General features: G+C 39.0%; 2 protein-coding genes and 1 long non-coding RNA gene across 3 annotated transcripts; all 3 read left to right on the top strand.

Annotated features, from left to right (window-relative positions):
- The first annotated feature begins 22,611 nt into the window (after positions 1 to 22,611).
- On the top strand, positions 22,612 to 55,075 carry aldh1a3 (aldehyde dehydrogenase 1 family, member A3). Its single transcript, XM_052129562.1, has 13 exons — positions 22,612 to 22,754; positions 23,179 to 23,283; positions 25,949 to 26,089; positions 29,273 to 29,402; positions 33,859 to 33,920; positions 42,046 to 42,174; positions 43,643 to 43,756; positions 44,403 to 44,505; positions 46,414 to 46,598; positions 48,282 to 48,446; positions 49,305 to 49,462; positions 54,234 to 54,308; positions 54,754 to 55,075. The coding sequence occupies exons 1-13, from the start codon at positions 22,656 to 22,658 to the stop codon at positions 54,827 to 54,829; spliced, it is 1,542 nt and encodes a 513-aa protein (XP_051985522.1). The 5' UTR covers positions 22,612 to 22,655; the 3' UTR covers positions 54,830 to 55,075.
- Positions 55,076 to 68,191: 13,116 nt separating this feature from the next.
- Positions 68,192 to 270,535, top strand: lrrk1 (leucine-rich repeat kinase 1). Its single transcript, XM_052113495.1, has 35 exons — positions 68,192 to 68,352; positions 70,446 to 70,582; positions 74,930 to 75,096; positions 85,372 to 85,543; positions 91,740 to 91,919; positions 104,466 to 104,614; positions 105,024 to 105,250; positions 105,839 to 105,966; positions 111,008 to 111,171; positions 113,682 to 113,819; positions 115,672 to 115,784; positions 117,284 to 117,354; positions 118,255 to 118,384; positions 119,337 to 119,449; positions 120,088 to 120,302; positions 125,756 to 125,920; positions 126,493 to 126,665; positions 126,782 to 126,902; positions 127,786 to 127,945; positions 129,129 to 129,405; positions 131,367 to 131,538; positions 132,036 to 132,205; positions 136,282 to 136,421; positions 139,967 to 140,222; positions 166,575 to 166,744; positions 191,457 to 191,654; positions 192,120 to 192,397; positions 219,078 to 219,272; positions 222,234 to 222,385; positions 235,694 to 235,811; positions 236,062 to 236,178; positions 242,192 to 242,939; positions 243,976 to 244,135; positions 258,790 to 258,891; positions 267,798 to 270,535. The coding sequence occupies exons 2-35, from the start codon at positions 70,525 to 70,527 to the stop codon at positions 267,973 to 267,975; spliced, it is 6,075 nt and encodes a 2,024-aa protein (XP_051969455.1). The 5' UTR covers positions 68,192 to 68,352; positions 70,446 to 70,524; the 3' UTR covers positions 267,976 to 270,535.
- LOC127634135 (uncharacterized) lies at positions 244,253 to 254,040 on the top strand. Its single transcript, XR_007969327.1, has 3 exons — positions 244,253 to 249,667; positions 250,840 to 250,941; positions 252,988 to 254,040. It is a non-coding gene; the product is annotated as an uncharacterized LOC127634135 (long non-coding RNA).
- Positions 270,536 to 288,358: the final 17,823 nt, after the last annotated feature.

Raw genomic sequence — 288,358 nt, 5'->3', positions numbered from 1 at the left:
AATGGTGAAGTATAAAGTCCCTGTGCTCACATAGCAGAGCCTATAATTGGGCCAGTAATAGCCAATCATTTGAATGGGTGTTTTGCAAGCGCATATAGGGACCCCTAATGTCACTACATCGACACAACATCGAGTGAGTGACAGATAGGGAATGTCCTGGTTACTTTCGTAACCTCCGTTGCCTGATAGATGGGAAGGAGACATTGTGTCCCTCCTGCCACAACACTGAACTACCCGCTGAAATGGCAAGGACCTTGTCTTGGCTCCTCAGCACAAAACCTGAATGAGCAAATTCTGAAACTGACTCATTCCCGGCAAGAATAGCGAGGACGGGTGAGTCAAAACATAATAGAAAATGGCAAGAGCTCTAGATTCCTATAAACACTTTACTTCCAGTGGGACTCTTCCCGCAGGGGACTGACAGCGCTAATTGTGTCAGAGTACAAAGATGCTAAAATATGCCTGAGGACTGCAGCCCCTCTGATCTGGTCTCAGCAAGCTCTGTGTGAACCTCAGGGAAGAACGGCACTGCTTTCTGAACCACGATCTTTTGACGGCAGACAGTGTGCAGGAATCATTCATTCAAACAAGAATTTTATGGATCGACAGGAGGCAACCACTCAAGGCCATGACACGGAGTAACTTGTTTCAATGGCCAGTGCATGCTCCTCACCCTCGTTGGGGGAGGGGCTGCAACAACCTCCATGGACCATTCTCTGATGCCGCGAGGGACAAGGCATCATTATCATCATCAGACCCGCCGAATACGACAAGGACCGGAGGTCATCACGTGCGTTCTGCACTGGCAAAGACACTGTGTGGGAAGATCGTGGGGCTTGCGCCAGCACGAGATCCTCCTCGGGTTCTTTCATCTCTACCTTGCGGCCCCGCTGCACTTTCTCAAGTTGTCCCTCATGACTAAACACAGATGAAGCTGTCAGGAGGGTGCGGTAGGCAGAATTGTCCCCAGAATGAAGGCAACCCTTGAGCGGAGCATCTTGAGACTTGTGTCCTCACAGTGAGGGCAGCCTGTCCCCATGAGAGCTGCTTTGGCATGGTGAAGCCCAGGCAGCGAACGCAGATCTCATGTTGGTCTGACGGAGCAATGTGTCGCACACAGGAGCACTTGCACTACAACATCTTTAAAAAGACATGAATACACAAGCAGCTCTTTTATGTGTGTTTTACGTCACTTGGAAAGTGTTATATTATATATATTGAAAGAATACAACTCCTGCCTTGATGCTGCGGGAAGCAGGTAAATGTCTCGCTGAGAGAGTGGAGAGATTTCTGCACCGGAACACTAGAGAGGACAGGTGAATCTTCGCTGCAGGTGCTGGACTCAGGCAAAGAACTTCCTGATGCATCTGCAGGGAATCCCACCCAATGAAGGGTGTCTGTCGACAGCGAAGAGTGGGCTGATCAAGATGAGATGATCCGTCATTGTCAATACAAGACAATGTCGGCCTTGAAGGAACAAATTTTTAAGAAATTATGTTTGAGTGCTCACTTATATAGGGCAAATGTGCGCCTAAAGGGACAGAGCTCAAATATCATTGCCAGTCACAAGATTGGCATTATGATACAAGGGCTTCAACTAGGTCATGGAAAAGGGATTTTCCCCATAGCGTTCAAATGCAGTGTCGAGTGAACTGAATCGATAGGGAACTCTTATTGGAAAAATTAATAATAATTTCACTATGGAAAAGTAAAAGACATTGCAATCCATGTTTGGTTTAGCTTCTGGCTAATTTATTTAAACTAAGTCAAGATGTGTTGTCATATGTGATCATAATACATGACAGTACACTGCAGACACTGCCTATGATTGTGTTGCAAAGAAAATTCTTACAATTAGACTTCAATGCACTGACAAGTAATCTTCGATTTCCATTGAAAACGAACATCCTAAATTAATGTGCCAGAGGTTCCCATGACCCCGTTTAGCCTTGGCATTGCTGTGTCCAGTGCGTTCTTTACGCATCTGTTTGGATCGCACAGAGCTTTAGAAGCTCCAAGCAGCTCTTTGTCTGCTTTGGTGGACAGCGGAAAGGGAGTGCTGTCTCCAGAGGATCGCCCACTGGGTCATTGATGCCATCGGCCCAGGACGTGCTGCCCCCCTTGGGGCTACGAGCTCACTCTACCTGGAGTGTGGCAGTCTCCTGGGTACTGACCAATGGCGCCTCTTTAGCAGACATCTTCAACACCCGACACCTTTGCAAGGTTTTAAAACCTCCAGTTTGAGCTGGTCTCATCCCGTGTGTTGTCAGGTACGAACAGGTAAGTTCTGGGACAGCTGGCCAAGTGTACCATTTGCACATAGTGCCTTTGCCCTCCCCGAGTTGAAGACATGCGCTTTTACCCCCAGTCATATTCACAAAGTTATGGACCCTTTATGTCCTTCCTCCTTAGCCCTGTGACAGGCGAGTTTACGGAGAAAGGACCTAACACGGGACTTCTCCACATAAGGTACTACCAACAAGACTCTGTAAGACCGTGTGACATATTTCCACTCATATGCCCCCCTCCAGGCAGGGTGTGGTCTCCACGGTGACATTCCCCGATGCGTACCCTATATGGCCCCCAGCTGAATTATTTTTTTCCATTGGGGAAGAGGTCATGGCTGGGCCAGCCGGACCCTATTTTTGGGCAGTCGACTAGTACCCGAGGAGCAGGGGACCGTATGATGCCAGTAAGAGCATTGGGGGAGGTTACACAAAGGTCTGCCTGTCTCGCACCGGCAGTCCACATAACACAGTTCAGTTAGTGATGGCATTTTGTATAGAGACCCCTAGTGTCACTACATCAACACAACGTTGAGTGTGTGACAGATAGGGAATGTCCTGGTTACTTTCCTAACCTCCGTTCGCTGATGGATGGGAATGAGACGTTGTGTCCCTCCTGCCACAACACTGAACTACCCGCTAAAATGGCCGGGACCTTGTCTCAGCTCCTCAGCACAAAACCTGAATGAGTGGTTGGATGCCAGCTCCTTTAATATGTCTGGGGGAGTGGCATGCATATTCCACTCGCCAATTCCCATTGACCTTTTCTCAAAGATCAGGGGTGTTACACCGGTAAACATAGCACTCCCTATCTCCTGTATCAACTAGAAAAATAAAGAAATTTGAAACAATGTGACCATGAAAAACATTTAAGTGTACATAGAAAAATTATTCATGAAGGTGATATGAGAATATAAATATGAAGATGCACTTAAGTGGTCGATTATAAGAAAGCAACATGTAGGAAAATAAATTCTGGATCTCATATTACCCACATGCATCAATATGCTCACTTGATGCACACTGTTAATACTTACACACTCCAAGAACTAAAGACATTCAAGTCTATAGAATCATGTAATTATTTTGTATATAATAAAATCTCACTTGAAACTTGGTCTCATTATTGTTTCTGACTAACCTACAACAAACGCGTGGGATTCTACTCCACTTGTAAATGAGATGTAAACTGTTTTGCTATAGATTATTTTTGCTTGATTATTAAAGGGTCTCTGCTCTTTATTCATAGACTCATAGCTTTTTTAACTCGCTGATACCTGCATTTACAATGACAGGGATTGTTTACTCCGAACACTAAAGACGAGACCCAGACATTTTGTATTGCATTGTATAATAAAGGAGACACGGTCAAACACTTAATAATTTTGGAGTATTCAATGAATAAAAGCCTACACACAAGATATGAAAGCAAGCTTGAATTCAGTTTATTGTCTTTAAGCATGGATGTACAAGATATACAATATTTTACTTAAGGAAACAGATGGAACAAAAGAACACCAACAAACGTGAGAAACAGACAGGTAAACTTTAGCGTGACATTAGACTTTGCTGTATGTGACTGGCCATCATCTGTATTACTCCACTTATGTAACAATGGGAATGATATCATTAATGTTAATAGATTTACCTTTAAAATGTGAGATAATAGTAACTATACAACACAACAGGTTACCTTTTAAAAATCAACACAACTGTCCTGTTCATACAGTATATAAACTTGATAGTTTATACTAAACTTTAAATACTACACTAAACTTTATATGGTATTTTTTACTCTTTCTCTCATTGCACCGGCAGATGAATAGTTTTGATATGCATCTCCCCACAATGTGATGATGACGCTTGTCGTGACATCATCAGAATACTATCTGTACTAATTACTGGAGGGTGGTGTGGGATGTCTGTTTTAACATGCTCACTTGTGAACTTGAGAATAGTTTATCAAAATGGTGTATTTTGGTTTATATTTACAGAATGTTGAAAAGGAGGCTATATATTGGGGCTAGTTCTAACAGAGACGTTGTCTCAAGGGCTATATCACACTAACTATAAGGTTTTCAGTAAACATTTTATTGCAGAAATGCTTCTGTAGATGTTCTTTTTTTATGCTGGTTTTAGACACCAAGTTCAAAACTGTAAATTTTTTAACAGAATAATTTTTTGGAATTCGGTCCTCTAAACCACAAAAAATCTAACCTAAAACTTTTTGTAAAAACAAATGTTGAGTAAACAACTGAGCACCTTAAAACCATTGGCACACATTCAGGCCAGAGTAAACTATATAATGATGGTAGATTTAAACAGAAAGGTTGGACTGTGTCCTTAGGACAAGGATATATTTAATACATTTAAGGTTGGGGCAGGCTGTCACAGTTTTTTTGGCAGATCATGTTTCATACTGTATGTTGTAATTATTATTTATTTGTATTTCTTTACTGATTCACAAAAAAATGACCAAAACAATGGTTTGGGATTTTTACATGTTAATTTTTCAATTTTGCTGTTTTGTTTTTTGTTTTTTGTGCTTCAACAACGTAAATATTGACAAAAGTTCATTGTGTGTTAATGTGTGTTAAATGTCTTTTTTCCTTGACAGTAATAGTGGAAATGTTCAATAGCATTTTTTGTAGCCAAGACTGTATGTAGAAATGTATACAAACATTTGTTTTTTGAAATAACCTTTCAAATAAACCTACCCTGAGAATTATTCACTACAGTATATGGTATGATAAACCTACCCTGAGAAGTATTCACTACAGTATATGGTATGACAACTTGTTACGGTCTCCCTTATCCTGTCAGGCACAAAATAAAACATCTAACATCTAGTACATAAATCATGGGTCTGTAAAAGTCTTTTTATTGTTCTTAAATGATTTGTAAACAATCTCATATTTTATCATCTAAAATATTTTATAATAATATTTTTTAATCCCATTTCGCAAATTATTTTTGTTCAGTATTTTATGTATTTCATTACATGAATAATCACAGCCATTTAATTTAACAAAAACTTATCACAACAAATAAACAATAATTTGATTCATGCAAGAAAAAAAAAATGTGAGAAAGGGAAGCTGGGGTGCAATTTCACAAAACTATCCACAACTAGCCATTTCATCGAGCATGAAACACGAGCTCCAACCAGAGAAAAACAGCGATGACAGACGCTATATCTTATGTTTCTTTTGTCTGACAGTTTTCCTCAATAAGCTTGCAAATTGCTCTGATCTTAAACACAATGCGCTCTCTCACTCGAACAGTGATGGAGCTAACCAGCTGGAGGAGACATGAGGTGGTGAGAAACACAGAGGTTTGGAAGTCTGAGGCTGCTTCAAAGCAGAGGCAGTGACAGCAGGCACAGGGACGAACAGAGCCTGTCAAAGACCCACGGATTCAATGGAAAATGAACACCTCTCCCTTCCTCGGATGTTAGAGCCAGAAATTAGGGATTCTTTACACAAAGAAATTCACACACACTTTCTGTCATCATTTAGACAACTAGAAATTCTGAAGAATGTTCATGTTTCTCTTTTCAAAGTAGTTTGTTTGACTTTTGCACTAAATTCCAAGTCTTCTGAAGCCCTTTAAAAACTTTTTGTGAAATTCAACAGTTGTTTGCTTTTTTTACTGAAAATCTTCCCCTCCACTGTGGCTCTAAAGTCTCATTCATCCTTCCAAATATTTAAACATACCGTATCGCAATCGGTTATTAGCCCCACATTACCCACACTGGAGAATTCTGCAGAACTTGTACGCCCGTCATTCACAAAGTTTTACACATCACCTGCTTACTATTCATACTTGCTTACTTGTTCATTAAATATTTTTGGAAATTTGATTATACTTGAGAACTTGCACTATTTTTGCATTTGTGAGGCTTGAACACAAGCTATTGTGATGACTTGCTTCCATGTGCTCATCAACACACAAAGATGAGCCATGGTAAACCTCAAGATTTCTAATGTACAATTTTTGTGTTCAGCACAAGAAAGAAAGTCATACACATTTGAAACGACAAATTCTGCAGATATTCCCCAAATATCAATGCAGAGCGTGCAACTTCTGTCTGAACCTGGTCATGAAACATGTGAGAATCAACGTTGTTTGGCATCACTGACATCAAACCTCACTGATGAGGCAATACGTCTTGATTTGCCATTCTTAAAACTTTGTGTTAATGTTTTAACCTTGTTCTTTTGTGTTTAACAGAAGAAAGGTTGGGAACACTTGAATCAACATACACCAAATATATAGCTCAAATAGTCTCCCTCATTACTTTTCAAAAGAAATGTGAATATTTTTTTCTATAATGTTTAAAATCACCATGAGTAAGTGATATTTTTAATAGGTTCATGCATAGTTTATGGTCATATCACATTCAAAATGGTTTGTCAAGTAATATAGTTGTATGCATAGTAGAAAAAAAAATCGTTGAAACAGAGCTTTCCTTAATTTGAAAAACAGCTGGGTAGAAACAACCATTATACAAATATACTGTGTATACCTTTGTGACTAGTGGTGAGTGTTTGTATTGTTCAAAACAATGCCTCACTTGAAGAGCATTATGTCATTGATCAGATCAGGTTTATGAGCCCCATCCACAACCTTGTCATCTTATTTGTCAGTGAGGACAGGCTAAACAAAACGTATATAAGAATCATACAATTATCTAGAAAATTTTATTTTATTGCATAATGAGCTTTGACCCTGTAAAAATTTTCAGTCAATGTCAATGTCTTTGGCTCTGAATAACTGATATAGCTGTATAAACACACAGCCAGTGTTGGGGATGCTCCTTTAAATCTTTAGCTAGAAAAGCTACAAGGTACTCATAATTTAATGTTTACTTGAACTACAGTCAAACTTCTTTTTGAAAAAATTATGTTTAGGGGGTCAATAACTTTATAAATATTAGGTTTGTTGATTCAAAAAGTCAATTCAGTGCAAATAATTATATAAACAATATAGTGTAAAAAAACCCACAATTAATCATGACCCTGTGATGTTATAAGCCTCATTGTAATTTACCACCCACCCAGCTCAAATACAAATTTTTATGAAAAGTTGCAAAATATGCTGGCAAATTGCAATTTTGATAAAGAGATAATAATAATGGGGGATTTTAATGTAAATTGGGATGATAGATCAGTCAGGAAAAAACTCAAACAAATAACAGATCGCTTTGACCTTACACAGGTTAATAAGGGCCCAACAAGAGTAACTCAGTTAACCAAAACCCAGATTGATCTGGTATTCAGCAATAGACCAGAAAGAATCACAAAATCCCTCAACATGATCACAGGTCTATCTGACCACAATTTAGTACTTGTGGCGAGAAAATTAACAAAAAAGAGATTTGGTATCTCTACTGTTAAAGACCAGGAATCATTTAGAATACCAAATAAAGACCAAGAACATTTCAAAAACACAGTGAATAATTTTAATTGGGATTCTTTGTTAATTGGAAAAGATGTACATGAGGAAAGCAGAACAATTTCAAGTAAACTACAGTGCATTATAAAAACATTCACTTGTAGGTATATACACAGGAAAAGAGGAAGTAGTCTCCCTTGGATTAATGCAGATATCCTGAAGAAAATGAAAGAGCGTGACCTTGCACTGAAAAGGGCTATTATCTGTCACATGATAAACATAATTTTGCTATGCTAAGGAATGCTGTAACATCTATGTTGAGAAAGTCTAGGGCTAATTTTTTTCTGACCATAATTAGCTAGGCAAGGGGTAACACAAAGTTAGTATGGGACCAGCTAAAAAAATTAATGGGCCAAGAACAAAAAACAAGAAAACCTGTGGAACTACCGGTGGACGAAAAGCGTATTAGGAATCCAGCGGAAGTAGCTACGACATTTAATCATTATTTTGTTGACTCTGTTAAAGCCATTGCCCAGAGCTTTCAACCTGTAAATGTTGCGGTGTGTACAACTCCTACAACAGAACCTAGCCTTGTTTTTACATGTGCTACAGAAGCAAATATTGAAGCAATTATTAGAAATCTTAAATCGTCTAAAGCGAAAGATGTCCAGGGAATGGACACATCAATGCTCAAACATTTCAGCTCATCACTAGCCAGTCCCATTACGAAAATTGTGAATCATTCCATATGTCAAGCAGAATTTCCAAATACATGGAAAACGTATCGGTTACCTAACGTAACCTCGGTTCTCTCTAGATGAGGGAACGAGTATTGTGTAAGCTAGCTTACGCTACGGGAAAGATTCATCTTTTCTGAGATATTGAAGCCAAAAAAATTATCCTTCATTTTGTATCCATTGTCAACGCAGTGCGGCAGCTGCAGACCTTGAGCGGGCTAGCTAGCGAGCTCATTGGTTGCTCTGCGGCAACTGCTGCAGCCTATAGATGAGCTTGGGCGAACTCGCATCCAATGAGAGGCATCCGCGCGCTCACTGCATCAAAGCCCGCCAAAAAGGGCGTGACTAGAGTGCATATAAGCGTAGTTCGTAGGCTGGAACCCTGGTTTTCATTGACTGAAGCGAAAAGTCGCCGTGGCGCCGAGCACGGCCGGCTACGCAATACTCATTGCCTCATCTAGAGAGAACCGAGGTTACGTTAGGTAACCGATACGTTCTCTTACGAGAGGTTCTCTCGTATTGCGTAAGCTAGTTTACGCTACGGGAACCCATTGTCAACGCCGTGCGCGCCAAGCATCCACTGTATGAGCCCCAGGGAATTAAGGGGGAACCCGGGGGAGCCCTTATGTAAAATCTGACAAATGTGGAGGGGGAAGTCCATCCCGCTGCCACACATATGTCGTGAATGGGAATCCCGCTGGACCATGCCCACGAGGATGCCATGCCTCTAGTGGAGTGAGCCCTAATGACCAACGGGCATGGCAGGTCTTTTGACGCGTATGCAGCAGCAATAGCGTCCACTATCCATCTAGATAGTGTCTGTTTCGAGGCAGCGAGACCTTTGGTGCGCCCTCCGGACGAAACGAAAAGCTGCTCAGAGCGTCTGAAAGCGGCGGAGCGCGCAGTATACAATCTCAGTGCTCTGACTGGGCAAAGGAGATTGGCGTCGCGTTCGCTATCGGATGCTGGTAGCGCCGATAGGGAAATGACCTGTGCTCTGAAAGGAGTACCGATCACCTTGGGAACATAGCCGTGTCTAGGTTTTAAAATGACCTTGGAGTCACTTGGTCCAAACTCAAGACACGCAGCGCTGACAGACAGCGCGTGAAGGTCTCCCACACGTTTGACTGATGACAGGGCAGTCAGAAAAATGGTTTTGAGTGAAAGGTATTTCAAATCCACGGATTGAAGTGGTTCAAAAGGGGGGGCTTTCATAGTTTCGAGAACTATAGAAAGATCCCGGATAGGAACCGATGGGGGGCGCGGGGGGTTCATCCTTCTAGCTCCCCTAAGGAAGCGGATGACCAGCTCGTTTTTTCCCCATGACTGGCCGTGCAGGGGTTCAGCGAACGCCACAACGGCTGCCACATACACTTTGAGCGTGGATGGGGATCTGCCCTTATCCAGCAGCTCTTGTAGAAATACGAGCAGCGACGACACCCCACATGTCCGCGGATCCAGGTCTCTGTCGGTGCACCATTTTGACGCATAGAGTCTTCTTGTGGAAGGGGCTCTAGCGTGTATAATGGTATTTATTACTCCTTCTGGCAGAGCGACGGGTAGTCGTTGATCACCCACGCATGCAGCGCCCAGCGCTCTGGGTGGGGATGCCAGATTGTGCCGCGAGCTTGAGAGAGGAGATCTGCTCTCACTGGGATGGGCCACGGCGCTGTCAGTGACAGCCGCGTAAGCTCTGGGAACCACGTCTGATTCTCCCAATGCGGGGCTATGAGGAGCACTGAGTGACGCGTTTCCCTGATCCTCTGCATTACCTGTGGCAATAGCGAGAGTGGGGAAGGCGTAAAGCAGGCGCCTGGGCCAGCACGTCCTCGCTTTTCGAGAAAAATATCGGGCAGTGAGAGTTCTCTTCTGACGCAAAGAGGTCTATCTCTGCTCTGCCGAATAGGTGCCATAACGTCTGGACTGTTTGAGCGTGCAGGGACCATTCCCCTGGGGGAATATTGTCTCTGGACAGTCTGTCCGGGCCGTCGTTCAGGTGGCCTGGCACATGCGTCGCCCTCAGCGAGCGCAGGTGGCACTGGGACCAACTCAGTATGCGTTCCGTCAGATGGAAAAGGTTCCTGGATCTGACACCGCCCTGACGGTTTAGGTAGGATACCACAGATCTGTTGTCCGAACGGACCAGGACGTGGTGACCCTGAATGACCGGGAGAAAGCGCACGAGCGCATACTCGACCGCTATCATTTCCAGACAATTTATGTGAAGGAGCTTTTCCTGAACTGACCATAGGCCGAAAACCGGAGAGCCCTCGCAGACAGCGCCCCAACCCGTGTTGGACGCGTCTGTCGAGATGACTTTTCGGCGAGATACAGCTCCCATTGTCACTCCTCGCTGATACCACTCGGCCACTGTCCAAGGCTGCAGAGCTGAAATACAGGTCTGAGTCACCTTGATGGGCTGGCGGCCTGTGGCCCAAGCCCGGCGAGACGCGCGGGTGCTTAGCCAATGCTGAAACGGGCGCATGTGCAGTAAACCCAGCTGAAGTACTGCTGCGGCTGAGGCCATGTAACCTAGCACTCTCTGGAATTTCTTCAGAGGCGGGAGGCTGTTCATCTGAAAAGATGCGGCTAGTCGCTGAACACCGCGCGTGCGCTGTGTAGATAAGCGAGCCGTCATTGCCACAGAGTCTAGTTCTATCCCAAGGAAGGAAATTGTCTGACTGGGCTGTAGTGAGCTCGTGGTCCAATTGACTGCAAGACCCAAACTGTTCAGATGGCTGAGGAGAACTGCTCTGTGAGACAGAAGCTCCATATGTGACTGAGCCATAATCAGCCAGTCGTCCAAATAGTTCAGAATTCGCAAACCCTGACTCCGCAGGGGTGCGAGCGCCACATCCATGCACTTCGTGAAAGTACGGGGTGCTAAGGACAGGCCGAACGGAAGGACGGTGTATTGATAAACCTGGCCGCCGGCTAATCTCAAGAATGGCCTGTGACGGGATTTATCTGAATCTGAAAGTATGCATCTTTCAGATCGAGAGAAATAAACCAGTCCCCTGGCGCACATGCGCGAGGAGTTTCCTGATTGTAAGCATTTTGAACGGTCTTTTGCAAGCACCTTGTTCAAAACCCTGAGGTCTAATATGGGTCTGAGGCCGCCGTCTTTCTTGGGAACAAGAAAATAACAGCTGTAAAGCCCCGACTCGCTCAGAGAGGGTGGCACTTTCTATGGCCCTTTTGCACAGAAGGCTTGCTATTTCTGAACGAAGCATGCACGCTGCTTCCGTGTTCACAGTGGTTTCGAGCCAGCTCTGAAGCGAGGAGGGCGGCGATCGAACTGTAGCAAATAGCCCTGTTGCATTGTGCTTAACACCCACTTGGATATCCCTGGAATAGCTTCCCACGCTTTGAAGCGTAACGCTAGAGGGTGAATGGCCAATTCGCTCTGATTGCCGCACACAGAGCTGAACAAAATGTGTGAGCGCGTTTAGTGTGTTTATGCATGATTGCTCGCAGACAGCATGAACAGGCTGTTTTGTGAGTGACTTCCGATTGGAATGAATGGGGAAAGAGTCACATCTGTTACGTGATGCGCAAGCATAGTCATGGGCACGGGACTTACACACAGAGGAATGTTTGCTGGCCGTGTAACAGAGCGGGCAGAGAATGGGCGCGCGCACGTATTCGTGGGCGCGTTTATTGACTCTAGCGCTCGAGCGGTTCGTAACCGCTTTATGTGAGCGTGCTCTGGTGGGGACACGAGACATGCAGTGCTTGTGTGCAGAAGTGAACACTGGATTGTGGGCACGTTTTCTACACATAGGGCTGGTCATGTGACAGAACGCATTTGTGGGCGCCTTCATTGACTCTGACGCTCGAGCGGTTCGTAACCGCTTTATGAGAGCGTGCTCTGATAGGGACACGGGATGTGTTATGCTTGTGTGCAGGGGCGAACACAGGGTTGTGGGCACATTTTCTACACATAAGATATGTTTGCTCTTTACAAGATTTATTTGGGTCGCCGTGAAAACGGTGTTTGAGTGCAGGCAAGCGGGCAGTGTCACCGGCTTGTTGGCTGCTAAATTCACCACTGCAGTAGTCTGAGAGAAGGGGACTGACAGGGGGCGAAGCTTTGACGGTGGTCCGGCCGCGGCGGGACTGAGCCGTCGTTTGTTCAACAAAGCTAGGAGGACTTCGGTTGTTCAGGTTTCAGCGCAATCTTAGGCCGAGGCCCGCGGGGGGGCGGTGGTCTACGATGGCTGTCTGAGCACGATCTGGGGCGGCCGCCCTGTCGGCGCTGGGAAGTCTGGCTTTGTTGAGCTGGGCGCTGTGAAGATGCTCGTGCAGGAGGCTGGTTACGTGGGCGGCCTGCAGAGGAGCTAGCACGGCGAGGCAGGAAGAGATTCATGGCTTGGGTGGCTTTCTGGACTTCCGAAAAACGGTCAACAATGCCACTTACCGCGGAACCGAAGAGACCGGACGGAGAGAGCGGCGCGTTGAGGAACGTGGAGCGCTCAGTTTCTCCCATGTCGGCTAGCGTTAGCCACAGGTGTCTCTCGGTTACAGTCAGCGAGGCCATGCACTTCCCTATAGCTTGGGCTGCAGCTTTGGTGGCGCGAAGGGCGAGGTCCGTCGCGCTCCTTAGATCTGTAACAGCCTCTGGGTGCCTGCCTCTCTCATCCCACTCCCGAAGAAGGTCCGCTTGGAGGATCTGCGAGACGGCCATGGAATGCAGAGCAGATGCGGCTTGGCCGGCGGCAGAATAGGCGCGGCCAACACAGGCGGAAGTAGTTCTGCAGGCCTTAGACGGGAGCACTGGTTTAGACCGCCATCTCGCGGAGGGTGGGCAAAGGTGTGCTGCTACCGAATCCTCGACCGGGGGGATGGAAGAGTAGCCCTTCTCAGCAGCGCCGTCCACTGAAGCGAGAGCGGTGGAGACGTGGGATCGAGTCCTGGCCGAGAGAGGCGCGTTCCACGATTTAGAGAGCTCGGCGTGGAGTTCCGGCAGGAAGGGAGCGGCCCGGCCGCTGGCGCCGCTGGTGACGGCTTTGAAGAAAACAGCCGTCGAGTCTGTTGGGAGCCTGCTCAGGGGCGGTGACCACTCAAGCCCGAGGCGGTCGACGGCCTGTGTGAGGAGGCGTATCAGTTCCCCTTCGACTCCGGCGCGGGTCCTGCTGGATTCCTGGGCCGTTGAGGAGGCTTGTGACCACTCCTCGCTGTCCGAAGCCATGGTGGGACAGCAGCCTTTGTCCTCCGCCTCGCTCTCCGAGGTGGCAGCAGTGCGGCCGCCGGCGGCAACTGCGCGTCCCGGGGCGGGGAGGGTGAACGCGATGCTCGAGGGAGGGGCTCCGGCGAGACAGTCGCTTCTAAAACCGGTTCCGGCAGCCTTTGGGAGCGGCGCTTCTTCCGGCGCGGCGAAACAGAAGGCGCGCGGCAGCTCCGGTTTTGCATACTTCGAGTCGAGCCCGCAGGGTCGACATCGGAAGCTCCTCGCAGAGGTCACATCCGCCGTCAGCGAGGGCGAGCTCTGCATGCCCCAGTCCCAGGCAGAGAGCGCAGATGATGTGTCGGTCTCCGGCGCTGAGAGGAGCGCGGCATGAGCCGCAGGAAGTGCGAGGCATCTTTAAAAAGACGCTCGATACTCTTTTGTGAAGTTCGCTGAGGAACTTAGCTTGCTCTAAAAAAGGATACATCGCCGGATGGCGTAGCTCGCAGGATGGCTGAAGGTGGCGAAGACGGCCGGCTTCTTCGAGCGCTGTCCACGCTTGCTAGATGCCCCTCGAGCACTAGATGCTTCCAGTTCAGAGATGCGAAGAGCTTCGCTGAAGAGATGAAAATCAGGGTTCCAGCCTACGAACTACGCTTATATGCACTCTAGTCACGCCCTTTTTGGCGGGCTTTGATGCAGTGAGCGCGCGGACGCCTCTCATTGGATGCGAGTTCGCCCAAGCTCGTCTATAGGCTGCAGCAGTTGCCGCAGAGCAACCAATTTTTTTGGCTTCAATAAATAATTTTTTTGGCTTCAATATCTCAGAAAAGATGAATCTTTCCCGTAGCGTAAGCTAGCTTACGCAATACGAGAGAACCTCTCGTAAGAGAACAGCTATTGTATCACCCATATTTAAATCCGGAAACCCACAATTCGTCTCTAACTATAGACCTATAAGTATTTTACCTGTCCTTGAGTCCTTGAGAAATGGACATCTGATCATATAAAAGACCATTTAAATAAAAGCTCTTTCCATCTTCACCCACTACAGTTTGGTTTCTGACTGAACCATTCAACTGAGTCAGCTAATTGATATTTTATTTATAAAATCAAGTTATCACTTGACAGCAATAGCATTGTAGGAGCAGTCTTTCTTGACCTTAGAAAAGCATTCGATACAGTAAACCATAGTATCCTATTGACTAAATTATCCTCTTTTAATCTTTCAGATAAGGTATTAAAATGGATAAATTCATATCTCAGTCAACGATTACAAACTGTTCGTATTGATAATAGTCAGTCTGAGCCTCCCTCTGTCGACTGGCCTGCCACAAGGTTCCATATTAGCCCCTATCTTATTTTGTATGTACATTAACGATCTGCCACTGGTGTGTCCGGAGATTAACATTCAAATGTACGCAGATGACACAGTCTTGTACGTACATGGATCTTCAAAATCTGATGTAGCTGACAAGCTTACAAATGTGATGATTAAAGTAACAACATGGTTGAATCAATCGTGTTTACAACTCAATGTGTCAAAAACTGTGGGTATGTTCTTCACAAAATCACATAAGATAACCAAAGATGCAGATATCTTAGTGTCAGGTGAAAAAATACAAATTGTCCAAGAATACAAATATCTCGGCATTTATTTAGACACCAAATTAAATTTTAGATCACATGTAAAGCAAACCTGTAAAAAAGTCAAATTGAATCTAGCAAATTTCAGAGTTATTAGAAACTCAATGTCTATTCAAGCGGCCAAAACTTTTTTGCACTCAATGATTCTATCCCATATTACCTACTGTTTAACAAGCTGGTCCCAGTCTAACTCGACTACTTTGAAACCACTACAGTCTTTATACAAACAGACACTCAAAGTACTTGATAAGAAACCAAAGCATTTTCACCACTGTGCCATTTTATTAAAATACAATATTTTAAGTTGGGAAAATCTAATTAAGTTCACAAATTGCTGTCAGGTCTACAAAATCTTACATGGGATGGCACCGCCACCCCTTGGTGATTTTGTCAATCTTAGAACAACCACACACAGAATCACCAGAGGAGTGTCAAGAGGTGACTGTACTATCCCACTTAGAAAAAGTGCTTTTAGTCAGTCCGCCTTCTCCATTAGGGCTTCTCTCAGAGATGTCAACACATATAGCCTTTTTCGATTACATCTGAAATGTTGGCTTATTAGTAATCAGACTTGTCAACACTGAAGTTTTACTGTTGACCGTTTGTGTTAGTCGTGAATCTTTCCTTGTTTATTATTTGTATGACCATGCCAATGATGTTGAAAATTATCTTTATATGCATCTAACAAATGTTTTAACCGGTTGCACTGACAGTGCATGCTATTTGCTGCTACTGACCGTGCGTATAACTATGTTGTTTTTCAGAATAAATTTTTTTTAATGAGATTTTACATTTTCATAATTATTGTCTACTGCAGCTACGCTGTAGCAGACAAACACAGCTGTACTTATATGTACTTACAAACTTTAAAAATTATATTTTCTCTAGGGTGCCATTGTACAACTGGCAAACAGGACTACAGATGAAAATTAGCCTTTGGCTAACTCTGGCATGTTACAGGCGTACTGTTGTTAATATGCATTGTCCTGCCAAATTTAAAAAAAAAAAAAAAAAAACAATAAGGAATATTCTGTCCAATGGAGCAATTGAGCTTGAAGTACCACCTGAATGTTTTTGCATGTCCCAGTCAGCAGGGTGCAGTAAGCACAACTCCAGCTGTGTCTGTGTCTTGTTTAGAAAAGAGAGTAGGACACTTCGAATACAGCCTTTCGAATGCGACCATCTTTCTCGGGAATTCGGAGGATGCATGAGGTTTATCCTTCGTGGGCACTCACAACCCACAATTCTTTGCTTCATCGGAAATGTAAAAAACATTCCGCTAATTTGCCCGTAAATATGATGTTCAAATGCAAGTAATGTTAATTCCCAAGTTGAAGTACCTCAATAGATGGGTGCAGAGTATATCATATGTATAATTATATTAATATATAATTAAATAAAGTATTGGAATGATATGCCACATTTATATTGTCTTATTAATGCTGTACTTGCCTGCCACATTAATGTAATGTATTTAAATTATCTAAATTGTAATTTATATATTTATTACAGTATGCAATAGACTAGCATCAGGTCAATATTAAGTTACAAATGCTAAAAAGAAACAGCTTTCTCTAGAAACTCATCAGTCAATCATCATTTTGAGGAAAGAAGTCTATACAATGCTTGAAACTGTAAAAAAATGAAGATTTCATACAAATGTGTTCAGTACAGTCTTCAAAGACAAAGGACAACTGGCTCTAACAAGGACAGAAAGAGATGTGAAATGCCAGATGTACAACTAAACAAGAGGATAAGTACATCTGAGTCTCAAGTTTGAGAAATAGACAGCTTCAGCTTCATTGAATTTTACCCACTCAACACCAGTTTCATGTACAATGGTAAAGAGAAGACTCAGAGGTGCAGGACTTATTGGAAGAATTGCCAGGACTTATTGGAAGAATTGCACAGAAAAACGAAAAGAAAAGGTTAGAGTGTGCAAAGAAACACAGACATTGGACAACAGATAATTGGAAAAGAGTGTTATGGATCTTAACCCCATTGAGCTTTTGTGGGATCAGCTAGAATGTAAGCAGCCACATCTATGGCAAGTGCTATAGGAAGCGTTGGGTGAAATTTCACCTACTTTGTCCAGTATCTGGACAAACTGACAGCTAGACTCTTTGAAGTAGTTTAAGAAGTTCAGATTTTTTATTTTTTTTTATTGTAATAGTAATTTTCCATGTTATTAATGTCCTGACAAAACATTGTGATCAGTTGAATACCACTTAGGTGAATAAAAGTACCAATTTCTTTCCATAAGAGCAAAATTTATGTATTAAATGATAAAATTATAAAAACATCTATCTATCTATCTATATATCTATATATACAGTACTGTGCAAAGTCTTAGGCACATAAGTTGTTTCAAAAATCATTTGTCTTAGCATTATTATTGCAAATAGAAAAGATTAGAATAGAAGATGTCATGGCCCCCACAAAATCCCCACTGAACATTGTATCAGCCTGAGATTACATAAAGAGGCAGAAGCAATTGAGACAGCCTAAATAGATAGAAGAACTGTGGTGAATTCTCCAAGAAGCTTGGAACATCGTAACTGCTAACAACCAAAAAACTGTGTAAAGGCGTACCTGTGAGAATTGGTGCAGTTTTAAAGGCAAAGGTGGTCAAATCAAATATTGATTTAGCTTTTTTATGTTTACAGGACTTTGTCTGACATTAAGTGATAAATGAAAACTATTTATGTCATTATTTTTGAAGACATCCTCACTATGCAACATTTTTCACAAGTGCCTAAAACTTTTGCACAGTACTGTATAATGTATATACAGTACTGTGTGTGTGTGTGTGTGTGTGTGTGTGTGTGTGTGTGTGTGTGTGTGTGTGTGTGTGTGTGTGTGTGTGTGTGTTTAATTGTTTAATCATTATATTGTGAATTATATTTAATATGTGGGACATTTCTCTGCAAATATTAATACTTGTTAAAGTATTAATAAAAATATTTTGATTTTAATTAATGCTGTATTTTTCTGGAACAAAAAATAAGGTTTTTGGAATGAATGAATCTCAGTTCTTCAGCTACTACTAATTATTTAACATGATCGCACAGGAAATTGACGCATAACTTCTGAAAGTTTATGTACACTGAACTCAATCTCATACTGCCCAGTTACTGATAAGTGGCAACTCCATCAGATATTTTTACATCAATTCGAATGTGATCACCTTTTCCTCTAGTGCTACTGACAGCGCATTGCAAGACACAAGGTCTGGTCCCATGGGCAGGGTCGTAGCAATTCTGGACCCCCTGACTATATTTCTCTGGTCCCATTTCCTATTAAAAATATAGTTTAGAATTTGTTGTCAGGCCCCCTGGATTTATGGTCACTGGTGTGCAGTGATTTTAATTTTGGTAGGCACAGAGCAATTTCAGCAGCAAAATTTTCAGCCTTGCTCTTGCCAAATTTAGAGTGAGCTCATTTACATGTACACCAGAAAGTTGTTGAAAACTGCTGAAAGAATAGTTCAACCAAAACATTTTATTAACTCATGATTTACTCATCCTTATGCCATACCAGATGTGTATGACTTTCTTTCTTCTGCTAAACACAAACTAATATTTTTTTAATGTTTCAGCTATGAAGGTCCATACAATGCAATGATCAGTATTTAAGTCATTTTTAACAATAAATCCCCACTTTCACATTCTTGTTCACATTCTCGCATTTTTCGTTCACATTGCCACCTATTGGGCAGGGAAAATAATTTATAGTAAAAAAGTATTTTAATATTGATGATGTTGATTTCTCACCCACACATATCATATCACTTCTGAAGACATAGATTCAACCACTGGAGTCTTATGGATTAATTTTATGCTGCCTTTATTTGCTTTTTGGAGCTTTTTTGATACCCATTTTCTCTTAATGTGAGGACCTACAGAGCTGAAATATTCTTTTAAAAATCTTAATTATTTTTAGTAACTTTCCATCTTGACCTGCAGCAGAATTGGGCGGCAATAGGGGGGTTTCCCTCTTATTTGTCAAACTCCGGGATTCCCCCAATATATTTGAGTGCATATCCGTTGATGTGAGGGACAGAAGTTGATATTTTAAATTGGTGTGTATCAATTGGTATGTTTATTAGTGAATATGCTTTTCCCTTTTACACTTTACTCCCAGAAATGTTGATTTTCTGTGGTGTTGACTTGTTGATATGTTCCATGGCTCCATCCTATGACGTAATATCCCTGAAATAAGCTGTTTTCTTAAGTGCATGTAAACATGGTCAGTGTGATAAGTCTCAATTAATTTACAAAAAAAAAAAAAAGACCTAAAGTGCTGTGCAGTCACTCAAATTAATTAGTCTTTTTTATTTGTTTTATTTATTCATTTCCAAACAAACTGATTCACTAGAATTAATCAAATTTTCTAAAGATGCATATGAGAGAGGACCGTTTGGGGGAGTGTATTTGCTTATTGTCTAAGTTTGCTTGGCCTTAAGGCTGTATGTGTAATATAATGTGCAAAGTAAAGCAGATGCTTGTTGGAAAAAGGCAGCTTGATACTTGAAAAGATAGACTTTTTTAAAAAACAGCTGAACTTCTCTCACACTACTGAAACTTTTTGCGAAGTTAGAAGCATTTGCTACTTTTAGTTTGTTACTCCCAAACACATTCCTTAGACTGGCCCACAGTCACTTCGCACTGCTTGAATCTGTGACTGGCTTCATTGAATACATTAGCTTGTTTTTATCTCTTAAAACAAAGGCACCCCTAATCAAACCTCTCATATCTCTCAGCCTGAATATCACCATCTTGCCTGTGTTTTGTTTGCTTTTATCCAGTATATTTTGCAACAAGCCTGAGCCCTCTTCATTCTCATAAAGGCGACTGAAAAGGGTCTTTGTCTGGGCCTTTGAACACCTGGAGGGAGTTCTCTCAGGATGACTGGTCATCCTTTGCTTCCAGGGGGCTCATGGTCAGTTCGGATCCAGCTCATGGTCACTGCCAAAGCAGTAAGCCACTGTAGTCAAGAACTAACAACAGGGGCTTTAGTTAGCATCAGTGATATCCCATTGGCTCAGGTCACAGAGCATTTGTCTCCATTGCTGCAGGAAATGCTAGTGGAGGTATATAAAATGTTTACACCATGACAGCATTTTAATTGGGAATTAAGTCATTTATTTAATTTGTTTATGCTTGAGGGCAAGTTAATGAACTAGATTTTTACATTTCATTAAGAAAATGTAAGTGGTGTATGCCCTCTTAAAACCTACAGTGCTAAGGTTTTTTTGGTGGTTGCTAGGGTGTTGCTATGTATAAGTCAAATTAGCATGTTGCTATTCTGTTTCTTGGGTGTTTTGAGTTGTTGCTTATTGGCCCAAGTCAAAAGAGCCCAAGTCTCTATGGCCACATGCCACAATACATGCCTTACAACATACATTTTGCCTTATTTTTCATCCAGCAGGCATAAATAGGCTAAATTGAGTGGCTTAGAAAAGACAAAGCATACCTTCCTCAACAACAAGCATGATTTATCATTCCTGTCCACAACACAGTGAAACACAAATAAAAAAAATAAATAAAAATAAATATATATATATATATATATATATATATATATATATATATATATATATATATATATATATATATATATATATATATATATATAAGTTTCATAGTTAGGTTTAGGAGTTTGTTTCATTTATAAATAATTACTTTAAAAAAAAACTAGCTGTAGTTATTGTAGTATTGTAGTATTAAATAACATAGTATGTCTGTTTTCTTTAGATGGAGCATCTGTTCCCATATGTCACTAATTCTAGGCTATATTCCTGTGTCAACGCTAATGTTTTTTTTTTTTTGTAATCAACCATTAAATGATTCTATTCAGACCTGTGTTGGGATGTTTCTGCAGAGTCATGTGGTTTCTTTGAGAATCCAATTAGCTGGATAATGCTGCTAAACAGCATTGAAGTCTAAAGAGGGGACAAGACTTGACCTTAATTTAAAAGGTGTGGAACGGCAATTAACCGGAGCACCCAAGCTTGGACGATGAGGGCACCTGCCTCAACTTTCCCACGATTTTTATCCTAGATCATGTTTGTCAGACATTTTAATATATAAAAAGTCATTTGAGAATAATGAACAGTTTGAAAATTTGAGTGTAACGATTATGAATGAATATAGAGACACAACAACTAATGAATGAATGAATAAATGACATTTAAGACTCACTTAAAAAAATGGAACATAAGAAACCAAGGGGCATTTATTAAATATAATAAATAAATCCATGTGTATTCTTCAAAATTAAGACCAGCATCATTTGTTTGCAGATGCCACTGATATTTCATTATTATCAAATGCAATAACATTCATAAATTTTTTTAAGAGTGTCCAAGGGTGTCAAAAAACTTTTTGTTGCCACTGTATATAAATAAGTGCAAATATCATTGTTTGTCAGCTTTATGATGGTCAGCATCTGGGAAAATCCAACTCTAGTACATGGAACACTATCTTTAAACATGGATCACAGTTAACTTTCAGCAAGATCGTTTGCACATGGTTTGAATAACACAACAGGAAACCCATCTTTCTGTTCCTGCTTTCCCCATTTTTTTTTTTTTTTTTTTCATTTTTCCTATCCTACTTTGCCTTACATTTTCCTTCCTGTACGTACTCTCTCTCTCTATCTCGATCTGAGCCTTGCCCTCATTAGGAAGTGTTTAGAAAGCTGCTGAAGTGAGAAATGGGCCTGCAAGAGCTCGTTGTCCTAATTAAACTTTGACAAGAAGAGTGACAAGAAGCAATGGAGAGGAAACAATAGCAACAGTGTCCGAGAATGAGCCCAAAGCTGGGAAAGTCTTTGTGCCACCGAAACAAAAGCATTTGTTTGCATGTATTCAACTCCATTCAACTTCACCAGGCCCAGGTGCAAAAACCAACTTTGTGATGAACATCAGAACGCATCACACCTTGGCCCATCTAATGCCAGACCCGCAGTCACTTCAAATCGGTGCCTACACGAGCAGATCAAAGCGACTTTGTTACAATGTAAATATTGCTTGAGAAATAATTCACACTCATTACTTCCAATGCATGACATAAAGACAGCCAATAATTTTTGTCCAAATTGTGTAAGCGTTTTAAATAGTATATAACACTCCTAAAGTTTGATCTAAGATTCCCTGAAACGTCTTGATTATCAACTTTGTGATTCATAGTGGAATCATATACCTGAAAAATATCATGTTGTCTGTTGAATAGACTGATTCAGTTGCAGGTGGTACTCAGCACCAGAGACACTGTGTGTCACAGTGGGTGGAGTGCACACTTGCCCAAAGGGGGAGGACCTTTAAAAGTTCTTATAAAGTCTGCTGGGTGTAGAATCATGTTCAGTGAACAGTGATCTGTAATCTTCAACTCTACACTATTTCACTGCATCTAAACTATTATGGCACAGAATGGAACTATAGAAAACAGGGTGTCTCGTAACGAGTCCCCTCCACCTCTGCCTCAACCTGTTAAAATCTCTGAGATTAAACACACTAAGGTAAGAGTTTTTTATAAGTTTTAAATAGTAAAACATGCCAGTCCAAGTGAAAATTTGGTATCAGTATGATTTTTTTTATCTGATTTGCATAATATCTTGTCAAGAAAATATTTGAAAAACTTTAAACATGCACTCTTTAAAATAAAGGTTCCCATTATAAACAAAAAGGAACATTGCAGCCTGAAATCATAAGAGAACCTAGGAAGTTTTATAGTCTAGTTCTTTATAAACCTATGGACTAGTGTTTCAAAGAACCCAGAAAGATAAAAGGGTTTATTTCTTTACTATTATTTCTTTATTTTTGTGGTGTGTTTAATGGAGGATATGCTTTGAACAACAGAATGCACATATGTCCCGAAGTCATGTTTTATGTTTACAGTGATGAACAACTTGTCTTACTGTAGTCTAACTGCATTTGTTGCAGATTTTTATCAATAATGAATGGCACACCTCAATCAAAGGAAAGAAGTTTCCTACATTCAACCCTGCAACAGGTGTGAAAATCTGTGACATCGAGGAGACAGATAAAGTAAGATTAATTTGATTTAGTTGGCCTATCTAATTACTAATGAATTATGGATATGCATGTAAAACTTATTTGATTTATATATATATATATATATATATATATATATATATATATATATATATATATATATATATATAAATGTAACAATTAAAATTATGTATTTATGTGGTAGTATGCCTGTTACTGCAATTATTTTAATAACTATTTAATTGACTTGGCATTTTATTAAATTAGATTATGTAATTAGATAGCATTATTAATTATTAATTATGTAGGCTAATATGAATTGATTTATTTATGTAATTGACTTTTTTTATATTTATCTAAAATTATTTAAAGTTTAATTTTTGTTTTGTTATTTTTTTTATGTATTTTTTTTTTTTACAAGAAATAATCTGTCATGTAATAGTAAAAAGTGTTCCGGCACATTATAAAAACTACATTTTTAATATCTTTTCCGTGATCTTTCCAGACGTTTGTCATAACCGGGTAATGTTTTTTATTTTTTATTATTTTGATTCAAACCTTTTCTCAAAAGACTAGTTTAGCCAAAATTATTTAAAAAGTCGTGATCAATTTATTGAAAATATCTAAAAAATTGTTAGTTTACAAATTGGGTATGGCTGTTGTTTGTCACTCATACAGTAACACTTAAATTATTTATCCATATATTTTTTTAAGATTATTTTGTGCACACATTAAGCCCACACATGCCCTTTAAGCCCAATTTCAACTTTGAAGTGAAATTAAATAAAAAGAAGCCCTAATTTATTTATGCCTTTTTATATATTTAAATAAGTCTATTTGATCCTTGAGTGTTAGTTTTTAATTGGAAGCCAATCAGATGAGCCAAAGTGTTGTTTAGGACTGCCTTTATGCATGCATTCCCTAGCGACCACACAAGAAGTGGAAGATAACTTTGGTGTTAAAAGACCCTGCAAATAAACACATATTTTATCTATGTACAATCAATTATTAGGTAATTATGCACGATTTACGTAAATTTAAGAGATTAACGGTTTGGTCAGTGCATTTAATGAAATATCAGACTGATGATACCTTTTAATTTGAAATGAAAAAATTATTATTTTGATCTAGCATATAGCCCAATCAATCAGCCTGATCAATGGACTGGCTTCATTATGTGGTGTTCAGCCAAAGCATCAAGCATTTTCACCATGCCCTCTTTACATTTATTGTTGTATATTATTACATACAGTATAAGTCATAAATAAGCCATAAACTGTTTTTCATCATGCAGTTTTTTTGTAAATTAGCATTTATGTAAGGTGGCCTTGAGTGGTACATTAGCACTAAAACCAAGCTACGCATGAGTTTTAATGAGAATAGCAAATCATTACAGTACATGAGTAGATATTTTTTGAGAGATCTTTTAATTTAATTAATATATTTTATATCTATGGGCTTTTTTATTCCACTGTCATGCATGTAGTAAGTAATATGAACATTCTTAGCCACAAATCACTGCTGTACCTTTTAAGCCCACTATGCGTCCTTTAAGCCCAGATCAGTGTTTTTAGTTTGGCATTTCTTGGATTTAACTGATAATTCTAACCATTAATTCTGATCGGATGAGACTTTTTTGAAGCTGTTGTAAGATGACTATAACACACATCTAGAATAGTACATCCTGTATTAAAGTGTGAATAGACTATTTATTAATTGAGATTATTATTGTTAATACATTAAACTGCTTTTTAAATATTGGTGAATTTCATCATATTGCTTTTGCCGCCATTTTGTAAAAAGCAATAAGCAACTCAAGCTTTGCATTGTGCCTAAGAACACCTCTTAAAAATTGCTGTAGTGCCAGGACTTGGTTTTTTTCATTATTGCCGTTGCATCCGTTTTATAAAAGCAATATGCCACTTACATCTGTGCGGTACCGTGATTTTACCACAGGTAAGGTGGATACAGGCACTCTACTTCGCCTCATGCCAATGACCCTGTCCCAAATGGAACACTATGCCCTTGCGTTCTTCAAGTCCATTAAGGCCACGAGTCCATATCAAGTATGCCATTTTTAGCAGGGCCTAGAATGCCTCTTTTCCTGTGGTAAAGTCACTGAATCATAAAAAATGTAAATAAATATCACAAAAACATGTACATTTAATGTTTTAGTGGTGGTAAATGTATTAGTCTGTTCACCAAATACCTTTACTGTTCACCTATTGATTTATTTACATAACATAGAAATCATTATTTTGTTGCTGAAAATTTTAAATTATGTTTACAAGTCATGTTAGAAATGTTTTACCAATTGATAACAATAAAATATAGATAATCTTTTTTTATGATTAACTGGAACACCCATGGGCTCATGTAGCCTACCGTTTAAGCCCATTCCAGACTTTTCCCACATTTCATGAAATATTATTATTTAACTTTTAAGAAAAAGTTGGAATTGACATTTAAAACCTCAAATAAAGTTTTTTGGGGGAAACAGATTTTGGTGGGTTTAACGAAATTCCCTGATATTGTCCGGTTTTCCATGGCCGTGTATGAACCCTGAATAACTAAACAGCAATTTCTTATCGTTATCATTATTAATCAGCAACTCCCTCAAGTTTGATTTACCTTTCCTTTAACGCTGTATTTGACAACCTAGTCTGAAGTCTTAATTTGGATGTTTTGATGAGCTCAGGCTGATGTGGATAAGGCGGTGGAGGCTGCCAAAGCGGCCGGTAAGAGAGGCTCTGCGTGGCGGATGATGGATACAACGAGCCGGGGAAGATTACTGCACAGACTGGCTGATCTGCTAGAGAGGGAGCGCAGTGTGCTCGCGGTGAGACTCTCTTCTGCTCTCCACACATGACAAATAAACTATGCGCGCGCTTTTTGTAAGGGGCACTGTTTTGTGCATTGACGTTTTTGTCAATTTTACTTCTTTTTTCAATTTTCTTCAGTTTCTTCGGTTTCATATTTGACATTAAATAGTTGACATAACAGTTGATGTCTTTCAGATGTGACATATTTTATTTTTGACGGAATTATAACCTAGATCACGTCTAATTTTATATAGCTTGTGTTTTCTTGAGGTTTTTTAACATTCTGCTGATTTTTTTTAATCATTTTTATTTATTTATTTAAAATTCAAATGTGGCCCTATTCAGAATAAGGACTAGGCCTATACAAATCTAAACACTAGTTCAGTACATCTTGGAGGGTAACTCAAATGCATCTCCACATAATCTGATTTTACCAACCCAACAATAGAAACTTAATTATTTTAATATTAAAATTGACAGCCTCAGCAGACAATGCAAGTAGGCTGAAATGTTGTTAAGGTTAAAATAGTAGGTATACGCCTACAATAAAATGTAAACTTAAAATACAAAGAAGGGGATTTAACCCCCCCTCACTAAATAATCAAAACTAGCAAGTACAAACATACACACATACACACACACACACACATTATTTATACCATGATTAATGGAAACATGTAAATACTTCATGTTTCCAAAATTCAAGCCAAATCTATGCCCTTAAGCCTATCTATAAAGAATACCCCATCAAGAGTGTCCCACACTCTGTTTGTAGCAGATAAAAGTGAGCACAGCACTAATTCACGTTGTAGCACGCACTACATATTATGTATTTATTTGTTATTATTTATTAAATAACAGTCTTTTTCTGTTTAATAATCACACTGGTCCCAAGATCCAAACGATATGAATCAGCCGCCGAGTGGCACTTCGAGGGGAGAAAAATCTTAATAGTCATGTTGTAAGATCGTGTCAGACATCATTTCTAATAAAAATTATTTAAAAAGTGAGTTTACAAACGTTATGTTTTAGTCACACCACACACCTTTCAGCCCTCCAATGCTCTGACTGTGGATGGTAAAGTCTTTGATGGGAATAGGACATAGGGATGATCACGCACCTCAAGTCCATAGGAATGGAACACACCTCAAGTGAAGTAGCAACCTGCTTTTGCGGAGTTGAGAAGATACCATCAAAAACATTATACGGAAACAAGTGATGCTCTGTGATGCATCACTTTCTTAGATCAAAAATACCTCCAACATAGTATTTTGTATTGTGATTTGAGGTTCTGAATAAAAGCACTTAATTTCATAAAAATTATATATTATGATGAAAATGAATTGGTCTATTTTCATTTGATAAAAATTTTCATGAATTAATTTATTTAGAAACCATTTTAATGATAAATTTGAAAAAAAAAATGTTTTTGAATATAGAATAATAAAAAAAACATGCAAAAAAAAAAAAAAAAAGCAAAAAAACAGAAGTATTGTTACTCATACCCCTTCTTCAAAAAACGGTATTGGAACATCCCTAATAAAGATGAAATACATTTTATTAAACACGAAATATGCAGTATTGTGCAATACAACAACAATTGAGCCTATACAATATTTTATAGTACATTTAATAAAGTATTTGGAGTACAGATTACATCAAAACTACTGTATAACAGACATGCACTAAAAGCCACAAAATGTTTGATTTCATGGGGTCTTTAAATAATTTATTAATGAGCTCACCTTGAACAGTGGCGTGAAGCTGTTTACACTCGCAGCTTCGTTATTCATAATGGGCCCATTCTAATGCTAGTAGTGTTGTGCACGTGCAGTGCCACACCTCTCTGAGTGTGTTCATCAAACACTGGAGCAGATGTTAGTGTTGCCAGTGGCTTGCTTTTGAAGTGCTGTCAGTAAATTGTTTTTACAAATGCTTCAGGAGTTGGATTTGCATGCCTTTAAAATGTATCTATCTATCTATCTATCTATCTATCTATCTATCTATCTATCTATCTATCTATCTATCTATCTATCTATCTATCTATCTATCTATCTGTTTGTCTGAACCCTCTTCTTCTCCCCATTGTTTTTTTATTTCTGGGTACAGTATAGCATTGCTATGATTATACATAATCAAAGCCTTGCTTGAGTTAGTTTTCACCCTGTTCTACTGCCAGATCATATTAGTGACTGCATTTGTGAATTAAATTGTACAGATGTGAGTGAAGTAATGTTTTCAGATTGCATGTGATTGCTAATTGCAAACATGTCCTATGATTCATCACTGGAGTATAGCTAATTTACAATAACTCTTAGCTCTAAATAGGGAAATAAATAACATATTTGGAGATGGTTAGATAGAGATGGAGAGGAAAAATTATTTCCTTCTCATAATTCTCTCCCTCATTATTAAGTAATTTAAAGTGCCTGTTACAGCCGTAGGTTGAGCAAATGGGACAGATCAAATGTAATACATAAGTATTCATCACAATTAGACTCATGCCAGATTGTACAATATGATTCCCTAGCAAACCGATTCTGAAGCCTTTAAGGGGTTTTTCTTCTAGTTACTTACAGAAATGCAAACGCCAGGGATCTATTTCATTTGATTAATTTGGTGCGTCAGTAGCTTGAGATGGTAAATGCAAATGATATAGATTAATCTTGCTTTTGAACTGTAATCTAATTTTGAGTCTCTAACATTATATATTGTTTTGAAGCATGCATGGTAATAAGAAGTGATGGCCATCATTCCATATTACAGCTCGGAATCTCGCAAGAGAGTGAACTCTGCCAATAGTCTTATTTTTCTTCTTTTTTTTTTTTTTTTACTGTTTTGCTTCATATCCCCTCATTGTTTTTATTATTAGAGGGCAGCAGAATATATATATATATATATATATATAATAATAATATATATATATATATATATATATATATATATATATATTGTTATTGTTATTGTTATTGTTTAATTGTGGAGCTCTAAACTGTCCAAGCGCATAAAATTCTTGCCATTTTATTATTATTATTTTATTACTATTATTAAATTTGTAGCTCTCAAAATGAGCATGCTTTTTGAAAATGGCCTACAAAAATTTGAAACAGATTGCTAATAAATGTAATTTTTTTTGTGCTTTTTGTTCCTTAAATTGGTTTGCAGTAATTGAACCTAATACCGTATCCCTTCATTTCTAGACTCTAGAGTCAATGGATACTGGCAAACCCTTCCTGCATGCTTTCTTTGTTGATCTCGATGGTAGCATTAAAACCCTGAGATATTACGCCGGCTGGACAGACAAGATTCATGGCAAGACCATGCCAGTTGGTGAGTATCAAAATGAACAGCCATGGTGCCAATTACTATTTCATACCCTGCTACAGGAATGTTTGGGTATCATTATCCTCCATCATTTGGAGAATTTTGAATGTGTCACATTCTTACTTGTGTTTTCAATCAAATTAGCTGATTTAATTAGACCACTGACCTTCTGTTGTGTGGACCAGGTTTGTGCAAAATTATGAATTGAAAGTAATATTTTGCCAAAATAAAAATTCTGCCATCATTTACTCACCTTCATGTCATTCCAAACCCCTATGCCTTTCTTTCTTCTGTGGAACACAAAACAAGATGTTAGGGACTGCAAATTATAAGGGACTGACAGCCCTAGTCAGCATTCACTTTCATTGACTGGAAAACATATTCTGCTTAACCTCTTAACATCTCCGTTTTCAATGGAAGAAAGAAAGTCACACATGTTTGGAACAATATTAGGCTAATTAGATTAAATTATGACAGATTTATAAAAATGGTGTTTCAACAAACATTCAGTAGACTTTCAGTAGACTGTATATAGATTTTTTGAGCTTTATTAATTACCTTTTAATTAACTGATGTTCTCAACAATAATGTAAGTAGGTCATTAATAGAGATCTATATACAGGCTACTGAAAGTCTACTGAATGTTTGTTGAAACACTGTTTACTAGCTATAGCAAGCCAGTTCATAAGTCACTTATAATCAGTTAAATATCTGCTTGGTACCATCAAAATAAAGTATAAAAAATGTTTTTTAATAATAATTATTAAAAACCATTAAATGTATACACATTTCTATAAGTTGCATTTCAAATATTGATTTTTATTATCATCTAATATTTCTTTGAATACCCCTTATGTTGTGTGTATGATAACATATTTTGGGTAATTCATAATGAAAAATTAAATGTATCATAAAAAAATACACTTTTACACAATTATGAAATTTATTTCTGCTTCCTTACAATTTGTAATTACAATTTCTATTTCCCATTTGTTAACTCAATTCAAATTTTATTACATTTATAAAGCATTCTCGATTCTGAGTGGTGCGCAACCAAGGTGTGTACATGACAAATGCATCCAACTTCTATAAATGAATTAATCAGTATAAGAGGGAAGATAGGTTCCCTAGCCCTGCGTGGTATGTCATCGCCCCCCACCCCCACCCAATTCTTCCTCTTCCCCCAGCATTCCTATCACTCCAGGAGACTCAATAGACAAAACATGCTTTCCTCCTTTCTCCCTGATTAAATTCAAATAAAGCGTTAAAAGACGAAAGGCCCAGTGCACAAAGGAAGAGGAAGAGGCTCTGATCCTAATCGTTGAGGTTCAACCACTGGTGCTGCAGATGAGCTGGAGATCAGGGGATCAGCAGCCAGATAGAATATCTCACTCTTTAGAGGGCTGGAACATGCTGCAATGACTTAACCAGCTTTGAATTTCCACATCGATAAGGGGTGCTAATTAGCATACAGTACATCAACCAGCTACTGGTGAACTCAAGTGTTTATTTGGAAAAACATGTCATTTCAGTTTATTTAATCTTATTGCATTGGCTGGATTAACTCTGAATGTCAACACTCCAATTATAACACCAATATGGCCAATTTGACATTTTCACTTACAGCCAGTATTTGAAATTTACACCTGCAGAATATAGGTGAAAATTAACCATGGCAGGTAACGCTAGAAAGGAAAGGTCACTAGAAAGGCCATCTCTATGAGACAGACAACATCGATGGCTGCAACCTGTAAAAAATGTCTGGGTTATTTAATGTACTGTAAGCCAAATCTGTGCAGATTCTTTGCAAATATTGTACTCATAACCCATGATGTAAATATCAGCAGATCTGGCTTACATGAATATGACCATTACTTTGCAACAAATTATAAATTATTTGGATTTGATGTCTTACAGAAATCATATTTAACTTTGTGATTCTTTTGAAATTCTTTTGAACTGTGGTATAGTGTGGTATAAACTGTATAATCACCTTCCTGGGAATGAGATCTTTCATTTGGTATGACTTTATTTAGCTATTTTATGTAACATAAATGCAAAAGTGGAGTTATACTATGAACATTTCAGATTCAATTCTTTCAAATGATACCTCATATGCCTAACCTATGTATACAGAGACTTTTTTTCGCAATACAGCACCTGCCTGTGGACCCCCTGTCGGTTCCTTAGAGTTTAAGGGGGGTTTAACACACTGAAGTCACTAAAGTTAAGGGATAGATTAATTATTAACAATAAATATATTTAAATCTATGCTGTGACTTTAATAAACCAGTTAATTTCTTATATTCTTCTTTTGGCTAGTAGATGCTCTGAATTGATGGTAACTAAAAAATTTAAAAGGCAAACTGGCTGTTGTGTGAAAAGGTTATTATCAAACCCTGTTCACAGCCAAAGGTGGACGTTTATGGATGGGGCTTGGGGATTGTACAGTTTTGCATTTACCAAAATAAATCCTTTGTGGATGCGCCTCCCCCCTCCACAACCACTCCCCAGCCAGGTATATTTAATCTTTGATAAGCAGCCCTGTCGGATCAGTTATAAAGGGCCGTTGGCTGATCCCAGCCAGAGATGAGCATTGTGTAAGGGAGTCGTCAAGTCTGTAATCACCGACACACTGTGGTGTGGGGAAACACGAGAAGGTCAGGGCTCGGAGAGGCCGGCTTTAGTAGATTAACAGGCGTGGCTCAGACATATCCATGCACAGATGACATATGAAATATCATGTATGTGCGTGGGAGTTTTGTACAGTATTGTCAGCAGTGAGTCTGACTTTGTAGTGCGGCTGTAGTTTTAGAGGGGAGATAATGGCTTTTGAAGTGCCTTATTAAGTTGACACCACGGCTCTTGTCCAAAAACCAAGTCAGCTGCTGTGATATCCTAAATAGGCAGCTGACTTCAAAGACATCAGCCTAAAGTGGAATGGAACCTTATAGTACCTACAGTACATAAGCAGCAACGTTTTAATCCAAATAGCACTCCTCAAACAAAGTGCATGGTATACTCTGTGTACATTTGATTCCTATAGAGTTTTGTGTTATGTCATTAATAAATAACACAAATACTGGGTAAAATAGTCAATTTGAATAATATTTAACTACTTTTTATCGATGTGTGAATAAATTCTATTGAAAATCACAGTTGTTCTCGCTTTGTCTGCCATCTTCGATGGATATTTTACTGAGCTCCCTGCAATACATTATGCAATTGCCCTCCTATCTACATTCCTACTAACATTTTGGGAGAGCCTTCTCTTCAGGTGTGCACCTATGACACTTTAAAATGCTGCTTAGGCAGTTTACTACGTTTTGGAACAGAGCCTAATAATAGAATTAAACAAGGACAAGTGCTAGACATTGCTAGAATGTCAGGAGTTTTATTTCTCTCAAAAGAGGCATTTCAAAAGAGGCGTTTCATTTTTAGCCACCAGTTACCTCAAAAAAAACATTGGACCCTATTTCTTAAGATTTACACATTTCAGTTGTATAGCAATTCAATTTGATGGAATTTTGCAATGAAATTGAAATGCTTAAATCTTAAAAATAGTCTAAAATATTTTTTGAGTGCAGTTGCCATTATGGCAGGTATATCAGTACTGTGCAGAATCCAAACTTCTAGTTTTTACACTATCTTCAAAAATGTTCAGTCAATTTCAGTCAATTATTTTAACAATTTCAGTCCATTCCTCACACCAAGGCATCGTATAACTTCAGAAGATTTTGAATAGAGTGCAAGTCGAGATTCGTTAATATTTGTACTTATATTTTTCATGGAAGAATTAACAGAACAGGAATACTTTAGGCTGACTACTGGATCACAGAATTGAACTAAAATGTCCACCTTTACTTTACTAATCAGTCCTTGTGCGATACTAGGAGGTAACCTAGGATAGGTTTCGCTCTCTCAATCCTTTAACTGGATACACATTAGAACTAGGAAGTGGTAAACTGCCTTAGTGGCATTTTCCAACGGAAAGGTTTAAGTGCGAAGAGTTGTGATAAAACAGCATTGCTACCTTACATTACCCCTGGCTGGTTATGTGACTCCTGGGAGAGAGAGCAAAGAGAGAAGGCAACCACTGAGGGTGAACAAAGATGTGCATCCAAGCCAAGAGCAGATCTGCAGTGGGTTTGAACTGCTGCCCAGACTTCTCACACACCTCATCCCTCTCTTATTTCAATGTGTCTCCGGTGAAAGAAGAAGAAGAAAAAACGACAGAACATATACACTCTTTCTGACCAGAGATTTGTGTGGGCCATTGAAACCATTACTGTTTGTTTTACCAAATCTTTTGTCTTAATGTTTGGCATTCTGTGGCCACATCCAAAAGCTTCCCAAGGAAACAATGATTGTATATCAAAGGGGAGCTTTGGTGTGTTATTAAGTCTAGTGACCATTTACTTACTCATTTCTCTCTCTTTTTTCTTCTTCTTCTTCTTAACAGATGAAAACTTTGTGTGTTTTACCAAACATGAGCCCATTGGTGTGTGCGGAGCGATTATTCCGGTGAGTTTGTGACTGTTCTCCATTTCATATTTCATTTGTGGACCTATTTTGTTTTACTTTCAACAGAGCGGTGACATCAATAATATCAATTCAGGTAGGAAAATCAGGACTGCGATTCATCCTGCCACTAACCTCTATAATCCATTGCATGTAGCTCTACCATAGTGAAGGTGGCAGCTTGCACTGTGCCTTTTTTGCTGATTAGCATTACTATTGTTTATACTTAGGGTTCAGGATTTGCACAAACCCTTAACCCTAAGTATTAAACTTCAGCATGTCCCTAATGTGCTACAGACATTTACATTTAAGCCTTTGGCACACACTTTTATCCAAAGTGACACACAGTGGATTCAAGGTAGGGCTAAACGATTTGAACAAAACATCTAATTGTGATTATTTAGAAAAATATTGTGATTGCAAATTGAACTGTGATATGACTATTAACATTTAAAAAAAAAACTAGTAAGTGTTATCTTTTGACCAAAATTAAGTAATGGGAAAACATGCTCTACTGCCAATAGAATACTGTTCAAGAAAGAGTATTAACATTTGAGTCCTCTTAAAAAGAACGAGACTATATTAATAAAAAAAAATACAGTCAAACACAGAAATTGGTTGGGGGGATATATTCACATTACCTTCTCATTGTATTTGTTACCGTGTACCTGTTTTTGTCTACTTTGTGACGGGGACTCTTGACATAATAATTTTTTGGAAACTAATTATAAGTTACTATTAAGAAATCATTATGGAAATACACTCACCTAAAGGATTATTAGGAACACCTGTTCAATTTCTCATTAATGCAATTATCTAATCAACCAATCACATGGCAGTTGCTTCAATGCATTTAGGGGTGTGGTCCTGGTCAAGACAATCTCCTGAACTCCAAACTGAATGTCAGAATGGGAAAGAAAGGTGATTTAAGCAATTTTGAGCGTGGCATGGTTGTTGGTGCCAGACGGACCAGACTGAGTATTTCACAATCTGCTCAATTACTGGGATTTTCACGCACAACCATTTCTAGGGTTTACAAAGAATGGTGTGAAAAGGGAAAAACATCCAGTATGCGGCAGTCCTGTGGGCGAAAATGCCTTGTTGATGCTAGAGGTCAGAGGAGAATGGGCCGACTGATTCAAGCTGATAGAAGAGCAACTTTGCCTGAAATAACCACTCATTACAACCGAGGTATGCAGCAAAGCATTTGTGAAGCAACAACACGCACAACCTTGAGGCAGATGGGCTACAACAGCAGAAGACCCCACCGGGTACCACTCATCTCCACTACAAATAGGAAAAAGAAGCTACAATTTGCAAGAGCTCACCAAAATTGGACAGTTGAAGACTGGAAAAATGTTGCCTGGTCTGATGAGTCTCGATTTCTGTTGAGACATTCAGATGGTAGAGTCAGAATTTGGCGTAAACAGAATGAGAACATGGATCCATCATGCCTTTTTACCACTGTGCAGGCTGGTGGTGGTGGTGTAATGGTGTGGGGGAGGTTTTCTTGGCACACTTTAGGCCCCTTAGTGCCAATTGGGCATCGTTTAAATGAGCATTGTTTCTGACCATGTCCATCCCTTTATGGCCACCATGTACCCATTCTCTGATGGCTACTTCCAGCAGGATAATGCACCATGTCACAAAGCTCGAATCATTTCAAATTGGTTTCTTGAACATGACAATGAGTTCACTGTACTAAAATGGCCCCCACAGTCACCAGATCTCAACCCAATAGAGCATCTTTGGGATGTGGTGGAACGGGAGCTTCGTGTCCTGGATGTGCATCCCACAAATCTCCATCAACTGCAAGATGCTATCCTATCAATATGGGCCAACATTTTTAAAGAATGCTTTCAGCACCTTGTTGAATCAATGCCACGTAGAATTAAGGCAGTTCTGAAGGCTAAAGGGGGTCAAACACAGTATTAGAATGGTGTTCCTAATAATCCTTTAGGTGAGTGTATATTGTTGTATATTATTATTATTATTATTAGTATTAGACAATAGCATATTTATTTACTAATTTCATGTAATAATTTATACTTGCATGCAGCATACTGTAACTGCGGTCCATTTAAACCCTTAAGCCTTAATTTTGGCAGAAGCTTTTAATTTGGCAGAACGCTGAAGGTAGACGCTTGCTCTTACCCACTCTTCTGATCAGAAAAACCCAGTGTTATGGGTATACTTTAGATTTGGAGTGTAGCATTTAGGGGCCTAGCATATATGGAGTTACAAACAAAGTTTGGGAGGAGCATATTCATTTAATCCAACCAATCACAACGGCACATTAAGCATATATACTGCTGCTTATCTCACTGCTGCGACAATTCTTCTGGCATCCTTCCTCCACCCCAACTCCACCTTCTGTCTATTTAAAACTAAACTCAAGTAAAGTTCCGGTGGGTGTTCAGAGCTCGGGTCAAGTCTCGAGCCTAAGCCCTCCACTATGGACAGTGAGCCAAATCAGTTTACCTTTACCTCTATTCAAGGATTACATTAAAATGTGAACTACTGAATTGAAACTACGAAAATGTGCAATTAGTGAATCTACAGTAGAGTGCTGTAAATATAAAATAATTAGCTCATTAGCCTCACGTGTGCGTTGAGAATGTGTAATTCACTACAGAGAACAGAGCTGCGCACATACAGTAAGCACAGCGAGCAGCGTATGCAGGCTGTTTCTTTAAATTAAATCGTAGCCCTTGCAGTTTGATAATCACACTATGTCATCTCGTGATTTCGATTTTATTTTGATTAAAAGTTCAGCCCTAATTAAAGGTGAATATTTGATTAGTTTGAACCAGGTTATTCTTCTCTCTCCTCTCTCTCTCTCTCTTGCTGTCACTCTGCTTTGCCCTTTCCCTCTTCTCTTTTTTTTTCTTCCCCTCACCTCGTCCCCCTCCCCAGCCCTAGAGTGGCGGGGAAAAGCCTGCCTGCAGGCAGGACCAGTAGGGCAGCAACCTTTTTTTTTATAGATATGTTATCCTTTTTGATTTTCTTACCAGATGAAAATTTATTTGAAGGCTATATTAATTGTGGAATATGTTGTAGTTTCTTGTGGTATTTCAGATATTAATATCTGCATGAAAGTGAATTTTTGTTTGTCTTTGCATGTATAACAAAATTATTCTGGAGGCAAGATTTGTCAAGCAAAATTTGAAATGTCAAGCACACATTTTGCAGTGAATAATAAATAAAAATTCAAACATTAAAATAAAGTCAATATAGCCTACAAACAGGTGAAAGTCCTAGAAGTCTATCAGGAATTTTTACAATAGGACACAATTCCATCCATCCATCCATCCATCGTCAACCGCTTATCCTGTATACAGGGTCGCGGGGATAGGACACAATTATTTAGTTAAATTATAAGCTCCAGCCCATCCGACCTGAAATCACATAGTGCGCATTTTCAATCAAAAGATTTAAACTTTGGAAATAGTGGCTGCACAGATTCATGAATTCTTTGTAATTTTGGATATGTTTATTTAAATTACACTTTATTCTTGTGCTTTTGGATAATCTAAATTATATATTATTCGGATAAATCTGTTATTCACTTTGAAGTCATCATTCGTGCATTTCCGAATAAGGTATTCAGCTTCGGCATATCCCTAAAGGTGCGTACACACTGCCAGCGACATCGCACGTGACAGCTGTCGCGACCGTTGGCGCTAGATGTGGGCGTGTCCAGCGACGCGACAAAGTTGAGAAAAGTTCAACTTTGTAGCGACTAACGGAAGCAACAGCCAATAGGAGAGAAGACGGGAGAGCTCACGTGATCCTTTCGCTCTCTCTCAGCTCCTGCAATAACGGAAAGATGGATGAAAGGCTAATTCTTGCTGTTAGAAATTTTCCAGTGCTCTATGATATGTCTCTTCCCACGTACAAGGACATTTTTAAGAAAAATACTGCGTGGAAAGGTGTATCTGAGATCGCGGGGATTTTATGGACCCAGACAGACCGGCATTTGCATTTTCGCCGCAGATAAACATCACGCCTTGTTTCTCATTCATCTTTGATATAAAGCATTTTATGTACTGATTCCATTTATATTTAGTCTTTTCCCTCCAAAATGTTTGTTTTTAGTGGCAAGAAAAGAGATTCGCTGTCAACAGCAATGGAATGGCATCCGTGAATGTCATTTATAAACGTTACTAGGCAACCAGTAGTGGGAACACCCACTAGCGACTTCACCGCCAGCCACTGGCGACCTGCAGCTATAAAGTCGCTGGCAGTGTGTACGCACCTTTAAGGTGCGTACACACTGCCAGCGACATCGCGCACGACAGTGACTCAATACCATTCATTTTCAATGCGAGCACAGCGACTTCCGGAGACACGAGCTGTCGCGACCGTTGGCGCTAGATGTGGGCGTGTCCAGCGACGCGACAAAGTTGAGAAAAGTTCAACTTTGGAGCGACTAACGGAAGCGACAGCCAATAGAAGAGACGACAGGAGAGCTCACATGATCCTTCTCTCTCTCTCTGAGCTCCTGCAGTAACGGAAAGATGGATGAAAGGCTAATTCTTGCTGTTATAAATTTTCCAGTGCTCTATGATATGTCTCTTCCCACGTACAAGGACATTTTTAAGAAAAATACTGCGTGGAAAGGTGTATCTGAGATTGCGGGGATTTTATGGACCCAGACAGACCGGCATTTGCATTTTCGCCGCAGATAAACATCACGCCTTGTTTCTCATTCATCTTTGATATAAAGCATTTTATGTACTGATTCCATTTATATTTAGTCTTTTCCCTCCAAAATGTTTGTTTTTAGTGGCAAGAAAAGAGATTCGCTGTCAACAGCAATGGAATGACATCCGTGAATGTCATTTATAAACGTTACTAGGCAACCAGTAGTGGGAACACCCACTAGCGACTTCACCGCCAGCCACTGGCGACCTGCAGCGACAAAGTCGCTGGCAGTGTGTATGCACCTTAAGCAGATCACAATATGATAGATATAATTTGTTGTCATTTATGAGGCAACGCTTATGATGCTTAAACATTCTGTAGTGCTGAAGTCTCTTTGTAGAATTGTTGGCACACAAATTTTAATAAATGATAATTAGACTGGTTCCGATCGTGAATAAGTGTGCAATTTACTCGTTCAGTGCATAAAAGATGGTCATTTAGCAACATCTACTGGCGAAAAATCGTAATTTGCATAAATGGTCAATGAATCTATCAATTAACTAATCTAAATGAATATTTTTGGTGAACAGATTCAAAAGACTCGGTCACCCCATCACTACAGTTCTTTGAGCCAATGGATGGATCCACTGATGCATTTCACACAGATTTTAAGGTTTTTCTAGAATACAACAGAAAACCAAATAATTAAATTTCTCTTGAAATGACTGGTACACACCAGTGAACAGAGATAGCATATATGCAATGACAAACTAGGCCTATCTTAAAGCAAGTAGCTATGTATACACACAATAAAGTTAACAAATCATATTCTATGAATGGATTTTAAATTGTATCAACAACCTGACGCAAACCCTAGCCCAAAACATCCTAACTTTGTGGGGCTAACTTTACAAAAGCAAGCACCACTCACATTTTCTTTAGAAATGGTAAAAGTCTAGTATGTATTTACACTGTTACTGTAGCCAATGTGCATATGTATTTAAATCTTCATAAGGGCATATGGGAGATATTTGGTGACATGTTCAGAGACTTCATTTTATACTTCACACTCATGCTAATTTTCTGTAATTGGAATTATTGAGGATTTAGTGTTTCACAAAAGATCCCTGAGAACTGGCATTACAGCAAGGTAATGACATGAAGCAAGGTAATGACATAAATTAAGGAATTTAGGAATAAATGCTGTCCAAGAGCTACTGTTTAATCTGAAGTCAGAGTTAGCACACATGAAAGCTTTCATAAACATTCAGAACATTCATAACATTCTATCGCACATGAATTTATAAAAAACTTCTCTCCATGTAATGTCGGGAGTGGTGTATCTGTGTTTGTCTCTGTGTGATTATGTGTATCTGTAACCAAGGTATTTCTTTACATGATTTTGAAAGAATCTAGGCGTTGGCCACAGTATATAAAAAATTCTGTGTCAAAGCCATTACCACTACATCTGCAGCTTTACATATGATTCATCTGTCTTAGAATCCCATTAAAAAAAACAATGTTTAATAACTGTTTTTCTTTAAATGCCAGTCTTAATATATTTTGAAAATGTTCACAATGGAAAAAATCTGTCTTTCCATGAAAACATTATGCTCATTGGTAATTCAATCATAATCTTAATCTCCTCATTATCCAATGATACCTCATGTTGCTTGTTGAGAAAAGGTGCTATTATTTTTTTAAGTGATGAAACATACAATTTTCCACTGTTGGATGATAAAACAGGTGATAGAAAAACAGGTGCATAGACTTACACTGCAGGATAGGACTGAGCCATATCTAGGGACAAGAATATCATAGAGACCTAAAGCTTGTCCAGTAAGCAACCTCCCAAAAAACCCTAGCAGCTGCAAAGTATTGCCTTGGCTACCATACAGAACACTTTAGAATTGTGACAAAAGGCTTTGGCATGGGCAAGCAACACTCACATTTTCTTCACAATGTACAAATTTAGTTTAATGAATGCTATGCAGTCAAAGCGGTGAATAACTTTTTTTCTAATAACAATTCAGAAATGCAGTTATAATAATTGACCATTCACTAAGCCCTGCCTTAAAAGTGTTTCTGATCTTAGTAGCTGCTGCCATTCGCCATTTCTCTGACAAGCGTTTGCTTTTTTCCAATGAGAATCTAAGGGAGTACTATGTTTTTGAGTAGTTTTAGGCAGAATTTTAAAGAAATTATACAAATAAAATAGTTGTTTGTTCACTTGAAATAGTGAAACAAGGTACATAAAGAGGATTTCTGCAGTCTTTTTTTTTATTTATTTTTTTATAAACCTTGAGAAGAGCATGATATGGACTGAACTGAGTCAGCCCTCATTCACATATGAACTTGTATAACATCACCAAGGACACCTACGTTTGCTCCATGGAAAATTAAAGTAAATAATGTAACGTTAATTCATTTATGTATTGATTCAGGTCTAAGTAAAAGCAATAGTAAATAAAGAGTTCACAGAATCATAGTGAGTGTGTTATGAGATGTTATGAGCAGTTCTGTTCACTTACACTAATGTTATCTGGTGTAATAGCCATCAAAATTACGCTTTTCTCTTTTCAAGTGACTACATAGGAAAATCGTTTGCCTCAATTCTGATTCACAGTCTCCACAGTTTCCAATAAAATTACTGTGTAATTTAACCATTTCTTTACAGAAAAATTCACCCTTAATTCCAGCCCACAAAAGAATATTATCATTTGTGTTCATTATCAATCTCCCATTTATTCCAATGGGAAGTTCTGCAATGCTTGTCAGAGCGAGCAATGGTAACCAAAGGGGGGGAGCTTAGCGAAGTGTCAGTTGAAGGGCTTCGTTTAAGATTCTCCTGAGAGAGTCATTCTTACCTCTAAATCGAGTTATTCTCATGAAATGTTGTCCTAATTTCCAAAGGTTCTAGAAAGTTCCAAATCATCTGTCAACTCCATTGCAATCCATGAATTTGAGTTCATTAATGAAAATATCTTTATGTTCTTATGTTGCTTTGGAAAGCACAAATTGTTGGAGACTAAATCATAAAATGTTTAGGCATATTTGGGATTGGTGTTTATTACAGAAAGCAATGCTGGCATTCAGAGTACATGACTAACTCCACAAGAAAAAAAAGCATGAGTGAACATTCATTCAATCCAAAAACATATATAAGTGCAATCATGGCATGCAAAAAGATGTAAAAAATAAAATAAAATAAAAACTCTTGACATATAAACAAGTGATTTGTGTACATATTTATGTAACTAATTTCACAAAGAACAGCAATTAGACTTGCTCATGTAGTCTTGTATTAAAAAACTGGCTGATGTACCCTATCCCTGAGTGGAAAATGTTTCTGGCACACTTTCTACACCCCCCACCCCCAGTTGGTTCCCAAGATGCAGGAGCCATAAGAGCACTGTTTTACAACTTTTCCTTTGTTTATTCCTTTATTTCTAATCCATTTTATTGCCTTTTGTATTTGTAGTGGAACTTCCCCTTGCTGATGTTTATGTGGAAGGTAGCGCCAGCCTTGGCCTGTGGAAACACAGTTGTTATTAAACCTGCTGAGCAGACTCCACTGACGGCGCTCCATGTTGGAGGACTCATAAAGGAGGTTGGTATGTTTTCTTGTTTATTGGTTTGAATTTAGCAAACAAAGACTTTGATTAGGCTATTAAGATAATGATAGAAATGTCAATGGCAAATTCAATTAAATGTGCAGTAAGTATGGAAACTGATGCCACAGTAGAAACACCTTATTCATGGTTACTTGTGCCATAGTAGAAATACCCTATTCATAGACCCATGATTCATTATTATGTGTCTGATACAAGGAGGGTTACAGTGATAATATGAGCAGTATTCGGCTGGTCATATGATCTCAACATGGCAGCGACTATGAGGGAAGACCACCCTTATGTACCGTAAAATAAAACAGCTTTCTCCTAGGTTGCTGATAATACTGAAGCCTTTATCTCAAATGAGTGTATATTATTTTAATATACAGTGGCATCCAAAATTCTGAAACCTGAAGATTAACAGATTATTACTAGGATTTTAAAAATTTAAGAAAAGCTATAATGTACAATTGGAAAGAAAGTTTAAGATTCTGCTCTAGTTCTGGGGCCACTAATGTTAACTCATTTGCACAAAAGGATAGATTTTCTTGCTTCTATTAAAGCATACAAGATCTATTGAACAAAGGGGGGCATTCCACATTATTTAGAAATTCATTAACATTTTTCAATTCAACATTCACTCATATTGTTATGCAGATAATATAATTTGTAATGACACATTTTTTATTTAATTTCTAAAAATGCAAAGCATCCACATTTCCATTATAAAGCCTAATTCAGACATTTAGACCCTACTGTATTTGTCAAAAGTATTACTTTCTTTTGGTTTAAACCCTTTCTTACATGTTTTTAAATGTATATTTTACTAATAAATAAAAACATGTCAAATAATAAATTTAAAACAAACAAGTAAAAAGATAACAGGTTAATAAGCGTGTCATTGTAATGTATATATATAACATGTTTAGTGAAAAGTTTTAACATTACTTCAACTGACAAAAGAAATTGGGAACCTCAAGAGTAAGTAAAAGCCTTTGAGAGCTGCATTACAGAATGACTCAGCTGCATTGTGGGTAATGAGCTGGTGCTCTGCCTCTGTTTATACAAACCGCTCAAATTATCATGCTTAATTCTTCAAAGAGAGCAGAGTACATGAATTGCTGTAATGACATGGACTAAACTGCAGCTGCAACCGCCCCTCTCTTTGTATTCAAGCAGTCTATATGTGAAAAAGAGCTGATTTATGTCTTCATCATTATCAATTAGAACAACAACATGAATGAGACCAGTGTGGTTTAAAGTCCTCAGGAAGAAAAGGGTCTCTTTGTGTACATCACTTCTCAAACTGTCAGTCTGTCCTTACCCTGTGGGTAAATTTCTGACCTATTCCTTTCCCACATACACATGTCTCGGTTTCCACAGAAAAGCCAGAGTATTGAGCCAGTATGCTTTTATGATTAAATTTTTTTATTTAAAGTCCATTCTTTCTCTCACATCATGTAGGCAGGCTTTCCACCTGGAGTCGTGAATATCTTGCCTGGATTTGGACCTACAGCTGGGGCGGCTATTGCCAGTCATATGAACATTGACAAAGTGGCTTTTACAGGTTCCACAGAGGTGAGAAACTTGACATGTCACCTTGCGAAGACATAATGTTGTCTTGAAGTTGGTAAATTATGATCAGATGACAAATTTGCTTAAAGATTAACTGGTATTGTTTATTTATTTTTTATTTTTGTATATAACCAATTCCAATTATTTTTAAGTATCTGATAATAACTGTTTTACCAAACTAATTTGTAATTATTGTGTTATTTCTGCTTTTTGACATATAATTGTAAAAAATAAATACAAATTATAAATAAATAAATAATATGTATTATTAATATTTCTCATATTGTTGTTATTATTATTACTATTATTATTTATGGTATTATATTAGTAGAGTATAAAAACTTATGGATGGATGGATGTTTTGCGATCAAAATGGTTGCAGATTTATTTTCATCTTTGTTTTATGTCTAAGCAAGAAATGATAACCATTTTAAATTGAAATGTGTAAATATTGTTAAACTTGTCAGACAAACAGATTTTTATCTTAAATGCTGCAGCCTGGTACAGTTTCCTGTAATTATCTGCTGGCCAAACCACATTTTACAAATAAGATACATAGAACAACAAGAAAAGCTTGTGGAAGCATCATTAGTCACCAATGGGCTAACTTCCCAGGACCAGTATTGTCATGTGCTTTCTATGTGTTCAGGTGGGCCAGCTGATCAAAGAGGCGGCGGCCAAAAGCAACCTGAAAAGAGTGACTCTGGAGCTGGGGGGAAAGAACCCCTGCATTGTCTTTGCTGACTCAGACTGTGAGTGATGTGGTTTTTCATATCCCAGCACTGAAACAAAAATGAGCTCACCGTTAAGACAGATGTTAAAAGGGATTGGAAAAGATTAGTATTTTCCCAAATGAAGACATTCAGTTCTTAATTTAAAGGGCTAGTTCACCCAGAAATATAAATTCTCTCATAATTTACTCACCCTCATGCCATCCCAGATGTGTATGACTTTCTTTCATTTTTATAACACAAATTAATATTTTTTGAAGAATTTCTCAGCTCTGTAAGTCCTTACAATGCAAGTGAATGGGTGTCAACATTTTGAAGCTCCAAAATCCACATAAGGGCAACATAAAAGTACTCCAGACGTCTCTGGTGGTTCAATTCAGATCTTCTGAAGACCAATATTTAAGTCCTTTTTCCTTCACTTTCTCCTCTTTTTGGTGATTTAAATACTGTGCAGGGAGGATAATATATGATAAAAAATGACTTAAACATTGATCTGTTTCTCACCCACACTTATCACATTGCTTTAGACGTTATGGATTTAACCCCTGGAGTCATATGGATAACTTTTATTCTCCCTTTATGTGGGTTTTGGAGCCTATTCATTTGCATTGGATGTTTTGCTTTACAACATAAATTGCACACAGTCATACCCCAAGCCATGTCAAGTCAAGCCATTTTATTCTTTTCACAACACATTATTGTAAAGCTGCTTTACAGAACATTATGCTGTAATGTCTTAAGGTAATCATTGTGCACTTTGATGAAAAACTTGACTGTCGATTATGCCTTTGAAAAAATATTATTTGCTTTTAGACCCCCAATAAGCCAGCCAAAGGCGAATGTGGTAAGGAACACAAAACTCCATGAAAAGCGTGAATTTTGAGGCAGCCATGGTTTTTTTTTCACCATTTCACAATGGTTTTCTGTTTTGTCAGGCATGTTCACTCATATATTTGTGGTAGTTGTAGTCCTTATTTGGCAACTTGTTAACAACATAATTTTTTTAAACATGGCGGTTTCAAAAGTCACGTTTTGAGGTATGACTGTGTGTAATTTATGTTGTACAACAACACGTCCAAGTATTTTAAGTAATATTATAATATTTGGCAACTTAGCCTACTGGGGTCGCCCACAAATTGGCTGAACAGCTCTTCTGGAGGGATTCATTATGTTAGCTGAAAAGTTCACTTTGTTATTATTTCGATGAAATATTTCAAAGACATTTTGTTTTTATTTTATTTGGAATAACATGATGAATTTTTCACAATAAAACAATGGATGTGTATAAATTAAGTAAGGGTCAACGTCATGTTGACTAAATTAGTGGATTCTTTCTGGTTGTCAAACCTTAATGGAATATATCCATAGTTAATGAACTACACCTGTAGCTACTCTGCTAGAAAACCTGTGTGATTTGACTTCATACAATTGACTTAAATATAAAATTAAATTATATATAAATAAAGTATGCGCAAATACAGTTTGGGGCCACTTTATATTATTTGATCATTAAAAGTTTATTTAAATGTATTTGACTGTCATAAGCGTTATTATTTATTTATTTATTTTGTAGGGGTAGGGGCTGTTTTTCACGAGTTCTTTCAGCCATAGAGATGTTGCAATACTATGAATACCATGAGTTGCAATTATGAACGTTAACATCTGCAGATAAACCCAGATTTATGCCAATGCACAGTTCTTTAGACTCAAGAACAGGTGTTAATGTAATACTTTTTTACAAATTAATTGTACCACAAAGCATGATAATAGCACAAATTGACACTTTGCTACAAATTGTCATTTTACTGTAGTTTAGTAAAAAGAAACATAGGAGCAGAATTTATGACAAAAGAACATTGGAACATATCAAGGTTTTGGATAAACCCCCTTACAGATTAGTTTAAACTGTGCATGTGTCTGTGTGTGCAGTGCAGTTGGCTGTTGAGGAGACGCAGAAAGGTGCATTCTTTAACCAGGGTCAGGCGTGCACAGCTGCTTCACGCGTGTACGTGGAAGAGCAGGTTTATGATGAATTTGTACGTCTCAGTGTGGAAAGTGCTAAGAATATATTAATTGGAGACCCCATGGATCCACGCACCTCACACGGACCACAGGTAAGGACCTCATTCCTGCATGAGTCAGGGAGGTTGTTTTCCATGACACTTTACTCATTTTAAAAAGGAACTGAGGTACTGCATGTATTATTGTAACTTCTGAGTATAAACCTTTGTAGCTCTATCTGAACAGCTCCAAGAGTCCCTTGCAAAATTCAAGAAAAAGCCTAAAGACAAAACTCTTCTGCACTGTTGTCAGGTCATTGTACTGTTTTCTCAACTTTGTTGCATCACTGAACATGTCCACATCCTGTCACCAAAGGTTGCTATTGCTCTTGTTGCTGGAAACTGTCAACTTTCATCTGCTTTGTCACTGCAAATCACTGCCAGTTTGAACAGCCCTTTCTTTGAGCACTTGACTCAAAACTGATAAAGAATCAGTTGACCCAAAAATGAAATATCTGTCATTATTAATTTACCCTTGCACTGTTCCAAATGTGTATGCTATCAAAATAAGTGTTTGGAATGATTGAATAACAACTTCTGGTAAAAGAAGAATGTCAATTTTGTATTTTGTATGTCAGGGGGTTCATAAATAAACTTGTTTGTCCTTTAAATTAAGTTCTCTTATCCAAATTGGAAAGGAATTGCATTGTTTCCTTGGTGCGATCATGATTTGAAGCTCGATTACATACGCTTGATGGATGGATTACTTTTATGCTGCCTTTATATCCTTATTGGAGCTTGGAAGTGTTGGACCACATTGACTTGCATTGTATGGATATATTCACATCATATCTCCATCAAAATATCTTGCGCAATAAGTTATACGAGTAAATGATGAGAGAATTATAATTTTTGGATTAACTATTCCTTTAATAACTTAATATCTGTAATTTTGCTTCTCAAGTAAACATATAATTTAGGATGTTGAGATTGTTTACTGTTACATAAAGAACTGATTAAGGGAATGATTATTGCACTCTGGACAACAATGCAAATAATAAAACACATTATATAACAGTTAGTTCCAGTCCTTGAATCTGATTCTACAAGATATGTTCCAAGAGTGCTGAACTCACACCATCCACACTGGTCTCACTCCACTTGTGTTCGTGGCATTCCAAACTAAAGTGTAAGAGCAGCACAGATGTGTAAAAGAGCTAGATGTTTCTTTATATATATTTCTGTGGTGTTACAGATTTTAGCCAGATCAGTTGGCGTGCATTGAATCAGCACTGTCTGTCAGTGAGCAGTTTCTTTTGAAGTAATCGGCATTGTCTCTCACTCCATGATCGCTCAGATAACTACTTCACAACGAGCTGGGAAATACAGTTAAACTAACAGCTTCAGCATTAAGGCTTATCACAGCTAAGAAACACCACAGATGGAGTAATCACACTTACGAGTGTCTGCTTTGGGAGACGTAAACATTCAATATTAAATATTCTCCTCAAGGAGAGTACGGATTCTATAGTGAATGACTCTTGCGAACCAAACAAACTTTAGTGGCATGACTTTTGTACAGTATTGCCAAAGCAATAAAATTAAATAATACAATAATAGAGTACAAACTAAATATGTGGGGGGGAGGGCAAATAAATAAAAATTATTTAAGAATTTTGAGCATACACACACATACACATTTGATAATGTAACAGTGTTATTTATTGTTTAGTTTTACATAACATACTCTTATAGAGACTCTAAATATGTGCTCTCCTGTCTCCTGTTGATGGACAGATTGACCAGCATCAGTTTGATAAGATCCTGGAGTTAGTGGACAGTGGGAAGAAAGAAGGAGCAAAGCTAGAGTGTGGTGGATGTGCAGTGGAAGACCGAGGGCTGTTTATTCAACCTGCCATCTTCTCTGATGTCAAAGACCATATGCGCATCGCCAAAGAAGAGGTACTGCACTTCACGCTGACACATCTATAGTTTCCTATAGGATTTTCTAATTGCCCTTGCAAGAGCTTTAGATGTGAAATCTGAACTAGAGTCCTGTACTGCCACCTGCTGGAAGACTTTGACATTGTGGACAGACCTGTGGTGTATTACTGTTATCACGGTTGGACAAAATTCAGAATTTAAAAAAGAACACACTTTCATTTAGAAATTTTAGTTTTAATTGAATTTTCCACAACCCCACAGTATTTTGTATTGACAAAATTTATTTACCTGAATTGAAATGAAAAGATATGCAGTCATGCAACATAGGAATTCCATTAGTCCATCTCGAGTTTGGAAAAAACAAACAAACTAATAATTACATAATACATTTAGACTAATTATGCCTGTTTATTCCCTGATATGTGGAATAGATTTTATTTTATTTTGTTTTACTGATTAAACATGTTTCTCTAATTTAAGTTCAATACTGTCACAACTTTACAATACAACACAACAGATAGTTTTCATTCCATTTTAATTTTATTTAGTTAAATTAACAACTCACAAAGAAATACAAATTCTGTCATAATTTATTTAGCCTTTCGTTGTTCCAAACCTGTATGACTGGTGATTTTTTTTATCCTCGTTTAAGCTTGTATAACTAGCAGTTGTGAGCATTTCTCCTTTTATGTTTCATGGAAAAAATAAATAACAGCATAGGCTTGGATAGACGAGAGGGTGAGTAAATAATTACAGAATTTGAATTAACTAATTTGGGCTGAACTAATCTTTTAAGGACTTCTAGATAGAATGCATTAGAATTGGCAGTGTACTATGTGGTATATTTCTGAATTGTCTACCATTTAAACTTTGCAGATCTTTGGGCCAGTTCAGTGCATCATGAAGTTTAAGACACAAGAGGAGGCAATTTACAGAGCCAATTGCTCACAGTACGGCCTGACGGCAGCAGTATTCACACGTAATGTTGATCGTGCCATGAGTGTATCTGTGGCCCTAGAGTCTGGAACTGTTTGGTAGGTAAACTCGCTCATTTGCTTGCTTTTACATAAAAAAAATCAATCAGCCTGGCAATATACTATATAAATATATTGTTTATAAACACAAAATACACAGATATACAGTTTTATGACCTTCAATTCTTAAATTGTCAAATCAAGCCATTTTAATATGTATAGCACTTTTCATAATACACATAGTTTCAAAGCAGATTTACAGAAAATAATAATTTGCCATTAGGCATCTAGGGGGGTGCAGGTGTGGCCCTAAATTATCCCTCTGGTCGGTTGATTTTAATAAACTGTTCAAAATAGTGGCCTGAATGGCCTGAAATGATTAATTTGTTGTTTAGTTTGAATTATTCGGACAGCTGACATACAGTACATGCTGAATCATTTGGAGCGGTTTCTCAACTAGGTAAAACAGTGACGGGATGATAGGCTACTTTAGAGAAAAAAAATAGCACTGGATGAAGTGGAATAGTTACCTTCAAACAACTGAAACCAAAACCACATCTTTTCATTTGCCACTGAAGAAGAAAGTCTTTATTAAACTCAACTGCTGCAGGTGCAGCTTTTGAAGAACTGTACTGCAACATTTTAACCAAATCATTTGTATTTTATTTTACAGTAATATCACACTAGTACACAAAAAAGTAGTTTGATATTACCATCTTGACATTGCATGTACCGTGGTATGGCATTAATAATAAATAAATAAGCATTACATCAAAATGCAGCTGATTATTTTTAGTATTTCATATTTTTAAGTAATATGAAGTAGCTTTAAAAAAGCAAGCTACTTTAGTCATGTAGCTTGCAGTGGACTTGGCTTTCTCTAGCTTTTAGCTTACCATATGTTGGGCCCTGGGCACAGAAATATTTAGGGCCCCTAAATTTGTGGTGGGTGTTATATAAAAATGGTTTTAGATGGAAGTTTAACTGTGCAATATAATAAGTATTTAACTTTTAACACAAACATTATTTAAATCAAGCAATGCATTTGTAAAAAAAAATGCATACAAAGATCAGCATAAGATCTCTGAAATTTGAACGGTGCCAGGTTGTACAGTATCCTGAGGCTTTTCTGCTCTCAGGTACTTTTAGCATATCTTAACTTCTTAACATACACACAGGGTCCAACATTTCTTAAACTATTATTAAAGTAATTATAATATTTATAATAAATTTATTATGAAATTATGTATAAAAAAATATTCTTATTAGCCATGTGACTGAATATTATGAAAATGCATAATTTTTATTTAAGCCTTTTAATTTTAGCCTCGAACGCAATGTGTTTGGACAGAAATATTGAAAATGTCCCGGACTCGACCTAATGCCATCTCTAGAAGCAAGGTAATCTACTGTACTGGAGGCGAGCCCATCCTGTGATCGAACGGGGGCCCTCACTGCATTTGATTGGGGAGTCCTCACAGCAGTAAGAGAGGGAGAACCCATGATACAAATAAACGTGAGTTAGCTCACACAGCATTCGCATGGGAGATTCGAACGGGTAAGCCCTCACTGCAATTCGAACAGGAGAGCCCACGGCCTGGACATGGTGACTCTCGCTTCATTCGAACAGAAGAGTCATAACTGCCGTTTGAAAGGGAGAGCCGTACTGCATTTGAACAGGAAAACTGTACTGCATGCTCAGAGCTGCGAGCGGCTGAATCCACGGGTGTGGGCCCGCACAGCATTCGACGGTAGAACACTTTATTCTTGTGAAAGTGATATATGCTGCATTTTAAAAGAACTCCCCATGCAAAACTAACGGGCTGAATCCTCAAGCTGAGACCACATGGTTTTTAACAGGAAGATCCCATGTTTTCGTGTGAAAATTTTACATTGCATATAAACGAGAACACACTCTGCGATACCAATGAGTCATCAAGCACGGTATTTGACGGGAGGACTTATATTAGCCTATATTCGAATTAAATTGATTGATGCAGAGATGCAGGCATATGATGAACTATTTAGAGAGGACCTAAAACAGCCCAATTGTTGTCAATCACTACTTGGGTAATGGTTTGTTTGGGATGAGTGCCATAATATGAGACATTTAAGCAGAAAAAAAAACGTCACGGTTACAGAGCCATGGATGCTTAGATGCATGGCCTTAAAGACATGCCGTGGTTGCGGCACATAAACGGCACGTTTGCACTGCTTCAGAGATGTATTGAGCCAATAGCAGGGGTTGCGGTGTCGCCAAGCTTGAGCGCACTGCCTGAGGAGAGGATTTGCGATGAGTTACCAGGATGGCACGTATGAGTTGGAGTAGAAAGGGACATGCAGTTGTAAAGTTGAGGCTTGTTACAACTGCGGTGAGGCATGCTGAGGCTGCAGTTGATTGTATTAGAGCCATAAGAAATATGGCCGACGGAACCTGAATTGGTCAGACCAAGATCACATCAGTCTGCACCTAACGTTGTGGCTAGCCGGGGCTCAAGGTTGAGATAACAGCCTATTCCAGCACTCTGATAGTGGGTGTACATTGTTGGATACATTGGAAGCAGGGCTACCACTACTTGCTACTTTCTAGAGGGACAGGTTTACGGATAATATAACATTTACGGATAATGTAAACAGTAACATGTAAAACATAAATTTGCAGAAACGTAAACCTGGCGATTGGGGAAACAGATGAATAGTTGAGCCAGGATAGTAAAAGGGGATCCCCTGTAAAAGCACTTCTAGGATGATATTTCGATCATCCTGGTAGATTTTTTTTTCCACAATTAGGTGTTGCAAGACACATGCAAACAAACTTGTACAAACACTTGTTGAGGCAGACATAATTAAATGTAGCATCTGCAGACACCTTAAACTTAATTGTTTGCTAGCATTAATATCTGAAACATTTGTGAAGCGATGTCAGGATACATGCTTGGATGTGCATACGTTAGAAGGCATTTAGAGGGCACCTAAGTAGCAAGATGAATACCGTAGTCTGCATTTGGTTTCTGATTTTTAACTGAAGCATATGGTTTGGAGCTTTGTAGATTGTTCTCCAATATAATGCGAGTAATTCAATTAACTCTGTATTAGTGGCATAGGGTGACTCGTCTCATTTTGGCAAGAACGTACAAAATAATTTGGAGTTGTGCCTGGGAATTGGATTTAATACTATCTGGGTGCTTTTTTGCAGAAATGTGGTGAATAAATATTTATTTATACTGATAACCTGTAATAAATTCTACAGAAAAACTGAAATATTGTGAGGATGAAGCAAAATGGGAAGCGGACGCAAATTTCAACCAGTTACTTTAAGCTTGAGTGGAGCGGGGGCCTGGGTAGCTCAGTGAGTCAAGACGCTGACCACCACCGCTGGCGTTGCGAGTTTGAATCCAGGGCATGCTGAGAGACTACAACCAGGACTCATAAGCAACTAAATTGGCCTGGTTGCTAGGGAGGGTCACACAGGGTAACCTTGTTGTCGCTATAATGTTGTTCACTCTCGGTGGGCCGCATGGTAAGTTGTGCGTGGATGCAGTGGAGAATAGGGTGAAGCCTCCACATGCGCTATGTCCCCGCGGTAACGCACTCTACAAGCCACATGATAAGATGCACGGGTTGACGGTCTCAGACACAGAGGCAACTGAGATTCTTCCTCCGCAACCTGGGATGAGGCAAGTCACTATACCAATACGAGGACTTAGAGCGCATTGGGAATTGGACATTCCAAATTGGGGAGAAAAAGGGGAGAAATTAAACCTTGAATGGAGAGCAAGATTATGACAGATTGTTGAAACACTTTAAAGTTATACAGCAATTAGGTTCTATAGTCAAGCTTGTTAAGAGTTTGTAATCCAATGATTCAGGCAAAAGTAGAGAAGACTTAGAATTAAAATTAAAATGATGGATTGATTTCACCTGTGTGAAACTTTTGTCCTTGGCGGGAGGAGAGAAAGCAAATCATGTTTGAATTAAATTGTTTAACTTCTGATTCCTTCACATTAAATGAAAGCTATAATAGAACTAAGGTGGTATGAAGCCGGAGCAGCGCCCATTCACGGAGGCAGTCACATTTTTTTTGGTACCTCTCCGGGTGGAAAAATAGGACCTGTGTACAGCCATAGGGCGCTGTCTGACAGGTATACAGCGAAGCAGTGGCCTGTGCGGAGGCAGCCTCAACATCAGGTCAAGCTTTGGTGAGGAAAGATAAGAATAAAAGAAAGACAACAGTTAAATTGGCAGCCAGCGTTGCCAAGAAATATGAATAGTGATTGCTGCAGCAGCTTGATGAACAATGTAACGATTGTGGTGGAAGAGGTTATCTGATGAGGGCAAATGCTTTGCATAGTGTGTCATCCAAAACTGCCGCATAGATCTGTCATGGGTAAGTGGGTGGAGCCAAATGCTGGAGGAATCGTCGCAGCAAAGATGTAAGCAGCTGTTTATATACGCTTCCTCTGGCGATGTGATTGTTCGTAATAAATGAACATGCTCCTCTTCAACATTGTTATGAAACTCCATTTATTTAAATCAAGATGAAATCAAAATCAACCCTATTTACCTTCTAAATGCATGTTCCTGGTCTTTTTGTGTATGATTCATCAGTGCACATTATTTACAAAAAAATTTGTCTTTATATTCTTTGATCAAATTATAATAACTTGTTCCTCATCTGAATTTTTTTTTTTCTTTTAAATTGAATTCTGATGATTAGATCCAAATTATGTTTTTATTTACGTATGAGGTGTCAGGAAGCAAAGATGTTAGAGCAGAGGTTTTTTTTTCAGATGAGGTCAAAAATCACCCCTCTTTCTGTTCTCCTCTCCAGGGTGAACTGCTACAATGCCTTACATGCTCAAGCTCCATTCGGAGGCTACAAGATGTCAGGAAATGGACGAGAGCTGTGAGTGCTGCATTATGAGCATTAAATTACATTGCTGTTGAAAGTTCATCCAAACTTGAAAAGTTGAATATTTCACACAAAAATGACAATTTTGTCATTATTTTATAACCTAATTTTGTTCTAAACCCCATCCCTCATTCTGCATGTTTGAATTGGCACATTGTGTTTAGTTACAAAGAGCTGTGTGACATTTGTTGAAAAATACCTGTTTGTGTTCCACTGAAAAAAATAAAACCATATGGATTTGGAAATAATGAGGTTATAATGAGTTAATGATGAGTTAATGATAACTGAATTTTCATATTTGAGTGAACTATTCCTTTATGTTTGTAACCTGTCCCGTGAGTTTCTGCATTACCATTTGCATTTTCTGTCAGGATCAGGATTATACATGCAAATATCCTTTCATTTCAGACAGACAGTATTGTGTGTTTATATTTTGCAGGGGTGAGTATGCATTGGCAGAGTACACGGAGGTCAAAGCCATCACTATTAAACTCACCGAGCAGCTGAGACTGTGACATTACTGATCTGAGGTCAGCCCCTCTCTGTGGACCCCAACCTCAACCTATGAAAAGTCTGCTCTGGGTTCATAACAGCAGCTGTCAATCAAGGGATGAAAAATTTGACAATAAAATTATTTATCATTTTCCCCTTAACCCTTTTTTCTACCATTCCCTGTTTATTTTATGTAGATGTTTTGTACAGATTAAAAGAATTTAATGTTGATGTTTTAAAATCAAACAAAGTCATGCATTATCTCTCAATATTTCTAATATATATATATACATATATATATATATATATATATATATATATATATATATATATATATATATATATATATATATATATGTAACAGTTTAAGGATGGGGAAGGAAGAGGCGGGAACCGGCTGAACAGTAAACATAAAGTTTTAATGTCAAACTTAACTTGAAAACAAAAACAAACACAGACACACATGCAATGCGAACGTGTGCATCTATTTCTTTCTTTCTTTCTTTCTTTCTTTCTTTCTTTCTCTCTCTCTCTTTCTCTCTCAAACTGGAGCCTTTGGCTCCCCTTTATCTTGCTCTCCCACTGCTCAGCCGATTCAGCGGCTATATATATGTATATACTGTATACACCCATGTTTTTCCAAGCATATACAATTTTACACATTTTTAATAAAATAAAATTGTGTTGCTTTTAGATACAATCATATATATATATATATATATATATATATATATATATATATATATATATATATATATATATATCATAATCATACATCCATAAGGCTTTGCTTCATTTGTTTTGGTGGTTACATTTTTTTTGAGGTTTAAAGGTCTCCTGTTATTGCAGCTATAACAAAATCCAAGGATAATCTTTTATCTGTAAGGATAGACTTATATCTGTAAAATAACTCTATATGTTGTGAGTGGTATTATCCTACTCTCATAATGAGGGAATAAACTATAAAGACCTGCATTTGGTTTTGATGACTGTATAGTACTTTGACATTAATTGCTTTAGCACATTAGCAACAAACATTCATCCATTAATGCGACAAACTTGAAACTTGAAAGGAATGGTTGTGATGGTTACATAAAGAATAACTGAATAATCTAGAATAACTTCCTCCAAAATGAGGAAGCATAGAGAGAAAGTTACAGTAAAGCTAATATTTGCATAGTAAAATACAGAGACTTGTCATATGAATGAAATATCCAGATGGTTTTTTAAAGCAATGGTTGCTCTTAAAAAATAGTTTTAAAAAAAACTTAGGAAGCAGAAGAAGCAACCAACAATTAAAGACACCTTGAACATCACTTCTTGTTTGAAACAGAATGTTTTGAAGAAATAATTAATCTATACTAATAGCCAATAGGCTTTTATTATAGGGAGATGCATTCTCATTCTAGAGAGCATTTAATTGGACAAAAATCTGTGTGGTGCAATATGAGTCAGCAATATTTTCGGCCTGCTTTCACCCCCCAAAAAAAGTGTCAAATGTATATCTGCTAAAAGTTCTCTTTGTCAACTTGTAGAAGTACACTAACATTAATGTTTTTGATTAGATGTTCATCAATCCAAGTGATTTCCAAGTTGAATGGTTCTCTGCTATGTTTCCTTACGATATGTGACTGTTGCAACAGGAGCATTGTGTTGCTGTCGAAACGCAGTGACAGATGAATCATTCTCTGCTCTGTATATGGAGAGCGTGTTGTTCTGCATATGTTCTTGTATTTAGCATTTAAAAACTATGCCGTCAGTGAGATTTTTTTCTTTAAACTCTAAATGTACATACACATCATATGACATGGTGATTTGATGTAATTACTTAAAATATATGGTTTACTTTATCTTGTTAAATAGCTTTTGATTGAAAGAAATAAGCTGAAACTGAATCAATCATTCAATCAATAAAAAATTATTGTGAATGAACTGTTGTGGTTTCTTAACATAGGAAATAAGTGACAACTTTCCATTTTGATTGTGTTGCCATCAATGTCAATATCTGGTTCAGATATTGAAGGGACAGTAGAAATTGCCATTTTATATCATATAGGCTATACAGTATATAATATATAAAACTTAATTAATATTGCCAGTATTTTATTGAATAAAAGTACAAAGTTTATTGACTTTGTATTTTGTTATACATTTCATTTCCAGCAATACCAAGTTACAAATAAGGTAAATCTAACAAAACTCCCTTTGGGGACATTTGCAAAGGTAAAGTAAATTTGTTTTAATGTAAATAATGTATTTATATAATGTGTTTTTAATTTAAACAATCAAAAAACTTCTGGTAGTTTTGGGATAATCAGTAGCCTACTATTTATAATGAGCTTTATTTCTAATAGAAGACTATAGTATTGCCTTAGCTAGTTAAACATTCATGTGTGTGTAGTTTTCACTATAGGCTACTTATGAGGGCCAAATCTGTGTAAATGTTCTCACAAATATTCAAGAGCTAGTGTGATCATATGTCCTCTTTTCCCCAGACATGCCATCTTTTACACCTGAAAAAGCATTCGGCTTTGTCTTCATATTGATGTGATCTCTAAAGTTAGGACAGGATTATCCTATATTCGGTGTTAGCCTATTTGATACTGCGCAACATTTTTCACGTGTTAATGTGTCCTTACGTGATGATTAAAGCCTGAAAGACCACTATTAAGAGATATTCACTGTAGATTTAGTGCATGAAGTCCACTGAGCATTGTCATGTTTTAAACATGGAACGTCTTGGGTTACTTAACTGTAACCTCTGTTCCCTGATAAAAGCGGAACGAGATGCTGCGCTGATTTAGCACTTTGGGAACGTCTTTAGGAGTGACCAGCTGTGAACATGTGTGCAACACGTCAATGAAATTGACGTGTGCAACACGTCAATGAAATTGACAAAATGTATAGCCTCCGCCAGTGACATCATCAGGATGAGCCAGTAAAGGGACTATAAATAGATGCGCCACAGGTGCATTGTCAGGTATTTTGTCTGAAGAGCAGTCCTGGGGCATCCTCAGTGCGCCAATGAAGCGCAGCATCTCGTTCCGCTTTCATCAGGGAACAGGGGTTACAGTTAAGTAACCTAAGACGTTCCTTATCAAAAAGCTACACTTTGATGCGTTTTGGGAACGAGAATGTAGTTGTGCTCATAAGAGCGCAAGAGGTCTCAGACATGAGATTGTGATGTAGACTCAAGGACAGAAGAGCCCGGAGTAGCATGAACATCCAAACTATAGAATCTTATGAATGTATTACAAACATGTTGCAGAAGGACACCTCTGGACAAAGCTTTAGAGGAGGCTACCCCTCTGGTAGATTGAGCCTGATAGCTACTAGCGAAGCTTGACCGCGTGCCTTGTAGGCCATGGCAATAGCATCCCTCACCCAATGCGACATAGTTTGCTTGGTGGCAGCTGCCCCTTTGTTATGACCCCCATGACAAACAAATAGTTGCCCTGACTTACGCCACTGGCTAGTGCGGCGGACATTAGTCTGAAGGGCACGGACTGGACACAGTCCGTGAAGTCTTTCCTACTCCGCTATTATAAACGGCGGGGAGCAGAAGGCTTCGAGAATGACCGGATGTACGGTCGAGAAAGGAACCTTAGGCAGGTAGTCAGGGTGAGGGTGCAATATTGCTTTAGCCATTCCTGGGGCAAAATCTATGCAGGATGGCAAGACGGACAGAGCACTCAGATCCCCAGTTCTTTTTAGAAAATAAATTGTCATAAAAAAAACATCTTGAGAGTCAGAAGTTTATCAGACACTGACTCTAGAGGTTCAAAGGTGGTCTGAACCAGACCCTCAAGGACCATTGCTAAGTCCCATGAAGGGATCCTGGTCTTAGGAGGAGGTTTCAAACGCATGGCTCCACGAATGAAGCGAGTGAGCAGGGGATGTTTCCCCAAAGGCATCCCATCAATCAAGGCGTGGCAAACCGACAGAGTGGCCACATAAACCCTGAGAGTGGCGGGGCATGTACCTGCTGATAATTTTTCCTGCAGAAAATCCAGAACTGAAGCAATCTGTGCACTGCACCATCTTTCAAAGACACCCCATTTATTGGCATAACTTCTTCTAGTAGAGGGAGCCCTAGCACTTAGAATGGTGTCCATAACTTCAGGTGAAAGCCCAGTGTACCTCAGTCGGTACCCTTCAGGGGCCAAACATGAAGGTTCCACAGCTCGGGCTGGGGATGAAATATTGTCCCCTGCGCCTGAGACAGAATGTCCCTCCTGTCCGTAATTGCCCAAGGCGAGCCGCCGAGGAGAGACATTATCTCCAAGAACCATACCCTGTTCGGCCAACATGGCGCTATCAGTAAGAGGCAGGACCCTTGCTGGCGAACTCTGGCTAAGACTCCCGGGAGCAGAGAAACCAGAGGAAACGCATGCAGGCGCATTCTGGGCCATGTATGTGCCATCGCCTCCAGACCCAGGGGGGCTGGGTGATTCAGAGAGAAGTAGAGGGGACATTGCACTGTCTGTAGGGAGGCGAAGAGGACCACTTCTGTTCTGTAAAATCTCAACCAGATTTGTTCCACTACCTCGGGGTGGAGTTTCCACTCCCCTGTCTGTATTTTCTGTCTGGACAGTAAATCTGCTCCCACATTCAGGCATCCAGGGATATAAACTGCTCTGATTGACAGGAGCTTGCCCTGGGCCCAAAGGAGAATCTGCCATGCCAATCTGTTCAGCTGGCATGAACGTAGACCTCCTTGATGGTTTATGTAAGAGACTACTGCTGTGTTGTCCACCCGCACCAGGACATGGCAGCCTCTCAAATACTGGAGGAAGTATTTCAGAGCCAGAAATACCGCCATCAACTCGAGGCAGTTGATGTGCCAAACCAGCTGATGAACCTCCCATTCCCCTTGAGCTGGAAGACCACTTAAGACTGCTCCCCAGCCCGTCAGGGAGGCGTCTGTCATTAGCAACTTGCGACGGCAAGACGCACCTAGAGTGGGACCCAAAGTGAGGAACTGGGGTCTGAACCACATCAAAAGGGTACGAAGCGCGTGGCGCGTAACCCTTATCTGTCTTAGGGGCCCTTGGATGAAATCCCCTGGCTTTGAGCCACAACTGAAATGGTCTCATGTGCAGAAGGCCCAAAGGGATCACTGAGGACGCAGATGCCATGAGACCTAGTATTCATTGATACTGATGAACAGTGCAACCTTGGCCTAGCCTAACTTTGCTCAGGGTGTTCTGAATGGACACGATTTGAGAGGGGGACAATTGTGCCCACATCATTATCGAATTCCATACAACCCCCAGATAGGTAATTTCCTGAGTGGGAGAGAGAACGCTCTTTTTGATGTTTAGTCTCAGACCCAGAGAAACAAGATGAGCTAAGATGATATCCCTGTGCTGAAATGGCAGTTCTTGTGACTGTGCTAGTATCAGCCAGTCGTCTATATAATTCAGAATGCGGATGCCCCGGAGTCGCAAGGAGCCAGTGCTGTATCTATGCACATCGTGAATGTGCGGGGTGATAGGGCTAGGCCGAATGAAAGAACCCGATATTGGAAAGCTTTTCCCCCGAAAGCGAACCTCAGGAACTTCCTGTGTTATGGCAGAATTTCTATATGAAAGTATGCATCCATGAGATCAATCGTGACCAACCAATCATGATGCTGGATTTAAGACACGACCGTCTTGACAGTTAGCATCTTGAACTTGAACACCCTGACTGAGCGATTCAAGCCTTGAAGGTCTAAAATCGGACGCAACCCCCCACCCTTCTTGGGAACCAGGAAGTATCTGCTGTAGTAACCTGACTCTTTCTCTGGAAGGGGAACATGTTCTATGGCCCCTTTGACCAAGAGATTTTGCAGTTCTTTCCACAGTAGACCCGCTTGTTCCGGTTTCATGGTAGTGGAGACCACGCGGAGGACGGCGATCAAATTGAATTCTGTAGCTTTTTTCTACTGTTCTTAGAACCAACATAGAAACATGAGATGGGAATCAATTTTGACACTTCCTGTTGAGGAACTAAGGTCCTAGACTAATGTAGGAGGTAACAGAACACCCAACAACTTGCTGGTAACTCCCAAAACACCAGAGGCGGTGGGAATGGAGAGGTTTCGTGTACCCCCACAAGTCTGGGTGCAAAACAGTCAGGGTTTTCTCTTTTTTGAGATAACTGCCCTGAGGTCTTACTTTGGCGGCTGCTGAGGGCGACAAACCAGGCTCCAGTCTCTACGAGGGGGAGCATGATTCACCACGCTTTGTTTTTGAGCCTCCCGTCTAGAAGGGCAGGGCTGGGTGGCCGACAGCCCCTCCCCCTGAGTGCGGCGAGGAAGGATTGCCCGAAGGCCTCCTCATGAATCTTCGCCTCCTGGAACCTGGTGATAACTGAATTCATAGCATCACCAAATAAGCCAGAAGGCAAAACCGGGCATCGAGGAGGAAAACTTTGTCCTGATCTCTGATGCCCAACAGGTTGAGCGACAGTGCTGACCAAAGCAGCCAATTGCGCGAACCGACTGCTTGGTCATGCGGAGAGACAGATCTGTGGCTCGACGAAGCTCTGAGAAAGCCTCTTCGTCGACCGTGGTACCCACACTCAGGTCCTTCAACAGGTCAGCCTGGTACGCCTGTAACACTGCCATAGTGTGCAAGGCAGCACCAGCCTGACCTGCTGCCTGATAAGCCTTCCCCACAAGCGTAGAGGTGGTCCTGCACGGCTTTGTGGGGAGAGTGGGTCTTTTTAGAGATGATGCCGAGCCAGGCGAGAGATAACCCGCAAGTGTCTCTTCTACTGGCAGCCTCTCTGAACCCACGATAGTCGATATGTCGATGTCGAGGGCATGAAGACACTTGAAGTATAAGGTTTCCTCCATGAACGAGAGAACTCGTCATGGAGGTCATCAAAAAAGGGAAGGTACTGATGAGGCGTTCCCTTCCCTTGGCCACCAGACAGAAATCTGTCCTCCAGTTTGGAGTGCTTGGGGGTCTCTTGTTCGCATGGCCAGACTAATTGAAGCCTGGCCACCGCACGAGTAACCACCTCGAGTAATTCCTCTGTCGCTTTATTATCATGCAGGGAATGCTCAGAGGTGGTGTGGCGTAGGGGCATGGTCGTGTGTCGGTCTGCGGGAGAGAGAGAGAGCGGTAAGGCTTGTCACCTGGTTTATAATCAACAATAACACCTGTGTCTTGTTATAGTGATGCGGAGAGAGACATAAAAGGAACGCAGAGTACCCAGAGAGGGAGAAAGAGAAACCTGAAGGTGGACATTATTAAACATTGATTCCTGTCCTGTATATCTGTACCTGTGTTCCACGGTTACCGTCGAGTGTCTTAGCAGACAAATTAAAACTGACCTCAAGCGTCTCCTGACTCCTCCATTCAAACCAAAAGAGTGCTATAGTGTTGCCGAGAACCCCGGTTTGGAAGAGAGTGCCGCTATGGAGCCTTCACCGCTGGCCGAAGTCATCAATGCCCTCACCAACGTCCAGCAAACACAACACCATGCCCTCTTGGAGGCTCGCCGGGAGCAAGAACAATGCTTCCAAGCCCTGCTCCAGGCACAAGCAGAGGACCGGCAGGCGCTGCGTCCTCCTCGGACCCCGTCCCACCGCTGGCCCTCGCGAAAATGGGGCCAAGCAACAATCTGGAGGCATTCCTTGACCTGTTCGAGAAAACTGCGGTATGGAGGTGGCCTCCCGATCAGTGGGCGGCCCGCCCCAGCTTTCCAGGGAGGCGCAGCTGGCAGCACAACAACTTCCCGCCGCCAGCCTCCTGGATTATAACCATCTCAAGAAAGCCATCCAGCAACGGGTGGGTCGGACCCCGGAGCAGAGTCGGCAGCTATTCCGCTCGTTGAGCTTCAGGAAGGACGGCCGCCCATTCGCTTTTGCACAGCAGCTCCGTGACGCCTGCCGAAAATGGCTGTTGGTGGGGGGAACCCGCGACGTTGTGGAAGTGGTCGACATGGTGGTTCTGGAGCAGTTCGTCTACCAACTTCCCTGAGGCATGTCGGAGTGGGTCCAGTGCCACCGCCAGGCGTCGTTGGATGGAGCTGTCCAGCTGGCAGAGGACTACATGGTGGTGTTCCCAGGAGGCGGCGAGGCAGTATCTTCTCTCTCTCTCTCTCTCTCTCTCTCTCTCTCTCCACCCCTATGTCTTGTGTTCCCTCCCCTTCCCCCTGTTCCCAACATTCCCACCCAATTCCGGCTCCTCGGAGGTGGGGAGGCCCGCCCAGACCCCGACCCCGGTCCAGAGGACCCTTTCTCTTGTCTACCCCTTCAAATCCCCCTGTCTCTCTCCGCTATTCCCCCCAGGTTGGCGAGCCCGCCCCCACGAGTGCGGAAGGAAGACCTGGGCCGGTCTGCTGGAGCTGCGGGGAAACCGGACACAGCCAGGAGCGGTGTCCAGTGATGGAGGTGGGGACACTGGTGCGGATTCCTGACGCTCCACAGGCCGCCCCCGATCGGGCAAGAATGTATCGCATACCGGTAAGGGCAAAGGGGGATAAACATCAAGCTTTGGTGGATACAGGTTGTTCTCAAACCTCGATCCAAAAGCGACATTACGCCCGCTGCCGTTGATCGAGATCTCCTTTTGATGGAAGAATTAGTGGGTCCAGTGCCACTGCCCGACTTCCGTTCGGCTGTTTGGAGCCCCGGCCACGTTTCAGCGCCTTATGGACAAGATCCTCAGACCGCACACGGCGTATGCTGCTGCACATCTAAATGACATCATAATCTACAGTAATGACTAGCGGCGGCATATGCAAGTTCCACTTGGGTCACAGGCAGGTGCGTCCACAGGTTGACAAAACCGCAGCGATCGCAGCCTGCCTGGCACCCAAGACCAAAAAGGGGGTAAGGTAGTTTTTGGGGCTGACTGGCTACTACCGAAGGTTTGTGCCTAGTTATTCTGATGTCACCAGCCCGCTGACTGACCTTACTAAAAAGGGGGCTCCCGATCCGGTCCAGTGGACAGAGTCGTGCCAACAGGCCTTCCTTAAGGTAAAATCTGCACTGTGAGGGGGGCCGCTTTAACATGCACCTGATTTGTCTCTCCCTTTTATTTTGCAGACTGATGCATCTGACAGGGGGCTGGGCACTGTGCTCTCACAGGAGGTTGGAGGGGAGGAACGGCCAGTGCTATTAATTAGTCGCAAGCTCTCCTTCAGGGAAACAAAATATAGCACCATCGAGAAGGAGTGTCTTGCGATTAAGTGGGCTGTTCTAATGCCAACCCCCGGTGACCACCGGCAGGTGCATGCTGGTTAGAAATCTGTCTGACTTGCTCTGATGTCATAACGACGTATGTAAAAAAAATAGGTGTGTTTGACATCATGCAGCACTGCGCAGACCAATCACCGCTGAACTTAAAGCAGTGCATGTCGGTTAGAAAATTTGTTCTGACTTGAACGTCTGCATTATGTATGCCATCAAAATACCGAGAGTGATTCAAGAGCAGCCGGCTAGTGCAGTAGCTGCAGTGGCTCCTCTCTCTCTCTCTCTCTCTCTCTCTCTCTCATTCCAAATATATATATATCGGTGATTGTATTATTAAAAGCTGGACACAGAATACAAACATAGCCTATACAACAAGACAACAACAACAGGGGGTTTACATAAATAAAGAAAAGAAAAAAAATAAGAAGCATTTCAAAGTTTTACTTTGAACTCTTTAGCAACTAAAATTGTATATGCAGATTTTTTGTTATCTATACAGTTAAGAGAGTTCATAAACATAAAATAATTGTATCATAAAAACACAGTTTATAGTTGCTCCTTTTGCTTTTGTGAATATTACATTTTCTAAATAAAATTATAAGATTCACCATGAAGTTAACAGGTATAAACTTTGATTCAAAGTATATAAAAACATATTTACAAGTTATATAAAAAACATGTCCAGATTTCCGATGAACATATTGGCTAAAGATATGTATAATTTTTTCTGTCTGCTCTGAACATAATGAACAACTTTCATCGGATAAAGTGTAATTACAAGACCTAAACCGCAAGTGGAGGTATTGGGACAGGGCCTCTCTCTCACTCTACCAAGTAGGTATAGCTGCAGGCTGGAGATCTCCAAATGGGGTAGAATCTCCAAAATAGGGCATGAGTTCATTAGAAGGGGCGTGGTTAAACCAAAACTGGGCTACACCTCCACATACAGGGCAAATTCCATTTGAAAGTGATCATACCTATGCCCTACTCCCTTTGAAAGACAGATCTCTTGATGTGGGAACTCTAAAGGGAGTATAAAAGTACTGGATGAATGTACCCTTCACTATTAATCTTGTAAAAGGGCTCTTCGTGAAAAAAAGAAAGAAAAGAAATTCATACTTTTGTTTGGAACAAACTTTCAAGAGACGTCCTCTTCCCGCAGTGCCAGATGGCGCAAAAAAGTAGTTTGGAAAAAGCCAATGGTTAGGGTTAAGGAAAGGATTCATGGAGCTATAAAATACCTGGAGAGATTTATCTGTTAGCATCCCCATTTATCTCTGTGACTGTGCTCAAAGCTAGCGAAATGGAGGCTGCCATCTTTGCTCATTGGCGCTCAGTTCCGGGATCAGGAGTCACGTGACTGATCACTCCTCAATGGGAATAAATAACATGACTCAGTACACTTGACTTTGCGTTTGTTAATGCATATGAGGAGTGCCTTCTTACACGACCTAGTTGAAACCTCTCTATAATAATGCCAATATTCTAATATTGGCTATGGTGTTTGAGCCACAACTATTTTGGTACGAAACTGTCCGCTATACAAGCAGGTGCACAAACACCATTTCCTCAGAAATTCTTCCTTCTAGACAGCGATGAACTCTTGTCTAGAAGCCCTCTACCATTCGACATTGATATACACGAGTCGGCGGGCAGATTCTTCATGGCTACACGAAGACTCTCCACTCCTCTGCAGTGCTCCACTCCGCCTCACCGATTGACACTTTGCTGGTGAATGGGCCTCAGCATCCTGATTCCCCGCAGCATTTCGGCAGGTGTTGTGTAGCCTTACAAGGCAATTGCATATTGTGTGAAATATAAATATATATATATCACGTATGTGTTCGCGTCTAAAGATATCGTTCCATAAGTGTTCCTTGTACAAGAGGCACATCCCACCGTCCGATCAGCATGAGAGCTGCATTCACTGTCTGGGCCGCTCCCACACAGAGTCAGCTCTCATGGAGACAGACCGCCCACACTGCGAGGTCATGAGTCTCTAGATGCTTTGTCACAAATCGCCCTCATTCTGAGTGATGATTAAGCCTCATGTGCCCTCCCACCCACCTCTTCTGTGATACCCGAGGATTCACAGGAGGAGGCATGGCGGGGCCGCGAGGTCGAGCAGGAGGAATTTTAAGTGGTCCTCGTGCCTGCACATGTCCCACAAACCCCTCAATGTCCTTGTGACACGTCTTTGCCGATACGTTATGTGTGAGACGAGCTCCGGCCCTCTCAAAGAGCGCACGGCCTAGTGTCGTTCAGCGGTTCTGATGCTGGGGATGATAATGACGATGTCATATCTCTTGCTGCATCAGGCGAGTGGTCATTGGATGATCCTTCCACCCCTCCCCCAGTGAGGGTGAGGAGCGTGCACATGCCACTGACAGGGAGATGCTCTGTGTCCTTACAAGGGTGGTCAAAGAGCATAGCCTCGAGTGGTCTCCCTCAGAGGAACCTGAACATTCTCGACTCGATGAATGGTTCCTGCAATGGTTCCTGGACTCTTTCAAGTGGCTGTGTTCCACAATGCTGCCTCATTCTTCCACTGAAGCACATGTTGCAAATGCACAAGATTATACGATTATATTATAAGTTATACGATCCAATTTGCATGCCGGCCACCCTGTTTCAACGACGTTCTGTCCATGGTTTCAATCCAAAGACGTACCAGTGTTACGAGCTGAAATACACAATCTCCTCCTGAAAAGTGCGATAGAGTTTGTGCCAAATTGTCAAGCACAAAAAGGGTCTTACAGCTGTTATTTTCTTGTCCCAAAGTAAGACAGCGGACTTCGGCCAATCCTGGATCTGAGACATTTGAATCGTGCACTCACAAAGCGCTCGTTCAAAATGATTACTTGGAAACCGATCTTATAGCATGTACGCCCACATGATTGGTTTGCGTAGATAGATCTGAAGGATGTGCACTTTCATATCCAAATTGTATGACATCACAGGATTTTTTTGAGATTCACGTTTGAGGGAACAGAAACTCTTGCCTTTCGGACTGTCTCTGGCTCCTCACACATTCACAAAGTGCATTGATGCAGTTCTCGCCCCTCTGAAAATGAAGCAGCTTGCACTTCTTGAACTACCTCGATGATTGGCTGTTACTGGCACAATCAGAGGCTCTGTTATTCCAGCACAGAGACCTGCTGCTTCAACATCAAAACATCTTGGACCTGAATATGAATTGGACAAAGAGCACGCTCTCCCCCAGTCAACAAATCCCCTTTTTGGGAATCCGCCTCGACTCCACGAGCGGAAACACGCACGTAATGAGCAAGCGCGTTCAGGCCATTCTGCAGTGTATGTCCCAGTTCAAACTGGGGAGAACACTTCCACAGAAGCTGTTTCATTAAGCATTGGGGTTTATGGTGGCAGCATATGCAAAGTCCCAGAGGACAAGGAAATTATTCTATTGGTTCCGCCGAAATGGCCCAACCAGCCATGGTTTCTGGAAATTATAGATATGCTGTGGGGTGCCATGGGAAATGAGGAGGGATCTCCTCTCGCAGGCACAATCTGGCATCCCCAGATCTAAGTATATCAAAAATATAACTATTTTTATTTTAAACTTGCATAGTGAAAAAGTGCAGTGTGAGTTAAAAACAGACCAGCGAAACAGACCAGAGAAAGCTGAAACGTTTGCTAACTGGTCTGTTTTTAATTCAAACTGCACTGCTTTTTTCCACTATGGAAGTTAAATTATAATAAGACATTTATTTTTGATAGACTTTTTCTATCTTTTTTTTCTTTTCTTTTGTTTGTCATTCAATGGGCGGACAGCATCTTTTGTGAATTTTATATTTATGTATTTCAATTTCAAGTATTTTGTTATGAAATTTGAAATGTGTAAATCATAAAAATAGGCTAAATAATTTTTGTTTACTGGATTCACATACTATCCCCACAAAATATTATGTGACATGCACAATACGTCACAAAAGGAGCGTTTGTAATTAAATATGAGCTTCAGGAAAGTACAAAAGATTTTAATGGCTTTTATTTTATGAGTCCTCTTTTTTTATGGCCACAATATCGTCACCCTTTAGCCATCTGTAGTGTAATGCACGTGCTGAAAACTGACTTTGAAGAGGTTCTACAATTTAAAAGGCTTATCTTCCAAATCAGAGTTTTGTGTAAAATAATGAGCGGTCATAGTCATATGTGAGTTGAGCAGCAGACAGACACTTGAACTCGTCGGGAATGTTGGCTTTCTCAGACCAGGAAGTGGAGACCTTGCTGCTGTGATCTGTGTGCGTTGTTCATAAGGATCAAACAGAAAGCATCGGAATGGTCACGGTTTAAACTCCTTTATATTTTAGAGGACATGTGTTCAACCAGGTGGTAAGTACACTAAGCTATCTAGTCGGCAACATTGCTTGCAACGCGCCGCAGCGAATCCAGTACGCTTCCATTAATCATGCGCTTGCAATGTTCACAACTGTGTATATTGTAATAAAACGTTCAAGACTGGCTGCGTCGCTGGCAGTATATGTGGGGTTTTCTGTTTGAGATCTTAAGACGATTGTAACATACAGACAAATAGTTGAGACAGGGGCTAGTTGTCACATGTTTAAGTTGTCACAAGGACTACTACTAGTTTTGAGTCAAAAGAACTGTCACGCAAATGGTGTTTCTTTAGCAGTGGTTTTGTATTTTTGTTTCAAAGACCTAGTTCAACCCCGTCTTGGAATAAGCTTATTCATTGTAAATTCTATCCTTCAAACTACAATTTTAGTATTATCATATGTTTGCATATTTTTTATTTTTTTTTTCATAAATGTTAGGTCAGGCAAATTGTCTCACATGATTTACATGTTGTTATTTCATAAACTTTTTATTTTCGATTATCTGTTGTACTTTTTAATCGATAATTTTGCCTTATCAAATATTACGATTGGTCTTATTCCCTTGCAAAAGCACTTTGGTGATGCATACTACAATGATGGTAATATCATGGTACTACTTTGATCTATAACATGGGACCGGATATTCGCAACATTCATGTAGGCCTACTATGGTGCGTACATGGTTCTTCAAAGCACAATGTTTTTGTTAGTGTATGAGTCATGATCAGTGTTTTATTTATTTTTGTCAAATGCATACGTGATTCAGTGAAAACATGTAAGTGCAGTTAATCAAATTACACTTTTAATAATAGGCCATATGATTTTCATAATATCCCATATTCAAATAATATTATGTAATAGCACAATGAGTTGTTAATCAGCTTTAATTTGGTAATTGAATGTATATTTTAAAACAGGAGGGTTTACCTTCTACTGTCACTTACTGCTGATGAAGATATGCAATGCATGGTCATACCAGTGTTGCTCATTAAAATGTAGTTTATGATGCCTACTTAACTTAAAAAAGAAAGCCTGTTTTGTTTCTAACCTGGTGAGCAGTGACCTCAGACCAAGAAAAAATTTGTCATGTCTTTAGTTGGCACAACACTTGGAAATGGAAGTAATGTAAAAGTGTCTCTTGTGGTGAATTGCACGTTTGGCTAAAGGGTCAGTTGGTACAGAATGAGTTTGTGCAAGGATACTTTATAAATCGAAAGCAAGAGACCAACAGACTTACTTTAGATTAGACAGTTCGATATGAAAAGCTGGTTGGTTGTGGTGAATGATCAAGGAACTATAATACTTGAGAAGGTGCCAGGTGTCATTTTATTGCTTTTCCTTGTTGTATTTAGTCAACATGAAACGCCATTTGCAACCCTTTTCAGTTATATAAACTGAAGTATTTCCAAGTGAAACAGGATATTCAATTTGAAAAATATAGGGCAGTACTGAAGCGCTTCATACTAAAATTGAAACTGAGACTTTTTTTCCCCTTTGGAATAACATGCACCAATAATTTGTGCAAAGTAAATCCAGAAATGCGCATTAAGGATGTAAATATTCTGTATAGTAAAATTGTATTTAATGTTGACATTGAAATCAAAATCAACAAGTGTTAAGATACAGTAAGATACAGTGTATCTTTTATCAGTGTGTATCTCTAACAATGCCAAAAAAAGAATTGTCAAATGAGTTTGGGGTTTTATAATTTTTTTACTATTTATGAAAAATTGTAAATATCCAAACACTGATATTAATGTTTCTTTGTTCATTAAAAAACAATCACAATTTTTTCATCTTCTGTGTATTTACACCCCCCCCCCCCCATCCACCCCCAATTACAAGACCAAAAATATATAGTTTTTGTCTTGTATTTGTATCTGTGAATATTTTTAATAAAATATGGATTTTCATGGTATCAATATATATGCATATTGAAAGTATGACCCCATTTCTTATTTTTGTGTTATTATTGTGTTATTTAAGTACATTTTAAGCATTAATATTTATAGTGTGCAGATTTACTTGTTTTTTTTTCCAGATTTTTATCAGTTTGCTTATGTTGAATGTGTACACTTTATTTTTAAGACAAACGGATGGATGGATGGATTCTTCCTTCTTCAATGATGACATCTTTCAAATGACACGTTGAGGATCACCCTGAAACATGTCGTACTGGAATGTTGGAGAGAATTCTGGCCCAGGAGGCAGAAACAGCAACAATGGTAAGAAACCTTTCTTCTTGCACTAATCTACCAGATTAGGTTTGTAAAATTATCAAATCTGGAAGATCTCAGGACCATTCCGTTTCACAGTTCCATAAAATATCATTACAACCCCTCCAAATAAACCCTAAAACCTTTTTTCTTAATAATCACTGAATGTTTGCTTACTTCAGAGCAACTTCCTCATTGATTTACAAGTGGAACATTTCCAGCTGTAGAGTGGACCAGTTTGTTGTATCAGTCATTGTTCAAAATCATACTGCTAATCCATGTTTATATTTCTCTCTGAGCGACACTATCATCAACACAGAACACACTGATAACTTTTCAACAATGTTATGATATATTTTTAGGTCATGCCATGTAAGAAACAGCATTTATAATGAAAGTTTCTCATCACCCAACTTAAAAGAAAGACAACATCTACTGTATGGCGCAGTTATGGTTTGAGGCACTTCTCACTCTGCAGGGTATATATAGAAAAAAGAACTGAAAGTCAGCCAATCTTCAGTTAGTTGTTGATAGCCACATTCATCATTTCCTCTCACATACAATATGCTCAGTTTGGAAAGTTAGATTTTTAATTTTAGATTGAAATTACAGATCTATATAGTATGGCCATTTTAAGGATACAAAGCTGTTTGGGGTAGTTAATATTTAATTTATATTAAGTTCTCTGCTAAAGTTATTGGAATATGGAGCTCCATATGTAGCCAATTGGTTGGATGGGAGGGGTTTGTAAAGTCAGAGCAAGTTATTCCATTTTCCTGAAAGATTACAAAGAACAAGGACTTTTTTATTTGGAATAATGTGCATCAATGAATCAGGCACAATAGTGCATTCCATTTTAATGCATTCAGTGTTCCATGTAAACACAAAAGAAAAGAAGATAGTCACACAGGTGTGGAACAACATAAGGGTGAGCAAATGATGATAGAATCAATGAAGCAAGGATAATTTTTAACCCCACAAAGGTGAAATGTCGTAATGCTACAAGTGTTGGGTTTCCTTTTTCTGACAGCTCAGCATCAGCAACACCGTTGCCATTGGTAACAGTGACTTGGTGTGCATCCTTGTATGCTCTGTGTATATATATCCTCAATGTATTAGAGCGGTGTGGCTCATTTCCACACCTCATGTCTCTGTTTTGTCATGGATCTATCTGTGATTGAGTGTGGATATCACACTGCAGAAAAAGGCCAGTGTGCTAATCTGGATTTGCACTGTTTGAGCTCGCTGAAGCCATAACAACAGGAGCACACATGATCTGAGCTTCTCTAGGGAGGAACATACCCACACCAGTGGGCTACGGAGGGTTGGGTTTCACTCTTTAATGTGTGTGGAGGGGGAAAGAGTTTGCAGTGCAAGCTACCCTTGCCATTAAGGACAAAACGGAGAGTGGAGAGACAGGAATGTTCATTCCGTGAGAGCATCATTCCTTGCTGCCATTTTTCTATAGCCACAGAGCCGGGTTATGCTGATAGTAGCTGGAGAGCATTGCCTTGTACTGACGAATAGTACTGAAATGATTACTGGATAGATTGTTCCAGAATGATAAGGTATGTTCTAATTAGGGCTAATATGTTTGCACATTGAGGTTTTCCTGTGTTTCAGGTCATTATTAAATTTCAAATTGGGATAAGGTAAACTAAATGGTACAGTTAGAAAGTCATAAAGCATAATTTTGTGAAAAACTTTATTTTGCATCACAATAATGACCAGCAGACTGTACCTTGCTTGTTACATTGCACCTTGTAAAATAATAATAAATAAATGTACATGAAATATTGATTTGAGTTTAAATAATTTCATTGACTGCATAGCTATGTAGGAAACCGATTACCTGGGACAATGGTCAGTTATGCAGTTTAGCAGTCATTATACTAAAATATTAGACTGCAGAATGTGATTGTCCAGTCAAAATCAACTAATGCAGAGAGCTGTGTAAATAGAAGTAATAATATTTCAATCATTCTATCATTTTAAAGTTTCAAAGTCAGTGATTTGATTCACTTAACTGATAAGAGAGATAACCGTATTTTAACAGCAAAGTAGTCATTTCTTTTCTTTTACTTTCTTATCTGTGTATTCACCTTTAGTCTTTCTGTGTTGATGTCCCTCACATTGTCTAATTTGTCACATGATCTTGATACATTGTATTTGTAGCTCATAGTGTTGGTGCTAACAGAGTTAGTTCATCTAAAAGAAGAATGGAAAAGAGAAAGACAGAACTGTTGATGAATTTGATTTAATCAACCACAAGTTCACTGTTATCATTTACAGTATATCTTAAAGTAGTGTAAGTGGTTTTTGAGAAAAATTTTTTTTTTTCAAAGCTTACCTTTGTCTTGTTTAGGGCTAAGACATATAACTAAAATATATCTCAATAGATTTCATCCTTTTGATGACATTGTATATTTATATTTGATATTAATATATTTTCTCTGAAATGGTTAAAATGGTTAAGAGTCTGTTCTTTTTTTTCAGTTTTAAAAAGTAGTAAGAGAAACCACTAACATAACCATAATTCCAACCAAACAGCCTTTGTTGCCAAGTAGATTGTAAATAAAATGTGTAAACAAAATGTTTAATTGATGTAAACATCAGCAAAATGTGAAAATTTCACTTCTTTTATATCATGTTTCATTTTTATTTTATTGTTTATTTTAGTTTATCGGGAGTGTGTCTATGATGACTTAACTCTTTAATGCATACCTTGGGACCTGATTCCACCCCCCATACCTCATCAAAATACCTCAATAAATCCTGTTCTATATTTGTTCTATTCTATTATTTTGTAATTGTCTTGAAAACGTCCAGCAGGGCAGGACAGGAGCAAAGCCGAGAGTCAGAGACTGTATTGATGCAGACTGGATTTGTTCTAATGGTTACCCTCCCTCAGGCTTTCTCCAGCAGCTCATCAAAAAGCATTCTCAATTATTCATATGGGCCCCTTCTATTTAAGTGTACAGGCATACTGGCACTTACAGTACCTGAAAGTCTGGCTCCTTTACATCTTAGCTGACCTGTTCTTAATGGAGTAGCAGCTGCCAATGACCACATTTGCCAAATAATATTTAAAGGTTCGACTTGAGTAATGTGAATAAAAGGAGAGAACGATTGATTTGACCCTCCCTGCCTCCTTGGTTTGAGGATATCATTACGCTCCCTCACACGTTAGTCTAGCCTCTTATCTCCCAGAACATTGTCAATGAATTATTAGGTGTAATAAGTGTTGCTAAATGTTAAAATTGACTGTCAGAAAAATAGTTCAACCAAATATAAATATTTGTCAATATTTACGTACCTTTTACTTGCACATGTATGATTTTCTTTTGTGGAACTCAAAAGAAGGTCATCAAAATGTCAATTAAAGCAGCATAAAATAGTCCATTCAGCCGTTATACTGTAGGCTACTGTATGCCAAGTTGTCTAAAGCCACACAATAGCTTGTAGCTCTAAAATCTAATTCATACTCTGTTCCATGGAATCTTACAGGATTGGAGTAACATGAGGGGGACAAAATGGGGATATTTTTTGGGTGTATATTAAGGTGAACTGATGTAGTCATCATGTGTGTTTGTTTAATCTCATCAACTTTCACTTTACTAAGGTATTAGAAAATACCTTAATTTGTATTCTATAGAAATCTTCGCATTAACCGATTTTTCCCTGTGTTTCGTGTCCATTATGTGTTTTTTGTGTGCGAGTGTTGCTTTTGGACATGGACACGGCATTCAAAAAACTTTACTTCTGTAATCCAACATATTTCTGAGTGAAACAGGGTGGACTTGATTTTATCCATCAATAATTAACTGGATAGTGAAAATTAAGTGTTACTCATAGGAATGGAATGTGGTTATTATTCATTTTTATTAAATATTTAAAAGACAAAAAATTACGTTGATTACATAATAGGACAAGGAACAAGTAAGTAAAAAAGGTTACAATTGTTTTTTTCTTTTAGGGTGCTTTACCATCTCTGTATTTGAGTTTATGTATCTATGCAAATCATACATTCTTCGTTAATCACCACTGCAGTGTATTACAATCATAAGTATCACCTTTCATCCTGTAACCCCAGAGCTTCCCGACCTCACTTCAGGTCTTCTTTACATCAAAGGCGATTGTGGCAAAGCACAGCTCCGAAAATACACACGCTCCACTCCGGGAGGAGAGGCATGTGAATTCTTTATGAGGCTGACCTGATTCCCAGCTGCTCCATGTCCTCCTGTATCTAGAGCTAATTTCCCATCACGTTGTCTTCGCTTTAGAAGATTCACACATGTTTACTCAGTATTGTGCTTGTTTGTGTGTTTGTTTGGGGTGGCTATGCCCCAATCGCAGGCGTCGTGGAGATGGGAGCCAAGCAATCGGCGATTGGCAGCGTTCCCTTGAGTCAGTCGCCCACGCTAAAGAACATCCAGGATGCCTATAAGGATGGCGAGGACCAGAGGGCACGGGAGCTAATCCGCATCTCCTGTGACAATAACAGTGGAGGTCAACTAGATGGGGTAAGTTTGTTTGCTGAATTTGTAGAACAGTGCTTTAAAAAATTGTTCCATACATAAACATGAAATTATGGTGCATTGTAAAGCTTCCCTGCTGAAAGGAGCAGCATATGTTGTCAAGTTTTTGAACTGGGGGGTTAAACTACAACTGCCACTGTAATAAAAAGTCATAAGATTCCACCTAAAAGTTTATTTAAATATAACAAATGTATAAATAGCAAAATGCCACTGTAAATGTTGATGATGTAAAATTGTGAAGAATTTAGCATGGATCAAGTGCCCAATGCCAGATTAATGTAATTAAATCTACACAACACATGGGTAGTTGATCTGAAAGACCCGAAGCCTGGTTTTCGCGTGAGTGTGGCATGAAAAATTGTTCGGGGCTATAGAGGTCTATAGATATATTGGTTTTGCTGATTAATCGGCACAGATAACAGATTTCTAGAATTGGTTATCGTCAAAAATCCATACCTGTTGCGTCCGGTCCTGGAGCGGCTGGGATGGGTCCGCTGTCGTTATAGAGTATGAGCGCGGCCTCTAGAGGTGAAATTAAAAAATCCCTTCACTGATGCCTTGTGGTATTTGTTTTGACACGTGAGACTACACTCTGCATGGATCGGAACGCTTCAGATGCGGATTTAAAACATCAACAACAAAAAGTATGTATGTATACAGTACACTACAGTACATGTTGTCATATGTTAAAGTAATTAATATGTTGACTAGATGCTACATAAGTAGAGAATTGCAGTATGTTTGCCGACAAGGCTGCGAGGTCGCTAACATTAAAGCTAACCTCAAGCAGTTAGAACAATGTGACAAAAATACACGCAAGTCCTACCAAATGTTTAAATGTCAAAATTGTTACCATCTATTACCATCTATTTGCATTAGTTTATGTCCAGCTGGTCAAGTTTATGCGTTCGTTAGCCAGCTAAGTTGCATATTTAAATCTAGTAATGCAAGAAAGCAAATTAATATCTTCATGCAGCAGAGAGAAACATATAAACAAATCAGAAATGCATCTGATTTCAATTAAAAATGTTTATCGTCACTGTAATACGATGACTTCAGGTCGATCACATTCTTGCACTAAAAGGCTGGACACAGCGCAACAAATACAGTTTAATAGAAAGCAGGTGTCTCAATATGCTTTTACAGTTCTTTTTAATTAGATACAACATCTAAAAAACAGCGGTCCTGCACGAGATGCTGAACAAACAAAAACAAAGGAAAACAAAGACATTCTCTAGCACGTGTTAAAATAGAAAAACAAATGGATGGTTGCAAAAGTGTTCGGTGTGACCAGATCCTTACAGTTAGTGGAGGTCTTTGGCCATTGCATCTTGCTCTCTTATAAGCATGTCTCAGATGAAGCAATGAGTTGTTTAAATGCTTTGTCAGAAAAGATGTTCAACTTGGAAATGTGTTCCTCAAGATCCTCACATTTGTTTCCAGTCTGTTGTGTTCCATCTGTTTGAACAGCCCCTGGTCTGGGCTCATAGCCTGAGCCAATTCACCACCGAGTCCAGCCGAATACTACTGCTATCTGTGTATATTGCTACCCTACATACAATTGTATATTGTATATATTCATACGTAACAAATAAAATCCAATGTGCTATTATGCTGTTATTATGAAACTTGAGTCTGTAGTAGTAGGAATCAAGTAAAGTCCTTTTTTTGTATAGCGCTTTTCAAGTCAAGTCAATTTTATTTGTATAGCGCCTTTCACAACACACATCATTTCAAAGCAGCTTTACAGAAGATCAGGCATTAACAGACGATAAAACTGTAATGTCTATAATGTTGATGAATCATCATTGTGTATTTAGATAGAATAAGATTGTTAATCATGTTTAAAATTAAGTAATTAAATAATAATTGTAAGCTGTAGGCGACTATGGCAAGGAACACAAAACTCCATAAGATGTTGATTAATGGAGAAAAATAACTTTGGGAGAAACCAGACTCACTGTGGGGCCAGTCATGAATACAATGCCAATATTACTCATGTATAGTTAAAGTCATGCTTTAAAATTATTAAACTAATTAAGTGTTAAGTGTCAGTGTTTAAACGTAGATTTTGTTTGTACTGTAAGATTAATGACCAATGTCTTTGAAGTCAAAAGACTGAAGTGATGTCTGGCTGGCACCGGCTGTGCCGGTTTGTCGTCATCTTTCAGTGACACGTAGCAGTGAAGTTCGACACCAAGCTGGAACGGAGCTGGATCTGTCTGGCTCTGGTAACCTTGGGATATGAATCACAAGGTTGAGACATGGGAACAAAAAAAATTATATTAGCGTAGATGCCATTCAATTTATTCAGAGTTATAGATGATGATGGATGTTTGTGGTTCCTACAGACCTTATTAAAGTAGCCTTATTGTGAGTTGAAGGATAAATTAGGTGTATGCCTGGGTAAATAGATGAGTCTTTAGTCAAGACTTAATCTGAGTGAGTGTGTCTTTTCCATAGTTTATTCCATAGTTTAGGAGCCTAGTATGAAAAGGATCTACCTCCTTTTGTGTATTTTAATATGCATGGAATTATTAAGAATCCAGAATTTGTGATCGTAATGAACGTGATGAAGTATATTGTGTCAGAAGGTCACTGATGTACTGTGGAGCTAAACCATTCAAATCTTTGTACGTAGTTAACAGAATAAAAAAATGTATATGAAATTTATCAGGTAGCCAAAGTAATGATGATAGAATGGGGCTAATATGATCATATTTATTGGTTCTAGTCGGCACTCTGGCAGCTGCATTTTGAACCAATTGAAGTTTATTTATTTAACTTGTTTGACATCCTACCAGTAATGCATTACAATAATCTAGTCTTGAGGTCATGAACGCATTAATTCGTTTTTCGGCATCGGCAGCAGAGAGCATATGTCGTAATTTAGCAATATTTCTCAGGTCAAAGAATGCTGTTCTACAAACTTTGGAAATTTAAATTTCAAAGTACAGATTGATATCAAATATAACACCTAAGTTCTTTGCTGTAGAAGACGACGTAACTGTACATCCATCGAGATTCAAATTATATTTTAGCTGCTTATTTTTAGGTTTTTGTTCCAATCATTATTACCTCTGTATTGATGGAGTTGAGTAGAAGGACATTTCTGGCCATCCAGTCTTTAATTTCACTATAAAATTGGATATCGTTGGCATAAATGTGGAAACTTATTCCATGATTCCTGATAATATCTCCCAGGGGGAAGTATGTAAAAGGAGAAAAGCAGAGGTCCTAAAACTGATCCCTGTGGCACTCCATACTTAACTTTTGTTTGACTTGACAATTCCTTGTTTACACATACCATGGACCTAAACCATGCTAATGCAAGTCCACTTATGCCAACATAATTTTCCAGCCTATTTAAGAGATTATCGTGATGTATCGTGTTGAAGGCAGCACTAAGATCTAAAAGCACTAGAAGAGAAATGCAGCCACGATCAGATGATAAGCACAAGCCATTTGTAACTGATAATTGCTGTCTCTGTACTGTGATCATGCCTATATCCTAAATGAAATTCTCCATATATTCCAGTTCTCTGTAGAAAGGAACATAGTTGGCTTCTTAATAAGTGGTTTGATAAAGTTTCTTGGGACAGGTCCTAAGGATAGCGAGGAATTAATTATATTAGGAATAGGTTCTGAGATTACTGGGAATACCTCTTTTAAGAGCTTAGTTGGTATTGGATCTAACATACATGTTGTGGCTTTTGATGTTTCACTAAATTTTGGTAGCTTTTCATGACCTATGACACCAAAGGATTGAAGTTGTTTGTGAGCAACATTATGAAACGCTGTTTTCTGAGGACTGTGACAGTTGATTGCATTTCAATTTTATATCTGATTATTACAATTTTATCAGTAAAGAAATTCATGAAGTCATTACTACTGTGCTGCGACAGAATATCTGGTTCAGGTAATGCTTTATTCCTAACCAATTTAGCCACAGTACTGATTAAACACCTAGGATTGTTGTGGTGATTTTCTATTAGTTTTTTTAAAATATGCTGACCTGGCATTTTTTAGTGCCTATCTTTATCTACACACACTATCTTTCCATGCACCCCGAAATACCTCTAATTTTGTTTTCTTCTACTTGCGCTCCATTTTCTAAGCTGCTGTCTTGAGTGAATGATTGTTATTACTGTACCACAGTGCGAGACTAATTTCTTTAATCGAAGAGGGCATCACTATCAAGAGTCCTAGAGAAGACTGTATTTATACTGTGTTAATATATATACAATGTGTGTGTGTGTGTGTGTGTGTGTGTGTGTGTGTAAGTGTAAATATATATGTGTGTGTGTGTGTGTAAATATATATATGTGTGTGTGTGTGTGTGTGTGTGTGTGTGTGTGTATATACAGTCAGGTCCATAAATATTGGGACATCGACACAATTCTAATCTTTTTGGCTCTATACACCACCACAATGGATGTGAAATGAAACGATCAAGATGTGCTTTAACTGCAGACTTTCAGCTTTAATTTGAGGGTATTTACATCCAAATCAGGTGCACGGTGTAGGAATTACAATAGTTTGTATATATGCCTCCCAGTTTTTAAGGGACCAAAAGTAATGGGACAGATTAACAATCATAAATCAAACTTTCACTTTTTAATACTTGGTTGCAAATCCTTTGCAGTCAATTACAGCCTGAAGTCTGGAATGCATAGACATCACCAGACGCTGGGTTTCATCCCTGGTGATGCTCTGCCAGGCCTCTACTGCAACACTCTTCAGTTCCTGCTAGTTCTTGGGGCATTTTCCCTTCAGTTTTGTCTTCAGCAAGTGAAATGCATGCTCAATCGGATTCAGGTCAGGTGATTGACTTGGCCATTGCATAACATTCCACTTCTTTCCCTTAAAAACTCTTTGGTTGCTTTCGCAGTATGCTTCGGGTCATTGTACTGTGAAGCGCCGTCCAATGAGTTCTGAAGCATTTGGCTGAATATAAGCAGATAATATTGCCCGAAACACTTCAGAATTCATTTCATCCAGCTGCTTTTGTCAGCAGTCACATCATCAATAAATACAAGAGAACCAGTTCCATTGGCAGCCATACATGCCCACGCCATGACACTACCACCACCATGTTTCACTGATGAGGTGGTATGCTTTGGATCATGAGCAGTTCCTTTCCTTCTCCATACTCTTCTCTTCCCATCACTCTGGTACAAGTTGATCTTTGTCTCATCTGTCCATAGGATGTTGTTCCAGAACTGTGAAGGCTTTTTTAGATGATGTTTGGCAAACTCTAATCTGGCCTTCCAGTTTTTGAGGCTCACCAATGGTTTACATCTTGTGGTGAACCCTCTGTATTCACTCTGGTGAAGTCTTCTCTTGATTGTTGACTTTGACACACATACACCTACCTCCTGGAGAGTGTTCTTGATCTGGCCAACTGTGGTGAAGGGTGTTTTCTTCACCAGGGAAAGAATTCTTCGGTCATCCACCACAGTTGTTTTCCGTGGTCTTCCGGGTCTTTTGGTGTTGCTGAGCTCACCGGTGCATTCTTTCTTTTTAAGAATATTCCAAACAGTTAATTTGGCCACACCTAATGTTTTTGCTATCTCTCTGATGTGTTTGTTTTGATTTTTCAGCCTAATGATGGCTTGCTTCACTGATAGTGACAGCTCTTTGGATCTCATATTGATAGTTGACAGCAACAGATTCCAAATGCAAATAGCACACTTGAAATGAACTCTGGACCTTTTATCTGCTCCTTGTAAATGGGATAATGAGGGAATAACACACACCTGGCCATGGAACAGCTGAGCAGCCAATTGTCCCATTACTTTTGGTCCCTTAAAAAGTGGGAGGCACATATACAAACTGTTGTAATTCCTACACCGTTCACCTGATTTGGATGTAAATACCCTCAAATTAAAGCTGAAAGTCTGCAGTTAAAGCACATCTTGTTCGTTTCATTTCAAATCCATTGTGGTGGTGTATAGAGCCAAAAAGATTAGAATTGTGTCGATGTCCCAATATTTATGGACCTGACTGTGTGTGTGTGTGTGTGTGTGTGATATATATATATATATATATATATATATATATATATACACACACACACATACACGTGGTTAGTCATGGGTCATGTATGGCATTAAAAATGTTAAAAATGGCATTAAAAAAGGCATTGAAAAGCATAAAAAAAATTAAAGATTTGATGATACCTGCAGAAACCCTGTATGATCTGTAATAATTTAATTTATTAGTAGCTTTGGTAAAAAGAGATCTAATGTTTAGTAGCCTTTGTTTATTTGATGTTTAGCTTCATTTCCTGCTGAATTCAACATGCAAAACAGAGCAAATGGAGGATTCGCATGAAAGCTGCAAATCATCTTTATTTATTTGCAAAATGTGCTGTATACTGTACAATCAGTGCACACTGTATGGAATACATCTACATTCAATAAATGCAAAATAACCATATATATTTCCAAGACGCTGAAAAGGTTTTTATTACGTTTTAAGCTTTTAGATATCTAAATTCTTTCTCCTATCCTAGCTTAATATGCAGAGACAACTATAAGTAAGCCATATGTAGGTAAAATGTTTTTTCAAAAACTGTAACACTTGTTTCAAATTCCTCTGTTTGTTTTTGAGTGGCCTGTCCATCCCGACACAACAACATTGACTCAACCAATGGCATGAGTTTGGGTGGCACTAGTGGCACTTTTCCACTGCACGTTATGGTTCGACTCGCCTCAACTCTACTCGCTTTACTTTTCCGAGCTTGCATTTCCACTGCAGTTTAGTGCCCCTCAACATGGGTAGGATTATAGGATGATCGTCAAAGTTGCACTGCCTGTACTGCCGTGACATCATCTTAAACACGACACAAACTGACCAAAACAATAACACAACCGCTAGCTGTTAGCTACTAGCTCATTGTGCTTCATAAAGCTGTTGTTGCATGGTGATTTTACACAAATGGCAGTTAAATTGGCCTGGATGTTTTAGAAACAATTAGCTGGTCAACCAAAAAAAGTGAAGCTTTCAAGCAGAGCATAGAGTTAACGTAACAAAATGTACCATTCTCCATCGTGGCTGAGTCCGGGGCACACTCCCTCCCATTGCTCGCCGGTTTAGATAGCGTCCATTTGGTCGAACCACTTCCACTTTTCCTTGATGGTTCTGTAGTCACTTTAATTTATTTTTTTTTTACTTTTCCCTACAATGTTGGTAGGTCCAGTGGTAGCGGTGTGTGGCCATGTGCTGAGACAATTCCTGAGAGACTTTTTCGTTTCGCTCATCGCTAACGAGTGGACCGTCTGCACCTCGTTTATTGACCATGTCATGGTTTTGCGCACAGCCATTTCTTTTTTCACAATTTGAAAGTCCAAACAAATGATACTGTTATCGCTGTTGCTAACTTTAAAACTAGCGGGTTGATGTTGCGTGTCGGAAATCCAGTGATGCTGGTAGTGACGATACTCTCTGACCAATCAGTGATCTGCAGGATTTTTACATCACATTTAGTATCGGCTCGGCTCGTTTGGAACCTCGACCGAGGTGAAAAAAAAAAATTCATGTACCAGGTTCTATCCACAGTGGAAAACCCCACTGAGTTTATCATCAGATGGGGGACACATACAGGTTTGAAAAAGTGTTTATTTTTGCAACTGTGTTTGGTCGCGCCAGCAGTGCAAAAATTACACATTTCTGCTTTAAATATGCAAGCTAATAAGGTCATGTGGCAACTATGTTTCACATACTAGCCAACTTTTCTCACTGACACAGAAATATTTGCCATAAATCTATTTCTAACTACATGTTTGAGTACAGTAAGCTCAATAACGAACTGATTTCAACTGCGTTTGAACAGGACAATTTGAATCGGCATTCAGCCTGAAGCAGAAGCTCAGGTGTGGGTTTGTAAACTGATGGCCAGTTAGGAGCCATTACAGTCACACCATCAAGCACTTATGACCTCATTAGAGACCTGGAACAGTATTTACAGTGCAGTATTACAGCACGCTCACTGACCACAGGCTGTAATGCCTTTTAGCCTTGTCGGTAATCACCTTACTGTGAACAAAGAAAAAGACAAGCCGTGTATTTATGCATTAGCCGCCTTTATTATAATTTTTTTTCATCACAGACTGTCATAGTTAAATTCGGCCTGTGTGGGGGGGCCTGAGTAGCTGGGTAGTGGTAAAGACGCTGGCTACCACCTCTGGAGTTCGAATCCCAGGGCGTGCTGAGTGACTCCAGCCAGGTCTCCTCTGCAACCAAATTGTTACATTGGGGTAACCTCCTCGTGGTTGCTATAATGTGGTTCATTCTCAATGGGTCGCGTGGTGAGTTGGGTGTGGATGCCGCGGTGGATGGCGTGAAGCCTCCACATGCGCTATGTCTCCGTGGCAACACGCTCAACAAGTCACGTGATAAGATGCGTGGGTTGACGGTCTCAGACGTGGACGCAGCTGGGATTCGTCCTCCGCCACCTGGATTGAGGCGAGTCACTACGTGACCACGAGGACTTAAAAGCACATTGGGAATTAGGCATGACAAATTGGGAGAAAAAGGGAAAAAAACATTCATAGCTGTGTAGGAGTGTTTTAGAACAGAACCTCTGCTTTCATTTGATTATTATTATAGCCATACAGCCTACCAACTGTAGATGCATAACCACAGGACTGGACAGATGAACAGGCAAAACATGTTTGCTAAAAACACAAAAATGCCATCTGAAATACCTGCAAATCAAAGTCTATTCATCTCATCAGCTTCACGTGTTTTTACAAGCTGTAAACACATATCATTGTAGTTTTGTACAGGAGGTGGATGTGTGAAAGTTGGTTGATATAGTTTTTCCAGTGTTTTAAAAGCATATAAGGACACTTCACACATTGATGTGGAGGTGTAAACTGAGAGCAAGTGTGAATAAATCATTGATATTTTACACTCACTGAATTAAATGATAGACAAAGTAATGTGGTTTAAGGAACTTGGTGTTGGTAAGAACTTGCTTCCAAATGCAGTGCCAGTGGGGGTAACCTCCTCATGGTCGCTATAATGTGGTTCGCTCTCAGTGGGGCACGTGGTGAGTTGTGCGTGGATACCACAGAGAATAGCGTGAAGCCTCCACACGTGCTATGTCTCTGTGATAACATGCTCAACATGCCACGTGGTAAGATGCGTGGATTGACGGTCTCAGATGCACAGGCAACTGAGATTTGTCCTCCTCTACCCAGATAGAGGCGAGTCACTATGGCAACAACAGTGATTTTGTGCCCATTGGGAATTGGGCATTCTAAATTTTGGAGAAAAAGGGGGAACAAAAAAAAAAAACAAATGCAATGCGAGTGCTTTAATTTGGTTATGTAGGTGTCAAAATAAAAAGGCCTTCAGTATGCTCCACTGTTGCAAATGTGAGATGTGTGAGACAAGCATAATTCTATTACCTTTAAATAAAGATGTTTATTCTTAGCCATGATAGAGAAACTATAAATGCCTGCACCACTTTTTATAGTTAGAAAAGAACAGTTCAAATGTTCTTGCTATTTCACTTGTTGATTGAAAAGCAGAAGGCTGCATATTGAGCTTTTCTGAGCTAATCAGTAAATCATTCGAATGAAGCTCTCAGTCACATACTCACACATAGGCATTACAATATCCAAGGGAAGGCTTGTGCATATACAGATTGTCTTATCATTTATATTTGTGAGTGTAAAATATCACTGCTTTATTCACGCTTGTTCTCAGTTTACACTTCCTTGTCCAATGTGCTTAATTTCTTTTAAAACACTGGAAAAATTATATCAACCTACCATCACACAACCACCTCCTACACAAAATTAAAATAAAGAGATCATGTGATGCTCATGAGATGAATAGACTTTGATTTGCAGAGGAAAGCAGAGTTCTGGTTCAAAAACATTAAAAACTTTCAAGTCAGTTTCATTGAGCCAACATAATTTAGTTGGATTAGTTCAAATTAATTTACTTTAGTCGCTTGAACCTAATGTAGATGCAGTGTAAAGCGCTTTGAATACCGTTAAGGCTTAAAAAGGCGCTATATAAGTGCAGACCATTTACCATTTACCATACATAATATTCAAAATATATTTTTATTTTGCAAGGTCCCTTCTTTCAGGATTTCCACTGTTAATTTTCAGTGCATTTTGTCAACGTTAAACTGGAGAACAGTGACTTATTAAAGCATTGACAAAGAATTGAACCATTAAAGGGATAGTTGACCCAAAAATGACAATTGTGTGTTAATGTGTGTTTTTTTTTTTGTAGCTAGAGCTTCTGTATGTGGCCACTCAGAATGGTGATGTGGAGAGCGTACGGTTCTTGCTGAAGGAGGCGCGAGTTGTGGTTCCCCAGGAGCCCAGTGATGAACACCCTGCCATCCTGGCTGCACATTATGGACATCAGACAGTTATCAGAGAGCTGCTGGACTCCATCCCACGTAAGTGCAAACTATACATTTCTTCAAAGATCCCATGAAATCACATAAGACTTTGATTAAACTTTTTTGTTTCAAGAGGGTTACATTTATGTCACAACCGTAAACCGTGATTTGCTACTCAATATTCATTGCAGGTAGTAAAAGGAAGAGAGGGGAAATTCACATTCTAAAGGGGATTGGATTGGACAAAATTTGTTTGGGTCTGTTTTCCCAAACATTTCCCTTTTCAAATTATTTTTAACGCTAAAGGGAAGTTTTGTCCACTTTTAGAACTACACTAACATATAGATGTCTTCAAAACTAATAGCCATGGACTAAACATCACAAAACTTTTTTTCACAATTTTGATGGGGTCAAAAATAAATTAAAATGGACCCTATTTTCTTTAATGTACATCACTTGCTGAGCACAGTTTGCATGTTATTCTAAGAAAAAATTTGTCATCTTAATCTTTTAGCAAAATAATAACTTGCTCAGTTTCTGCAATGAGGGATTGACAGTGTTTCTGGGACATAACAATCCCTCTTACTTTTCAACCCCTCCCCTCCAACCTCCTGGCTCCATTCTGGCATGGGCACTTTTCAGATCAGATTATGGTTGAAGAACTTTATAATTAAACCTTTTATAGTTAAACCTCATTCCAGATAACATCAACCTCATCTTCTTGCTAAATATGTACACCCAAAACCGCACCACCAGACCAAACAAAAAGCAGGTCATTTTGCAGACAACTTGCAGTACACTAGAGCAGTGTTTCCCAACCTTTTTTCTGCCACAGCACACTTTTTACGACTAAATAAATTCTACTGCACACCACTATCCCACATAGGCTAACCATCATTAATATTTTTCCTTTTCAAGAACTAGTTTTCTGTCCGTCTTAGTAGCATGTTTACTTAGTGTATATATATAATGTAAATGGTCCGCACTTATATAGCGCCTTTTTAACCTTTGCGGTATTCTAAGCGCTTAACACTGTGTCTCATTCACCCATTCATACACACATTCACACACCAATGACCACAGATCTGCCATGCAAGGCGCTAGCCTGCCATTGGGAGCAACTTGGGGTTCAGTGTCTTGCCCAAGGACACTTCGGCATGTGGACTCGTGTGGGCCGAGAATCGAACCACCAACCCTGGGATTAGTGGCCAACCCGCTCTACCACCTGAGCCACAGCCGCCTCGGCTCTGTAAAATTTCTTAATAAAATTAAAATTAAAATGTTTGTATATTCTATAAAGTACTGAAAACATGTCCACTAAATTCCAAATAAAAATATTATAATTTAGAGCATTTATTTTCAGAAAATGACAACTGGTCAAAATAACAAAAAAGATGCTGTGTTTTCAGACCTGAAATAATGCAAGTTTAAAACAAGTTTATATAAATTTTTAAACAACAAAATACTGATGTTTTACCTTAGGAAGAGTTTAAAAATCAATATTTGGTAGAGTAACCTTGATTTTCAGACAAATTTTTCATGCGTCTTGGCATGCTCTCTACCAATCTTTCACATTGCTGTTGACTTTTTAATCATCTAATGGTTAGACTGCAGGTGAATAGGATAAACAAAATAACTAAAGCATATCACAACAGAACTTCCCCAGTTAATGACATACATCAAGATTCTTTTCTCCTGAAATGTTATGTTTAAAAATGCAGATTAGCTTGTTTTGGTTAATTTACAAGAGATCTACAGATGCAAACAGATGGAGGGTAGTAGGCTTAAAACAATCTAAATGTGTATTTTGGAAGTATTCTTTCCATTGGAGTAAAAGAAGACATGGAAGCAAAATAGACCAAAATCTCAAAATTGACCACTACATGGAAAAAGTGTCCTGCCTTAAACAGTAATAACTATCCATCTAATTATTATTTGATTGTACATCTAATAACTATCCATTCTATTAGTTTGTTGTACTAGGGAGGCGCCCAGGGGGCATCCTTACCAGATGCCCAAGCCACCTCAACTGACTCCTTTCGACGCAAAGGAGCAGCGGCTCTACTCCGAGCTCCTCACGGATGACTGACCTCCTCACCCTATCTCTAAGGGAGAAGCCTGCCACCCTTCTGAGGAAGCCCATTTCGGGCGCTTGTACTCGCGACCTAGTTCTTTCGGTCATGACACAGCCTACATGACCATAGGTGAGGGTAGGAACGAAAATTGACCGGTAGATCGAGAGCTTTGCCGTCCGTGTCTGCTCTCATTTCGTAACAAACGTTGTGATAGAGCGAGTGCCATACCGCCCCCGCTGCCCTGATTCTCCGGCCAACCTCCCGCTCCATTGTCCCCTCACTCGTGAACAAGACCCCGAGGTACTTGAACTCCTTCACTTGGGGCAATACCTCCTTCCCTACCCGGAGTACGCACTCCATCGGTTTCCTGCTGAGAACCATGGCCTCAGATTTAGAGGTGCTAATCCTCATCCCAGCCGCTTCACACTCGACTGCCAAGCGATCCAGTGAGAGCTGAAGGTCACGGACCGATGATGACATGGAAGACTACATCATCTGCAAAAGCAGTGATGAGATCCCCAGCCCACCGAACCGCACACCTTCCCCACACCCCGACTACGCCTCGATATCCTGTCCATGAATATCACAAGCAGGATTGGTGACCAAGCGCAGCCCTGGTGGAGACCAACCCCCACATGGAACGAACTCAACTTCGTGCCGAGGACCCGGACACAGCTCTCACTTTGGACGTACAGGGATTGGATCACCCTAAGAAGGGACCCCCCCCATCCCGTACTCCCGCAGCACCTCCCACAGTCTCTCCCGGGTGACCCGGTCATATGCCTTCTCCAGATCCACTAAACACATGTAGTTGGGCATACGCCCAGGCCCCCTCCAGGATCCTTGCGAGAGTAAAGATCTGGTCTGTCGTTCCAAGGCCAGGACGGAACCTGCATTGTTCCTCTTCAATCCGAGGTTCGACAGTCGACCAAACCCTCCTCTCCAGCACCTTGGAGTAAACTTTACCAGGGAGGCTGAGAAGTGTAAAACCCCTGTAATTGGCACACACTCTCTGATCCCCCTTTTTGAAGAAAGGGAACCACCACCCCGTTCTGCCACTCCTTAAGCACTGTCCCAGACTTCCACGCAATGTTGAAGAGGTGTGTCATCCATGACACCCCTCCACATCCAAAGCTTTTAGCATTTCTAGTCAGATCTCATCAATCCCCGGGGCTTTGCCACTGCGGAGTTGTTTGACTACCTCAGTGACCTCCCCCAGGGAAATAGAATCTGATCCCCCATCATCCTCCGGCTCTGCCTCTACCATAGAGGTTGGGATTTAGGAGTTCTTCAAAGTGTTCCTTCCACCGCACAATAAACTCCTCGGTTGAGGTCAACAGCGTCCCATCTTTGCTGTATACTGCTTGGATGGTTCCCCGTTTCCCCCTCCTAAGGTGGCGGATGGTTTTCCAGAAGCACTTTGATGCGGACCGAAAGTCCTTCTCCATGGCTTCTCCGAACCTTTCCCACACCAACTGCTTTGCCTCCCTCACGGCAGAGGCCGCAGCCCTTCTGGCTTTTCAGTACCTTGCAACTGCCTCCGGAGACCACAGGGACAACAAATCCTGGAAGGCCTCTTTCTTCAGTCGGACGGCTCCCTGACCACCAGTGTCCACACGGTGTTCGAGGGTTACCACCCCTTGTGGAACCTAAAACCTTGAGGCTGCAGCTCTCCACCGCGGCTTAGGCAATGGAAGCTTTGAACATTGCCCACTCCGGTTCAATGTCCCCAACCTCTGCAGGGATGCCTGAAAAGCTCCGCCGGGGGTCAGTTTTGAAGATCTCGCCGACAGGGGCCTCCTCAAAACGTTCCCAGTTCACCCGCACTACTCGCTTGGGCTTCCCAGGTCTGTCCAGAGTCTTTCCCCACCTCCTAAACCAACTCACCACCAGATGGTGATCGGTTGACCACTCCGCCCCTCTCTTCACCCGAGTGTCCAAACCATATGGCCTCAGATCCGACGACACGATTACAAAATCGATCATCGACCTTTGGCCTCGGGTGCTCTGGTACCACGTACACTTATGAGCATCCTTATGTTCGAACATGGTGTTTGTTATAGATAATCCATGTCTAGCACAGAAGTCTAATAACAAACATCCACTCTGGTTCAGATCGGGGAGGCCGTTCCTCCCAATTACGCCTTTCCAGATGTCCCTGTCATTTCCCTCATGTGCATTGAAGTCACCCAGCTTCACTATGGAGTCCCCTACTGGGGCCCTATTCAGGACTCCATTCAGGGTCTCCAAGAAGGCTGAATACTCTGAACTGCTGTTTGTTGCATATGCACAGACAACAGTCAGAGTCCCCCCCCACAACCTGTAGGCGTAGGGAGGCGGCCCTCTCGTTCACCGGGGTAAACTCCAACGTAGCGGCGCTCCGCTGGGAACTCGTGCGTATTCCCACACCCGCCCATCGCCTCAAACCCTGGGAAACTCCAGAGAAGAATAGAGTCCATTCCCTATCCAGGAGTACGGATCCAGAGCCAAAACTGTGCGTCAAATTAAGCCCCACCAGATCCAACTGGTAGCGCTCCACTTCCCTCACCAGTTCCGGCTCCTTCCCCCCCAGCGAGGTGACTTCGCCGCCAGGGTCTGGTCCGTCGAGACCCACGGCCTTCACTGCCACCCATATGGCAACGCATCCGACTCCTGCGGTTTTTCCAATGGATGGTGGGCCCAAGGGATGTAAAGGGGGGTGTCACGTTGCTTCTTCGTGCTGTGCCCGGCTGGGCTCCGTGACCAGCCCGGCCACCCTTCGTCTGGGCCTAGCTCCAGACGGGGGCCCCAGGCTTCCTCCATGCAGGGTAACTCCTCCTCTTGCCGTTTTTTTCCATGGAGTCTTTGTGAACCATCTTTGTCTCACCTGACCACCCCCTCACCTGAGACCACTTAGCTTTGGGATACCCTACCAGGAGCACCTGGCTCCAGACAACTCATAAGGGCACACAAACCTCTCCACCAGGATAAGGTGCTGGTTCCCGGAGAGGTTAATAATGTTCTTTTTAAAATGACAGTACTCTGTGCTAAGGAGCGGGTGAAATACCAAATGCAGTGTTGCCAGATCTCGCAAGAGAAACAATCAACCTGATCTGGAAAAACAAGACCAAAGCGACTTGTCTCATCAAAATAAGCGAAAATAAGCTATAAACTTTTTCCACTGTGATGGATATATCAGCATAGATATCATAACAAGCATACAGTTAATTAACAGTTAAGAATAATTTTAATACAGATCTGCTTCTCTTTCAAAACCCAACAGCATCAAATCTGTATTAATGGATCATATCTAACAATAATTTACTGAAGACTTGTAAACAACTGAAAAATTTACTTTTTATCTCTAATAATGTATTTATTGTATCTGGATTTGGCATGCATGTATAAGTAGTAATTATACATGGTTTTTAAAAGGGTTAATTCACAGAATGTGACATCCACAATGGACAATTAGGCAAAGAAATGTAAGATGCAGCAGTTTCCTTCAGGATCAAAGCATGTTTAATTTTTTAGGCAACATAAAGTGGTGTAGTTAAAAGAATTTACTGTGATAAACCCTTTGACCTTTTGTCTTCATGAGAGAAAAAAATTATCGGAAGGGAAATAACCGGTTACCTGCATTTAAAAATAGTGTTTTCACTCCGGAACAACTGAAAGTCCCTTTGTTCCTGTTTCGATTATAAATTGTTTATAATTTTTCTTTTTTTTTTATTGATCGTTTTCACTCCTTGAACTGTTTTTAGTCCCTGTTTTTAACTACTTTCAAGTGTTTAATTCACTGGAATATCCAAAAATAGCATTATTATTACCACATGGTTATTAAAATATAAACCATAAAACATTTTGGGTTGAATTTCCAGCAAAAATAGCTATATTGTGATATACTGTACATTGACTGTCATCTAAAATAACTTCTCCCATGATATTTGATTTTGGTCATACCGCTGTCCCCTTGTCCAAATGTGAAAGTGTATTTGTTGTTATTTCATACCTTTATTTTACCAGATAAGTCTCTGGAGATTACAAATCTCTTTTCTAAGAGAGACATTGCCAAGAGAGACAAGTGACAGCATAAAACATTGTAACAATTCACACATGTAAAACAAGAACACAAATTGTGATTAGTGTGTTTAGAGTGTGATTAACATGCTCCATGAATGTCTGTATCTGTCCTTTAGCCCCATGTATCCGTAAGGAGCTGCTGAACTGGATGTTGGCGACTGCATGCCAGCAGGGTCATCTAGAGGTCGTGAAGTTGTTGGTTCAAATGTACAATGCTGACGCTAAGGATTGTTCTGTACATTCTGGAGAGTTTGCCATCATCACAGGTTTACCCCTGTATGCTGCAGCACGTGCAGGTACAATAGCTTGAGTCAATGGCTAGTTTTCATTATTACTACAAAAAGTGTCAATCAATAAGAACATTTTATATTTAATGGAAGAAGAACTATGACTATCCACATCAAGAATTAATATTATTATTATACATACAGCTCTAAAATAAATTAAGAGACCATTGCAAAATTATCAGTTTCTGTGGATTTTATATTTATAGGTATGTGTTTGAGTAAAATTAACATTTTTGTTTAATTCTATAAAGTACTGATAACATTTCTCCCAAATTCCAAATAAAAATATTGTCATTTAGAGCATGACAACTGGCATGACCTCGAATAATGCAAAGAAAACAAGTTCATATACATTTTTAAACAACACAATACTAGTGTTTTAACTAAGGAAGAGTTCAGAAATTAATAAATGGCATGAAAAGACACTTACATGCTCAAGCTGAAGCACCCGAGCAGGACACGAGCCTGGGAGTCAGTTTAGTCGGAAGTGCGAGAAATGCGGCAAGAGATGCTGAACATGTCGGCAATGCTGATGAAGGTCGTTGCTGACTTGGAGGATCTTGCTGTAATACGTCGATCGATCACTGCCATGGAGGTGAAGTTCAATGAGTTGCTTTTAAGTGTGGGGGATGTCGAGAAAAGGATCGATTACTGGAGTAATCGGAGAGGGAATATCTGCTAATCCGCTAGCAACCAAGGTGGATTTGGAGCGTGTCTGGGAGAAATTGGAGGACATGGAGAACCGTAGCCAGTGGAATAACGTCCATATCGTCGGAATTCCAGAGTGCAAAGAGGGATAGGATTTGGTAAAATTCCTGGATGGGCTCCTTCCGAATCTGCTTGACATAGCAGGCCATAAGCTGGAAATCGATCTCACAGGGTTCCTGCTCCTTGATCCACAGAGGGAGGCAGGCCCCGATCAATTCTGGCCAGATTTCTGAGATCATCCGATAACGATCTTGTGTTATGTGAGGCGAGGAGTAAAGGAAGGCTTCCTTGGAAAGACCACTGCATTTTCTTTTTCCCAGACATTGCGAATTTGATTAAAGAAACGTGATTGATTCAAGGAATGCAAGAAACATTTATATCAACGGAAGGCCACATTTGCACTGATATTCCTGGCCAAATTGAGAATAGATGCACGCTGCAGCCGAGTAAACTGAACATTCGTTTGACTGTTTGATGAATCTGCACACTTTTTCTTGCGAGGGGTTTATGTGCACTTTTTTCTTTTTTCTGTTTCTTTGGTTCTGGGGTACGTTCGGGTTCTGGTGGTTGCATTAATGTTGGAATGTGGTCTTAATAATCTTGTTTTTGACACAGTCTATTTTTTTTCCGTCAAAATGTCAGATGTTAATATGAGTAATAAGAAATGTACCTTTCTTTGCAGGAATCTGAAAAATTTGGAAAGATATGGGATGGGCATTTTTTTTTATAGTGCTGGCTCGAGTAAGAGCATGGGAGTCATTACACTGATAAGTAAACATCTATGATTCAAATGTCTCAAACAGTGTAAAGATAAATTAGGAAGAGTCATTATTGTTTTAGCTGAAATTCAGGGACAAAGTTTTAATTTGGCTAATATTTATGCAGCTAACGTTGATGATCAGGGCTTTTTTTACAGACCTTGAAGGGATGTTGCAAGCTGCTGGCATCCCTCATGATATAATATTGGGAGGAGATTTTAATCATTTGATGGACTCAGTCCTTAATCATAGTGAAGCAAAAGCGTGCAAGCCCTCTAGAGCAACATTGATGCTTCACAGGATGTGTAAAAATCTTGGTCTTACAGATATTGGTCTATTTGATCAGTCACACACACACACACACACACTTATTAAAAAAATTTGTGTTTGTATGTATGTGTATCTGTGTGTGTGTGTGTGTGTGTGTGTGTGTATGTGTATATATATGTATATATATATACACACACACACAACCAGTCAAAAGTTTTGAAACACTTGACTGAAATGTTTCTCATGATCATAAAAATCTTTTGATCTGAAGGCGTATGCTTATATGTTTGAAATTAGTTTTGTAGACAAAAATATAATTGTGCCACCATATTTATTTATTTCATTATAAAACTAAAATGTAATTTAAAAAAAGTTTTTGAAATTGATGACTTGGACTAAATAATAAAGAAAAGAACCAATAAGTGCGTAACATAGATGGGAACTACTTCAATACTGTTTCAAAAGCATCCCAGGGTGATACCTAAAGAGTAAAATTCTAGGCAAAGGGTGACTACTTTGAAGATGCTAAAATATAACACAGATTTGATTTATTTTGGATTTTGTTTAGTCACAACATAATTCACATAGTTCCATTTATGTTATTCCATAGTTTTGATGACTTTATTATTATTCATAAATGTGGGAATAAAATGGTGAAAGAATGAGTGTTTCAAAACTTTTGACCGGTTGTGTATACAAAATGTACTGTCCTCTACATAGCTTGATGTTTTGACAGTCAGATAAACTCCCTTCCCTCACACGACTCTGAAGACAAGGTCTTTGTTGGTCTACAGGTTTAATGATCTTGGGCATGGAGTGAAACTACAAATAAACAATAAACATATTTCAATAATAATAACATCCAGGAAATTAACACTAATTACAGCATCATATCAACACCCACATAAATGTCATTTACTAATAATGCTTACAGAATAAACATGACATTTCTAGACATGAATGTAGCAAAATGGCGCTGAATACAATGTGGCTTATGCGTTAGTCTAACGGAAGAGGAGTACTAATACTCCTTAACCATAACAGAGCACATTTATACATACTATAAAGAACATCTGTGTAAATCAGATAAACACTTACAAGCGATGCTGTTGCAAGGTTAAAGATTACAGAGAACATGGCGATTTACAAGAGCCATCTTATCACTGACAGCATAGAGCACTCACTAATTCCGGATGCACGTGAATCCCGGAAAATCTCGGTATAATGCAACGTCAAATTTGCCACTAGATGGAGCTCTAACCATGAATAAAGTAAAACAGGAGTATAGATGCCAGAATAATATTAAAGAATTACAGGCATTCAACAATTAAATCTATTAACAAATTAAACACAGAATATAAAAATCTGTAACGTCTATTTGTTCCAGCACACTCCCCGTCTGGCGTGGACGTCATGCCACTACTCACAAGTCTTTTGAATTGACTTAATCAAGTTTCTCAGGAGCAAGAAGAAGGACTGTCTTAGTGACAGGCCGTATGAAGAACTTTGGGCCTTCCTTTTTAAAGACCTTAACTTCCACTTTACGTACTTTATCTTTGCTTGGAAAGACTTGTGTTACAAGTCCCATAGGCCATTCATTCCTTTTTTGTTGTTCATCTTTCAAGAGCACAATGCTTCCTATTTCAAGGTCAGGCTTGTTAGACGGCCATTTAGTTTTGGGTTGCAAAAGAGTTAAGTACTGTTTTTTCCATTTATCCCAGAAAGTTTGTGCCAAGTGTTGTACTCGACGCCACTGCCGATTATGAAGGTCTTTGACCCAATCACCAGCTGGGGCAGGAGCAATTGTGACATTTTGTGTTAGGAGTGCATTGGGTGTGAGAATGAACGGGTCATCTGGATCAGTTGACACTGGAACAAGAGGTCGGGCATTGATTATAGCAGCAACTTCTGCCATTAAAGTGGAAAGTGCCTCATGTGTTAGTGCCGAAGATCCAAGCTGATGGAACATGGCATCTAGTATCCTTCTGGCAAGTCCAATCATCCTTTCCCAAGACCCACCCATATGAGAAGCATAAGGTGGGTTAAACTGCCAGATACAACCCTGATCCACGAGAAATTTTTTAACAGAGGTATTGTCAACATTAGAAGAAATGTTAAGCTCCCTGCAAGCACCTATGAAATTTGTTCCTCTGTCTGAGCGGATGAACTTCGCAGGTCCTCGAATAGCAAGAAAACGCCGTAGGGCATTTATGAAGCTAGATGTATCTAAAGACTCAATTAGCTCAATATGCACAGCTCGCACACTCATGCAGGTGAATATTACTGCCCACCTTTTGCTCTGTGCATGACCTCCTCTGGTACGTCGTGCTGACACACTCCATGGGCCGAACACATCTAGTCCCACATTCGTAAATGGAGGATCAGTAGATACTCGATCTACTGGAAGATCAGCCATTTTCTGAGTCTGAGGTTCTCTTCTTAATCTTCTACATGTGACACATTCATGAATGACACTGCAAACGTGTCTCTTGCCACCCACTATCCAATAGCCAGCAGCACGCACCGCACCCTCTGTATAATGTCTTCCCTGATGTCGCACTTTCTCGTGATGATGTATGATTAAAAGTGTCGCGATGTGATGTTTCCCAGGGATGATAAGGGGCTTTTTTAGATCATACTCTATCTGAGCTTCTGTCAATCGTCCTCCTACTCTTAGCAAGCCCTCTGCATCTATGAACGTGCCTAAGCCTTTAAGAAGGCTTTTCCTGGAGAGCTTGTCCCCTTTTTCCAAACTCTGATACTCTTGAGCATAGGTCTCCTGTTGGACCGCCTTGATGATAATTTTCTTTGCACATAAGAGTTCTTCGACTGTTAGAGCATTGGAACAGTAATGCCAGCCCTTGCAACTCAATGTTTCTGTTGAACAACCTTTATGAAACTGACGAGTTATATGAAGAAGACACGCTGTAGCATGAGTAGTAGACTTCCAAGTGGAAAACTTAGAAAAGCGCTGAGTTCCGAGACTCTTACTCATTATTGTGGTCTGCAATGTAGAGACTTGTGGTCGTACATCTACATCTGAAGAAGGATTCACAAGCTCATATTTGTTCTCCTCAAGTAGAGTTTGGGGTTTGTTTATCAGAAGCTTTGGTCCATGCAGCCAATTGGTGTCTTGGAGATGAGCAGCAGTTACATACCTTGTTGCAATGTCTGCTGAATTCTCATCTGTACGCACATACTTCCATTGATTTGGACGTGAAGACTTACGATTCCGAAGGACACAATTGCTGACATATACATAGAATCGACGAGACTCATTACATATGTAACCTAGGACTACCTTACTATCTGTAAAGTAAGTAGTGCCATCCAAGGGTAGGTCAATTTCTGAAGTGATGAACTCTGCCAGTTCTACTGCCAGACCCGCAGCACACAACTCGAGACGAGGAATTGTTTGTTCTGGGCTGAGTTTTGCTTTACCCATGACGAAGCCGAGATGGCCGATTCCATCTAAATCTGTTACTCTGAGGTAGACCACAGCGGCTATGGCTTTTGTTGATGCATCAGAGAAGACAAATAACTCCCTTCGTGCAGCTGTAGAAGGTGATATATTTGTGTAACATCTTGGAATGTGTACCTCACTTAAATCTTTAAGTGAAAGTCGCCACATGTCCCATTTTTGTTCCATTTCTTTGGGTAGAGGAGAATCCCAATCATCGTTATGGTTGTTAAGCTCTCTCATGATTGATTTTCCATGGATTGTTACTGGAGCTACCAAACCCAAGGGGTCAAAGATGCTATTAATGGTGGATAGAACACCTCGATGAGTAAAGGGTTTTGACTCCGTAACTATTTTGAAGGTAAAAGTGTCAGATTTCAGACTCCAATTCAAACCTAAACTGCACTGCATAGGAAGCATATCAGATCCAAGATCCAAATCTTTGAGATCACTGGCATGATCTTGTGTTGGGAAGGCTTTCAGAACCTCTTTGCTGTTTGAAGCTATCTTGTGCAGTCTTAAGTTGTAGCTAGCAAGAGACTTTTGCGTGTTTTTGAGCAGATCCACCGCCTCTTTGACTGTAGGAAGAGACTTCAAACCATCATCAACATAGAAGTCACGGTTCACAAAGTTCTTGACTTAAGGTTCGCCGTCTTTGACCGACTGCTGAAGACAGTATGTGGCTACCGCAGGTGATGGACTGTTGCCAAAAACATGGACCCGCATACGATATTCAATAATGTCTTCGGATGGGTCATTATTACTGAACCACAGAAACCTTAGGAAGTTGCGATCTTCCTCTCTTACTAAGAAACAGTAGAACATTTGTTCAATGTCAGCTGTTATGGCTACAGCTTCCTTGCGAAATCGCAGAATCACCCCAAGAAGGGTGTTGTTCAGGTCTGGTCCCGATAAAAGAACATCATTCAACGAGACATTCTCATAACGAGCACTGGAATCAAAGACAACTCTTATCTTTCTGGGTTTTTTAGGGTGATATATGCCAAAGAGAGGCAGATACCAGCACTCTTCTCCTTCCATAAGAGTGGGAGCTTCTTCAGCATGCTTGTTGTTGAAAACTTTACTCATAAAGGTAAAGCAATGCTGTTTCATCTCTGGGTTACTCTCTAGACTACGTCTCAAGGCTGACAATCTTTTTATGGCTTGAACTTTGTTATTAGGGAGTCTGCACCTTGGGGCTTTAAAAGGCAATGGTGCCACCCAGCTGTTGCTTTCATCCTTTTTCAGCTCTAATTCCAGAATGTGAAGAAACGACAGGTCATTGATAGATGGAGCCACTTTGTTGTCATCACAAGAAACCTTAAACACTTCTTGGCCAAACTGAACACCTTTGAGATTGTGGACAAGTTGCTCCATAGAACACGTCTCATGGCAATTTCTCCAACCTTTACTGTTTCTCTCTTTCACATGAAAAACATTTGGACAGGGATCAAAGATGGATGGGCGCTGCTCTTTTGTGTTAGTGAAGAAGGTGCTCACAGTGGTAGACTTATGAATACCGTTCAGACAGACATTACCAACTATCACCCATCCTAGATCCAGCTTCTGGGCATAAGGAGCGTCATGGGGACCGTTTACTTGTCTGCGAACCTTGTGGACTCTAATGATACCACGACCAAGTAGAATCATGATAGAAGCATCTGGATCTAACTCTGATAAGAATGGAGCTACGGGCTTCAGGTGAGCGTGATAGAGAGCAGCACTGGGTGTCGGAATCTCCGCTCTATTGTCAGGAATGTTGTTACACTCTAGCAAGCTTGGTAGGGAGATGGTTACCTTTCCATCCACTGACTCTATTTGGTAGCCTGATGCCTTTCGACCGATGGTCTCGGTCACTCCAGAACAAGTTCTAAGGGTATACGGAGAAGCTAGGCCATTTTCTTTGAAGACGTCAAAGAATTCAGAACGAGCTAATGACCTATTACTCTGCTCATCAAGAATCACATAGACTTTCATTGCTTTCTCAGGCTGTCCTTTTGGATAGACTTTCACCAAGCTAACTTTTGAACAGGTTTTATTACTAAGATCCCCTTTGCAAACTTCAGTGTAATGAGCTTCCACCTCTATCTGAGGCGTAGAAACTCCCTCCCCGCCATGCTGTGGTGAGGAGGCGACTACTTGAGCTTTTGAAGCTGGGCCTGGGTGTAATGCCGAAATGTGATTCTCACTTCCACACTCAGAACATTTAGTAAAATATCTGCAGTTCTTAGCGATGTGTGTTGTGGCTAAGCAACACTTGAAACAGATTATTTTTTTCTTTCAAAAATGCAAAACGTTCCTCTAACGGCTTCTCACGGAAGGAACGGCACTTCCTTAGTAAGTGAGGTCTTCTGTGAATGGGACAAAGTCTTTTTTCATCCTCAATTATCTCTTTATCTTTATCTATTTCAAAAGGAACTGGGTAAGATACACTTATCTTATTGACTGAGGCTTCTCTTGATTTGCTTGGCTTCAAACTAGCCTTGTCTGCTTTATGCATTGAATCTGTTAGAGCCGAAAAGTTGAACCCCGGGTCGTTCCTTACTCTAGCTTGCTGGCTTACAAATTCAACCAAGACCCCAAAGGGAGGAAATGAAACACTGTACCTCTCTTTGTAACCAGAACCATGTGACAGCCACTTTTCTTGTAGATTAAATGGCAGCTTTTGAACATGCCCCTAGCTGTTTCCAAGTATGACAAACCTGGAAGATATCTGTCAGCTTTTGCTGACTCTATTTCCATAAGCAGATCCTTCAATTCATGAAGTTTTAAGTAATCTCTGCTTGTAATTCTCGGAAACTTTTCAACACGCTCAAACAAGGCTCTTTCGATTACCTCTGGAGCTCCATAACACTCTTCTAGTCTAGTCCATATCATGTTAAGACCCTTCAATGGCTGATTAATGTGTACTGACCTCATGCGTTTTGCGTGTTCAGCTGACTCTTTTCCCAACCATTTTACTAACAGGTCAATTTCTTCGCTAGATGTCAATTTCAACCCCTTTACAGCATTTTGAAAAGACCGCTGCCAGGCTCTGAAGCCTTCTGGTTGGTCGTTGAACTGTATTAAACCCGTGTTAACTAGTTCGCGACGAGCAAAATATCTGACAAAGTCTGAAATATCTGTATTGTCTGGTTGAGTAGGTTGAGGTGTTGGAAAAAATGAGTTGCTTTTGAGGAAACTTGTGTGCCTTTCACGTTGCTTATTTTCTACTGTGTTAGCAGAAGGATGATTCATGGCTGGTGAGAATTGTGATGGTTGAGCAGAATCTTTTTCTCGTTGCATGTGGTAAAACTCAGCATTGTCTGAACAACTCTCTTCCTTGAAACGTGTAGCAGGAACTGAATTTCTCTTAGTTAACTCAGTGTGAGGCTGCGTAGTCTCTCGTCTGAAGGGAAATGTTCTGCCTTTAATGTTGATTCTGTTACTGCATGTAGATTCATCTGATCAACGTATTCACATGTCCGCTGCATAACATTAACAGGAACTGTTTCCAGTGGAAGATCATGTTTACTATGAACACTGATGTCAGCAGTTGCTTCTAAAGCTTCTGCTTCGTCTGCGGCTGCAGCAGCTTCTCTTTCTAACACCGTTTTATCAATTTTTGCTTCTAATTTGGCTTTCTCCACTTTTATTCTTTCCTCCTCATCTGCGTACAATAAACGTGCCTTGGCTGCTTCAGCCTTAGCTCTAGCTATTGCAGCTGCAGCATTTGTAGAGGAGCTGCTCGAACGTGAACATGACACACACGATCTAGTTTTGAGCGAATGTGTAGTCTCCATCGCTACACAACACTTGAATCTTCACAGACTGCTGTTATAATTTTCCTTCAACAGCGCTTTTTCACTGTACTGTCCTCTACATAGCTTGATGTTTTGACAGTCAGATAAACTCCCTTCCCTCACACGACTCTGAAGACAAGGTGTTTGTTGGTCTACAGGTTTAATGATCTTGGGCATGGAGTGAAACTACAAATAAACAAACATATTTCAATAATAATAACATCCAGGAAATTAACACTAATTACAGCATCATATCAACACCCACATAAATGTCATTTACTAATAATGCTTACAGAATAAACATGACATTTCTAGACATGAATAACGAATGTAGCAGAATGGCGCTGAATACAATGTGGCTTATGCGTTAGTCTGATGGAAGAGGAGTACTAATACTCCTTAACCATAACAGAGCACATTTATACATACTATAAAGAACATCTATGTAAATCAGATAAACACTTACAAGCGATGCTGTTGCAAGGCTAAAGATTACAGAGAACATGGCGATTTACAAGAGCCATCTTATCACTGACCGCATAGAGCACTCACTATTTCCGGTTGCACGTGAATCCCAGAAAATCTCGGTATAACGCAATGCCAAATTTGCCACTAGATGGAGCTCTAACCATGAATAAAGTAAAACAGGAGTATAGATGCCAGAATAATATTAAAGAATTACAGGCATTCAACAATTAAATCTATTAACAAATTAAACACAGAATATAAAAATCTGTAACATCTATTTGTTCCAGCACACAAAAGTTTTGGGATTTCATACAAAGATATACCCGTCTTGAAAGACAAAGGACAACTGGCTCCAACAAGGACAGAAAGAGATGTGGAAGGCCAGATGTACAACTAAACAGGAGGACAAGTACATTAGAGACTCTAGTTTCAGAAACAGACCCCTCACATGTCCTCAGCTGACCGCTTCGTTGAATTCTACCTGCACAACACCAGTTTCATTTACAACAGTAAAGAGACGACTCAGGGGTGCAGGCCTTATGGGAAGAATTGCAAAGAAAAAGCCACTTTTGAAACAGAAAAACAAAAAGAAAAGGTTAGAGTGGGCAATGAAACAAACATTGGACAACAGATAATTGGAACAGAGTGTTATGAATCTTAACCCCATTGAGCATTTGTGGGATCAGCTGGACTGTAAGGTGCGTAAGAAGTGCTCGACAAGACCGCCACATCTATGGCAACTGCTACAGGAAGTGTGGGGTGAAATGTGGTATCTGGACAAAGTGACCGCTAGAAGGCCAAGGATCTGCAAAGCTGTCATTGCTGCACATGGAGGATTTTTGGTTTAGAAATCTTTAAAGTAGTTTAATTTTTCACGTTATTATGTCCTGACTATACAATGTGATCAGTTGAATGCAACTTTGGTGAATAAAAGTACCAATTTCTTTCCATAAGAGCAAAATCTGTACATTATTCCAAACTTTTCCAGTGTCACCAATAGGGCTGGGCGATAAAACGATTTTGATATATATCACGATAAAGAAAATCCACGATATGCTTTTGAGGAATTTTCTATATTTACTGCAGTTCGGCTTTCTCAGGCTGTGTTTCCACTGGGGCAGACGAAATCCGCTCAAAGGCGCTCACAGCACTAGGAGAGAGCTTGCTCCGCACAGCTGCCAATCCTACGATCCACCTTGCGAGCATGACGCTCTGCTTTGAAAACGCTCTCAGCTTCACTCACAACGTGCCAGTGGTAACGTAGGGTCAGACTGGATGAACTTGCTAATGCTAGCTGCCTTGCTAACGATTAGGCCACGTCAGATACCGGATTGATTCCATCCACACCGCAAGACTTAATAACAACGGTTGTGCCCTCTCATCGTCTCTAGTGAAGAGCGCGATAGAACAGCAGTGATGTGGACAACAACTCTGATCTTTCTGCGCTGTAATCTTGAATATTGTTCTCTAGCAACAAACGTGCATCATTTATGCCCTGTCCCGCTCCGCACGCGTTGCCACTTTTCCCTGCATGTGTGTAGACATGAAGCGCTGCATGAGTTAACGTAGTTTCAAAGCACCTTTTAGACCATAACGTTTGTCCCTTCTAAATGTATCTTTATTAATCAGCATGTTACAAGCCTTTAATAATAAACAAATCGATTTCTGTTCTAATTTTGTGAAAATTAATTAGATGTCTGGAATGGATAAGGAAAGACTAAAATTACTAGTTGGTAGACTAGTCTCTCACTTTAATGAAAATATACAAATGCTTTTTAAATAAAAAAAAGTTTTGTTTATTTTCTCTCGGGACACCCCTGAACCCACATTCAGCATCATTCCACAGTCACAAAGGCTTCTATGCCCCCATACTTGGGTATCTGAATCTAAAGAAATATAAAAATATTTGATTTTAATGTAAAAATATTCCAACAAATACTGGACTGATGTCACTATGCTTCAGAACAAACGGATGATCTTTTAACATTGAATTTCAATTGATAAACTTTAAAAGACGGTAAAATTGGTAAAAGATCCTGCAGACCCCACTGCTTTGGCTGTCTCTGGACTCCCTTTGCTGTTTTGTAGAGACTATTTTGACTGTTTAGAATAATTTTTTTCTTATTTTCTTCCGTCAACTTTGAAATAAAAAAAAGAAAGTGCAATGTGTAAATGTATATCGTGATAAAAATGTTGGCCATATCACCCAGCCCTAGTCACCATTGTATACATCAAGCATTGTCCTTTAAACAATACACAGGGAACAAAATGTTTATCCACCTATTGCCAAATATATATATTGCAATTAAATGCAAGGCATGAAATACAACCTGACACCATCTTAAACTGGGATATCTGTGAGTTAAGTTTATAGGCAATTTTGTGTTTAAAGATAGAACCAATGAAGCACTCATTTTATGATTTATAGGGGACATAATGTTGTGTGTGACTGTGAATCCCATTGACACTTTACAAATTTTTTTTTATAAAGTTTAATGCTATTTCAGAAATATATGTAGGTCATTCCAGAATATTTAAATAACTAGTCAGGATAGTTTTTTTTTTTTATTATTTGTTTATTGTCATTTAAGATAATGTTTGTCATTCTTTCAATATTGAAATGTTGCTTATTGCTTATTTTGTGTAGACAACTATAAGTAAATCATTTGCTTGATTCCCTGTGGGGGAGGGGGGTAGGATACTGTGGCTCTAAATGACAATTTAAACATTGTCGTTTATTAGAACAAGCTTTCTTCGGGTCATTACCTCAAAAGAGCTTTGCAAAAAGCTGTTAACTGACAGATGGATTTGAAGAATTATAATGTTTGATACAATATTGCAATTTATTAAGCACTTGAACACGTTTGAAAAATGTTGCTACAATTGTTGAGTCTATCGTCTTCACCATAAACTGTGCAAGCTGTAAAGTGAAAGCAGGGGAATTTTCACACTATGTTCAGGTTTCCCACTTTGATCCAACACACACACACACACACAGACACTTCCCCCACACACTTCCTCTTTCAGCCTAGAGGTGGAGAAATAAATAGAGTACGGTCTTCCTGGTAAAGGCAGTCCAGCTTGAAGCCTTTTTATCTCTTTTCTTCAGGAAATAAGGATATTGCGTGTTTTCTGCTGGAGAATGGAGCTGGTTTCTCCTCTTATACTCTGATGGATCATGCAGACTTCAGCAGACAGCTGCTCAGACAGCACCTCCTGGAGGACAAAGACGCACCTGCTGATGGGAGACTGGAGCAAGTGAGACTGCTTTACACTCCTGTCTTACTGAATTCTTTACAAATCTCTGCTCAGCTTATAAGCACTAATGTGGCATTTTATTTTACATTTATTTTACGGAAGTATTAAGTTCAGTATTAGGTTGTCTTTTTACCATTTTACACACATGATGAAACCTGCTACATGTGTTCAGAGTGTGATATCCACTGCCAAATGTTTGCACTTGTGAGACAAAAACACAGATATTAATGTTTTTAGTCAACATCAAGATTTAAGGTTTTTATGAAAATGTATGGCTACACATCTTTTCTTAAAACAAGCCTGCGACCTCGTCTACGTCACATCTACCTTCATTTTAGGAATCTGATTTTTGTGTGATATATATATATATATATCACTGTATATCTCATGACCTCTTCCTCTTCTATAGGCTCTGCATGTTGATTGGTCAGGTCTGAAGCTGCCCTGGTTGGATCTGGGATGGTTTATTGACGTCTCCTCACAGATTACAGTGCTGGATCTGTCTCAGAACTGTCTGACCTCACTGCCCTCTGTCATGCCCTGGGGTCTAATAAACCTGCACTCGCTCAACCTCTCCCACAATCAGCTCAAAGAATTGCCCACCCCCACGTCATCACAGGAGATCATTTGCAGCAGGTCTACACACACACACACACACACACACACACACACACACACACACACACACACACACACACACACACACACACACACACACACACACACACACACACACACACACACACACTCACATACTGTAAAAACATTTATGTTGTTTTGAAGCCATATGCTTTTTCATTTATTTGAGTAGTTCCCATTCCTAGTCTTCTAAAGCCATGGCATTGTGTGAGAAAAACACCAAATCTAAAGTCTTTTTTTACCTTATTAAATCTGTGGATTCTTGTTTTAGCTTTGTTATCTTGGCAAATCTGCTAAGTTTAAGACATTGTTGAGATTTCTTCTGAAACTCTAGATGAGACACATGTGAGATTTCTGCTCTCAGGAGAAGAATCTAGGAAGATTAAAAGTCTCCTTTTGCTCTCCATTTAATTGCATTGCTGTCTAAGAGATTGAACTGAGATATTAATAAGAGCTCATTTGTGTTTCTTGATTTCTTTGTAGCTAGTCTCATTTTAAACTTGAAACAGAAAGCATAACTTTTTTAAGATGCCTTAAGCCTGTGTAATCAGTGCCATCTTATTTCTGTGCTTTCGTCCTCTGTAGATTATGCAATGTGAATTTGTGTGAGAATGAGTTGGAGTGTCTGCCAGCTGGTTTGCTTCACCTTGGTCAGATGCAACGGATTTCAGCAGCCAGAAACAAACTCAAAAGCCTCTTCAACATCCCCAATGGTACACATACACTACAGTCTAAAAAATATTTAAATTTAATATTTATACCATGGTCTGTTCGAATACTAGATTCTGATTGGCTGGAATGCTCTACCTACCTTGCTGTCCTCCATAATGAGACATTGCAAGGGTTTTATGCCTTTGTTCAAATGACCTCTGGATGCAAAAACAGTGTAGCAAGTCTGATGAGTCTCAGAGCCAAGATAAACCATCATATCGCAGAACACACATCCTCATAAGTGATGCAGACTTCAAGTCATGCAATGCCATCTTTAAATCAATTATCAATTGCTACAGTGTGGATGAAATAGTGTTGCATATCCGACCCGGATAAATGCACCTGCACTTTACACACCCATGGCAAATTTTGCAATTTAATTGTAATATGATAAGCATCTAATATTGCTGCATTGGTCAGTGTGTGCCTCACACACTTGCTAGACAGCGCCCTTTGCTCTTGAAAAAAATGCTCAAGAAAAATGGTTCTAAACAGTACCAAATAAGGTAAGGTAAATTTTCTATTTTGAATCCCACAATGTGGGTTGATGTTTTCTCTTTTAATCATTTAATGTAAATTTGAGTGTGACTATGGTTTAAGGAGGGTGTGCCTGTATGCTGGGTTGGAAATTTCAAGGATTAATAGTGGTGTTTTCCTTATTACATCACATGTTGTTCTGAAAGCAAAAAGAAACAAATGAAACACAGAATGTAGGCAGTCATCCTCGCACCCTGACCATAGCAAAGCGGGCACAATTACTCACGCGATTAACCGAAAGTGATATACTGCTGGTTCGTGATGCGCGAATGGCTTGCACACACTGTACAAATCTGTTGGGTATACCGCAGTCTCATTTTAACTTTTTGTTTAAACTCTCATTCAGCTCATAAAAATATGCTGCGTGATCATGAGGAAGGATTATATCAAGATGTAGATTGGAATGCAGATGCGGAATTTATATTAATAAAATGGTCTACTCCTCTCACTCCGTTGCTGGTGTGCCAATGATTACCCCTCTGCGTGCCAATGCTGGCATGCATGTCATAGGTTGCCGATCTCTACTTTAAAGGAATCGTTCATCCAAAAATTTAAATTCTCATAATTTACTCACCCTCATGCTAACCCTGATGTGTATGATTTTCTTTTTCTTCTGTAGAACATAAATTAAGATTTTAAGAAGAATATTTCACCTCTGAAGGTCAGAACTTTGAAATGGTGATCAGAATTTTGAATCTTCAAAAACCACATATAGGCAGCATAAAAGTAATCCATAAGACTCCAGTGGTTTAATCCATGTCTTCTGAAGCGATATGATAGGTGTGGGTGAGAAACAATATTGATCTGTTTCTCACCCACACCTATCATATTACTTCTGATGACATGAATTAAACAACTGGGGTCTTACGGATTACTTTTACACTGCCTTTATGTGCTTTTTGGAGCTTCATAGTCCTGGTCAAAATTCACTTTGTTTGGAACTACAGAGCTAGTAGTCTTAATTTGTGTTCTGCTGAATAAAATAAATTCATACCCATCTGGGATGGCATGAAGGTGAGTAAGTGATGACAGAATATTCATTTTTGGGTGAACTTATCCCTTTAAGTTAGAGCAAAGTCCCTTGAAAACACAAAATAGATGTAATGAAGGCTAAATTCACTTAAATATCTGCACAATCCTCTATGATGTCTTCACTCTGCAGGTAATGAGGTTGTGGGTTCCAACAGCGTCGGTCTGAATAGAAATGCACAATTAGGTTCAGAGTCAGTGTTTCAGTATATGTGGACAATATATGTGAAAAATTCTGTTTGGATCACAAATTCAGTCTTTATCGCTCACATGATTAATGGAGAAGCATAGAGAAATATCTTCACTGAACACATAAATTACATTGTATTCATTAATTATAGTGTATAAATTCATGGCAAAAATAAATACAAAAAAGAGAGAGACACTTAAAACTCACATTATCTAATGGCTTCGTACCACTGATAGCTGAAATCACAATAAAATCCTTCTGACCGCAGGTATAGACTAGCCATGTGCAGAAAAGCCAGTTATGGTAGGAGTTTTGTTCTTATGGCTATACGAGCTTTAAACACATAGGTAATCAGCCATTGCAATGCCATCTTATGCTCTGGCATTCATTTTGCATTCATCTTGTTTTTTTTACATATATATATATACGTTTGTGATTGTTTTGATGGTTAATATGAATGGTGCTGTTGTATTTATGTTTTCTACGTGCCCACGGTGGAAACAAATTTCCTCTTTGAGGAAAATAAAAATCCATCCGTCCGTCCGTCCATTCATCCATCATCGTCTTAAAATAGTAACATCTTGGGTAAAGTTCCTTCTTACAATTTATTGTATGTTCGTCTTGGATTTTGATCTCTCCAACACAGACAGTTGCAACCATAACAAAAGTGTTATAACTCATGACTTCAACCTTACCCAACCTCTAAAGTAATGTTTGCTCCCAAACAGCACATTTACGATAGACTCTAAACTTTAAATTCGAAGCAGTTTTACTTTCAAAGACAAGTGAAGCGAAAGAAAAATAAGTAAAACCTAACTACCATTTAACTGAGCTGATGGGATTTGTTATCCCTTACAACGTTCCTGCTAAAGCTACTAATTGTTAATATGTTTTAGAGACATATTGAAAAACATATAAAAAGTTTACCTGTGAAGAGTGTGTGTTGACAGTTTAAGCAGAAAAGGGTTCTTCAGGAAGATATGATAAAACTATTAAGGTCAGTAAAGTACCTTTCAAGAACCATCTTTTTTTAGAGTGTAGGATTAAAAGTAGTGTGCCTGTCACTGCTTGTGTACCTTTCATCAAGCCAGGCTGAATGGGTAAGTAGTTCACTCCAGTATTTTATGATGCTTCATAAAAGTCTATAATTTAAAAGGTCATGTTGATAAATGGGGCTACAATGTATTTTCATGCTGAGTTCAGCATATGTTACACAGCAAATTAGGCTCAGTGCTGAAACTCTGCTTACAATTATTGTTCTGCTATACAGTGCCTTGCTGCTTACACATGCAGTTTAAAAACTGCAACATGTTAATATGCATACTAAAATAAATACACAGGATGTCTGAAACATCTTAATCATTATATATTTAATGGTCTTAATAGGTAAAATGGTTACATACAATTTTTCGTTGTAGAGGCTGAGCTATGCATGTAATATTTACTAATTGGACCACTGTGCATGATAATAAGTGAAATTTTCATTTATACACTGTAGCTATAGCTTAAAATAGTTTCTGTCAAGAGACTAAACTTTTCAGTTTCCTCTAGTAGTGTTTATACACTTGCCCCAAAAGTATTTTGACACTTAAGACATGTCTGACTGTAATTGCATTACTGTATATAACAAAATATTAAGGCAAGTGGCATCTGTAAACAAATGCTGAAAGGCATTTTTTTTTAAACTAACAATCTAATTTTATAATGACTTTTAACTAACTGGTGTCAAGGTCATTTTTACTGTGCGTATGAAGTAAGTTCCCTTTGAAGTAAGGTAAACACAATGATGTAGTTCATCACATTAATTATGAGCATGTTCCACTAACATTTGACAACCAGCAAGTGTCTGAATATTTTTTGTTTTTAACTATTTATTTATTGTTTATCATTTTGAACCTAAAAGCATATTTTTGCTAAATGCTTTGCTACCGTTCTTTAAAATAAATGCCACTCAGTTTTATATTTTTCTGATCTATTGCAATGACATTTCTACATTTTTAAGTGCAGCTTAAGTGTCCAAATATCTTTTGAGGCCACTGTATTAAACAGTTGATTTTGCCCTGTTAGTGTTGCTAAAAAGACATTATCCACTTAAAAATACTCAGTACCCCCATCAGATCTCAACCCTATCACAATACCTTACTTTATTAACAAATGGCAAAATGAATGGGATCAATGCATCAGAAACAAAATACGCAAATCAATCCTGTACTTCAGTAATCACTGGGACCAGATGATTTAATCACTCTGCGAATAGGACACTCCAGGCTTACACAAGTTTTTAATATCAGGAGAAGATTCACCAATATTGTGCCTCATGCCTGAGTCCACAGACTCTGAAGTATTTTTTGTTAGATTGTGCTGGTTTTGTGTCCTTGATGAAATTGTTTTATTCAGCTGACTCTCTTTTTTGAATTTGAAGTAAAGTCCAGTCAAGCGGTGTTTATTGTCATTCCCCTCCTGCGTACAAGAGAAGAAATGAAACAAAGTCTCTCTCCTGAAACCACAGTGCATAGCATTTAACATGCAACATGACTTACAAGACTATCACAGGCAGACTCATGAATTAGTGCAACAATGAATACAACAGTGAATACGAAACAACACTGTGCTTAAGGTCAGTAAAGTACCTTTCAAGAACCATCTTTTTTTAGAGTTTAGGATTAAAAGTAGTGTGCCTGTCACTGCTTGTGTTCCTTTCATCAAGCCAGGCTGAATGGGTAAGTAGTTCACTCCTACTGTGCATGATACATGTAGACAATAAATACAAACAGCAGTGTACATACTGAAGACAGACAGTATACAATAAATAATAAATGCTGACAATTCTGATGTGTGCAGGCACCCATACTGAGTTGTTTAAAGCAGTAATTATGTAGTTACTGTAGTGCAAGTTATAACTAGTCTGCCAGTATTGCAGTGAGGTACTGTAGGCTTAATATTTGCAAAAAGGCAGCAGTTACTCTTAGTGCAGCTGTAGCTAAGTAGTTAAGAAAGGCCTGAATCAGTGTTTCAATTAGTTTTTAGCGAAAATAGATCTTATAAAGTGTACATGGTTTTTAATCTATATATCTTTTATTGTATTTGAACTTGTTTTTCGCCATGAAAATTGCCACGGAAGCTGACGTGGTGTTAAATCACACACAAACAAATGTTTCTTTGATTCAGTATGTACAGCAAGTATTCCCGGATTGGTTGCTCAGTGTTATAGTAAATGTGTTTCTTATCACAAATCTGTTGATATTTAATTAATGTTACAGTAATAACAGCCCTCTGTTCTGCTGCAGGCACAAACTGGATCGGTCTTCGTAGGCTGCAGGAGCTGGATGTGTCAGACAACAGCCTGACAGATCTGCCCTCCTCTGTACTGCACTGCCTGAAGTCTCTCAACAGTCTCAATGTCAGCAAGAACAAACTTGCCCGCTTCCCGGACCCCTGGGCGTGTCCTCTGGTGGGTTCCTACTGTAAACAAAACTATTCATATGATCAGAAACTTCTTTTTACCAAAGTCTATATAAAAACACCTGCAATCAATCCCTTGACTACACAACACAAAGGCTATATTCAAAAACCTAATTACTAAAAAACTATTACAAAAGGAAGGCATTATGATTATAAGATACCTTCTTTTGTCCACAAGCTCAATGGAAATTAAAAATCCATTCAAGAAGGCAATTCATTCAATGTTGAAAGGTTTTTGTATAAGAAGGGTTTTATTAAAAATGCTCAGTTTTACTCAATATTTGTGTGCGTTATGTACTTTTATGCTTATTAGAGAATCATGTTGTTAGCTTAGCAACATACTAACAGCAAATTATTTTGAAATCTATTGAAATAATGGAGTCAAATCTCCTGTGTCTTGAGTATTAGGAACACTATTTGTGTGACATGTAACATTGCTGCCTATGTAAAGCGTTTCAAATATAAAGTTAGAAATATTTGAAACGCTTTACATAGGCAGCAATGTTACATGTCACACAAATAGTGTTCCTAACACTTGCTACTGTTAGAAGACAGCTGCCAAAGTTGGGTAGTAGACAGCAATGTAGCTGATTAGGTTTTGAAACGGGGCTATTAACTTATTAAAGATGGCAGTACTCTTACTAAAATGTTGGCCATGCCAAATGCTAAGTGGTGAACCAGCTATCAGATGGTAATTACGTGATACTTTGATATATAGCCTACAACATGACACAGAATGAGTACCATATTTATGTACCATCGTATTTTGGTGGTACTTTTATTGTATTTATCGATTTATTAATCGATATGCGATTGCGATATAATAAACAAATGGTATCATGATTCATCTTGCTTGGTTATCAAGGAAAATGCACAAATAGATTACTGATAATGCTGAAATGTGTATTTGTATGTACCACTATAAATGAACAGTGTTTTCAAATTAAAATTATTTTTACAAAATTAAATAATAACATTTTGCATTACTGCAGACATGTTATTTTCTCACTATTACACCTAAATAAAATAGAACAATAAATAAAAACATAAAAATTTTCATGAAAATAAGATAGTCCAAACAAACAGGGATATTTAAGCAGGATGTAACATATACTTTGTATAAACTCTTTTGAAAAGGAAACTGGATATAAAAGTGTGGTTCACTCAATCAAACCACTAAAACGGTTGTTGTTGTTTTTAAATGACCAACTGGTATTTCCAAATCCTCTTTCTAAAAAGTTCTACTTATCGCTGGTGTCTCTTGTCCAGTGTGTGGATCATTTTCTGAAATCTCACTTTTCTACTTTTCTCTATGCTGTTTCAGGTGCTGATATAAATTTATCGTGTTGCCACGTGATGTAGCAACTTTAGTTTTGCACAGTAGCCCTCTCTGCTCAGTGTCGGTTATCTTAAAGCCAAAATATCGCCATTAAACCAGGGTTTTTCCTGGCTCAAAATGAGGCAGAGGTGGTACCATACTGATCAAAAAAGTGACAATAAAAACACGTAAACGTTGGCTTTGCGTTAATGCACTACTAATGACCTGGCAACTGATCCTGTGTCAAATATCCTTTTTAGTTTTTATTATATTTAGTCAACCTTCTATTTATTGTTTTTAGTCGTTTTGTTTGACAAAGTCTGGGCATTTTTTATGTAGTTTTAGTCAATGAAAACTGTCGACATTTTAGTCATATTTTAGTAACATTTAGTCATATTAATATTTTAGTCACTGAACACTGTAAACATTTTAGCCATAAGAGTATTATTGATAAGCATTTGTCAATCTTGTCCATCCAAAACATATATATATATATATATATATATATATATATATATATATATATATATATATATATATGTTGTTTTTCACACAAGATTGATCTTGTCATGATGATCTCATGATGATGACGTTGCGAGCTGCAGACAGCGGGGGTGAGAGACGAGCATCTCCGTGTTAGAGTACATATCAGCTGGCGGAACTTTAAATCTCTCCCGGTCTCGACTCCCACTCAGATTGGGTCTCTTCCGTGACTGGTTGAAGCAGCTCTGACCGCACAGAGAATGACAGTTTTGGAGTTTGTGCTTATTTACATGTCACACTCCCGTATTATATGAACTTTAATTAAGGATGAAATAAAGATATATCGCCATGCTGTGATCTGTGTTTCTATCAGACACTCGAGCTGCAGTGCTCCTCTCGTCTCGCGTGTCATCATTATAGACTGGTCATCTTTTTATTAGCTTTGTAGAAAATGGGTAAACTGTTCTCAAAGAGAATGGGCGATCATGTCCACACATGCACTTATTTATTTAATAAAATCACAGCATTTTGCACGCACAAGGTGACATCGCAATTGCGATGTGATTAATCGTGCAGCACTAATTTCGATGGAAGAATACATGATATCACCATGGTACCATGTCCAAAAAGCATGGTATCTTACCATGGTACTTTTTGTTAGCTTATGGTGATAACCAGGTGATCATTTTATCCCACAGAAAACCTGCAAAGCTTCAAACAACCAGATAGAGCTTCTTCCTGGTACTATCTCCATCTTCTGGAAGACTCATCTGATGGAAGTGGACTTGTCTGAGAACATCCTGAAGGAGCTGCCTGAATACATATTTGAACTGGAGGTAAGAGATGTGCTGCTTGGTGAGGATACGTTTCTGGGTCATGTTAGGAATTTGTTGGTTTTCTCGCTCTGCCATTTTGCCATTTGGGGTGTTGGGTGTCCCCATCGGTCATTTTTATTTTCTTCCCCCATCAGATCCCGTGCCCTGTCCTGCCTGTTGTCATGCCACTGATCATTTCTTTAAACCTCCACCTCACCAAATGTTATGACCTATATTGGTTAATATTAGTTCTCAACTTTTACATGAACAGAGCCATCAGGGTTTGCTTGGAAATGTATGAAAGTTGTTAGGACTTTGGAATTGTTTACAATACAATGGAAGTTCATACAGTGTATCTCCTAAAGACATGAATTGCAATTTTGCAACATTTGTAGGAAAGCATGGCCAACTCACTTTAAAATGAAGACTACGGTCATATCGTTAACTTTATAAAAGCTGTTTTATTCTACACGGACAGGGTTCGCACATGGGTGCTGTCATGTTAGTTAATCACATGACCAGTCACAATACTATTCACTTTCTCTCAGTAACTGCCCTGTAATTTGACACTTTCATTCATTGATTAAAATAATCATAGCTGGCAGTGAATTTCTTCAATGGCATCTGAAACTGAAAACTATTGATTTTTAATTTTGCTGTTTCCACGCCACTAAGTGTCAGTGTAAGTCCAAGATGACAAAAAGACAGAAGTTACTGAGTGCACCTTTAAAATGAAGAATTTATTTATTTTGTGCACATGAACTCTTTTGTACAAAAGGATTTTCTTGGTCCATGCAAGCACACAAGATGTTCATTATAAAATTCTTAAATCTTGCTGTGATAACATTGATCATCAGGTTTTACACAAACTGGAACTGGAGATCCTGCCAGCAAGTGCAAGCTGTCATTAAAACAAAAACAAAATTTTTCAGTTACATTTTTCATTCAAACTGTAATATTTGTAAAATCATTTGTTATGAACAAATATGTATTAAATTAGTAGAGAATGGAAAATAGAAGGAATTTCACTTGTGGACTCTATTGGCTACCAGCACTTAGTTCACCTGTTTTGCTCGTGTTCACATCATGATGGCGCTGTACTCATAGTAAACGTCATTTTTACAACATCTGAGTGGTCAGATGTCCCCTCTATATCTCTATGTCACGGTAACAAATACAAATGACTCAAGGAAAATTTTCAAGTGTGATTAATCATGCCTTTTACTTTTTAAAAACAAGAAGCCTAATCTTTAAATGTGCCAAGTGTGTCATGACATTTTAACTCATTTACAGGGGAACAATACTGATAGAGGGATTTTAAAGTACTTGAGTTTTTACTTTTACTTTGCTGTCAGTTTTTCAAGATAGGCATGATGTCAACAAAAAGAAGAGAAAGTGTGTAGGAAATTGTCTATGCAAAAACGGAGAGAGGTAATATTTTATTATTTAAAGTTTAATTTCATGCTCGAGCAGTTTGACTTAAAAATCTCTGCTCTTCGTGTCAAAGTAAAGCCAACAATTACACAGGAAAGGTAGACTCTAACCTAACCACCCTAAGTTTACTTATTTAAAATAGACAAAAAAATAGCTATTTGTCTATGGCAGTGATAAAGGTTTCCCAGCTTTCTTATGCAATATGCCTAAGATAACACACATAAATGTGTTTCATGAGTACCCATAATATCGTGTCAACACTTGAGAATTGGCTTAAAAATTACCAGTGCGTGACAATACAGTTGTACAGTGATGAAACATAATGTTTGTACAATACCTCCAGGTGACTGAGTCAGAGAAATTACTGTGTGTGTGTGTGTGTGTGTGTGTGTGTGTGTGTGTGTGTGTGTGTGTGTGTGTGTGTGTGTGTGTGTTTTAGGCTATTGTCTCTCTGAAGTTGTGTGGGAATCAAATCTCTTCTCTGCCCACTCCCAACAAATGGAAATGTTCTCATCTCAGAACACTAGACCTGTCCAAAAACCAACTCGGGAAGTATGTTGAATGCATACACATAAGTAGGATCTGTTCCAAAACTAAGTGAGCTGCCTATGAAGTCAGTTTTTTAAGGTATCATAGTCTTCCAGTCTGAAGGACAATCCAAATGGTAGCATAAGTATGTTGCCTTCTAAGATTTTTATATTTTGGCTAAATTCTAATTTAGATCAATATTATGTAAATTCTAATTTCTCTTACATAGAGAAGGCATTCCCATAATGCACTGACAAGCTCAGTGAAATAATTACATGATGGCGGACTCAGCGAGGTAAATGTTAATAATACACTTGTGATCCATTCAATGACAAATGTATCAATGCAAATGGCTTAATTAAAAAAAGGAACATTTAACACAACATTTGTGTTTGCTATGGTGCCGTGCAAAGGCAAAACATAGTGACTACAGATTTCGCCAAGATATGGTTATGATCAAGAAGGGACAATGATGATGCCAACTATGCTCAGATTCAGAGAAAGCCAAAAAAGCAGTAGCTACAAATTCCACACTAAAACCAAGTAAACATACTGTGCTTTGCCTTTTTAGTGTAGTATATAGAGTATTTTTTTGCTTTTTAAAATGTCTTACCCTTAGCTTAGCAACATGCTAATGCCAAATTCAATTGTGATTTGAGTCTCCTGTGTGCTTCACATGATGAACACTTAGTGTGACTAGGCAGCCAGAGTTGTAGAGCATCCAAATCTAAACCTCCAATGTTGAGGTTGCATTAACCCTCTGGGGTGGACGGATGCGCCAGCGCATCCTGCTGGATTTGTTTTTTTCGTCATTACAGCGGAAACAACATAAAATACCAAGTCATTTTGGGGCAACTTGATTTTGATCATTAAGTCTCCTCACATTCATTCTCTTTTTGTCACATTCCTCAGTGATAGGCCCAGGGGAGGGGTCTTTGTTTCCTCAGGTGTGAATACATCAATATTCATTATATATCCTTGCAAATGACCTTTCTAACACTAAAAGTGTCTTACAAAAGTTAAATGACTAAATTGTTTTGTATGAGTGATCAGGATGGTTTTCACATAATTATGTAGCAAAAACTCTAGGCTATAAGATCCAGTTCTCAAATGTCTTGTGGACAAATGTTTATTCTGTGTTATATGGCCTTATTTCAATGACTTAGAATTTTAGTTTTTTTTTTTTCAAAAACCATGCATAAACTTTATTTTCTCAGAAATACAAACATTTACACACATGTTGCTCACATATTATTGTAGCCCAGTTTGTGCTGAATACAGTGTTATCAGACTTTAGCCATTAATATGTTTTTAAGCAACTGAAAAAAGCACATGTCAAGGCATGTCAAAACTTCTCCTGGGCCCAAAACACCCTCAGACCCCAGAGGGTTAATGAGGCAGCTTACTAGGTTTTGGAACAGAGCCAGCGTCTTGACTCTGTAAACTTGAAAAGTTCATGATCCTTTTTTTGAATAGCAATATAGATATTTAAAATTGAATGTACTATAAATGCTTCAACTCAGGACAGGGGAATCAACCAAAACCAGGAAACTGGGCTTCTTCACAACGTGGTACAGACGGGACCCAGAGCCAGGTACAGTATATTCAAACACTGTGGTTACGTTGCCATGGCACATTACAGTATAACACTGTAATTATGGTATTACTAATCCAGAAGTGGGCTTTTCAAAGTCACCACTGAGAAACTGCCCTGGCAATAAAAATTATATCACCATGGTAATAATAATATGTTATTGTTTGAATTGTTATGGTAATGGCATCATGATCTAAAATTGTGCCTTTCTAAAATGTGACCAAAATTACTTTCTCAACCAAAAGTCTCTCTTTTTTTGGCCTGACTCATAAGCTCCTTCCACCACATTTAAGTCTTTTTTGCAGTAGGGGTGGGTGGTATGACCAGCATCACACATCACAGTATGAATAATATCATATAGATCACAATGTAGTTGGTTTAACTGGAAATATTTTTTTTTATTATTATTAAATATCCACAGGCAATGTCTTTGTTAAGATAATCCAGTGTAAATACACATTTGATTATTTTCTTATTGTCTGGCAACGAAATGCTAAAACAAATTTTATAAAATGGATAGTTCAGACTATAAACTTTATTGGATGAGCCACGTTCAAAGCTGGTGTATAATACCCATTTGGGACGCATCCTCCACAGAATTTTAGCATTATCTCTTGTTACTTGTCACTCTCATGTGAAAATATAACGTTAAGTAGTCTTCATAGCCATGCGGTATAGCGAAATCAATCGGTTGACTCATTTCAACAGTCATACTGCCCAGCTCTGTTAGCCCTATTCACATTAGCTTTACCCTAGAGTCACTAAAGAATAATTGCTGTACAATTAGTTCAGTACCACAGTCATCTGTGACTATGATTATCCATTAATCTACAGGGATTTGAACTCTATATTATGTGGCTTCGCTTATTGTCCAATACTCTTGTGGCTTTCTTTTTGCAGTGTATCCCATTCAGTTTCCCGTAATCTTGCGGGATTCTCTGGAAGTTCTCTTTCTGAATGACAACCAACTGGAGTATGTGCCGCCATCAGTATGCTTTCTCAAGAACCTCTCTGAACTCTATCTTTCCAAGTGAGTAACAGCGGTAGCACCACATCATGGGAAAAGTAGTTTGTAGATACACAGTGCGATTGTAGATTATTGTAGATTTTAATTTTCCTACTTTAGTTAATTAATGGATGTTAAAGGAAGCGTTAAAGGAATAACATTTACTCCCAAGCCTTTTTATAAAATTTGTTTCATCCATGAAACACAAAAGGTCTAAGGCAGAATGTCTGAGCTTCTCTTGTGGAAAGTGATTTTTAATAGCTAAAAAAAAAAAAAACACCATATGGTATCAAAACATAATAATGAAAGTTGTTTGTTGATAAGGCTTATGCGCCATATTCCAAGTGATCTAAAGCCTTACGTTAGTGAGAAACAGCAGAAATGTAAGTTATTGTTCATTGATAATCTTCGTTTCCAAATATTTTTGGCAATTGCATTTTTAAACATGTCATGACTTGTCATGTGGTGTGTGAGAACCAATGACTTAAATGACATCATGAGTGACAGAATGCCAATTTTGAATTGGACGCAAGCTTAGGTTTTGAGAGCAACAGTTGTATGGAATATTATCAGTAAATAGCATCTTTTTGGGGGCTTGGCATTTAATATGGCCATGCACATTTATTGCATGGAAAAATTATTTCACGCATACTTATTCAGTTCACATATCTTATAGTGGTAGATTCAGGGAGTGTTCCAATCACACGATAATGCAATGTGAAGTAGACTTTTCATCTTAAGGGAAATTCCAGATTTTCCTTAGTAGGGTAACTGACTACTGTATGTATTAGCTCAAATGGTTTTTGAACAGAGCACAAAGTTTCACAGTGTGGGTGAAGTCAAGATCTAGAATAATGAGCAATACGAATATGGCTGTTTAATTTCTTCTTCATGGTTGAGAAATTCACAGGAAACTGGCTAATAATGTTCTGTTTAGACTTGCATAGCTTTGATATAATCCTTCCTCTCTCTGTAGTAATCCAGGTATCCAGGAACTTCCCACAGAGCTTGGGCAGCTCTCCAATCTTTGGCAGCTGGACATCGAAGACCTGAACATCACCAATGTTCCTGCAGACGTCAGGAAAGATGGTATGACACTCATTAAAGTAGATTTTCAGCTACACTTCTCAATTCTATGTGTAATTACATTCAACAGCAAGTTATTTCACTCTGCATTAGGATTGTCACAATACAAACGTTTCAGTATTAGATATCAATATCAGTGAAATCAGTTTCGAGACCAGATTTAATACCACATCAGAAACTAATATGCAGTTAAACACACCTTTTGTTGTGTAATTTGTAATCTAATCTAATATTAGATTACATTTTAAAAGTGGTCTACCAAACAATGTTTATAATCAACCAAAGTAATATAAAGTTGAATAACAAAAATACAAAAGGAGTAAAAAAAACAAAAGTAATAATTACGAAAGTAACTATTGTATCTATAAATTAAACAAGGAATACATTAGGGAAGTAACATTAATTTAATGATGTTGTAAAGTAAAATAAATATATAATAAATCAAATAAGTAATATGTATTATCAACAAAGTAATACAAATTAATAATAAAGTAATAAGCGATACATTTTAAATAAGGACATTTTTAAACAAGAATTACACAAATAATTGAGGATAATGTAAAGATGAAAAACTGTGAATGTCAGTAGCAGTAATAATGAACATAAATATATTGATAGAGGCATTTCTCTATCTATGTCAGGTCCTACTGCAGTGTTGGCATATCTGCGCGCTGAGCTGCGTGGAGCAGAGCCCTGCAGACTGCTTAAGCTGATGGTGGTGGGTTCTCCACGGCAGGGCAAGAGCACTCTTTTGGAGGGGCTTCAGACAGGCAAACCCTCACCCTTCATCAACACTGACTGCAGTGTACACACCACCAGCTGGGTGCTAGAGAGACCCAGTGGAGTCAAATCTGATGTAAGGGCACTCTATTCACTTACTTACTCACATTAATATGCTAACACAAAGTATTTTGGCTGTGTAGAGTATCTATGTATCAGGTGTAGACACTAGGCCTTGGTCGTACCCTCAGCTGTTCTGAGGTCATTTTCATCATTCCCTTCCGGACCACCATTGCAGGCATCCCTTTCACCCTGGTCCTCAGTGCGGCTGCACACCCTGCACAGGCTGTAAGAACATATAGAGAAGAGGGGCATTTTATTTTCATGGGGGGCACACTTTTCAAGACACAGAGACATACCAAAATAATCTCCACACCACAAGACAAAATATTTATAATAAAACATCTCATAACATCAGAACACCATACAAACAAAATATTCCAGCCTACAACAGTTGCGATAATATTAATAAATTACACCACAGCTTATTTGCATTTATGTTACACAAGGCTATATGCCAAATCAATGCTCTTCAATTCCAATGTCACAATAATCCATATTCCACAACCAAAACCATAAAGGACCAATAAAATCAACACTAATTACAAATCCATTATTGTTAGTATTCGTGATAACATGCCCACCTGCTGCTCTGTCAATGACGATGCCAAAGTCCTGTGTCTCGTTTAGCCCGTTCCGTCCTACCGCTGTGTCACACTCTGTTGATGTTTGTAGAAGTTGATGAATCTTTAAACTATCTAATATCCATGATGCTAATTTTCTGAATCACAGCACCACCGATATAACTTTTTGAGACTGCAGCGCATGCAGGAATCACATGTTACATAAGATTTCGACTGCTGTTGTTGATTATGCTTGGGGACTAGCCATTGGCTGTTGTGTACATATAATTAATGAGGTAGGTCTGTGCAAGGTTTGGGGACTATTTGTGGATGCTTTTAACAGTAACTTAGCTGTTATTTGTGGTTACAATTCCGTTTCAATTTTTCCAAGTTTTACATTAAATGACAATCTGTTATTTTAAGTTACCCTTGGGTAGATCAGTGTTCCTTTGAGCTAGGTTTGATCCTGTTGCTGCACATTGATTCCACAATGTACAAATACTAGCACGATAATGCGCATTATGTCCAAAATCTAGTTTACAAATTGACAATTCATTCCTTCCTTTAGGGGTGGATGGTGTGTCATATGGGGGGCACTTCCCCTAATGCCCGCCCTTGGCTATGGGCCTGTAGTTATGCCACTGTTATAGCTTTTTATTTTGTTTATTGTTGCTATGCAAACAATAATAGTTCCAAAAGAAGCCAAATGACGATCACGCCAAACTATGATCAAGACAATCATAGTGATACAAACGGTGAAACATTCAGTGATGTTTTACTAAATATTATCACTCTTGGAACTCTGGAACGGCAAATCTGCTACATAACAAACAGTAACATTTTTGTATATATTGGCGAGGACTAAAACACACTGGGTGCAAGTTACGCAATCTCTTTTTGAGTGTGTGACGTCATTTTTTTTTGTAAGTTTTAAATGAATTCCCAGTTTTATGTTTTTAAGGGTGTGCCAACAGATGTTTTCCCACAATGCTTTGCTCGCAGGGAAACTTTCAGCAATGTTTGCTTTAACTATAAAAAATAAGACAAATACATTTTATAGCAAGTCTGTAAAAAGATAAACCATTAAAATGCCAAGATTTCAACCTCAAGGTCTATGAATGAGTAGCGGCTCTGGTATAGCAGCTGACCTTTGATCTCTGGCTCTTTGTAGTCTTACATGAGTTCTTACCATGAGTTAACAGTGTCTCCATTCTAAGGCGAGCCAGACTTATAAAACCCAAGATGCACAGTGATATCATATAGACATGTTCTTATTAACACACAGACTCAATGACCTTTTGAACATGTATCATAGACAGAAGCAAATTTATACACAAACACACTGATCATAACAAGCTCCAGAGATTGTCTTTGTCTTTCTTGCTTAACCTCAAGCAGATGTGCACCAATCACTATATAATTTTTATCAATAAGATTGTTTTTTAAGATTTGCTAAAGTAATGTTTAGGGCCAATCACTTATCCAAAGTTTCCCTCAAAATTTTAAGTAAATTTTCAGAATTACATATATTATGGATTAATACTGAGATTTCAGACATGAAATTCATTCATTCATGAAATCAAATATTACACTTTATTTTTTGACACTTTCTTTAAAGGTGATAATGGAGAGGGGACAGGAAATTACACAAGTTGGCATGTGTAAGCGTCATGTTTCAGTGCATGTTTGCTAACCGATTGGCAACAGCTCGTACTGATTATGTACACTCAATAGTCTCTTTATATGTTTAGTTAAAAATGCTTTTAGTCAGTGTGCACCATTTAAGTAGATAGGAGCTGTACTTTTATGCCACTTGTATCCATAGAAAATAGCTGCCCGGTAGCATTCCAAAGATGGCTGCCGAGTGGAATAATTTGCTTTGAAAGGAACTTTGGCGTTGCTGAGTGAGCGCACCTGACATCACATTAGGAGAACAAAGAGGAGGAAAAGAAATCATGCACATTAGTTCTTCCATTCTCCTGTGATAGTGGCAAATATGGATGCGGTCTTCTGTGCCCCCCTAACAATACCTAAGGGGGCACTCCCCACACTTTGAGAACCATGCTGCTTCAAAGTACTTCAAAGAATAGCATTGTACTACCATGGTTCTTTGATTTATGTATGATATATTCATATACTATTGTGTTTACATGGTGCTTCAATGTATTTCAATGAATAACATGGTACTACCATGGTACTTTAAAATACAGTATGATTAATTGAATTAATTAATTATAAACAGTATGATTAATTCATTTTATTTACTTGGTGCTTCAAAGTAATGGTACATGTCCAAAAAACACGGTAATGCCATGGTACTTAGATGTTCACAAGCTGCTCACTTGTTAAACTTTACAAAGACCATCTTTATCACTGGCAAACAATAGGAAGCTTTTGCAGGTTTAGTTTTCATGGATTGTAGGTCAAGTCAAGTCAAGTGGTTTTTATTGTCGTTTCAACCATATACAGTTAGTACAGTACACAGCAAAACGAGACAACGTTCCTCCAGGACCATGGTGCTACATAAAAACAACAAAGGACCAACACAGGACCACATGAGACAACACAACGAAATAAAATACCTATGTAAAAAAACCTACATATACCTATATAAAGTGCACGTGCAAACATGTGCAAAAAGTACAGGACAGTACAACAAATTACTGACAATGAACAGGACAATAGACAGTGCAGCGCCGACCAGTACTCAGTAGTGCAAAAAGATGACAGTTTCTAAAAATGTAAACATAACATACTATGAGATAATGTTCTATGCACATAGCAGGTATTGAGGTAGCAGACAGTTATAAAGTGACAGTAATTAAAGTGCAACTCAGGACACGTGTGTGTAGTAGGTAAATATTCACGGCAACTAGCGTTCTCTTTGTTTGAAAGTATTCCGTTAGTGTAAACCACTCCAAACTATTCAGTGCGTACATGAGCAGTCTGAGAAGTCATTTCAGATTGAATCAAAAACACATTCAGACCATTTTGCTATCACATGTGACAAATTAATTGTAATTTGTGACTCAAAAGAGGGATTCTTTTGTGAATAGGGCATCTTTAGTTCCTCAAAACTGGTCACTGTAAAAACTGGGTACACTGCATGATTTGGAACCCTGAAGCGAGTTAGATGTGACGCCAGGGATTGGAGCATATGTCGGGGCCGACGGCCAGGATGGCAAGCCTCTATTCCCCTCAAGTGCCGAGGCCAAGGGAAGCTGGGCCACTCGAGTGAGGCCGCCACCCCATGCGCTTCGGACTATGAAGAGGAATGCGTTGCGCCCGCTGAGAACCTGCCCACTATCACCTGGACTTTGCCCTGTCTAACACTATTCTTCATTCACATATCCCTTTCAACCACAAAGGCCTGGACATTTTAAATAAATGCCTCTCCAAGGCCTGACTCCACACCCACTGTGTCCATCTCTTGCTCACACCACCACACAGTGTCGTCAGATTTTACTGCTAATTTGAAATACTGCTAGTTTGAAATATGTTCTTTACCGTAATCTTGACCAACCTTTTTGGAGATTTCAGTCTTTCCCCATTCAAGTAGATTCGAGCTGCACTTTCATGAAAGAGCTGCCCACACTGCCCAAGAGTGTTCCAAAGATGGCTGCCGAGTGGAATGACTTACTTTGAAAAAGAGACTTTGTTGAAAGGATCCAGAAATATTTTTATGTTTGTTTTTGTTTACATGCTTAAAAATGAACTGGTCATCACACTAGGCACCAAAGTGTGTGGTGATTTTTTTTTTTTTATCACACTTCACTTAAGGTGTGAAGTGTGATTAAAAAAAATAAAGTTATTTTAAGTGTGAAGTTATTTAAAAAAATAAGTGTGTGTGTGTGTCTGTGTCTGTGTCTGTGTGTGTGTGTGTGTGTGTGTGTGTGTGTGTGTGTGTGTGTGTGTGTGTGTGTGTTTTGATATATATATCATACGGCCCTTCCCTCCATCCTCAGGGCACCAGCAAAGGAATTTCATCTTATCAGTAAAAGAATTCTCCAAATGGACCATTCATTAAATTAAAATTATGTAAATTTGAGTGAGATGGCCATTTGAATAATCTGAAGTATTTGTGAGATTCCTTAACCCTTTAAAGCTCTTCTGTATCATCAATACAAGGAACACACAGTTGTAATAAAATTTGTTTTATTATCAAAAAAATAAATTAGGAAAACTAACAAAAACTACATAATGGTACTAAAATGCTTAAAGATAAAATAAATTAATAGGTAAATAAAGGGCATAGGATGGAAAGATGTAAGTGGTTATATTAGATGTAGCAATGGCAAAGTATGACTTATCTTTTGGAAAGATAAATTGCTGTTTCTCTGTTAAATAATAAGGTGAAACCTTATTGAAAACCTTATTTCTATTTAAACAAATAACTCAATGATTATTTGCTAGACATATTGCTAGGTTATGCAATCTAAGGAACATTAGATAATCATAAACTAATAGTATACACTAATGCCAAGGTCTTTGGAAAGAGGTTTAGTAGTGATATTTACGTTCTCCTTGATCGATTGATGAGTTCGGTGACTGCAACGTCTTCCACTGGGGCTCAGGGCCACGTTACAGTGGGGACAGAGCTGGATTTCATTTCAACAGCCTTGGACACGAAGGAGCTGAGGTATGCTGATCTCCTGGAAGGACCGAGCTTGTTCTTGCAAACTTGAAGAGAAGGTTTGCTCGCCAGAGCTAAACTATCAGGAAGGATAGTTTTATACCTTCCTGATGAGGTGGAGATTTCAGCACCTTTAAACTAATTCATAAAAGGACCACATAAATATTGTTTGACTTGACCAACCTTATTATTTTTCATGACCTAAATGCCTAAACTATAAAAATAAAAAATAATAATAATTGTCAGTGAAATGTAATACCTGTGTTTCTACAGATAGATTCAGTGTCCTTCAACGTTTGGGACATTGGTGGCCCAGCTTGCATGTCGACGGTAAATCAGTGTTTTTTCACGGACAAGGCTCTGTATATGGTGATCTGGAACCTGGCTCTGGGGGAAGAGGCTGTGGCCAACCTGCAGTCCTGGCTGCTCAATATAGAGGTCAGGAAAGCTTACATAACATGAAGCTCAATTTAGAAAACTGATTGCTCGTTAGCACCCCCCACTGGTCTGGAGGACAAATAGCTCTCCTGATAAATATTTTACATTGTTTGGATGAATTTGAATTAAAGTATATGTTTCAGTGGTTTGAAAGAAAAGTAAATCCAAAAATTAAAGTTCTGTCATTATTTAGTCACCCTGATCTTATTCACAATCTGTAGTACTTTTTCCATGGAGAGTTTTTTAAATATCTTAACGCAGCTCTTTTACATACAGTGGAAGTTCATAGTGACCAAACTTCAAAAAGGACAAAATAATACCACAAAAGCACCGTAAAAGTAGTCTATATGATTCTATAGTTTAATTATTCTAAAGCCATTTATAACCTTTGTGTGAGGAACAGACCAAAGTTTAAGTTGTTATTAAATAGTGGAATATATTGACCAAATAATTAAAATATTTAGGTAAACTGTCCATACAACCCTTTTTTTTTGCCAAAACTATTCAAAGAAAACTTGTGAAAGAAGTGGAACTGTCTGAATGTGAATGTGTTGTATCTGTGTATCCTCCAGGCTCGTGCCCCTAACTCTGCTGTCATAGTAGTTGGTACGCATTTGGACCTCATAGACACAAAATTTCGAACTGAGCGTATCGCCACATTGAGAGCATACATCCTGGCACTTTGCAGAACCCCCTCAGGCTCACGAGCTAGCGGCTACCCTGACATCACGTGGAAACACCTACAGTTAGTATTATTATCAGTACTCGCTTTAGCTTTCTGTGTTTTGACTCAAACTTACTGTTATTTCTATATATTTTATTTGGTTTTAATTTGTGTGCATGTGCGTGTGTGTATGACAGTGAGGTGTCATGCAAGACTTTGGAAGGGATGGACGGTCTCAAGAGGTTGTTGTTCCATGTCGCTTGCTCCATGAAGGACATCAGTAATCCAGCTAACTGTAACAAATTTGTGGGAAGACTGGTAAGTGTTGGTTAAGATGGTATAGTATGGCTTAAATCAAAGTCTAAAATAAATATTTAATAAAATGAAAAAGCAGAAGCATACCATAGCTCTATCACAAAATTTTCCGTTACATTTATTTAGCAGACATTTTTATCCAGTTCAACCGACAATTATTTGCTCTTATTTTTCTCCATTTGTGAGGAGTCCGTTCTGCAATGTAACATTTCAAAATTTAAATGTTTACAATTTCAAAAGGGGATACTATTGTAAATGCGGGGAATGTATCATGTTTGCTTCTTTAAAGGGGTCATATCTTGATTTAAAATAAAAATAAATAAATCACTTAAACACATTTTTGTGCCAAAAACCACTTAAACACACAAGTTAGTTTTTACCTGTAAACCATAAAGAGTAAGCTATATCACATCAATTTGTATATTGAAACCAGCCTTTGTGACAGATTTAGCTTTTAACACACATTGTTCTCCATCCCCTTATGTAAATGTGCTCAGGTATGTGACTGTCTTTTGGAACATATAGGCCAAATACACAATACAGCTAAATACAGTTGCAAGCGATCACCAAACCTGTTAAACTGTCGGCATCTACGTTTCTTGTTTACAGGTAGGAGATGGTATTATTTGTCAGTCGTCACAATTTAAGGAGTAACTCCTTTATTCTGTTCACAAACAGAAAGATAATTTAGGAGAGTTATCACTCGCAAAACTTTAACTATGTACGTGGCCATAGAGTTTGGAAAGTAACAGTATGTTTTTAAAGTTTAATTAAGCAATCTGATTCAAGAAAAATCTGATTGCTTATGATATTAATCCATTTAAGTAAAATATAATGTTGTAGTGAGGTTAAGCTGTGTGGTTTGTCCTTTTTCTGTGTTTAACAGATTCCCAAGAGTTATCTGATCCTGCAGGAGGCCATAATAGCTGAACATATGAGGAGAGATGCAGCTGATGAGGTTCAGTACCTGACTGACTCACAACTGGAGCAGATCATTGAGAACAGTCCTGCCAGTGATATCAAATATTATGAGGACCTGCAGACAGGTAATGCATAGGTTATTACAATGTTATTCATCTTTAGAATTACCTTCCAACAAAATGTGTCATATGTCATAAGTAAATAATAACATGTTTATTTTAGGGTTGTGTGATAGATATTTCAGTGACCATATCAGCCAATTTTATTATGCCAGGGTACCAAAAATGAAACAGTTATTGCAGTACATACAGTAATGTTTTAAAGGTGGACTCTTTTTGCTTGTGTCATCTTGGACTTACAGTGACACATTGTGCTGTGGATGCAGCATCATTCAAAATCAATGCCAATACAGATGCCATTGCAGATATTCACTATTCACAATCAGCCATGATAAATGTAATCCAAGAGTGAAAGTGTACAATAACAAGATGGTGTAACGTATTCAGTGCAAAGGAGGAGGCGCGAACCGGCTTGACGATATAAATAATAGTTTAATTTCAAACTCAAACAGAAGACAAACACACACACACACACAACGGACATCTCTTTCTCGTCGCACCACTGTCTGCCATTTGCCTTTATCCCTCTCTGAGGCTTATTTAGCCTGATAAGGGACCAGGTGTGTATGATCACGACCTGGGCCCCGCCCTGCCACAGACGGTTATTGTGATTAAGTAAGTAGTATTCAGCTGGTCATGTGATTCTAAAATGGCAGCCCCCATGAGGGCGTCCCTGCCTCTTGTAGAATAAAACAGCTTTTATAAGGTTACCTCATCTCTACATGAGCACATGACCAATCTCCACGCAGCATACTTGAAGACTGTAAACACAAATTTGAAAGATTTGAAGTGGATTTGAAAGCTACAGTAGAAGAGATGTTTTAACTGAATTATGACTTACATTTTGGTCTATTCCTCATACGAATCATTTGGTTTCATAAGACTTGAAATATAGCATGACTGGTGTTTTTCTGGTGCTTTTTTTGTCTTTTCTGGAGCTTTATAATATAAATCATCATCCCCTTTCATAGTATAAAAGCAGAAGCACTGCCATTCTGCTTAACATTTGTCTTTAGTTTTAAAGAAGAAAATAAATAATGTGAGTTTGAACATGAGTAAATAATGACTTGATTATTCAGCAAACTGTTCCTTTAAAATATACTTACATTTTTGTTTAACATATGTAATTCATGTGAATTTGGGTCTAAGCATTATACATTAGCATGTTTTCTGAATCGTTTTGACTCAGCATTAAATTTCCTCATTGAGACTGGCACCGTACTGCATTTCCCTGACACGAGCCACGGCCTGTGTAAACTCTACTTCTTGGATGCTGTGTGGCTGTCTGAGTGTTTGGAACGCATCATCAACCTGAGGGGCTCACGCTTCGTGGCCCGCAATGGCGTCATCAAAGCTGTGGACCTCCGCATGCTGCTGGTTGGAACCGGATTTACCCAGCAAACGGAAGAACAGTACTTCCAGTTCCTTGCTAAGTTTGAGATCGCTCTACCTGTGGCCAGCAACAGGTAAAAGCAACAAGGTTAAAGATATTTACTCTGCTTCAAAACCTTGTGTGATGCCTTGGTGTCTACTGCCAACAAAAGCTATATTCTAACTGAAATGAGCCTCATAGGTGACCAATTAATTAAGAACACTTTACATTAACATCAACTCTGTGCATCTTGCAAATGGTGCTCATCACCTAAAGCGCAGAGGAGATTTTGGTGATAGAATTTTGCTAAACTAATCACGTGATGCTCTAATAAGCATACAAATAAATTAAACAAATATTCTGTAAGATTTTTATACACATTTGCATTTTATATTAGATTAAACTATTAAATATATATACCGATCAGCCACTACATTAAAACCACCTGCCTAATATTGTGTAGGTCCCTTCTGGCACTAACAATCATGCCACGCTCCAAATCACTGTTATCAAATTTTTTCCCCATTTTGATGGATGATATGAACATTAACTGACGCTCCTGATCCATATCTCCATTCCACACGAATGGCTGATTAGATAATCGCATGGATGATTGTTGTTGCCAGACGGGCTGGTTTGAGTATTTCTGTAACTGCTGATCTGCTGGGATTTTTATGCACAACGGTCTCTAGAATTTACTCCGAATGGTGCCAAAAACAAAAATCATGCAGTGAGTGTCAGTTCTGCAGACAGAAACGCTTTGTTGATGAGAGAGGTCAACAGAGAATGGCCAGACTGGTTTGAACTGACAAAGTCTATGGTAACTCAGATAACTGATCTGTACAATTGTGGTGAGAAGAATATAATCTCAGAATGCTATTCTGAGATGCGGGTTGGCGCTGTTATTAGGCAGGTGGTTTTAATATTATTACTGATCGGTGTGTATATATGTATGAGATGCAAGTATATTTCAAATCAACATTTTTCTTACTTTGTCCGCCATCATGGATGATTTTTTTTCACTGAGCTTGTTGCAGTGGGATTACCTTCTCCATGGAGGATAAATGCTGCCTTAGAATTAGGCCTAAAGCAGGGATCTTAGAAGGCAGCATAACCATGCTGCTTATCTTTTCGAATAGCATTCACATCCAGAGCTTGCCACTAGCCATGTTTCCATCCAAGTTGCAAATTTAATTTATGCCAAAAAAAAACTAAATATTGCCAAAACAAAGTGTTAATAAAGGCACGTTTCCATTCCATGAGTTCAAAAGAACAAAATAGTCACTTCCGGATAAATTGTATCCATTGTTGTAGGATTTTCTATATACCATTATTTCAGCATGACTAGATCAACATTTCAGATGCGATGATTGTATTGCTGGTTGGTCCAGTTACGAGTGAATGAATCGGTCACATTAAATTTTTTATGCATATCTTGTATTTCTAAAAAAAAATCAATGAGTTAATTTGGTAAATGTGTTTCCATCATAATTTATGCACATTTCTTCTTATCAAATAAACAATTTACTTCATGCAAGCATATACATTTTTGTATGCCCATTTTGGAGATTTTATTTGTATCTTGGTGTTTCCATGCAGCAGTTTTTATGTGATATACCAAAATGTGCTTAAAAAAACTTGTATGGAAACCCAGCTTAGGATGCATTTAAGTGTAGCCTTAAAAGGCAGCTCAGGCTTTGTAACAGAGCCATAGTTAGGAACTAAATAATTGGGCCTGTGTTTATCCTTTTTACAATCCAGTTTAAGAAATTCAACTTGGTTTGAAACACGTTGCAGCAATGGAGTGCTGTGGCTTAGTGGTTAAATATTTGGGCTGGTAACTCAAAGGTTAGGTTCTTACTTCAAAACATGTGATCCATGAACTCTCAGCATATTGCCCTTGAGCAAGGCACTTAACCTAATTTACTGCATTGGAACCATCCATCTAGTAGTGTACTACATGTCAAGTAATTGCATCACAATCATTTTATGAGTGTGCAGTGTTTTAAAAATAATTTTGCTGCCTTGCTCTAAAGTTCCTTCTTATCGCCACAGTTATCTGTTGCCACACCTTTTGCCCCCCAAACCTGCCATGGACATCCACGGTTTTCGCCATGAGAGCAACAACACCATCCAGAGGCATTTCAAGATGAGCTTTGTGCCTGCAGGATTCTGGGAGCGTTTCATAGCCAGGATGCTTATCAGTTTAAACCTGATGGATTTGCAGGTAAACAAATATTTTTGCAACTCTAATGACTATTTCAAGTAACGATGAAATGCTGTTTACAAACCCATTTTACATGCATTAAGTAAAAAGGGTAAATATTTATTTCATGTTCGCAGGAACTGACCAATAAAACTACAGATTTAAGATTATAGAATACTGCAAAATACTCCTACTACAATCATTTCAAACATATAGTTTGTGATTGTTAACATGATTTTAAATGTTTATTAGCATTTTGAGTTCAAGCATATGACTTCAGCAATAACATCTGGCCAATGCATTGAATGTTTACTTTCATTTTAACCAAATATTTAGCTCAGATAAATTTAATTTAAGCTAACAGGCATTACAAATCTTTGCTTTATATCTTTTACCTCCACAAACTTTCCAATCAAGCTCCCAAGTAAAAGTCACAAAAGTGTATTTTCCTGTGCTTACATGTCCAGCTGGTGTCATTAGACTGACTTTGATGGCTCATTTGTGATGTTTCCTAACAGGCATTTGAGACCAAAAAGAACACAAAGAACCAGAGGAACCACAATACAGTGATCTATAGCTTTGCAGGGAACCAGCAGCGGAATCGATGCAGCACGTTCCGTGTACGTCGCAGCCAGACCATCTACTGGAAGGAAGGTCTATTGGTCACTTTTGATGGCGGATATCTGAGGTTTGTCAGGAGTAACCGAGATAAATAGAGAATGTCTTTTAAAACAATATTTGAATCTGTGCATTTAAAGACAATAGTCAAATCATTTCTCATTTTTTATCACGGACATGACTAAATATACTTACATTTACATTTATGTATTTGGCAGACGCTTTTATCCAAAGCGACTTACAGAGCAATTATTACAGGGACAATACCCCCGGAGCAACCTGGATTAAGTGTCTTGCTCAAGGACACAATGGTGGTGGCTGTGGGGATTGAACTAGCGACCTTCTGATTACCAGTTATGTGCTTTAGTCCACTACGCCACCACCACTACTTCATTAAGTGTCAACTGATATGGGTTTTTAAAGCACAAAGTTCATTTTTAACATTATTAATGCACACTGATATCATGAAAGCAGGGTGGCTGATATAATCAGGGTTGGAAAGAGTACTAAAGAATTTACTCCGAATGGTGCCAAAAACAAAAAACATCCAGTGAGGGGCAGTTCTGCGGATAGAAACGCCATGTTGATGAGAGAGAGGTCAACAAAGAATGGCCAGACTGGTTCGAATTGACAAAGTCTATGGTAACTCAGATAACCACTCAAAACCACAATAGCATCACAGAATGCATCGGTGCTGTTTTGGCGGCACTAGGGGGGACCTACACAATATTAGGCAAGTGGTTTTAATGCTGTGGCTGATCGGTGCATGATCTTTTTCGATCCTGTCTCTTGCTCTCTGTCTGAAAATCTTGGTTTAAAGCTATCTGGCCCTTTAAGACTTCAATGTAAAGGCCCACTGTTCTGATTGGCAAGCTTTGTCCAGTCCCTCAAATACAGCCATATTTGAAACTCAATTTTAGGGTTATCAGATAACGTATACCCAACATCAGAATGTATCAAAACGTTCACTCAAGCACAGCAACGATCAAACACTCATGCCATTTGAAACATTCATGAATTAAACTGTGTACTCACAGTCCGCTAGTGTTTAACCTGTGCATCATTCAGTTCATTTGCATTTTTCAGCTTTGCAGCTTGAATACTATTGTGACTGGTTCACAAGCAATCCTCTCTATATGAGCCAAAAAACATACAATCCACACTGAAATGTTCTGAATACACAAATGTAATACAGTCCATGGTGATTTTGGGTGCTTCAATCAGCTCCAACATTCCAAAGCAGAGACGCTAGTCTTCACCAGAGCGACATCTCACATCTTCAATGTTTGTTTACACACAGAATGTCATGTGTTTTCCCAGACAGTGGAGGCAGCAGGATGAGACGCTTTCTTATGCCTGGTTCTTACATTCTTAGGCCTGGCATGAGCGCCGCATTTTAATTTTTGCACCCATATTAACAAATTACATTGTATAGATTGCAAATGTGAGTCACGTCCCAGACGCGGCAGTGAGTGGATAGTTTCGGAGTTGAGCATATTATTGAGGCGCATTGGGTGCAGTATAACTAAAATAATCAGGAGATTATTGAAAAGACACAAAAGCAAATAAAAATTATTCAAACCGAACCTATAGTACACTGCAATTAATCTTTCTGCATGCAAGTAAACTCAATAAAATAAATACATTATTAATAAACTGCCGGACCTTTTGCCATACTTTTTATATAGCTGTACAGTTTAGACACAATATTAACCAATCACAACCAAGTGTGCTGATAATGATGAAGTGCAAGTGACTGCCCGCTGTTGTCCTTGAAGCATTAATAACCATCTTAAAATGGTTAGAAAATTTGCCGTGGACCCCATAGATAATGTTATTTCCTGCGCATAGGCGCTGCTGTTTCTCGTAGAAGGCACGCAGCCAATGTGAACGTCCAACGTGACTGCCCTGCTCACGTATCGCTCACATGAATCTCCCATGACAGGCCCTCTCTCCTATTCACCTGTGTGACTGAGTTCCATTGGGCTGGGCCAAGGGGGTGCATTGACAAATAATTGGTGTTGATGTCTTGCTAGAGGCAGTAATTATGCAGATGTTTTTGGTCCTTGTGAAGTTCCACAAATTCCAAACAGGCTGTTTCCACAGCCTGGTTTAAATAAATGCAATTTTTCTATTAAGGAGGATGTTTTTAGTTCTGAATCTTACAGTATGTTTTTATTGTACAATGACCTCTTATATGTCAAAAGATCAAGAAAAATTTTATTCCTCATGGCATGCCATTTAAAACAGACCCATTGCCATTTAAATAGACCTATTAAAGTTTAAATAGGGACATGTGCAAGGGATTGTGGGGATCGTGGGTGATAGAAGGCCACAAAGTATGCACTTGATGCATCTTCCAAAATATGGCAAACAAAACCTGCGAAACAAGGCTGCCTCACAATTGAGACAGTCTTTGATAGTGCTTGATGACATTGCAGCCGATATATCCAGCCTAACTAGGTTGCAGACTTCTGATAGAGAAGCACCCATTGTTAACAAAAATTTAAAGTGGAAATTCTTCATCATCCATGGATAAATTTTTTGATAGAACTGACACAGTTTAAGCTGCATTACAGTACTTTTTGGGCTCACTGTTGAAATCTGTGGTTTTAAACCTAAAATACACTCTATGCATGGCACGTAACCAAGTATTTCCAGTAAAAAATACGAACTTCCGGTATTATATTCAGCTACAGTATAGCAAAAGTGTTGAGATATTTTTTTGGGGTTAAAGTATAAATATGATCTCAATAATGAGCTCCAATAACTTTAAAATACATATGATATGTAGCTTGCAGAATAACTGAGTACTTCTGTCTTGTTTTGCTTATTATGTGCAAAGTGTTTCAGTTATGCTGTCATCCAGCGATTGTACTGCAATTTACAAGTGAGGAATACAACAACACCAGAAATTCATGTTAAGCAGTAGATAATAAAAAGAAAATAAAGTCAGGGACATTGCATTGCATTGTGCAAAGTTTTTAGTGCCATCCAGAGCGTGACAAAACATCACTGAGAATACTACACATTACTGATATTTTGTAAATTCCATACTAATTCCATTCTTGTCAAAGCATGAGTGTGCACATGAGTAAAGCAATATTCATAATTTAACAAGATAAATTAACACAACTTTATCAACTTTTTATTAATTTTGTCAATTTATTTTGTCATTGTTAACTGCCCCTTTTTGCTTTGATGATGTCTTCTCAAAGTTGACTTCTCAGATGTATTCCTCCATCGAGGACTCAAGTGCAGAGGTAAAACAAAATAGTTTATTAAGTAAGGGCAATACAAAGAGTTCCCGAAGGGCCAAAATGCAGTCCAAAAGCAGGTACAGGACACAAACAGACTGGCTGGAAAAAGGGGGTGACTAGAGGAGGTTGTGGGGCAGCTAAATGGAGGGGCAGACAAAACAAGCTGGCAATGCAGGATATGAACGGAGCCAGCAGGCAGAAGCGAGCCACAGGCGGCATCCAGGAAGAGAGCTGCAGGGCCGTAGAGCACGGGTGAGAGTAGGTGTGACGTTGCAGACTGACACAAAGAGGGAGCTTACCCAGGGAGGGAGGTGGGTAGGGAACAGATCCACCAAGCAGGACCATCATGAAGGTTTCACATGCAATGTGGTCAAAGCACAGCTGAGCCAAGACCACCATGAACACAGAAACCGAGTAACCGAAAAGCTTCTGTATTGCAGTTTAACTAATATTTCTGGCCAAATCAACACATTTATCAACTGATGTTTGTATGTTTTGAAAAATCAAGTTTGTTGTCAAAACCACTGCCTAGCAGTTAGTGCATCTGCTCTAACATATTGACCTGTGGTACTCATATGGCTGACGTATAGGCGACTAGCACTCAAAATTTGCAGATTCAATTCACCCCTCTTCTTCCTATCATTTCCTGTCCTTTCTCCAATATTTGTATCAATAAATATAGCAAAAAGGCAGGTGTATTATTTTGAGTCTTTCTCCCTCATTACATTCAATGCAGACTGTAAGCTCACAGCATCAGGTCTTGAAAATGATTTAGTTGATGATGAAAATGATTTAGTAAAAATAAACAATAAGAACCGGTTCTTGGTTCTTAACCCTAGTGTGTTCAGCATTTTGGTTTAGGCCTCACACAATTTCTCTCCCACAGTGTAGAGTCATCTGACCTGAATTGGAAGAAGAAGAAAAGCGGAGGGATCAAGATTATCTGCCAGTCCGAGACTAGAGATTTCTCTGCAATGGCTTTCATCACTGATCACGTTAATGCTCTCATAGAGCAGTGGTTTCCTGGTGAGGATAACTCTAAATATTACATGATGTCACACGTTACACACACGTTGTATCATTGGATTTGTGGGTGGACCATTGAGACATATGCCTTATTATGTCAAGAAATTGAATTGGAATGTCTTTTACCATTCTTGGTCATATTTTTTTTTTCTTGAATGCTTGCCTTATAAAAAATGTATATTCAGGACACCAATTCATTCAATTGAAATATGCTACTTAAGCAATAAACTATTTAAGGCTGTGTGTTACCACTGGTAATGTGCGCTCGTAAGCATGAAATTAAGTGTCATTAAATAGTGATTATATAGCTATGACTAATATAGATGCAGTAGTCATTTTTCCAGTTAAAAGCAGTATTTAAATGGTGTTTGAGAGAAATTTGTGACAGTACAAGGCTTATATTGTGTAACATGAGCATTTCAATGGGTAACACCAGTCACAAGGCCATCACAGACTACAAAGCTACTAACTCCACCCCACCGTCACCAACACCTTCTTGCCTGATGAGGTGAACCACATCTATGGCCGCTTCGATAGGGACAACAAGGATGTGGCCATCAAGGCTGTGGTCTCTGCAGTTCACCAGCCCCTCACACTCTCCACCACCGGTGTGTGTGTGTGTGTGTGTGGCACTGAGCAGGATTAATGCACGCAAGGCTGCTGCACCTGATGGTATCCCCGGATGCGTTCTCAGGGCATGTGCTGTGCAGCTAACTGAGGTTTGGACTGATATATTTAATCTGTCACTAGCCCAAGCAGCTGTCCCCGTGTGCTTTAAAACCACCTCCATCGTGCCGGTGCCAAAACACTCCAATGCAACAAGCCTTAATGACTACCGTCCAGTTGCACTCACCCCCATCATTATGAAGTGCTTCGAGAGGCTGGTCCTGGCCCATCTCAAGACCTGCTTACCACCCTCACTGGACCTCTTCCAATTCGCCTACCGTCAGAACAGGAGCACAGAGGATGCCATCTCTATGGCACTTCACTCTGCCCTGTCCCACCTTGACAATAGAAACACCTATGTGAGAATGCTGTGCATTGACTTTAGTTCACCATTCAACACCATCATCCCCTCCAAACTGATCATCAAACTCAGTGAACTGGGCATCAATTCCTCCCTCTGTAACTGGATTCTGGACTTCCTAACCAACAGACCTCAGTCTGTTAGGTTAGATAATCATACCTCCTCAACCATCACCCTGAACACCGGCGTACCACAGGGATGTGTGCTGAGCACTCTCCTTTACTCCCTCTTCACCTACGACTACACGCCTATACATGGCTCTAACACCATTGTCAAGTTTGCAGATGACACTACGGTGATTGGTCTCATCAGCAACAACAATGAGACGGCCTACAGGGAGGAGGTCCAGCACCTATCATCGTGGTGCACTGACAACAACCTGGCTCTCAACACTAAGAAGACCAAAGAGCTCATTGTGGACAGTCTAAAGCTGGCGCACACACACCCATTCTCATCAACGGGACTGAGGTGGAGCGTGTCTCCAGCTTCAAGTTTCTGGGCGTCCACATCTCTGAGGACCTCTCTTGGACCCTCAACACCTCTACCCTGATCAAGAAGGCTCACCAGCATCTCTTCTTTCTGAGGAGACTCAAGAAGGTCCACCTGTCTCCTCAGATCCTGGTGAACTTCTACCGCTGCACCATCGAGAGCGTCCTCACCAACTGTCTCACAGTTTGGTATAGCAACTGCTCTGCCCATGACCGGAAAGCACTGCAGAGGGTGGTGAAAACTGCCCAAGGCATCACCAATTCCTCACTCCCCTCCATCAAGGCCATCCAGGGCAAACGATGCTTGCATAAGGCACGCAGCATCATCAAAGTCTGTTCCCACCCCAACCACATACTGTTCACCCCACTCTCCTCCGGGAGGCGTTTCAGGTCTCTCCACACCCAAACCAGCAGGTTCAGAGGAAGCTTCTTTCCTGCGGCTGTCACCCCACTGAACTCTAGCTCTGCATCCCGGTGACAATTGACCCCCGGACATTTTGCACTACCCTATCCCACCCATTCTGTTCTATTTATTTATTTAAAAATGTGCATACTGTAATTACACTTATACATAGCCATATTCTACTGCTCTTCATACTACTCATCATGCACATACACTTATTCTTACTGCTCTTATAATGTTACCACACTGCACATAGCTATACATACTGTACATATCTGTCTGGTTCATACAGAATAGCCATATTTACTCTGTTTTTCTTATTATGTATTATTCTTACTACTATGTTAATGTCACTGCTACTACATTGCACATATCTGTACATGTTGTTCATACACTGTTCATATTACATAGCCATATTTATTCTGCTCTTTAACACTGCAATATATTTCTTGTCCTGTCTTTGCACCACCTGTCTACACTTGAATATCACATTGTACCTTTCTGCTTTTTTGCACTTCTGGTTGGATGCAAACTTCATTTCGTTGTCTTTGTACTTGTACTCTGCACAATGACAATAAAGTTGAATCTAATCTAACAAGATGGGTTTTTATGTCAGGAAAAAAGACAAATATGAATTTAGAATAAACAAAACAAGGGTGACAAATGTGAAAACGTCTTGGTAAATATCAAAAACCAATAACCCCAGGGTATTACTATGCAATTGCAGGGGTGTATTGCGTGTTGTACACAGGTGTCATCAATCTTGATGCACAAGCATAGCATAGACCCTCTGTGAAATCTTGTTGACACTACTGAAACGCTTTGAGTCAAAAGTAGAGGTGCAACACAGACACACTTATGTAGACCCAATGAGGCATGCTGTAGTTTTTCAATTACCAGTGAGTGACTTCATTAGTTCACTCCACATAAAGCATGGTAACTATACCAGATTCATCATCACACACCTGTTTGATTCAAGAGTATCCCTTCAGGGCATCCACACAACTTCAAATGTGACATTGTGGTACACAAATGTTTGCCAACCAACCTGTTTGTGTGTAAAGAAGCTCCGTGTGGTGTACGATAATCAGCAGATGCATTAATTAATGTTGATGCGTGTATATTTTGTAAGTAGTAATCTTCTTTTAAAGGAAGGAAATCAAGAAAAATTAAATTTCTCTTAAAATATGCATGTTGTTTCAAGTCTTTATGTCTTTCTTATGTAGAACACAAAAAATGTTTTAATGAAGATAGCCTTCTATCTTTGCAATACTCTGGCAGTTGATAGCGCCTCATTTTAAGACTTAAAAAAGGAACATATCAAAATAGAATTTGTGTGACTTGCATTATATTCCTAGTCTTCTGTTGGCATATGATAGGTTTAAGTTTGCAAGCATCATCCATTATGAACATCGCTTGCATGATGAGAACTTTGAGGAAATATTGTTCACAGTGGCACACGCATTCATGTTGGAACTATTTTTAGCATTAAACTATGCAGGTTCTTGCAAGAACACAGCATTATCAAGCCCTTATTGTTAAACCATAGTTTTATTTTTACAGTAAATTTGAATGTCCATGTTTTGTCTCAAACGTAACATAATCTGTACTTTTCTCCGGTCTACAGCACTGACAGCCAGCGAGAGTGATGGCTCTCTACTCATCGAGCAGTATGCTCCCTGCCCGTACTGCAGCTCTGTGCCCAGAATCTCAGACCCTTTACCTCGAGACTCGAATCACAGCACGGTACACTACTTCAACATGGAGGACTGTGTGCTAGCAGCTGTAGACAAGGAGCACATCAGCTGTCCAAACCACCCCAAACAGCCTGTGCCCCTACAGGAACTGGTACCTGAGCTCTTCATGACAGATTTCCCTTCCCGGTGAGCTCACGTTTTTTGTTTGCCGAAATTAAGCGTGCAACCTGCAAATAGGCTGGTTCGTGTGCAGTTTAATTCTGAGGTTTTCTCCGGTTATTCCACTGTCTACATCCTATTATACAGTCCATTTGGGGGTGTTCACTGTCCTTTTCTGCATATCGCGGAGCTGTTTTGTGGTCTGCTCTGCATAACGCAATGGCTCATTTTAGAAAAATAAAGTTGGATATCTTCGGCATAGCAGTGGAAACTTATTCCACAATTCCTGATAATATCTCCATGGGGAAGAATATATATGGAGAAAAGTAGAAGCCCTAAAACTGATCCTTGTGGCACTCCATACTTACATTTACATTTACATTTATGCTTTTGGCAGACGCTTTTATCCAAAGCGACTTACAGAGCCCTTATTACAGGGACAATCCCCCCAGAGCAACCTGGAGTTAAGTGCCTTGCTCAAGGACACAATGGTGGTGGCCGTGGGGCTTGAACCTACAACCTTCTGATTACCAGTTATGTGCTTTAGACCGCTACACCACCACCACTCTAACACCTAAACCATGCTAATGCAAGTCCACACATGCCAACATAATTCTCAAGCCTATTTAAGAATATGTCATGATCTATGGTGTCGAAGGAAGCACTAAGATCTAAAAGCACTAGAAGAGAAATGCAGCCACGATCAGAAGATAAGAGCAACTCTGACAGTGCAGTCTCTGTACTGTGATGGGACCTGAATCCTGACTAAAATTGTTCATACTATTTCTCTGTAGAAATGAACATAGTTGGGTGGACAGTACCTTTTCTAGTATTTTCGACATAAACAGGAGATTTGAAATCGGTCTGTAATTTGCCAATTCTCCAGGATCATGCTGTGGCTTCTTAATAAGCGGTTTGATAACTGCCATTTTAAGGTTTTTTGGGAAATGTCCTAAGGATAGCGAGGGGTTGATAATATTAAGAAGAGGTTCTAAGATTACAGGGAATATCTCTTTTAAGAGCTTAGTTGGTGTTGGATCTAACATACATGTTCTGGCTTTTGATGTTTCGTTAAGTTTTGTTGGCTCTTAATGACATATGACAGCGAAGGATTGAAGTTGCTCGTGAGGAAAATTTTGAGATACTGTTTTCTGTGGTACTGTAACAGACTATTGCATAATTCCAATTTTATTTCTGATTATTTCAATTTTATCAGTAAATAAATTCATGAAGTCATTACTATTGTGCTGTGACGGAATATCAGTCAAGGCTTTATTCCTAACCGATTAGTCCATAGTACTGAATAAACACCTAGGATTGTTTTGGTTCTTTTTTATGAGTTTGCTCAAATATTCTGACCTGGCAGCTTTTAGTGCCTGTCTGTATCTACAGACACTATCCTTCCATGCACCACAAAATAAATCTAATTTTGTATTCTTCCACTTGGGCTCCATTTTCCGAGCTGCTCTCTTGAGAGCATGAGTGTGATCATTGTACCATGTTGCAGACTTTTTTCTTTAATTTTAGAAGGGGCGGCGACCTATCAAAAGTGCTAGCGAAGACTGTATTTATATTTTCTGATATTACTTCAAGTTATTTGAGACTTTTTAGCTTACTGAGTATATGCGACAATTTCTTGCTCACTGCTGTAATTTTCATGTTTGAGACTTCTGTGCGTACATCCGCAGCAAGCTCAGGATTTACAAGCTCAAAGGTTTCCTTCCCTGGAGAGCTTGAAGGATTCATAAGGAATGCGGGGCCTGAAAGCCATAAAATGTTTGCAAGGGGTGCAGCATGAATGATTGTTGTGGCTATATCTGCTGGATGTTTGTCAGTGTGTACATAATACCACTACAGAGGCTGACTAGATCTTTTAATCCTTAAGACTCAGTTGTTATGTACATATAGAAACATTTGGTCTGAATATGTATGTTTACCAGTACCACCTTGCTATCTGTTTAGAAGATAATGGCATCGAGATTCATGTCCGTATATGATGTGATGAGGTCAGCCAATTCCACTGCTAAAACTGCAGTGCAGAGCTCCAACCTGTGCAGCTTCTGAGGATGAGGTTTCTGCATAGTCCCTAGGAATTTATAGATGCCTAAGCTCCTGCAGATAATCTTGCCACGTGACCCATGACTCTTCCATGTCCTATGGCAGTGGATAGTAGCAATCAGTGTTCTCCAGTGTTAGTTCTCACAGAATTAATTTTGACAGTCACTAGGGCTAAGATCCCTAAAGGGTTGTACAGACTATTAACATTTGACAAGACTCCTCGATGTGTGAAGGGGTTTATATCTGTTAAGTTGCCTTTTTTGAGGTCCCAGTTTAGACCCAGACTACGTTGTCTGTGCTAAGTTCCAAGTCTTTCAAATCGCTTGCATAGTCTTGAGATGGGGAAAGCTTCCATTACTTCTCTCCTATCTGAGGCAATTTGATGCAATCTCATGTTTGAATTGGCAAGGATGTTTTGTGTCCGCTACCGGAAACTCACTGCTGGTTCTACGGTGGGAAGGGGTAGAAAATCATAGTTCACGACTTAGAAATCACATACTACAAACTGTTGCACTTCAGGATCATGATCTTGTCCTCCTTGATGGACGTGATCTTGTCCTCCTGAGGCCATAAATGACTACGGCTGGTGACTGACTATTTCTGAAGACGTGGACCTTCATATGGTCCTGTACTAAGCCTTTTTTGAGGTTATTGTCTTGAAACCAAGAAATCTCAGAACAATATTTTCTAGAGATGCACCGAAATGAAAATTCTTGGCCGAAGCCGAATAATAATGAAACGCTTGGCCGAGGGCCGAAGGCCGAATACCGAACATGGGGTTTCACATTTTTTCCATTTTTGACAATTTTTTCACCATTGCATTAATTAAATAGTAAAAATTTGTTTTTTACTATTTTGTCTTGCTTTTCAGAGAAAAAAAAAAACAAATTACAAAAATCAAATTTAAAAATATTTATTTAACACTGAACAATTTTTAAAGATTCCAGCAGATATTATACAAACAAAGCACAATATAACTTCTATAAATGTACAAAATAAATTAGTAAAAAAAAAAAAAAAAAAAATGTATTTGGCCATCTTTGAAGCCCCCCTTCTTGACTAGCCTATGTTAGGCCTATAACTAACTGCTGAAAGTAGTTGTAACTCAACAAAAAGTGCATTGAAATGTGCAAAAAATGTGGATGAACCCACAACAAATGAATAACTGTCCTAGACATAAGCCTACTTAGCCTACTTCTTCAGAAAAAGTGGCAGGTTCTTTTTTATGAAAAGTATCTTCTCTGCTTTCTCACATGAAAGTCGGTTCCTCTTCTCATCGATGACATGAGATGCAGCACTAAACAGTCTCTCCCTGTCTGTGCTTGTGCATGGAGCAGACAAGTACCTGGGATCAGAATAGTTACAATTTTAAATATTGCAGTTTTCTAAAAGTTGCTCATTTCAAAACAAACAATGTCTCAGAGATAATGAAATGGTTGAAAACCGGTGTAGGCCTACTATTTTACTACACTGAAAATAGAACCAAATACATAATATAAAATACAGTAACACTTTACAATAAGGTTCCAATTGTTAACATTATTGCATTAACAAGCATTAACTAACAATGAGCAATACATTTGTTACAGTATTTATTAATCTTTGTTAATGTAAGTTAATAAAAATTAAATTGTTCATTGTTAGTTCATGTTAGTATAAGTGCATTAACTAATGCTAACAAATACCACTTTTGATTTTAACATTGTATTTAGTAAATGTTAACATTTAAGATTAATAAATGCTTTTAATAAGTGTTTTTTATTGTTAGTTCATGTTAACTAATAGCCTATTAATGTTAACAATAGAAAATACTTAAGTTTTACCAAAATATAAATAAAATCTTAAATTAATTTCCCATACAAGTAGCCTACCTGCGTGCCATCTGTGCCAGGTCGGGAAAGCGACCTTGATTGGTCCTCCAAAACTCGAGAGGGTTATTGCTCCTGGGAGTGGGGACTTCTGAGAGATAAGCATCTAACTGTTGAGCGGTTGAGCTTGTCCTCTGTCTTGCAAATGGGTTATTCTCTTGGAGGATCTCATCGAACATGTCAGACAGCGAGACGGTGCACGGCTCATCTGTAGTACGAGCCCGTTTTCGCTCTGCGCTGTTTTCATCTCCTGCGCTGTGCATCACCTGACCGTCTCCATCACCTAGCGGCTTTCCCAAATCCAACTCGGCCTGGATCATTTCTCGTGTGCGCAACTTTTCCCCACATCCAAGTAATGATCTTTATATCGTGGATCAATTACAGTCACGATACAGTACAGGGGTTCTGAGTCCGCCTGACTAAATCGTGTGCTGACAGCCTCTAAGAGTGCACTTTTAGTTGTTTTCACTCCGTGGTCTGTTTCAGCCTCTTTGTTTAAAAGTCGCTTTAGTGCTGCAAATAATGGTATAACGTCTGCCACAGATGCATCAGATGAGCTTATTTCTTTTGTTATCTGCTCAAAGGGGGCGAGAAGATGGAGAACGTTCTCGATTAACACCCACTGGTATGCGGTGAATGTCGCGGGCAGATCATGATCTGCTATGTATGTAGCCAGGACTCGCTTTTGCGCAAAAAGGCTTTCCAGCATATAATATGTACTGTTCCACCTTGTGCTCACATCTTGTTGGAAACGTTTTTGTGGCGTTCTGAGCTGTTCTTGGATAGATTGTAGACGCGCATATGCAAGCAGGGAATGTTTGAAGTGGCCAACAATTTTCCTGCCTAACGCTATCACATCCGCTATACTGCGCTGACTTAACAATCCCTCGTTGACTGCCAGTTGAATTGTGTGTGCCATACACCGTATGCCTTTCAGATTGCTGTCTTCCATGGCTTTAGCCATATTTCTTGCGTTGTCACTGACTACCGCATGCACTTTAGATCGGTCGATACGCCAAGTGTCAAACATGTTGGCGAACGCCTTTGAAATGGCTGCAGCTGTATGGGACCCTCTAAACTCTTGTGAGTGCAGCACAATCTTTTGTAGCTTGAAATCTGTGTCGATCCACTGCGCAGTTAAACTCAGCATACTGGTGGGGCTTACATCCGAGCTCCATATATCAGTCGTGAAGCTGAGGGCTGCAATATCTGTAGCCAAGAGCTCATGGACGTGAGTTGAAACGACGTTATACATCTCAGGTAAGCACACGTCTGAGAAATGCCGTCTACTAGGTATGGTGTAACGGGGCTCAATATGGTCTATAAGCCTGCGAAATCCAACATCCTCTACAACCGAGAATGGTTGATCATCCAATGCGATGAATTCCATTATCCTTTTCGTAATGCCTTTAGCTTTGGCACTGTCACTGGCAAACTTTTTTGGCCTTTTATAAGAAGCCACAGATGGAGTGGGTGTCCTGGGACTGGGAGGAGCTACTTTCCTTTTCGCTGCTGTTGCTGCCGCAGTGTCTTTCTCGTACTCTGCATGCTGCTCGGGGTGTCTTGATTTTAAGTGATAAATTAAACTTGTAGTGCTGTAAGTTTTTGCAGATGCACCCCCTCTGGACAATTCAGCAGAACAGTGTCTGCAAACGGCCGTTTTTGCCTCTTTCTCGGACACTTTAAAGTGCTTCCACACCGCCGACATTTTTGCTGCATTTATAAAGCGTGCGCCTCTCACTTATGTTACTATTTGATCGCGTCATCAAAAACGTCATGTTTGAATGAGCACATCCACAAAGGAATTATTGAGGTTGATTCCCGTCAACAGCACATCATTGAGGGAAACACCTTTGCATTTGGCACTGTAATCAAATACCAGCCGGATTTGTCCAAGCTTCTTCGGATGGTATAAACCAAAGATTGGAAGGTACCACTTTTCCACTTCTTCCTTGAGAGGAGAAGCCACCTCTGCAAGCCCATTCTCGCAGATCTTCTCCATAAAGGAAATTAAGTGTTTACTCACCTGTGGTTTCCTCTCAAAGTTGTGCAGGAGGGATGAGAGCCATTTCATTGCCTGTGCCCTGTTGTTAGGAAGATTCTGTCTTGGGATCTTCAATGGCAGTGGTGTTACATAAATATTTGTTTTCCATCTTTCGTAAACCTTTCTTCCATAATCTTCAGGAAAAGGATATTTTCAATGGACAAAGCCATTCTATCATCGTACTTTCTTCGCTCGAACATTGTGCTGTCCAAATGGTCAGATTTGTGTGTGGGAGTAAGTTTTCTGTTGGAATGCGGATGGAGGTGATCACTTTATCGCTCCTTAACCTGAAAGATATTCAGACATTTTTCGAAGCGTGAAGGCTGTCCTTTATCCAAAGTCTTCGTGCATTGTTTGCTGAATGTGAGCGGCTTATGTACCTTTCCGAGACAAACAGTGCCTACAATGACCTATCCCAGGTCTAGTTTCTGAGTGTATGGTAAGTCACGAGGACCAATGATTAGCTTGCACACTTTATGAATTCTGAGAACATCCCATCCAAGGAGTAAGATGTGAGCCTCTGATTGAAGTTCTGGGATGTGATGAGCCACTGCCCTTAGATGTGGATAGTGGAGAGCAGCAGAAGGTGTAGGCATCTCTGATCTGTTATTGGGGATCTCATTACACTCAATCAGTTTGGAAGTGTAAGGCTAATTTGCCATCTATGGATTCAATTTGGAAGCCACTGTCTCCACAATGTCAGCACAGGTTTTTATAGAATATGAAGAATTGTGGCCTTGGACGCCAAAGATATCTGTTACTTGTCATCAAGTATTGCATAAAGCCTAACTGCTCTGTCTCTATAACATATAGGATAGACTCTGACAAGCCCTGCCAGTAAGATCACCATCACAGACTTGAGTGTATTGTGATGTGATATCAGATGACTGTACAAGGTCTCCCTCCCTGTCATCCTCTGAATGGGGGCTGGTTTCTTTTGTCAGCATTATTAGTTCTGGGTGGAGGGCTGTGTTGTACTTTTCGCTGTCACATTCTGTGCATTTACAGTAATATAGGCTTTGTAGTTTTTTTGCAATGTGAAATAAAGACATGCAGCATCTGAAGCAAATTCCATTTTCTTTTAGGAATGTTTTACGTTCTTCAAGAGGATTTTCTCGAAAGACTCCAGTAGGGGATGTGTCTTTTTGTGCATGGAGCACAGCTTGTCACAGTCATTGCCTTTGGTGAAGGTATTTTCTAAGTTAGAGGTAACGGTAGAAGTCTGTTTTGTTGACTGAAATCTCTTTCTGTTATTGCTGCTTCCAGGGAGGTGTTTTGGGACTACACGAGATGTAAAACTGAAACTGAAAATTTCTGATCCTCTCCTGTTCACTAATAAACGCAAAAAAATAAGGCCACGAATAACCACCTTTCTTGAAATCCAATTTTGTTTTCAGCTATAGGATTTACACCCCGAGCAGTGTCAAGTACTGCAAGTCCAGGCAGATTTGCATCAAACTTGGCTGACTGTAGCTCCATGAGCAAGTCACTCAACTCTTAGTTTTGCATAATCTTTATTTTATAACTTGGCAAATCTCTGGAGACATTTGAATAGTGAATTCTCTATCACCTCAGGTGAGCCATAATACTTGTCAAACCTGGCCCAAATGGTAAATGGTCTGAACTTATATATCTACACCTTTTTAACCTTAGCTGTATTCAAAGCTTTTTGCACTGCGTCTCATTCACCCTTTCACACACACCTTCACACACCAGTGATGGCAGAGCTGCCATGAAAGGCACTAGCCTGCCATTGGGAGCAACATGGGGTTCAGTGTCTTGTCCAAAGACACTCTGCATGTGTTCTGAAAAGAATGTTGCCAGTCTCTGTAACTTTCTGATCATTGAATTTTAGCAGCCCTGTAGAGACAAGTTCATGGCAAGCTAAATAACGAAAAATGTCAGTCATATTGGAATGATTGTGCATGTAGGCAGCAGCAGATGAGAGCCCTGAAGATATGTTTCCCTCTGGATGGAGAACTGGAATGTTGTGTGGATGTGAATGATGACCTTGCCTTATTTCATCATCAGAAAATGTCTCTACACTTATGGAGATGGGCTATTTGGGCTGTTTTTCTTTAACTGCTGCATAACATACTCTTGTGTGCTGTGCTGGGTCAATTAGAGTGTGAGTGTTTAAGAGTCTACAACTTAGCCTTTCACTGTGATGATTAGAAGCAGTTTCAAGTGCATCAGCAATTGATATAGCTGCAGCTGTTTCTTTTTATTTTATCTTAAGTTTATTAAATGAGCAAAAACTGCAATAAAAACCTTGCATAATTAATCCTTTAAAGCAAGGATTCAGGCTATTGGCCTTATTACAACTGTAACTTACATTAGGCCTGCTATAAACATTCTCTTCAAAGAATATTATTTAAGGTCATGATTTGTGAGTAAAGCAGTTTGGTGCAACCTTATTAGTAATTCCTAAGAAACCTCTGTAACAAACACTTGACTGTGTGATGTATTGTAATGTCTTCCAAGCTGCTAGGGGATGCTAGAGTGCTTTAAGCACCACATAAATAGTGGCCTAAGGGGAAGAGTATGACAGATCAGCTTGTGGTAATAGCAGTGTGGTTTTTCACTCTGCTCTTCTATGATCCTAATGATTGTCCTTGTTGAGAATCTTCTGTTTAGTGCTCAAATGAATAAGAAATGTCCATGCCTTCTGCAGCTTCTATTGGTGTTTGAGCTATCATACCTGCAAAGAACGTTTGCTAAGGGGTTGGAAAAGCTTGGAGACCAAGAGTAATTTTTGTTTGAATTTTAGTTATTGCTACAACACAAGGCTGTTACCTTCATTTATCATCTCTCATCATCAAATGCTATATAGAGATGCACCAATTGCAATTTTCTTGGCCGATTTCAATTTCCGATTTTTTGCAAGTGTGACCTGCCGTTCCCGATTTTCTTTCTAAGAACTATTATTGACCACATATACAAACAAAATCTACCTTTCTTCAATGCTAAATTTTATTTTCATAATAAAATAAATTATTAAACATTACAATTTCCCCCAAACTGCACTAAGTTACAGGATCTTCTCTCACTTAAACAACTCTCAAAATAAAGCGCTCTGTGACTAGAAAGAGGTAGAAATAACAATTAACTGCAAATGAGTTGCTTTATATAACAGATGTCATTTTCCACTATTTTTATAAATGGACCTTTTTCTCTTTATTACTCGTCTAACAAAACAATTCCAAAGATCTGAAAAACTGAAGTGTCCAATACGCTCAACTTACGGTATATGTACAAATATCAGTTGTAAAACTGAGCACTGCTTCTGGAACGGCTTGCATACCTGTCAACACTCCCGTTTTTCCCGGGAGTCTCCCGTTTTGTTATTTTTCCCAGAAAAACTCCCGTCATTTGCATGGCCCAAACCACGTTATATGAATAATCAAATCAATATATTATTTCAAGGTGGTCCAGTTGCCTGATCTTGAATGAAACGCGTCCTACTCACACAATCGACACATCCTACACATTACAAATCATTTATGACCACAATCTGGCAACCTACAACCCATTTGCGCTGTTGATATCTGCGCAGGCAGTAGACACGGGATGTTAAATCAAGCATCACTTGTAGATGGGAGGAGAAGACTCAGCTGGTGCTCCGGTGAAAAAAAATAAATATACATGTACATTTAACAACAGCTGGATTTGAATTTCATATCCCGAAGCCATATCGACAATGCCCACGCCTTTTGCAATGTGTGTCGCACTGATTTTAATATTGGATACGGTGGGAAAAATTACGTTAAATCACAACGGCACAATTTGTATGTATTTAGCCTGCCTCTGCGATCCAGCACCCCCCCTTCCCCTCTCCCGGATTTGTGTACCCAAATGTTGACAGATAACCGGCTGCGTGTGTTACATGACACAAGATTAAACAACTCTGGCAACGTGACGTCGGAAAGTACCTCCTACTCTGTATTGAGGAAATTTATCAGATTTCTGATCCCTCTGTCCTCAACCAAAACAGCTGGTCATTCAGGGCCATGTATTCCATAATTTTCCTCGTAATTACTTTGGTCTTTTCGCTGCTCATACCAAGGAATGATAGGAGAGGCTGCTGACTTGTGGCTGGCTCTGAGCTCTGGCTAGCTTTAGCCGCTTTCACTTTTTAGCTTCTTTTTTAAAATGGGCATTTTCAGCTGGGTGATGGTGTTATAAATGTCTAATTAGGTTTGTTGTTCCGAAAGTTATTGTGGTGGTTCCCCCACGGTTTACTTTGGCCTTACAATTATAACATATTTCGAACTTTATGTATTCTTCACTCACAGTGAAGATCTTCCACGCCAATGACATGTTTACGTGCAGCTGTGACGTTATTGCCTGCGCCGCTGGCAACAAAACGGACCGGCTTGGAATCGGTAAGACGTGAGGCTGACCTGCCGGTTACCAGTCCGGGAAAATCGTCTAATTCCGGTCCTTGGCCGGTCGATCGGTGCATCTCTACTGCTATAGTTTACTTTTGTATTAATAATGGACTGCACGACTACAAAGATTGTTGTCTGTTGTCTTAATGTATGTTTTCTGTTGCCCTGATTTCCTTTTGCGATGATCGTGACTTTGTAACTTACTGTAAGTACAGAGCCATAACCACAAAATGCATTTAGGGGGACATGCCCATCCATAATCAGATATGGCCAAATTGTCCCCACCCAATAATTGATATCCTTGTTGCTGTTTTGCTGCAGTCCATTATGTGCCTCTGTATAATTGTAATTAAGTTGATGCAGGGATAAGGAATTTTTTTTTTATTAAATGTGTTTATTTTGCTCAGTTGTCTTACATTGCTCGTCAATTCCTTTGAGTTAGCCAATCAAATCTATGAAAGCGACAGAAGGCTATGTTTAAGACATGGTTATAGCATTGGTTGTTATGTAAAATTAAGCCTAATGGCAATTTTTTTTAAAAAGGCAAGAAATGTGTTAACAGGCAAAAGAAAATAGCACTCGTCAAGGCACTTTAAGGGGTCTTTAAAAAAAATCCTGCAGGTACTGCAAGTTCTTTGGTTTCCCTTCATCTTCTGCACGTTTTAGTTTCTCCCAACAGTGACTATATGATGACATCCCATTTTTGACACTTGAGGGACTATAAACAACTATTACAAAAGGTGCCAGCATTCATTCATTCACAGCCACAAAAACACCTTATACGAAGAACCAAGGGGGTGTAAAATTTTGAACAGGATGAATTGTGTAAATAATTATTTTTTGTATTATTATTTTTTGGGATGAATTAAAATATCTGTTATGTAGCTTTTGAAGGGCAGTACCAAATTTGGTAATACTTTATAATAGCTTTGATTAATAAATCATTAACAAACATAATACTTAACATACCATTAGTTCATGTATATTAAAATAGTGAGAAATATGAGATATTGTGCTTGTTAAAGCTGCACTACATAACTTTGTGCACTCTAGTGACATGTCCTGAACTGTGTGACTGATTGAACTGAACAGTTTAGTTTCCCCAGCTGGAACATGTTTTTATTATTTACTCAATCAATAATGGCATTTTGCTCATTTTTAACCAAAATATCTTCTGTAGTGCGGCTCTTATGTTTATTAAATAATTAACATTAATGTTTAACAGATTGTATATTCAAATACTTACATATTATTAAGTTATTGTTATTTTTATGTTATTAAGCTTTCATGCATGTGTGGCTTTGCACTTTTTTACATTTATAAATGTTATATTATGATTAACAGATCATTTGTTAATGTACATTTAATACCTACAGATGTCATAATATTTTTTCATAAATTATTAATTAATTATGCACTTTTTTACATTTACAAATGTTTAAGTTAATATTCATATTTTTCACCACTTTGCAAACTTTTCATGTTTACAAATTATTCAATAATGTCAATCTAATTAGTAACTGACGTTTGTAAAAGCAACACATTTGCTGTTTGTTTGTAGATGTATGTAAGCCTGCTTTTACTATTTACACATAGTTACAGCTTATTTATTAATTATTTGTTCATATGTTTGCAGTGCCCTATAAAGTTGAAACTGTTCATTCATTGTAAATATTTAGTTTATAAAGGTATAAAGATTTGTTTATAAAGGTTTACAAATAATTATTTAGTACCTTTATGGACATTGGATTTTAAGCTACACTAACAAAGTTTTATAATGGTTTAATTGTTATATTTAGTTGAATGCATGTTACAGACATTGATAACACATAACAATAATAACAAGACTTACTTTGGGAGCAATACTTTGAGTTTATTGCCTCAATAACACATTTATAGTATACTGTATGATTTCTAAAAATGTTTGTAAATGTAAAAAAAGAGCATAAGCTCATTTATGTATCATTTATGAACATTTTTATGAAATTTGTAATGATGTCATTAAATTATATGATCTGTTTATCTTTATATAAAAAAAATAAAACTGTTTGTATATAGATGTATATAGGAAGTTCAAATCTGTGTAAAGGAATGAAAGTTTAATATCATCAAGTATCTGAATTTACATAATGATTAATAAATCATTAGTTAATGTTTATTAAATTCACAAGTAAACATTAACAAGCACATTATCTCATATTTATAATGATTTGAATATACATTAACTAATGATCTATTAAACGTAATAATGTTTGTTGATGATTTAATTATGAAAGCTATAATAAAGTGTTATCCTTTAGATAAAAAATATGATCTTATATTTTTTATAAAAAAATATCTAAAAATATATATATTTTTATACATTCTGAAAGGCGGATGTAAACTTATGCACTCAACTGTATATATGTGTTCTTCTGAGCATCTTGAAGCACGTATATTTTGTAATGCAAACCTTTCACACGTGCTTCAGCACACTCTGAACCAATACTACATGGATTTAATGGAACTTGATGGCTGAATCAAAGTGGGTTATGGTTGAGTTATAGCAAAATATATAAACAAGGTTTTCAGTGGGCTGCCATTTTTATTTATTTTTTTGTTTCTTTTTGCTTGATAGGATATTTTCTGTGTGGTTGTTGTGGTATATCACATATGTAAAGCAGATTTTGAAATCTGAAGTTAAAATGACAAGCACAGTGTTCTGCACTCAAACTCTGCTCTTCAAGCAATGTCAGTCTCAAATCTCTTTGAAAAAAGAGATTCAAGTATAAATTAAGAAACAGTGATGGGAAGAAACCAGCCATCCTTTTTAATATTAGGAGTTGAAAAAGTTTAATAATAAACTAACTGTCATGATCAATTCAGAGCAACAATACTTTGTAAAAGTCAACATGAAATGACATCCATAACAAATTGTACTTGCTTATTTAATGTATTTCAGCATTTTCAATGAGGAAAAATGTAGCGTGGGGCTTTAATCAATGACATGTACAATGAAATCAGAAAAAGCATTAATAATACATTTTGATTTCATGTTGACTTAAGTGACACAAGCATGTAATATAATATAAATTACATTGTGACAAAGTGGTTGTGTCAAACTCAAGTAAGCTGCCTACCAAAGAGTTGACAAAGGCTGTGCCAAAGAGTAATCAGTAAATATGTGGCAAAAGGTCTAAGGCAGCATCAAATGTATAATTTACACATGAGGCAATCCAGAATGCATTGCTACAAATGCTTTGAAAATCATTATCCATGTCAGTGGACAAAGTTGAGAGAAAAAAATTTACATTAAGACAATAGAGAATGGTCTTTGTAGTCGTGCAGTCCATTATTAATCCGAAAGTAAACTATAGCAGTTGATGATGAAAGAAGATAAATTAAGGCAACAGCCTAATCTGTTGTAGATTGTAGCAATAACTGGAGTGTTGTCCCAAATTAAATAATCCACTAGTTCAAACTAAAATAACTCTTGGTCTCCTAGCTGTTTCTAGCCCCTTAACAAATGTTCTTTGCAGGTATGATAGCTCAAACACCAAGAGAAGTTGCAGAAGGCATGGGAATTTTATTTTTCATTTGAGCATTAAACAAAAGTTACTTAACAAGTACAATCGTTAGGATCAAAGTAGAGCAGAGTGAAAACCATGCTGCAATTCCCAAGTGCTGATCTGTCTTACTCTTCCCCTTAGACCACTATTTATGTACTGTTTGGGCACTACATAGTGCCCCCTAGCAATGTGGAAGACATTACAATACATCACACAGTCAAGTGTTCGTTACACAAGTTACTTAGGAATTACTAATAAGGTTGCGTCAAATTGCTTTACTCAGAAATCATGAGCTTTAATTATATTTTTTGAAGAGAGCATTTACAGTATAACAGGCCTAATGTGAGTTAAAGTTCTATTAAGGCCAATAGCATGTATGCTTGCTTTTAAGGATTTATTATGCAAAGTTTTTATCTTAAACTTAAGATAAAATAAAAACTTCATAGTAAATAATAAACTGTTACCTCAGAGTAAAAACATGGTGGGGATAAAATCAAAAACAGCGGAAAAAGGGAGCTTCTGACTATGGTTAAGAAGGAAGGATGAAAAGTGGGGTGTACTGAAGTGAGAATGTAGGAATAGAGAACAATTGCCATATGAGGTGAGGAAGCATATAGAAGAGGAAAGGGGTGGGGTGGAATTATTTCCGCTGACCCACTCTGTCCTTATCCGGGGGAGAGGGATTGAGTGGGGGAGCATGGAGACATTCCTAACTGCCACCCCACCCCCAGGAGATGTTTTGAGATTAATTGAGTGAACCATCCATGATAGGTGACTCATGGCTGATGACCCCATAGCTGGACAACTGAATGTACCTGCAGAGGTGCGGCAGGCAGAAATACCCAGAAGGTTTAGTCATCTACCTGTGCATCTGAGTATTATTCTGGGAGACCAGTGAATACTGTGAATAGGGCAGTTGGAGTCCAGGGAAGACTGGATGACTATCAGGAAAGACTGGCGGAGTACAGGAAAGTCTGCACAGTGGTGAGCAATCTAGTTACCTTACCCACAGGTCCTCACCCTAACTAACTACGAGCACTATACAAGAAAAATAGCCCAGTGGTCCTCCGAGATGTTGGATGAAATATGGACCAATTAGGACAGACTCTACGGACATGACTGGAAAGGCCATGGATAATGAGTTAAATTATCCTTGGCAAATGCAGCTGTAGGTGCACTAGGGTAACGACTTACAATGGCCGGTAGATTCATCAAGCAAGGATGAAATGTAGCGGGAACAGCCAGACACAGCCTTGCACTGCAGCAGCAGTTCAGACAAGAAGGTTACAGAGACCGGTTGAGCACCACAGCACTACTCTTAAGCCCAGGTGTGTAGAATAAAGGCTAACAAATGCTGTTGTGCTCCTCGGAGGAAGTACATTGAGTTTGTAAAATAGGGAGGTGCCATAGAAGGCAAGGCACAGAGGGAGGAATGGTCAAGTCTATGTCAAAGGTCTATGGTGGTTGAGCTTGGCCAGCAGCTAAAATGTCCTTGGTAAATGTCCATTACCTCCTTGAGGCCAGACATACTGTAGTGTTATGGTCGGCATCAGCTAAGAAAGTCATAATGATTGAAATTACTGTCCCATGGGAATGGGGACTGGAGGAATCCTATGAGAGGAAGAAGCTAAAATATGCTGATATGGCCACCAAGTGCAGGGAAAATGGATGGAGTGCTACCACTTACCCTGTGGAGGTCAGGTGTCGAGGGTTTATTGGACCATCAATGCAGCACGTGTTAAAAAACATTGGTATCTTTAGATCAGCATTGAAGAAGTTTCTGAAGAAAATGGCAGAAGAAGTACAAAAAGGGAGCTTCTGGTCATGGTTAAGAAGGAAGGATAAAAAGTGGGGTGTAAAGAAGTGAGGAAGTAGAGCTATTTAACCCTCTGGGGTCTGAGGGTATTTTGGGCCCTGGTTAGTTTTGACATGCCTTGACATTTGTGCTTTTTTTCAGTTGCTTAAAAACATATTAATGGCTAAAGTCTGATTACACTGTATTCAGCACAAACTGGGGTACAATAATATGTGAGCAACATGCATGTACATGTTTGTATATTTGAGAAAATAATGTTTATGCATGGTTTTTGAAAATTCACTGAAATAAGGTAATATAACACATAATAAACATTTGTCCACAACACTTTTGAGAACTGGATCTTGTAGCCTAGAGTTTTTGCTACAAAATGATGTGAAACCCATCCTAATCACTCATTCATACAAAACAATATAGTAATTTAACTTTTGTAAGACACTTTTAGTGTTGATAGGTAATATGCGAGGAGGCGTGAACTATCTTGAATATGGATGTATTTCACACCTGAGGATACAAAGACCCCTCCCCTGGGCCTATCAATGAGGGATAGAGAATGAATGTGAGGAGACTTAATGATCAAAATCAAGTTTTAAGTTAAAATAAGTAATCTGACTATATATTTTCTTTACATAAAGACTTTACTTAATTTTAGACCTACACTACCAATTAAAAGAAGTGTCTTCTGCTCACCAATACTGGATTTATTTGATCCAAAATACAGAAACAACATTGATATTCTGTACTCTTTTTACAATTTAAAAGAACAGTTTTCTATTTAAATATTAGGGGTGTCCCCGACTAAGGATTTACACATTCGAATCAGAATTTTCGAATCTTTCTATAGTCGACTGATAGTCGAATCATCTATGTGTGTGTGAATGTGTTGGGAGGGGCACGACACTAGGTAGTCAGCAGGAGGGTAAAACTATTTTTATTTTATTTTACACACTGCACACAGCAACAACTTTTAATAAAGCGACCAAAACTGCCTGCCAACTGACAATGGCTTTCTTATTTACGTTTAATAAAAGGTAATGTGGTGGATAAACATTCGTAAAACGTTCTCTCATAACATTTTAAAGCCGCGATCGAAATACAGAACATCACACAAATATCTAAAAGAACATTTTGATAAATAAACCTAAAAAAAATACCTGCCTAGAGCGGAAAAGAACACACTGACTGCAGACAGGATTTGCATTGCACATTTTGCGAAATTAAATTAAATCGGCAAAATTGCCTGTGCTAGCATGCTTTCAGTGCAGCGCAACATCGACACAACGAAAAGCAAAAAAAAGCATTAATTTACAGAATTAAATTAGAACAGAATATACATTTCTTATAATAAAAAATAAATAAAAACGAAATAGTCAGAATCAAGTCACAGGGAGCATAATAAATGTGTGCAAAATGCCAAAGTGCAGGGGAACATATATTTAAAAAAAATACAAGTTAAATTAATAACCCTGAGTGATCAATAAATAAAATTTAAATAAATAAATTATTAAAACAACGAAAGTTTAGCCAGAATTGTGAACTTTCTCCTTTTAACTGCCAAAACAACAATAAACGCTAAACTGGCAGTTTTTTTAGCTAAACATGTTCACAGCAAATTAAAATTAGAAACGGCTGAAATGTTTGAAAACACTTGTACCCTACCCGATCGAAAAAAATCCAGTCTTTCACACTGCTTGTGTGCGTTTGAGTCTTTTTAAGTTGTGTTCGAGGAAAACCAACTTGTTGACGTTGGCCGGCAGCAGTGCGCTCCTGGTTTTACTGATAATAAATCCAGCCTTGGAGAAAATTCTTTCTGATGGTGTGGAAGTAGATGGGATGCTGTGGAATCTCTTTGCGGCCCTGGACAGCTTTGGGTATCTCTCCTCATTCTTTTGCCACCATTCCAGTGGTCCTGTACTGCTTCTTGTAGTGTCCTTTAAATAAGCCCTCATTTCACTGTCCCCTGGCTGTTGCTCCTCTTCATCGCTGGACAACAGCATCGACATCACTTGGTCTTTCTCTTTTTCTTGTCTTGAAGGGCCTGCAGTATCACGCTCCTCCACCAATTCACTGTCATCACCTACCTCCTGTACAGGCCTGGCAGCTAAACTCTCAGCCAGATTTTCCACCACAGCATACGCCTCATTCCTTTGCTCATCATCAGTGAAAAAGGAAAGCTTCTTAAAACGTGGGTCAAGAATTGCAGCCTTGATATAAATACTGCTCTCCAAAAGACGGCCTTTAAGATCCCATCGTCTGTCAATCTCCTCGGTCAGGGTAATCTTGAGGGTCTTAGTAACAGCGCTGTCGTCTTCATGTACCGCCAAGTGTCGTTTCTTAATGTTCATAAGCATCGGAACAGTGGCAGACAGAGATGCGTTCATATCTTGTGACAAAAGCTCTGTCAGTTTGATCATTGGCTTTAGAACATTGACTATGTCCTCTGCCATTCTCCACTGGGATGTTGTGAGCTCTAGATCACGGTCGGACCGTTTGCTGAGACTTGAATCCGTCAGCACAGCTGAAACTGCACCCCTTTGTTCTAACAGGCGATCGAGCATAAGATAGACAGAATTCCATCGAGTGGCAACATCTTGTACAAGTTTATGCTCTGCAACATTCAGTTCTCTTTGTTTTTCTGCAAGTGCTGTGGTGGCCTTGGTGCTTTTTTTGAAGTGTGAAACAAGGCGCCTTGCAGCAGCAACAGTGCGACACACGGGATCTTTCTTTAATGCGCTGTTAATGCACAATTGCAGTGTATGCCCCGCACAACGGACTCCCTGTACAGTTCCCCATGATGGGTCTTGGGCCAGTTGATTGGTGCATGCAACCATATTCGTTGCATTGTCATGGACAACAGAAACGATCTTAGTGCCTGGAATGTCCCAATCAGAAATGACTTCTTTCAGTGTTTGTGAAATATGTTCTGCTGTATGACTTTCCTCCATTTTTTTTGTTGCTAACACAAAATTTTCCAGTCGCCAGGCTTCAGTAATAAAGTGGGCTGTAACTGTAAGATATGCCTCCATTTGCAGCGAGGTCCAAATATCTGTGGTGAGGCTGACTGCTTTGCAATTGTTTATTAACATGTAAACCTCCGCGTGTATGGACGCGTATTTCGCATCCACCGCATGCATAACCGTCTCTCTTTTGGGAACTGTGTATCCTGGCTCAAGTGTGCGTATTAATTCTTTAAAACCTTCACCGTCCACAACATTCACTGGCCTCATGTCGAGTGCAATAAACTCTGCGATTTTACCCGTGATTTCTCTTTTCCTTTTCTCGGACAATGGCGGTCTCAAATCTAGCTTTCTTTGAGTTAGTTTTGGCGCAGCTCCGGTACTACTACTAGCACTGACGTGCGGTCTGGGTAGGCAAACTAGGCACTGCCTACCCTGCCAAAATTCAAAAATAAAATGTTTATTAAATAATAAAACTTGGATTTGTATTTTTACTTTTTATTCTTGTGATTTATATATGCAATATGTGTGTTATTCCAATTGTTTAGACGTTATGATGACAAATGTAGCAGTTACGCATAATCAACTAAAAAATAATGGTAGAATAAGCAGTGCTTTTACGGTCCATTCATTGAAGACGACATGCGGAAAACCCATGTTGCGCATGCGCACTTCAATCCTGTATTCTTTAACATGTACGGCAAAAAGCACAAATCTGCTGTGCCTTTTGACGTAAATATGTTATGCCCGTAATCATCTCTGTTACGTATCAGACATGGACCAATTAAAATCGAGATATTCCTGGACATTTGCGTAGCTAACGTCATTACACCACAGCTAGCGTACATGCCTAATCCCCGCCAAATTCAAAATCAAAATGACAGCACCGGCCGTAATCACGGAATTAAGAATTTTTTCCAAGCTCGATTTTAATTCCAAATATGAGTTAATTGCAAGAGGGAGGTCTACGCCAGCCTTAGATTGACTAGTACAGCAAAAGGGCACAAAAATTATCCGATCATTTCAAACTGATTGGTATGTAAGAAAAGATTGGCTATGTGGCTGTGCTAACAATCAGCGGCTGTACTGCTATCCCTGCCTGCTTTTTTCAACCAGTCAGACTGTTTGGACTTCAGCGGGATATTGTGATTTGAACAACCTGTCCGCAGCTTTAACCAAGCATGAAAAGTCGTCAGCTCACATCCAGTGTCAAATTACACTGAAAACCTTTGGAAAATCTCGGATCGACCTTGCACTTGACGAGCAAAGGAAGCTGTATATAACTTACCACAATGAAAAGGTAAAGGATTGTTGTATTGTATCTTCTGTTATAAAGATGAAGATTGCACATAAAAAAATAAGCACATAATGTTGTAAAAAATAAACAACTTATGTTCTGTTATATGTTCTGTGTTTTGACTACTGAATTTTGTATAATAATATCTAATGAAGATATATTAACAAAATCGTATATATTTTAACACATATATAAAATACATACATTTCTTGATATGCCGCGCTTGTGCGTAACATTCACTGTGTGTGTGTGTGTGTGTGTGTGTGTGTGTGTGTGTGTGTGTGTGTGTCTGTGATAGAGAGAGAGAGAGAGAGTACACGATATACATCCTGATTTTTTTTATTTTTTTTTATTGACAAATAATTCATCCTGATTTTTACATTTCTTGATATGCCGCTATGTGCGTAACGTTCACTGTTATTACGTATTATTAGCTTAAACAATAAATCAGGTAATCTGGCTTTCATAACTCAGTGCCTAGCCTCTTTAAGACATCACTGCACGTCACTGACTATTAGATGAACTGCCGTCGTTAGTCTGATACTGTGGGTGGATCTAGAAAAAAGACATACATATGATATTGCTATTCGTAAATTAAAAGCGCCAGTTAAATGAAAGAGTGAACCATCCTTATTGGAAGCTAAGAAACTTACCCGTTTTAAGTGGAAAGCCATATTTGTTGTTGATGAGTGGTAGGACATGAGCTGTTGGCACAACTTGCATTTTACTTTTTTTGGATCATCTTTTACCATTTCAAAGTGCATCCACACTTTAGATTTTTTTGTTCCAGACATTAAGTAATCCCTGCCGTCAAGATGCTCCTCGTCTGTCACGGATCAGGGAAAGTGAAACTTAAATCTGTCACAGCGGTGGTTGGATTTATTCACACACACAAACGTTAAAAATATTTATCGAACGCTTCTTTCTTTTCACGTTTTTTTTTTTTACAGCATTATCATAATTAAAGGCTGTATATAACTTACTATAACCGTACAAAATCAGTAGTTCTGTGTGAAATTAGACATTGAGCACCCCCATATTGCCAAAATGGTATGATCCACGTTTCATAAAACCCGCGAACGAAGATTCGACTGTGAGATCGGTGGTCGAATCAGGCTCCGCATATCGATGCACCGAATCTTCGACTATTCGGGGTCACCACTATTAAATATATTGTAAAATGTGATTTGTGATCAAAGCTGAATTTTCAGCAACATTACTGCAGTCTTCAGTGTCACATGATCCTTCAGAAATCATTATAATATGATGATTTTCTAATATGGGCATATTTATCTAAATATGATATTATTTTTATATCATATTACATATCATATAGCATACAATTTAAATGCCTGCTTTAGCCAACACAACATTTACATGTAACTAAAGATTGCTTATTAGGACATATTTAAAAATTCAATACTCTGAATCCTGGCTGGCAAGTCTGGAAACAGTACCACTAGTAAAATATGAACATGTTTATATAAAATAGCATGTCAGCTAATGAAAACTAATTGACTTACTCGTCTAAAATTGTATCCTCGGCTGGATCAAATCTCTCTTCAAAATACAAACGTTCATCGGACTCACGCTCTTCTTCTGAGGAAAATGTTAAATCTTCCATAATATCCTGGAGCTTTCTCGTCTGTGTATTGTTGTAAACGCGCAGAAAAATGAATGAAATGTGTTTAAATCAAACCTCACAGTCACCTGTGTATCGTTGCAAACGCGCAGAAAAATTTATGAAAAGTGTTTACAACCTCACAGTCGGGGGGTGTGTACATTTGCGTTGAACGTCTCAGCACATTAGCGTATGAATGGCGCGCTCTGCTGGTGGGTGGGATCACATTACAGATAATGAGATGGAGCGGTAAAAACTGTACATCGCTTTGTTTCAAACAGATTGCATTGCAGGAGAATATTTGTTTTAAATGTGAATTGTTTTATTTAAAAGTAGACATTTTAAGCTTTCTTTAGACATATGTTTTATGTTTGTGTGATAAGTATTCGCAGAGTTTCAGTACATTTTTTTGACGTGTTTATGAAATATGCTCGTGAACACAGAGACTGCTGAAAGCTCACCCATTTAATTTTTTTATTTTACAAAAGCATAAGATTTTGTTATTATTGTGAGTGTACACAAGTAAAACTAGACCCTTTATAGTCCCTAATGATGTCTTACCCAAAAATGGCGGAGTATTTTAAGTTGTTTCTGCTGTAATGACGAAAATATCCAGCAGGATGCGCCGGATTACCCAAATTATTTAATTAATACACCAACGCTTTGAGCACAATATTGGAGTTGTACTTGCATGTAGTGGTGTTTCCTTGCATTCTTTGTGTTGCTTGGTTCTTGGTCGAAAGTTTGTTGCGTCGATGTTTTGGATGTTTTGGAGTTATTGTCTGTGTAAATTATGAGGTTGCCTTTGAAGCGAGGCCTTCTCATGGGTGTGTAAACCGTAGAGAGTGACAAGCTTTCTCGGGACGTCAAGTTTCCTTGGACCTCACATGGCATGGACCTGGTTCCAACGAGATCCCAAGAAGACCACGAGGGAAGAGTCAGAGCGAAGTCTTATCAGTCAGGAGATGTTGGACGAGAGACGATGACAGAAGAGCAGAGAAGGAAGAGATGATAAGCGTGTCGTATTCCTGTTTGGAAACATTTGAACTGAAATTGGCCGCATCCCCAAAGGTGTCCTACGCCAATCAGAAGTGACTTTTCAGAGTCACATGGTCAACTGGGCTGTCTTTTCCGACAATTGATTTATGGTCCTTTGTTTCAGATACTTACAAATCTACTGCTCAAAAATAGTGCATATTTAATCATGAACTTTTATATCTTGAGAATGGTAAAAGAGACATGATATTCGTTGTCATCAGCTTTCTCTGCATACGCCAGCGAATGCATGTATACTAAACATACATTTTTTTTCATGGATATTATATGTGTAGGTAACAGAACATGAGAATCCCTGGTTACAAATCATACTGGTTTAATTCCTTGGTTATACCACATGGATACAATATTACACACATTTTAAAATCAGGCTATAATCATAAATTTGTCAGTTATACAAGTTACCACATTTCAAAGAAATTCAGAATTGCCTAGCAAGACTAGGCGTTGTGTGTGGGTCCATGCGGTCTTGTATATTTGATAGGATTGATTCAGTAAAGTACTGTGACTTTGTGTGAGATGTTTCTGGATTAAGGAATGTCCTTTTAAGATGCTGTTTTCTGAACATTGATCACAATGTCATGCATGCGATCTGATGAGCCTAAGTGTTGCAAACTGGTTTATATTGGAGGACAGAAGCTTGTGTGCCCCGGGTCTCTCAGGAACTCCAAGAGTGTGTGTTCTGTTATTAATTGCTTCGACCTTTGAACTTAGAGCCACGTTGAAGAGAAGTTTTCAAGTCATATGTGATCTAGACAAGTCTCTTTGTTAGTTTATTTGGCCAGATCTGAGACTTACTGGCACCTGAAGTTTTTCATTTATGATGTTGTGGAATTCCAGGATTAAGATTGGGTACATCTTAGATTGAAATCATGTAGTTTCAATTCTTCTGCATGTATACTACTACACCTTGTTAGTAACTACATGATTTACATTAAACAGTGAGATCAATAGAGACCCTTGTTAAACAAAGTGATACGTGCAAACCAAACTGTCTATTAAAAGATTAAGATTAAGATTCATCTTTATTGTCATTGTGCAGAGTACATGTACAGAGCCAATGAAATGCAGTTGTTTTCGCATATCCCAACTAAGCTGGGGTCAGAGCGCAGGGTCAGCCATGAAACAGGCCTTGCTCAGGATTAATGAACATTAATCATCAGATGTTTATATACAGTATGATGCCTAAAGGTTATTTTTCCTTCAGAACAATATGATGACGACATGTGAAACCTGTGAAAAAAATGAATAGCCTGTGTTGTTTGTCACTTATACAAGGGAAAAAAATTATAATAATTCCACTGCCATGGAAACAAAAATACAATTTAATTAAAATAATGCACAAAATATTTTCATAGCTAGTAAGAAATAATTATTGTTTTTAATAAATATTTGTATAATCAATACATTCTAATTAATATTATAATTTGTTTTGCAATAACAAACTCTATTTAGGGGGCCCTAAAATACCCTAAAATACTTTTGGGCCCGGACCCAATATTTGGTACTACACCCCTGATTTGCATTGGCAAACAAATGCTGCCAGAGAAACAAATGCTTCTCATTAGTTAAGACATTAGTTCTAAAGGATCTAAATACAATTATTATTCAATTATTTATTTTTATACACAATTTATAACCATATTTAATCAAACTACGCAATAATGACTCTTAAGACTTTATACTGTACATATTATTTTCATTTTCTGTTAAATGCATGATTTTCTGTAAAACTGCTTTGAAACTATGTGTTTTGTGGATGTGTACACTCAGAGAGAGAGTTTTGGGGTAACTTTAGAAAAATGTATGGTGTTTTGTAGTATAGAAAATTACAAATGATATATTAAGAATAATTGAAAAATATTAGTGACCTAATCCAAATATCATAAAATGAAATAATAACAATAAAATGCTCAAAACAATAAAATACTCACTCTTTTTAGGCAGGAGATGGAAAACGGTAACATCATGAAATAAAATGTACATTTCCTAAAATAATTGCCATGTATTAGCTGAGACTTGAGCTATCAAAATAGCCACTTATTTTAAATTAATTTGAATAGTACTTCCACCCTGTCTTTCACCCTGTAATGACACATTCAAATATGATTCATTACCATACTTATTAGTTGATTTAGCTGTGCGTGCATACAGTTCATTCAGAAAGTATTCAGACCCCTTAATTTTTATACATTTTGTTATGTTGCAGCCTTATGCTAAAATGCTTTAAATTATTTATTTTTTCACATCAATCTACACTCCATAGCCCATAATGACAGAGCAAAAACTAGATTTTTCTCAACTTTGCAAATATATTAAAAAGAAACAACTGCAATATAATATTGACATAAGTATTCAGACCCTTAACTCAGTACTTAATTGAAGCACCTTTGGCAGCGATTACTGCCGTAAGTCTTTTTGGGTATGATGCGACAAGCTTTGCAGACCTGGATTTGGGGATTTTCTGCCATTATTCTCTGCAGATCTTCTCAAACTCTGTCGGGTTGGATGGGGACCATCAGTGGACAGCCATTTTCAGGTGTCTCCAGAGATGTTCGGTTCAAGTCCGGGCTCTGGCTGGGCCATTCAAGGACATTTACAGAGTTGTCCCTAAGCCACTCTTGCATTGTCTTGGCTGTGTGCTTATGGTCATTGTCCTGTTGGAAGGGGAACCTTCGGCCCAGTCTGAGGTCCATAGTGCTCTGGACCAGGTATTTTGCTGTGTTCAGCTTTCCTTCAACCCTGACCAGTCCCCCAGTCCCTGCCAGTGAAAAACAATGCTTCACCGGTGGGATGGTGAGCGGTGCCTTTTTTCCTCCAGACATGATGCTTGGAATTGAGGCCAAAATGTTCAATCTTCGTTTCATCAGACTGGAGCATCTTGTTTCACAGTCTGAAAGTCCTTTTAGGTGCTTTTTTTCAAATCCTAAGCGGGCTTTCATGTGTCTTGCACTGAGGAGAGGCTTCTGTCTGGCCACTCCGCCATAAAGCCCAGATAGGTGGAGTGTTGCAGTGATAGTTGTCCATCTGCAAATTTTTCCTATCTCCATAATCTCTGGACCTCAACCAGAGTGACCATCTGGTTCTTGGTCACCTCTCTTACCAAGGCCCTTCTCCCCCGACTGCTCAGTTTGGCCAGACGGCTAGCTCTAGAAAGAGTACTGGTTGTTCCAAACTTCCTCCCTTTAAGAATTATGGATCTCACTGTGCTCTTGGGAAACTTCAATGCAGCCGAAAAAAAATTGTAGCCTTACCCAGATCTGTTCCTCGACACAATCTTTTCTCTGAGCTCCGCGGGCAGTTCCTTTGACATCATGGCTTGGTTTTTGCTCTGATATGCATTTTCAGATGTGACACCTTATATAGACAAGCGTTTCTTTCCAAATCATGTCCAATCAATTTAATTTGCCACAGGTGGACTCCAATCAAAGTGTTGAAACATTTCAGAGATGATCCAAAGCTAAATTCCAGGTGTCATAGTAAAGGGAATTCTTATTTCAGTGTGATATTTCAGCTTTTTCTTTTTAACACATTTGCCAAGTTATCAAAAATCTGGTTTTTGCTTTGTCATTATGGGGTATGGATTGTAGATTGATGTGAAAAAAATTATTTAAAGCATTTTAGCATAAGGCTGCAACATAACAAAATGTGAAAAAAATTAAGGGGTCTGACTACTTTCTGAATGCATTGTATGTGCTCTGAACAACTGTATGTGTGTTTCAGGTTGTTCCTGCTGAAGAGTGATCTGGAATGGAGTGAACAAAAAGCAGATATTCTGGGTCAGGGAGGTAGTGGCACCATCATCTACAGAGCCAAATACAGAGGCCATCCAGTGGCGATTAAACGCTTCCACTTCAAGAAATGCAGACAGCAGTCTCTCAACAGTAGCACAGGTACTTTAACATCCTGCACTTCCTTAGAAAGGAACCATTATTATTATTATTAGATGATTGCCCGGTTTACTTGCAGCGCTGTTTGGATGTCCATTCAATCGTCTCAATTAGTGATTCTAACAATGGTAAGTAATTTGCTTGTGAAAGTAAGTCATGTGTTCCAGCAGTTGAGGAACAAACTTGCGTCATTTTAATCAACACTTTCATAAACCAATCACTGTGGGTTGTATGGAGTCTGTGACTGATTACATTTCCTGTTAACAGTGAACTGTTAATCCTTACAGTATTTCTCTGCTATTCAAGTCAAGTAATTCAAGTCAAGTAAGTTTTATTTATATAGCACCTTTCACAACACACATCATTTCAAAGCAACTTTACAGAAGTTCAGGCATTAACAGAAGATAAAACTGTAATGTCTATAATGTCTATAAGTCATCATTGTATATTTTGATAACAATTACAAAATTTTAGATGATTTTAGATATGTCTCTTTATTTTTCTATAGCTCTGTTCTTAGACCTAGTGAGCTGTCTGCTCCTAAGGCATCATCTGTTATGAAATTGACGTCATAAGTAGAGGTCGGCCGGTTAATCGGGCGGCCGATTAATCGGCCGATTATTTGCATTTTTTTTTACACAATCGGCATCGGCCAATATCCAAGTATATCAAGCCGATTATTAGGCAGGCACATCTGTGGGCAGCCTAGTGTTGTTGTGGAACACGTGTTCGAGGCACGCTGCCCCTAGAGTCATTTTCCAGCAGAGTGAGCAGACCTCATCCAGTGCCTAAGGAAGGAGCTAAGTTCCTTGGAGAAAACGGTAAGGCTTAAATTTGTATAACTTCTTTATATTTAATTAAAACTTTTGATATTTTACTGCCAACTTCAAGAAAAAACGTGACAAACGCGATAGGCGACATGACGTTCGGCGACTTTGGATATTGATAGCGTAGTTGAAGTTGCATTATCACAGCAGAAGGGTTGCTATCATGTCACAATAAGTAAGCAAGAATTTTGCAATTACAGACAGTGAATCTGAGACTTTTACTTGTTCTGTTTGTGTGTCTTATATTTGAGAGAATTGTCACTCAATGCAGAGAAATAAGTAATAAAAAAGATACCAATGCACTATAGGCTATTGAAGGACTGGCTTCGGTAAGCTCGGACGTTATCGGTTCTGCTGTCGGTACTGGAGAAATTAAGAAAATACATTTATTATTGCTATAAAGAGAAAGTTATTTTATCTCGTCAGCCATTTCTATGTATAATAATATGAAACCATTTGTCTGTGATGCAATTTAGCTATTCACAGTCAGAGAGAGAGAGAGATCTCTCACGCGGTGCTACAGCGAGCACAACACGAGCCCTGCTTAATGAGTGACAGAACTAAACATTCAAACATAGCCTGTTTAGATCTGTGATTATTAGTCTGATTTTATTTTAGATTTCGCCTTCCAAAGATTATAAAAAGAATATTTATACATAAGCCGCATTCTGTCTAGCACAACTTCCTTTCCTTCACAGCAGTGCACTGACATTTCTCCCTAAAACTCAAACTTAACGTCAGAATCAGCACGATCGGTGATTGTTGTAAAATGCTACTGTTGCTAAATTGTGGGACGCGTTTAATAATAAAAAGAGCACAAGAGATACCGTTCCCAAGGCGGCGCGCGCTCCGAAACAGACCGCAAAGTGACAAGCAAAGTATAGGCTACTTTGGGTTTCATGTGCACGTCTAAACAATCAACTATACACAAAAATATGTCAAAACGACCGGCTTGGAGATTCACTTAAACACAGTTTGTCTTAAATGGACGTAGTTATGGAAATAGTTGGGAGAAAATATGGTGCATCAGGAGCTCGGTCTTAAAGGGGAAGCAGTCTAATAAACATGCTGACGATTGAGCCATTACTGTGAATCAAACAACAAAAGGCAAAGAGAAAATCACTTACAGCTCTTGAATGAATAACTTCTGCATTAATAAGCATTAATCTATCTATGATAAACTATGCAGCGTTATTTTACAATTGATTACTTTATTAGATTTCTTTTTAGACCTCACCTGAACAGTAATGTTAGTAGACCTTCCTGAAATTAAATCACTGTGCCTATATAACGTATATCTTTGTGTAATTGTTTATCTTTTGTTTATCTTTGTATAATATATATAAATATATATATATATATACACTCACCTAAAGGATTATTAGGAACACCTGTTCAATTTCTCATTAATGCATTTATCTAATCAACCAATCACATGGCAGTTGCTTCAATGCATTTAGGGGTGTGGTCCTGGTCAAGACAATCTCCTGAACTCCAAACTGAATGTCAGAATGGGAAAGAAAGGTGATTTAAGCAATTTTGAGCGTGGCATGGTTGTTGGTGCCAGACGGGCCGGTCTGAGTATTTCACAATCTGCTCAGTTACTGGGATTTTCACGCACAACCATTTCTAGGGTTTACAAAGAATGGTGTGAAAAGGAAAAACATCCAGTATGCGGCAGTCCTGTGGGCTGAAAATGCCTTGTTGATGCTAGAGGTCAGAGGAGAATGGGCCGACTGATTCAAGCTGATAGAAGAGCAACTTTGCCTGAAATAACCACTCGTTACAACCGAGGTATGCAGCAAAGCATTTGTGAAGCCACAACATGCACAACCTTGAGGCGGATGGGCTACAACAGCAGAAGACCCCACCGGGTACCACTCATCTCCACTACAAATAGGAAAAAGAGGCTACAATTTGCAAGAGCTCACCAAAATTGGACAGTTGAAGACTGGAAAAATGTTGCCTGGTCTGATGAGTCTCGATTTCTGTTGAGACATTCAGATGGTAGAGTCAGAATTTGGCGTAAACAGAATGAGAACATGGATCCATCATGCGTTGTTACCACTGTGCAGGCTGGTGGTGGTGGTGGTGTAATGGTGTGGGGGATGTTTTCTTGGCACACTTTAGGCCCCTTAGTGCCATCGTTTAAATGTCACGGCCTACCTGAGCATTGTTTCTGACCATGTCCATCCCTTTATGGCAACCATGTACCCATCCTCTGATGGCTACTTCCAGCAGGATAATGCACCATGTCACAAAGCTCGAATCATTTCAAATTGGTTTCTTGAACATGACAATGAGTTCACTGTACTAAAATGGCCCCCACAGTCACCAGATCTCAACCCAATAGAGCATCTTTGGGATGTGGTGGAACGAGAGCTTCATGCCCTGGATGTGCATCCCACAAATCTCCTTCAACTGCAAGATGCAATCCTATCAATATGGGCCAACATTTCTAAAGAATGCTTTCAGCACCTTGTTGAATCAATGCCACGTAGAATTAAGGCAGTTCTGAAGGCGAAAGGGGGTCAAACACATATATATATAAAACAAAAAGAACCGTTAAGAATACTGTTAAAGTACCGGATCGATAAGCAGTATCGGTAAGAGTAGTAATACCATTAAAACCTTAACGATACCCATCCCTAGTTATGTCTGTGCTTCTCTTGGATGCTCTGAATATTGGATTACGTGTCTGGATTGCCCCTTAATTAAAGCTGCATTTGGATCTCAACCTTCGTGTCTCGGAGCAGTTCGTAACACCTGCTTTGTTTATTTAATATATTTGTTATACATTATTTATACAATATGTTTTTACATTATACATTTTTAAATTAAGTGTACAAGTGCAGATTGGTCAAGTGTTCAATAAATGTATTGATGAGAAATTTTGTCTATCTTAAGTAATTATTTGTGTTACATTTTAGCTTTCAAATAAAAGGTTCAAATAAGAGGTTAAAAACAAGCACATATCGGCCAAAATAAATCTGCAGCATTAATCGGTCATCGGCCGATCTGGATTTCAAAAGATCGGCATCGGCATCGGCCTGAAAAAACCAATATCGGTCGACCTCTAGTCATAAGTGATTTGGAATGTTTTACATAAGCATAAGCAGAAACTTAAAATTGATTTCCAGACCTGGAAAAGCTCAAATTTATAAAATCAGTAAAAATATTGTACATTTCAATATGAATGTAATTGTTTTCATGTTATGGTCATGTTATGGTCATCTGTAAAAATTTCTCGGCTCGAAATTGCTCAATAAATTCCTAAAAATCGGGGATTGACGACTTTGAAGGATTAAATAAAAAACGTGTTATTTACAATCATTTATATATTTTTTATTAACTCCTAAACAAACATTATATAGGAAATTTGGTTGATGTAGATGTACATGGTACGGATTAAAGTGCCCGCGTACCTCCACAATTATATTTTGTAAATTTGTTTTTATAAATGTACACGGTACGGATTAAAGTGCCGCAATTCTCCACCATAATATGTAGGAACAGTATGTGTAAACTAGGAATTAAATTAAACTGCCCTTATTCTACATAATTATGTAAGGAAACTTATAATGGAATTAGTCGCGTTCAACAACCATTATAAATTAAATAAATTACAAATAACTAGATTATTTGTCTGAATGTCTCCAGCATTAAAATCATAATACAACGTCTTGTTGTATCCACTCACAATTTCTATCGTAAGGAATTAGCTTTAATAAAGTAATTGTGATGAATTCACTTATTGGAGTAATATTATTCTCATGGCTTATTGAAAATAATATCACACATATTTAGGTACAGCTTTTAAATCTTTTAAAACAGGGATGAGATTATTTATCAAAATATACCACAGTCTATACCATTATCTTTGAATACAGACAAACTTTATTGCCATTCTAAACATATAACTAATCTAACACATATGACATGAAACAGGTAGGAGAGTATTGACAGAATGTGAAATAAAAGATCAATACAGAGAAAATAAACTTTACGGAGTCTGATGACAATGCCTTGAGAACCATTTCTAGTTCTTTGAGTCTAAATCGATTTGCAATCGGATTACCTAAAGTATTCAACTAATACACCAGCACTTTGAGCAAAAGTGTGGAGATGTACTTGCGTTTCCTTGCATTGCGTTTCCACGTGTTGCTTGGTTCTTTGGCTCTTGATCGAAAGTTTGATCCGTCGATGATTTGGACTCTGTTATGATCGCGGATAGTTATTGTCTGGATGAAGTGAGGCCTTCTGCAATAAGGACTCATGACTCCCGTTGGGTGTGTGAACTGTAGAGCAGAGAGTGTGAAGCTTCCTCGGGACTTTGTGTGTCCCAAGTTTTCCTTGGACTCTGCAGAGTACAGAGGATCTGGAAGAAGCAAAAGACGGTTCCAAATAGAGCGTTGCAAGAGAGAAGTTCAGCAGAAGAGAAGAGCAGAGAAGAGGGAGTTCTTCCTTGGATAGGAACATTTTGGGTTGCACCCCAAATATGTCCTGAGCCAATCAGAAGTGACTTTCCAGATTCACATGGTCAACTGGGCTGTCCTTTTCAAAAGTTGATTTATGATCCTTTGTGGTGGATTCTTACAAACTCCTGCTCAAATTAGTGCATGTTTAAACTTGAAAACAACATTCGACATGACATTCGTTGTCATCAACATTCTCTACGTAAACAAGCAAGCATTTACATACTAAATATGACATTCATGAATATAATAAGTAGCAAAACATGAAATTCCCTGGTTACAAATTGTACTGGTTAATTAATTAGTTTTACAACATGGATAATACATTACACGTTATGAGAAAATTGAATGTCAGGGTATAATATCCATTTCAACCTTGAAGTTACCATAAAAGATTAAAGATTCTAATCATCGATTTGTTAGTTAGAAGTGATTACAAATCACTACACATATTTTAAAAAGGTACATCAGGCTGTAATTAACAAACATTAGTTTGTAAATTATAAAAGTGATCACAGGTCATAGTCATTTTCAGAATTATCTAGCTAGGCTAGGTATGGTGTTTATTTTATTGGGTTAAATCACAAGTACTGGAATGGTACTTTCAAAGAAAACCTGCTTTAGCTCTTTGTGGAAGTTCAGAAGGTCATGCTGAGGGTTTAAATTTGTGGAACAGAGAAGGATCTTCTTTATTGTTCAACTCTGTTATTACAAACCTTAGTTTGTCAGTCTCCTTCAGCAATTTAGGCACCATAGATACGTTTTTATGACACTCTAATGGCTCTGTGGGGGATCTCTCTGATCTGTGGAATGTGATGTTGTGTTCATTTGATGGCTTTGTTCGTGGATAATCCCACAATTATATGCTTAACATATTAGTTGATGTACATTCTTGTATGAAATTTTATGAATCAGAGATCTGTGACTATTTAAGATACATTAACTGTTAATAATGTAATCTAATGTTTGATAATGATATTAATAAGTTATCATTAATACGTTATCAGAGTCTGTAATTTGCGTGTTTAGTTCATAATTTTAAGTATTACTGCAAGTTCCATGTTCATAGCATGGGAAATTCACACACACTTTTATTCATTTTATAGTGCAGCTGTGAATTATTAAACCAGTAGATACAGATGAACAAATCACTAAACTTGTTTTTGTATCAAACTGTAACTCCAGAAGATGCACGAGTAAATCCTGCTTTATCTCTACCTCTCTCTCACGTGCAGCTGTCAGCAAGCGTTGAGCACTTGAGTTTGATATGAGCGTGCGAAGTGAAGGAGCACTTTCTCAGATATTTCATGAACTTAAGATGTTACATATGTATAAACTTTTCTAAACATGTTAATTTGACTTGCAAACGGCGTTATACTGGGTCTCCATTAGCGAGCAACGCTATGTATATAAGTATGTAACAATTTTCATGTAATATCAGCCTTTTTTTTTTTTATGTGTGAATGGCTTGTAACGCAACGTAAAAAATGTGCCCTTCCAGGACTTCCTTGGTTGCCTATTAAAGCCTGTAGACTGATTTTCATGCAAAGGGAGCGGGTTGGTTTTGCTGGGAAAATCCAAAGGTTGTGACATTTATGCGCACTCCCGAGGGCCTAGCCTCAGTGCTTCTTTTCGACTATTAACCAGAGACATCAAACTGCAACACTAGGTAAGGTTATCTTAGAGATGGAATCCATCAAACGGACGGCACCCAGCACAACACCGACTCCTACACAAACTCTGAGTAAGCCAAAAAAACAAAAAACATTTATCTACTGAATCCCATCTGGCTAAATGGGAACATCGAGCAAAAACTAGAGTGAACATCGGCAGGGCATTTGATTACTAGAGGAAATTTCGTTCAGTTTTGGGGATCAAAACTGAATTGGCATTCTTCTTATTAGACAGGTAAGCTTACTTAACTGCAAAGCATGTGAAATATAGTGCCATAAGGATTGATCTGTGCAATTTTAGATAACTTGATCTTGCCTGCTAACGCTGACGAATTGCAAGCTACATTGCTTTGTAACTTTAAAATAATTTCAACAATCTTCTCTTTACACTAATTGTCAGGTATACAGGATAGTTTTAAGCAAATATTCTGGTTTTTGATTGTAGTACATAACATATGACATACAAAACACATAATAGTGCAGTGCAACAGTAAACTGTCTGGTATAGTTCGGTAGTATGTAGCTGTATGTGTGTATCAGTATGCTATGTTTGCTGATAAGTAGTTTTAATTTAGTCTCAAAATTTGTAGTAAAACAATCATAACTGTATTTTTAATTATGCTACCTCATCTGTCTGCATGATGCTAGTGAATCGCATTCAGTCTCTTTGTAAGTTACGTCATTGTTTGGATGGGTATCGTTAAGGTTTTAATGGTATTACTACTCTTACCGATACTGCTTATCGATCCGGTACTTTAACGGTATTCTTAACGGTTCTTTTTGTTATATATTAAACAAATATAAACAAAAGATAAACAATTACACAAAGATAAACGTTATATAGGCACAGTGATTTAATTTCAGGAAGGTCTACTAACATTACTGTTCAGGTGTGGTCTAAAAAGAAATCTAATAAAGTAATCAATTGTAAAATAACACTGCATAGTTTATCATAGATAGATTAATGCTTATTAATGCAGATGTTATTCATTCAAGAGCTGTAAGTGATTTTCTCTTTGCCTTTTGTTGTTTGATTCGCAGTAATGGCTCAATCGTCAGCATGTTTATTAGACAGCTTCCCCTTTAAGACCGAGTTCAGATCTAATAGGCTCCTGATGCAGCATATTTTCTCCCAACTATTTCCATAATTACGTCCATTTAAGACATAAACTGTGTTTAAGTGAATCTCCAAGCCGGTCGTTTTGACATTTTTGTGTATAGTTGATCGTTTAGACGCGCACATGAAACCCAAAGTAGCCTATACTATGCTTGTCTCGTTGCGGTCTGTTTCGGAGCACGCGCCACCTTGGGAACGGTATCTCTTGCGCTCTTTTTATTACGCGTCCCGCAATTTAGCAACAGTAGCTAGACTGCATTTTACAACAATCACCGATCGTGCTGATTCTGACTTTAAGTTTGAGTTTTAGGGAGAAATATTTAAGCAAATATTCTGTCAGTGCACCGCTGTGAAGGGAAGGAAGTTGTGCTAGACAGAATGCGGCTTATATATAAATATTCTTTTTATAATCTTTGGAAGGCGAAATCTAAAAGAAAATCAGACTAATATCACAGATCTAAAGTGTAACCAGGCTATGTTTGAATGTTTAGTTCTGTCACTCATTAAGCAGGGCTCGTGTTGTGCTCGCTGTGGCACCGCGTGAGCGAGATCGATCTCTCTCTCTCTCTCTCTCTCTCTCTCTCTCTCTCTCTCTCTCTCTCTCTCTCTCTCTCTCTCTCTCTCTCTCTCTGACTGCGAATAGCTAAATTGCATCACAGACAAATGGTTTCATATTATTATACATAGAAATGGCTGGCGAGATAAAATAACTTTCTCTTTATAGCAATAATAAATGTATTTTCTTAATTTCTCCAGTACTGACAGCAGAACCGATGACGTGCGAGCTTACCAAAGCCAGTCATTCACTAGCCTAAAGAGCGTTGGTATCTTTTTTTATTACTTATTTCTCTGCATTGATTGACAACTCTCTCAAATGGGACACACAAACAGAACAAATAAAAGTCTCAGATTCACTGTCTGTAATTGCAAAATTCTTGCTTACTTATTGTGACATGATAGTCACCCTTCTGCTGTGATAATGCAACTTCAACTACACTATCAATATCCAAAGTAGCCGAACGTCATATCGCGTTTGTCGTGTTTTTTCTTGAAGTTGGCAGTAACATATCAAAAGTTTTTAATTAAATATAAAGGAGTTATACAAATTTAATCCTTACCGTTTTCTCCAAGGAACTTGGCTACTTCCTTAGGCACTGGATGAGGTCTGCTCACTATGCTGGAAAATGACTCTAGGGGCAGCGTGCGTCGAACACGTGTTCCACAACAACACTAGGCTGCCCACAGATTCGCCTGCCTAATAATCGGCTTGATATACTTGGATATTGGCCGATGCCAATTATGTAAAAAAAATGCGAATATCTAATTTTGATATTCTAGGAACTATTAACAGGCTAGGATTTTGCGATCGTAATGAATTTGATGGAATATAGTGTGGTAGAAGGTCACTTAAGTACTGCAGAGCTAGATCATTCAAATGTTTGTACATGGATAACAAAATTTTAAAATTAATACAAAATTTAACAGGTAGCCAATCTAACAATGATAAAATGGGGCTAATATGATCATATTTATTGGTTCTAGTCAGCCTCTGGCTGCTGCATTTTGAACCAATTGAAGTTTATTTATTGAACTTGATGGACATCCTCCCAGTAATGCATTACAATAATCTAGTCTTGAGGTCACGAACACATAAATAATTTTTCGGCATCAGCAACAGAGAGCATGTGTTTTAACTTAGCAATATGGAAGCATGCTGTTCTACATTGGAAATGCGACTGATTGGTATCAAATATAGCAGTCGGTGGCTGCTCATTCTGTAACAACGTCAACGGTTAAGGGTGCTTACACCCTCATGATTGATTACAAAATTGGCCAATCGTGTGCTTAGCAGTCGTGGTCAAACCGAGGCAGATCGTTTGATTTGTTACAGCTATGGCCAATCGTATGCTGTTACAGCAGCGCATGCACAGTGAGAAGCGACTTGTGAAACTTCTCATTCATAAAACTGAGTGACCTGGTACATGTACCAACTAACTGAATGAAATGGCACATGTTGAGTGGTGGTGGCGTAGTGGCTAAAGCACAGGGCTGTTAATCAGAAGGTCACAGGTTCTAACCCCACAGTCACCACCATTGTGTCCTTGAGCAAGACACTTAACTCCAAGTTGTTCCGGGGGGATTGTCCCTGTAATAAGTGCACTGTAAGTCGCTTTGGATAAAAGCGTCTGCCAAATGCGTAAATGTAAATGTAAATGTAAATGTTCATCACTGAGAGAAAAGGGTGGAAAATCTAATAATGCATAAAAGTGACTGATGTTTATTCACGTTGAGGGGCTTTCACATGACTCGCATCAGCACTGCTGTATACATTGAAGTCTGTGAAGTGAGACATCAGCACAACCTCACGCCAAAATGTTTTTCACGCATGTTTCTGCCTAACACAAATTATGTCTTTTGCGAGTACAAAGCTACGAGAAATATTTTAAAACTGTCCAAATTTATGAAGAGATATTGAATGTCTCATAATTTATTTAAATTAATTATTACCTTATTGTATCCATAGTCCCCAATTACTGAAGTACAATAATTACATTCACCAATTTTTTTTAAATAAAATCGTTAAGACCTAAACATAAACAAGTTGAGTCCTCTTTATTTTCTGCAAACAAAACAATTGCCATTTATCTCTTCCAAATACATGTTTTCAATTTTATTTTTGCAAACCTCCCACCTTTTTGTATGGCAAGCTTGTAAATTCGTCCCTCTCTGACACTTTCTGCAGTGCTTGTCATATGGAGGGCAAAGCGCCGCTTGACGCTGGCATTGAGTGGAGCGTTGAAATGCGCTTTGCAATAACAAAAGGACATTATTGAAACTCATAATTATTGTTTGTTCTGTTAAATGGCATGCTTAGCAGTTTAACCCTCTGGGGTCTGAGGTTGTTTTTTGGCCCTGGAGAAGTTTTGACATGCCTTGACATTTTTTTTTTTTTTCAGTTGCTTAAAAACATAATAATGGCTAAAGTCTGATAACACTGTATTCAGCACAAACTGGGCTACAATAATATGTGAGCAACATGTTATCACACATCACACAACATCATTTGAGGTTAGTAACTTTAGCCAGCTTTACAGTATCCACTGCAGTTATTCATTAAATTTTATAATGATCAATGTACAACAGCAAACCGATAACATTACCGTGGAAGTTATCATAGATAATTAATGTTAATCTAACATTAGCTAAATTGGGTAACGTTAACCTTAATTAACAATGTTAGCTGTCAGTCTCCTCGCTTATGTTGACTGACATTGTTGCCAACATAGCGACTTTGTCGCTAGAATTAGCGACTTTTCAGACCCCTTTAGCGATTAAAAAAAGAAAAAAAAAATTTATTGATTTTTCTTCTTTTTTTTTCTTTTTTCAAAAAGCACCTAGCGACTTTTTGGACAAACCTTAGCTACTTTCCATAGAAGAGAGTTATCAGTGCTGCATCGTAAGCACAAGGTCTTGCTTTCCCATTGCAGGCACAACTCTCTGCGTCTATTCTGTTCAATGAGTGGCAGAGAGGAGCAGCACATTCAGTTCACCGCACGGCAGCTAGCATAGACGTAAATGAGCTGTGCATTTGCAATCTGTGTTGCCAAGGACCTAATCACTAATCTGTATTGTTTGCTCCTCCTCTGTTTTAATTTAAGCATTTTCATTTGACCGTTTAATTTGATTTGTATTCTTCTCATGTGCCTATCACTGTCTTATCACTTACTATCACAGGAGTTTAGTTCATTCCCATTTCTGAACTCTCTGAATTCAGATAATTGATTTAGTCTGTACACAGAAAATTATTCAAACACATAATAATAAACTTTAAACTTTATTAAACTTATGTACACATAATACAAATATACTGTAAATACAAATACACACAGCCTTGGACATTACAAACACATAAAAAAAATAGCTAACATGTCACACTCTAAAAATATACTCCCAAAAGTACAGAAAAGAATGGGAGTTAATCCCTGAATTCAAGGGGTAGCTGAAGCCCTATGTGATCAATGACACAATGGCTTACTGTTTTTACAGTCCCTGAAAACAGAACATCCTTCTTGCGGTTTGTTACCATGATTGATTAATTACTACTAGAGCACAAAATTGAATACAAGAGCACAAAGTTTTTCATAGATCTAGCCTCTTAATTTTGCTCTCAATTTTGCATTTATCTTTAAAATGTAAAGAATTCTTACAGGGGAGTATGCCCCCAGACCCCTCTATAGGGTCCGAGGTCCACCCACCACAGTCTCACAAAATCCTGTGGGAAACATGCAGGAATGCAGGAATTACCAGGATTTTTGTTTTAAATGAATATAAATTGGTTAGTTCCAAACCATCCAAAAGGTTGGCAAACTTTTTAAACAGTTTTTTTTAACTGCAGTAAAATTTAGCATCAGTTAGCTTGACACCACAGTGTCTTCAGTAAATCGTCTCCCAACACCAAATAACACATTTCCCTAGAACCCTTTCATGCATCGCTAGTTTCTGTGGTTCTCCAACTTTGCAGAGCTCTCTGTTCACATACTCTAATCCTGTAAAAACCTCTCCATACTATTTATGATGTCAAGTTTGACATAACGTATTGCAGGAGATAGTTACTGCATACTGTGAGACTTAAAAAAACATGCCATTGAGCTGCTGTTACTGAGCTGCATTTCTCAGACCACAAAGGTTTTATGTATGCTGTTTCTTTGTGGGTGTAAGCCCGTTTATCGGTCCAATGACGGTCTCCAATAATACGGGTGAAGGTCTCTGCGCGTTACAGTCTTTCTTGTACGCAACACAACAATATTAAATGAAATACATTTTCTCTTATGTATTATCTCGTTATTTCATCTGACTCCATAAATGAAAAAGGTTTTTAATGATATCTGAGTATCATTAAAAGTGAGCGAATGTTTGATTATTCCTTTAACTCCTTTAATTGTACTTTACCCGTTTAGATTAAGAAACTATGTCGCTTTGAGGTCCTCGCGTGTTTTTCTCTACACCACGGGTCTCCACGATCACAAGCGGTCAGTATTGGATCATCAAACAGAGGTAATTGCTATATACCTGAGATCGGTCACATTCACGTATACACAATCAAAGATACTTCAGTATAGCCCCATGGAATTGCATACACTTGAATGTAACTTAACGTTTTCTTCAGTAGAGGTCACGGCCACTATTACAGATGTAAGTTGACCAACATAACTTCTCTTATAATAGCTTTGGATTGGCCATGCGTGGTTTCCCACGTACACTTATCTGGAGAAACATCAAATTAAAACAGAGGTAAGACACCAGATTTAGATTGGTCAAGCAGCGTTTGCTGTTCTAAACGGAAATTCCCTTTTTGTCTTTGCAAACCAAGTACACTTGAATCGATGCCAAATATTAGTCGTCACTAATCTGACGCAGACTTGCGGTAACATACTGAATCGCTTAATCTGTTTGGGAAACACAATGTCAGAGTCAGTCAGAATAAAATCAAATGTTGACAATTTATTGATCAGGTAACATAATCAATTCATCAATTCCAATTAGACATTGATAAGTCAAAGTTAGACATTTTATCAAAACATAAGAAATACGAATTGCAATCACCTGAAATAAACTACAAACAGTAAACTGTTTGGGATCGTCTGATTACAGAGAGCCCTGAGCAATGTGTGGCCTCTCCTTAAATACCCAGATAATTCAACATGCTTACCAAATGGTGGTGTCTGTCATTATAATTAGATTTTGGTCCCCTGTTGAGGGGTTCCTGTAGATTAACATACAGGAGGTATGGAGGATCTGGGGAGGGCACACCTTTAAGGGGCACACCACATTTCACATATTTTATAACTTCTTTTAGCTTTTCATTATGGCTGGGAGGATGAGACCAGTTTACCAGGCGCACTGAGAGACTTTAAATGATACCAAACATGTTATAGTTACTTTTTGTACACACTTCACATTGCATAGGTTTTTAGTGAGCTTTAAGTGAGGAGGAGGAGTAAGATGAAGATACTTTAGAAGGGAGGTGTTAGCTGCACAGTATGTTGCATCTCGGATGTTGCTGTTACATCTGCGAGAGAGAGTTCAGATGTTAGTTCTCATGAGAGCCTTTTGTTTTCTCGAGGAGTAGCCCAGACTCACTGGCACCCGCCTTACAGTTTTCCCCGTTTGGCACCGTGGGCCACACACAGGGTTTCCTGCGGTGTCACTTCAGTCTTTGTAAGGTGGGCAGCTGTAAGGGGCTGAGAGCAAGTGCCATGTCTGTTGATAGACCTGATGAGGCATCTGAAGTCGCAACACAGTGTCTGGTTGAGGTTAGCACATGTGTTCAGTTCATAGAGTCCATCAAGGCATTTGTGGCTTGTTCAGTGGACATGTCATTCCATCATGGAGAAACATCTGCTTCTGGTTGTACCTTTAATGATGATCTGACTCTTTGAAGAATTCTCTGCCACCTCCATTGGTGGTCTTATGGGCAGACCTCAATTAGGTGAAGGAGTTCTCCCTGGCAATGCATATACACCTGAACAGCTTCTTAAATGACCATGTAAAGATGAAACTCTGAAGAACTTAACTGACACAATAAAAGGTTGAGTAATACATGATGAAAAGACAAACAATGAATCAATGTCACCAGTGCGAGTGGTAATCCAGGTCTCAAGTGTGTATTTAAAAATGCAAAGGGGACTAATTAATCTGAATTAATTAAAGGAAAGGTGGCACAGAGTTCAAGGCAATTAGAACATGTATCATCAATATACCATATTACAGTGGATACTAAATTAAAGGAAACATACCACAAAGTCAGTATAACTAGTATTTCCATCAGTGGCAGGCATACTAATTCTATGATTTTAGAATCACAGTTATAGACATATATAATAATAATAACAGTGTTAATTCAAAATGATCTAATGTGTGTGATTTGGTGGCTAAGTCACAATCGATGATACATGTCTATTTTCAAAATGTGAAGTGGATCGATAGAAGCCTCTGCATTTCATATCGTCAACTTATTTTATTTTTATATTGTTATTAGCAATGCGTTGGAAACCAGGGGCCCTCTGGTTTGCAACCATTCCAACAACAATCAATTGGTTTGATTTATACGTGCGTGGAAATGTTGACATTTTGTTGCTTGCAATTAGTAATTAAATCATCGATGTGTGACTGTAGCCATGCACATGTCCCATGTATATTACAGTATTTAAAAGGAAAGTTGTAAATAGTGCCTGTTTTATGGAAACAGGTTTGTAATATCCTATGTGTGAGAGGCTATGTGTATGTGAGAGGCGGGCCAGATCTTCAGTGGATTAGTATCTTCAGAATCTTGGCCATTATTTTGTTCCATGATGTGTCGTAATAAAAGTGGGTGCTCTGTATGTTTAGGAGATGGGTGGAACCTGATCTAGAGCAATTGGTGTTGTATAATTTTTGGTTCCGGTGCTAAACCGGGAGGCCGTACAGATATTTTTGTTTTTGTGGAGCTGTGAGGTGTGAATGGCCTGTTAGATTTGCTTCGCACCCATCTCCAGCATGGCCAAATTGATGTCCTGGCTTGAGGCCGGGGATCAGAATTCTTTTCATCTGTCCCTCACGACATTGTAACCTGAAATATGAACAACTACAGAAAGAGAAAACAGTTAATGTTGAACCTTTAATTAATTTGCATTTAGACATGTGGTACTTTATTTTCCTCCGATGGTCAAAGCCAAACTGTTACAGACAGCTTTAGTCTCATAATGTATGGTTTGTGCCATCAGGGGAGAAACATGTACCATTGCAATGTCCAATACAAATTTTATTTCAAAGATCAAATTAGACTGAGCATCTTTGGTGAGATCTGAATTACTGCTGATATTTTAGTGCAGTTTGGAGTGTGAAGCACCTTAAGCTGTTCTCACAGTTGAGTCTGTACAGTCTGCTGTTGTGAGCAATATAAGCCCCAGTTCTGCTGGGGAACTTTCTGAGCTTTGTTTTATTGCTCCCAACACAGATCTGTGGTCAAAGAATCAATTCACATTTTGGTGATGTGTCTTCTGCTTAGCATTTTTTAAGGATGCTATTCACACGTTTGATCATCTATGACCTATGATCTCGGTGGTCCGTTAGGGTTATGAAATTTTGCCTGATGTTTAGCATTTTACACACAAATTTTTTCATTGTCTATCCAGTGGAATGGTTCCCCTGATCAGATTTTAAATTCAATTGGTGCTTCTCAGCAGAGATGATTTGGTTCATTATCATGTGCCACTGCATTGGTGCACAGCAAACAACGACCGTATACTCCTCCCTCTTGGCACTGAGAAGAGAACCAATGAAATTCAAATCACAAGAATTTTCAGGGCGGTAAGGTTGTTCGGTTTGCAGTGTCACTACAAATATACATGTCTAATATACATCTGCAATGCCATGCAAAACCTTTCCCCGTCTGTGGCTATGCATGGCCATTATAATATAATGCATATTATAATGTGATTATAATACAACTATATTGTATTAAAATAGTATAAATTAAACTGATTTTATCACTGGTTTCTGGAGGGCTTCTGGAACGATGTATTTATCGTCATAAATCATGCCTTCAGTGACCTTGACTAGTTGGTCCTGCTGCAGGTGCGGTGTCAGCTCTCCATCAGAGCTCCACAGTTCTTGTTGGTACTGTTTTGAGTTAATAGGAATAGTCTGAACCGCACTCTCAGTAGGAACAATCAGCCTGTCAGGCTGCCATTCATCTCCCTATGGGGATGGAGGCCACATATCCCTATTGGTGATGGTATTTTCCATTATTCCGTTTGCGTTGTGGGCCACGCCCTTTTGGCAGTTTTGTTTTTTAAACTCTGTGAAGAAATTTGTGAACAGTTTCAACAGGTCGCTATAGGGCGTTTTTTGGCAATGTTTTGCTTGTTTTCTCAAATCTCTTTCTCTTTTTGGCAATCACTTATGAGATGGTTACACTTTTTGCAATAATGGCATTGCATTTTGCTCTGAGATCTTTGGTTAAGTTTCTCTGGGCCTTTCCTTCTGTTAACCATTTTGCAGACGCAACACTACGGGGTTTTGATCTCCACCTGCTTTCTATTCTTGAACCCCAGTCTACTATTGATCTGAACGTGTGTTCGGCCGGGTCGACACCATTGGATAAAGCCGTTTGAACTGGGATGCTGGCATTTTTCTTAACAAGCTGTAGTAATGCGTCATGGTCACGGTTTGCATTTTCTAGGCCTGAGTGTTCTTTGTATGTTACCCATAACCGTTCAGCGTACGTTTCAAATGACTCATTACTGGCTTGTTTGATTTCAAATATTTTTCTCCAATCTGCATGTGTCGGTCCCCTCATGTCTAATAATGCCTGTTTTAGACGCTCGTAGATCATTTCGTCGGTTTCGTTATTTTCTCGGTTCATAATGTTGCCAGATTTCATCTCTGTGGTTAGTTTTGGTTTGAGCTCCTCAGGAATTGTGAAGAGAGCTATTATTTGTACACCGTGGCCTGTAACATCAATGCTTCCCAGTAGGGTTGAAACGGCCCTTTTCTCGGCATAATTCCTACGACTTGTTTATGTCTAGAGCATTCTTCGCATGTTAACGGGCGGCTGATTGTTGTGATTTCATCATCCGCGTGCGTCATGGTTTTAAGCACAGCGACATTAACTGATTTCTTTGGCAAGTCATTAGATTTTGTTCGAAGTCTTTACTGGGCTTCGCGAGGTTTGGTTCTTCAGGCCGCAGGTTCACAAGAGCTCGGTTACGAAGTTTCTCTCTGTGGCCTGTCACCTAACGCGGCATTGTCATCATCATTTTGAGTCTCTAGCTCAAAGGTTTTATCCAGTGCTGCTCGTTTAACTGCAGCTACTGGAAACCCGGATTTATCGCAGCAATCTTCGAGAGCAGATATGTAATTCCTGCCGGTTTTAAGTTTTCTTTGAATTTGATCGATTGTTTTTGCCATTTCTTCGCGTTGTCTAGCCCACCCCTGTTGCTCGTGACGTGAAGGCTTCGACTTGTGCTCTTAACTTTTGCAATTCGTCAGATCGCAATCTTTCGATTTCTTTGATATTTGCTATTGTTCGTTCGTTCTCGGTTATGGTCTCGAGGTCGTTACTGACGAAGCAAATAAACAATTGCAGCGGGAATGTTATTGTATTTTGATTTTGATTTCAATTTCGCACCCTCAGCAGAATACCAGGATATTAATTCGTTGTTGCTCCACTTTAATTTTAGTCCCTTGTCGCTTAACCGAACAAGGAGGTTTTTTAATTGCACACCGAAAATATCCATAATTTCCCCGTCTATACCGCTGCTGTGCTTTCCCTGGAAAGACATGTTTCCAGTCTAATTCTTATGCCCACCGGAGTTTTCGGTTCCGGTCTTAATAGATGTGAGGTGTAAACAATCTCCCCCTCAACACTTCTAAAAGGCAAATAAAGATTGACTTACCACAGCAGCTGGAGATAGGTGAGAAGGTCAAACCTCATGTCCCGGGCAGGGATCAAGTTTGCGCTGGAAAGACGTTGCTCGTCTGGTTGCGAGATCACGGAAGGGCTGTCACCACTTTGTAAGCCCGTTTATCGGTCCAATGACGGTCTCCAATAATACGGGTGAAGGTCTCTGCGCGTTACAGTCTTTCTTGTACGCAACACAACAATATTAAATGAAATACATTTTCTCTTATGTATTATCTCGTTATTTCATCTGACTCCATAAATGAAAAAGGTTTTTAATGATATCTGAGTATCATTAAAAGTGAGCGAATGTTTGATTATTCCTTTAACTCCTTTAATTGTACTTTACCCGTTTAGATTAAGAAACTTTGTCGCTTTGAGGTCCTCGCGTGTTTTCTCTACACCGCGGGTCTCACGATCACAAGCGGTCAGTATTGGATCATCAAACAGAGGTAATTGCTATATACCTGAGATCGGTCACATTCACGTATACACAATCAAAGATACTTCAGTATAGCCCCATGGAATTGCATACACTTGAATGTAACTTAACGCTTTCTTCAGTAGAGGTCACGGCCACTATTACAGATGTAAGTTGACCAACATAACTTCTCTTATAATAGCTTTGGATTGGCCATGCGTGGTTTCCCACGTACACTTATCTGGAGAAACATCAAATTAAAACAGAGGTAAGACACCAGATTTAGATTGGTCAAGCAGCGTTTGCTGTTCTAAACGGAAATTCCCTTTTGTCTTTGCAAACCAAGTACACTTGAATCGATGCCAAATATTAGTCGTCACTAATCTGACGCAGACTTGCGGTAACATACTGAATCGTTTAATCTGTTTGGGAAACACAATGTCAGAGTCAGTCAGAATAAAATCAAATGTTGACAATTTATTGATCAGGTAACATAATCAATTCATCAATTCCAATTAGACATTGATAAGTCAAAGTTAGACATTTTATCAAAACATAAGAAATACGAATTGCAATCACCTGAAATAAACTACAAACAGTAAACTGTTTGGGATCGTCTGATTACAGAGAGCCCTGAGCAATGTGTGGCCTCTCCTTAAATACCCAGATAATTCAACATGCTTACCAAATGGTGGTGTCTGTCATTATAATTAGATTTTGGTCCCCTGTTGAGGGGGTTCCTGTAGATTAACATACAGGAGGTATGGAGGATCTGGGGAGGGCACACCTTTAAGGGGCACACCACATTTCACATATTTTATAACTTCTTTTAGCTTTTCATTATGGCTGGGAGGATGAGACCAGTTTACCAGGCGCACTGAGAGACTTTAAATGATACCAAACATGTTATAGTTACTTTTTGTACACACTTCACATTGCATAGGTTTTTAGTGAGCTTTAAGTGAGGAGGAGGAGTAAGATGAAGATACTTTAGAAGGGAGGTGTTAGCTGCACAGTATGTTGCATCTCGGATGTTGCTGTTACATCTGCGAGAGAGAGTTCAGATGTTAGTTCTCATGAGAGCCTTTTGTTTTCTCGAGGAGTAGCCCAGACTCACTGGCACCCGCCTTACATGGGTTATGTTGACTGCTGTTTGAATTGGCCTGTCAGCTGTTCCTGGTTTTACTTCTCCCCTCCCCACCCAATTTATTGTGCTTTTTTGTAACGACAGCTACATTTCTATACTATTTTTATGACAAGTATTTCATTTTCCTAATGAATCCCAGACATTTGTGTTCATATTCTTTTTACAGACTTTCTTCTGCAATGTTCAAAGACTTTTTTTTTTAGTTTTATTGTGTGTAAAGTGGTAACCCATGACAGCAACTTCTGGCATCTGCAGTGTCAGTCTAGTGCTTGTCTCAATACAGATGAAGTGTGTAATTTCTGTGCAACTAGCGTAACCAAATGGAACTATAAAATTAATGACTGCAAAAATAAGAAAGTCTAAAACAGGTTTCATGAGACAGTCCTGAACTGTCTCCAATTGAGAATATGTGGAGAATTATGATGTGAAAAATACAGCAACGAAGGCTCTGAACAATTGCGCAGCTAAATACCTGCAAAATGAATGAATGGGGGAAAATTATTTTCGCTTGCTACACTTTAATAATCTTGTATCTTCAGTGGCCAAATAGTTAATATGTGTTTTTAGAAGAAGTGGTATTTTTAAACAGTGGTAAACACTTCAATGTCTAAACTTTTTTTCAAGAATGTTGTAATCATGTGAGTTGAAATGAGTGTATATTTAAAAAACATTCACATGGTAAAACATCAAATTAAGTGTTGTTGTAGTGCTTTGAATGTAGTTCAGGGTGAATAGAATTTACAAATCACTTTCTGTCTTTATTAGCATCTTCCATACTATCCCAACCTTTCCGGATCAATGGGTTGTAATATAATAAAAATAACACAAACATTTGTAACTTTTGAAAGAGTTGTTTACAGTGATGTTCCAGGTGATTGTGTACCTGCCGATCACACATAAGACTTGCCCAGTGTATGGAGATGAGTTGTGAATAAAATATATAAACTCAGCAAAAAATAGAAACATACCTTTTCAGAACACTGTATTTTAAAGATCATTTTGTAAAAATACAAATAACTTAACAGATCTTTTTTGTAAAGTGTTTAAACAATGTTTTCCATGCTTGTTCAATGAACCATAAACAATTAATGAACAGTCTGAAAGACCTGCGGAATGGTCGTTAAGACACTAACAGCTTACAGATGGTAGGCAATTAAGGTCACAGTCAAACTTAGGACACTAAAGAGACCTTTCTACTGACAAAAGAAAGATGCTCAGGGTCCCTGCTCATCTGAGTGAATGTGCCTTAGGCATGGAGGCATGAGGACTGCAGATGTGGCCAGGGCAATAAATTGCAATGTCTGTATTGTGAGACGCCTAAGACAGAGCTACAGGGAGACAGGAAGGTAAGCTGATCACCCTCGCAGTAGCAGACCACATGTAACAACACCTGCACAGGATCGGTACATCTGAATATCACACCTGCGGGACAGGTACAGGATGGCAACAATAACTGAGTTACACCAGGAATGCACAATCCCTCCATCAGTTCTCAGACTGTCTGTAATAGGCTGAGAAAGGCTGGATTGAGGGCTTGTAAGCCTGTTGTAAAGCAGGTCCTTACCAGACATCACCGGCAGCAACGTTGACTATGGGCACAAACCCACCTTCGCTGAACCAGATAGGACTGGCAAAAAGAGCTCTTCACTGACGAGTCACGGTTTTGTCTCACCAGGGGTGATGCTCAGACTCACGTTTATCGTCGAAGTAATGAACTTTACACAGAGGCCTGTATTCTGGAATTCAATCAGAGCCAAACTTTGGCTTGAAAAAGTACCAGTAGCATGACTTTATTTGTCTTGGAGAAAGTTGTCAAACTTAACTGTCAAATTTAAGACACAAGTCTGGTGGTCCATCAGCCAAGTGCCTGTAAACCATGTTTATACTGTACTGCTCAAACCATGTTTTTTCTTCCATGTTTTATAATTCACTCAACTTGAAACCAAAAACATGTTAAACAGTCTACTTTCAGCAGCATTGAGATTTCTGTGTATTATTTAAAGCTACTGTTACGGCATAAAACAAACCTTTTTAAGGTGATGTGTGGCACAGCTGGATAAAGACTGTACCTCTGCTCATTAAGACTTTACAGTGCCAAGATCTGACCCAGAACCACAGAGTTAAGCACATGCGAGTACCCAGAGCCATTAGAACCCCCTGCAGCTGTAAAAAAAGAACATTTTAGTTTCAGGTCAGGGAACAGTTAAGGGTTTCCTCTCTGAGGTCAGACTCTGCAGCTGGATTTAAGATTTATTATATTTCCTAATGAGAAAAGTCAGTTTATGTGATTTAAAACCTAATCCTTGATCGTTGCTCTTTTAACCTCACAGTATTGCCAACAAATCCAGGAAAACCAAGAAAAGCTAAACAGACCTTTGGCTTAGCTTTTATTGCAAATGCAGTACAGTAACAACTATATTTTGAAAAATGCTATTGTTATTGGACCTTATTTGTACTGTATATGCTCATACACAAAAAGCCTCTGGCTGATTGTTTATTATTGTCAATTTAAAATATGCTGTTACAAATATATTTGTAATAAATACAATTTGTGTTTTGGGTGAAATTATTTAAGATGAAATTCTTTCAGACTTTTTAATTATAAATACTATGCATCAACAAATATGTTATAAAGATAAACTAAAACTTATGAACGTTAAATAAAGCATATAAAAATTAAACAAAAGAAATATTTTTGGGTAGTCAAGCAACAAATTACAATCAACTACAGAAATATTGGCACCCCTCAAGTCATATAAAACGCATACTGTATAAAATGTCAAATATTTCTCAAAATGTTGGTAGAAATTGCTTACCATTTAGTAGAAATTATTCCTACAAACGTGTTGTTTCATTTGAAATATATGGAGCAAAATTATTGCTCCATATATTATTGCTCCATACTCTTGTTTCATAGAAATTTTTGTTTCGTTTTGTTTTCCAGGGGTATAAATTTGAGGTTGCACACTTTTAAATTCCATTTTCATCCATATTAATGGTAAAATGAGACATAGGAAATGGTTAGCCTAAAAAATAAAATAAAAAATCAGTAGTGAACTGAAATTACCAACTAACACAATTAATAAAATAGTTTGAAAAGCATGGGATAGTTGAAAAGGAAGAGGATGCATGCACATACTGTATGCTCCACATACAGTGATGAAGATGGTAAGAGAGGCAAAGAAGAACCCAATGATCACAGTTTCGGAAATGCACAATTTATTTTTAAGTTTTCACATATCAAAATCCACCATTAGATGCCTCCTCCATGATAAGAATCTTTTTGGAAGAGTTCCACGAAAGAAGCACTTCCAAAGAGCAAGTCAAAAATGTGAGGCCTGAACTTTTCAAAACGTTATTGGGAACTATGACTGGAATAATGTTTTTGGTCATGCGCACAATTGTCATGTTTGGCAGACTGCATACAAAGAAAAGCACCTGGTGCCCACATATGGTGGTGTTTCATTGATGCTTTGGGGCTCTTTTGCTGTTAGTGGTCCTGGGGCTCTTGTGAAGATTGGCATAATAAATTCAACTTAATGCCAGGAAATCTTAGCCCAAAATCTGGTTACTTCTGCCAGAAGGCTAAAACTTGGCTGAGGGTGGACATTTCAGCAGGACAATGACCCCAAACACACATCAAAATCAACACAGAAATGGCTTCAGGAACACAAAATCAAAGTTTTGCAATGGACCACCGAGTCTCCAGATTTGAACCCGATTGAAAACCTGTGGTGTGAGTTGAAGGGGTCAGTTCACAAGCAAAGACCCAAGAATACCAAGGAACTCCAAATGTTCTGCATGGAAGAGAGGTCCAAGATTCCTCAAAACGTATTCTCCAACCTTGTTAAACATCACAGAAAACATATTAGTGCTGTTATTCTTGCCAGAGGAGTCTTCACCAAATGTTATTAATGGGGTGCCAATATGTTTGAAATCCAATGTTTTGAAGACAAAAATTGTGTTACTAAAGAAAACATTGTTTTGTTACAAAAAGCAGTTAAAATAAAAAAATTAAGTATGTCCATTTCATTTAAGAGAAAAAATATAATTCATTGCATGTGTTGTTTTTGAAAAATGATAAATAAAGCAAATTTTCATGAAGGGAGTTGACTGTAGTCAAAAAACAAAAAGCCTCTGGCCTATTATTTGTTCTGAGTTAAAACAAAAAACAGTACAGTTACAAATATTATTTAAAAAATGCAAGTGTAATTAAATTTTTTAGGAAGTCACTGATTCTATATAGCTTTTCCTAGAGAAAAAGTAATACAGAGATATGCAAGCCTGAGAACATAAACTAAGCCTTTTGTTCGTATACTGTATAATGTGATCATATTTATAGTAATGGCTCTTTTGAACCCTCCATAAATATTGCCCAATAAATCCTAGTGATAACTGGTTTTCATTACAAAAGTAATGCAGTAACATACTGTATATATATATATATATATATATATATATATATATATATATATATATATATATATATATATATATATATATATATATATGATCCATTGTCCTTGAAACAGTAATGCAAGATTATATAAATTATGGTAAGTTCAACTCTGCAGTTAAACAATAACCTCTCTGTAATTGGTCTCCTAACAGACACCATGGTGAAGCACCTACAGTCCATGGATGCTGCCAGATGTTTCTCAGAGTTCCGTCAGGAATCCAGCATGCTTCACTCTCTGCAACACCCGTGTATTGTGGCATTGGTTGGCATCAGCATACACCCGCTGTGCTTTGCCCTGCAGCTCGCACCACTGGGCAGCCTCAACCAAATCCTGGAAGAGCGAGCTAAAGGTTTCACATGAAAGTTATAATTCACACTTTTCAAAAGAATAACAAAAGAATGGTCATATTGATCTGGAAATATATTATATTATATAGTAATAGTTTGTGTCTAAATTTAGTACAATATCAAGCATAGGATATTACCAAAGCAGTATTTGTATTAGTCTTTTGACGTGAAATCAACCTACAAACAGCTTAGTGGAGTTAATAAACAAAGATTCGGGAAAAACATACCCATCTAATCAACCAATTAACTGTAGAATATATAAGCCACTTGTTACCTTTCTCTTGTGACAAACATTCCAGCATCCCTCCACCTCCCCTTCTCCACCCCTATTCTAAGAGTTCCTGCCTTATAGCTAAATTAGAGTCGAGCCTCATCCTGGAGCTGTTTCTGCTCATTAATCTGGGATAGGAGAAAATATTTTAACATTTTAAGTTACACTTTTGCCTATCCACTTGACTTACCCTTAGGTTCTCAGCATGTGCCGCTGGGCCATATGCTTACCTTCAAAGTGGCCTATCAGATTGCAGCAGGTCTAGCCTACCTGCACAGGAAGAACATCATCTTCTGTGACCTGAAGTCTGACAACATCCTGGTGTGGTCGTTAGAGGCTGAGGACCCAATTAACATCAAACTCTCTGACTATGGCATCTCCCGGCAGTCCTTTCATGAGGGAGCTTTAGGGGTAGAGGGCACGCCTGGGTACCAGGCCCCCGAGATTCGACCAGGCATCGTCTATGATGAGAAGGTACCATAAGATAGACTCTTACTCACTTGACAAGTTTTATTTACTTTCAAACTGAATGAGATGAGGTTATGTGTATACAGTACACTTGAGCTGTCAAAATTAATATATTGATGCATTTAATTAATTATGTACGTTTTGCAGTATTAATTTTGTTTATTCAATTTTACATTATGTCCTCTATATTCTGCTCCACACACTTCAAAATCCCACCCTCCAAAGACATGTAAGCCAACCCAATGTCAAAAACCTAAACCTCCAAAAGGATAGACAGGGTGAGCAATTGAATTTTCTCCCCAATTTGGCATGCCCAATTCCCAATAAGTCCTCATGGTGGCGTAGTGACTCCCTTCAATCCGGGTGGGGGAGAGATGCCTCCGCATCTGACACAGTCAATCCGCACATTTTATCATGTGGCTTGTTGAGCGTGTTACCGTGGAGACCTAGCACGTGTGGAGGCTCACGCTATTCTCCACAGCATCCATGCACAACTCACCACACACCCCACCGAGAGCTCTACCATCCTAGCAACTAGGCCAATTGGTTGCTTAGGAAGCCTGACTGGAGTCACTCAGCACACCCTGGATTCGAACATGCGACTCAAGGTGTGATTGTCAGCGTCTTTACTTGCTGAGCTACCCAGGCCCCTGGAGAGCATGTTTCTAAATAAATAAAGACTCTTTTTGACTCTTTTTACCATTAACAGAGTGTGGTTTCTCACAAGACCAATTTTAGTGATATCTGTAAGATATCAGGGACATTTTGTGTCTGGTATCCTGTAAAATAATTGCTTACAGCAACTAAATCATCAAAGGTTAAGAATTATGAAACACCAGCATTTATACAAATATGAATGAGAAAGACATCAGAGTTCTTCAGCGACAAGTCAGTGGCCATTTAATTTAATTATTGCAGACTTGCTCTGTGTTCAAGTTTCCTTTGCATTTTTATGCAGTATGAGAATGTGTTTTTTGTTTGAGTGAGATGTATAAATTACAGAAACCCTGAACCACACTGTGAAAAAAAAATAATTTCACTAGAATGTTTTTTCAGGTGTGAGCCTATGTCCTAAAAAATATATATATATATATATATATTTCTCAATATTTTTTCCTCTCCAAAATATGTTTTCTTGTTTTGTTTTTTTTTTTTCAATTAAAAAAAAAAAGTTTTTTCTCAAAATTGTTCTCTCAACCAGCATGCGGTACCAGCCTCAGATACCAGGTGCCACTGTCAGATGACAGCTGTGGTACTTGATCTGTTTACTTTTATTGTGGTAAAATAAAAAAGGATTGTTTTGCAAATCTTAATCAAGGAAAGAAACATTCTGTATATAATGTTTGCGAGTCTACTAATACGTGAGATCCCACAATTAAATGAATAACCCTCAGGTTACGATGTTTCATATGGCATTTGTTGTGAAGTGTGACAATGGGAGTTCTTTCTGCTTTTTGATTACATTAACCACTGGGAATATCGATGCTGCTATTGATATTGTGCTTTTTTAATTTGTTGGCCCATGTATAAATGTGCTAGATAGACGTTTTTGACCGTTGCAACACCTCTCGCTCTGTTTTCAGTGCTGTGTTTAAAGGGATGACCCATGTTAGAGTTGCCCAAATCAATGAACACTTTGGAGCAACGCATCAGCTTCAACCACGGAACCGTGATGAGTTAAAAGATGCAGAGCTGCTTGAAATGGTGCATGCTTTGTGTTCATTCATTGTTTGGCTTTCTGGTTGTCCCTTGGTCTGTTAAATGAGGGGAAGCACTGATAACTTTGCATATTGCAATGCTGACAATGCCTGTCCTTTTGTTGTGATGTGTGTACAACTGGTAATGTTAATCTTATTGACTTCATCACAATCGAAGTTCGACAATATGAGATTTTGAAATACAGGTGAAAAATAAAGCCTGCATCTCTTAATAATCATATAATAATGTAGGTTGCTTTTAGATATACTGTATGCTACCAGGATGGTGTGCCCATTTAAACACAATTCCAGCTCACATTCTCATTTTCAGGGGTGGAAAGTTTATAGAAAAATAATACTCAAGTAAAAGTACGGTTACTTCTTAAAAAAAATTGTTTGAGTAGAGTAAAAGTACCTGTCCTAAAAACTAAAGTAAGAGTAGCTCATTTAAATGTACTCATGAGTATTGAGAACTGAGTTACGAAAGCTATGCCCCTTTAAAATAAAAACTCGATACTGTAATTTAAAAATGTAGCACACATACCATAGTTTCTATGGCTGTTTGCCAGAAAGAATAAAAAAAAATGTATTGTCAAATGTGATTTGACAACTTTTAAAATCACTTATCTATGATAATGTTAACACTACATGAATCTGATTTTGACAAAATGAAAGTGCGACATGATTACAGAAATAAAAAGATGAAAAGGTTATTTTCAATATCATAATGTATGAAACAATTACATTAAAATCAGTTTATGTGTAGGGTCTAAGTTTTCCTTAAAGCTGACTGAGAAAGTTATTGTTGAGCTTAAAACATGCTCAAAGCAATGCAAGGAATGCATAAAAAAAATAAAAAAACACACAAAAACCAGGGTCACTTGGCGCTTCATGTCCCGCACAATAGAGATGATAGAGCAGTTGTTTGATGCAGGTGCCACATTAAAGGAATAATTCACACAAAAAATGAAAATTCTCTCAATTAGTCACCCTTATGCCATCCTGGATGTATATGACTTTCTACAGCAGAACACAAATTAAGATTTTTAGAAGAATATTTCAACTCTTTTGGTCCATACAATGCAAGTGAATGGGTGCCAAATTTTTGAAGCTCCAAAAAGCACATCAGTCAGTATAAAAGTAGCCTAATCCATGTGACTCCAGTGATTAAATCCATGTCTTCAGAAGAGATATGATAGGTTGGGTGAGAAACAGATCAATATTTATGTCCATTGTCCATTTTTACTATCAAATATTTCTTCTTTTGTTTTTGGTGATTCACATTCTTCATGCATATCACCATCTACTGGGCAGGGAGAAGAATTTCTAGCAAAAATGGACTTAAATATTTACCTTTTTCTCACAAATAACATCTGGAGTCATATGGATTACTTTTATGCTGCCTTTATGTGCTTTTTGGAGCATAACATTTTGGCATCCATTCACTTGTATTGTATGGACCTACAGAGTTGAATTATTTTTCTGAAAATCTTAATTTGTGTTCTGAAGAAAGAGAGTCACACATCTGTGATGGCATAAGGGTGAGTTAATGATAAGAGAATTATCACTTTTGAGTGAACAATTTTTTCAAGTAGCACATGGGGTTACAAATTGTCATCCTTTTGAGATACAATGATCCACATTGATTTAGTTTAGTGTTTCCCAACCACTGTGCTGTGAAAGATTGTCAAATTCCACAAAATTAATAAATGCATGAAAAACAAATAATAATTTCAGGGATCTGAACTCCTCACCTTTCGGAAAAATTTGCCGTTTTGAAACCATAATCGGTCAATTTTGTTATCGTGAAGAGCAATGATTAATATGCAAAAGTGAGTGATATTTATACGTGTTAAGGGTTTTTCACATGACTCACATCAGCGCTGCAGAATACATTGAAGTCTATGAAGTGACGTCACTTTAAGTATTTTTCACACACATGTTTTTGCTTCAGCAATAATGCCTTTGAGAGTACTAAGCAACAAGAAATATCTCAAATCTGTCAAAATTTGTGAAGAGACATTGAATGTCTCATAATTTATTTTAATTAAATATGACCTTATCGTTTACGAATATCAGAGTCCCCAGTTATTGAACTAATATAAATTCACCAAGAAAACGCTTAGACCTAAACATAATGGAGCCCTTTTATTACTTTCTGCAATCAAAGAAACTGCAAGCTTTTTCGCTCTTCTAAATACATGTTTTCAATGTTTATTGTGCACACTTCATGCTTTTTTTACATGGCAAACTCGTAAAATTGCCCCTCTGTGATGCTTTCTGCAACTCTTGTCATATGGAGGGCAATGCGGCACTTGAGGCTGGCATTGAACGGAGCATTGACGCCTCAACTCAACTCATGTGAAATGCGCATTACAATGAAAGAACATTATTGAAACTCAAAATTATTATTATTTGTCTATTATTGTGGTCTTTTCTGATAAAAGCCATGCTTAGCAGTTTAAATGGGTTACTGTAGGAAAATAATACCTTAGATCTGTTTTGATATTATAATTCTTATACTGAAGTCAGTAGATTGGTCACGCACAAACATTAGCCGTCTATCAATCAAACAGCACGCAGCTACATACTTCAGGAAATAAAAAGTCTATCTTTTTTTATTTTATCTAGATCAATCATCCAGTGGTTGTCTTGCTATCATGATTGATGTAATGAACACCCCTGGACTAGATGTAGAACATAGGCTAAGCACTGTATAGAAAATTACTCAAAAGTTTATCATCAATATTGAGGACAATTGTTTATTTTTTTCAGATAAACCTAAAGATTTTTTTATCACCCAGCCCTATTCATAACTGTCACGATCCCTTGTTGTCTGCCCCGTGTTTTCTGTTTCACTTATCACATTCCATGTCACGTTTTCCTTGTTGTCCGCCCCGTGTTTTTCACTAGTCCTTGTCAAAGAAACTACACTTCTCATGTTTCCTGGCCCTCATCACTGCCTGCACTGTGTTATTGTCCGCACCTGTTTGTTATTTTGTCATCTTCGTGTCTGTCTATTTAAACCCTGTTGTCGATCGTTATCGTTTCATGTTCGCTGTTCATGTTCCTGACGTCTTCGTGTTCGTTCGAGGTTTCCTTGCCCTTTGTGGATGTTTTCCCAACCTGTGTTGCCCCTCAATGTTCTTCCGTGTTTTAGTTTCTTTTCCCATCGTGGACTTTTCATTTGTTCCTGTGTTTGTATAATTATTATTTGTTTGTGAATAAAGCCGCGTTTGGATCCGCACCTCCCGTCTGCCTTCTCCTGACTTCCCATTCATAACAGAACGATCGACCAAACAATGGATCCAGCGGTTCAATGAGCCAACTACAAACGGCGCTGTTTGAAACAAGAGGACCGACCTGTGGAAGACCACATTCACGACTTCCTCGAGCTGGCGCACGTCTCAGACTTCCCGGACTCAGCCTTGGTGGTCTTCTTCAGGGGCAATTTGAACGCTTCGCTGAAGGAGCGGTTGCCACAGGCGACGCGCGGCTGGACTCTCTGCGACTTCCTGGAGGCAACGTTGCTGGTCTGCAGCTCGCCGTTCACCGTGGGCGTCGTTGAGGAGGACCCCACCTCTCCACCCACGGCGGTGACTCTCCAGTCGTCCCTAGCTCTCCCTGTCACGCCAGCCCCTCCGGTCAGTGAGCAAACCCCCACACCTGTCGCCGTCAATGAGCCAGCACGGCCAACTTCGTCCGCCCGGAGAAGGAAGAGAAGGCGGGCTTCCACCTCCCAGCCAACGTCTGCCACGGTCTACGTACCAGCGCCAACGCCTGCCTCGGTCTACGAGCCAGAGCCCACGCCTGCCCCGGTCTGCGAGCCAGAGCCCATGCCAGCCACGGTCGGCGAGCCAGAGGCCACGTCAGCCAAGGTCAGCGAGCCTGAGCCCGCGTCAGCCACGGTCGGCGTTCCAGCGTCGCCAGTCTCACCCGCCCGGAGGAAGAGGAGAAGGGGAAAGTCCTCTGCTCTCCGGCCTCCGCCTCCCGCAGCTCCGTCCCCAGAACCCCCGTTGCTCGGTCCTCAGTGTCCAGCGGACCCAAGCTCATGCATACCACGGCTAAACGGCCAGAAGCCTCAAACGTCAGTGAGCCAGTGCCAGAAGCCTCAAACGTCAGAGAGCCAGCGCCTGTAGCCTCGACCGTCCCTGAGCCAGCGCCTGTAGCCTCGACCGTCTCACCCACCCGGAGGAAGAGGAGAAGGGGAAAGTCCTCTGCTCTCCGACCTCCGCCTCCCGCAGCTCCGTCCCCAGAACCCCCCCCCGTGGCTCTGTCCTCAGTGTCCAGCGGACCCCAGCTCATGCATACCCCGGCTAACCGGCCAGAAGCCTCAAACGTCAGAGAGCCAGCGCCTGAAGCCTCGACCGTCCCTGAGCCAGCGCCTGTAGCCTCGACCGTCCCTGAGCCAGCGCCTGTAGCCTCGACCGTCCCTGAGCCAGCGCCTGTAGCCTCGACCGTCCCTGAGCCAGCGCCTGTAGCCTCGACCGTCCAAGAGCCAGCGCCAGTAGCCATGACCGTCCAAGAGCCAGCGCCCCTCGAGCCTTCCAAGGCTAAGCCTCCCGAGCCTCCCACGGCTCCGCCCCCTGAGCCTCCAGAGCTTTCCATGGTTCCGCCTCCCTCGGCTCCTCCTCCTGAGTCTCCCTCGGCTCAGCCTCCTGAGCCTCCCGAGCCTTCCTTGGCTCCGCCTCCAGAGCCTCCCTCGGCTCCGCCTCCAGAGCCTCCCTCAGCTCCGCCTCCGAAGCCTCCCTCAACTCCGCCCCCAGAGCCTCCCACGGCTCCGTCAACCACGGCTCCGCCCCCGGAGCCTCTCTCGGCCCTGCCTACAGAGCCTTCTATGGTTCCGCCAACCATGACTCCCCTCAATGTTCTTCCGTGTTTTAGTTTCTTTTCCCATCGTGGACCTTTCATTTGTTCCTGTGTTTGTATAATTATTATTTGTTTGTGAATAAAGCCGCGTTTGGATCCGCACCTCCCGTCTGCCTTCTCCTAACTTCCCATTCATAACAATAACATTGCCTTAATCTCTCACATCAACCCAATAATCTCAGTGATAGATAGCTAAATTGCAGGCTACATTATAGACACACAGAATCTAGTAAGCAGAAATTTACCATGATATGTTTCTTAAAATTATATCTGATATCTGGCTTGAGCAAGTAAATCTCACATGACACACTCAAGTAATTGGCCTTTTTCACTGCGAAAAGCCCTTTGAGGTGCGGCTGTGATGTTCAGGTGTTGAACTGTGCTTGAGGCCCATTCTCCACATCCATAATAGTTGGCGCCGGATCTGCAGTTCAAGTATTTTATATATGATATGATTTGACGGGAGTCACGAGACTATCTCTAGCCAGTCATGTTGATAGATAAAAATAAAATCAGGTCAGGGAATTAGCGAACACAGATGGTGGGAAAATTTGCACATTAAAAGTACATTTACAGCACTTAAAATGTACTCATGTATAAGTAAAAGTATACAATTTTAAAACTACTTAAAAAGTACAACTCTTGGTACAAATAAAAGTACAACTACTTAATTACAGCAACGTGAGTATTTGTAATTCGTTACTTTACACCCTGCTCATTTTCCATATTGTGTTCCTGCAGCATGTGGTCAAACATCCCATAAAAGAAGTTGTTGATTTAAAATGCAACAACTCCAAAAGCCACCTCATGAGAAGTCGGGAGAGGAAAATCACCATAAGCAAAGATGCAGCTATCACAGGTATATAGATGCGGCGATTGAATTACTAATAATCTACAGGTGGTCAGACAAGTGGATGGCGAAAACCCATTACGTCATCGCCTAGGTGAAAATTCTCTTGTTATTCTCACCAGAAGAGGCTTCCAAAGATTATTAATGGGGTAATAATATTTTTGAAATCCAATGTTTTGAAAACAAAAATTGTGTTACTAAAGAATATATCATTGTTTTTTTTTTCAAAAAGCTGTGTAAAAATGAAAATCACAAATAATTGTAATACAAACTTGAAATATCCAGAAGAGCAGGTTTATTGGCACTTTTTAAAAACATTTTAGAGATCTGCATGGCAAAGACATAAGAATAAAGGAACGCACACACATAATGCTCCCAGAACTGTGTGACGGCCTGTTGCTATTGCTGTTGAACATTGGCTATTACAGAGGAGAAAAACTTTATTCATAATTTGTTCACCGGTCTTGAAGGACCTAAAGCACTTACTTGACCTTAGATATACAGTGCATATCTAAAAATATAATAATCAGACACATTATCCACTACACTATTCTCTTCAGTCTCCCTCCCTGAGAGCCCTCCATAAATGCCAGATATTTGCCCCATTTCCCCACAAACAATTCTAAATTCCCCAGTCTTCTGGATGACTCCTCTTCAAAAGCTGCCACCCTGCCCATCTCCGAGCACCACTCCTGAAATGGGGCCGCTTTAGCCGACTTCCATCCTCTTAAAATTAACTGTCTGGTAATCATAATGCTAGTTAGGACCCAGTGTTTTATGATCGTATTCTCTATATTGATGACCGCCCCATCACATAAAATACAGAGTCTGGGGCAAAATGTTTTTAGTGTGTGACCGTAAGCTGGGGGCTTAGACCGATGCCAGTCCGCCGACCTCTTAACACGAGCGCTAGTCAATACGAGGGCTTCTCTGGTGGCTTTCCAGGTGTACCGGCACCTCTGAATGAATGTGTGGACAGATGGGATCTGAACGTTGGGCTCTTGTGCGGGGAACAGAAGGGGCTGATAGCCGCGGCTTCACTCGGAGGGGGATAACCCCGTAAACGATTACTGCAAGGAGTTGTGGGCATATTCGACCCAGACTAAATGATCTCTCCAAGAAGACTGATTATGGGAGGCCATACAGGGCAGGGTTTTTTCAAGCTCCTGATTCACACGCTCCACTTGCGCATTTGTCTGGGGATGGAACCAGAGGACAAACTCACCGTAGCCCCCAGCTGTCGACAGAATTCTGCCCAAAAACAAGACACGAATTGGGGGCCTGTGTCAGAAACCAAATCGACTAAGAGGCCACAAAAGGTACCCCCGAAATCTCTAACCAATGATGCCACTCACCCCAAAGCCAACCGGACAGCCAGCAATTCTCTGTTACCATCATCGTAGTTTCGTTCTGCTGGTGTTAAGCAGTACGAAAAAAGGCACACGGACACATCTTTCTGTCTGAGAAAGAGTGCAACAACAGGACAGCTCCGAAACCAACCTCAGAAGCATCCACCTCCACCACAAACTGAGTTACTAGGATATGTGAAGTCGAAAACAACTAATTACATTTTTTTAGGTTCCCACATAGGCCCATGTGAACAAACAAAAATTAGTGCGGGTGGAGTTGAGATCTGTCAGAAGCACGGCGAGTTGGCAGTAATTCCGAATAAACCTCAGATAGAAATGAGCAAACCCCAGAAACCTCTGCAAAGCCTTGCGAGAATCTGGGGTTGACCAATCAGAGATGGCTCTGACCTTGGCAGGGACCATGCGAACTCCCTCGGCAAAAGGATGAACCCCAGGAATGGATCTGATTGTGCATGAAAAGCGCACATTTCCACCTTGACAAACAGCTGATTCTCTAGCAGTCGCTGAAGCACCTGCCTGACGTGCTGAACATGGTCCTGGATATTCTGGAAGAAGATCAGAGTATCATCAAGATAAACAAACACAAAACAATCAACCATGTCTCTGAGCACGTCTTTTACTCATTTACATTTACTAGGTAAATTACTACACACAAAACAACAATCTAGCAAAGGTACTGACAACAGGAAGGGATTAAGAAGGGAGTGAATCAGCGGAGGACCAGGTGCTGCTAGCATGCTAATAAGTGGCATGATCAGTGTTCGCATGGAAACGCTGATCATGCATACCGGCAGCTCCTGCAAAACATGAGGGAGAGAAATAACAAAACAAACAACAAACCGACTCACCGGAGCTGTGACAGGTCACCATGGTGGCCCCCATGACGTGTCACATAACTACATTAACTTTTATGTGCTACTGGACGATTGACAGGTTTGGTTGGATTTTTCAAAATGATGGGAAAAAAGTTTGGAGCAATGTCTTACATGGCAAGTTATATGTACTTTTTAAATTCTGAACCGATCCAAAATCATGCGTTATTAATAGGTATGTGCATGGTATTCAAATACCAAAATCACTATTCAGTTATTCTTTATGTGAATAGAGGTCTTCAACCCGATCTGAGTCCGACAGTACCCAAAAACATGTGCATCAAGGCCATGTAAATACGCACTGGACTTACATCTTTGATTGTTCTCACTATTCATTTTAAAATAACTGTAATATTTATAAACGCAACTCAAGACACCTGCGTCCTGTTTTACAAATCATTGTGCAGGGCTGTTGCATTTTTTTAATACACTGTTAACTTAAAAATTATTTCTATATTTATTAATGCATTTCGAGACACCTGTGTTCTGTTTCACCATTTGTTGCGCTGAATCAAGCTTTTTCATTACTGGGGTCACGAATCGATAAACTGTGAGCCAATGTTTTCCCCCATTTTGCTCTAGTGTGCAGACAATAATTACACAAGATAGATGCTGAATCATTTAAAAATCAAAGCATCCCAAAGAAGTTCCATAAACCGTAGCGTTCGCTGCCTCATGGAAAGTGAACCTGCCCAGGCAGAATTACACATTTTCCATTTACTAAGAATAGGCCTACTATGCCACAGGCAGTGACAGAGATTATTTTAGTTCAACTTGAATGTAATTTTATCATTTGAATGTCTATGTGTTGTGCTTAGGCTCATAGCTCACTGTGCAATTTATTCCGTGCTATCTGAGATTGTGTTTGATGCATCCATGGCAATAAACGTTCTTTAATCCAGAGTGCCAACTCCCGACAAATTACACAATTACTCTTGTGTTTAACCAAATATTGCAAAAGGTTACTGTGCACATATTTAGGGTATTAAGGCACCTTTCTCTTTATCATTAAACATTAAATGCATGCAGAAATTAAACATTTTAAAGTCCTCTATACTGTTGCATGAGTTCTGTCACTTATATGAATTTAAAGCTTTGTAAACTGCACCTTAGCTTTGTGTTTGGAAGCGTTTTGTGATTCAGAGGCTCTCTGTATTCCTTCAAATAAACACACTGCACCTGTGAGACGCAGACTGGAGTGCCTGTGCTTGCGTTGCTGTCATCCAGCACGGCCAATCAAATTGTGTCATTTACGTGGATTTATAATATATATCTCAAAATAAAGAAATAATTGATTTCGAGCTCGGGGCCCTTTGGGTTTAGAGCCCCCTGGGCAATGGGCCTGTCAGCCCGGTGGTACATATTTTACCCCCAAAAAATGAGGCAGCAATTTGCACCAACTTTCTTTGAGTGAATTTTCTCAATTTTAGCATGCAATATATATCTGGCAAATTCTAGCTATATAACTTTTAATTTACCTTTAATTTAGGCAAAATTTACTTTTAAATATTGGGTAAAATAATCCTGAAAAAAAAACGTATGAAAAAAGTATTTTATACCTATTTTTTTTTTTTCATTATAATTATTGTATATCTATACACTACACATAACTAAATCTATTCAATTATTCACAAGAAACACAAAAGTTACTGTTAATAATATTTATTGACCGACATGTGTACAAATGGGTTGACAATGACAAAAAATCTTTCACAGATAATCAGTCGTCTTTGAATGTTTTAATGCAACATACAGTAAAACATTAATACATAAGTATAATACTTCTTATCTGGAAAAAAAAAATGTCCTATTAACTGTGCACAATCCTTGTCGATGCATTTTATCAGTACTTCATTGTCCTCTAAACTGATAGCAAAAGAAAGACAAAGATTCCCATATCACACGGGTGTATAACAGCTAATTCTGTGTTGAATTGAAATGGAGAATCAGCGTACATCAGAGAATGTACGCTGCTCGGTTGAGAGACCGGTGGTTGTACCGCTCTTCTCTCGCACTGCGGCCGGTGATGCGCTGCACGGTTTAATCCTGAATTCCCTGATGGCTAGTAGTCCATTCTTGTATCGCAGTCCAACAGTGGCAGAACAATGATTAATTCATTGTTGATATGAAACACATACCTGAGCCTCAGTGAGATGCTGTCAAATTTCTGTGATTTAAAAAAAAAAAAAAAAAAAGAAATGCATGAGTAGAATGCATGGAAAAACGTTTCGGTTACGTACATAAACTCGGTTCCCTGAGACAAAGGGAATGAGACGTTGCGTAGTAACGCATATGGGGAGTGTCTTCATACACAACCTTTTTGAAACCTCTCTATAATAATGCCAATATTTTAATATTGGCTATGGTGTTAGAGCCTTGCCTGTTTTGGCGCGAAACTGACCGCTATAAAAACAGGTGCACAGACCCCATTTCCTCAGAATTTCTGACTGAGAACAAGGAGAGCATAGCTCGTGCCTTGTAGTGCGGCTAGCGTTCGCAATGTCACGTTCCTTTAGGACTCTGCGTAGTTTTTGGGACAGAATCCCAGCAGTCTTATGTGACGACGACTGACATGAGCATGCTGCAGTGAGTGATCCTCATGATGGCCAGGAGGAGAGCGCTCATAACGAATATATAAACTATAGTCATATAGTATAATTAACTCCTTATGAACCCAGTCAGGAAGGGAATGTATTTATAATGAAAGTGCTTGTGACTTTATGGTAATTATAATGGCCTGTATGCAGGTGGTTGTGTAATGATCGGGAGTCTGTACTTAAAGGGAAGGGCATAAGTATATATTTATATGGCCAGTGGTCTTCCATATGAGCTTGAGATTTTCATGCAATGAAGCACGAAGCAAGTCAACAAGGCAGGATTCAATTTCTCTGAGATAATCATCGATGTTTGAATCTCGATTACTCCGCTCAAAGTGCTGTATGTTACTTGTGAGGGAATCGAGTTGTTGAGTGTGCAAGCCTTTGTGTCAGTATGACCGTGGGTCGTCCAAGTCATCCGAAACACCATAGTCACTCAGATCACTATAGCGATTAGGACAACTTCCTCCCCTTCGTGGTGGGGATGGAGTCCATTCGACACATGGGGGTGGACCCAGGGTTGCGTACAGCTCCCCTGCTAACGGGATTCTCGAGCCGCTTACACCACTCTAGGCTTGGAAGTAATTATCCCTCCTCTGTGGTGTGGAATCAGTCGGGTTGAAATGCAAGGTGGCATGACTGAAAACTGACTGAGGAGGGGGCTACCGTAAGGAGGGGCACCTGCATCCAACCAGCGGGCCACTGGAGGAGCTTGAAAGGCATCTAGAAGGACGAAGTCAGAGACTGTACTACTAGGGGCACTTCGGTTCCTAGCATGTGTCCCTGGGTTTCTTATGGGCACATTTCTATGCATAGTGCTAAAGAGGGGGCCCTCTTCGATGTCAGATGTGGTGCTGTGCATTACCTGGGTGGCCAGGTCAGCAGCTAAACTTACCTGATCTGACTCTGCTCTTAGATGGGCAGCTTCAAGCTGCCTGGGCCGTGTTTAATTTTCCTACTGCATCCGGGCATTTTCTTCCCTCAGCTTATCCCAAGCTGACTCTCTCAGCACCTAACTTTTTGGCGCAGGCAGAGATTTTTCCCTCTGCTCTGTTTGGTAGCTGTTCTGCAGCTGGGCGAGCTGGGGATGGTGCTTTACGGTTTGCAGTTGTGTTCTGTGGTGATAGAGGAATGTTTGGCCCATGAGGTCCGGGATTGTGTGCTCTGGCTTCCTGACCGGGTTGTTGACATAATCAACTAGTTCCTGCAATCCTTCATCACAATGACTAATATTACAGCCGTTAAGGTTATCTCTCTCCTCTGCGGAGAGACAGAGGACAGCTGCAACCACATCTTGCAGTGCTGGGTCGTCTGACCTCTGAGGAGCTTCAGCTCCGGCCACGTGGGGCGATTGGAGACAAATTTTTCTCGGGGAGTCAAAATTGCTAGCGGCTCTTATAGCTTGTTGTGTTACAGTTGCTATAATGCTGACACGAACGCACAGCTTACTGTTATGCAATGTGCACATTTCACTGCAATCTTTGCTTTGTGGACATCAATTAGGTGACTTGGCACCTCTCAAAAGTATTAGGAGTTAAAGGGGTCATGACATGAGAAACCAAATTTGCCTTGATCTTTTGGTATATAAGAGGTCGTTGTATCATTAAAACGTCCTGCAAGTTTAATATTTTAAGACGTCCTCCCCATTCTAAACGAATCATTCATTTAATCAAGCTCAAAATACAGCTCGTTCTGGATTCATGGTTAGAAGTGACGTGATGGTTACAAGTGACGTACCAGCGTTTGCATATGACCGCCTCCAGCACCAGATAACTACGCTTTAAGCGCAAGACAACTACGCTCATTTCGTATCGCCGTGCGCCTCACAAGTGTTCAGTCGATGGACAGCGAGCTCTGACAGAGACTACTTGTGCACAGGAAAATTACGATGCCACACAGATGTGCTGTTCCTGGCTGTGGTCAAACAAAACCTCTGAATAAGCTGCCGAAAGATCCAGACGTCAGGGAAAAATGGATGCAGTTTATTTTTTGCGGACGTCCCAGTCACGGCAGTGTTAACTTAAGCGTTTGTTCTGTACATTTTAAGGATGACTGTTTTGAGAACAAATCTCAATATGATGCTGGCTTTGCCAGAAAACTGTTGCTCAAAGATAAGTCCGTGCCGACTATTCTGGGAACAACGACGACGCAAACTGTAAGTAATCTATTTTAAACTTTAAACTACTTTTTAAAGCGCAATTTCATTCATTATGAATAATCACAGTGTTTTTACTTAGTTTACTTGCATATTGTTCTGGCTGGGAGCGTCAATAATTGATACATAGGCACTGACGTTAGCCAATCATAACAGTGGGCGTTAACACTGAAGTCTTAAATGGAAAACGCCCCCAAAACAGACTGTTTGAATCAGAGGATGAGAAACAGGGTGGGAAAAGGTCATAAATCACTAGATTTTAAAAGTTTTTCTTAAAAAAAAATATATTAATACTATAATTGCACCTAAGGGAACATAATAATACAATAAAAAAACCCATGTCATGACCCCTTTAAATAACAACAACAGTAGGCTTTGAGCAGACTATTGTAAACTTACCAACCCCTAATCGACTCTGAGCACTTTCGCACCATACTGTCAAGCACACAATGCTTGGCAAGTCGTGAGAGAAGTAAATTGTCAAACAGAAACAAACTTTGAAGTAATGATTCAAGTTTCAACTTATGTGACAAACTGGCTCGTAGGATGCCTCACACGAGGCAGCATTTATGTTGTGCTCTACTTTCAGGAGCGGGTTTGGCTATTAGCAATAATTAATAATTATCAAAGATAATTATTCATTATTAAAATCAATAGAACAATGATTAGAATCAATGTTAGCTTTTTAATCCTTTAAATCAACAATCATCAAAGATAACCATCCACTATCAAATTCAATAGAATATTAATTATCATCAAAGATAATTATCAATTATTAAAGTCAATGGAACATTAATTAGAATTAACACTGGCTTATTGATCCTTCAAATTAACAATCATCAAAGATAATTATCAATTATCAAAATCAATAGAATATTTATATGGATTAATATCGCCGAGGCACCACCCTGGAATCAGGGACTAATAACCAGACAGTATAACTGTCTCAATATAGGACTGTTCTCATAGGAAGGTCGACATCTGGAGAACATCAACATTCAAAAGGAAAAAAGGAAGGCTTGAATCCGAGCACGTGCCAGCCCTTGACACAGGTGTATGCAAAGCAAACCAAAAACTTCTCTTTGAAATATTACAGTTTATTGATGCAGTCAATAAACTTCTGACTTACAACTACAAACTAAACAGTGACATGATTATATATGGTAACAAAATAAGCCTATAACACATGAGAGGAACTTGGGTGTGTGTGTGAGGAGGGACACGTACAAAATGGCGAATGTGGCTCTCGTGGAGAGTGTTTGTGAGGGGTCGTGCAGAGTGTTTGTGAGAGGTTGCTTGTGTGTGCGGATAGTACGAGAGAGAGAACAGAGCAATGGCACTGAAGCCGGTTTCGTGATTGTGGGAGAAAAAGCAGCTGTTTATCACTCAGAGGCGCGATGAACGGCTCGTAAACCGGCTCGTAAACCGTCCCACAGTCTTTGGTTCTTTAATGGACAAACTCAAGAGCGTGCTGGTCTCACCCACGATGGTGGAACGTGGTTGGACTACAACACAGCAAATCTCATTTGTAATCAGTACGTTACAGTATTACACCTTGAGGATTATTAACAGCAATGAGTGGACTCTGCTGTCCGTAAACTGTACAAGCAATAACCTTGATACACAAGAATAACAAACTATAATAATCTATCTTTGTCCAGATGTAAACCTCTTACTTGTGTGGCCAGGGGCGTCAGGTACTAGAAGGAACTGTAAGAAGCACCAATAATTATACTAACGTTCAACTACGCCACCCGGTATATACCAGGAACTACCAGCCCCAGAACAGGGGGCGCACAGGTTCGTTACCGAAAATGGGTGAGCAGAGAGACATAGACCAGGGAGTACCAAAGATGAGGCTACTTTATTCAAATACAAAAATTAAAACCATCAATAAATTAATATCTCGAGGGCGCAATATTCACATGTCAGAAAGAAATGAAAAAAACAAGAACACTTTAGAAAACTTCAATATACATAAACAATAAATACAAAAAAAAAAAACAAATACAAATGAAAGCTTAAGGGAGGGAGTTCACAAACATGGGAGAAAAATATACAAAGACAATATTCAAGCTCACCTTGTAACTCAAAATAAGTTTAAACCTACAAAAATAAATTACATACAATACAAGCAAAAATTAGCACAAAACAAAAAGGGAAATTATCAATTACATTTCACAGCAAAACAAGAAACAAAAATAAAAGAATGAAACAAAATAAGGCCACGATCGCCCGCACGCTCGACGGGCAAGCCAGACAGAAAATAGTCACGACTACTTTTGTTCTCCCTCTGCGGCGAGCAATCGTCCGGGCCCGCTGTTACAAAAAAACACACAAAGTTCACTTCACAACGACAATGACCGGAATAAGCCCAGGCAAGGCAGACAGTGCGTTACATCAAAAGACGTGCATCTCCTCCCGTAATAGAGATGAAACCCTTGATCGTGTCACTCAACCTGTCAAACATAAAATAGAAGAATTACTAATGAAACAAAAGAGACCAACCATGCGAATGACTCTCATACATACTGGGAGATGTTCACAACGCGGTACTATGCACGGTCACTGACCAATGCAGTTGTTTGTTCGTTGACGAGCTACACAAAGACTCAAGATAGTAAACAAACGTTCCATTGACAAAAAAAGAACATCTTCAAAGCAACCGTACCAACCTTAAAGCCAGGGGCAGCCTATGCACAGCAGCACAACGCAGAGACGGCACTCCAGATACTATCCTATTCACAAAAATAGCAACTTCCGTAAAGGGATGGTACGGGTGACAACGCATCCCCAGTGACAAAAAACCTCCCCATTTTATACCATAACACCAGACTGCTGATTGGATCAATGTTTTACATGACACTGGCCAATGACCAACATGGGTACACTTTACCCTGCTACATTCCACCCCCACATTATAAATCGTCACCCCGACGATAAGTCCCTAGACCTCAAGAGTCAATCCCATGGCCTAAAAATGGCTAATACTACACTAGAAGTTGCACCAGAGGGCACCCTAATGCATTCTGCAGCTTCTCCCACTGCCCTGGGCAAATGATAAACATTTGAATGTTGGCCCGCTGTTGGCCGCCTTGACTTACAAGGCAAAACCCCAGCCTCTCGCGGCTGACCCAGAGATGACAAGTCTGATGATAACCCTTGACTTATTCCCACCTCGCAAGGAGGACCTGGCCCATCCATAGCCCCAGATCCCTCACACGCAACTGACTTCTCCAAAGGGACGGAGACACCCGTTGCCTGGGGCGACTCTGGCACGGCTACCCACAAGCCCACCTCATCGAAACTATCCTGTAAACTCAGTTCTGGTTCAACTACAGGAGCGACACAAGGTATGTGAACAGGGCTCCCTTGAACCTGAGCTTTTAACAATGACCGATGAACCCGCTTGATCTTACCCACATCGTCCGAAGGTGCAATAGTATACACCAAGCCACCTACCCTAGGCGCTTCCATCACCCTATACACCACAGAGCTCCACAAGTCCTGAATCTTGTGTCGCCCCTGCCTGCCACATTCCTGGAGATAAACCAGCTGCCCTTGCTCAAGTGGTGCGTCATGGACCCGCAGATCAAAAGATGTTTTCCGACGATCGGCAGCTACTTTTAAACGATCTCTTGCCCCATCAAAGGCTACTTGTAACCATGTCTGGTGCTCTATAATCCACTCATGCACCTCACCTGCTACTGGCTCAGACACTCTGCCCAACAAGAAATCAATGGGGAGCCGTGGTTCCTGACCAAACATCAGGAAGTGCGGGGATTCACCTGTGGCCTGGTGTGGTGTGGTATTATATGAAAAGAGCACCTGAGGGAGACATGACACCCAATCTCTTTTCTTTGAAACTGGCAAGGTGCGCAATAAGTTATGTAAGGTTCTATTGAAGAGCTCGCACTGACCATTACCAGCCGGGTGGTATGGTTAGTGCGAGACTTCTCAACCCCATAAAGCTTACACAGTTGCTGGATCAGACAGGACTCAAAGTTGCGGCCCTGGTCAGAATGAAGTCGTACCGGGACCCCAAACTTGTAGAACCATTCACTCACCAGCACCTGTGCTACAGTCTCGGCCCGTTGATCCCTAGTAGGGACGGCAAGCGTGAACTTCGTAAACACATCCGTCATTACAAGAACATTCTCCAGGCCCGAACGGGAGGCTTCCAGCAGCGTGAAATCAATGGCCAAGATTTCATTTGGCCGGGACGCTAACAAATGTCCCATAAAACTACGGGCGGCCGGTTCAGTGTCCTTGGCCATTTGGCATCGTTCGCACTCCTGGACCCATCGTGCTACCTCGGCTGTCATACCGGGCCAATAACACCGCTGGTGCACTAACTCAGTAGTGCGCTCAATGCCCTGGTGCCCGTGTTCTTGATGCAACCCTTGCAAAACCTCATCTCCACCATCAGGACGAAAAATGCGACGGTAAATCACTCCCTGCCTCTCCACTAGGCGGTCCCACTGCCGAAGAAGAATTAGAGCAGCCTGTGAAAGCTGCCGCTGCTCGAGAGGCCCAGGGAGCTCTTGCTTTCTCCAAAACCCCAAAATCTCACCAATTACTGGGTCAGCCTCTTGTAGGCCCCCGATATGATCCACTGAATGACCCGGTAAGACAGTCACAACAGCCTGAATTGCAAGATGGTATAGCAACAGCCTGCTGTACTGAAGCGGGAACAACTGTACCAGGAAACAGGCTGCCTGCCACGGGTGGATTCTGGCGAGAGAAAGCGTCTGCGTTCTTATTACACCTCCCCGGCCGATACTTCAAAATCGAAGCAAGCAAGCTGTGATGCCCAGCGCTGCTCTGTCGCCCCCAATTTAGCCGAGGTCAGGTGACTGAGGGGGTTGTTATCAGTGTACACCACGCATTTATGGACTAATAAATATTCTCTAAATTTCTCGGCCATGGCCCACTTTTAATGCCAAGAACTCTAGTTTCATAGAACTATAGTTTGACATATTACGTTCTGTGGGTCTTAGGCCACGACTTGCATATGCCACAGGTCTTATTTTGCCACCCTGCTCCTGCGAAAGGACCGCACCTAACTCACCCAGGCTAGCGTCCACCTCCAAGATAAAAGGAAGGGAAAAATTTGCATAACCGAGCACTGGGGCAGAAATGAGCTTACCTTTCAAACTCTCAAAACTTTTCTGACAGTGGGTAGTCCAGCCACTGGCAAAACCCGGCTCTCCTCTCTTCCGAGACTTTGTGCCCCCAAACTCTGCAACCAGCCGATGTAGAGGGGCTGCCAACTTAGCAAACCCCTCCACAAAACGGCGGTAATAACTCGCAAAGCCCTAGAAGGAACGAAGCTCTGACACACTAGTAGGTTGTGGCCACTGGGCCACCGCCTCAATCTTCTTGGGGTCTGTGGAAACACCCTCGGCTGAAATCTGATGACCCAAATATGTGACTTCTGAACGAAAGCGCATTTCTCCAACTTTGCCTTAAGACCTTCACACTGCAACCTACTCAAAACAAGCTCCAGTCATTCCAGATGTTGTACGACTGAGGATGAAAAAATTACAATATCGTCAAGATACAGTAATAATGACTGACACTGTTGATCACCATATAAATGCTGCATTAAACGCTGAAACGTACTAGGTGCATCGCAAAGGCCAAAAGGCATGCGATTCCATTCAAATAAGCCGAATGGCGTACAAAATGCGGTCTTAGGCCGGTCTTGCTCACTGACAGGGACCTGATTGTATCTGCTAGCTAAATCCATAGTGGAAAACCAACGGGCCCCTGTCAGTGAATCTAATGACTCCTCAATACGAGGAAGAGGAAACGCATCCTTCCTAGTTCTAACATGCAACTGACGGTAGTCTACGCACATGCGCAAACCACCATCCTTTTTCTTGACAAGAACTATAAGGGGATGCATAAGGGCTACAACTCTCACGTATCACCTTAGCCTCCAACAACATATTGATATGAGCTTTTACCACCTCATACTCTGACGGGGGTATACATCGGTACCGCTGCCGAACTGGGGTATTGGTGGTCTCCTTCAATGCCATTAGCATGTTCGGTGGAACATGGAGAAATCTCAACACAGTTTCAAGTTGGACACTACTTCCTTGTGCAACGAGGCTACACCTGAGAGCAGCAGAGCTACGTCTAGGCATGGCACGCAATGTTGCTGGAAGCAACGCCCAGAAAGATCTCAGAGATTTTTCTACTCCCAATGACATCGTGGTTGAGGGGCGTTCTGTCGTGCGCCTCATCCAATTGGAGTTGAGAGTTCGATCCTTTGGAATTTCACACATTTGTGTAAAGTGAGCAGGACTTCATGGGATTTGTAGTCTGTTTTGGACCTTTGTTTGATTTTGGTTCGGTTGTTATCAGTAAGTTTTATGACTGTGTAGGTCTCAGTAAGGCTTTACGATTGTGTGTAGGCCTGCCTTTGTCTTATATATGAATACATGAGGCCCAACAGGTTATGTAAATTAAATGTATGTAAAACATGTGTATGTAAATTAAATGTATCTTAATAGATTTTAATGAGGCTTTTGTATGTGGTAGTTTTTAATTAAATTATATGAGAAATATTATACTGTTTTAAGTTAATCTATCTTAAATAAATTAGATAAACTGATTATCTAATTTCCTTGGGTACATTTTAACCAATGTATAGGAATAGTAATTAACACTCCGCAAAATATATATTTTTTCAGTGTAGCCTAAGTGTTGGATTTGGCTGTTAATGTGGATTATTATTATTATTGCACTATTGCTGTGCTTCTTTAAATAACTTCTGATAGAAAATATTTTTTTATTGATTTTCAGACATCAAAATATTATGAAAAAGTTTTTGCAAGTAAAGTTATTTGAAAAATATTTTAAGTCATTATTGGAAGTTATCTGATGAGAATTTATCCCATGAAATTCTCATTTCAGTTATGATGTCCATTTTATGCAAATGAGAATCAAACATTTAAAAAAGAATCATCACCCTTACCAAAAATGTTTCATGATTTTACAGTAGTAAAAGTAACCTGTGCTCATATGTCATTGCACTGTATATCTAAGGTCAAGTAAGGGCTTTAGGACCTCCAAGACCAGTGGACCAATTATGAATAATGTTTTCCTCCTGTGTAATATCCAATATTCTGTTAGAATGGTGTTCAATATTAGGAAATAAACTGGATTATAAATATAATGTGCTCATATAAATAAATATGCTCATCAACTTTTAAAAGGAGAGAACCTTTGTTTTTGACATCAAAAACAAAAATAATGTCACATTTATACTTATAAACCATTAACAAAACTATGCAAGTTAAAAGAAAATGTGACCCATGCATGCAGGATTCATTATATTCGGGTTTTGTACATTTGCACTTGATGTTCAGTGGGAAATCTCTGTCCCAAAGGGAAACCAGTTTAACCACAAGAGCTCTAAAGAGATTCTTGTGTCCGGGAGTGACAGCGCATCACACAGTTCTGGGAGCATTATGTTGTGCTAAGGATCTCTAACATATTTTTTAAAAGTGCCAATAAACCTGCTCTTCTGGAGGGTTTCAAGTTTGTATTCAATTATTTGTGTTGATAATTTTCACCTAGGCGATGACATCCACTTGTCTCACCACCTGCAGATTATTAATAATTAAATCTCCACCTCTATATTCCTGTGATTGCTGCACCTTTGGTTATGGTGATTTTCCTCCCCCGACTTCTCGTGAGGTGACTTTTGGAGTGGTTGCGTTTTAAATCAACAACTTCTTTTATGGGATTTTTGACCACATGCTGCTGGAACACAATATGGAAAATGAGAATGTGAGCTGAAAGTGTTTTAATGGGCACACCATCCTGGTAGCATATATTCAAAAGCAACCAACATTATTATACGATTATTAAGATCTAACAATTTGCTTTGCAAACTTTTTGCAGGCTTTGGATTTTCAACTGTATTTCATGATCTCATATTGTCAAGCTTCGATTGTGATGAAGTTCCAACATAAATAAGTCTGCACAACCTTTGTTAAACGTTCCATCAATATATGATTTTTTTTTTTTTTTGTCCAGAAATTTTTAAATTACCAGTTGTACACACACATAATAACAAAAGGACAGGCATTGCTTACCTTACAATATTTAAGAGAGCAAAGGTCTCGGTGCTTCCCCTCATTTAACAGACCAAGGGATAACCAGAAAGCTAGACAATGATTGAATACGAAGCATGCACCATTTCCTCAAGCAGCTATGCATGAGTGCCTTGGTTAAAGCTGACACATGGCTCCAAAGTGTTCATTGATTTGGGCAACTTTAACAGGAGTCATCCCTTTAAACACAGCACTGAAAAACGAGCGAGAGGTGTAGTAACAGTCAAAGATGTCTATTTAGCACATTTACATTGGCAAACAAATTAAAAAAGCACAATATCAATAGCAGTATTGATATTCTCTGTAATTAATGTCATCAAAATCAGAAAGAACTCCCATTGTCAAACTTCACAACTAATGCCATATGAAACATAATCTGAGATATATTAATTTAATTGTGGGATCTCGCATACTAGTAGACTCTCAAACATTATATACAGTATATTTATTTCCTTGATTAAGATTTGCAAAGCATTTCTTTTGTATTTTACAACAATAAAAATTGTTAAATAAAAAATAAAAAAAGTGCCACAGCTGTCATCTGTCACCTTAAGCATAAGATTTCATGCTGATATTGGCACCTTGTGGTACCGCATGCTAATTGTAATTTTTTTTAATTTTTTTTATATGCAACCAATAACTTACAAACAAGGAAGTCTTAAATAATGCTTAAACTAAAACTCTTCTAACTAAATTCAGCTGACTCGATACATGTGTTAACGGACTATGATAATGGCCTACTCAGACAACTGGAAAAAAAAAAAGTCTCATTTGGAAGGCTGCGTCCTCCGGAGGTCACATTTCCCGGCCTCATATGTCATCGAGGCTGTCTCGTCTCAAAAAAGTGAGTAGGACACTTCGAATGCAGTCACTGAATGCGACCTTCTTTCATGGGAATTCGGAGAAAAAAAGATTTTAAAGTCCGTACATTTTCAGATACAAAAGAAAACAATATTCTGAACATTTTGGTGTACAGCATCTTCGAAATTCAGTGGAAACAAAGTTTTCAAAGCTTTAATTCAACCGATTTAAGAATGTAATGGCTGGTGATTACACCAATTGCAATTTAGTGTTTCTCCTCAAAGGTCTGTAAACAGACATTTAACCACATATCAGCTTGAACCGCACATCACAGGACAAAGGAGACAATTCCCCCTTAAAAAAAAATTTTTTTAGTAATCAAAAATGATTGTCATGGGAATTCATTTATCAAAAGTGGAGGGAACCCTGATTATGTTATTGCACTAATATGCTAAGCGCCAGATGTAATTTATGTCTAGTGACGCCCCTGTATTTAATAATCCCCTTAACACAAACCAATAGAATCATTCAATGCCAATACTTCTGCCTTTTTCAGTGACATAGTATTATTTTATTTTTAGGACACAGTCTCCTAAGAGCATTGTAGTTAATCTGTGATTTAATACTTGTCTTTGCAATTCAATTATACTATAAGAGCCTTTTAAGATACAAGATATTTGTGCCTTCACTGGATTCAAGATTAAGAGAATTGCCATATTTGAGTCTCAAGTCTCAATAGACCATCTGTCTCAAAGTACAAACTATTTCCTGCTATTTGAAATGCTATTTCAAATGACGTTTATAAAAAATATTGTTTAAGATACATTTTGTCAAAGATCTCTTCCATTTATAGAACTGACCTAGAAATATTTAATACAAATACACCCCGTTGTCCAGAGCACCTCTTCCTCTGCCTTCTCCCATCTTAACAAATTTTTTTTTTCCCTAGCAAACTGATAAAAACCTGCACAGACTGGCTCTCAAAAGCATTTCAGTCAGACAATCTGATTGGAACTTGCAATTTTCAAATGTGCAATTTTCAAAAGTGTTTAGTGAAAACTGATTCACTGTCAGCAAGATTGCACAAACTTATGAAGTAGGATTCAGTTTAATATAGTGTTGTCACGGTACCAAAATTTCAGTAGTCGGGACCAATACCAGTGAAATTTCACGGTACTCGATACCATTTTCGGTACCAAAATAAAACACAAAAACAGGTTACTGAACAACACTCTTTTAATAACAAAGTTAACAAAACATTAGCAGCAGAACTAAGAACAAAAATATGCCATTGAGCAACACTTTAAATATATAATTTTTTTATTATAGCAAAACTGAACAATGTATGCTTAAAGTATTTTTGAACACTTATATAAGATTTGCTTCAACTTTTGCAACTTTTAATTTAAGTTTTTATCAAGTACTAAAAAACAAAACCTAAATAAACAAGCATACAATAGAATGAATAAAAAAACATTTCCAAACTAATGTGCAAAGTGCTCTCTTATTAATAAAGCTGCATATTGGCATTTTTCTTCACGATAAGAAATGCACAGTGACACATATTATGATTAAATAAGTCACGAGCAGTCGCGTTCTAATCTAGATGCATTAAGCGTGTGCGCGCGCGAGGTATGAGTTCCCCGAGGCAGAGTCTCTCTCAGCCGGGTGCAGTTTCAATCTCTCCCCCTTAGATCGGGACATTCGCGCAACTTATAGAAGAGGCACTGACCACACAGAGAAATGCCAGTTTCTGGGAGTTTATAGTTATTAACATGATCTGCTTCTGTATTATTTGAACTTTATTAAAGCAATAATGCATTAAATTGGACTGCATTTAAGATGTAACACCGGGATGTTTCCTTTAAAGAGCTCCGCCTCCGCCTATTCCACAACGGTACATGCTTCTGAATGTACTTTTTTTTTAATCATTCCCTAATACTCTGGGATCTACATAAAATAAACTGTGAAAGTTTAAACTCACCTGCTTTATTTGCTTGAATAAATCCAGGTGTCTGTCTTTCATGTGCTTTATTAAGTTTGATGTGTTTCCTCCTTTCGTCAGAAAATTGCGAAAGCAGCGTTTACAAATAGGTTTTTGCTGATCTGTGATGTTTCCCTTTTCATCAGCCTCAAATTACCTGGCTTTTTCCACTTTTCATTTCGACAAGATTCAGTTGAGGCTCCGCAGCAGCTTTGCTTGCGCAATCTTTTGCTTGTTGTGAACGTTCGAAAGTTCCTGCCTCCGCATGGGAACCGGGTAGACCCTTAAATTCTGGTATCGTAAATAATATTTTGTTTGAGTACCAACTTGGTACCGGTATTTTTGACAACAATAGTTTGATATATGATATGACGATCATGATTCAAAATAATCTCGATTCGATATAATTACACTGAAATGTATTACTGAATTATGACTGAATATATATATATTTTTTTATGTTTGAGCAAAATGCACATTATAATTTATTATCAAAATTAAGTTATTTAATACACAATATAAATGTAATATAAAGTTTAAATAATAATAGTTGCTAATTTACCTTTCTCTATAAGAAAAATCTCAAACAAATAAACCTTCAAAAATAATGGGCTGATCAGGTATAGATCAAGCAATAGAACTGAACAGACTCTGTCCTGAAAAAGTTTGTGAAGGTGTATATTTATTTTTTTAATATTTGTTTGCATCATTATTACAATCACATTATAACTTTTTAAAAAGATAAATATTCTACATTTTATCAATTTGTTTGAAATAATGTGTACAGTTCAAGTAATAACAATGAGTTTACAGTCATTTGTATAACAAGCGCTAAAATGGTACTGTCACTTTAAGAGTTCAACATACATTTCACAGATATTCTGGTAAATTTATTAACGAGAGAGAAGTCTCGGTTTTTAGCACATCCATGCTATTTGTGATTCAAATTTTGTGATAACTTTTTTATCTGACTGTAAAAACAGAGGATATTAAAAGACACATTATTTAATGAAAGTGGAGAGTGTGTATCTCATCTTTGATGGACACACATTACATGGAAGAAATTGTCTGTTTTAATCTCAAGCACTTTTCAACAAAACAAGGCAATTTTCCAGATATTCCAGTGCTAAAAATAAAAAACCCAGTGCTAAAAATGACCTTGTGCGAACGCTGTAAACAGTTAGAAAACAATATTGCAAATTTATCGAGTTTTGCCTCAATATGGTTCTTAATATTTTCAGTTTGTGATATGTAGAAATTAGATATATCATCCCATCCCTATTATAAAGTACTGTTTATCTAACAAAATTACTGTGGGTTTCTTTTAATTTCTTAAAGTCTCTGTCTTCTCTCTTTCAGGTGGATATGTTCTCATTCGGCATGGTTCTGTATGAGCTTTTGTCTGGCCGCAGACCCTGTATGGGTCAGCACCAGCTGCAGATCGCAAAGAAACTGTCTAAAGGACTGCGGCCTGCGCTGGGCAGCCCAGAGGAAGTTCAGTTCCACTGTCTGCAAGCTCTAATGCTGGAGTGCTGGGACACCAAACCAGAGAAAGTACAACACAATTTTTTTCTTAAAGTGGCATTCAGATTGACATTGCTGAGGTCAACAAGAGGCTGTACTGCTGGTTGCTTGTAGGCATACTTACTTAACTGCTGTATCCAACTGTATCAGGAGACAGTGTTGTAGTACTCGAGTCCAGGTCGAGTAACTTTTGCGTTCTGCCTTTTTATGGCTTAAGATCACATGCATGTCACACCATGTACCATTTGCTTATGCACGAATCTCTGCGCTCTCATGCAGATTTCCTTTGCTTTCTATCAAAACTAAACGTGCACTCTCAAATTTCCTTGCTCTCATTCAGAGAGTGCGTGTGACACTCAAAACGTCATGTGTACTCAAAAATCTATTATAATGCAAAATAACTTTGCCTATGTATATTCTTACAATTATTCTGCCTCTGTACACATGGTATATTGAGAGAGAATATCATGTGAATTGCTCCAACACCTGAATTATAATGATTTTAGGTATTTTTATTTTTATCCCTTATTCGCTCCTAGTTGGAATGCCCAGTTCCCACTACTTAGTTGGTCCTCGTGGTGGCGCGGTCACTCACCTCAATCCGGGTGGCGGAGGACAATTCCTAGTTGCCTCTGCTTCTAAGACCATCAATCTGCACATCTTAACACGTGGCTTGTTGTGCATGACACCGCGGAGACTCTCCGCGATCCACGCACAACTTACCATATGCCCCATTGAGAGCAAGAACCACTTAACAGGACCACGATGAGGTTATCCCATGTGACTCTACCCTCCCTAGCAACCGGGCCAATTTGATTGCTTAGGAGACCTGGCTGAAGTCACTCAGCACACCCTGGATTTGAACTCGCAACTCCAGGCCCCAGAATTATAATTAATTTTGAATGCTAAAGGACAATATCTGTAAAAAAAAATAATAAATAAAAACTTCAAATAAATGGCAAGAATACACTTGTTTACAGTGGAAAGTAATTTTTCTGACATCTAATTTCCACAAGACTGGTTCATCCTTGGGAGCAATTTTCAAACACCTGAAGGTACCACGTTGATCTGTGCAAACAATAGTATGCAAGTATAAACACCATGGGATCACGCACCCATCATACCGCTCAGGAAGGAGATGCATTCTGTCTCCTAGAGATGAACGTAGTTTTGTGTGAAAAGTGCAAATCAATGGATTAAACAGGTTGACAAGTATCTATGTCCACAGTAAAACGAGTCCTGTATTCACATAACCTGAAAGGCTGCTCAGCAAGGAAGAATCCACTGCTCCAAAATCACCTTAAAAAAAGCCTTCAGTTACTGTTTGCAAGTGCACATGGGGACTTACTTTTTGAAGAAATGTCCTCTGGTCTAATGAAACAAAAATTGGACTGTTTGGCCATAATGGCCATTGTTATGTTTGGAGAAAAAAGGGTGAGGCTTTCAAGCCGAAGAGCTCCATCCCAACAGGGTCGGCAGCATCGTGTTGTGGGAGTGCTTTGCTGCAGAAGGGACTGGTGCACTTCACAAAATAGATGTTGTTATGAGGAAGGAAAATTATGTGGATATATTGAAGCAACATCTCAAGAAATCAGCCAGGAAGTTCGGTCGCAAATGGGTCTTCTAAATGGACAATGACCCCAAACATACCACCAAAGTTGTGACAACAAAGTCAAGTATTGGAGTGGCCATGACAAAGCCCTGACCTCAATCCAATACAAAATTGTGGGCAGAACTGAAAAAGCGTGTGTGCGCAAGGAGGCCGACAAACCTGACTCTGTTACAACAGTTCTGTCTGGAGGATTGGCCCAAAATTCCAGCAACTTATTGTGAGAAGTTTGTGAAAGGCTACCCAAAAAGTTTGACCCAAGTTAAACAATATAAAGGCCATGCTACCAAATACTAACAAAGTGATTTGTTTTGTTGTTGCTTATTTTATAACATAGACAAGGACTCCTAACTCGGACTTGTATGCAGTTATTGGCGACTCGACTTGGACACAATATGTGTGACTTGGACACCGACTTGAGCAGTGAAGACTCAAAATCTAGTGACTTGACTACAACACTGAAAATTACATGATGAAAATCAGCATTCCCCTTTATAGTCGCATTACATCGCTTGTGCATTTGCACAAGGTTGAACTCAACAAATGGCTGTCAGTGTAAACGTCCCATATTATGTTAATCGTACAAGTTACATAGAATACTTCAAAGAAGACTACAATTACACAGAAGTACAAAGAAAAATACTTGGTTATTTAGCTAGTGGCAGTGTCATTAATTTAGTTTGTAGTTGCTCTTTTATCCAAAGTACCTTGGGTTAAGTGCCTTGTTTCAAGTAAACATTTCCCTATTTACTGTTTTAATACACATTTTTGATCTTACACTGCATGATTCATTGTTGCACATTATTTAAAAGAAAAAGTTTGTCTTTGTTATTTTTATAAAAATATAAAAACTTGCTCCACCTTTGAAACAACTTTCCATTATGGTTGATGTCACAAATAGTTCTTACCTATTCATCCTCTCCATGGTGGATACAAGTCCTGCCCAAATTTATTTCATTTTTTTTTCTTGTTTAATATCTTGTTTCACTCTGAAATATGTAAGAGTACAGAAGTAAAATGAGTTGTTAACTGCATTTTATGTTGTCTCTATGGGCACAGTAGTGATGGGTCAAGCATTGTCCCTTGCAGGGTTTAAACCAGCAGATTACAAACCTGGACCTTTAACCACTAGGCCACACCACCATTTCAACGTTGTTGCTCAGAATGTGCCACTGATCCATCATGTGCACAAATATTATCAGTGCTAAGCCCTAAAATGTTTCTCATTTTTATTTTAATAGAATATAATAATGGTTATTATTACCTTGATGGAAATTAAAATAACTTAACACAGCAACACAAAAATAGTCATATAGGTAAATTTGTACTGGTAGATATTGAGTAAAAGTTTTTAATTATTTCCTCTCCCCTGTTGGATTTAGCGTCCTCTGGCTGCTGCTCTCATGAGACAGATGCAGGAGCCCAGTTTTGCTTGTCTCAGATACCTGATGGCCTGCCAGGAACACAGTCAACTCTTTCTTTCCCCAATGCAGGGCGACAGCGCTGTGTTCTGGGATGGAGACAAAGACGATAGGTACGTTTGTGAAAGTTTTGGGGAATTGCAGAGTTTAATCTTGCAGGATATGAAATTAACAACAACAAACAGCCAAATGTAATTTTGCCAAATCTATTAGTCACTGTCACCGCCGCTCACCGACAACCTGTAAAACATCTCAGATTGCCTATGACAAGAATCTCAGAAACAACTACTCAAGCTCGTTTAAGTAACACAAAGGTGGTCTGAGTTTTGTTCACTTATTATGTGCATTTGTAAACACAGCACTCCAGCATCACTTTATGTTGACATTTGGGTAATTCCTCTGGTAAATCTGGCCATTCCCTGGCCACTGTTGCTGAAAATGTTGATTTCCCACACTTAAAAATACATGCCTTTTTGCATGTGGCTTTTCTTGTCAATTTGTGCTTTCTTAAATTGTACTGTGTGTGTGTTTGTATCATGAACGTTAGTTCGTTTTTGATTGTACAGGTCTGCATACTGTATGTTTACAATTATGTCTCTGGCTCTGTTGCAAAACTTGTTGTCTATTGCCTACGAACAGTAGGCAGCTGCCTTCTCTACATAGGCAGCAACTTTGTGACTCAAAATGTACAAATGTACACACTCTTCGTGTGAAGCACAAAGGAGACTCGGCTCAGGATTTAATAAGGGTATATGCCATATTCATTTTACTGGTAATTATGTCTTCGTCTGCTATCTTGGATAGATTTTTTAATTGAGCTCATTGCAGTGTATTATGGGATTGCATTATGTGCAAAGACTTCCATGTTGCCATAGTATTTGTTCAATTATGCTGCCTACCTTTTTGAACATCCTTCACAATAGCAGTGCCTCTATAATGCCTTAAAATGATGCTTATTTAGGCAGGTCACTAGGTTTTGGAACAGAGCCTGTCTATCCAATAATGAGGCAAAAGGCAAGTAAAAATTTAAGATAAATGTACCAGGTTTGCACTTGGCAGAGATCATCTTCATATGGATAAGCCCCATATCAGCCCATAATCATATTTCTTTCACTCAATTTTAGGGATGCACCGAAATTTCGGCCGCCGAAAATCTTCGGCCAAAAATGGCACTTTCGGTTTTCGGCTGAAAGAGAAAAAAGGCCGAAAATATGAGCCGAAAATATATACCTCCTTGCCCCGCCCCGCCCCTCAGTGCTCTGATGTCAATCTGAATCGATGTAGCCCTTATCACGGCGCTACCAAACAAAGGCCGATCATGTCAGCGGTGTGGGAATTCTTCAAAGTTTCTGATAAGGACATCAAATTTGCGATCTGCAGTGTTTGTTCAGCAGAACTTTCAAGAGATATATATATATATATATATATATATATATATACACACACAGAGTACAACAAGAGATTCTACAGGAATGTGCCCCGATCCACAGCAGTGCCATAACTAGTGCAGCTACAACACAACTTGAGACGTATCTAGCTGAACTACCCGTTGCCAGAAGCGACAATCCCCTTGACTACGGTCGCATAAACAAAGACCGCTTTCCTTTGCTTGCGCGGATTGCACGCAGATATTTATCTGCACCAGCACAGAGAGTGAGAGCCTGTTCAGTGCAGCATCTCATGTTCTTGATGAGCTTTCTGACTGGAGAGACTGTCAGAAAGTTTAGCAACTTTTGTTCTTGAAGAGAAACCTGTCACTTGTACTTAAATAGAAAGCGGTCCAATTTGATGTGTATAGCAATTACATTACACTTGTTCTTCACTTGAGGATACATCTGTCGTTTACAGTTGAGGTTGGATTTAGTTCAGTTACTGCTGTTTTGCACTGTTGTTTTGCACAATAATGTTCACTTAAAGTGTACATACGTTTACATAAACAGAATAGAGCACTGATCTATATATATAATTATATATTATAGTTATATATAGATCAGTGGAATAGAGGCCCTCTGCCGTTCTGTGTTCTGCCTTTTGTTTTAATTAAAATTACTGTTGCATATTTAAACTTTTTGAAAGATGTTAGCTAAGTTCATTACTTGACTCTTGTTTTGCATATAATAGTTTTCTAATTTAACATTATTTGGATAATTGATAATAAAATCTGTAAAATTAGATTTTTACAGAACTGAAAGAAGAATAATATATAATATAGTTTTAATATATTTTTTGTCCAATTTTGGTGTGTTACTTTCAATAAAAGTGTGATTTATTTTATTGGTTTGTAGTTTTTCAATTCAGATTCATTAAATTCATGTAATTAATGAAAAAGTATAAAATTAATAAAATTATGCAAAACATTTTTTTATTTTTTTTTATTTTTTTTAAATAGGTAAAAATTTCAGTTTCGGTTTCGGTTTTCGGCCAAGTGCATCCTGGATTTTCGGTTTCGGTTTCGGCCCAGAATTTTCATTTCGGTGCATCCCTACTCAATTTACCTCATGTATGGTTTTCTCTCGTTTTCCTTATAGCTGTATCACCAGTTGCTCCCCTCCAATCCTCTCGCTCACTCATGTGATCATCCTCATTACAATCATTCAGAAATGAAATTGCCCCGGGATTCACAGCTAACAACTCAGGATAGCTCTTCAGAATATTGACCACTTTGATTTCTACGAGGTGGCTTCAAAAATGGTATCTTTTTTTTAAATGTATCTTTCGTCACAGGTTTCACACATTCTCACTATTGCTTGTCACCATGCCAAATGGAGCAGCTGTAGTCACAGTGAAGGGTATGTTGATACTTCATCATGGCCTAGCAGATGAATGAAGGCTTTAGGTGTGTTCGACTCAATTGGCAAATTTGCCGGTTGCAGTTGGGGGAGGAGTTGAAACGAGCCGTACATGAAGAATGTCTGATATAAGCCTATATTATTTTAATACCAATAAAGGAATCAGTATATTTGAATCTGTTTTAATTGTGAATCTTTTTTAATTTTATGTATAAACATGATATATAAGATTAGGAAATCATGAAAAGAGAATTGTACTGTTTTGAAAAAAAAAGATTTGTGAGAGGTTAGTGGAACTGAAGGTTTCAGATAAAACAGCGTGGTAATGGCGTACTACCATACTACTACCATTGCCATGTGGCAGAAGTAGTGTGTGTAGTATGTCATTCCGATCTTGACCCATTAAATGTTGGCTTCATCAGCGTTGTCATCGTAGAGTCTGGCCAATCGTGAAGAAGCTGTCATCAGAGCTTATGCAGCCGCTTTGAAGCAACTACACCTGCTGAGTGAGGCTGCTGGTCATACTTTGATGGCATACATCATGGTGACTTGGCTGTGGTGCTAGTGAAAGTCAGTCAAAATTAATAATTGCATGCATTGCTTCAAGGCAGACGCTGATTAATCTGCGCAGCTCTGCATGAAGTTGAGGGGTGAATTTCCCTGCCTTTTAATATCCCCCTTCTGGTCATTCATTTTTCATCCCCAGAGGAGACACTTTTCATCCCTGTTTCTGGTGAGACTGAATGGATTTCCCATATCTGACAGTAGATGGTGCGGTATTTAATTTTTTTTTTTACAGATTCTACAGAGTGGAACGAATCAGTGGGCTTATCCATATATTATAGTGATAGTTTGATGACAGCGGCTTCATTGACAAAATCAATCCAGTTCCATAGTTTGCCGCTGTCATTGTCAAATATTAACAGCCAAGGATACATCCTGACTAGCAAACACAGTAACTTTGGCTTGCTCAAGCTGAAAGTATCCTTCGGTTTTATTGCGAACAATTAGCGCAAACAGTCGAATGATCAACCTTAGACAGTATACTTCATTTGACTGTGCGCATACACCAGCGGTAATCACATGCATGCTATGACTGCAATAAGACACTGAGAAAGTAAACTTAAGTCATTTTTCTTTGGATAGTGCTTTTCAAAATACAAATAATTTCAAAGCAGCTTTATAAAACAATTAAGCTGTAATGTCTGTTATGTTTTACATGTCTACTCAAAGTCCTCAGTTAAGCAGTTTCATTGAAAAACATAATCAAAATCATGCCTTAAAGCAGGCTCATGCTGTAAGATCTAAGGTGGGCCAATAGGTCTCTTAAGGTGGTCCGGTCCGTTAGCATTTAACAGAAATTACCATGGTATTAGCCTTTTATTTTATTTGGATATGGTACCATGTTAATATCATGGTATTCTTTAAAGCATCTTGAAGTAATCTGTTTAATATCATGGTACATCAGTCAGACAACATTCAGTAGCTTGATATTTACCAGACGTATTTAATTAATTATTTTATTCTCTGCCGGCCCCTTGAAAATTTGAATTTTGGGAGGCTCTGTAGCACATGCCTTTTCACCTACATTCATCAAACTTTCATATAGATCTCATCAAACTGGACAACTTTCAACCTCATAGTCATAGGCTCTGCCCAACAGGAAGTCTGCCATGATGCATTGTTTGAAAAACGCATGCTCTGAAATTTGAAATACTCCTCCTAGGGGATTTATGTGACCTGCAAATGTGGGCAACATCATGCCAAGACATTGAAGATGCTAAATTGCGAACAGATTTTTGATATTTCAAACGGTGTTGCCATGGCGAGGCGATAAATTAATGGATACATTTATATTTATGTTTTGTATTAGGGGCTGATCACATGGATATGACTATTGTGGGGCACCATCATAGCTCCAACAACTGGCAGCAGGAAGTGTGGAGCTTTTTGCAGACTTTGGAATAGCACTTTTATTTTTATCTGAACTGCTTCAAATGTTTTTATAATAATTTCAAGACAGTACAGATTGAAAATTATGAAGGGATTTGTGATATTTTATCTACTGGCCATGGCAACGCATTAAACACTATTATTCCTTTTTATGTATATTAATATGTTTTTGAGGTACTTGGCATGCTTGAATTTTTATGATCTTTTGCACATGCATCAGAACCATCGGCCATTAGGGCTGTGCAAACGTTCATTCATGGGTGTGTAGAGGGGGCTCTGTAGTGCCAAATAGAAAATGGCCTTGTTCAGGGAACTCTGTAGCACATCCCTTTTCAGCTACAGTCACCAAACTTTGTACATACAGTATGCTGATCTCATAAAGTCAGACAACTTTCACACCACAGACATTAGCTCTGCCCAACAGGAAGTCAGCCATTTTGGATTGTTTGAAAATGGCATGCTCAGGAATTGAAATACTCCTCATAGGGAATTCATGTGACTGGCTCCAAACTTAGGCAACGTCATGCCAAAACATTGAAGATGCTGAATTGTGAACAGATTTTTTGTCTCAAACGGTGTCTCTATGGTGACGTGATAAATTAACAAAAAATAGGAAGAAAGAATTGTCTTCTGTGTGCATCGTGTGATTTACTTCAAAATTGACCTGTATGTTTGGCCTTGAGGGCTGATCACATTGATGTATCTACTGTGGGTCACGGTCGTAGTGCCACCAACTGGAGGGTCTACTTTTATTTGTGTACACTCACAATAACAACAAAATCGTGGCTTTTGTAAAATAAAGAAAATAAAAAGGGTGAGCTTTCAGCAGTCTCTGTGTTCACGAGCATATTTCAGAAACACGTCACAAAAATGAACTGAAACTCCGCGAATATGTATCACACAAACATGAAACATGTCTAAAGAAAGCTTAAAATGTCTACTTTTTAATAAAACAATTCAAATTTAAAACAAATTGCAATGCAATCTGTTTGAAACAAAGCGATGTACAGTTTTTAGTGGCTTAGCTAATTATCTGTAATTTAATCCCACCCACCAGCAGAGCACGCCATTCATACGCTAATGTGCTGAGACGATCAAAGCAATTGGTACACGCCCCCGACAGTGAGGTTATAAACACATTTAATTTTTCTGCGTGTTTGCAAAGATACACAGGCGAGAAAGCTCCAGGATAGTATGGAAGCGTTAACATTTTCCTCAGAAGAAGAGCAGGACTCTGATGAACGTTTGTATTTTGGAGAGTGACTTGTTCCAGCCGAGGATACAATTTCGGATGAGTAAGTCTTCATTAGCAAGTTTTCATTAGCTGACATGCTATTTTATATAAACATGTACATATTTTACTAGTGGGACTGTTTCCAGACTTGCCAGCCAGGATTCAGAGTATTGACATTTGAAATATGTCCTAATCAGTAAGTTTTAGTTACAGTTAAATGCTGTTTTGGCTGAAGCAGGTATTTAAATTGTATGCTGTATAATATAAATATGATATGTAATATGATATAAAAATAATATGAATGTTTAGATTATATTTTATCTAGTGTTTATAATGCCTCATTATCATCAACAAAGCTTGTGCTTGCAAATATGTGTTAGGGTTAAATTAGTAAAATGCACTTTAAATATGCCCATATTAGAAAATCAGCATATTATAATGATTTCTGAAGGATCATGTGACACTGAAGACTGCAGTAATGATGCTGAAAATTCAGCTTTGATCACAAATTGCATTTTACAATATATTTAAATAGAAACTGTTCTTTTAAATTGTAAAAATAGTTCAGAATATCAATGTTGTTTCTGTTTTTTGGATCAAATAAATCCAGTTTTGGTGAGCAGAAGATACTTCTTTTAACGGTAGTGTAGGTCTAAAATTAAGTAAAGTCTTTTGTGGCAGAGTGGAGGGCGGGGTCGGGTCGTGATCCTGCGCGCCCGGTCCCGTATTAGGCTAATTATGCCTCCGTGAGGTTTAAAGGTCGACTGCAGAGGGCTGTGCGGGAGAGAGAGATCGTTAGCGGACATGTCCGTCATGTGTGTTTGTGTTGTCTTTTAAGTTTTCCATTAAACTATGATTTATATCGTCAAGCCGGTTCTTGCCTCCTCCTTTCCCATCCTTAAACTGTTTTACATTGGTGCCGAAACCCGGGAAGGAGGAGGGATACGCCGTAGTAGAGTTCTCGCCACTACCATCCACCCCAACGGAGCAGCTGCGGCCATCTGCCGGGGGACGAGGAGCCCAGCCACCTGAGCGAGGACGATGGCCGCCGACCGCGAGGGAGGAGGGGCTCCTAGCCGACCGCCTGGAGCGAGAGAACTGCTGCCAGGGGCGGAGGAGTCGCCTACCGGCCGCTGAAACGCGGCGGGGTTTAAGACCGCCGACTGCGAGCGGGAGGGGCTCACTGCCGACCGCCTGGAGCGAGAGAACCGCTGCCAGGGGCGGGGAGACCCTTCTAGTCCCCGAGAACGCGGCGGGTGTTCCGTCCGCCAGGGGCTGGAGGACTGCCTCGGATCCGCCCGGAGAGGCACGGCTGTCGTCCGACAAAGGGTGGAGGAGTGGCCGAGGAACAAGCTGCGGCGTATCTGAGAACTGGCGAGTAAGTTTTTTTTTTTTTTGCATCTCTCTCTCCTCTCTCTCTCTCACTGTCGCTCTGCGTTGGCCTTTGCCTCTTTTAAAATTTACAGTTTTTGGGGGGTACTACACTGTTACAGGAAGTACCCCCCATTTTAATTATTTCTGTTTCCCTCCCCTTGTCCCCTCCCTCATCCAGGTAGATGGGGATGACCTGCCGGCAGACAGCGCGGAAGGTGCGCCCTACCCCAGGGAAAGGGGGGGGGGATGTACGTCAGGCCGGGGGCTCCCCAGCCTGAGAGAACGAGGGAGGAATGTGGCAGGGTGGAGGGCGGGGTCGGGTCGTGATCCTGCGCGCCCGGTCCCATATTAGGCTAATTATGCCTCCGTGAGGTTTAAAGGTCGACTGCAGAGGGCTGTGCGGGAGAGAGAGATCGTTAGCGGACATGTCCGTAATGTGTGTTTGTGTTGTCTTTTAAGTTTTCCATTAAACTATGATTTATATCGTCAAGCCGGTTCTCGCCTCCTCCTTTCCCATCCTTTAACTGTTTTACATCTTTATGTAAAGAAAATACATAGTCAGATTACTTCTTTTAACTTAAAACTTGATTTGGATCATGAAGTCTCCTCACATTCATTCTCTATCCCTGATTGATAGGCCCAGGGGAGGGGTCTTTGTCTCTCATGTGTGAATTACAATACATATTCATGATCATTCACGCCTCCTCGCATATTAACTTTCAACACAAAAATTGTCTTACAAAAGTTAAATTACTATATTGTTTTGTATGAATGAGTGATCAGGATGGTTTTCACATAATTTTGTAGCAAAAACTCTAGGCTACAAGATCCAGTTCTCAAAAGTCTTGTGGACAAATGTTTACTATGTGTTATATGACCTTATTTCAGTGACTTAAAATTCAATTTTTTTCAAAAACATGCATAAAAGTTATTTTCTCAAAAATACAAACCTGTATATACATGTTGCTCACATATTATTGTAGCCCAGTTTGTGCTGAATACAGTGTAATCAGACTTTAGCCATTAATATGTTTTTAAGCAACTGAAAAAAGCACAAATGTCAAGGCATGTCAAAACTTCTCCAGGGCCCAAAATACCCTCAGACCCCAGAGGGTTAAATGCTAAATATACAATAATTTTTTTTTTTTAATAATAATAAATTATTATAATAGTCTAAAGACAATCTGGCTGCACGTTAACTTGTCCTATTTGAAACCTAGTTTGTACGAACCATCAGAGTCAGTTATCTATAGGTGTTATCTGTATTGATGTGTGTGTGTGTATATATATATATATATCAGTATACACTCACCTAAAGGATTATTAGGAACACCTGTTAAATTTCTCATTAATGCAAATATCTAATCAACCAATCACATGACAGTTGCTTCAATGCATTTAGGGGTGTGGTCCTGGTCAAGACAATCTCCTGAACTCCAAACTGAATGTCAGAATGGGAAAGAAAGGTGATTTAAGCAATTTTGAGCATGGCATGGTTGTTGGTGCCAGACGGGCCGGTCTGAGTATTTCACAATCTGCTCAGTTACTGGGATTTTCACGCACAACCATTTCTAGGGTTTACAAAGAATGGTGTGAAAAGGGAAAAACATCCAGTATGCGGCAGTCCTGTGGGCGAAAATGCCTTGTTGATGCTAGAGGTCAGAGGAGAATGGGCCGACTGATTCAAGCTGATAGAAGAGCAACTTTGCCTGAAATAACCACTCGTTACAACCGAGGTATGCAGCAAAGCATTTGTGAAGCCACAACACGCACAACCTTGAGGCGGATGGGCTACAACAGCAGAAGACCCCACCGGGTACCACTCATCTCCACTACAAATTGGAAATTGAGGCTACAATTTGCAAGAGCTCACCAAAATTGGACAGTTGAAGACTGGAAAAATGTTGCCTGGTCTGATGAGTCTCGATTTCTGTTGAGACATTCAGATGGTAGAGTCAGAATTTGGCGTAAACAGAATGAGAACATGGATCCATCATGCCTTGTTACCACTATGCAGGCTGGTGGTGGTGGTGTAATGGTGTGGGGGATGTTTTCTTGGCACACTTTAGGCCCCTTAGTGCCAATTGGGCATCGTTTAAATACCACGGCCTACCTGAGCATTGTTTCTGACCTTGTCCATCCCTTTATGGCCACCATGTACCCATCCTCTGATGGCTACTTCCAGCAGGATAATGCACCATGTCACAAAGCTCGAATCATTTCAAATTGGTTTCTTGAACATGACAATGAGTTCACTGTACTAAAATGGCCCCCACAGTCACCAGATCTCAACCCAATAGAGCATCTTTGGGATGTGGTGGAACGGGAGCTTCGTGCCCTGGATGTGCATCCCACAAATCTCCATCAACTGCAAGATGCTATCCTAACCAACATTTCTAAAGAATGCTTTCAGCACCTTGTTGAATCAATGCCACGTAGAATTAAGGCAGTTCTGAAGGCGAAAGGGGGTCAAACACAGTATTAGTATGGTGTTCCTAATAATCCTTTAGGTGAGATATATATATATATATATATCAGTATATATACAGTGGGTACGGAAAGTATTCAGACCCCCTTAAATGTTTCACTCTTTGTTATATTGCAGCCATTTGCTAAAATCATTTAAGTTAATTTTTTTTCCTCATTATTGTACACACAGCACCCCATATTGACAGAAAAACACAGAATTGTTGACATTTTTGCACATTTATTAAAAAAGAAAAACTGAAATATCACATGGTCCTAAGTATTCAGACCCTTTTCTGTGACACTCATATATTTAACTCAGGTGCTGACCATTTCTTCTGATCATCCTTGAGATGGTTCTACACCTTCAATTGAGTCCAGCTGTGTTTGATTATATTGATTGGACTTGATTAGGAAAGCCACACACCTGTCTATATAAGACCTTACAGCTCACAGTGCATGTCAGAGCAAATGAGAATCATGAGATCAAAGGAACTGCCTGAAGAGCTCAGAGACAGAATTGTGGCAAGGCACAGATCTGGCCAAGGTTACAAAAAAATTTCTGCTGCCCTTAAGGTTCATAAGAGCACAGTGGCCTCCATAATCCTTAAATGGAAGACGTTTGGGACAACCAGAACCCTTCCTAGAGCTGGCCGTCCGGCCAAACTGAGCTATCGGGGGAGAAGAGCCTTGGTGAGAGAGGTAAAGAAGAACCCAAAGATCACTGTGGCTGAGCTCCAGAGATGCAGTCGGGAGATGGGAGAAAGTTGTAGTAAGTCAACCATCACTGCAGCCATCCACCAGTCGGGACTTTATGGCAGAGTGGCCCGACGGAAGCCTCTCCTCAGTGCAAGACACATGAAAGAACACCTGAAGGACTCCAAGATGGTGATAAATAAGATTATCTGGTCTGATGAGACCAAGATAGAACTTTTTGGCCTTAATTCTAATGCTGCGTTCACACCGGACGCGAATAGCGCGTCAGGCGCGAGTGATTTCAATGTTAAGTCAATGCAAAGACGCGTTACGAGCGTAAAAAATTCCTGCGGCGCGAATGAGGCGTAGAGCGCGGCGCGGTAGACGCGAATACGCGTCATTCGCGCGTCAAGTTCGCACGAATGGCGCGAATTGAGCGTCTGGCGCGTTACGCGCGAATGGTGCATTTTGTGCATTCACGCGTTTGACGCCCGAGTTGAAAAATCTGAACTTTGGCGTCAATTCGCGCTGCGTTAACCAATCAGGAGCCTAGCTGCCTGCTGTCACTCAGGAGGTAAAGTGACGTAAAGTCCCGCTCGGAATCTTTCATTATTATTGTAATGTAAAGACAACCAACATTAGTGTCTGGACAGTGTTGAATAAGGAAAAAAACACAGGACAGATTAATTACTTTTGGAGGCTGGCTCCATTTATCATCAAAACAAAAATAAATAAATAATTTAACCTGATATACTACCATGGAAAACCTGACATTTTTAAAAAGTCTCAACTTTTTTCAAGGACCTGACATCCTGGAACTGGGGCTGACAACCTGGGAAAAAAAATACAAAATATAATAATAATGGACTATTTTTAGATAGTTTAGCTCTTTATAGGTTTGTGGGTGGCTCTTAAAAGAGCCGTTGTGGGGAAGTCATGAGGAGGACTTCAAACGCTACTCCGTCGGCTGCCATGGTACTGCTCCCTCCGCCGAGAAGTGTGCCATGAAGACATCCCTCACCCGGAGTGCCTCTCTGGAGGAGTTGTTGGCCGCAACCCGACCCAGACCTGGCAGTGGCTCCTCTCCAGCATGTCCCGCGCCCCTCACTGGTGGACCCAAGTACGGCGACGATGACCCATACGCCGCTGTTCTGCTCTCCAGAGCAAATACAGAGCGGTGACTCTCTCCACGAATGCTTGATCAACATCAGCCATCTTGTAAAAAGATGGCCGTCAACGGGTTTCGCCTCCGGAGTTTCATCGGATTTCGCCTCCGACGCGCGTCACGCTCGTAAATTTCGCTTCAAACTTTTGTTTTTTACGCGCATCAATTTCGCTCTTGACGCGCGAATGGATTCAAAGTGGTCAAGCGTATAACTAGACGCGGTAGGCGCGAATTTGACGCGCTATTCGCGTCCGGTGTGAACGTAGCATAAGCGGTATGTGTGGAGAAAACCAGGCACTGCTCATCACCTGTCCAATACAGTCTCAACAGTGAAGCATGGTGGTGGCAGCATCATGCTGTGGGGGTGTTTTTCAGCTGCAGGACAGGACGACTGGTTGCAATCGAGGGAAAGATGAATGCGGCCAAGTACAGGGATATCCTGGACGAAAACCTTCTCCAGAGTGCTCTGGACCTCAGACTGGGCCGAAGGTTCACCTTCCAACAAGACAATGACCCTAAGCACACTGCTAAAATAACAAAGGAGTGGCTTCACAACAACTCCGTGACTGTTCTTGAATGGCCCAGCCAGAGCCCTGACTTAAACCCAATTGAGCATCTCTGGAGAGACCTGAAAATGGCTGTCCACCAACGTTTACCATCCAACCTGACAGAACTGGAGAGGATCTGCAAGGAGGAATGGCAGAGGATACCCAAATCCAGATGTGAAAAACTTGTTGCATCTTTCCCAAAAAGACTCATGGCTGTATTAGATCAAAAGGGTGCTTCTACTAAATACTGAACAAAGGGTCTGAATACTTAGGACCATGTGATATTTCAGTTTTTCTTTTTTAATAAATGTGCAAAAATGTCAACAATTCTGTGTTTTTCTGTCAATATGGGGTGCTGTGTGTACAATAATGAGGAAAAAAAATGAACTTAAATGATTTTAGCAAATGGCTGCAATATAACAAAGAGTGAAAAATGTAAGGGGGTATGAATACTTTCCGTACCCACTGTATATTGATATATATATATATATTATATATATACTGCTTGTTTTGTGTCTCCTCGGCAGTCTGTGATATATGGGAAAACAGGGAAAAAATACCGGGTCGGTTATCACCAATGACACATAGCTGAACATTGTGACTGGTTAAATAATTTGGACTTTGACACAGTGCAGTAGTCTTTTGAAATAAAGTAATTTTGCTAATGAATTAACAAAATATCTCAATCAAACCATATTTCTCCTGCCTGCACTGCAGAAACAAACAACTGTGCTCATGCATAACAGCATTATGTATAATAATTGTAGATGAAAACAGTGTTGTAAATCAAACACTGATGATTTATTTTGCCCTGAAATCTAGTTCATTCGCAGAATTTTGGAACAACTGTGAATACCAAGATTTGCGTTGTGTACTCTTGGTGTTTGAACAAACTCCTAATGCTAAGGAGGGATCTGCATCTAGGGATCAGAATATCAGAGACTTGGGGTGGGCTCTTTTGACTTGGACTTGTAAGCAATCACTCAGAACACCTTAGCAACAACATAGCAACATCCTGGCAAGCACCCATCACATTTTCTTTAGAATGATTTCATAACTGCTGTGTATTTTTTCTTCCCCAAAATCATGTTAATATGTTTATTAGTTTTAAGGCTCTTTCATGTATTAAAGGAGCATTTGATTGATTAAAGAAGTCTCTCTCTCGCTCTCTCTCTGTTTGTGTGCCTATCCTACAGGAACTACACTGTAGTAAACTTGGCAAAAGGCAAGGTGGAGGTAAAACAGATGCCATGCCCAGGAACACGGCTCAGCTGCCAAATGAAGATGGAGAACACCCTGTGGACAGCCACTGAGGTAAAGGCCTCTGTGAAATGTAACATATTCTGCTCTCAGTCGCTGCATTCTCTTTCACAATGTTAAAATGTTACCAGGGAAACAACAACAATAATGATTATATGCCAAGGGTTTTTAGTTCACACAGTGATTCTCTAGACACTCATGCCATGACTAGTTTTGCTCAAGCACACAAGTGTAAAAATCCACCTTTGTAAGTGAGCAAAATAAGTGGAGATGTTATCGTAATAATTTATTGATGTTCCTATAGGAACAAGAAGTCTTTATCTACAGTCTGAAAGAGATGTGTCCCCTGAGTCACCCTCAGAAACTGCTCTCCTGTCCTGCCGTGGTCACCTGTCTCTTCTTACTGCCTGCCAGGAAAGAGGTCAGTGATACAGCTTGCAGTAATGTTTTCTGTAAATTATCCTTCTGAAGAACATGTTTTTGGTTTGTTTATGTTTTTGGTCTCTACCCACAGTATAAAAATAAATATGACATTGCACATTTGTTAAAGGGGTCATATCAGTAGGAATAAAATTGTCCTTGATCTTTTGAGATTTAAGAGTTATGAGATTTATTTTAAAAACATAACGTAACTTTTAGAACTGAAAGCTTAATGTTCAGTCCAAAAAGCATTTATTTATTTTTTTTAAATAAGCTGCAAAAAAAGCTTGATTTGAACTTCTGCAACAATGCAGCACATTTCAGCATAGTTTGTTTTGCAAACCTGTCAATATAATGCAGACTTTGCAAACAATAATAACATAATACAGTATATTAGACTACAGCAAACCTGCAGCTTGAGAGTAAAAGTGCACCAAATCGCTGAAATCCTTGTTGCAAATTTCAGATGCAACAAGGAGATTTACATAGAAGTTTTACAGGCACAGCAGCAAAAAAAATTACTTTAAAGGAGAGGATAAACAATGGGCCTCAATCATGACATTTTATGTATATTTGAGTAAATTTGGAGTAATTTGCGTAAAATAAACCTTCCCCAAAAATTTCCTCTGAATACACAAACGCTGCATACACCCAAGGTTTGTTAGTTAAACCTCTGTAAGTAAACTCCAAACATTCGTAACTAAGGCATGCATGCACACTCATTTACAGTTATCACAATCCATGCCCATGAAAACGCCTTATAAGGAAGGCATCAGACTAGCAAATAAATGAGAATAGTAAGCTTTTAACATAAATGCAATAAAATAAAAGTAATAAAAGGGATTTTAAGTGAACTGCATTTAAATCATAAAATATATATTTTGCATACATACTGGTGTGTCCCGTCTCAAAGATAGAATTCCTCAAAGAGGAATTTACAGTCATCACATGTGCTTGCTGTCATTAGAGGTACTTTTAGTGAATTAAAGAGTCCAAGATGTCAAGAAAATTAATTTTATGCCAGTTCGGGATGTCCACTACCATTAACTTGGCTTAGTTGAGCGCATCGCCAACATCATTGGTGAAATTCATGGGTGAAGTTTAATTGTAACAGAGTGACAGGCATCCCTTTTAACTGGAAGTACCTTCAGACAATTTAATAGAGTGCCTGAAGAAAATATTTGACCGAAAACCTGTAAGCTAATGAAGAAATATTCGCAAGTTATGACAGTGTGTGGGGCTTTTTCTATTTTCTTTATTTTGTTCTAATGTGTACTCACCTGCCCATGACATATGTTTATTTATAGGTTTAACAGCATTATCCTAGACATAAATTATCAGCTGAACTCTATAAGTTATTTCAAGTTATTATAGTTGATTTCACTTTCAGTTATTAGTGATTTTGTCATTTATTATTTAATTTCACTTGTCAAAATGTTGTCATGATAGTTTGCCTGAAAAAACACAGTACTTTTTGATGACTTGCGCATAATAAAAAAAAACTTTCAGAAATGTATGTATATATATGTGTATATAAATATATATATATTTTAAAAACTGAAATAGCTTGAAGAATATAGACAAAACAAATATTATTGTAACTGGCTATTTATTGGCAGTAAAATTAATCTGTCCTAATCATTCCTTTTTGTTTATCCTTTTATTAAAATAAAGTGTTGTATAGGAATCAATCGTTTTACAACTTCTAAGTTATAGCAAACAAACACCATAAAAAACATACTGCAATAAGTGTCACATTTATTTAGTGTAATGAATTAACTCGAGTATATTTCTCTGTCTGTTGTTAAGATTTGTTCACTGATTTGTTCAGTGACATTTTTTGTAAATCACACCTTAACTAGTTAGTGACAACAAATTAATATATTTTATGTGTTTTTGTGAGTCATTTAACCACTGATAAAGCACTGAGATGTTCACAATGGAAACAAGTCTAATATACTTTATTAAAACGTACATGTTTGCAAATGTACTAAAAGAATTTAGCAGAGTGTTTAAGTGCCATAAGAATTTCCCCCACATATAAAAACAAAGCATAGCTATCATTGTGTCAACTGTGCTGCATTACTACTCAAAAAGACAACAGTATTTTGAAGCCCAAAAATAATGAGTCAATTACGTGTTGATGTCATTGTAATGTCATCAGTCACTTAAACGCATAACTTCAGACATTTGTGACTAAATATGAGTATGCTGTGTGCATTTGGCTGCCGCTTCACACTGGAGCTGTCTGTTTATCTTTTGTTTTGTTCCTTCTCATTGTTATATTCTCACGCTGCAAGGTAGAGCTCTGTGCGATCTTAGATTTGCATGCTGATTGCAAAGTCACAGATTTTTTGGCGGGCTGATATGAAATTTACGAGAGCTGCAGCACCTCTAAATGGGGTCTAGCAATGATTTTGCCTTATGGTAGCCTTGCTTCCTAGGACAAGTTAACTTTGTTTCTGGTCTAAATATCTGAACATCCTTAAAACAAAACAAAGATACTAATTAAGAGTTTTACAAATATTACTAAAGAAGGATACCTAAACACAGTCTTTCTTTAATAGATATTGTGTGACTTGTCAGAGGCAATTCTCTCCTCAAAGCTCCATGGGAATGTTGGGCTTTATGATGTCATGGGTGGGTGGGTTTTCACTCTTGTTTGAAGTCACTGTGTCCAGGTGTTCTCAGTTTCCCTCACTTTAACGGATGGCCTGCAGGTCTACCCCAATTACAGATTAAGTCCTCGTTCCTTCTCCAAACACATTCTAATATGAGCCTTGCACCCTTTGAAGTGCCCGCTGTTCCCAGTGTTCATTCATTAAGGGTCACTGACAAACTGTATGTCAACAGCAGTGGTGGAGATTAGGGAAGGAACATGCAGCTTGTTTTTGCTGTCGGGATAGTTTAAGGGAGGGGATACATTTAGATATGAAACTTGGAAAAATATGCAAGTGAAGGCGGGTTAAAATATTTAGGAAGAAAAAAACTTAAATAAATATTCTGTATGTATTGATGGGGTTTTGTTCAGTTTTACTATATTCATTTTTGGAAAGATTCAGAATACCAGAGTAGTCTTGACTATTTATTCTGCAAGTGTACAACTTGTATACATTATTGGCACATGTCTGAGGTATTTTCTGAAGTAAAACTAAATAAACAAACAAATACAGATTGCCACACCCAACGATAATCAACATTAATCGTGCTTTGAATGTAAAATGGGATCTGTATAATTTATGTTGTAGTCATGATCATATACTGTTTACATCAGTATAATACTGCACCAATATCATGAAATGATATCATCAAACACATGTATTAGTTAATGTGAATATATTAAAGGAATAGTTTGCCCAAAAATGTAAATTCTCTCATCATTTACTCACCTTAATGTTATTCCAGATGTGTACGACTTTCTTTCTTCTGCTGAACACAAAGATTTCTAGAAGAGTATTTCAGCTCTGTAGAACCATACAATGCAAGTCAACAAGGTCCAAAACTTTGAAGCTCAAAAAGGCGGCATAAAAGTAATCCAAATGATTCCATTGGTGAAATCCATGTCTTCAGAAGTGCTATGAAAGGTGTGGGTGAAAAACAGATCAATATTTAAGTAAATTTTTTTCTGTAAATGTCCACTTTCAAACAGCCCGTGTAATTCATTTGTTTTTGGTAATTCACATTCGTCATGCATATCACCACCTACTGGGGAGGGAGGACAATTTATATGAAAAATTACTTTTATTGAAATAGCGAGTCTGGGAATGACAGTGAAGGTGGCATCTTTCTCTCTTGACTGAAGTAATCAATCTTTTTTCATTTTTTGTGAAAACACAATCAGATGAGATTTTTTTTGCTATGGTCTTCTATTCCCAGACATAGAAGTTTTCCTCAATATAGTTTACTTCTGTGTTCCAAATCTGGAAATGTGGGAAGGATCTATTAACAGCATGTCTAGTAGTGTTATTCTGTTCAATCAGGTGAAGTCAAGTTATTTTAAAATAACAGAGGTTGTTATAATTGGTCATAGTTTAAAAAAAAATGTCAAATTGAGCCAGAAATTAGCCAGGTGGCACCAAATATGCAGCAAGTAGTGTAAACTCTGGGTTTCTATTTTGATACGAATTAAATTTGGAATACCATGTCAGGAAGTTTTTTTTATCAGTTAAAGAATATTTCCAAGACATGTTTTGATTTTTAGGGATACAGTGAAGCTTATTCATGCTTTTATCTTGACTCGCTTTGATTATTGTAATGCACTGTTTTCAACTCTAACTTTAGCACGGCTACAATCAGTGCAAAATGCCTCAGATTATTTAGCAAAACTTTTAAAACCTTTTGAAACAATTAGACCTCTTAGTTCTGGTCACGAATGCTTTGGCTGTTCCAAGATCAAGATGTAAAACTAAAGGTGATAGAGAATTTGTAGTGAAGGCCCCACGATTATGGAACAGCCAGCCCTAGGAGATTAGATCTGCTGAATCTGTGTCTATTTTTAAGTCTCGTTTAAAAACTCATTTGTATACACTTGCTTTTATTACTTTATGAATTTCTGTTTTACTGTGTTTTGATTTTATGTTTTGTGAAGCCCTTTGTGCAGAATGTCTAAAAGGTGCTATAAACAAAGTTATTCGAATTTTCTATATTGCGCTTTTCACAACACACATTGTTTCAAAGCAACTTTACAGAAAATTATGCTGTAACAGAACATTGTTACAGATGATTGTAGATTATGCCTTAAAAAATTTACATATATAATTTGTTTTTAGGCCCCCAGTGAGCCAGGGGAGCCAGTTCCCCTCTAGCCAAAAAAGCATTCATGTTTTACCAATATTAGTTGTCTATGTGTAATACAAGTCATGGTTTTAAGTTTGTAAAAAGAGTAGATGTTGGTATCCAATGTTTAAACTAAAGGATATTGTATGAACTCTAAGATTAATGACAAAGTCTTGGAAGTACATCCCGAATGGACTGTGGAAGTGTGTATAGATGCAGTGTCCTTTGTTATTTGGCTAATGAAGGCTTTAGTTAGCAGTTATTTATAGTCTATGTATTCCATTTTGAGAGAGTGTAACCATCTTTTGACTAAGATGGTGCAGGCAGATGTCAGCAAGTGGCATCGCAGTTCAGCTGGAAGCTTGTGGCAGTTCATTTCCAGTGAAGTCCCTCCTAAATCCAAGGTTAAGGCAGTGGCCAGTGAAGTATCCCATGTTTTACATTTGGAGTTGGCAGCAGTTTATCTTCTGGGATGTCCATCATATTAGACTGAAGTGGTGTATGTCTGGCATAGCCTGCAGTTAGTAGTCATCACTCAGCGACACATTATGGTGGGAGTTGGACACTGGAGTTGATCTGGCAGGCCCTGGCAACCTCAGGATATCTATCCTCCTGAGATCCAAGCATGACTGCTGTGTGCATTTTTCATTTCCCTTTTTGATTAGTAACTAGTACTGGTGAGCAGTGGGATGGCAAGGAGAGAGCAGGTCAGTCAAAAGCAGAGAGCCAATCATAACAGTGTGCATTTACTGCCAAGTCCTAAAGGAACCCTGAACCGTTTTTCTGTCAATTAGGCAGCAATGGGAAAAGTCTCGTCTGGACACATTTGCATGGTCTTTAAAAAAACAGAGAGGTTTGTTCTGTTTAATAACCTGTAAAATCTCACATCTGAAAACAGAAGTACCCCCTTTAGTTCAAGCTTTTTATCCTTTAAGTGCCAGGACCCATTCAATGCTAAAAAGCAAATTAAAATAATGACATATCAATTGTCTGAGTCTACATGAACTTTAAGTGAATATTTTTTTAAGAGTTTTTGTAAAGCAGAAAACAGATTTACTCTAAAAACGAATACTTCATATGTCTCAATTGCATTTATTCTGTGCATATACCCAAGCACTCAAGCATCACCAAAACCAAGCAACACATTTAAATAATAAAAAAGGCATGTCATGACCCCTTTAAATCTGATCAATTATACAAGTAATATTACACATTTCCTCAGTTGTGTCTTCCTGCAGTCTCTTCCACAGGTGTTTGCTGGCATGTCTGATGGTTTGGTGGCAATTTATTCCCTGGTAGACGACATGCCTGTGGAGGGTGAAACCTACATCTGCTCACATACTCTCAATAAGCGTCTGCTAAACATGGATGACTCAGACCCTCGTCAGCGACCGTACCCTGTGCGATGCATCGTGCCCGTGTGCACCGGATCTGAGGTGTGGTACACCAACGGCCCTGGCGTGCTTGTCATCGATAGCCTCACCCTTCAACCAGTCCGCCGCCTCGACCCCTATCTCCTGCCTTCCTGCATGGTTTCCATGGCATCCTCCGTCAGCTGCTGGGGTGACGAAGCAGTCTGGTGCCTTGATGACTACACCAACACTCTCCAGATGTATCACGCCGCAAGCTATCAGCTTTGCGCCACCTACAACTGCAGTGACGCAAACCCGCTCAGAGACGTTTTTCCTGTGCGAACGTCAGCGGGGGTCATGACCTCCATGACCACAGATATAGAAGAGCCTCTCGCACCCAGCCATGACGTTGTACAAATAACAGTTACACACAGCAACGATGCAGGAACACAAATCCTTTGCCAGCAAGACTCGCTTGATTACTGCTCCATGACTTCCTCAGGGTTCAGCTCAGAACATCTGGATCAGATCAGGGATTTGGATCGGGGTGGATCAGCAGGTTTTCCTCACATTGAGCGCTCTAGCTCTGGACCGCTCAGCTCCCTGGCTAGCTCCAGCAGTAGGGGAGATTGGGGTAAGATGTCCCAGATATGCTGTATCACCCACTTAAAGGTGCAATATTAAAATAATGTTAGTGTGCATACTACATCTGACAGCTGCATATAAAGCTGAATATGGCATTAAACTTGAGGGTGCTTTAACTCTTGGTTGGACTGCTTGGTCTGATCCTGTGTTCATTTCTTCCCCTGACCCAGCTGGTGTCTGGTCACATCATATTATTTGGGTTCAAACTGCAATCTGATTAAGTCATCAACGAGGGTACATGTGGCAGCTTTTTACTTCTGTAACTAGGTAACATCTCTGCTTCACTGTGTTATGGCTCTGCTCTTTTGGATTTACCACCACAATTTCACATGCATAAAACGACACTTACATATGTTTGCCATGGATGCATTGCAAGAGATGTGAATAATATGCACTGCTTCTGAAGGTGTTTTTTTTTTTTTTAGAGACAAGCACATACAAAATCGAGAGCATGCAAAGACGCACATTATGCATCATCATTAGTTCAATTTTGTGATTTAGGACAATTTTGTCATTATCTTCAGCAAACTGACTTTCAAGCGGACTTCAGTGAGGTTTGCAGGTGCGAAGGTGAAACCTAGGTTCGATAAACAGTGCAAAATACCAAACAAACCAAACTTTGAGGTCAGATAAATTCAGGTGCACACCACAAGTGCTAGTGTAAAAGCACCCTAAATTATCGCTTCAGCTACCATGCACTCAGCTTCCTGATTTAGAAGGGGATTGTACATTAGTAAACTATGTTTTCTCATATTAGAGTATATTTTTGGTTTAAATGTAAATCATTCATGCATTCCTCAATGTTTCTGCTTACTACTTGACATGACACAGCTTATCCCTAACATGAGGCAAGTTGTGTCATTTATGCTATAGATGCTTTCTTCAAATTTCAATTGATAGCAGACATACTAAAATATAATTAAGTTCATTAGTTTTACCTCCATCTCATAAATAACAAGGAAATATATAACATAAGTAATAAGTGGCACAACTTAACCCACTCTCACCTTTGCGTTTCTTCACAGACTATGAGGAGACGGACAGACTGGTAGATGAGCAAGCCTCAGCCAATTCATCGCCTTTCAGGAGCGCAACAGATCCTGACATAGCTGCACAAAGCTACACACTACCGCAGCTAATGGCTTTAAATATAATACCTGTCAACAGCACCATCTGGGTGCCAAGGTATGGGTCACACTTTAGCATATCTATCAGATAGCACAACTAACAGACTTTGAGTAAATAGCAATCTTATAAGCATTTAACTTAATGACTTTAACAAACATCTTTGATTTTAGAACCCATCGAGAGTTGGCAATGTAACATAAAGGTACAATAAATTGAAAAGGACAAATTGAAAACAAAATAGAAATAAAAATTAAGTTCAAAATTAAAAATTTTAGTAACACTGGATGAAACTTTATTCATAAAACTTTTAGGTGAAAGTGGCATTCTAGACAGAAAACATTCAGTTAAAGCCTAACCGGATTTATAAAGGTAGGATATGTAAAAACAGGAATACACTGGTGGTAAGCTTGTGTTAATCCTTTATTTTTCCTAAAAAAAAACACATGCTTATTGTCCTCTGATTTTAGAAGTATGGTTATGGCTAAGATTGGTAGATCCCCTAACCCAAACCCTAAAGGTGTGGTCACACTAGACTTTTATTCACTTCTATTCATATGCAGGAGAGCAGGGATACAAGCATAAACTTCTACCCACCTTCTTGTATGAAGTTTAAGAACTTGTATACATTGAAGTTTTGAGTTTTGCGTATGTACAGTACACGTTCAAGCTTGGGGAACTCTGATCTGCAAATTCGTCTAGCTTTCATTAAGGACCATGGACTGCTTGAATAATTTATGTTGAATTCTAAATTCAATTAAATGCATCTAAAGCGGCGGGTCGCGTGGTGCCATACGAGGGTCAGATGTGTGAACGGCGAGCTCTGCGCACTTTGCTAGTTTTTAATACTTTTTGTGTCATAAACCGGTGAGATGCGATATACCCTGTTCCATAACTGTTCTTTGAAGACAATATTTCAAAGAATTCTAAATCCTTGTGCTCTGGAGACACTAAAAGACACTTATGTACTCAAGCTGATATCCCTGACAGGGCCGCAGACCAGGGACTTAATTTGGATGGTGTGGCGGGAGAGATTCATGTCGGCAGTGCTGGCGAAGGTCGTTGCTGACGTGGAGGATCTTGCTGTAATATGTCGATCGGTCACTGCCATGTAGATGAAATTCACTGAGGTGGTTACAAGAGTGTCAGATGTTGAGAATCGGATCGATTATCTGGAGTCATTGAAGAGGGAATAAGCTGATAATCCGCTTGCGACAAAAGGACTTGGAACACGTTTGGGAAAAGATATGGAGAGTCATAATCTGTGAAACAACATCCGAATGGTTGGAATTCCTGAGAATGAAAAAGAGATATGGTGAAATTCCTAGACAAGCTCTTCCTGAGTCTGCTCAACATAACAGACCATGAGCTGAAAATGGAGTGAGCTCACAGTGTTCCGGCATGGAGATCCGCTGAGGGAGACAGGCCCGTTCAATTCTGGCCAAATTTCTGAGATCATTCGATAAAGATCTCATGTTACGTGAGACAAGGAGTAAAGGAAGGTTTTCTTGGAATAACCACAACATTTTCTTGTTCCCAGACTTTGCAAATTCGACAAGAGAGAAACATGATCGATTCAAGGAATGCAAGAAACTCTTACATCAACGGAAGGTTGCTTTTGCACTGATGTTCCCGGCCAAATTGAGAATAGATACTAAGGATGGCCTTTTTTTTTGCTGGTTCCGCTAGCGGCTGGAGTTTGCTTTGTGGAGGAACATACCTTCGGGACGGTTATGTGGATGATTCTACATGTTCTTTGTGCTTATGCCTCATATTGGCTAGTGTTTCCTTTATTGATTATTTTCTGTTGTGTAATTCTCTCGTACAAAATTTGTATAGACACACCGGACTCGAGCAATCTGATGTTAAATTTGTCACGGGGGCTTTTGTAGGCGTACATGGACTGTTTGAGTTCAGAGGGATGGACGCCAGTTGGCACTGTCTAACGCAGGGTTAATGCACACGTTTTTCTTTTTTCTGTTTTTTTTTTGTTCTGGGGGAAGTTCAGGGTTTTTTTTTGCTCTAAAGTTACACAAGATTTTGGTCAGAATTGATCGGAGCATGTCTCTCTCCGTGGATATCCATGTCGGAACCCTGTGAGCTCGCTCGATTTCCAGCTTATGGCCTGTTATGTCGAGCAGATTTGAAGAAGCCCATCCAGGAATTTCACCATATCCTGACCCTCTTTGGCCTCAGGAATTCTGACAATACAGACATGATTCCACTGGCTACGGTTCTTCATGTCCTCCAACTTCTCCCAGACATGCTCCAAATCCACCTTGGCTGCTAGCGGATTAGCAGATAATACCCTCTCCAGATAAAATGAACTCTAACTAAATCAAACAAATTTTCTGGGAATAAAATGCCCAAATACTTAATGCCCTGTTTGAGCCACTGAAAGGCATCCGGCTGAAAAGCCATTTCTGGGCAGTACACTGTCAGAGACAAAGCTTCGGATTTAGAAGGTTTTACCTCCCGCAGTCTCCCCTGTAAAATCATCTTCCTTTCTTATCATGGCTGCTAATGGTTCCAGGGCAAGACAGAACAATAATGGGGAAAGAGGGCAACACTGCTGGGTGCCCCTATCCAGAGAAAAATAATCTGAAATTAATCTATTTGTTTGTATCGCTGCTACAGATGTCTATAAAGTAACTTAATCCATCCAATAAAAGTATTCCCGAACTAAATTTCAAAATCTTAAAAAGATAATCCCATTCTACGATATCAAATGCTTTTTCGGCATCAAGTGAGATGGCAGTGACCAGAGTCTGATCATTCACCACTGACCACGTGATATTGATGAAATGCCTAATGTTATCAGAAGAGCTGCAGCCCCGAATAAACAACACCTGATCTATATGTATAAGAGATGTCATAATTTTTATTAATTGGTTAGACAGAATTTTTGACAATATTTTAACGTCTAGCTGGATCAGGGAAATTGGACTGTAATTCTTACACTCTTACACTTGGATCTTTGTCCTTTTTAAGTATCAGACTGATCCGGGCTCATGTCATGGTTGGCGGAAGCTTTCCATTCTTTAGTGATTCTGTATAAACATCTAGCAAATGTTTAGCCAATTCTGTGGCATAAGATCTAAAAAAAAATTCAGCGGTAAAGCCATCTGGCCCCAGAGCCTGTAGGCAAGGCCTAAATTACCTCGCCAAACTCCTCCAGAATCAAAAGATTATTTTGCTCAGTGTTCAGTTTAGGGAGTTCTAATGGTTCCACAAAATTTCTAATATCTTCATCAGTAGATGAAGACGTAGAACTATAAATATCAAGATAGAATTCTTTAAAAGCATTATTAATATCTATTGCCGGGTTAAAACTGTAATCACCAGCATATTTCACTGAGGTTATGGTAGAAAAACACTATCTCTGCTTTATATATCTAGCCAAAAGCTTCCTTGCTTTGTCCCCCGACTCAAAGTATGAATGACTTGCCATGAATAACCAAAACTCCCCCTTTTGTGACAAAATAGTATTATATCTGTATTTCAATCAGAAAACATTTTCTGAGGCCATCAGATGACATTTGGTGCTTCAGCTCAGCCTCTGCATTTTTTATATTGCCTTTAAACTACACGAGTTTGTGCTTTTGGACATTTTGTTGAATGAGGCAAACTGTATAATCCAACCCCTAAGAACTGCCTTAAGTGTCTCCCAAGCCACGCCTATGGAGGACACTGAGGATCAGTTGGTCTTCATATACACATTCAGCCTTTAACAATTCTTGGAATTCAGGACTTTGCAAAAGGGATACATTAATGTGGCAACTATATGATTTATTTTTCTCCGTATGTAGCAACACCACCAGGGCATTATCTGAGACTAAGAGGTTTCCAATTTAGCAATCCACAACAGGTGAAATGAGGAACTTAATTATCCCAAAAAATAAATCTATTCTAGAATAAATCTTATGGACTGATGAAAAAAATGTGTAGTCCCAACCAGATGGGTTCAAAAGTTTCCAAATATCTGTAAGACCATGATTTTTACACATCCTGTGAATCATCAATGTTGCTCTAGGGGGCTTGCACACTTTTACTTCACTTTAATCAAGGACTGAGTCCATCAAAAGATTAAAGTCTCCTCCCAATATTATTTCATGAGGGGTACCAGCAGCTTGCAACATCCCTTCAAGATCTATAAAAAAGCCCTGATCATCCACTTTAAGTGCATAAATATTAGCCAAAATAAGACTTTGCCTCTGAATTTCAGCTAAACAATAATGACTCTTCCTAATTTATCTTTACTCTGTTTGAGACATTTGAATTGTAGATGTTTACTTATCAGTGTAATGACTCCCCTGCTATTACTCAAGCCTGTACTTTTAAAAATATTCATATTTCTTACCCTTAAGAAGAGAAATAACCTTCCTTCTTTTCATGGGGTGCCCCATCCCATCCCACGTGGAGAGAGTCAATCCACTCATATTAACATTTGACATTTTGACATATAAGAAAAAATTGATTGTGTGTCAAAAACAAGATTATGAAGACCACATTCCAATTTTGGTATGACTATTAAAACCCGAACCTCCCCCGAATAAAACAAACAGAAAAAAGAAAAACGTGTGCATTAACTCAGTGCACGACAGCGCTAACTGGCGTCCATCCTTCCAAACTGAAACAGTCCAGCCACAACTTTGCCGTCGGATTGCTCAAGTCTGGTGTTTCTATACAAATTTTGTGAGACTGAATTACACAGCAAAAGATAATCTATAAAACAAACTCCAGTCAAAAAGCAGAATAGTAGATTCATCCACAAAACTATCCCAAAGGTGTGACACTCTTCAAAATAAACTCCAACCGCTTTCCAGCTTATAACCTGTTATGTCGAGCAGATTTGAAGAAGCCCATCCAGGAATTTCACCATATCCTGACCCTCTTTGGCCTCAGGAATTCTGACAATACAGACATGATTCCACTGGCTACGGTTCTTCATGTCCTCCAACTTCTCCCAGACATGCTCCAAATCCACCTTGGCTGCTAGCGGATTAGCAGATAATACCCTCTCCAGATAATCGTTCCGTTTCTCGACATTTCCCACTCTTGTTACAGTTTCTGTTGCTGACGGCACATTGCACGAGTGTTTGTAGCCTGCTTAGCATTGCTTATTCTTATTCTCATACATTCATCTTTTTATCCTTTGTCATTTTACTGCATGTTTTCCACTTTTCTACTGTTTCATCTGTGTGTATTTTACCTGTTTATTGACGCCTAGCTTTGAGTCTGTATTTATAGCCTGCTAGCTTTTTTAGCATCGCTTATATATCTGTTTTCAGCCTTTAATCCTTAACATCTTCTATTTTTCAGTGCGCATCTGGTTTCCCCCCGCATTATTCTCTTATCACGATTCAACTGCGTGCATTTTCCTTGTGCATCCGCTTTCTATTTTTAGCGTGATTACACTATGTGCATTTTACAGCGCGCACCCATTTTTCTCCTCTGTGTTACATGGATTATTGCATCGCTCTCAAAGCACCGCTTATCAAGAACAACCAACATCAAACAATTGCGTGAGGGATTCACATCTATTTTAAACTCTCACTGCTCAGCAACAACAAACAACACCAATCAATTGCAGTAAGTAATTTTTTCATGTTGTTTCTTCCTGCATTGCATGTCACATGTTTACAATAGCCTCCTCCATCAGCAGTGAGGGATTCGCATGTGATAAATGTAAGGAATTACATTTGAATGAGTTAGAGATACGCTTCCGAACGCTAGTGGAGGTCAGTTAGAAATGAAGCCAGTAGATACTGTTTCGGATGCAGGCAGTACAGAGAGCAACCCATACACTTTGGTTCCGGCTGTAGAGCCCCTGCAGCAGGGCGTTTGGGTGATGTCTCTGCAGTATACTCACTCAGCAAAGCGACACCACTCTCCCATTCCTGTTAGGGTTTCCAATTGATTCTCTCCACTCAGTTATGCACCCACTGAGAATCATGTTGAAAGAGCCCTTGTTATTGGTGATTCTATTTTAAGGAATGTGGAAACAGCCACTATTGTTAAATGCATTTCGGGTGCCAGAGCATCTGACATCAAATCAAATTTACAAGTGCTGGCTAATACTAAACATAGTATTGACTAAAATCGTTATTCATGTCGGCACTAATGATGTCCGTCTTCGCCAGTCGGAAATCACTGGAGATAATGTTAAAGAGGTGTGTGAATTTGCAGAAACTATGCCAGACACTGTAATATGCTCTGGCCCCTTCCCTGCTTGTCTATAGTAGATTAGTGTCAGATAATTGGAAGAGTTTTTGGGGTAGACCTGACCTGCTAATGAGAGACGGACTCCATCCCTCCAGGGAAGGTGCCGCTTTCCTCTCTAGTAATTTGAATCATAGTCTTAATATATGTTAATAATAATTATTTGTCTAACTGCAGCCCAGGCCAGGAAGCAGACAAACTGGTTAATCCGAACATCTGCTAGCTGCCTTGAGATGTCACACAGGTCACATAAACTACACCTTGGTATCACCTTGATATCATATAGAGACTGTGTCTGTTCCAAACACAAAACCCTCACTAAATCATTTAGAAAAAAATGTATTAAGGTCATACTTGAACAAAACAAACACATTAAAGATAAACGTCATATAAAGATAGGCTACTAAACATTAGACCTCTTTCTACCAAAGCACTAATTGTAAATTAAATTATTACAGATCATAGATTGGATCGGCTCCGTTTGACTGAAACCTGGCTTAAACTGGATGAATATATTATTTTTAATGAATCTGCTCCCCCAGGTTATTGTTATAAACATGAGCCTCATCTGAAGGGTCGAGGATGAGGTGTTGCTACAATTTACAGTGAAGTTTTTGGTGTTTCTCAGAGGACAGGATATAAATGTAAGTCTTTTGAACTAATAATGCTTAATGTGACACCGTCAGATATAAATAAAAATGAAATATGTCATTTTTACCCTTGCTACAGTATATAGATAACCCGGACCTTATTCTGATTTCCTTGGTGAATTTACAATTTTTTTTTGATCAGATCTTGTAGTTACTCTGAAAGGAGTTTTAATTGTTGGTGAATTCACATAGATTATGAAAATTACACATTGGGATTAGCATTTATCGATATTCTCAACTCTCTTGGAGTCATACAAATCGTAACAGGACCAACTCATCACCATAATCATATGCTGGATTTGATGTTGATAATATAGAAATTCTGCCACAGAGCGATGACATATCAGATCATTACCTTGTCACTTGTATGCTTTTGGTCAGGTATAACTATTCTTTCAACCACTAAAGATTGCTTCACTAATAATCCTCCAGATCTATCTCATACACTCAGTAAACCCCAAAGCCTAGAAGAACTTGATGAAATAACAGACCATGTAAATAAAGTAATCTCTAGCATTCTTGATAGTGTCACCCCCCTTCTATTAAAGAAACTTAAAGAGAAAAGCCCAGCACCATGGTACAATTATCACACTCATGCTCTAAAGATAGCAGCTCGAAAAATGGAGTGCAAGTCAAAGAATACAAAATTAGAGGTATTTTGATTTGCATGGAAGGATAGTGTTTGTAGCTACAGAGAGGCACTTAAAGCTGCCAGGTCAGCATATTGTAGAAAACTCATAGAACAATCCTAGGTGTTTATTCAGTACTATGGCTAAATTGGTTAGGAATAAGCCTCAACAGAACCAGAAATTCCGTCGCAGCAAAAGAGTAATGACTTCATGATATTTCTTTATTGATAAAATTGGATAGGCTAGACAATTATGTTGGATTTTGTGGAGTTGCATTAGCATTGTTTAGGTCCTATTTAGCAGACCACTACCACTTTGTCTATGTAAATGAAGAACTGTCAAACCAAACAAAAGTGCCACAGGGATCAGTTTTAGGGCCTCTGCTCTTCTTGTATATGCTTCCCCTGGGAGATATTATCAAATCGTGTAATGATGGAATAAGTTTCCACTGTTATGCTGATGATACCCAAATTTATATTTCTTCAAAACCTGATGAGATTTCACAATTGTCCAAATTAGCGGAGTGTATCAATGAAATAAAAGATTGGATGGCCAGAAATTTCCTTAAACTCAATTCCGACAAAACAGAGGTACTAATTATTGGACCAAAAACCTCTAGAAACAAGCCGCTAAAATATCATTTGACTCTCGATGGATGTACTTTTACATCATCTTCAGCAGCAAAGAACTTTGTTATATTTGATACCAATCTGTCCTTTGAAAATCCAATTATAAATGTTTGTAGTACAGCATTCTTCTACCTATGAAATATTGCTATATTACGACACATGCTCTCTGTTGCTGATGCTGAAAAACGAATTAATGCATTCATGACCTCAAGACTAGATTATTGTAATGCATTACCGGGGGGATGTCCAGCAATTTCAATAAATAAACTTCAGTTGGTTCAAAATGCAGCAGCCCCATATTATCATCATTACATTGGGTACCTGTTCAATTTCGTATTCATTTTAAAATTCTGTTAACTATGTACAAAGCTTTGAATGGTCAAGCTCTGCAGTACTTAAGTGACCTTCTATCATGCTTTATTCCATCACATTAATTACGATCGCAAAGTTCTGGCCTCTTAATAGTTCCTAGAATATCAAAGTCCACAAAAGGAGGTAGATCCTTTTCATATTTGGCTCCTAAACTATGCAATTGTCTCCCTAACACTGTTCGAGATGCAGACACACTCATTTTATGTCTAGACTAAAGACTCATCTATTTAGCCAGGCATACACCTAATTTATCCTTCAACTCATAATTAGGCTGCTTTAGTTAGGTCTGCTGGAACCAGAAACAGTGATCATGATCTATAACTCTGCAATAAATTGAATGCATATATGCTAATATTTATTTGATTTGTTTCCCTGTCACAACCTCGGGACTCCTATCCTGAGGTCACCAGAACCGGTTGGATCCAGCTCCATTCCTGCTTCGTGTTGGACTCCACTGCTATGTGTTGCTGTGTGATAATGACTAATAGCAGCCGGTGCCAGCCAAACATCACTTCAGTCTATTACGATGAACTTCAGAGGATGAACTGTTGCCAACTCCAACCAGAAGACATGGGATACTTCATATGCCACTGCCTGAACCTTGAACTTAGGAGAGACCTCAACGAAATTACTGTCAGGTTGAACTGCGATGCACCTAACTGATCTCTGCCTGCATCACCTCGGTCTAATGATGGACTACACTCTTGAAATGGAATGCATAGACTATCAATTAATTGCCAAAATAACCCTTATCAGCCAACTAACAAGGACAATTGCATCTATTTATCAAATCTTTGTTTAAAGATTTGATAAAGGCTCTTAACACTTACTTAGTTTAATCATTTTAAACCATGATTTGCACTATACATAAGTAATATTGGCATTATATTCATGATGTTAGCCAGAGGGGAACTGGCCACCACAGTGAATCTGGTTTCTCCCAAGAGAGATGTTTTCTCCATTAACCAACATTTTATGTTGTTTTGTGTTCCTTGCCACATTTGCCTTCGGCTTGCTCACTCAGGTTATAAATACAATTATTATTTAATTACTTATTTCTAAACACAATTCACAATCATATTTTATCAAACTACACAGTGATGACTGAGACATTATAGATATTACAGTTTTATCTTCTGCTAATGCCTGATCTTCTGTAAAGCTGCTTTAAAATGAAGTGTGTTTTGAAAGGCACTATACAAATAAAAATGACTTGACTTGTAACCATCTCAGAGAACTTTGCCTCCATGGCAGTGATTGATCGACGTATAACAGCAGGATCATCCAAGTCATCAACAACCTCCGTCAGCATTGCCAACATGCCCAGCATCTCTCGCCGCATTTCCTGCATCTTTCCAATGAAATTGACTCCCTGGCTCGTGGCCCACTAGGGAGTATCAGCTTGAGCATATAAGTGTCTTTTAATGTCTCTAGAGCCCGAGGATTTTGAATTCTTTGACATATTGTCCTCCTAGAACATTTGTGGAGCAGAGTTTTTCAAATCTCACTGGTTTATATCATTAAAAGTGTTAAAACTAGCAAAGTGCACAGAGCTTGCCATTCACATATCCGATCCTTGCATGGCATCACATCATCAAATTTGTCATTTTAAACAAAGTATTACAAGCCTTCAATAGTAATTCAAAAAGTTAACTTCAGAAATAGTATCACGGCTTGTGCTGTTTCTAACAAGTTATTGGATAAAAAAAGATGGATGAATGGATGGATGTGTGTGAGAGAGAGAGAGAGAGAGAGAGAGAGAGAAAGAACAAGAAACTGAGTGTATGTGATCACCTGTTGCCACACCCAAGCAGAGATTCAGCTTCTCTATTAGCCGGTGTGCAAGAGTCATTCACTAAAGAAACCACAATTTCCTCTATTAAACAGTTTGACCACTACAATGTGGAAAGTCCGATAAGAGGTAAGCGCCTTCAGATCGTGTAATTAATCAGTCTGTTGTGTCTCTCAGTTGTGATGACCTGTAATACTGAAGTTGTTCGTTTAAAGCCATTTAAAGCTTTTTCCTAGCTTTTAGTAGTAAACGGCTGACGCGGATTCACTTCATGTCACCTAACTGGCTCATATTACACATCAAAATTATGTTTTGCCACCACCTGCTGGCTAAAATATGTAATGTCAACAAAATACATGTAAAAAAAAAAAAGACAAACCATCTGGTTGCTAGGTAGTTACCAGGTTGTTACTGAACAAGGCTCCTTGCCATCCTGAGTAAAATAAGTCAAATCGGAAGTCTCTACGATGTTCTGGTGCAGAGATATGTGATTTGTTACTTGGTTGCTAGGGTAACCCCATCTGGTTGCTAGGTAGTTACTAAGGTGGTACTTAACGAGGCCCCTTGCTATCCTGTGTGAAATAAGTCAACCCAGAAGTCTCCACGATGTTCTGGTGCAGAGATATGTGATTTGTTACTTGGTTGCTAGGGTAACCCCATCTGGCTGCTATGCAGTTATCAAGGTGATACTTAGAAGGCTGCTTTCTGTCCTGAGTCATAAAAACCAACAATGAAGTCTCTACGACATTCTGATCCTGAGATACCCATCTTAGTGATTTTTAATGGAATTTAATGGTGTTTCATTGCTAGCGTGCTCTAAATGGTTGCTAGGGCATGGCTAAGTAGTTTCCATGATGATACTTGAAGACTGATTGCTCACCCAATTAAAACAAGCCAACTCTCATGTCTGTAGGACATTCTGATCTGAAGATATCACACTCTAATTTAAATCAATAGAGCTGGTTGCTAGGGTGCTCTTAATGGTTGCCAGGGCATGGCTAACCAGTGAACAGAGTGATTCTTATTGGCTGGTTACTAACCTGACTCAAAGGAGCCAATCCCAGAGTGTCTGTGATATTCTGTTCTGAAGATATCATCTGAGCCATTTTGAATGGAAGTCTATGGGGGCGGGGTGCCATAAATGGTTGCTAAGGCATGGCTACACCATTTCCAAGGTGATACTTAAAGACTGATTGGTAGTCCGAGTGAAATGAGCCCGCCCCCATGTCTCTATGACATTTTGATTGGGAGATATGATCCAACAAACTAAATTGTCTTGTCATAGTAGGGAAATCGTTTTCATGGGCGAGACCCTTGCCATAGTATGCCTATGGGTAAATCTTTGCAATACAATAGTGATGCTTTGCTCCACAAGCACCACTAATAAGTATGTGAGATTACTATAGTGATGCTTTGCTCCGCAAGCAGCACTAATGACTAAAATCTTTGAAGCCCATGCTGATTTAACTGCGGACAGATGCATTGTCCTCTGTTATTTGGTTGATGAAGGCTTTAGGTGCCAATTAACTGATTGTCTGTGTATTCCATTTTATGAGAGTGTAGTCACATGTTTTACAGTTTGACTTGGCAGCAGTTCATCCTCCCAGAAATGCATTACAGTAATTTGTCTTGGGGTCATGAAAGCATGAAGTACTTTTTTGGCATCAGAAACTTTTATTTACTTGTGTGTTGTAACTTGGCAGTATTTTTGAGTTGGAAGAATGCTTTTCTACAAACACTGGAAATGTGATTTTCAAAAGACAGATTGCTATTAAATATAATACCTAATTTCTTCACTGTTGAAGATGACAACATTCATTAAGAGTCAAATTATATTTTAGAGGCTTTTTTTTTTTTTTTAGAGGTTTTTGGTCCAGTAATTAGTACCTCTTGAAATTTCTAGCCATCCAATCTTTAATATTATTGGTACACACCGCTAACTTAGAGAATTGTGAAATGCTGTGGAGTTTTGAAGAAATGTAAAGTTGGGTATCATCAACATAACAGTGAAAACTTATTCCATGTTTCCTGATAATGTCTCCCAAAAGGATGCATATACAAGGAGAAAAGCAGTGGCCCCAAAACTGATCCCTGTGGCTAGGGTTGCAGCGGTATACCGGTTTCACGGTATACCACGGTTTGAAAATTGATGGTTATCATACCATATAAGTAATACAATGTGGCCCTCCCATGCACTACTTTAAGCCCGATGTGGCCCCTTAAACAAAATAGTTCGAAATATTAACAATTACACACATCACCTTTACAAATTTGTTTCAGGATTTTACATGAGTAAAAATAACTGTTATATTTTGACAAAATGTTATAGTTTCATATGAAATAATCTAAAGGTAGAATCTATTAGACCTAATTTTATATCAACAGTGGCAGTTGTAGTTAAAGTTTCAAGATGTGTTTCAGCTAGTATTTATTTTTCATAAATACATTAATTTATTATTATTATTCTAGATCTAAAAGCACTAGAAGAGAAATGCCGCCGCGATTAGATGACAAGAGTAAGTCATTTGTAACTGTGATAAATGCGATCTCTGTACTATGATGGGGTCTAAATCCTGACTGGCATTTTTCATAATATACCATTTGTCATTAAAATGAACATAGTTTGCAGAGCACTACCTTTTCTAGTATTTTCTACATAAATGGGAGATTTGAGATCTGTATATGATTAGCCAACTCTCCAGGATCAGAAGTTTTTGCTTATTAAAAAAAAAAAAGTTTTACACATAAAGACCTAAATAGCATTTTTAGAAATATGTTGAAAATGATGTACATTCATGTGAGATGAAGACTGCAGTCACAGCAGGAATGAAATAAAAATTGTTTAAATTTACATGGAGCAGGTCACCCCCTCATTGCAGCTGCCATTTTGACAGCACATGACAACCTGTGTCATGCAATTGACTGAGTTACTACCACCAATAATGACAATAATAAGAGCATGTTTACATGTTATAGCACTTTCAGCCAATACCCAAACATAAAAGGGACATGTTAACAAACCAATCAAATCTAAATCTATAGCAACAAACACAATATACAATATACTTACTATAAACAACAACGGAGCCTGAGTCAACAGTATAGTCCAGAGTGATGTTATCAGCAGGAGTGTGATCCACCAGACAGTCAAAACAGAATGAATGCAAGTTAGAAGATAAAATGTCCAAACAAATGGAGTCATGAAACGGTGTGTTATCAAAAGCACACAACCACAGCCGGCAGAGAGCTCACAATAGAATCACAGTAATATTCTAGCATGCAATAATGCACAAACATTCATTTGGATTAAATACAAGAATGTCCATAACATGGATGTATGTAATATGAGACGGAGACTAAAACACAGACTAAAAGTTAAAAAAAAAAACTTCTTTGGTGTAAAGCGGCAGCGTTTAATGCGGTCATGACATGGGGAATAAAATTTTCCTTGTTCATTTGATATATCATTAGGTAATTTTACTATAAAACATACTGTAATTTCAGAACTGAAAACTTCCTCCTTAATAGAAAAAGAACATTTATTTAAACCAGTCTGTCAGTCCAAACACACAAGTACTACTGGGACAGAAGGGACAAGTAAGAGTCCGCTAAAATCTTACAGAGTGCACCTTTAAAAACTAGGTTAGATCATTTATATGAGCATTATCTGTATAAAGAATTCTTTGTGTTATTGTGAATATTAGTTATTCGTGTACACAGTGTTGATTCATCTAAACAGTGTAATGCAGACGATAGACCAAAAGAAAATATTGTTTAGATAAGCAGCATTTATAAGAACTGAACTAAGTTTTTGTTCATTGTTCATGAAATTATGATATTTTTATCCGTAGATCACACAATGAGAATTTTACACAGGAACAACAGTTTATTGTTGCCATGTCTATTAAGTTCCAAAAAGTATATAAAACACCATAAAAGTAGTCCATAGTAATTTGCTATAATTAAGTCTTTTTAAGCCATACAATAGCTTTGTGTGAGGAACAGGCAGAAATTTTAGTCATTATTGATTATCCCCACTGCCGGACCTCACAAATTTAATTCATTGTTACTCATATACAAACTTTTAATTATGACATGCTACAACAATTCTTCAAACCTGGTGCAACGTGTTATTGCTGCACTTTTCTTCATCTGAACCAGGATGTGAATTACATTTCAGAGCTTTGGCGGAAGGAAAGAAATTTTGGTCAATTCCTCAAAGCTATTGTATGACTTAAGATTACTTGAAATATAGCACATGAGTATACCTTGATAGTGCTTTTATGGAGGATGGATATTTGTTTTGGTCACTGAGAAATGTTTAGAAATGCTATTCACATGTTTGTCATGGTAGCTGTAGATTGTGAAGTGTAAAATAACAGTGGCGGCAGCAGTCTGATCACTTTGTGTGCGTTTACAGGCGTGGAGGAGACATCATGGTTATCGAGGTTCAGGAGCAGGCGGGGTCACTCAGGGGTCGTGTGATAGCTGTGTTGACAGTCCCTGGAGTGCTGCAGTATGGGTACGTGTTTATGCACAAAGCCTCCACATACACATACATGGGCATTTGTCAGCAAAATAATTATACTCCGGATGCCTATTGCAAACAAAAATCATTGATAAATGGAGCCTTCTGCTACCCATAAATCCAAGCCATAAATCCTAGATGTTGGCTCATATCTGGTCATCAAGAGGAATCTTTTTATGCCGAAATAATTAATTTGATTTTCACCAGATTTCCTAAATCTGTCATCTCTGTGTAACACACACTAATTTGCATAACACAGGGTTATGCAAATGAAAGCAATTGAAAAGCTCTTATGTAAAACAAATGATAAAAATAAATGACAGAAAATATTTCCTAACTTCAGTTATTTTATGGCTAAACCTATGTTATGAAAATGTGCATAGCTTATAGGGTTGTTAATCACTGTGTTAAAACTCCATAGTTTTAAGAGGGAGAGAATGGGGCCTGGGTAGCTCAGAGAGTATTGACACTGACTACCACCCCTGGAGTCGTGAGTTATAATCCAGGGCATGCTTAGTGACTCCAGCCAGGTCTCCTAAGCAACCAAATTGGCCTGGTTGCTAGGGAGGGTATAGTCACATGGGGTAACCTCCTCGTGGTCACTATAATGTGTGGTTCTCGCCCTCAATGGGGCAGGTGGTAAGTTGTGCGTGGATGCATAAGCTACATCTCCGCAGTAATGCGCTCAAATGGTAAATGGTCTTATATAGCACCTTTTTAAGCCTTAACGGTATTCAAAGCGCTTTACACTGAGACTCATTCACCCATTCACACACACATTCATACACCAATGGGGCGATAGCTGCTATGTAAGGTGCTAGCCTGCCATTGGGAGCAACTTGGGGTTCAGTGTCTTGCCCAAGGACAGTGGAGTCGTGTGGACCGGGAATCGAACCACCAACCCTGCGATTAGTGGCCGACCCAGTCTACCAACTGAGCCACAGCCGCCCCTCAACATGCCATGTTATAATGAAGGTCTCAGATGCGGAGGCAACTGAGATTCGTCCTCCGCCACCCGGATTGAGGCGAGTCACTATGCCACCATGAGGAATTTGGCATTCCAAATTGGGGAGAAAATAAAAAAATAATAATAATTCCTTCCTTTTTATAGTTTTTATTCATTCATTCAGGGGTGGCATAACTACTATAAAAGTGGTGTGAAAAAAATAAAAACCTGAGCATGAAGGATTCAATTTAGTTTATCATAATCATATAATCTGTAAATAAGATATGAATGCATAGAAATAACTGCATTGTGTTTTAATAAACCAGAAACTGTGTAAATTATATTTTGTAGGATTCATCTAGTCAAACAGTGTTTCCTTATTATGTAGGGGGCATGCTTCCCTGTGAAAATATTTTTAAAAGAACAGCACTAAAGCATGTGATTTTAGAGTTTGGGAACAGGATTTCTACATTTTCATGTACAGTCAGGTCCATAAATATTGGGACATCGACACAATTCTAATCTTTTTGGCTCTATACACCACCACAATGGATTTGAAATGAAATGAACAAGATGTGCTTTAACTGCAGACTTTCAGCTTTAATTTGAGGGTATTTACATCCAAATCAGGTGAACAGTGTAGGAATTACAACAGTTTGTATATGTGCCTCCCACTTTTTAAGGGACCAAAAGTAATGGGACAATTGGCTGCTCAGCTGTTCCATGGCCAGGTGTGTGTTATTCCCTCATTATCCCATTTACAAGGAGCAGATAAAAGGTCCAGAGTTCATTTCAAGTGTGCTATTTGCATTTGGAATCTGTTGCTGTCAACTCTCAATATGAAATCCAAAGAGCTGTCACTATCAGTGAAGCAAGCCATCATTAGGCTGAAAAATCAAAACAAACACATCAGAGAGATAGCAAAAACATTAGGTGTGGCCAAATCAACTGTTTGGAACATTCTTAAAAAGAAAGAACGCACCGGTGAGCTCAGCAACACCAAAAGACCCGGAAGACCACGGAAACAATGGTGGATGACTGAATAATTCTTTCCCTGGTGAAGAAAACACCCTTCACAACAGTTGACCAGATCAAGAACACTCTCCAGGAGGTAGGTGTATGTGTGTCAAAGTCAACAATCAAGAGAAGACTTCACCAGAGGGAATACAGAGGGTTCACCACAAGATGTAACCATTGGTGAGCCTCAAAAACAGGAAGGCCAGATTAGAGTTTGCAAAACAACATCTAAAAAAGCCTTCACAGTTCTGGAACAACATCCTATGGACAGATGAGACAAAGATCAACTTGTACCAGAGTGATGGGAAGAGAAGAGTATGGAGAAGGAAAGGAACTGCTCATGATCCAAAGCATACCACCTCATCAGTGAAGAATGGTGGTGGTGGTAGTGTCATGGCGTGGGCATGTATGGCTGCCAATGGAACTGGTTCTCTTGTATTTATTGATGATGTGACTGCTGACAAAAGCAGCAGGATGAATTCTGAAGTGTTTCGGGCAATATTATCTGCTCATATTCAGCCAAATGCTTCAGAACTCATTGGACGACGCTTCACAGTACAGATGGACAATGACCCGAAGCATACTGCGAAAGCAACCAAAGACTTTTTTAAGGGAAAGAAGTGGAATGTTATGCAATGGCCAAGTCAATCACCTGACCTGAATCCGATTGAGCATGCATTTCACTTGCTGAAGACAAAACTGAAGGGAAAATGCCCCAAGAACAAGCAGGAACTGAAGACAGTTGCTGTAGAGGCCTGGCAGAGCATCACCAGGGATGAAACCCAGCGTCTGGTGATGTCTATGCATTTACATTTATGCATTTGGCAGACGCTTTTATCCAAAGCGACTTACAGTGCAATTATTACAGGGACAATCCCCCCGGAACAACCTGGAGTTAAGTGCCTTGCTCAAGGGCACAATGGTGGTGGCTGTGGGGTTCAAACCAAGGACCTTCTGATTAACAGCCCTGTGCTTTAGCCAGTATTAAAAAGTGAAAGTTTGATTTATGATTGTTAATCTGTCCCATTACTTTTGGTCCCTTAAAAAGTGGGAGGCACATATACAAACTGTTGTAATTCCTACACCGTTCAACTGATTTGGATGTAAATACCCTCAAATTAAAGCTGAAAGTCTGCAGTTAAAGCACATCTTGTTCGTTTCATTTCAAATCCATTGTGGTGGTGTATAGAGCCAAAAAGATTAGAATTGTGTCGATGTCCCAATATTTATGGACCTGACTGTATATCTTGAATTTAAAAATGGGAAACATTGCATGACCTCACTAGCAGAGTGTGACAGGGCGGAGGGCAGGGCTGGGTCATGATTATATACACCCGGTCCCTTATCAGGCTAATTAAGCCTCCAAGAGGGATAAAGGCTGACTGCGGAAGGTGGTGCGACGAGAGAGATATCGTTTATGGTCAGTTGACCATCGTGTGTGTTTGTGTCTTTTGATTTAATCCTTAATTAAACTATTATTTATATCGTCAAGCCAGTTCTCGCCTCCTCCTTTCCATTGAACCCCTTTACACTGGTGCTGAAGACCCGGGAAGGAGGAGGGATACGCCATAGTAGAGTTCTCGCCACTACCATCTACCCCAACGGAGCAGCCATGAGGGGAGAAGGGGCTCCTAGCCGACTGCCTGGAGCGGTCAGGGGCGGAGGAGTCCCCTACCAGCCGCTGAAATGCGGTGGGGTCTGAGACCACCTACCGCGAGTGAGGAGGGGCTCGCTGCCGACCACCTGGAGCGGGAGAACCGCTGACAGGGGCGGGTGAGACCCCTTCTGTTTCCCGAGAGCGCGGCGGGGCATTCCGTCCACCAGGGGCTGGAGGACTGCCTCCGATCCACCCGGGGAGGCATGGCTGTCCTCCGTTAGAGGATGGAGGAGTGGCCGAGGACCAAGTGAAGGCGTATTGGAGAGCTGGCGAGTAAGTGTTTTTTTTTTTTAATCTCTCCTCTCTCTCTCTCACTGCTGCTCCGCGTTGGCCTTTTCCCTCTCTTTTAAATTTTACTGTGTTTTTTTGGGGGGGGTACTACACTGTTACAGGAAAAGAAAAATCTGATAAATTCCCCTCCCCAGGGAAAGGGGGGGTGTACGTCATGCCGGGGGCTCCCCACCCTGAGAGAACGAGGTAGGAATGTGACAGGACGGAGGGCAGGGCCAGGTCGATTATACACACCCGGTCCCTTATCAGGCTAATTAAGCATCCGAGAGAGATCGTTTACGGTTAGCTTACAGTCATGTGTGTGTTTGTGTCTTTTTGATTTTGTTTTTTTAAACTATTTATTAAACTATTTTTTATATCGTCAAGCCAATTTAAAATAGTACTATGGTAAATGGATGATAAAAGCATGGTATTTTGATTTAAACTATTTTATTTAAATGATACTCTAAGGTCTCTGACGTATTTCAGTACTCTGAGCTATTTTTTATTTCTAAGCATCTGTAGCATTTTGATTTTGACTTTTTAGATTTAATTAAAAACCAATTATATTATTATATTTTATTTTTATCCCCTAAGGTGAATCAAGTCAAACAATGCCAGTTACTTTATTAAACACAATTCATTCCGAACATATATAACACAGAAGGAAAACTTTGACCAGAATTTTTCTATACATCTTGGAGGTCCAGACTTTAAAGCCCTTTATTTTCTTGCCCTTGTATTTACAGTGTAATGCCTTCAGCACAGGTAAGACCAGGGCTTCCTCTGAGTAGAATTAAAATGTCATGATTATTTTGTGGTAAACTCTGCCACTGAGATCAAAGGAAGCCCAAACGACGTATGCATTCTAGAAATACAATAGGGTGCTAATCAAAACAAAAGGCTGCAGCCTAGTAAGGTTGTGTCCGTCATAGACCAGTCCTTCTGTGGCTGTAGGCTAGGCTCCTCCAAAGCATTGAGCACTATGAATGAGATGGTCTAGTAAGTCCGCATTGCTATGTCAAAAAGTGTCCGCCTTTAAAGGTTCCGAGTTCAGAATTTCCACGGTATGAATATTTAGAAAATAAATTATATGTGAACCACTACAATTAATTTGTAGAAATGGAGGAAACCACCAGGAGGGCACACATCTGTTTGATTTGTTTTCCCGATATTTTCTTAAAAGAAAACAAAAATCGTACAAAGTATTGTGGCTGATTGAAGGCCACGAAAGATGCACCTGATGCATCATCCAAAATGTGGTGAACGAAGTCTTTAAAACCAGGCTGTTTTCAAGTGTCCTCACAATTGAGATGGCCTTCTACAGTGCTTGATGACAATGCAGCCGACATTTCCAGCCTAACTAGGCTGCAGCTTTCTTATTGAGAAACACCATAGTAAAGAGCAGAGCGCATCACACGATTGGTTTTGTGATGACTCAAGCAACTCTCGCATGGAAAACCCAGGCTTGAATCACGTGTTTCAGATGAGATTAGAAAGCATATTTAGCTCCCCACATATTTTGATTGGTCCAATATTTTCCATATTTTTCAAGTCCAGTACCGATCAATACCGATACTTCTATTAAATAATTTTTTTTGTTTGTTTTTTGCTATTTCTTGGGATTAAATGGGTAATTTAAAATGAACCATGGTTTCACTACAGTAACTTCTATTTGAATGGGGGAAAACTGAAATATCCAACCTCCTCTCATACTGAATACGTGTCTCCAGGTACAATTCCCTGCAGTTTCTTGGAGAAATAAACACGAGAGGCGCTCGTTTTATTCACTTTCACTCAAATCATGACTTAAATGGCTGATTATGACTTTATAAATACTTATTTTTCTCTCTGTTACTCAGAACCTGCTATTTTATATCGACACACTTTCACTCAAACACATCTTTTGGAAAAACAATACATTTTAATGCTTTTATTATAAAATTGTTTTACATATACACTTATTCCAACATGGAAAGGTTACATGGTAGCTCCCCTGATAGGGCGTTGGACTTAGAGTAAGAACCCCACGATTCAAGTCCAGCCATGAATTCAAGCTGACATGTGCTATTACAGAGTCATAGAAACAGCACGAAATTAGGTGGTTGCTTCAGAAAATTAGCTTTTTTAATTTGCTTCTGAATTTTACTTCTCATAGATATTTTAAAACACTAATGGTTAAGTTTAGGCAAAAGTTTTAGGTTAGGGAGGTATGTTTAAAAAAAATAGTTTTTTGGCAAAAATTCACCTTAAACCAGCTGGGGGCGCCAAAAGAAAGTAAAATGGTGTCGTATTCAGTGCACCATTTTACTTGCTTTTGGCGCCCCCAGCTGGACTTTTCACTGTAAACCTACAGCCAAATGTGATATACAGCACAGAAATTTTTAATTGCAAAAATGATGTTCACGTAAATTTGATGAGACCAGGCTGGAAATATCCAAAACTATTGGTCAAGAAAAATGATCTAAAACATTTAAAGCAGCAGTAAAATATGATAAATCTGATAAATTTATCTTGTTTTTAGGATTTTACAGGAAAACAATAAAAAAAGGAAATTATGATTTACACAAGGTTTATTTCTATTTCTTCCACTCCAAACTTACTTCAAACTTACTTCTCTGTCTGCTCGTATGAATGTAACACATCATAAGAAAGTGTTTCACCACTGTTCAAATGCACTTTTGATCGCATAATTGTAATCATGTTTAATGGTGTAACAGTCTCATGAAGTCCTCTTTGCAACCTGAACTTCTTCTGATGCAGCACAATGCAGTGCAACGCATGAAATAATGCAGGTGTTTCGTGATACATTTATAAAAATGAGTTCTTTTTAACTGTACTTGGTGTCTAAAATTTGGCGATTTTGCGCAAGACGCTTTAAGAAAAAACGGTGAGATTTTGTGCAACAGTCAAAGTGTCCATCCAGCGAGTGTTAACAGTATAAAATAAAAATGCACAGACACACAGAAAAGCATGTTGAACAGCCCTCAACTCGCCCTATAAAACTGACCAAAAACCAGACGTAGAATAACTGAATAGTGATTTTGGTATTTGAATAGTGGTGCATTAAACTGTTAACCAAATGTTGGCTCTCCGTGCACATCCCTAATATGAACCTGCAACAGACTGGTATTTCACCCGCCCTAATCCAATCAGGAACTATATCACTCATAGCCCTTTTTCACTGAAATGGCGATTGTTCTTGTGCTGAGCCTGTGCTCTGCTGATTCACGGCCAGGACATGTAAACCGCCATTAATTAATAGGATTTGTAAACGGCTGCGCTTTTCCACTGAATTGAGAACCGAACTATGACATAACGGGCTACATGGTTGTTTCACATGGCTACCTCACCTGCCCACAAACAAACACAGTGTTTGTATACAATTTTTATTTTATCATGTGTGTATATAAAAGCTGTGTTTCATTTAACTTGGGGATTGTGCCTGATGAAGATCTGACTAGTCGAAACGTTGCCTTTTTATAATAAAGTTGGGAGCTTTAATTTCAGAGTGTGGACTTCTACCTCTTTTTTGACATTTGTTAAAAAAAATGTGTTCTGCACCTGAGCCCAAATTGGGTTGTGGATGTGCACACCTTCTTAACAATTTTTTTTGTATACAGCTTTTACTCTTGTTTTTGAGGCCATATTTAAACATACGGTGTAATGCAATCCAATGTTATTACATTGCTTTTCAAGATTGCCAGGATGACATCTACGCTAAAGATGACAGGAAATGTAATTAAGTAATTTTGTATGAACTATGGCTTAACTTGTGAAGTTCTGTAAAATGTAACATTGGAATTGTTACTATAAGTTTTAGTGTTAAAGTCCTTGAAGGACATACACGTAGATGTATTTTGTCAACATCTTATTTTTTTGAGGTTTTTGTTCCAATAATTAGTACTTCTGTTTTATTGGAATTGAGTAGAAGGAAATGGTTAGGCATCCACTCTTTGATATTATATATACTGTACACTCTGTTAATTTGGAGAATTGTGAAATTTTGTTGGGTTTCGAAGAAATATAAAGTTGGGTATCGTCAACATAACAGTGAATAGTTTTTAAGTTTTTCTCTGTTAATTTGGAGAATTGTGAAATTTTGTTGGGTTTCGAAGAAATATAAAGTTGGGTATCGTCAACATAACAGTGAATAGTTTTTAAGTTTTTAGTCAGCATTGGTCATGTTGTTTATTTTGATGTTTCCATCATTTTAGTTAGCTCTTCCTGACCTGTTACATCGAAAGATTGAAGTAGCTCGTAGGGAATAATTTTAGTCTTCTGGAGTGCTCTGGCAAAGGAATTCATTATTCCAACATTGTTTCTGATCATTTCGATTTTATCAGAAAAGTATATTTTTACGCTTTCTGAGAATGAAATGTTAGGGTGTTATTAGAAATGTTCTCCTGTAAATCTTATCGTTTAAGTAATAGCACAGGTGTGATATCACTGGTTTACATTTATTGATATGTTTTACAACTGCTTCAAACATGACATTCAATTACATTTACATTTGTGCATTTGTCTGATGCTTCCAAAGCGACTTACAGTGCACTTATTACAGGGACAATTCCCCCGGAGCAACCTGGAGTTAAGTGTCTTGCTCAAGGACACAATGGTGGTGACTGTGGGGATTGAACCAGTGACCTTCTGATTACCAGTTTTGTGCTTTAGCCCACTACGCAACCACCACTCCGTATTAGATTTTATAGCTGTAAGAATAATTCATTCAGCTAATAGTTAGTGTGTTTTTGGTAGGTTTATCTGCCAGAACTTTACAAAATACCATAAAATGGTCTAAACTGATCAACTTCTAATGTAAACACACATTAATCAAACAAGCAACACTTTCATTGCATCTAACTGCACCTCTGTGCAAAATTAAAAGAATAGAACCACTGATATTTCTACAAATACTCAGCATTTTTAGGTTTATTTTCAGCGTTTTCAAGAAAATCCTCATTTGCACACCTCACCTAAGGTTTTTCTCTCTCTCTTTCTCTCTCTCAGGGCACTGGTGGAGGCAGCACTCGTTGCAAAGGACACTGTTGTGTGTGGCTTCCGTAAAGAAAACATGGCCTGGTGCCTTGCTGTCTGGCGGAGCTGGGGAGGCCGCGAACTAGAGCTGTTCTACCAGGGCTACGAGGACCTCGGCCGCTTAGAGAGTAGTTTAAGGAAAAGGCGGTAGCTGTGTAAACGTGCAATGCGAGTGTGTGTGACACTATTTCATAGGTGTTTGCTTTAGGAAATATAAACTTGCAGGCCACAAATGCATGCATATATATATATAGAGAGAGAGAGAGAGAGAGAGCTATAGATATATATAGATATATATACACATACAGACACACACACACACACACACACACACACACACACACACACACGTTGTGTTTCCATGTTTTATGGGGACTTTCCATAGACATAATGGTTTTTATACTGTACAAACTTTATATTCTATCCCCTAAACCTAACCCTACCCCTAAACCTAACCCTCACAGAAAACATTCTGCATTTTTACATTTTCAAAAAACATAATTTAGTATGATTTATAAGCTGTTTTCCTCATGGGGACCGACAAAATGTCCCCACAAGGTCAAAAATTTCGGGTTTCACTATCCTTATGGGGACATTTGGTCCCCACAAAGTGATAAATACACGCTCACACACACACACACACACACACACACACAGGCGGCCAAAACTTTGGAATAATGTACAGATGTTGCTGTTTCGGTAGGAAATTGGTACTTTAATTCACCAAAGTGACATTCAACTGATCACAAATTATAGGCAGGACATTACTGATGTAAAAAACAGCACCATCGCTATTTGAAAAAAAGTTATTTTTGATCAAATCTAGACAGGCCCTATTTACAGCAGCCATCACTCCACCTTATCCTTGCGTAATTATGTTATGAATTTTAACCCCATTGAGCTTTTTTGGGATCAGCTACACTGTAAGGTGCGTGAGAAGTTCCCGACAAGACAGCCACATCTATGTCAAGTGCTATAGGAAGCGTTGAGTGAAATGTTATATGAGTATCTGGACAAACTGACAGCTAGAATGCCAAGGATCTACAAAGCTGTAATTGCTGCACAAGGAGGATTTTTTTATGAGAACTCTTTGAAGTAGTTTAAATAATTCAAATTGTAATAGTAATTTTTCACATTATTAATGTCCTGACTATAAATTGTGATCAGTTGAATGCCACTTTGGTAAATAAATGTACCAATTACTTTCCATAAAAGCTAAATCTGTACATTATTCCAAACTTTTGGTCGCCAGTGTATATATATACACTAGGGCTGTCAATCAATAAAAAAATGTATCTAATAAATTGATATGCTGATAAATTAATTGCATACATAAATATTTGCAATGAAGGGGTCCCCAAATAACAATAATTCAATAACAATAATTTTTTATTCAATCAATAATTTTTTTATCTAATGAATTATGATATGCTGATTAATTAATTGCATATATAAATATTTGCAGAGAAGGGCCCCCCCCCCCCCCAAAAACAACAATTCATTAACATAAATTCTTAAGTCATTATTGTGGCTGACAAGTAAGGCATTGATAAGACAAAAAGTGGCTATAGAATGTAGTATTTAGTTTATTTACTATGATTGAAGATAAGGCCTTAAGTCCACAGAAATCAATTTTGTAATTTAATACTTCTAAATATGCGTCAATGTATACCTGTGTCAGACGAACACTTTTGGAGTGTCTCACTTTGGTTGCATCGCATCACAAACAGGACATTTGAAACTTGGAAAAAGACCCCTGCATTTAGAATTTCAGTTCATCTAGCTGTGTTTGAACACAACAAGTTCTTGTTGCTGTCGCTAGTGCCAAGCAAGCCTGAGTGTGGTTTTGTTGTGTGTACAGTTATGTTTTGCTTATACAGCTGAAGTTTCACTTACTGCCCTTGATGAAAACAGGTTGTACTTATAGCTTGAATTGCTCCGATGGATGAAATATTATATTACAGTCTGGGGACATAATTAAACACATTAAATTGTCAGTCCTAATATATACATAAACACAAAGAGGCACACTTGCTAAACGTGTTAACATATATTCAGGCCCAAGCATTTGTACATTTACTCACAAGCTCCTATGATATTAGTATGTATCATGCTCATGTTAATGTTCATTAAACCAGAATGCATCAGAATTCAGTGAAACCAAGAATTTATTAGAACTACATTCATAAATGCCATAGCTAGGATCCTAGTTGATCCCACAACCTGGAACCCTGTCAGTGAAGTGTGTGTGTGTGTGTGTGCATGTACAGTATGCCAAGAAAGAAATTTGAGAGGCAGTGTTGCTGGTTTGTTAAACTTGAATGACCTCATGTCACCTTTACTTGATGTGCGTTTGGATGAAGACATGCCCTTTTTGTCAGAGACCCTGGAAGTGACCAGCAATAAACAAAGAATAAATGACAGACCTTATGAAAATCCACCCACTTCCTAAGGCCATAATGGAGAAACAGTTTGTTGTTTACTGTGAATCACAGAGGAATCTTTGTAAATGATATGTTATTTATTGCAGAATATGTTAAAATCTCATGCTGCATGTGTATAAAGTTGTTACTGAACTGTAAATATTATAATTAATCTTTTGGAACAGCATTGATTCAACTTCCTTGCATTTTTCTATATTAAAAAGACTGTGAGATTACTGATGAATTAGTTCTGCTTTGGCCTCATGAATAAGTTTCCAAGATAAAACTGAATCTTATTGAGGTATATTACCAGAGTGTGATTTTACCATTGCAAGCCTGAGAGAGCAACATTGGTTTGTCGAAATATTTAGAATTTCATAAAGATTCTAAGAAATACTGTTCAGTTATGTACACACATATTGCACAATGTGTTTTCAAACCATTACATAAGACTCAAACCAAATAATTTGAATAAGTTATAACCACCAGCCACAATAGCAGCACGCAGCTATATATATCTGAATAACAGGAGGGGCCTACCAACTATTAACTTAACGCTTAATAACTTATTTTTTCCAGTGTGTTGTCACAAACACTAAAGACAAAAAAATTAACAATTCAGACAATTCATTATATGAGGTTTTGTGTAAATCATAAGAAATAAACAGAACAGTGCATGTACATGATAAAGAGAATGAATTGAAATGAAACCAGTACAGTCAAAACAATATACCAAAAGATGGTCTGTAAAGTAACCAATAGAAAAAGAATGGCAATGACAGTAAAAATAAAAAAGGCTTATCAGATCAGTTCAAGTCGTAGATGAGGGAATCTTTAGGCAAGTATGTAATCACTACAATGAAAGTTTGAAAAGGTAAATGCTTAGGAATATGTCCAAATCCCCACTCACACAAAAAATTGAAAATCACCCTTCAAGTGCTCTTCAAATAATAATAATAATAATAAAAAAAAAAAACAAGATAGTTCACAGAGTTAAATCCTTGTACTCTGGATATTTAATAATCCACAAGGCAAATGCAGTGAGAAATCCATTGGGGAGAAACCACTTGATATTCACATATGTACTGCCTTTGCAACTACATATAATGTTTCAAGATGACAAAACATAAAACAAGATTTAAAGAGTCCATATGATTGAACTGGAAACAAAGTTTCTCAATCAGGACTCCACTGAGTTTTGCTGGAGGTGCAAGGACAATCCCATGCTTCCCTCTTTCAAACAAACTTACTTCTTTCAAACAAACTTGCTAGGTTTTAGCGCTTAAGCGCCCCTAGTGAAGAGTATGATACAAAATACAAGGGTAACAGACTGTTACAAAGTGATGCACTGAAATACAATGAAATCACATTGTATCTGGACTTAAAGGAATATTTAGGCTCAATCAACCGCATTTGTGGCAAAATATTGATTACCACAAAAAAAAGCAAAAATCTGTGAGGCACTTACAATGTAAAGACTTTTAGAGTGGCCGAGTCAGAGCCCAGACCTTAACCCAATAGAGATGCTGTGGAATGACCTCAAGAGAGCCATTTACACCAGATAAGATATATGTTCTTCAAGGAAAGAATGTCCAAAATTTCTTCTAAACGCTGTCCCAGTCTAATCCGCTGCCACCGGAAATGCTTCATTGAGGTTATTGCTGCCAAAGAGGATTGACCAGTTATTAAATCCAAGGGTTCACTTACTTATTACACAACACTGTGAATGTTTAATGGTATGTGTGCAATAAAAGATTATAATTGTTTGTGTCCACATTGTGTTTAGACTTTGATAAAGATAATATAGCATTTTATGAAGATTAATGGAAAAAAAAAAACTTATTCCAAAGGGTTCACATACTTTTTCTTGCGACTGTATTTCTAATTAATCTAACCCCTAAAGCACTTTTTGTTCTGTCACAATGTAATTAATTCAGTTACTGTATGTTAAATAATATTTTTGACTTCAATCAAACCAGTTACCAACATTTTAGATATTACCACATGAAGCACATTTTTAGGATAAATATTTTTTTCTAAAGAGACCCCAGTCATAACTAAATTTCTCAATTTTGACAATGTGTTGTTACTGTGTTTGGCTTTAAAGTGAAGTTATTATTTATTGTAATTATGATTTATTATATATATTATTTATTAGTAGTTGTAGTATTAGCCTTGTCGGTTAAAATAAACATAAATAAAACATGTATCCTTTGATTAAAGTCTCAGCATAAAGTGTACAGTAGCTAGAAGTATTTATTTATGTTAGGTGGCAATTGTCCTGCTGGTGGCTTACAATGCTTTTGGGAAAAGAGGCCTGCGTAGTTTCCGCAGCCGTAACATGTTACAGCTGGTACTTCTTTTCTGTGTTAACGGACATGACGTAATGATGTAAAGATGAACGACATAAGCCTGCGATTTTGAGCCAAATCCGAACTGACAGCTCAAAATACATATAATTATTTGTAGGCTTACCATAGTTAATTGTGGTAAAGTAAGGATATGGTTTTGAACACTGTTTTTGTTTTTTATTAACCAAAAAATATTCCATAGTGCAGCTTTAATCATTGGGGTGTCACAGAAGCCCAGACTCGATGATGGTGTTGAACCCGAAGACAGGTAATTATTGACACAAAACACAGTGAAAAACATGGGAGTAGTAAATAAGCAGATCTGTGCAGATGTGAAGAACTGAAACCTATGAGGTTTGTGTTGATGCAGGTAGTGATAATCAGGCCCGGACTGGCTAACCGGGCGCACCGGTAGAATTCCCGGTGGGCCGGTCTGTTCTTTTGGCCGCGAGGGCCGGTGTTGTCATGGCACTGGGTTGAAATATGGATACTGTCCCTAGGCTGCCTGAACTCACAGCAGCCCACTCTTTTCTTTTTTTTTTTTACCTCAGCCCCACTAATGACGTAATTATCTTTTGACTCCCCCGACAGTGGCACCTTGCTTAAAAAAAATGTCTCTTGTAAACTTCAGTCAGTGGTGGTTGTGGTTGATGGAGGATATAGGCTAAAATGGACAATAGAAAGCGCAAAGGCGGCGCTGAAAAGGCAAGATTAAAAAAAGAAAGCTCTTCAAACTGACACGGCCAAATGTACAAAACTGAGCAGCTTTTTCACCAGTGCACCAAATTTAGACGATGAGAGGGCCGGTAAGATAACGTTAAGCTAGTTAGGAGCAGTGTAAGATGCTAGCGGCCATGCAAAACAATGTTGTCTGCAAACCACTGTTCATGTTTATGTATCAAACTTTTTCTTGTAGTTCTTCAGCAGCAGCAGCAGCCTCTATTGCTCATTGAGTGAATATAAGAATTAGAAGAATTAATGTTAATGAATAGTATTGCGTAGAGCTGAAACGTTGACAATAAAAAAATTGTCGACAATAATTTTCATTGTCAAATTTGTCGTTTCATCTCATTAAACTAAAAATGAGATCACAATAAACTGTAATGATGACGCGCGAGAGCAGCACTGCAGTTCACGCCTGAGTCTGACTGAGGTAGAATTACACAGATCACCATCCGATGCACTTTCCAAACAGCTTCAAGTAAATACAGAAGCAATCTCTTTGTGGAATAAGTGGATCTGGAGGTCTTTAAAGGAAATACCCTGGCATTAAATCTTAAATGCAGATATATTTAATGCGTTATAGCTTTATTAAAGTTCAAATAATACGGAAACAGGTCTTGTAGTTAATTACAAACTCCGAAACTGGCATTTTTCTGTGTGGTCAGCACCTCTTCTACGAGTTGTGCGAATATCCCGATCTAAGGGAGAGAAATTTAAACTGCACCCGGCTGAGAGACACACTGTCACTGGGACGCTCGTCCCTCGAGCCCACACTTACTAAAGCTAGATTATAACACGATGGCTCATGACTTATTGAATCATAATATATTAGAATGTTGAATATAATATAAAAAATACAAATATTTATAAATATATAAAAATCCTTTAAAAAAAAAAGATGCATTCACCCGAGAAGCAGCATATGAGATATTTAGACTTGCTTTTAGAGAATAGACCTTGAATATAAGTATATTTTGTTTTTACTGCACTTCCAGAAGTATAACCATGTGAAAAAAATACACTTACTGTATATTTAAGATAAATTCTCTTAAAGCAAGTCTAACTTATATGTTGCTTCTCAAGTAAATGTATCTTGTTTTAAGGATTTTTAGACTATTTTAAATGGAAAACAAGGCAAAAACACTTGATAGAAATACTTTTTTTGCAGAAAAATGTCTTTACTGAATTAAACTTAATAAAAAGTATTTTTTTCTCTTTAATTCAGTGAATGTCATTTAGAGGTATTTTTAAAAGATGATTTGTAAGCATGTTTAATACAACCTTTTAAGTCAGGACACAAACTGAATATTCGGTTAAGAGCTAATGATTAATCATTGCAATAATCGCCGAATAGTCGAATAATTGTTCTAATAACCGTTAGATTAATCGATTATCAAAATAATCGTTAGTTGCAGCCCTAGTATGGTGTACACCTGCTTAATGAAAAATGCCCTGAGATAATTAATGATACCAGATGATTCAGCACTACATTAATAAAAATTACTTGACTTGATCAGAAAGCTTTGTAAAAAGGAGAGTTTTGTGGTGAGAAATATGACAATTTGTAAAATTTGATTTAGTGTCAGAAGCAGAGCCAGGACCCAGTTGTAGGCCTATGCAAGAGATTGATGCTCTCACTGTGGAAGACACAGGTAAGCTGTGTGAATAAGCAAACATGATCACATTAGTTACACTAGGCCTATAACAACTTTCTATGCCCATTATGTTTTTAATCAAAAGATAGGCCTAGTAAATATACAAAATGCGTAGAAAAATACAATGAATTGCAAGCCTGTAGAGAACAGTGCACTATTGCAGACTTATATACTGAGATTTTAATTACATTATTTTAATAGTCAGTCGTGAACTAAAGTGGCCCATTCTAAGCCATGAAACTCCAGGGCTGAAAATGAGCCCCACTAAGATCCTGGTGGTATGCAGTGTTCAGGGTCAGTAGACAAAGTAGTTTTAATTACCCCAAATCTCAAGATTTGTTCCAACAAATAACACAGCGATGACTGCACATCAGTAATGAGATGACTAACGGGTGTTTTTAATCAGAAAGAAAACAGAGCTGGGTTGTGGCGTGCTAACATTCCATTCATAATAAACATAGCCACATCACCTTGCGGCTCCCAATACGAAATGCTATAACAAACTTATGGCATAATCCTATTTTTGTGACAACTAACCATTAGATGAAAAATAACAAATGTACATGCTTTAAAAACCTTACCTTGCTTTACATGCTTTAAAAACCTTACCTTGTCAAAAGTATTGTAGGCGTCGGTCCTTTCTGCTTGTGTAGGAGATTTTATCAGGTATAATTAATGTAAACATTGTTATTTGTACCACAGTTATATCTGACAGGCAAACATATAGTTTGCTGTATGTGCATGAAGGCCTTAAGAACGTGTGTTCCATATATGTGTGACATTTGAAAGTGTGCAGAGTAAGCATTACGTGTGGGCTCTCATGACTGCTGGGAGAAAATATCCCTTACAAAGGTGGTTCTGTAGCTTCCTAATATGGCCAGACCAGAGTCTGATAGATAATGCATGTTTAAAAAAAGGATAAGCCCAACCTTGTTTGTGAAAATGTATTTAAGTGAATGAAACCCAGAGTGAGTTAGTTGCTCTGCAGGCCGACTCGGCTTTATTGGTTGCAATAAAGTCTAATATTCTGAAATCAAAACCTAAGAATTTGAGAGTGATTCTTCATAGATTAAGGCAAAAATCTACAACAATTGGCGCCCGAACAGGGACAGAAGAGAGCAGAGTCGTTACATCGCGGGCTGGCTGGGAAGGCAAACACAAACACGGTGGCCACCATTAAGAGGTAAGCATATTTTGCTTATAAACGTTTGTGTTACTTGCCAGTTTGCCTGTGGTGGTAAGAACACTCAAAAAGCTCTTCTAAACCAATAAAGAAAAAAAAAAAAAGGAAAATAAGAATAAAGGGTTTTGATTCCAGAAGAAATAATTGCATGCAATCATCTGTTTTCTACTGTTAAGTGGGCCTTGATGGATAACAGTAAATTTTTGGTAATTGTTATGTGTGTATAAATCCAGTAGGAAAGGGTCACTCAAGAGGAGTGTGTGTGTGTGTGTGTGTGTGTATAAATCCTGTAGGAACGGGTCACTCAAGAGGAGTGTGTGTGTGTGTGTGTGTGTGTATAAATCCTGTAGGAACGGGTCACTCAAGAGGAGTGTGTGTGTATGTGTGTATAAATCCTGTAGGAACGGGTCACTCAAGAGGAGTGTGTGTATAAATCCTGTAGGAACGGGTCACTCAAGAGGAGTGTGTGTGTGTGTGTATAAATCCTGTAGGAACGGGTCACTCAAGAGGAGTGGTAGAATAGTTGCGTTCTAGAATTATTTTGTGTTATTGTGAGCTCTGTTTTTATAAAGGCCTATTGTGTGTACTAAGTGTGCCATTTCGGTGGTTGTGAATGTAATTGAGTCTGTGTTTGAAAGTGTGTGTATGGAAGTGTAGGACTGAATACAAATATAAACCTAGTACAGGGATTGAGATGTCTGATGAATCCTTAAACAATAACAGGAACACAGAGTGGATGTATTATGAGCCTAATAAATAAATAAGAGACAAGATTAATGGAGAAAAGCCGTCCAATAAAGAAAGTTTGTCATTTATATGTTGAATGAATGTTGGAAATGAAAGCTGTCTCATAAAACTGTGGGAAGCAGGAAAATTCCATAGAAAACACATGGAAAACTAAAATCTAACATAGTGTAACATGTGTAACCAGTAGCAGGAGTCATTGCTGCGTGAAAAGAAAATTAACTCTCAGCTGTGAGGTTTTTTTTTTTAGAACTAGCAGTTGGCAGCTGACGGTAAAAATATTCTAAGCTTCTGAACTAGACAGTCACAGAAGACAAGTGAACTTCAAATAGATAATTTGTGAAGTCAAAAGAGATATCTGTGCTTAAAGTTTAACATTTAAAGCACAGGGATAAATAACAATAAAACATTTAAATTTAAATAAAAAATTAAACAACGATAAAGAAATTAAAAATAGTTTGAAAAATCAAAAATAGCTAAGGGAAAAATAAAATAATAAATAATAAGGAAAATAATTAAAAGCTTTGGGTCCAGTATATGGTTTTAAAACAAAAGTCAATGGAGTAAGTGGATATTAAAGTGGATATTAAAACAAAAGTTTGTTATAAAAAATATAATTATGGCAGCAACTCCAGTAGATATATTAGGATTAAAATATCCGTTGTGTAAAGAACTTATAGATAAACTCTCAAACAAATGGCAAAAAAGAACTAAAAATATGATAACAAAATGGCCAAAAGATGGGACATTTGATGTAGCTTTGTGCGTGGAGATGGAAACATTGATAAAAAATTATAGACCCAAAGAAAGTAACAAGAATAAGAAGAGAGAAGCAAAAAGAGAGAGAGAGAGAAGTACTGATATTGTTTAAAAAAGAAGGAGAAAATGCTCTAAAAACCACAAGACAGACTAGGAAAATATTAAAAGAGACAGAAAAAGAAATGAATAAAAAAGGAGAAGAGACTCTTGTTAAATCACCTCCAAAAATACCCTCAGAAGGTCAATTCCCAATGCTCAAGGGAACTGTAGAGGTTTTAGGAGAAATGCAAATGGAAGGAAATGTGCAGTTTGAAAAAGAAACACTTTTTCACACAGACCAAAAAAGACGCAGGATAGAAAAAGTGAGAAGAGTCTGTCATTAGACTGTTATGATCAAGCAAGGACAGCGTTACAAGAAATGAAAGCACAGTTAAATAAAGAAACATTATATGAAAAATCATTAGGACAAATAAGAAGAGAAGAACAGAAAATAGAAGCAGAAGCGCAAATAATAGAAGCACAAATAAATAGGAAAGTTAAAGAAACTGAGAAATTAATACGAGATACAGATAAATTGGTTAAGAGTAGAAGCAGATTATTAGACACAGAGGAGAGGGAGAGTGAAGAGGAGTTGTCATGTGATGATGGAAATTGGATACAAGGAAGAGAGAAGCATAGGTTACGACCTTTGACGAAACAACTCCAAATTTTGATTAAGGGTACGCAGGGACATTATGTGCCTTGGGCTACACAGGACCTTGATGGGCTTGTCGCTCGCCTCCCTGATATCCACCAGGGTGCTGGAAAGTGGATAAGAGTGCTTGAAGAACAAACAATGGGCAAACTGTTATCTGTGGGGGACATTAAAGCACTCCTGGCAAAAGTTATAGGAGGAGCTGACATGGTGAAAATCCTTCAAGCATCAGATCTTGATAGAGCTGTGGATTCTTATTATATGGATGGAACTGCTTTTGATGAATACCGTCCAACAATGTGGCAGGCAATGCGTAATGAGTATCCAACCAGAGTAGACCCTAAGGCATTAAAAGGGGAACAGCTTGGGGAAACAGAAAACCCAATTGCATATGTTCAGAAACAACTAAATAAATGGAAACAAGAGACTGAAGGGAATCCAGAAGGAGACTCATTAATAGCTACGTTGTTCAGAAATGCTGTAATAGATGCCATGCCAGAAACTGTAAAAAGCAGGCTGGAAGACGTGGTTGGCTTAACCTCCAAAACACACAAGGAGTTTTGTGATCATGTGACTCATGCAGTAGAGCAATACAGGAAAAATGAACAAAAGTTAAAAACCCAAGAGAAAGAGCTGCAGAAAAACTAACACAGTTACAGCTTGAAGAATTAATACAAAAGAACAAGAAAAAGATTCAAGCCACCGTGAACGAAGGAAGAATCAGAGCAAATGACAGTAGTAACTCCTGTGAATGTTTTAACACCAAACATGCAGCAGAATCCAGTTACAGCTATCCCTAAAAATACACACCAGGGCCCTGCGCCCATCATCAATGTTTATGCTCAACAACCAGATATGATGGGATGGAAAACAAAACCATCGCAAGGGGAACAGAGAGGAAGAGGCAGACCTAAAAGATTCCCTCCAAGAGTGTGCTGGGGATGTGAACAGACTGGACATAACAGAAATGAATGCCCCATAAATCCATGGCAAGCACCACCTGGGGTTGGAGGGGGGGAGAGGCGGCAGCCCTTTCGAGGTCCATCTCAAGGTCCAGTAAACCCGTGGGGAGGACCAAATCAAGGATATTAGGGATGCCCAGAGAGTCCTATAGGGGAGAGTCAGCTTCCAATTTTAACAACCAATGCTGATCAAGAACCTATGCTGCAGGTTAAGATGGAGGGAAAAACAATACCAATGCTAGTAGACACAGGAGCAGTTTACACATGTGTAAATTCAAATTATGCCTCACATCTCCCCTTGTCTGGAAAATTTGCAAAGACAATAGGATTCTCGGGACAAATGCAGCTAATTCCAATGACTTCTCCAGTTTGTCTACAAACTAAAAATAAAACGGCAACCATACCTATCCTAGTATCACATCAGACACCGGTTAATTTATTAGGAAGAGATGCATTGTGTAAAATGGAACTTCAAATTTTGTGTTCTCCAGACGGAGTGTATATTGATTTACAAGGAGTAGAAACTCAAATGATGATTTCTGAGCCAAAAGCAAATGTGTACTGGATAGGACAGATAGAAAACGATGTGAGCCAAATAATAAATAAATGGGGAAAATTCATTGAAGCACAGATTCCAGAAGCACAGTTGCCAAGATCAGAATTTCACTGTACAATGATATATGATCCTAAGAGAGATGCAGAAATAGAAAAGAAATGGCAGGAAGGAGCTAAAGAACAAAAAATCGAAATAACCTCCCAATACATCATAATAGGTAAACAGGGGGCAGCTTTGAATATAACAGAGAATGAATTTGTAAAAAAGTGGTTCAATATTGCAGATTCCGCTCCACATGTATCTTTATATGTGCAAATATGTGTATCTTTAAATTCAAGTGCAAAAGATTTGGGGCCAATGATGATAAAAGCTAAACGGTGCCAATGGGAAACAACGATAAATCCATTGATTTTCCATTCTACTGACAAAAATTACATAAAAATTTTGTGTGGGACATCATTATTGGGAAATCCACAGGAAATAGTCATCAATGAAAAAATGCAAACGCAAATGATGACAACACACAAATTGGAAGACACTATTGATACTGAACTATTTAAAGAATTGGAGTGTCAAGTACCAAATGAGATATGGTCTCAGCATGACACAGATGTAGGATTGGTAAAGTCAGCCAGTCCAATAAGAATACGACTTAAGCCAGGTGCACGTCTGCCAAGAAAATTGCAATACCCTCTGCGGCCTGAAGCTGAAACGGGCATAAAAGACACTATAGATGGTCTAGTAAAAGCAGGAGTATTGGTGGAAACAAACAGTTATTGTAATACTCCAATTTTTCCTGTAATCAAAGCAAACAAATCAAAGTGGCGTCTAGTACATGATTTACGAGCAATAAATGATATAGTAGAAGATTGGCCAGCTGATGTTCCAAACTTACACACACTGCTGACAAATGTCCCACCTAATGCCAAGTACTTTACCGTAATTGATTTATGTTCTGCATTTTTCAGTGTTCCTGTGGCAAAAGAAAGTAGATACTTATTTGCATTCACATATGCTGGAAAACAGTATACTTATAGAAGAATGCCACAAGGATTTAAACACTCACCACAGATATTTAATCAGGTTCTCAAAGCTGACTTAGAAGACCTAATAATAGACAGCGTAATGCTGCAATATGTAGATGATTTAATGATCTGCTCCACCTCATTGGAACAGTGTCATAAAGATTCTATTAAAGTACTTACTAGGTTAGCACAAGGAGGACATAAAGCATCCAAAACAAAACTACAGTATTGCCAGCCACAAGTGGAATACTTAGGACGACTGATCTCATATGGTACAAAAGCTATAGCTCCAAATCATTTAGAAGGCATAAATAAAACACCATTACCGCAAACAGTAGGGCAGATGATGACCTTTCTAGGAATGACAGGATTTAGTTCTGATTGGATAGAGGGATATGCAGTAAAAACAGCTCCACTACGAGAGATCATGAAACAAGCAGGATTGCAAAATTTCAATACTAAATTAAAATGGAATGCAGATGCAATGATATCGTTTGAATCTATAAAAAAAGAATTACAACAAGCACCTGCCCTCTGTAATCTTGATTACACTATACCATTTCACCTGTATGTGGCAAACAGAACTGATGGCTATGCATCAGCTGTATTGATGCAAGAGACATGTAGTGGCAGGAAAAAACAACCCATAGCATACTATAGCACTAAGTTGGATAATGTAGCACAAGGCTACCCACCATGTTACCAACAAGGCCTTGCTGCATTATATTTTGCGTATGAGAAGACTTCCACATTGACTATGGGGTACCCAGTAATCATTTACACGCATCATAAAATTGTAGAGTTGCTAGAACAAGGAAAATTTGTTTTAACGCAAGCTCGTATTTTAGCATACTCGTCACTACTAACGTATCCAGATGTTACCATTAAACGATGTAATACAATCAATCCAGCTGAATTGATTCCTCTGGATTTTGAAGGTGAGCCACATGATTTTGTGGCTAATTCATTGGCATTCACTAGGCTACGACCAGATCTTGAGTCAACACCGATCTCTGAAGCAGAAGTAATTTACTTTGTTTATGGTTCCAGTTTTAGAGATTATACAGGAACTCATACAGGATATTCAATAATAAAGAAAGACAAAGATGAATTTATACCAGTAATATCCCAACATTGTGTACAGCCATGTTCGGCTCAATTAGCGGAATTAAAAGCTCTCACAATTGCATGCCAATTAGCAAAAGGACAAATAGCAAATATTTTTACTGATTCAGCTTATGCTCATGGTGTATGTCATCTATTTGGGGCTGTGTGGAAACAAAGAGGTTTCAAAAAGAGTGATGGGACTCCCATACAGTTAATTTCTGCCATGATGTTACCAAAGCGATTAGCTGTTATCAAATGTCAGGCTCATAAAAAAGGAAACAATTATATCATTAAGGGTAACAACACAACTGATTTAGAAGCTAAAAAAGCATCAGGATGTAAGGTGGCAGTATTAGCTCCAACAATTTTAATAGAACCACAACCTCAGATAGAGGCTATAATTAGAATTCAACAACAAGCAAGTCCATATGAACAGACAATGTGGCATCACAGAGGAGCAAAAAAAGACACACAAGATATTTGGCGTTCACATGAAGGACAGATAGTAGCACCAACTACACTATTAAACATACTTATTACAGATGCGCATGGATTTGACCATTGCGCAAGGGGGGAAGTAGTAAGGAAAATTAAGCAGCAAGGCTATTGGTCACCATACTTATATGCAATGGTAGACGAATTTCTGTCCACATGTGAAATTTGTGCCAAAAACAATGTTAGGAAGGGAACAACCACACCGATAGGCCACATACCAATACCAGAAGGACCATTCAAACACTTAGTAATGGATTATGTGGACATGATAAAGCGAGTACAAGGCAAAAGATACATGCTTGTGGTAATAGACAGATTTAGCAGATGGGTAGAAGCAATACCATCAGCAGATGAGGGGGCAGGAACAGTTATTAAGTTTCTAACAAGGGAAGTAATCCCTAGATTTGGAATACCATCAGAAATAAGTTCAGATAACGGGTCAGCGTTTATTCAAAAAACTGTAAAGCAAGTATTACAGCAACTAAGAATAAAACAGAGGTTAGGCTGTGTTTACCACCCACAATCTCAAGGGCTGGTGGAAATGGTAAATGGTACCCTCAAGGCCAAACTTAACAAAATATGTGAAAGTACTAAACTCAACTGGACTGATGCTCTACCTCTTGCGCTAATGAGTTATTGCATGCAAACAAACAGAAGCATGCATTTAACACCGCATGAAATGCTTACGGGTCGACCCATGCCTGTGCCATATTGCAGAGGACCATACAAAGGACCCCCTCTAGAGCAATTGCAAATGGAACTGAGGTCATATATGAAAAAACTAACTGCAATACATAAAGCTATCTATTTACAGGAAAAGAGAAAAGAGCCTGAAAAAGAGACAGAGACATTTTGTCCAGTCGTTCCAGGAGATCAAGTCTATTTGAGAGTATTCAGAAGAAAGTGGAATGAGCCCAGGAGAGAGAGACCTTACAAAGTGGTGACAGCTACTCCAACAGCGGTCCAAGTCGAAGGAAGTACCACCTGGTATCATTTGAACCACTGTACAAGAGTACCCAAAGTAAGTAAGGCAGGAGAAGGAGAAAAACTTGATCCCGACAGTACAAAAGAAAGTGTGGTAAGACCAGAGACACAAGAGGAAAAGGTACAGAATGTTAAAAGTTCAGAAAAAGTTACACAGGGAGTGGAGCAAAGCAGAGAAGATAAACAAAGCAATAAAAATGAATCCAATAACATTTGTGATAATCATCATATACCTATTGCATCTGGCAATGCAAGCTCAAGCCACAGCCAACATTGTTACTCAGGAAGTCAACCAGACTTCCCTATCATTGATTTTTCAGCCCTCAGTCAAACCTAGTAGCAATTCAGAAATAACGCAAACAAATCAAGAATTAGGTAAAACACAAAAGATATCAAAACAACGTAGAAACATTGAAAATAAGATCGAGAGTAATGGAAATATTAGGAAATTAGATAGGTTATGGGAAACAGCACAAAATAATGAATGGTATGAATGGGCAACTTTTACAGCAAGAGAAATAGGTATGGAAAACTGCCTACTATGCTCCAAATCACCCCTAAATAAGGTAACGGTAATTCCAAATCAGCATGACTATCAAAAATGTGCCAACTTCAATAGAAACTTTTGTCATTTAAGAAAGCATGTTAGACCGTACTGCCCAGCAGAATGTTTGGCATTTCTGGGAAATTCCATTCTCAAGGATCACTTCAATAAACCGCATTGGGGAGATTGGTGTAGATATGGGGATATAAAAGAAAACATTAAAATAAAAAAAGGAAAGGTAGAAATCCCAAAATGGTATGACATAGATTATAGCCAGGAGTATGAGTGTTATAGTAAACCTAAAGGAGTTCATGAAATAAGAATACAGAGTGGATCAATTATATTTACTATAATCAACAAAGATTTATTAATTACACTGATGATGCTTTAACTGCTTTAGGAGTACAAGTACATGAAACAAGTAGAATGACATGGCAAAACAGACAGGCTCTTAATTGGTTATTGGCAAAACAAGGGGGTGTATGTGTTATGTTTGGAGATCAGTGTTGTACTTTCATACCAAACAATACTGCACCAGGAGGAACATTTAGTGAAGTCATGATTAAGTTAAAAAACTTAAGAACCGAAGTTAAATCAAATGCTGGAAGGGATAACTAAATGTGGGATTGGCTTGATTTAAAGTTAGGAGCATGGGGAGCATGGTTTGCTAAATTAGGAATGTTTTTGGGAATTGCAATAGTAATAGGAGTGTTAGTATTTTGTTGTATGCTGCCTTTATTAAGGTCATTAGTTATTAAAGCCACAGTTAAGCAAATGGAATTATTAAGATATCAAGATAATGGTAGAGTTATAGTAGATCATCAGGGTTGGATTGAAAAACCAAATTGGGATTCACAAACATTGGATGAGGAGTCAAGCACTTCCAAAGAAGATGAAGAAGATGAATAAAAGATGAGCCATACCCTGGGTGAAAGTGCTAGCCTAACCTCTCCCCAATGGGTGGCCCTCTACGATACGTAAAGTATCTGGGTTGAAGACATCTGCATTACACTTTAATGATATGATGGATAGTTTAAGACTATGGTAAACATAGGTAAAGCTAATCCATCACAATCAAGCTGAACCAATTGGACATTTAGGATTATAACATGTTTGTATGTTAAAAGAAAATGGAGACAGGATCTTTTACTCTGCTCTCGAAACAATTTGAGTAGAGATGTTTGGTTCTGTAATCTCCACCGGAGTGCGGTTGCATAATGAGGTCATTGGTAGTGCAATGGTGAGACTTAATTGAGTCACTAGATAGCATAGCTAAAGCGACTGAATTATGAAACTGCACTCAGGAATGTGACTCTAAAAAGTCACAAAGGGGGGACTATGTAGGAGATTTTATCAGGTATAATTAATGTAAACATTGTTGATTTGTACCACAGTTATATCTGACAGGCAAACATATAGTTTGCTGTATGTGCATGAAGGCCTTAAGAACGTGTGTTCCATATATGTGTGACATTTGAAAGTGTGCAGAGTAAGCATTACGTGTGGGCTCTCATGACTGCTGGGAGAAAATATCCCTTACAAAGGTGGTTCTGTAGCTTCCTAATATGGCCAGACCAGAGTCTGATAGATAATGCATGTTTAAAAAAAGGATAAGCCCAATCTTGTTTGTGAAAATGTATTTAAGTGAATGAAACCCAGAGTGAGTTAGTTGCTCTGCAGGCCGACTCGGCTTTATTGGTTGCAATAAAGTCTAATATTCTGAAATCAAAACCTAAGAATTTGAGAGTGATTCTTCATAGATTAAGGCAAAAATCTACAACACTTGCAAACCTTGTTACAACGTCCAGTATGTTAACAGTGTGTCCTTTTTCAATCTGTAGTATTGCCAGGTTAGAAACAGGAGCATCTGTCATTGTCATCCATGGGTAAGTTTTCAGTTTCCGCAAAGAGGAATAGCTACTTTTAGCCAATGCTGTAGTCACTGGGATAGTTAAATAAAGCACGTAGAGTTTGGACAGATTTGGAAGGGTGTCACATTTACATTTATGCATTTGGCAGATAATTTTATCGAAAGCGACTTACAGTGCACTTATTACAAGGACAATTCCTCCGGAGCAACATGGAGTTAAGTGCCTTGCTCAAGAACACAATGGTGGTGGCTGTAGGAATCGAAACAGCAACCTTCTGATTACCAGTTATGTGCCACCAACACTCCCACACGCAGTGCCATTTCACTAAATAATTGCAATCTTTTTTCCAGCTGGGTGAGCTCCAGTTCCTCATTACTCTTGTCAGCCATGCCATCTTTGAACATCCGGTAAAACAAATTGATTTCAGAGTTCAGATCTTCTTGATCAATACTGTACGTGGTGGAAACAGCACCAACACTTTCATCTGATGGGCTCTCAGAAGAGAGAACATCTGCAAGGGACTTGAAAATGAACAGGTAATTCTCAGAAAAGCGGTCTTCTACCTACAGTCCTGTAGTAGTCCTCTGGCTTTTCAAAAGAGGACTTTACCCCTCCTCCCTTTTTTCTGGCACAGTACATTGACGTAATTAAAGGTTTGGGATGCAAAATCATCACTTCTCATTTCCTTTAGTACAGACACTATGGATTTAGCCATCTACATTGCTGTTTGAGATGTAAAGTCTTTTGATTGAAGAAATTTGGACAGGTGGTTTGTTTGCATTAGCACTCTCCGCATGAAAAAACATGCAGTACAGAAAGTTGAAGTCTTGCACATTTCTGAGAAGTGCATATAGTTCTGTGGACCGGGAATTGAACCACCAACACTGCGATTAGTGGACAACCCGCTCTGCCACCCACTCTACCACCTGAGCCACAGCTGCTTAAAATGGAGGGTGAATTGGACTAAAAGTAACTATATGCAGGTCAAATTGTTTTGATTTCTTAAACCGTGATGAAGAGTGGATGCACAGACTTTTAATTTGAGCTAATAAAGTCCTGTATCACCTTTGTAAAAAGCCATCTGAAATTGAATATACTGTAACACAAAGTAAGGCCTAAAATAAAAAATACACTGCACAGATATTTGTAATTACTGGTCTACTCTGACATCTGACTGACAATATTTCTATTAATGCATCATCAAATAATCATTCTGTGACGTATTTGAAACAATTGAGAAATGAACATTTACCAAGTATCTGTACATGTTGTCATTATTATTGTGTTTTGTCCCCCCAATTTGGAATGCCCAATTCCCACTATTTAGTAGGTCCTCATGGTGGCGTGGTTACTCACTTCAATCTGGGTGGTGGAGGACAAGTCTCAGTTGCCTCCATTTCTGAGACAGCCAATCCACGAATCTTATCACGTGGCTTGTTGTGCATAACACTGTGGAGATTCACAGCATGGGAGGCTCATGCTATTCTCTGCGATCCATGCACAAATTACCATGCACCCTGAGGGCAAGAACCACTCATCATGACCTTGAGGAGGTTACCCCATGTGAAAACCCTCCCTAGCAACCGGGTCAATTTGGTTGCTTAAGAGACCTGGCTGGAGTCACTCAGCACTCAAGATTCGAACTCGTGACTCCAGGGGTGGTAGTCTGCATCAATACACGCTGAGCTACCCAGGCCCCATTATTATCTTGATTGAGGAAAAATTAGCTGGTTTCTTAGTGACAGTCTGATGTGGTTTACACCTGGTATTAAGATGTGTCTCGTATGCTCCGGTCAACAGCTGGTCTCCTTTGACAACTTGTGTTGGGATTTCGAGGGCAGTGTCTCTGATTTCATGATGACATACAGTACATCAATCACGATGTCATTGTGTTACTGCATCATAATAAAGTGAAAGCACGAACATAACCTGCACGGTTTCTCCCAGTTAAAATTTAATCTAAGCACAAATGCAACATTCAAAGCAGATTTCTCTGTTATTTTAGTGGAGCGCCCGTGTTAAAGTGTGTATGCTTCTCATCTGTGTCACAGTCACTGCATGTTGATATCAGGCAAACTGAAGAAGATCCGTGAAGTTCTCGTGCTTGTGCTGTCTCTGCTTTTTCAAATTTTCATATTGGATGGTTATTTTCTTATAAAGAGGACCATAACTGAATCTCCTGATTGACAGGTGAGGGGTGGTGCTTCACTGCTGCCCGGGACGCAATATTCAGTACGGATTAGCGTTTGCACCTCAAATGCTATATGGTCACCTGCGTTTTTTACTACCTTTAAATGTGTTTTTTGTGATCCAGTTTCTGATTAAAAACGTGGGTATATGCGAGGCCGTGAGTGATGAATGTGTGTTGGATGCCCAAAATGTTTTTAACTATGTTCTGAAAAAAAAGCCACAAAAAAAAAAAAAACAGTAACCCGTGAGTGCCCATATTTATAAACAA

Source organism: Xyrauchen texanus, chromosome 1, assembly GCF_025860055.1.
Source record: "Xyrauchen texanus isolate HMW12.3.18 chromosome 1, RBS_HiC_50CHRs, whole genome shotgun sequence".
Taxonomy (NCBI): domain Eukaryota; kingdom Metazoa; phylum Chordata; class Actinopteri; order Cypriniformes; family Catostomidae; genus Xyrauchen; species Xyrauchen texanus.
Note: the sequence above shows the minus strand (reverse complement) of the source record. Positions and strands in the feature narration are given on the sequence as shown.

Coding starts and splice junctions, on each gene's coding strand:
- aldh1a3 (XM_052129562.1), top strand. CDS start 22,656: ATGGCACAGAATGGAACTATAGAAAACAGGGTGTCTCGTAACGAGTCC. Junction 44,506..46,413: donor TGTCTTTGCTGACTCAGACT/GTGAGTGATGTG, acceptor CTGTGTGTGCAG/TGCAGTTGGCTGTTGAGGAG. Junction 54,309..54,753: donor TCAGGAAATGGACGAGAGCT/GTGAGTGCTGCA, acceptor TATATTTTGCAG/GGGTGAGTATGCATTGGCAG.
- lrrk1 (XM_052113495.1), top strand. CDS start 70,525: ATGTCGTACTGGAATGTTGGAGAGAATTCTGGCCCAGGAGGCAGAAAC. Junction 70,583..74,929: donor AGGCAGAAACAGCAACAATG/GTAAGAAACCTT, acceptor CCCCAATCGCAG/GCGTCGTGGAGATGGGAGCC. Junction 91,920..104,465: donor GTATGCTGCAGCACGTGCAG/GTACAATAGCTT, acceptor TCTTTTCTTCAG/GAAATAAGGATATTGCGTGT.